Source organism: Callorhinchus milii, unplaced genomic scaffold, assembly GCF_018977255.1.
Source record: "Callorhinchus milii isolate IMCB2004 unplaced genomic scaffold, IMCB_Cmil_1.0 Scaffold3, whole genome shotgun sequence".
Taxonomy (NCBI): Eukaryota; Metazoa; Chordata; class Chondrichthyes; order Chimaeriformes; family Callorhinchidae; genus Callorhinchus; species Callorhinchus milii.
In genome coordinates this window covers 8,034,264-8,277,179 of record NW_024704744.1, presented here as the reverse complement: position 1 = coordinate 8,277,179, position 242,916 = coordinate 8,034,264, and the positions used below count along the sequence as shown (strand labels likewise).

General features: G+C 43.0%; 5 protein-coding genes across 7 annotated transcripts; 3 read left to right on the top strand and 2 right to left on the bottom strand.

The window, feature by feature from the left end:
- Positions 1-23,455: 23,455 nt before the first annotated feature.
- Positions 23,456-32,712, bottom strand: klhl31 (kelch-like family member 31). Of its 3 annotated transcripts, none has more exons than XM_007894055.2 (3): positions 32,528-32,712; positions 28,155-29,355; positions 23,456-24,218 (listed from the first exon to the last, which is right to left on the bottom strand). In XM_007894055.2, the coding sequence occupies exons 2-3, from the start codon at positions 29,324-29,326 to the stop codon at positions 23,486-23,488; spliced, it is 1,905 nt and encodes a 634-aa protein (XP_007892246.1). In that variant the 5' UTR covers positions 29,327-29,355; positions 32,528-32,712; the 3' UTR covers positions 23,456-23,485. The 3 variants fall into 3 exon arrangements, with proteins under 3 accessions (XP_007892246.1, XP_007892245.1, XP_007892247.1); XM_007894054.1 differs by lacking the exon at positions 32,528-32,712 and adding an exon at positions 30,971-31,047; XM_007894056.1 differs by lacking the exon at positions 32,528-32,712 and adding an exon at positions 29,490-29,513.
- A 3,899-nt stretch (positions 32,713-36,611) lies between these two features.
- On the top strand, positions 36,612-58,799 carry eloal (elongin A, like). The gene is made up of 11 exons (XM_007894060.2): positions 36,612-36,665; positions 37,223-37,279; positions 46,028-46,140; positions 48,268-49,129; positions 49,400-49,505; positions 50,710-50,865; positions 51,886-51,983; positions 52,602-52,782; positions 55,320-55,437; positions 56,520-56,629; positions 58,508-58,799. The coding sequence occupies exons 1-11, from the start codon at positions 36,615-36,617 to the stop codon at positions 58,567-58,569; spliced, it is 1,914 nt and encodes a 637-aa protein (XP_007892251.2). The 5' UTR covers positions 36,612-36,614; the 3' UTR covers positions 58,570-58,799.
- Positions 58,800-78,927: 20,128 nt separating this feature from the next.
- On the bottom strand, positions 78,928-86,200 carry rpl11 (ribosomal protein L11). The gene is given in 6 exon segments (NM_001293043.1): positions 78,928-78,995; positions 79,838-79,948; positions 82,190-82,321; positions 82,773-82,879; positions 83,656-83,797; positions 86,176-86,200. Coding segments are annotated over 6 exon segments (528 nt in total). The 5' UTR covers positions 86,182-86,200; the 3' UTR covers positions 78,928-78,965.
- A 14,412-nt stretch (positions 86,201-100,612) lies between these two features.
- Positions 100,613-203,613, top strand: lrrc1 (leucine rich repeat containing 1). The gene is made up of 14 exons (XM_042333006.1): positions 100,613-100,932; positions 124,890-125,007; positions 136,216-136,294; positions 136,746-136,835; positions 156,229-156,285; positions 157,151-157,214; positions 173,449-173,523; positions 176,247-176,391; positions 181,812-181,930; positions 183,302-183,385; positions 192,573-192,688; positions 194,767-194,939; positions 199,440-199,579; positions 203,087-203,613. The coding sequence occupies exons 1-14, from the start codon at positions 100,774-100,776 to the stop codon at positions 203,243-203,245; spliced, it is 1,578 nt and encodes a 525-aa protein (XP_042188940.1). The 5' UTR covers positions 100,613-100,773; the 3' UTR covers positions 203,246-203,613.
- Positions 203,614-221,425: 17,812 nt separating this feature from the next.
- Positions 221,426-232,596, top strand: LOC103179028 (protein scribble homolog). The gene is made up of 5 exons (XM_007894084.2): positions 221,426-221,620; positions 223,383-223,593; positions 223,738-223,827; positions 229,739-229,816; positions 232,288-232,596. Exons 1-5 carry the CDS (start codon positions 221,550-221,552, stop codon positions 232,594-232,596), a joined length of 759 nt encoding a protein of 252 aa, XP_007892275.1. The 5' UTR covers positions 221,426-221,549.
- Positions 232,597-242,916: the final 10,320 nt, after the last annotated feature.

Sequence of the window (242,916 nt, the reverse complement as noted above, 5' to 3'; positions counted from 1 at the left end):
TGACTTGACAGGTGGAATATCATCTATTCTATGATGCTACCAGAGTTGAGACAATGCAACTATCGAGAAACATCAGACAAGTTGGAGCATTTTGCTCCGGAGATGAGATAATTGAGAGAAGTGTTTAACGTTATGAAAGAGTTCAAAAGGTGGATGTTAATAGTCAGTTTCCACTTCTTGAGCCCAAAATGAGGTGCATAAATACAGGATAACATAACCAGTAGCTGATCTAAGAGGAAGATCTTAACTCCGAGGGTGGTTGGAATGTGGAACTCACTGCTGTGTATGAAGTAAAAAGCAGTGTATTTGAGAGGAAACTTGATGCATTCATGGGCAGACTGGAATAAAGGGATTTGGAAGAGGCGATTAGAAGGGATGGAAGCTTGTGTGGAGTGTGAACACCTTCATTTGTCGTCCCTTGTCTTGGTCAGTTCTGATCTGGGCTGACTCATCCACAACTAACTTCTCTAATTCCAATTCCCTGCTTGAGATCTGCAATGCTGGAGAATCTACAACATTAGATAGATGGCTACTTTTTTAGGACTATTTTTTGCCGCTAACTTCATGACGATGGAACAATTTCTCTTCCTCCCTATTTGATTGGGTTTTGTTAGGGCTACTACCACTAGGTTTCTCTCTCTCGCTCTCTTTCTCTTCCCCCTTTCTCCTCCTCACTGGTGGTCAAACACTGTAGTCGTGTTGTGCTCATTTCATTTTGAAATTTAGGTATTGATTGTAGATCACGATTAGGATTCAAGCACTTTGTAAAGTGCTTAGGCTATTATTGACCAAATCAGAAATCGAGATTTTATATCGAGGAATTTCAAGAAACATGAAAGTCCTGATTAGGCAAGATATAGTTGCCACGCAAAATGGGTAATTATCCCTTATTATCGTTGTGTGAAATGTGCTCCCATTTCATCCAAGAGCGTTCATATGGTTGGTTGGATCTTTGGGATAGATATGACTTGAAACAAAAACAACAAAATTACATTTGTATAGCGCCTTTCACGTCAGGAGGACGTCCCAAGGTACTGGACAGACAGAGGTACGGACCCGAGCTGAGGGTCGGGGTGGGGGAGGGCGAGGGGGGAAGCAGGGAGATCGAAAGCACGGTCGAAGAGGTGGGTCGTGAAGGTGGCGAGGGAGGGGGAGGGACTGGAATAGAGTTCCAGAAGGTGGGTACAGAGTGGCGGAAGGTCCACCCGCTGATAATGGGGCGAACAAGGTGGGGGACGTGAAGCAGGCCGGAGCCCGCTGAGCGGAGGGAGCAAACAGGGTGGTAGTGGGTTAGGAGGTTGGAGAGGTAGGGGGGAGCAAGACCGTGGAGGGCTTTGAAGGTGAGGACCAGGATCTTGAACTGTATCCTCTGTGTGATGGGAAGCCAGTGGAGTGGGCAAAGATGGGGTGATAGGATCGCGGAGCCTAGTACAGGAGAGGACACTGGCTGCAGGGTTCTGGATGATCTGCAGGCTGTGGGGAGAGGAGTTGGGGAGGCCGACAAGCAGTGAGTTTGCATAGTCGAGCCTCGATGTAAAGAAGGTATGTATGAGGATTTCGGCGGCCTGCGGTGTGAGACAGTGTCGGACCCGGGAGACGTTGCAGAGGTGGGGGGTAGGCAGAGTGGGTCATGGCGCAGATGTGGGGTAGAAAGGATAGTTGAGGATCAAACAAGACCCCAAGGTTCCGGTCTGGCTTAGTAAGGTGGAGTGTGCAACCATGGATAGTGATGCTGTCAGCGTCTGAGGTGAGAAGGCGCTGACGGGATCCAATCAGGAGAGCCTCGGTCTTGTTGACGTTCAACTGAAGAAAGTTAGCTCTCATCCATCAACAAGGATTTGTTTCCCATAAAAGGGATTCCCGGACAGGTTGAATCCCTTATCAACCTGTCCGCTCCCTTCGCTCAGCAGGCTGTGGCCAACTCCACGTTTGCTGCCCATCCTGCCCCCACAAGCGGCAGTCAATGTAGCAACCAAATAACCGACAAAAATGATACTTAAAGCAACCTGAATACTTTTACAAGCTATTACATTTTAGATTTAGTGGCAGCCATTTTTGCCCAGTGCTGATGGTTATATCCTCAACATCTTTTGGGTGAATTTTCCCTTAAATTCTTATACTGCTGTGGATTTCAGTCCTATGGTTTAATCATACAGTCTTTGTGCAGTTGTGTAAAGCTCTTCAAAATGTCCTCCAATATGAAAGGCTCTATGTAAATTATTGGTGCTGTTTTTCGTGTTTTTCTCATTCTCTGATCGCAGTTCAATCAAGAAAAAAGACAAGGTAAGGAATGCAGCATTTAGCTAATATAGTTTGCCTTATTATTCAGAACTGATGGTTGAAAAAGAAGTACAGTTTTTTTTCGAATGTTAATAAAATTGGATTGAGTTTTGAAACTAGACTTTAAATGAGTCCATTTATCTTTCATCCTCCATCTATCTTTCACCAATTTACTGAGGAGTTCGACGTTATTTTCAAAAAAAATCTTGACATTATTGAGCTAATTACGAAAGTAGAATTTTGTTTCTAAAATGCTTTAGTGGCGTGTTGTTATAGGTGAGCAAACACAGTTCTTAGTGTGTGAGGAGTTAATTCTAGCACTGTTACTATATTAAGGTTGGATTAATGACTATTTCTACGATCAACTTCCACATATTTTAGATCAATCTTTTTTCCAAAGCAATTTTGTCAGTATGCATCTTGCTCAAAACATGCTGATTTCCTTCAGTTCATTAAGGAAGACGGGGAAAGTTTTTGTAGACCTTTTTTGTATATTGTGTTAACTGGAGCACTATTAGTAGTGTTCAATGTATTTAATTTTCTTTTGTCACTAGGTTGAGTATATGTTGTTATCATTTGATCATAAACGTCAGAGAGTTCAAGTGTTGCTTCGGGGAGAAGAGATTCTTCATATACTACAAGACCAGGGCGAAAAAGCGAATCCTAAGTAAGCCAGCACTTTCTCGCAAAGTAGAACTTTAGGAGGTGGGAGTTTCTCTTTCCTGCTCTTCCTTCTCATCCCAGTTTAAATCCTTTCTTGAAAATTAGCTTTACTATTTGTGTATATCCTAATCTTTTTAGAGTGTCTCCAAATTTTGTGTGAAACTTACAGCCATCTATCTACATGAACTTCAGTTCCCTCAACCATTCTGCATCTGCTTTTCCACTCAAACCTTGCTTCTAACACTCCAAGTAAGTCTGTCCTCGCTTCACATTGCTCTGATCCTGGCATGTTAATCATTGTAAAATTAAATCCAGAAGATGAATGCTTATTGCTTTACCACCTTAAGTTTCTAAAATACTCAAAATGATTGGAGTTTTGAACCTGAAATTAAACACGAGGCTCCATAATTTCTCCCTTTAGGGTGGAGAAGAAAATGGAGGAAAAAGTAACTACTACCCTTAGTCCAAGCAAACCTTTTTTTGAATGAGTGCTAACAGTGCTATATGCACCACCAGCATATACACCACCAGCACACACAGCAGCATATACACCACCAGTAAATACACAGCGCCATATACACCACCAGCATATGCACCACCAGCATATGCACAGCACCATATATACTAGCAGCATATACACCACCAACACACACAGCACCATATACACCACCAGCATATACACCACTAGTATATATACACACACAGCACCATATACACCACCACCATATACACAGCACAGCACTACATACACCATATACACAGCACCATATATACCATGTTCACAGACCCATATACACAGTACCATATACACTATATGTACAGCACCATATACACCACCAGCATATACACCACCAGCATATACACCATATACAACAACAAGATTACATTTGTATAGCACCTTTCATGTCGGGAGGACGTCCCAAGACGCTGGACAGTGTACAGCATTTCAGACCCGAGCTGGGGTCAGGGGGAAGAAGGGAAGAGGGGACACCGATGGCATTGTCGAAGAGGAGGGTTTTGAGGCGGGACTTGAAGAAGGCTAAGGAGGGGGTGAGGCGGAGTGATTGGGGGATGGAATTCCAGAGGTTGGGGGCAGAGTGGCTGAAGGCTCTCCCACCAATGGTGGGGCGGGTGGGTTGGGGGACGTGGAGCAGACCGGAGCCGGCTGATCGGAGGGAGCGGGTGGGTTGGTAAGGGGTTAGGAGGTTGCAGAGGTAGGGTGGGGCGAGGACATGGAGGGCTTTGTAGGTGAGGACCAACAACAACAACAACTTGGATTTATATAACGCCCTCTACGCCGGACGGCGTCTCAGAGCGCTTCACAGTAATGGATCCCGGGGACCGAGCCGGGGGGAGGAAGGTGACCAAAGGTGCGGTCAAAAAGAAAGGTCTTCAGCAGAGACCAGAAAATAGGAAGAGAGGGAGCGAGGCAAAGGGAGTGAGGAAGGGAGTTCCAGAGCCTCGGGGCATAGTGGCTGAAGGCACGGCCGCCGAAGGTAGAACAGAGGACTCCGGGGACAAGAAGGAGGCCAGACCCAGAGGAACGAAGGCAACTGGTACTGTTTTGAGGAGAGAGGTGGTCAGAGAGGTAGGGGGGTGCAGAGGAGTGGAGGGATTTGAAGACAAGGGTGAGGATCTTGAAGTCGATCCTCTCTGGGACAGGCAGCCAGTGCAGTCTGGCAAGGACTGGGGTGATCGGGGAGCGGAGTTTGGTGCGGGTGAGAATGTGGGCAGCAGAGTTCTGAATGATTTGGATTTTATGGATGGGAGTGGATGGGAGACCGGCGAGGAGGGCATTATAGTCCAGCCAAGAGGTGGCAAACCCTGGCATGGACCAGGGTTTCAGCGGCTTCTGGAGTGAGGTATTGGCGGAGACGGGCGATGCGTCGGAGGTGGAAGAAAGCAGTGCTGATGAGGGACCGGATGTGGGGGAGGAAGGATAATTGGGGGTCGAACCTGACGCCTTGGTTGGGTACGGATTCAGAGAGTTTTAGGGGGAGGTCGGGTGGGTGTAGGAGGTGAGAGCCATGAGATTTTAGATGTTGACGACAGCCAAAGAGTATGGCTTCCGTCTTGTCAACGTTCAGCTGACCAGGATCTTGAACTGGATCCTCTGAAGGTTAGGGAGCCAATGGAGTCGGGCGAGAGTGGGGGAGATGGGGTCACGGAGTTTGGTGCGGGAGAGGACACGGGCTGCAGAATTCTGGATTATCTGCAGCCTGTGGAGGGAGGAGTTGGGAAGGCCAACAAGCAGGGCATTGAGCCTGGAGGTGATGAAGGCATGAACAAGCTTGAGTGGCCTGAGGGTGAGGTAGTGGCGGAGTTGGGCGATGTTACAGAAATGAGGGAAGGCAGAGCGGGGCATGGCTTGGATGTGGGGAAGAAAAGATAGTTGAGGGTCAAGACATACACATATATACACACACATACACAGTCACACATATATACACACATACACACACACACAGTCACACATACATACACAGTCACAAATATATACATACAGTTACACATATATACACACAATCACAACACACACATGTATATACACACATAATCACACACATATACACACATAATCACACGCATATATACATATACATTCATACACACTCACAGTCACATATACATACACAGTCACACATACATACACAGTCACACACACAGTCACACACATACATACACACACACAGACACAAAATACACAGGTACAAAACACGCACATACACAGCACAGGCACACACATAGCCAGTTACACAGGCACAGCCAATTACACACACAGTCAGTCATACCCACACACAACCATTCACAGTCTCGTACACAACCAGTCCAATACCGTCAGTCACAATCAGTCATATAGCCAGTCATAGTTTCTCATACACAGACACAGTCACAATGGGAGTCATAGTCGCACACTAGTCATAGTCTCACGCACAGATACAGGCAGTCACACACAATCAATCAATCATACAGACGGTTACAGTCACACCAACCAAAGTCAGTCACAGTCACACACAGACACAGTGACCCAAAGCCAATCACAGTCAGTCACACAGCCATGGCCAGTCACACACAGACATGGTCACACTCTCACAGATAGTCACAGCCAGTCACACAATATCACCCCCATCTTTGCTTCAGTAGCTTCCCATCCCCTAGCGGGTTAAATCCAAGATTCTTGTTTTTATATTCAAAAGCCTCTACAGTCTTGTCCCACTCTACATCTGCAACATCCTACTACCCTGGCCACTCCCACTGCTCAGCAAACATCAGCCCGTTTCACGTCCACACGCTCTGTCCCAATAACAGTGGGGAGCTTTCAACCATTCTGCTCCATTTCTTTGGAATTCCATCTCAGAGTCCCTCTGCCTTGCCCTTTCCCTCTCTGCCTTCAAAATCCGCCTTAAGACCTATCTCTTCAGCCATGCTTTTAACCACCTTTCCCCTCCCTTTGTCAGTTCACTCAGTTTGAGCTCCTCGTCAGTTTGAGATGCCCTCCTGATGTGAAAGGCGTGATGTGAATTGCTTGCTGAGTAGAGCAGGACAGTAAGACTGGACAAGATTACACATGCAACAACACCAACACCAACTTGCATTTTTATAGCACTTTTCACATTGGATAAAATCTTGGAATGCTTCACAGTGAGAATGTCAAGAGTGTGAGAGGAAGTGATAGTAGGTCCAGGCCAAGATACTTTTTAGCTGCGATTTAAAGACAGATAGAAAGGTGCGAGGCAGAGGGAGGGAGTTCTAGAGGGTGGTGGTGCAGATGCTGAAAGCTCGGCTGATGTTGGGGGAGTGTCGGGATTTGTACAAATGCAAGGATTATTGTAGGTGAGAGTGAGGAACTTGAGGTTGATCCATTGGGAGATAGTGGAGCCGAGTGAGGTTTTAACTGTGAATTTTCATTTGCTACGTGGGATAAAATTGTTTTAAGGTTTTTTTTGAAAAGACGAACTATTTCTGTAAAAACCCTTACGTTTATGTAAAGTGCTGACAATGATGGATGCAAAATAATAGACCATGTAAACAGGAAAGATCGAAGCGATGTGTTGACATGACTACATCTGGCTATGTTTTATTAAGTTTCCAAATAAACAACTCAACAAAAATATGAAATTAATCACATCTGATAGGCAAAACAAACCTGATGGTATATATTGGTGCAGACAATAAATACCAAAGGTTAAAGGCTGAACACTCTCCTCTGTCAAGGTCAAAATGAGGACAGTAATTGTGTGTGAGCCCGGGACAGTGGTAGCATTCTTGCCTCTTGAGTCAGAAGGTTGTGGGTTCAACCCCTACTTTGAGAGTCGGAATCACATAATCTAAGATGATACTCTAAAGCAACGGTGGGGGACGTTCCATTGTCAAAGGTGCTGACCTGCGCTTTCATCTTCAAAACTACATCCATTTATTGCAATTTACAGATATTAATCAAAAGCAAATGCAGGAATTTTTTTTTATCTGCTTGTGATTAAATCTGACAAACTGGCAAAAAATGCCACTGAAATGGATATAGAAGAAAACTATGTGACCTATGCAAATAAATTTGTGGAAAAAAATCTCACTGCGCTCATTAGCTTTACTTGTACCACACTGGTGTTTAATTAGAATTTGTGCGCACAACAGTCAAGTACATTTGAAGTACTTATGGAATTGTTCTGATCCCTGAATAGCACTGTTATTCATAATATTTTAAAAGAAACTTACCAACTGTTGTATCAAGTGTCCCAACAGATGCTTTGAATAGAATTTGCATTGTTATAATTTTTAAGCTCTTTCTTTTGGTCCATCAAAATTGGTTGGATTGGTGGTGAGGTGGGGGTGGTGGGGAAAGGCTGAAAGTGGGGTGTGGGGGGGAGATGATTGAAAGAGCAGTTGAAGAGGTAAGTCTTGAATTGGGCTTTAAGTGTGGAGAGTTAGGGGATTGGTTGGAGGGACTTTGGGATGGAGTTCCAAGGAACGGAGACAGAACGACTATAAGCTCACCTACTGACATAGGAATGGATAGGATGGGGGGGCATGAAACAAGCTGGTGTTCCCTGAGAGGCGGGAGCAACTGTGTTGTTCCCGTCCCATGCCCCCTCCACTATGGTTTTAAAATTCTTGTGACTCACTGTAATAATAATCCTTACATTTGATATAGCGCTTTATCATATCCTTGAGACGTCTCGAAGTGCTTCACAGAATATACTGTAAAGTGAATTGATTGTATATTTTGTGGGCAAAATGCGGCAGCCAATTGCGCACAGCAGCGTCCCACAAACACTTGTGAATTGAAGTGACCAATTTATGATTTTTTTTTGAAAGAATTATTACCCCAGAAAAGCAATCCGCCAAATGACTAACAACTGGTTTCTTACTTACTTCTAGGTAAACAGAGGCATGTGGAGTAAGGAAACTTGCTCAACATTTCACCCGGTGACATATAATCATGAGTGACCAATTTGTTTTAAAAGGAATTATTAATCTCAGAAAAACAATCTGCCAATTAACTAACAACCGGATTCCTACTTACTGCTAGGTAACCAGAGGCATGTGGAGTAAGGAAACATGCCTAAGGTATTGCCTAGCCCCAGGAATCGAACCAATACCTACAGGACTCCGACAAGATAACATATAAAACAAATGGTTCATGGCTTGTTTGGTGCGACAACTGATTGTGATATAATAATAATAATCCTTGCATTTGATATAGCGCTTTTCACGTCGGGAGGACGTCCCAAAGTGCTTCACAGAATATACTGTAAAGTGAATTGACTGTATATTTGTGGGCGAACGCGGCAGCCAATTGCGCACAGCAATGTCCCACAAACAGTCGTAGATTGAAAATGAACAATTTATTATTGTTTTTTGTTTTGGAGGGATTATTATTAGGCGTGTGGAGGAAGGAAACTTGCCCAAGGTTTCACCCTGTCTGGAATTGAACTCAGGTCTCTCACTTGCTAACTCATGCTATTGCAGCAAATCGGATAACATCGTGATACTCTTTGCATAATAGACTACTGGCCTTACCTCATGTCAGCATGAATCAGCACGATTATGAAAGAACATAATCTTACATGAGCTCACTGATACACGTTGGAGAAAATAAATGTTTAACAATGTGAGGCTACAGGGGCAGACTAAAACATGCACAAACTATCAATTCTAAGCAAATATCTTTGCTAGAATTTTATAATCACTCTCATAGAAGAATTTGCATTTGTAGGTGGTTCCATAGCAGAAACATAGTAGTGTCCAACTATATATAAAATATATATCCCATTCTATCTTATTTATTATTGTATTTCATATATATTATACTATATAAAATATGTTATATTTAATATTGATTGTGTATATTTGCCCACACAATACAGTCAATCTAAGTTACAATATACTCTGTGAAGCACTTTGAGACGTCCTCCCCACATGAACAACAACAAAATTACATTTGTATAGCACCTTTCACGTCGGGAAGATGTCCCAAGGAGCTGGAGAGTCAGTATTTCGGACCCAAACTGGGGATCGGGATTAGGAAGGATGCAGGACAGTGGGGGAAGCAGGGAGATTGAAAGCATGGTCGAAGAGGAGGGTCTTGAGATGGGTCTTGAAGGAGACAAGGGAGAGGGCGAGGCGGAGGGACTGCTGGATGGCGCTCCAAGGGGTGGGGGCAGAATGGTAGAAGGCCTGCTCGCCAATGGTGGGGCAGGCGAGGTGGGGGGATGTGAAGCAGGCAGGAGCCCACCCAGCGGAGTGAACAGGTAGGATAATAATAATAATCCTTGCATTTGATATAGCGCTTTTCACGTCTTCTAGACGTCCCAAAGCGCTTCACAGAACACACTGTAGAGTGAATTGATTGTATATTTGTGGGCGAACGCGGCAGTCAATTGCGCACAGCAATGTCCCACAAACAGTCGTAGATTGAAAATGACCAATTTATTATTGATTTTGGTTTTGGAGGGATTATTATTAGGTGTATGGAGTAAGGAAACTTGCCCAAGGTTTCGCCCTCTGCCTGGAATTGAACTCAGGTCTCTCGCTTGCAAAGCGAGTGCTCTAACCACTGAGCTACATGATTCCTTGGTAGGGGGTTAGGAGGTCACAGAGGTAGGGGGGAGGTTAGGATACTCTTAAGCATAGTGATCAGTTTCTGCACGTGTCGGCTGACCAAAAAAGAATTCCTTCGTGAATGAACATGTAGGACACCCGCCAGAGTACGCGTTGGGCTACTGCTGAAGTTAAAACTGCATCGCTTGCCATCGAAAGCACTGTCCGGCAAGCTATCCTGTTGCTTGTCCGGTTAGGACCACCCTACCTCCCTACCTGCCTGTTAGGGCTTTGGCGTGTAGGGTTCACAGGAGCTGAGTGGAAGGAATCCCTGCCCCTAGTGACTGGTCTGTCTTTCCCAGTTTAGCCATCGAGCCGGGCTGGCTGTGCTGTCATTAGCAGTGCCCTGGAGTACTGCCCACACGCCTGGTTCATGAACCGGACAATCCAGACCATCACAGATGGTTAGATCGATTCCAACATCCCGTTGCCAAATTTGTTACCCTGAAGCCAGTCCAGCTCCAAGGAGACCCTGCTTAAGTTGTGTTTTTAATATGTGCAACAGCCCACAACTGCCACGTAGGAAAGAATGTTTGACCTTTTGTGTTGCAGTGTTCTTATAGTATTCCCTCAGACGCCCTTCTGTAAAGAATGAAATCTGTACAATCTTTCCCCTCCCTCACGCTGCTGTGACTCAGCATAAATGTTTTGTGGTTAACTGTTTATTTGTTCACCAGCATTTGACAGTGAGATTACGTGGGCACGAATAAATATTTCTTTCCCGATGTCAGCATGATTTTTGACAGAATGTTTGGATGTTGTGGGGTCAAACAGCGCTGTGTCTGAATTAAAGTCGGGAAGATATCTCAAAGCGCAGAGAGGCAGAGAGATGGAGTTGGGTGTCATCTGCATACATGTGGAAGTTGACCCCATGACTGCGGATGATGCCACCAAGTGGGAGCGTATAGATATTGAAGAGGAGGGGACCACGGACAGAGTCCTGAGGAAAGCCGCACGAGATGGTGCGGAGGCTAGAGGAGAAACCATCTGTGGGGATGTAGTGGAGACATTGTGAGAGGTAGAATCTGAACTGTAAAGTGAATTGACTGTATAGTTTGTGGGCGAAACGTGGCAGCCAATAACGCACATCAGTGTCCCACATACAATCGTGGATTGAGTGACCAAATTATTATTATTATATTTTCACATTTCTTATCCGAATGCACAAATTCGAAAAAAATGCTCTGATGAGTTAACTTTGCGAAACAAAAATCTCCCCAAGAACGATCTACATACGACACTCATGATCCTTCAAAATGGTATCACAGGAAATATTTGTTTAAGCAGAGTGATCTAGGTGGGACTTTTGGAATGATACGGATTACAAAGAACCATGGGCCTAACCCTTTGGTGGTGTGTATCGTTTCATTTGAATGCTCTTGTGTGGGAGTTTTGTTTCACAAAGGTAACGCTATGGAGCAATTTTTCTTATTTCTAAAACCTGACACGAAATGTGCATATTTTTAGTATGTTTGGTTTCTCTGCAGCTGGTTAGAGCACTTGCTTCGCAAGCGAGAGGACCTGGGTTCGATTTCCGGGCGGTTTGAAACTTTAGGCAAGTTTTGTTACTCCACACACTTCTCTTTACCTAGCAGTATTGCTCCGGCACCCTACCACCATGTCCCATCTACGATGCTGACACCTTATTCAGACACCGCGATGCTTGACCCCACAACGTCCAAACATTCTGGCAAAAATCATGGTGGACGGACATAATTTGTTGCACTGAAAATCCAACACATGACAGTTGCGATTTTTCAGAGTTAGTCTCTGGCAGGTCAAGCTCTAGAGGTTGGACTGTAGCCAGACAAAAGCCAGGTTTCAAACAGAGATTTTAATCCCTGATCGACAACAACAACAAGATTACAGAGTACAGCATTTCAGACCCGAGCTGGGGTCAGAGGGAGAGAAGGGAGGGGAGGGGAAGGGCGGTGACTGATGGCATGGACGAAGAGGAGGGTTTTGAGGCGGGACTTGAAGGAGGCTAAGGAGGGGGGAGGTGGAGTGATTGGGGGATGGAGTTCCAGAGGTTGGGAACAGAGTGGCTGAAGGCTCTCCCGCCAATGGTGAGGCGGGTGGGTTGGGGGACGTGGAGCAGACCGGAGCCGGCTGAACGGAGGGAGTGAGCGGGTTGGTAGGGGGTAGGAGGTCACAGTGGTAGGGTGGGGCGAAGCCATGGAGGGCTTTGTAGGTGAGGACCAAGATCTTGAACTGAATCCTCTGAAGGATAGGGAGCCAATGGAGTCGGGCGAGAGTGGGGGAGATGGGGTCACGGAGTTTGGTGTGGGAGAGGACACGGGCTGCAGAGTTATAATAATCCTTATAATCCTTGCATTTGATATAGCGCTTTTCATGTCAGGAGGACATCCCAAAGCGCTTCACAGAACACACAGTAAAGTGAATTGACTGTATATTTGTGGGCGAACGCGGCAGCCAATTGCGCACAGCAATGTCTCACAAACAGTCGTAGATTGAAAATGACCAATTTATTATTGTTTTTGGTTTTGGAGGGATTATTATTAGGCTCTGTGTGGAGTAAGGAAACTTGCCCAAGGTTTTGCCCTCTGCCTGGAATTGAACTCAGGTCTCTCACTTGCAAAGCGAGTGCTCTAACCACTGAGCTACAGGAGTTCTGGATTATCTGAGCCTGTGGAGGGAGGAGTTGGGAAGGCCGACAAGCAGAGCGTTTGTGTAGTCGAGCCTGGAGGTGATGAAGGCATGAACAAGAGTTTCAGTGGCCTGAGGGGTGAGGTAGTGGCGGAGTCGGGTGATGTTACGGAGGTGAGGGAAGGCAGAGCGGGTCATGGCTTGGATGTGGGGAAGAAAAGCCAGTTGAGGGTCGAACAAGACCCCTGGGTTCCTGACTGGCTTGGTGAGTTGTAGTTTGCAACCATGGAGGTTGATGTTGCCAGAGCCTGAGGTGCTGAGGCATTGGTGCGAGCCAATCAAAAGGGCCTCAGTTTTGTTCACATTCAACTGTAGGAAATTTGCCCTCATCCAGGACTTGATGTCCGACAGGCAGTCTGTCAGGACAGCAGTGGTCCTGGAGTTGAGGGTGGAGGTAGAAAGATAGAGTTGAGTGTCATCCGCATACATATGGAAGTTGACCCCATGTCTGCAGATGATGTAACCAAGGGGGACCATGTAGATATTAAAGTGGAGAGGGCCAAGGACAGAGCCCTGGGGAACACCAGAAGTGACAGTGGAGGAAAAACCGTTAGAGGCAACAAATTGGAGACAGTGAGAGAGATAGGATTCGATCCAGGCAAGGGCAGGTCCGCAAAGGTTCAGTAAAGGGCAAAACTTTGCAGGGCAAAACTTGTCCAGCGTTTTGCCCTGCCCGGGAACCCAGGTCCTCTCGCTTGCGAGGCAAGTGCTCTAACCAGCTGCAGAGAAACCAAACATACTTAAAATTATGCACATTTCATGTCAGGTTTTAAAAATAAGAAAAATTGCTCCATAGCGTTAACTTTGTGAAACAAAACTCCCACACAAGAGCATTCCAATGAAACAATACACAGCACCAAAGGGTCAGGCCCATGATTCTTTGTAATCAGTATCATTTGAAAGATCCCACCTAGATGACTCTGGTTAAACAAGTATTTCCTGTGATACCATTTTGGTCACTCAATCCACGATTGTATGTGGGACACTGATGTGCGCAATTGGCTGCCACGTTTTGCTCACAAACTATACAGTCAATTCACTTTACAGTTCAGATTCTACCTCCCACAATGTCTCCACTACATCCCCACAAACGGTTTCTCCTCTAGCCCCCGCACCATCTTGTGCGGCGTTCCTTAGGGCTCTGTGCTTGGTCCCTCCTCTTCAATATCTATACGCTCCCACTTGGTGACATCATCCGCAGACATGGAGTAAACATCCACATGTAAGCGGATGACACCCAACTGTATCTCTCTGCCTCCACCCTTGACTCCAGGACCACTACTGTGCTGAGAGAATGTCTGTCAGATATCAAGTCCTGGATGAGAGTTAACTTTCTACAGATGAACGTCAACAAGGACTCTGGCCTACTTCACATCCCCTGCCTCACCCGTCCCACCATTAGCAGGCAGCCCCATCCTCTGAAATTCCACCCCACAATCCGTCCGCTTCGCCCCCTTCCTTGCCTCCTTCAAGACCCGCCTCAAGGCCCTTCTCTTCGAACATGCCTCCGATCACCCTCCTTTCCCCCCTGCCCTCCACACTCCCTGATCCCAACTCCCAGCTTGGGTCTGAAATACTGATTGTCCAGTGCCTTGGGACATCCTCCTGACGTGAAAGGCCCTATACAAATGTAATTTTGTTGTTGTTGTTGTATATTCCGTGACGCTCTTTGAAATGTCTCAATGCAAGGATTATTATTGTTATTATTTGGTGGTTTCTGTGCAAAAAAGCTAACACAATATGCTCACTCCTCACAATTCAAGGTTTAACCTTTTGACATAAATGTTAGCATTTTACTGCAAAGGATTATACATACAGTAAACCTGACGATTTGTAAATTCCACTCTGCCTCACGTACTTGTTAGCATTCAGTTGCCAGGGAGATTGACTTTGAATCAGTTTGAATCTCGTAGTTTATTTACTATCTTTACTTATTTACTATCATCTGCTCGTAGGATTCCAACAATTACAATGGTGTAACAAAAGCAGAAGTCGCTGGGAACACTCAGCACTTCAGGCAGCATCTACGGAGAAAGGAAAGTGAGTCAACCTTTCCGGTCCACGACCCTTCGTCGGAACTGGGGCGTGTTGGCAGGGAGAGGCTTTTAAGGGCTAACAGAGAGGGGGGAGGCCGGACAAGGAAGACAAAGGAGAAAATAGGGTATAGGACAGGGAATGATGGGTTAAAGAGGTGTTAATAATGCAAAACTATTTCAGCAGTGTTATTGGCATGTATCGGTGGTCAGCAATGGCATTGTAATTACACTTAGTAGCCAGGAATTCTGGCTCACCGAACTGCATCTCCCTCCCCGTTAAGCGCTCCGAGACGCCTTCCGGCGTGAAGGGCGCTATATAAATGTTGTTGTTGTTCATCCGGCTGGCCGGGGTTTTTAGTGTACAGTGTATTGCAACAGGAGTCAGTGTGGTGGAAGTCCATGGGTTATCACAAGAATTTTTTTGACATATCAGAAATCCATCACTGTGCTAAAGAACATTTCCACTTACTCATGGAAATTCGCATTTTTGAAATGGAATGCGCACTCTCTTCCCAGCGGGATTCATCCTGCTTCTCCAATTCCAGAGGATATTAGTTGCGGGTTGGCAAGAGCCCAGCCTTGGCAACCCCAGTGTGTGCATTGAGGCACTGTCAAGTCCAACCAGTTAAAACTGCATACTTTGCCATTGAGAGCACTATCTGGCAAGCTTTCTGTTGCTTGTCCAGCTGGAACCATCCTAGTCTTTAAGGCTTTGGCTTGCAGGGAGGATGGACAAGAGCGGAGTGGGAAGAATCCTTGGTCCCAGTATAATAAGAACTTTAATAAAGGATAATAACCAACCCCCCAAGTGCTGGGAGTGCCAATCTCTGGAGATGTCAGTCCTCCAGCAACACACAACTGAAACTCCCTACAGGCAGGAAAATATGCACATTTTATACAGTTGAGAAACCCTGACCTGAGGATGACTATATTTTGTAAATCAAATCTGGGGACACATATGTAAAAATTATTGAACTCACCACAATTACTGATGCTGGCAGTACTGGAGAAGCTTGTTGGCTGTAATGGCTGCATTTCTCCAATTCTCCGAGGAGTTATATCTGTTTTCGAATTGTAGTGTTCTTGCTCAGTTTGTTGCTGAACTCAAGACGGCAAATTTGACCAGGGACACAACACCTCATCTGGGGATTGTCCTCAGAAATCAGGGTTGTATAATCGCCTTATCTGGCCCTCAAGCCAGTTGATCCTTGGCTTTCCTTGAGGTCTGCAGGTTTCTGCCACTGTTGGAAGGGAAAGTGTCTGAGACACTAGATTGAGCTGTGATGGTATCCCTCACTTTATCAACTGCCTTCCTCATTCAAAGAGATGTCTGAGGCTCCCTCGCTTAGGGACAAGTTCACTGAAGTTTCCTCACCTCGATTGGTTCCTTTGCCTTACACAGCCCACACTTGAGATCCCCCAGTACTGCACTAAAGTATCAACCTCAACAATGTGAAAGCGGAATTCCAATGCAGGGCTTGAATCTTTGTCCTCACCTTCAAAACCCTCCAAAGCCTTGCTCAACAACAACAACAAAATTACATTTATAGAGCGCCTTTCACGTTGGGAGGATGTCCCAAAGCGCTGAACAGTCAGCTGTCAGGGCCTGAGAATGGGGGAGGGGTGGTGTAGGGGTGAGGGAAGGCAGAGAGGTGGGAGGGAAACCAAAGGCACGGTCAAAGAGAAGGGTCTTGAGACGGGCCTTGAAAGATGCGAGAGGGGAAGCGAGGCGAAGGGACCGTGGGATGGAGTTCCAGAGTGTGGGGGAGAGAGGCTGAAAGCCCGGCCACCGATGGTAGGGCGGGTCGGGCGGGAGACATGGAGCAGGCCGGAGCCTGATGAACAGAGGGAGCGGGCAGGTTGGTAGGGAGTCAGCAGGTCAGAGAGGTAGGAGGGGGCAAGGCCATGAATGGCCTTAAAGGTGAGGACGAGGATTTTGAACTCGATCCTCTGGGGGATGGGGAGCCAGTGGAGTCGGGCGAGGGTGGGAGTGATGGGGTCACGGAGCCTGGTGCATGAGAGTACATGAGCTGCAGAGGTTTGGATGATCTGCAGCTTGTGAAGGGAAGAGTTGGGAAGGCCGATGAGGTGGGAGTTCCCGTAATCGAGCCTTGAGGTGATGAATGCGTGGGTGAGAGTTTCGGCAGCCTGAGGGGTGAGGCAGTGGCGGAGTCTGGCAATGTTGCAGAGGTGGTGGTAGTCAGTGCTGGTCATGGCGCAGATGTGGGCTAGAAAGGACAGTTCAGGGTCAAACAAAACACCCAGGTTTCTGACTGGCTTAGTGAGGTTGAGTGTGCAGCCATGGAGGCTGATGCTGCCAGTGCCTGAGGTGCTCCTCCCCACGCCTGTGACTTGCTAACTCCCTATAGACCTGTCTGCTCCCTCCACTCATTGGGCTGACAATGTCCCCCTCCCAGCCCATTGGAAGTCAGGCCTTCAGCCTCTCTGCCCCCACCATTTGGAACTCCATCCCACAGTCCCTTCGCCTCACTCCCTCCCTTGCCTCCTTCAAGGCCCGTCTGAAGACCCTCTTCGACTATCATCCTACCCCTCCCCACCCTTCTGATCCCAACCTCCAGCTCGGGTCCAAATCCTTATCTGCCCAACGCCTTGGGATGTTCCACCAATGTGAAAGGCGCTCTACAAATGTGATTTGTTGTTATTGAACCCACATGTTTCTGGCCCATGCTCCTTGATTTGTCACAGTTTTGTAATGGAAACATAATTGATGAAGTGGTTATTTTACTCCTGTCATCTGACCAGTGTGCAGTAAAGGTTTTTTTTTGTTCTTTCCTTCATAGATCAGAGTATTAAGGGATATGGGGAGAAAGCAGGGAATTGGATTTGAAAGGATTAGTTGAGGTGGAGATCAGCCATGATCTAATTAAATGGTAGAACGGGATTCAAGGGCTGAACGGCCTCCTCCTGTGCCTATGTTCCTTGAAACAAACCCTATGCATCAGCAACACTGCTGGAGCCTATCCCACTGAGATAATCTGTTGACACCTGTTGATTTGCAGGAGATGTTCAGGATGTGATAATTGTGTTGTTGTGCTTGTGAAAGGGAACATTTTGTCAGTAGGGCAGTGTAGTCCTTACAGATGGAACATTCCAATACTTTTGGCAAAAAAAACATTTCCAGTTGTAATCTTTGCTAAATTCTACCCAACATATTAAAGATTTCTCTCTCAAAACCCAGAGCAAAATTAAGCCATGTTTTAAAGATTGAACTTGCAGTTTTGTGACACCTCATCCCATCAATATCAATCCATCTCAAAAGTAGTTACTGTCAAGGTTTGTGAATGTTTCTATAAGCAAATATTTTTGTTTAGCCTTTTTTTTATGAAAAATGAACAAAGCAAGTGCTAGATAAGACAGCGGATACACGAACATTGGTACCAGACTTGGTTATTTGTCAACATATAATTTATTCTGAAATGGTGTACAATACCACTGTTTAGAAAGCTGAAATTGAGACATCTATTGGCAGTTATAGAGAAGTGCACGCATTGAAAACAAAGCTTAAGTGAAATACAATACTGTAACTTTCTAGTTGTACAATCAGTTTTTAATAAGCCACAAAATATTGGCATCACACAGCATCTTTCTAATCCCTTTCAATATCTTTGTGTATTAACCCATGTCGTTGATGGGGTCTTTGGCATAGAAGGTGGTGTAATATATTGATAAATTAATGTGCAGCCATTGATATATTTGAGTTGGAAAGGGCAAGATGTTTATCACTAAGTGAAATGACTTTGATGTAGCCTTAGAGAAGGATGCAAAGGGGAATTGGGTTGAAATGGATGGGGAGTACTAAGTGTGGTGTCTCAGGGATCTGTGCTGGAAATTCAGTAGTTGTGTACATTAATAACCTGGATTTGAAGACTCAATGCAAAGTAGCTAAAATGGTAGATGACACCATGTTAGAGAGGACTGTGGAATCAGAAGGGGTGGGGTGATGCGGGGGTCAATGTCTTACAAAGAGATCTTGATATGGTAGGCATCTGGCCTGATTGAAGTTCAGTACAGCTAAATGCAAGTTACTGCATATAGGAAGAGATCCCGAAGGATTCCGAGGACTGTTAGTTGACTCATCACTCAACAGGTCAAAACTTGTGAGGAGCAGCAAACAAACTAAGCAAGCAAGATGCTGGGCGAGATCGTCAAATCAGTTGAGTTCAGATTCTGGAATTCAGGTCCAGCTGTAGAATGTGCTGGTTAGACTGAAGTATATTATACAGTTCTTGTTGACCAGGCCCTTTAGGGGAATGACCAGGTTACTTAGGTGCTGCAGAGAAGAGCAACAACTGTCAAAGGTATGAGCTACAAGGCATGATTGGATATCTAATAATAATAATCCTTTGATATAGCGCTTTATCGAGTCTTCGAGACATCTCAAAGCGCTTCACAGAGTATAGAATAAGACAAGGTTTCCAGCCTTCAAAAGAGATTTTTCCAAGAAGACCACACGGACGGTATATAAGCTACTAAATTGAATTGAGAAAGTAAAGCAGAACTCTGCTTTCAGATAAGCCAAGGCACTAGGACAAAAGGGCACGAGTTCAAGGATGTGAAGGGTAGTTTCAAGACAGACACCAAGATGAATTTCATTCCAATATAGGGTAATTAACTACTGAATCCTCTCTCACAATTCAGTATCCTTTTGTTGATGATATGACCATAAACTGCACAGATCTTCCAAATCAGGCATCACTGCCGATTTACAGGGAATCTCTTTGAAAAATAAAATCATTTCTTTCAATTTATAATTCGCGTCTTTTGAGATGTAAATCCGATTACTGAAATATGAGGAATGTTTTATGCCTGAAACGTTAACTTATCTTTTTATTTCCTCTTTTTCAGTTTTTGATTCGACTGCTATGGATTTCCGGCAATTTCTGTTTTAGTATTTGAGGAGAAAAACAATCATTCCTTCCTTTTTTTTTTGCAAAGAGCTTCACATTGATTAATAATTGCATTCAATAATCCATTTCCTCACCTATCTTTGCTAATGGGTACCCATGCTTTTGTATGTTCATTGTTGCTTGATCCATTATCCCTTACCTTGCATTTGCCACATTAAAATACATTAAAAGCTCTATGAGACGTTACGCAGCATGGAGGGCGCTATATAAGTGCAAGTTGTTGTTGTTAGAATCCAATTGTCACTGTAAGACACAATTGATTGACTTGCTCCAGGAAGGCTGAAATCAAATGGGCTGAAGAGCCTTCTTCATCCTTAATCTCTCTTGTGATCAGAACTTTGTGTGCTTTATCGATTATTCTTTTATCGTTTACTTGGCCACATCATATTTTATGTTGAGAGAAGTGCAGTTTCTCCATGCCATGTGGGAATAGTGTGAACAACAGTGATTTTATTTAGATCACTCAGAGGCCTCACATGTAGAAACCAATCACCATGCTTAAGAGTCTCCAAACCAAACCACTGGGAGTTCCACTCATGTAGACTTTCCATTTATCTGGTACAGAGGCTCTCTCCCCAGAGGGTGCAACTTGTTTACCTGGAGAATTTAGGTGCAGGTTGACAAGAGCCAAGACTTCACAATCCCAGAGTGTACATTGTGTATTGCCAACAAAAAACACGAATGCTACTATTCTACTGAGAAGTCCTGCTGCTTGCTCAGATAGGACTACCCTCCCCATTAGGGCTTTGCAGGGTTCATGTGAGCCAATAAAATGTATAAAGTAATAAGTGTAAAGAAACAAATGTGTGAAATTTGCTTATGAATTGGCATTATAATTTTGAATTCTAGAAGTGGGCAAATCAAACCAATTTAAGTGATCGGTTGTGTATAAGACAGTAAAAGGCTCCACTACTGGTTAAATGACATATTCATATACAATTTTTTTAAATGATTATTTAAAATTATATGATTTTTAAAATCAAATTGCAAGCCATTTATTTTGCCAAAATCACTTGACCAAATTGGTCATGGCAATAGCAATAATTAAGAATTTAACTATGACATATTAACTTTAAATATAAATTAACTGTTACATTATAGTGGGCTTTGTTCCCAAAAAGACACAGAACTAATTTATAATATTGTTAACTACTTTTTTTTATTTTCAGCCAAAAATCTGACAAAAATCTAGCAAACATATAACTGTAAAATTAAAATGAATAAATAGCAATAACATATTAATTGGTGCCAAAAATAATGATACCAAATGAAAACATTGTGCTCTAACATGTCACGACTAAACACGAGGTGCCTACAAAGTAATTGTTATTTGAAACGTCCACTTTTTAGTAACATACATTTGTTTTCTTTTGTGAATTCCTTCAGCCATTGAAAATAAAAGTCAATAAATCTTGCATCGCAGGGCAAGGAAACCTTCAGTTTTAGATTTTGTGATGTGGAGCAATTTATTTGGGGGTCAGCTGGGTGTCTGACACATATGCAGAATCCCATCACCGTGCTTAAGAGTATCTAAACCAAATTGAGTTTGGGGTAACTGCTGGAGTCCAACCAGCTAAAACCCCATAGCTTGCCATGATATCACTTATATATATATGCGAACGCAACAAAATTCCTTAATTGTTCAGGTGAAAACAAAATAATTTTACTCCTCTTTGATTACAGTGATCTAGTCCGAGCCAGCACTGTGATGGTCTTCTCCCCTGACCAACCATCCTCTGGAACATCCCCAGGAGTAGAATGTCTCATGACAGCTCTCACTATATTTTTCACCCCATTGCCAACAAGGATTGCAAACTTGCATTTTGGAAAAAATTATTTTGGTTCCAGGTTCGTACGCTCTGTTTGGACCGGATTTGCAGAGTAATCTTCTGTCTCAGCCTCGGGAATTGACGATTTGCTTCATTAACCCACGTGTCACTTGTTTTAAATTGCCATAATTTTCATGCATCAATATGAGTAGTGAAAATCTGGAACTCCCTCCCCCAAAAGGCTGTGGATGCTGGATACATTTACATTTTCAAGACTGAGGGTGGATGGATTTTTGTTAGGTCAGGGTATCAAGGGATATGGGGCAAAGGCGGATAATTGGAGTTGAGGTACAAATCAACCATGATCTAATAGAATGATGGAACAGGCTCGAGGGGCTGAATGGCCTACTCCTGTCCCTATGATATTTGTAAATCTGTAACATATGCACATTGTTTCTCCGCAATGCGAGTGAAACCGAGCTGGGGAAACCCAAGTAGGGTTCACTTGCAAAAGGATAGGTAACGACAATTTATTTATATAGCGCCTTTCATGTAAAAGAATCTCTCGAAGGGCTTCACAAAAGGAATATAATTAGAAGTGAGTATGATGTAGGCAGTAAGCTTTTTTTTTGTATGTAGTCGTTTGAATCACAAGGCAGATGTTTAAGAACTCATTTGAAAATAAGACAATGATGTGGAAAATAAATGAACACTAATACTTGTGGCTAATGTAGAGGCTTAACACACCTCAAGTGCTCAACAAAAAGTTACAAAAAATGCAGTGGATGTTGTCATTTCGGCACATACAACAGCCAATCTGCCCCAGTAATCTACCCCTCAAACAACAAAGAAGGTGAGTAGCCAAAATGTACAGGATAATAAAAATCAATTTTAAAACTAAGAAAAGGGAAGGGAAATGGGGGAAGAGACTAAAAGTGGGAAAAATGGAAGACTGATGGAAGCTCAAGTCTAAGGGGGGAGCTGAGTTGCACATCTAGAGAGGGGTTAGTGGCCTGGATCAGCCACTGTCTCTCCATTTGCTGTTTTTCTACCTTTGAATCTTTTACTAGAAATATGGAGTGAGCCACTTGTGTTGGATTCAACCTTCCGATACACTACCCTGAGTGGTACTATACGAGTGCAACTTATTGTTGACGAGGCCACCTCTCTCTGTGGCTTTCAGGAACTCTTCAGTTGGTGTGAAGCTATTGCAGAGTTTGACTTGGACTTTCATTCTTCTTGGGTTGGGTTGAAGCTGCCCTCTCTGAGATATGAGCAATACAGTCTCACAAATCACATTATCTCTTATTCCGCCTGTTCTGGACCCATCAATTAGTGACCATTTATTTTCTTGTTTAATCACTCCTCCTTGCTTACTCTTTTGAACCTTGCTGATGTCCTAATGGACGTTATGTCACATTTCCCCCAGATGAGTTACAGATCAGATCATGGGTAGCTAGGGACATGCGTGCATGTGACCGCCAGGAAGGTGGAAGGCGAACTAGATGGTCTTTTTGTCGTCCAGCATTTCTTATGTTCTTACAGTGTTAGACACTTTCTAACAATTGGCTTTCACCTCAAAATTTGGAAAAACAACAAGACTGTTCGAAATAAATGAACCATTAAATTAATAACCTATCGTATCCTTTCAATTTTAAAATATTAGTAAAAGCGTAAATTATCGCAAGACAACTTGTTGAGTCTAGGATGCATTTCCGTGGTTGACTCAATATCTTCCATCCCATGCCATGTGTTCTCAAACTAAAACCCACAGTTTCACTATATTGTATATTTTTCTCTGAAGTTAGCTAATTTAAACAAAACATCATAATATATACAACTCTTGAAGACAACATCCTGTGTCATGTTCCAGTGTTTTTTTTAAAATGTGGGACAAAAAAAACATTCACCTGAAAAAAAATTGCATCTATCCTTAAAAGCTAATCTATGCATTCTACTTAAGCCTGAACTACTTTCTTTAATCTACTCAAGCCTGAACTACCTACCTTCTTCATTTTATGATCAATCTGCTCCACAAGTATAATCAGATGCTAACTGGCACGGATGAAGCTGAACTGTTCCTGGATTCACGGGTCTTTTGAGTTGGCAAAGTGACCACACAACAGGAAACACCCACTGTAGCCTCTGTGAGGTCATCCTCATCAATCCATTCATTCATGTTTGGGTTATAACATTGGACGCACTTCTTATATTTCTTCTCAACCTCATTCCAGCCTCCCACCACATAGATTTTACCATCAATGGTTGCAGCACCAGCAGTGCTGACCCCCACGTGGAGCGGAGCAACCTGGCTCCATTGCGCTGTGGAGGGATTATAGCATTCAACAGGGAGCACATCAATCCTCTCACCCTTGCCTCCGAGCTGACTGCCACCCAATACATAGACACGATCGAAGAGGGAAATGGCACAGTGCCAGCCTCTGGGGGTACTTAAATTAGCTTTGTCCTGCCAGCTGTCTGCTGAGGGATCATAGGCACAGGCCAAACGGGAATATGCATTATTTATGTATCCTCCTGTAACCAGGATTTTACCATCTACGACAGCACCAGCATGACAGCATCTGGGGACCTCTAACGGTGCCTTCAGCTGCCAGTGGTTGGTGGCAGGCACATAGCATTCAACAGAGGCCAGAGGACCATCTGGATTCCTGCCCCCGATTGCGAAAAGTAACCCATTGAAAACATTCAGACTGAAGTGGGTGCGTCTCTGCACCATGTTTCCCAAATGAATCCAGCTGTTGAATCGAGGATCGTACCTGTGAAGAAAATAAAGAGAAAAATGCAAATACAGTACTAACACCATTAATCATTGTAACACTTTCCTGCAACAGATTGAGAATTCCACATTCAATCCACCTTAAAAATAGGGTGACCATATTTTGTACACCAAATCCAGGGACACATATAAAAAAAAGGAACCCACCACAATTCCTGATGCTTGCAGTACTGGAGAAGCTTGTTGAATTAATGGTTGTATTTCTCTGATGAGTGTATCTGTTTTAGGACTTTATTGTTATTGCTCAGTTTGTTGCTGAACTCAAGACAAGGCAAATTTGGCCCCAGGGACACAATACCTGATCTGAGGACTATCCCCGGAAATCGGGGATGTAGTCGTTGTACCTTAAAGATATTTTCTCTCACCTCCCCTCGGTTTATATTTGCGACCATCTTAATTATCGTAGGGTAGAGGTGGGTTACATGACAACAGGCACGTTTTACAACCAGCCACTTCCCTTCAACTCAGACAGCAGTCAGTCCCAGTCGCTGTTCTCTACCAAATTTTTCTGCTACAGTCTGTGCTAAGACAAGTTAGTCATGCTGACAATCTACAAAAAATGCTTGAAATCCTAGGCCAAATGAAACGAGTCTGTGCTGCTCTGACTTCACGTAACTGTCAAGTAATTGTTATACCATACTTGTGCCTTTTCAGCACATTTTTAGATGGAGGGAAGTCGGGACTATGGAATTCTTTGTTGAGTCCATTCATTCTTTAAACAGTATTTTATAGATTCTTTTGGAAACGAATAAAGAGAAATACTGAAGGCTATGGGGAGGGAGTGGGGGTGTGGAATTAAGTTGGGTGGCTCATATGGAGAAAACGCATAGACCCGATGGGCCAAATGGTCTATTTTTGTGCTGTAGGTTTCAACGCTTTTGCCAGTAGCAAGAAAACCAACACAGAAGTGGAAGTGCTGAAAGTGGGTGGGCCCAATAATGTGGCATTTGTACAGAGTAAACAGTGAATCCTGCAAGTAACTATTGGTGCTTCAACCACCTCATCGGAACTTGCCTCCCTCAGGATATCCTGCCAAAGCAGAGTTCCTCTTCATGAGGTGCACCCAGATACCTGCAAGAGTTTATCTGTGACTCAAGAAACACTGTAATTTCATCTCTATCAGTGCTCTCCCACTTCCACGGTGGGGGCAGGATAGCTGGAGAGGCGACTGAATGCAGTTTGACTACCGTTATGTTCTTCACTTTACTCTTGTCCCAGTTTTATTCCGGTCCAATATTGAATACAGAATTAAAGAATTATTGATGAATCTGTACACTGTAATCAATTCTGTATTTCAGCCACCGTTGAAAAAGCATTCCATACTCTGACAACCTTCTGGAACATGTACATCTAAACCTCTCATTTTACACGTGCAGTTATTATGTGCAGTTTTGGGCATCATATTATAAAAAGAATATTAAGAGTTATGGAGGAGGGTTTCATGAGGACGATACCAGAGATGAAAGAATGTAGTTATGAGAAGCTGCTGGACAGGTTAAGACTCTTTCTGTTGGAGCAGAGAAGTTGGAGGGGTGATATGATCAAAGTATTTAAGGTAATTAAATGGTATGAAAAACAACAATTAAATTTAGCTAGCAAGTTTTAAAAAACATTTAAAAAGTTTTTTGTAATTTTTTTGGACATAAAATATACAGTGTAGCCCTTTACAGTAGATTTGGTGAATCGCTTTGGGACTTCTGAAAAAAGCATGATAAGTTGCTATATCAAATGCAAGGATTATTATTATTCATTATTCACTTTCACGTCAAGATGACACCGTAAAGCACTTCTCATAACTGAAGAAATTAATTGTGTATAATTCTTTCTGCTGGTAGGGGATTTGAGAGAAGAGGACATGAGTTCAGGATTGTGATCAGGGGAGTAAAATGAGAGGTTTGGACGAACATGTTCCAGAAGGTTGTCAGAGTATGGAATGGTTTTTCAAGGGTGGCTGGAAATGCAAAATTGATTGGGGCCATGTAAAAGCGAATTAGAGAAGCACACGCTGAGGAAGACTATAATAATAAATAATAATCCTTGCATTTGGTATCGTGCTTTCATGTTGGGAGTACGTCCCAAAACCCTTCACAAGATTTACTGTGAAGTGCAGTGACTGTGCACAAACAGCCATGAAGTAAGTGACCAATTTTATTTGGGGGATTGTTTGCCAGGACATCGGGGAAAACCCCCCTTCCTTTTCGAATACCTCCATGGGATCTTTAACGTCCACCTGAACAGGCAGATGGGACCTTGCTTTTATGTCTCATCCTAAGAATGTCACCTCCAACAATGCAACACACCCCAGCACTGCAGTGGAGTGTTAGCTTAGACTTTAGAGGTTACAGGGAAAGGAACAGACACTAAAACAAAAAACAAATGGTCTAAAACGGCCTCCTGTTATATCATAGATTTCTATGGTTCTATGGACTCATATACAGAGACAGGAAATATCACATACTGTAGTACTCTCAGCTCTGAGTCAGAAAATTTTAAGTTTAATTTGTTAAATGAAGGTCCTGTCAGCCTGTTTAGGTGAATAAAAAGTTCCAATTGTACCATTTTATACTGTGTCCTGGACAACAATTTCTTCCATCCCCTCTGATAAAAAAAATTGTGATTCACTTCATGGCTGTTTGTGGGACGTTGCTGTGTGCAAACTGGCTACGAATCCACCATCCTGTGAAACTCTTTGAGACATCCTTCTGATATGAAGATGTCACTCCTGATGGGACACCTTTTGACAGGAATACTTGCTGTTGAGGGCAGCAGCTGAAACTGCTGGGGAATCCGATATTATTCGGTTTCCAGCAGTGTCACAGGAAGAACTGCAGTGCTGTTGGAAACTAAATTCACCATCAAATTGTCCCTCTGAATCCAAATGAAAAGTAACTTCTTTCTTTATCCTGTCTGCACTACACCTAACCCGCTTGACGTGTCCTAGCGCCTTGGGACGTCCTCCTGATGTGAAAGGCGCTGTTACCAATGTAATTTGTTGTTGCGTCTATTTGTTTTTCAAGGGAGTGACAGCCTGAAGATTAACTGTTTAGAAAAGAATTTTTATCATGCTTAAATATCGCAAAACACCTCACAAGCAATTGCTGTCAAGTGCAGCCATTTTTGCTTTAAACGCAAAAGCGGCAGCTAAGTTGTGCTAACATGGTCCCTAAAACAGCCATGAGGTGAACGATCAAATAATCTAGAGGATTGTCAGAGAGGAAACCGGGAAAAAGTCCCTTATTATTTATTAACACTAGATATCATTATATACTCTTGTTTTGAAACGAAAAGCTCTCCAGGACTCTACCCCACGTGAAGGCTGCTATATAAATACACGTTGTTGTAAAATATCTTGTAATACAGTAATAATACTGAACCAGAAGAGCATTAATATCTTAATTATCGTCTGAACGGGGCCTCGGTGAGAAACTAAACATGAAACCCTAGAGATTCAACTGATTTTTAAAGCTCTTGACTCATATCTCTTTAAAAGAAAAATAAACCTTCACATCCATAAAAAGAAATAATTCTTATTTAAAAAATTATTATTATTAAAAAAAGATTTAAATTATTATTAAAAAAATTTTTTTAATAAGAATTATTAAAGGCTTCCATATATTTATGTATGTACTTACCTCTCATTCAACTCCAAATGCAAAAAGTATTGTGTTCTAAATTATTGAAATACTTTAAAACAAAATTCTGCCAATCTACGAGTTGTCCAGCAGAGAGATACAGCTTTTTAAGCTGGAGTTCAGAGAATGATGGATAACCGACTTGCAAATCAAGGCTTAATTTGAGAATTTTCCAAAATTCTGCATAATCTTAAATTTAAAGCAATGGTTTTAAAATTAAGACCAGGAAAAATTCCGAGTCTCCAGAGATCGTCCTTCTACACACAGTACTACTTTATTGTTACCTGCAGACGTTGCTCACAGCATGCTTGGCCTGATTTCTGGCATCATTCTGATCTTCCCCACCAGCTACGTATAGGAATCCATCCATCACAGCGACACATTGATTGAAGCTCTTGTAAGGCATTTCAGAAAGTTTGTTCCATCCACGCTCAGGATCTCTGTATATAATGTCTCTACTCAGCGACTTTTCTGTCAGTGCTGGACGACCAGCCACCATGACCAGGACTTTGAGACCACTGCGAACTTTAGTTCTTCTGCATTGCAAGGTGTTTTGCTGATAGGGAAGAAGATGGTAATTCATGGCATCTACCAAAAATCTGTGGCACTCTGTATCTTGCATCATTCTAGGCACAGTCTGAACATAGTTGACCAGATCTTGTGCTGAGATGGTGCAAAAGCGAATCGTGCTCAGGAGATCTGCTGCGTACTTAGCCCTTTTACTGTCGAAATCCAGCCACTTCATTGCAATCTGGAATGCCGTGATTTCTGAGGGCAACAGCAGGGCATCATCCATCATGAATTTAATGATTTGCTCAAAGGTAAGTTTCAGGAACTGGTCCTTTTCTGAAAACTCTATGAAATGGTCCCGAATGAAGTTATGTGCAGCTTCCATGGTATTCCTCAATCCATACGTTTCTGCAATGTTAACGATGTACATGCAGTTCTCAACATTGATTTCCTGCATCAAAAAATCGCAGCACATCTTAATAAGAGAATGAATCTGGAGCTGGTTGGCTGTTGCTATAATGTTACCAATGGTGTAGAGAGAGAGGGTTAGCTTTCCACTGTAAGCGTACGTGATCACCGCATTGAGACCAACAGCAGATATGTCATTGACGTCTACCCTGTGGGTGGTTGGGTCTTTCTTCAGGATATTCCTGAAGTATTCGCTGCAGGATGCCATCACCACTTTGTGAACATCAAAGGATTTGGATTTCGTAGCGATGGTGAGGTCGCACAGGAACTTTTCTTGCTTCATCTTGTTGAGGACTTCCAGTAGATTCAAACCGTAGGTTGAGTCGGACATTTCAGTGGAGATGCGACTGAAGCCATTGCCCCCATCGACCAACCCGTTGACACCGTTTAAATGGATGATGGTACTTTCTTCTACAATCACTGTTGTTTCCTTGTTCTCCGCTTTATTCTTTTTAAAGCTCTTCTTCTTCGGTGCCATGACTGCAATGCTGGTGTCACAGCCACGACCTGAAACACATTAATTGTATTTACTTACAGACTTTATGCCTTGTAATTCTACAATATATATTGCAGTTTCTCGTCTTCACCCTCAAAACTCTCCACAGCTTTGCTCCTCTGTGACCTACTAACTCCATATCCACCTGTCTGCTCCCTCCGCTCATCGGGCTCCGGCCTGCTGCTTGTCCCCCGAACCGGTTTGCCCCACCATCGGCAACCTTCAGCCTCTCTGCCTTCACCCTTTGGAACTCCATCTCACAGTCCCTTCGCCTCGCACCCTCCCTTGCCTCCTTCAAGGCCCATCTCAAGTCAGTCCTCTTCGACCATGCCTTTGGTCACCCTCTGACCCCTAACCTCCTGGACCGCCACACCTCCTGATCCCAACCTCAGCTCGTGTCCAAATCCCTGACTGTCAGACCCTTGTCTTGTCGTTCTGCATTCAGGAACAACAGTATGAATGTTAGGAACGTAGAGACTGAAACAGGCCAATGGTTCATTGAGTCTGCTGTATCAGTTTATTACATTATGCCATTGATTTCATCCCATTTAAACACCTTTCTCCATACCCCTAAATGCCTAATTATTTATCTCTATCTATCTTCATCCATCCATCCAGTCCATGTTTTAAGTAACATAATTATAAGAGTAAACAAGTTTCCTAGTTTAAAATAGATTGTGATCAAATAAACATAGACCAAAACTCGCTTTCCTCTCTCCGTGGATGCTGTATGACCTGATGAGTGTTCCCAGCAACTTCTGTTTTTATTGTAAAACATAAACCATGTTTATTTGAGGAGTTTTGCTCCTGTAATATACATCGATACTCAAGCATATTTTTTTTATGAACTCTTGTGTGTATGGTTTTTAGTAAAAGCCAAATACGATAAACCTTGTTGGACATTTATGGAAGCAATTAAATGTGTACAATAAGAGAAATCTACAAACATATATATACAGTTTGCAAATTTTTCAGTGCAAATATTCTGTGCTTACTGTTCTAAAGAGCAATTAAATTATTTATCCGTGAGGCATCTGCACAGGATGAATATCATATACCAATCGTAATATTGCCTTGTCAACTCCACTTCAAACTAGCTAAATACTATAACTAACCACAGGCCAGAGATCAAACTTGGAACCTTCTTGGTTTGTGCAGCTCAAGTGTGGTGTATTTTAGCAAATTAGACATTGGCATATCTTCACAGCATAGATTCCATAAACCTGTCAAATCAAAGCTGTCCTTTCAAATTGTGGTTTGAATTGTAATAACTTGCCCCAGATTTACTTTTTCAACTTGCTTGTAAGAAAAATAAAATACCCTAAAACTTTCCAAACATTGAATAGAGCTTTAAACCACGATATAACAAAAGAGGTTATAATCCCTATGGTGGAACACTTAATAACCTCTACAATGCAAGTTGCAAAACCAACCTTCTGCACAAGTGGAACACATATGGAATTCAAAGCGAAGAATGAAATATTAATCAATTTGCAAACCACCAAACGGATTTTTGTTATCAAATGTTGGTCAAATCTTAAGGCGCAGACACAGCAGTGAAATTGCAAATTGATGCACAAGAACACATTTTGAAATTGAAAAAACAATACACTCAGAAATCCATACCTGCTGAGGTTCATTCAACAAAACGTATTGCTCGCAAAATACACCGTCAATTCACTTTACAGCATATTCTGTGAAACCCTTTGAGACATCTTAACGACGTGATAAGGTGCTATATCAAATGCAAGGATTATTATGACTATTATTATTATAAAACTGGCGGGAAAATAACTAAGTTCGAAATAAAGGTTGGAATATTTTGAAAATAAAGCTTACAAAGTGTAGCCTTTAAATCTCAGGTGCTTTTGGTAGCAACGCAGCACGTGGAAAGGCAAGTAAAGGAATAAAGTTTCAGTGAACTGAGAAATTAGCCGTCTGCATTCTTTCTCTCCTTGCATCTGCTGAAGTATATCAATCAGCTCCAGGAATAGAAACAGCACAGTTCAAGCACAAGCAACACTCATGCCGGGTTGCCATATTAAGATTGGTTCAATTTAAGCTGCTGCCATTCCAGCAAGGGAGGAGGGGCACATTTCATTCATTTTCATTAGTTTATGAGCATGTGACTGCAAACCCGCTGCTGTAAAAGAGAAAGGCATGCATTATACGCTTATCTTAAAAGTTAAACCGATGCACCAACTTTATAATAATAATCCTTGCATTTGATATAGCCCCTTATCACGATTTTAAAACGTCTCAAAGCGCTTCACAGAATACACTGTAAAGTGAATTGACTGGATATTTTGTGGACCAATTGCGCGCAGCAGTGTCCCACAAACAGTCGTGGATCGAGTGATCAAATTTATCTCGGAAGGAAACTTGTTTGCTCACGCTCGAAAGGGAAAAATAAGTGTATCATTTAAATTGTTTCTTCCCATTCCTTCCACAATTAAAACATGATACAGAAGTTAAAACATTGAAGGCATTTTCCCGATCCTCGTCACCTTTATTGCTAATAATTATTTGGTGTAGCACCTTTCGCATCAGGAGGATGTTTCAAAGCACTGTACAAGATTTATTGTGAAGTATTTTGAAACATCACTACACAGTGACTGTGTATTTTGTATCCGTGAATGCAATTTGCGCACAGCAATGTCCCACAAACAGCACAAAAAGTGAGTAACCAATTTTATTTTAGGGGTTTTGGCCCATACGCCAGCGAAACTCCTCTCTCTTTCCAAATCATGTCACGGGCTCTTTAACATTCTCCAGAGCAGGCAGACAGATAGGAGCTTGGTTTAACACCCCACCCAAAAAGACAAGTTAATACCTATTTTGCAAGTTCTACCCGACAGTAACTTTATTATTATTAATAAGAAAATGCTAGAAAAGGTTTTAGCCGCATACAGTAGACTTTGTAGCAATTTAAAAGCTTTATCATCATTTCACCCACAAAATACAGAGTCCATCCACTTTACAACATATTCAACATGAAGCGCTTCGAGATGCCCGAGCGACACGGTAAGGCGCCGTATCAAATACCAATAATATGATCGCTAACAACATCAATCGACGCAAAAAAAAAAAAAATCCAACCGCTTTAACTCCTGAAATGGCGCACGACTTCAAGAACTGTTTCAAAGAGAAACCAGAGAGCGCAAATTGCAATGGAAAGCCTACCCTGAGCGATGAAGTTTCTTGCTGTAACTTTTATTGAGAGAGGAGAGAGAGAGAGAGGAATAGAGGAGAGAGAGAGATAGAGGAGCTCTCTGATCTATTGCTGCTAATAGACTTGTCAAGCCAATGATGGGTCAGTCAATGCAGCTGCATTCTGCTCATTGCCTGTGGCTCTCGCCTCCTGTTTAAGCCTCTGGAGGCTGAGAGAGCAGCTTAGAGACGTGTTTCCGGGACTGATCATCACCTGCCCCGCATTGGACACAGGAGGAGAGGCTGAGGTTGGGGCTGGAGCTCCCTCAGGAGTAGCACTGGCCATGGCTCAGGAGACAGTGCACCAGGTACTGCAGCTCAAACAACGACTCGCCCAGGTTAATGGTCCCAGTAAGGTGCGTGTCAAGTGTTTCTCTAAAGGAACTAACCCCCAAGTTATTCTTCTCCTGGGCAAATTGTTGTTGGATATAACCCCCTCCACACACACACCCACACACAACTGATCAGGTTGGACTTGTGGTGCATTGTTTGTTGTTGCTCACACCAGGTAAATAGCCCCTATTGCACTGTTAACTGGGAAGAAGCATTGAGCAGTTAATCACTCACTGAGTGATCTCCACCACATTGGGTTTGATTTGACTTCTAAGAGCCCAGGATGGTTGTGAATGAGTGCAATGGGAATAAAACATTTGACGGTGGAGTCCTGGGTGGAAATTATTCTATTGAGTATTTTTTTTTCATAGATAGGACTTTCTGCACCCAGAAAATGTGCAAGATGCCCTCAATGCTGCCAATTCAATATACAATATACAGTCAATTCACTTTACAGTGTGTTCTGTGAAGCGCTTTGGGACGTCCTCCCGACGTGAAAAGCGCTATATCAAATGCAAAGATTATTATTATTATTATTAATTCTGCCCTATTTTTCACACCATGTTTAAGAGGAAATTGAGCTTGAACTAAAATAGTGACACTTGAATGTAACATTTAAATGTATTGTGATGATTTCAGTTGGAATGATATTTCACCATCCCATTTCTCAAAACCTTTCAGAATTTGCAGACTGCCATTCCATCACTTATTGAGTTTCCCTATTGCAGTGAAAAAGAACCTAATGTCTGTTCCTAAATCTTATAACTAAAAATCCATCATTATTGAGTCTTTCAGTGACTCTAAAGCCCATTAGGGATTGTATGGCAGTATTCCAACTGCCTTGTATAGTGTTTCCTTGTTTTTGTGTTCAAATTATAGACATATGTAGACTAAATATTAAATAAAATGCACAGAACATTTAGCCAAAATCTAACTACACTTAGAAATGTATGCACAGGCATTCCTGATCTCTCTGGACCTCAATGTCAATAAGAACGATACAATTTAGGTTTTACTTCCTTTCTTTACCTTTTCCCTAAATATACTGCCTGAACATTAAACAGTACCTGCCATCTCTCTCTCTTGTCATGTATGTGAACCTCCACAGTGCTCTTCCCTTAGCTCTGGTGCCTATTCAGTAATGGAACGCCCAGAACTGTTCCAATTGCAGCCAAACCAATGTTTTGAATACATTTTATATCCCTTTGCCTTTATACCACTTTGCTGCTATATATAAAAAAGCAGATACTTAAGTACTTTTTTAAGGCTTTTTTTCACAAAAGCATTCATTCAAACATTTCTGCTAATGCTTGAAAGTTGACTTGACGTTTGCATTATTGCTACAGCAATAATCTACCAAAATAATCTTCAAATTTTATTTGAAAATGTAGTCTGTGAAGTAGTTAAGAGAGGGTCTATAGTTAGATGTTGCTTTTTAACGCAAACAAGTGTTACTAAAACATTCAATTAGTTATCTACCCATGTGTTCATGATTTTGTGAAATAGCCTGGATATATTTACATTGTCTATGTATCTTGGCATTTTAAAGAACTGGATCATGTTGTCTTTTCTCCAATTAGTTTAGCTCTGTAACTCTCCTATATTTTAGAACACTCGTGTCCTTGAATAACGACTAGGGGATCAAAAAGATAATTTAAGAGGAACTACCTCACACAGAGAGTTGTGAGAATGTGGAACTTGCTGCCTGAAGCAATGGTTGATAGGGCAGATGCATTCAGGAGGAAGCTAGACTTTCCCATGAGGGAGAAGGGAATAGAGGGGTATGGGAGAGAGAAAGGAACTGCTATATTTTTCTAAATGTCAATTCATACACAATATGGGTTCTCCAGACATTTATATAAATTAAGAATCACTTACAAATTTTCTTGAGAGGCAGTCTAGAGCTTGGCTGGTCTTATATTAGGTGTGAACCTTCAGTGACCTTTGTTTTGCCCACAAAATATATGGTCAAATTCAGAATATATTCTGTGAAGCATTTTGAGACATCTCAATGATGTGATGAAGTGCCATATCAAACTCAAGGATTATTATTTACTGCCTCCAAATTCTTCTTTGGGTACAACCAAGTGCTCTGGGACACTATATAAATGCAAGTTGTTGTTCTTCCCTTCTCACAAAATCCCAAGAGTAGTTTGGATGAAGAACAATAACAAATTACACTGATGTAGTACCTTTCACGTCGGGAGGGTGTCCCAAGGCATTGGACAGTCAAGGATTTGCACCTGAGCTGGGGGTTTGGGTCGTGGGGGTAGGGGGTAGGAGGGTCATCAAAGACGAGGAAGGTCTTAAGATGGAATTTGAAGCAACACGATTTGTTTCAACTTTGGCTCATTTGATTTTGCTCTAAAGTTGTCTCATTACAGTATGAAGCTAGTTTCTTAACTGAGCCCAGCATCCTGGTCTCAATTAGTCAATTACCCTTTCAGTAAAGAAATACTTCACGGTGTCTGTCCTGTAATTACCTTTTGCAATCCTGGGCCTGTGCCCTCGTTTGGCTTTGCAACAGTTTGCAGTTGTTCTATTAAGAGTTGAATTCTTAATCCAGATTTGCTTTAACTATGGAGCATTGTCATGTGCAAATATTTTCATCTATTCCTGCTATGAATAAGAACATAAATGCCTGCCAGCGCAATGCAGAGTGTCGTCACAAACTTTGAAGTTTGCTGTGATCATTAACCTTGTACCCCAGAGTTGGCATCTGCATTGACACTATATTGCTAGTTACTGATTTCAAAAATAATTATAGTCCTTTAATCCCAGTGAATTAAAGTCTTGCCATGTTGTTGTGTCTTCCTGTCAATTCACCAAATTTGTGAGAAATGCACAAACACGCACCAAGTATCCACACTTACTAAACTTTTGTCACTGGAATTTTGCTCTGATCCCTGTAATAACACATGGTGCTGAATGTTCTGCAGATATGTCAGCCGGTTCAGACTGCCTTACTCGATCTCGTCAGCACAATGCGTGCACGTCTGCACAGCATGCTGATAATAGTTTATTGGAGCTCGTGTTTTTTTTAAACAAATCGCTCGTAAATAAAATTACTACAGATTAAAACCAATACAGGAGTTCTAATTTAGGACCATACAGAGTCTGAGAGAACAATACTTAAGATGAGAGCGTCTGGAGCAAAATTCTGTTATTGGAGGGGAGATTAAAATAGAAGGCAGCAGAGTAAAGTCAGTGGATACTGTCTGTCCAGTTTTAATGCTCACTGGAGGCCCTGAAATTCTACCGGTTCTTTGACACTTTTGTCTTAAATCAATTAAGATTGTACACATCTTAAATTCAATCTTAATTCGGAAGCCAGGACTGTGGGAAAAGGCTTCCAAATAAAACTTGTTAGGGCTTGAACCCATAGCCTTCAGAGGACAGTACTGTTATCTGAACCAGACTGACGAGGTTAATTTGTTATTTTTGGCATGATGTTCAAAGCAATGAATTGTAATGAAAAATAACATTTTGGTGAATACAAAATGACAGACGGTATGTCAGTACCGCCCACAAAATACACAGTCAAATACACTTCACATCTATCCTGTGAAGTGCTTTGATACGTCTCAACGACGTGATAAGGCGCTACATCAATTGCAAAGGATTATTTGTTATTATCCGACTTTAATTCTTGGTCTCCTGCTTCTTTGAGCTGTGAACTTGACTAATAATGAGGTTGCACAACCTCTCCGCTGCATCTGTCGGGGATATGCTCTTGCAAGTGATCAGAGCCGAGGCTGTCTCTGGTGATAGCAGGGAGGTCAGGCTATTTTCTGCAGCCCGGGTTACTGCTGTCGTCTTGTGTTGCCCATTTATAGTGTACGGTAAATGGAGTAGGCCAATCTCGCATTCCCATAGATAGGCACTGAGCTCATTGCAGGCTCAGCAGTTTCAGGGAGTCATTGGCTATACATGGTGCTTGGCTCACTAAAATATTACACCTTCAATTTCATTTCATTGACTACTATTTATCACTGTGGTGCTTCCTGATTATTGATTGTCCCCTGAAGCTAAAGGAACCAGAGAGAAAGAGACAGAGAGAGAGTTGTGTTTCAGAATTTCAACCCTTTTTACACAATTCCTCATCGTGAATTGTTAAATAATTGGAAGGAAATGTTTGTAATCTGAAGGATTCTCCTGTGGAAGCATTGTTACACTTGTTTAAAAAATCTTTACATTTTCACCTTACGAGTCTCCATTTCATAAGTCGTGCTCCAAAGGGTCATTACACTGGTTTCAATTTATTCAGATTTGCATTGTAGTAAAACCTCTTTTATGGATTTCTTTTAAGACGCTATATTTGTTCATCTCTTCTAGGTTCTGAAGGTCTTCAAGCGATTGCAAGAGTTAAATATCACCATAGACATCTTGATGGTAAGCCTAAGCAATACAAATTTACATCTATACACAGTGCCTTTCACAACAGGAGGGTGTCCCAAAATTCTGGCTTGGCACCCAGGCTAAGAGCAGGAGGGGAGGTGGGGCTGGGAAAAAATGACCGACAGTGCTGTCTTGAAAGCGAGTCGGAGAGTTGATACGATTTGAAGGTTACAGAGGTAGGGTGGGGCAAGATCATGGAGGGATTTAAAAATGAGAAGGATCTTGAACTCAATCCCCTGGAAACGGGGAGCCAATGGAGCCGGGCGACAATATAATAATAATCCTTGCGTTTGATATAGTGCCTTATCATATCTTCGAGACGTCTCAAAGCGTTTCACAGAATATACTGTAAAGTGAAGTGACGGTATAGCTCGCAGAGCCTGTTATGGGAAAGGACACGGGCTGCAGAGCTTTGGTTCGTCTGTAGCTTGTGTAAGGAGGAGCTGTGCAGTCGGGTGTAATCAGGAGGCAGTTTTTCACACCGGAAGGCCTGCTCCACGTTCCTCGACCCACCTACTCCACCATTGGCGGGAGAGCCTTCAGCCACTCTACCCCCAACCTCTGGAATTCCATCCCCCCAATCACTCCACCTCACCCCCTCCTTAGCCTCCTTCAAGTCCAGCCTCAAGACCCTCCTCTTCGACCATGCCATCGGCCACCCCCCTTCCCCTCCCCTCCCTTCTCCCTCCCTGGCCCCAGCTCAGATCTGAAATGCTGTACACTGTCCAGCGCCTTGGGACGTCCTCCCGACATGAAAGGCGCTATACAAATGTAATCTTGTTGTTGTTGCAATGCCCATCTCCAACAAGAGAGAACCCAGTCACCTGCCCCATGACTGCTCATGGCACAGCCATTGCCAAGTCTCCCACCATCAACATTCTGGTTGGGATGGGGACTAGGGACCTTGCCATTGATGAGAAGCTTACTTGGGTTGGTCATAACAACACAGTGACTGATTATAAGATCACAGCAATAGTTTGAGTGACTGATCTCCCAACTCCTGCCAGCGTCATCCACATCCTGAAGTTAATTTTTTTTTTAAATGACTGATTACCAGCAGTTAGAATAAAGGGAAAAAAATCTTACAGTAAGTGCTTCATAGAAAATAATGTTAAAAAAAAATTGAGCACAACTTGGATGATTTGATCATTTAAGCTCACTGGGATGCTATCTTGCATGAGGGGTGCTATATAAATTCAAATTGTTGCTGTTCATCATACTCTACCCTTGGGTTGCAATGTAACATACTTTGTTGAGTGGCACTGTATGTTGAATTTTGTTTTAATGCAATTGTAATCTATTATCCCCACCTATGAATTTCTGGCATTCTCTTTGGGTTGATGGGAATTGAGTTAACACTTTTGGATTGTGGAGTCCTGTAGCTCAGTGGTTAGAGCACTCGCTTTGCAAGTGAGAGACCTGAGTTCAGTTTCAGGCAGAGGGCGAAACCTTGGGCAAGTTTCCTTACTCCACACGCCAAATAATAGTCCCTCCAAAAAATCAAAAACAATAATTAAATTGGTCATTTTCAATCTACGACTGTTTGTGGGACATTGCTGTGTGCAATTGGCTGCCGTGTTCGCCCACAAATATACAGTCAATTCACTTTACAGTGTGTTCTGTGAAGCGCTTTGGGACGTCCTCCCGACGTGAAAAGCGCTATATCAAATGCATGGATTATTATTATTATTGTTCAGTTATATGGTTTGCAAATAAAAGCTAGTTTGAAAATATCAAACTAACCACCTTTATCTCTAAATAATAATGCTTACATTTGATATAATGCTTTCATGACAGGAGGATATCTCAAAGATCTTCACAAGATGTTACTGTAAAGTGCAGGGACTATTTTATAGGTGAACGCAGAAACCAGTTTTGCACACAGCAATGTCTCACAAACAGCCATTAAGTGAATGACCAAATGTGTTTGGCACAAAGTCCCTATGGTTTTCCAGTTTTTTTGTTTTCCAGGGATCTTTAACATCTATCTGAACAAGCAGAAAAGACCTCATGTTGATGCCTCATTCAAACAATAGCACCTTTGACAATGCAGCACTCCCCCAGCACTGTGTTAGAATGTCAGCCGAGACTATCATAGAATTATACAGAATGTCAGCCGAGACTATCATAGAATTATACAGAATGTCAGCCGAGACTATCATAGAATTATACAGAATGTCAGCCGAGACTATCATAGAATTATACAGCACAGAAAGATGCCAAAACACAAAATACTGCAGATGCTGCAGACAGAAGGAGGCCATTCGGTCCATCGTGTCTGTGCAGTCTATTTGAAAAGAGCTACCCAAATCAATCCCACTCTTTCCACTCCCTGCAAACTTATCCTACCCATATAATTATGTACTTCTCTCTTAAAAGTTGTTATCGAATTGGCTTCCACCACCCTTTCAGGCAATGCATTTCAGATCAGAACAACTCAGAGTTCAAAAGTCCTAACATGAACCCACAAGCTTCTGACCTAGAAGTGAGAGTACTACCCAACTGATCAAGGCTGACACACAAATAAATAAGCAGGTTACACAAGGCTGATGTTTATACGGATGCAAACAAAAATTAGCTTTAGGACCCGATGGCAAACATAAAACATCTTGCAGAACGGGATTCCAGTGTTTGCTGAGAGGAGGTTTAGGAATCTGGAACTGGTAATCAGTGTGTGTCTTGAAACCAGAGTGTGGGAAAAGATTGCACATCACATCTCGCATCAGCACTTGAGTAAGCAACTGAGATGCTATTGTGCAATCTCAAGGGAAGGGTGGAGATGTGACTTGGAATATAAAAGACTGGTACAACTGAGTTTTGTGTGTAGATAATCGGGTGTGAATGGCTGAGAATTTACATTGTCATCACCAGATGGTTAGTAAACGAGCAAATGGGGAGGTTAGGGGAATTTCTTTTCAAGCACAGTAGTTAGGATATCGAATGCCCTGCTGAGAGCGCTAAGTTATTTTATAAGGGTGTTGGACACTTTAGTTACAACAACATACATTTTTATAGCGTCCTTCACGTAAGGAGCATTGTGACAAACACCTGGCTGACCGAAACCAAATTAACCAGAAATGGCTGTGTCACTTTTCTATGACCTTAAACCCATTGGCATGGCTTGTCTTTGATCTTCCAAAATTCTCTGGATTCTGGAACGGTTCCCATTTATTGGAAGATTGCAAACGTAACACCACTATTTAAGAAGGGTGGGAGAGAAAAGATGGGGAACTATAGACCAGTTAGTCTGACATCAGTGGTAGGGAAAATTCTTGAGTCCTTAATTAAAGATGTTGTTATGGGATTCTTGGAAGACCATAACAAGATTAGGCAGAGTCAACTTGGCTTTACAACAGGGAAGTCATGCTTAACTAATCTTTTAGAGTTTTTTGAAGATGTATCTAGCAGGTTAGATAGGGGGGAACCAGTAGATGTAGTTTATTTAGATTTTAAAAAGGCATTTGACAAAGTGCCACACAAGGTTAAGGCCCACGGGATTAATGGGAACATATTAGCATGGATTGAAGAGTGGCTAACAGGTAGAAAACAGAGTATGGCATTCACTACCCCAGGAGGCTGTAGATGCTCAGTCCTTGAACATCTTCAAGGCTGAAACTGATAGATTTTTAAAAAATAGAGGGATTAGGGGATATGGGGATAGGGCAGGTAATTAGAGTTAGGTCAGAAGATCAGCCATGATCTTATCAAATGGCGGGGCAGGTTCGAGGGGCCAAATGGCCTACTCCTCTAATTCTTATAAATAATAATAATCCTTGCATTTGATATAGCGCTTTTCACGTCTTCTAGACGTCTCAAAGCGCTTCACAGAATATACTGTAAAGTGAATTGACTGTATATTTGTGGGCAAAACGCAGCATCCAATTGCGCACAGCAGTGTCCAACAAACAGTCGTGGGTTGAAATGACCAATTTATTATTGTTTTTTTTCTTGAGGGATTATTATCAGGCATGTGGAGTAAGGAAACTTGCCCAAGGTTTCACCTGCCAGGAATTGAACCCAGGTCTCTCACTTGCAAAGCAAGTGCTCTAGCCACTGAACTACAGGACTCATTGTGCATTGGTACACAATGCAGCTTTATATTTTTAAACCAACGTAAACGTTTAAATTTGCATTCAATAAATGCATTGAATAATTGTACTGTACAATAGTGGAGTACTTGGCTTTGTCTCTACAGATTGTAGTGTGCTATTAAGACCACGTGTGTGTAACTTTATATGCCAGTTTTCTTCTGTGTCCCTTTCATCTCTCTGTACTGTATGACCAGCCCTTTTCTAGTTCAGGTAATACGGAACTGGTTTCTTTGATTTCTTGTTTGTTTGCTCTGACCTGTTTTCTGTAACTAGGCTGCTTTGTATTTGTTTTTTGTTGTGCCATTTCCTCCCCTTTCACCAATTTTGTTTTTAAAAAAATTGTTGCGCAAACTATACAAATCAAATTACATCTCTGACGCTTACTACAACAGCTGGATGGCCTTACTCCAGCACCTAGAGTCTGTGACTGGAGGAACTGGGACATTTTCTCCTAGAACAGAGAAGGTTGAGATGTGCCCTAACACAATTATGAAAGGTTTTGATAGAGCCAGTAGGGAGATTTTTTTCCCCCCACTGGTCAGTGAGTCAGTAATTAGATGGCATCAATTTAAGATGGTTAGTAAACAAGCAAATGAGCAGGTTAGGGGAATTTCTTTTCAAGCACAGTAGTTAGGATATTGAATGCCCTGCTGGGAACGATGGTTGAGGCACAATCCATATTGGCCTTCAAAAGGAAACGGACATTTACCTTAATGAATCAGCTACAGAGGTTTGGAGAAAGGACAGGTAAATGGGACCGAAAGGATTGCTCTTGAGGGAGTCAACACAAACACGATTGGCAGAATGACCTCCTTCTGTGCTGTAAATTTCTGTGGTTCTGGTGAGGTCTTAAATCTGTTGGATGTCAAATGACCGATTAGTGACTAACAACAACTTACATTTATATAACTTCCCTCACGCAGGGTGGCGTCCTGCAGCAGTTGACTATTTTACTGTGGGGGGTGGGAATGCAAGGTGGTGTCTCCTTGGAGATGAGCTGGCAAAGGAATGTTGGAATCAAGTAAACTCTCCATGCTACTTTGTTTTTATGCGAAAGGTATATAAGGTTGTGGGTTTCGCCCACAAAATGTACAGTCAATTCAGTTTACAGTATATTCTGTGAAGCACTTTGTGACCATCTCAAAGACCTGATAAGGCGCTATATCTAATGCAAGGATGATTATTATTTACTTATAGTCATTGTCTAGAACTGCACCCTCGGTTCCTTTTCTCACATTATTAAAGTAGCACTGTTGTTTGACAGTCTACACAGGAATTACACTCTCCACTGTTTTCCACAAGTTCTAGGAAAGATTTGAAGAGCTTGAATTTTTTTACTAAATCCTTGGTACAGGGCAGAATAAATGGGCTGTTAACGGAATACAGCATTTTCAAGACTGAAGTGAATAGATTTTTATTAGGTCAGGGTATCAAGGGATATGGAGCAAAGGATGGTAAAGGTAAGTTGAGGTACAGATCAGACAGGATCTGATAGAATGGTGGAACAGACGTGATGGGCTGAATAAACTACACCTTTTCTAAGGTTCCTATGGAATGATTTGCCACAAAGGGGCTAATTTAAGCACCTCAGGCGCTGACACCATCAGCATCCAAGGCTGCACTCTCCACCTCTCAAAGCCAGTCAGGAACCTCGGCGTTTTGTTCGACCCTGAGCTGTCCTTTCTCCCTCACATCCGCACCACAACTGGCACCGCCTTCCATCACCTCCGGAACATCGCCAGACTACGGCACTACCTCACCCCTCACGCTGCTGAAACCCTGGTCCACGCCTTTGTCACCTCAAGGCTGGACTATGGGAACTCTCTCCTCGCCGGCCTTCCCGCCACCTCCCTCCACAAGCTGCAGGTCATTCAGAACTCTGCAGCTCGTGTACTGTCCCGCACCAGGCTTCGGGACCACATCACTCCCACCCTCGCTCGCCTCCACTGGCTCCCCATCCCCCAGAGGATTGATTTCAAGATCCTCATCCTCACCTACAAGGCCATTCACGGCCTCGCTCCCTCCTACCTCTCCAACCTACTATCCCCTACCTACCTACCCGTACCCTCCGTTCCTCTGGCTCCGGTCTGCTCCACGTCCCCCGCCCCAACCGCCCTACTATCGGTGGTCGGGCCTTCAGCCTCTCAGCCCCAGGCTCTGGAACTCCATCCCCCAGTGCCTTCGCCTTGCTTCCTCCCTTTCCTCCTTCAAGGCCGGTCTCAAAACCTTTCTCTTTGACCGTGCCTTCAGCTCCCCTCTCGACTCTCTTCCCCTCCTCGCTCCCTCCCTTCCCTCCCTCACCCTGACCATTTCCCCCCTCCTCGCTCCCTCCCTTCCTCCCCTCACCCTGACCATTTCCCCCCTCCTCGCTCCCTCCCTTCCCTCCCTCACCCTGACCATTTCCCCCCTGCTCGGGTCATGACCCAACTGTGCAGCGCCTTGGGACGTCCTCCTGACGTGAAAGGCGCTCTGTAAATGGAATCTTGTTGTTGTTGTTGTTGTAATTGAAGATGAGATCATAGTAATATTTAAAATAGAATTAGGTCAACAGCAGATTACATTTGTATAGCGCCTTTCACGTCAGGAAGACATCGCAAACATTTGAAAAATGAGAATATTATATTAAAAAAAGGTTTGGAGAAAGAATTTGGGATTAGATTAGTTGGCTCAATTGGATGAACTGGCACAGTCTTAGACTCATTAGCCAGTCCTATATGCTGTTATTTCTAGTGAAGGAGAATGACTTGTTTCTTCAAGAGGAGGTGGCTGAGAGGCTGAACTACTAGGTCAACTGGTGTATTCATGGGTACGATACAAATGAGAAGAGGGTCATAAGGGTGCGAATATGGTTGCAAGGTTACAAAAAGGATTGTATCCATAAAGGCTATGGCTCAAAACTATTAGTTTGTTCTCAAACTGATACCTGCATAGATACCCTTCACATGACACAGGAGCTTGGACTATAGCCCAAGGCATTCCTATTCTATGAATATACTTGGATAGTATGACAGAGATCCACTTACACTTTTCAAAATAAAATTCTAGATCTTCCTTTCTCAGGGAATTTTAGTTTTTCGTGACCAAATCAAAGCCACTTTGCAATCCTTTAAATTGCAAAACTTAAATTTTAAAACAGTGGTAATAATCCTTACATTTGATATAGCGCCTTATTACATCTTCGAGATGTCCCACAGAATATACTGTCAAGTGAATTGACTATATTGTGGGTGAAATGCAGCAGCCAATCGTGTATAGCAGTGTCCCACAAACAGTCGTGGATTGAGTGACCATATTATTATTATTTGTTTATTTTGATGGGGTTATTACCCCCGGAAAAGCGATCTGCCAATTGGCTAACAACTTACTGTTCGGTAAGGAAACTTGTCCAATATTTCGCCCTGCCTGGGAATCAAACCAGGTCCTCTCGCTTGCGAGGTGAGTTATCAAGCCACTAAGCTACAGAACTGATAGAGGCAATGCTCTAAATGCCTCTAAGAGTGCATCTCTCTCAGGCCACTGAAGCCCTCATCAGCGCCTTACCTTGTGGTTTGATTTGCTTAATCGTCCTGCTCGCCAGATTCCCCAGCTCCTCCTTCCACAGACTGACCAGCGCCTTGGGACGTCCTCCCGACGTGAAAGGCACTCTATAAATGGAATCTTGTTGTTGTTGTTGATATGAAGAGCTCTGCAGACTGTGTCCTCTCCAGCACTAGGCTCTTACGAGCCCATCTTCACTGTTGTTGCTCGGCTCCACTGCCTCTCCCTCAGTGGATTGAGTTCAAGATTCTTGTCCTCGCATGCAAATGGCACCTCGTTGCCACCTCCCCACCCTACCTCTGTGATGCACTGCCCCGGCTGCTCCTTCCGCTCAGCAAACGTCAGTCTGTTTGGTGTGCCCCACCTGAACAACCCCACGATCAGTGGGTGAACCACTCTTTGGAGCATCACTGCAGAGTCCCTTCGCTTTGCTTCTCCCCCTTAAAATCTGCCTTGTATCCTAGCTCTTGAACCATGTTTTCGATCACTTTTTCCCCCCAGCTTGGCCTCCCAGTCAGCTATGCTTTGAGACATTCTTAATGCCGTTAACTGACTTACTACTTGCTGATGATTGATTCTTGCTCTTGCTGATTGTACACTGACTTCAGACAAGCTCCACTGTATAAGAAAGACCCTGTTGTACACCCTGTTATAACATTATCCATAAATACTGGGATCCATAAATCCTAGCCAGTGATATGACGGTGCTCGATCAATAGTGAAGTAATCTGTAAATTGTTAATGTCCTCTCACCTCAGGGAGTGCAACAAAGAGCAAGAAATATGACTAAGAATAAGCCTTGCACTTAATATGGCGCCTTTCACATTAGGAGGGGACGTCTTGAAATGCCTCACAGGATTTCACTGTGAAGTGTAGTGACTGTATATTTTGCAGGTGGTCGGGTATTAACACTCCGCATTCACTCAGCCATTGGAACTGATTTCACTTTGCTGCCTGTGGGAGAGATGGGATGTGAAGTTTTCCAGCTATATCCCCCAGCCCTCCCCCCAAAAAAAACAATCATTTTCTATTCCTTCTCTTCAAACTGTTGTGTTTTTAATGTAAAAAATGTTGCATTCCCCTGCTTTACAATTCCTTTATTCTTGTTTTATAGGAAACGGGAATAGGGAAAACAGTGAATAAATTCAGAAAAGATAATACTGTTGGTGATGTTGCCAAAGACTTGATATCCCACTGGAAAACATTAGTTCCTCAGGAAATACCCAGGTAGGTACTCCTGTAGCCTGGAGTCCTGTAGCATATTGGTTAGAGCATTCGCCTTGCAAGCAAGAGGACCCGGGTTTGATTCTTGGGCAGGGCAAAACATTAGGTAAGTTTCCTTAGTCCACACACCTCTGTTACCTAGCAGTAGGAACCTGGTTGTTAGTCGATTGGTGGATCATTTTTCTGGGTGTAATAATCCCTTTTTTAAAGACAAAATATACGGTCAATTCACTTTACAGTATATTCTGTGAAGTGCTTTGAGTTGTCTGAAAAACGTGACCAGGAGCTACATCAAATGCAAGGATTATTATACATGCTCCAACTAGAGTGATGGGCATAAGCCTTTAATAATCCTTCAATGCAATTCAGCACAAGTCTAGGTGAGGAACTAACGCAGAATGGATTTTTAATTTCAATGCAATGGAGAAAAGGGTGTTGTCTATTTTCTGTACTTGAATGACTGTTGAATGATCAGAAATTCACAGGAATCTACCTGTCTGAATTAGTTGCATGTTTTAATCTTTTAACTTGTTTGAGGAGAAAACTGTAGAACTGTTCAACTCCCTTCCAGCCCACACCAAGAGGTGCAACTGCAAGACTAAGGGAGGCGTGATTTAAGGGGGTATTTTCCTACTGGTTCCAGTGCTAATACTGATCTGCATTACTACCTGCCAAAGGATTCTTGCTGAGGGAAATTGACTTCAGACTGTACATGGTAGACCCTGTTGGTTAACCTGTCATTAACATAGTAGGTGTCAATGACAAGGCTCGATCATTTGTCCTGCTTCCCCATTTGCTGTGATGACTCAATGACTGGAAGTTGGCCAATTTTTTTTACACAGAAAGCCAACAAGGCTGTCTTCTGTATATGGTGTCGCTGCCCACGTCATTTGCAGTGTGGAGAAAGCCACTAGCCTCACAACATATAACCTAACCCACCTGCGCTGGGTTAACATCTCAAAGCGCTTCACAGGATACACTGTAAAGTGGATTGACTGTATTATATGGGTGAAATGTAGTGCCATGATGTGCAACCAAACTTATGAGTAGGGTAGGTTGCACATTCAGATACTGTGCATCAACAGCAACAAAATTACATTTGTTTGGGCCTTTCATGTCGGAGGACGTCCCAAGGCGCTGGACATACAGAGTTACAGACCCGAGGTGGTGGAGGGCGAGGGGGGGGGTGGAAAGCAGGGAGATCGAAAGCAACAACTGCGCTCCTCACGCAGGGCACGCCCACAAATATACAGTCAATTCACTTTACAGCATATTCTGTGAAGCGCTTCGAGACGTCTAGAAGACATGAAAAGTGCTATATCAAAAAAAGTGTAGCATCCCAGAGCACAATGCAGAATCTGGGTCCATAGGTTGGTAAGAGCCAAAGCTTGGGGACCCCAGAGTGTGCGTTGGGTTTAAGCAGCTAAAACCACATTGTTTCCCATTGAAAGCATTAAATGGTAAGCTCTCCCTTGCTTGTCTAGCTAGGACCACCCTCCCCATTAGGGCTTGCAGAGTTAGCAGAATAATACAGTTTTTTGTTTATTTTCATAAGCAGAGTTATTGTAATTTCAGATTTTTTTAGTTTGGGACTATGCCTACACTATATACTGCCACTATACTTTACATTAAATCCTGTGAAGCTCCTTGAGATGTCCTCCTGACATGAAGGACGGTTATGAAATGGTATATGAAATGCAAAATGCAAGTAGTGCATTATTATAATTTAGGATGTACAATTGGTTTTAATAATATCCTTACATTTGATACAGTGCCTATCACATCGGGGGTACATCTCAAAGCACTTAATATGATATATGTAAACTATAGCAAGTGCATTTTGTAGGCTTGGCAACAACCAATTTGTGCACAACAATGTCCTCCACACAGCTATGAAGTAAGAGACCAATTTTATCTAGAGGATTGTTGGTCAGGACACCAGGAGAATCTCCCTTCTCTTTTTGAATAGTGCCTTGGAATCTTTAACAGTACTTTGGTTTAACGTCCCATCCAAAGGGAGTAATTAAGTGTCTCGTTACTTGAATTTCTTTGTTATATTCTGTTTAATTTGTTGAACTATGAAGAAAAATCTATGGGATAGAAAAGTTTATCTTTTTCCCCTTTTATCAGCTCCCAAACTCAACATAAGAATAAGAACAGCCAACGTAATTCCAGGAAGACAAGCAAGCACAAGTCACCTGAGCTCTCATGTCACAAAAAGACCTCGCACTCAACAAAAGTGAATAAATGTCCAAAAGCCTCAAACGAGAATGAAATTTCAGTGAAAACCGAGATGGTTGAAAGTCACCAACAGCTTCCAGAAGCCAACGGCGATCAGTTGAAGATTAGTGGGTGTGAGGCATCGCAGAAGAGAAATCGAAAGTCATCCAGAAAGGTTCAGGATAAAAAGAAGGGCTCTTCCCATAAGGACCAAAGTAGATCCGTGGGAAAGGATAAAACGTCTACTGGCAGACGTCAAGAGAACGAGAAGTATCCTGCAGAAAATTCCCCGTCTTCCCACAACGCCTCCCGTCAGGAGAGGGCTCCGTCTGACAAGGACGCTCGTGAAAATGCTGAAAAACGAAGCAACAAATCTGCAACCGCCGTGAAGCATTCCAAGCTGCGCAGCAAGACGCACAAGCGTTCTGCAAAGGATAAAGAGAAGCGTAAATCCGATGCGTCCAAGAACGTGCCCAAGGTGGCTGAAGAGTCCGTTAAAAAGGGAAATTTACTTGAAGTTCAAAGTGAGGATGAATTTGAAAGCCAACGTACGTCTTTCGAGTCATACCTGAACTATGAGGAGCCCCTGAAGAGAACCAAGAAAGCCCAGACCTCAAAGAGGTGTGAAGACGTCCAAATGTGCAACGCTCCAAAACGGGAGCACGATGGGGCTGGGAAATCTCTCAGTGGCGGAAACAAAGGGAAGAGGGATTTAAAATACAGGGCGGAACAACGTGGGAAAGATATCTGGCTGGAAACTCCAAGCAAAAAGGTACACGTTTTTGATTTTTTAAAAAAAAAAAACTCTTAACAAAAATGATTGAAATAGCGAGTGCGCTAACCAGGATTCCAGTATACCTGTAACCCTCCCCCCACTCCGCTGTAGAGTCTTTTTTATTTAATGGAAGGTTGGAAAACCGATGCTTGCCCTAATGTTAGCCCTCGCCATGTAACATGTTAGAATTTTATGATGTCCAATTTTGTTGAATAGTAACTTTTGTCCTGAGCTTTCATTGAGTTTCTTCTGCATTCCGTTCCTTAGGCAAAAATGGACATTAGTGCTTTGCTGGATATCCCACTACCTCAATTTCTGCCGGAATTTTCCATTCTGCCCCCTGACAGCCCACCAACATCGCCTACAAAGAAATGTAAGTGAATTACCGTGTCCTTTCTCCTTTGAATGGAAAAGCAAAGAATTGCTGAAAGAGTCTTCCTGTGTCGTGATCTTAATCTGTTTCTCAAAAATTAAGCATTTAGCCACTATACCCTTAACTCTCTTGTCTAAATCCTTCCCTCTCCATTTGTCTTTAAACCTTGCTAAAACCTACCTTTTCTACAGTCACTCAGCTCCTGTTAACCCTGCAAGCCAAAGCCCTAACAGGTAGGGTGATCCCAGCAAGACAAGCAGCGGGAAAGCTTGCCAGACAGCGATATCAATGGCAAGTTATGTGGTTTTAGCTGGTTAGACTCCAGCAGTTACCCCAACGCACATTGTGGGGGTTCCCAAGCCTTGGCTCTTGCCAACCTGCGCCTAATACTTTCCGGAATTGGGTAAACAGGATGCCTCCCTCCAGGGAGAGAGTACACATTCTATTCCAGCAATCTATCTCTGGGATTCCCATGTGTAGGTGGGATGCGTGGAATTCTCAGCTTGGTTTGGATACTCTTAACTATAATGATATATTAGACACCTGACTGACCTATATATATATATTTTTAAATTCTACTGTCTATGGTCCTGTCCTCACTCTCCATGATAAAAGCTCTTTGAAAGATGTTGCCTCATATGAATGGACTTATGTACATGTAAGTCGTTGTGGATGTGCTTTCTAGGTTCCCATCAATTACTCTAGATCTAGTCGTGAAGCTACTCTATTATCAAATAAAACAACAAAAAAATCATGATTTCTTTAAGATGTTTTAGACATTGTAATCTGTAGCCTTAAGTGCTCTGAGTCACTACCCTGCATGGAGGGCACTATATAAGTACAAGTTGTTGTAATGGTATCACAACTTTTTGGTCCCTCTGTAGTTGCCGTGGAGCAGACTAGTACTGTGTGCTCTAGTCCCAGACTAGAGCACATGGCACGATCCAAATGGAAATAATTGCACTGATTCCAAATGCAAATGTTCTGTAATCTTCTGCAAATGCAGAATCAAATGCAGTAAATTATGCAGGAACTTCCTTACTAGATTCACCCCACCCTTTCAGCAAGGCATCTCATGTGGTTCCACACTTCATTTTATTTTCATTTAATTCCAGGAATGTGAGCTAACGACTCGCAAGCTGTTGTGAAACAGCTCAGGTTTCTGATGGAGAAACTGATGTTTGTTTCCCTCTTTTTGTACCAGCAGCGACCCTCAACACCTCCTGTGAATCTACGGAGTTCACTGGGCAAAGGCTAAACTCTAAAATGCAAGTGTATTCTGGCTTGAAAGCTACTAACTTGCCCAAGATGATGACCCTGTATGAACAGTGCATTCGTGTGCTCCAGAACAACATTGATTGTAAGAATATATAAAATACAGTCACACTTCACCTGCAAAATACATATATTACAGTAAAAAAAACACACTGAGACTTCTTCCCGACTTCAAAGGGGTCGTATCAAACACAAGAATTATTTATTGTGTAGTAAAATGGGACTTTCCTTTTTTTTTAATTAATGTCAAAGACAAGTCTCAAAAGAATAGAAACATGGCAAAATATCATTCATGGACTTTATTTATATAAAGGGATGGCATCTTTTCCTTAACCAGTAGAGCAGGTGCTCTTAATCTCTGACAATTGGGCTCCATAACCGACCGCTTAGAGATGCAGGCATATTCTCTTCCTTGTGCGTCCGTCTGATGTGGTGGTTTGAATTGCAAGTCTCTTTACTCCACACGCCTATTTACCCAACAGTAAGTAGGAACCTGGTTGTTAGTCGGTTGGCGGATTGCTTTCTGGTGGTAATAATCCCTTTACTTAAAAAAAATTGGGCACTCAATCCAATACTGTTCGTGCACAATTGGCTGACATGTTTCACCCACAAAATAGTCAATTCACTTTACAGCATATTCTGTGAAGCGCTTTGAGACTTCTTGAGATGTGATGATATAGTGGAGGGTCCTGTAGCTCAGCAGTTAAAGAACTTGCTTGGCAAGTGAGAGGCGAGAGATGTGGGTTCGTTTCCCGGCAGGTTGAAATCTTGAGCAAGTTTCCTTACTCCACATGCCTAATAATAATCCCTCAAGAAAAACAAACCAAAAGATAAATTGGTAATGTCCATCCCCGGCTGTTTGTGGGACACTGCTGTGCGCATTTGGCTGCCGCATTTCGCCCACAAATATGCAGTCAATTCACTTTATAGTCTATTCTGTGAAGCGCTTTGAGACATCTAGAAGATGTGAAAAGTGCTATATCAAATGCAAGGATTATTATATTATCACTCTGGCAGATGGAAGGTAAATATGTCCACCATCTGTTTTGGTAGTGGTTTAAATTATGGTGTTGCCATCCTTCCCACTTTTCTCTGTGTTCCCCAGCTATTCACACAGTGGGTGGAGTGCCGTTTGAAATCCTCGAGCCAGTGCTTGATCGCTGTACTCCAGAGCAGCTCTATCACATTGAGGACTGTAACCCGGTGAGGAAACTCCTGATGCTGAGACCCTGTTTTCTATTGTCCTGTACCAGTCCGCCTTGCGCACCCCCGCCAGCCCTGTCTTTGTGTCTCACTACCTCTGCAGACTCATCCGTGGCCACCTCCCATTCCCAACCTTTCCACTCCCCCCTCTCCCTTGCTTGGAGCACAAACCCACCCCTGTCAAGCGCTCCAATACATTACCCTATTCCTCCATAACCAGAGCTAATTCAGTACAGCTTGGGATTCAATAATAATAATCATAATAATAAACCTGTGACTTGCTAATCTTTGTCAATTTGTGGTGCAGCTCCTACCCCTACCCTCCCCGCCCTCCACCCCTCCTGATCCCAACCACTCGCTGTCCAGTGCCTTCGTACGTCCTCCTGATGTGAAAGGCGCTATACAGATGTAATTTCTGGTTGCAGCGTCAGTCAGTGAACTTCCCCGCTGAATCTTTTGGTGAAGCTGTAAATAAAAAAAAAAAAACCAGCCCCTTCCCGAACAGCGTTTCACAATTCAAATTGACAATGCCTGGAAGTGCTCGATAAGAATTGAGATCCAGAAAGTTGAGCGCACACTTAAGGCATTCTGTTTGAACCTCCTGTGTGTTTTGAGCAGAGCTTTGTTGAAGAGACTGACTGTTTCTGGGTGAAGCACTGCAAAAGATACTTCAAAAGCAAGCGGTTGCTGCAGGATGAATCGTGGCGGGAGATGTACTTGAGACTTTACAGTGAGAGAGAACGGAGGCTGAAAGTGTTGACACAAAGCATTAGTTCAGCACATGCCAATAAGCCCAGAGGTGAGACAAACACATTGCATTGCTGATCTCCTTTCTCTATAGACCATTATCATGTCCAGGACCAGTGCTCCGAGACCCTATCCTGCCTGCTGGGCACTGTATAAATGCAAGGTGTTGTTTGTGGTTAAAAATCATTAATATTAGTAATGATCCATCGATCAGATCTGGGCCACTAATATCAGGGGTGGGTGTCCAAGGTTGGGGACCATTGTTAGAACAGAAGTGGAGGAAGATTTGACATTGACGAAGGGCAGCCCCATTATAACTTGCCTCACAAATTACAACTTGCATTTATATAGCACCCCCCTCCCCCCCCCCCCCCCCCCCGCCCTCATGCAAGGCAGTGTCCCGTTGTGCTCGTGCGTCAGCCTGGTGCAGTAGTAGCTCTGTCGCCTCTGAGTCAGAAGGTTGTGGGTTCAAGCCCCATGCCAGGACTTGGAATCATGTAGTCTATGATGCAGTACCAGGAGGTGTTGCATTGTCTGAGGTGCCATACTTCAGATGAAATGTTAAACAAAAGTCCTGTCTGCCTGTTCAAGATCCCATTACACTGTTCAAAAAGAGAAGAGAGTTTCTCCCAATGTCCTGGGCAATCCCCCAGATAATATTGGTCAATCACTCCATGCATGTTTGTAGGACATTGTCGTATGCAACTCGCTGCTATTTTTTAAAAATACATTTTACAGTATATCCTGTGAAGCGCTTTGTGACGTCTCAATGACCTGATAAGGTGCTATATCAAATACAAGGATTATTATTATGTGCAGTTAAGCAAGCTATTGCACCTCACAATAACTCAAGTTGGGATTTTATGGATCCCCAAAATCATGTTTATAATAGAGGGAGGGCACTGTACATCAAACATAAAGGGTGGTTGTTGAATCCTCCTTTCATCCCCCAAATATCTTAATGTTCCAATAAATTGCAGAAACTATCGCTCGGGTCTAGGCTATTTAGTTCTGAAAACTTCAATATATGGTTTCCCTTCATTGCAACCCTATAGTCAAACCTAATCAACTATTAACTTGGGTACAAGTCAGAAGAAATGATTCTAACCTAAATGATGGTTGGGGAGAGTACAATTTTTTACCTCTCCTCAACAGATCAACCCAGGAAAATAATTGTTATTTTTAATCTGAACAAACACTTTAGGGCCTACAATTTGCAACATGAAATCTTGCTTGACAATAAGTAAGGTGGACTTCTGGATGGGAAAGGGGACAAACCACATACTGGGAGGGATTTGTTGCCATCTGGTGGTTGATAATTATTGAGGGAACACAACACTTCACCCCGATTATTCCAAATTTGGTCTTCCCAGTGATCTGTACAAGGTTAGAATATTTTCTTCTGGCTTTTACCCAATTTAATATTTGACTTTACGATTGCAATTGCTCACAAATCACACCAGGATCCTTCTCCAACTTTTCTAATTGTAATATAATACAGTAATAACTTGCATCATGTCGGGAGGATGTCTGAAAATGCTTTACAGTATTTGCTATTAAGTGTAGTGTCTACATTTTGTAGGAGAACCAATCAATAACTTCCACTGAATATTTAAGACATTGGGAATTAATAATGGGTATAAGATTGCTTTTGTTCCGGTAACCATGACAATTTAAAGTACTGTATATTATCCCTAAACCACACAGGCTTCACATTTTCTCTGCAGATTCTTAAATTTAACTCTGGGAGAATTTTGTCATTTTAGATGATAGCTTGACAGAGTACTTCTATTTTGTGAGAAGGTGCCCTGCCCACACGTCTGGATTTGACACTGATCAGTGACGGTATTATATCGCATTAATTGATCAGTTTGGTAAAATGCCACATGAGTGCAATATCATTTGAGAAATCTGAACTCTTTGAGAAATCAAAACGTACAATTTAATTTTAACTTTAAACTTTCATTGTCCTTTCATAGGTGTCAAAAGGGGAACAACCATCAGACTCTCTGATCAGAAAGTTGTGGGTTGAAACCCCACGCGAGGATTTTGAGGTCATAGTCTGGGCTGACACTCCAGTGCTGTACTGGGAGAGGCTGCATTATCAGATGTGCCGTCCTGCAGATCAGACTGAGATCTTTTCTGGCTGTTCAGGACAGTGCAAAAGATCCTATGACATTCAAAAAGAAATGTCCTGGCCAACAATCATCTAGATTTCTTAAAAAAAAAAAATTGGTTGCTCACTCGCATCATTGATGTTTGTGGGGCATTGCTTTGTGCAAACTGGTTGCTGTGTTCATCGGCAAAATAGGCATTATACTTTACATAAAATGTAAATCAGTTTGAGAAGTACCTAATCTTATAATAATAATAATCATCATCGTTGCATTTGATATAGCACCTTATCAAGCCTTCGAGACGTCTCAAAGCGCTTCACAGAATATACTGTAAAGTGAATTGACTGTATATTTTGTGGGCGAATAGGTGGTACAGCGAATGCAAGGATGATTGTGTATAAAAGGTGGGGTCTATAGCAGTGGTTGGGTGCAGAAGTTATTTGGGTAACTTGAGCAGCAATTCTGCCTTCAGGTCGTCAGGTGAAGCTGGCGTACATCAATACCTCAGCAAAGCGACCTCACAACACTCGCCGGTGGCAACAGGAGAAACATGGAACATCTGCTCAGAGTTCTCCCTTCGACCAGAACAAGTAAGGGTTCGTCTCATCTGATGTGCACTATACAAATTTTTAAATGAAGTGTGATTAATTTTTCACACTTTTCAGTTTCACGTTCAGCGAGCTCCAATTTCAAGTATTTACAAAAATACTTGAGAATTTCCAACTACGAAACAACAATTGCAACATTTTCACATTGGCCATTTTTTTTTTTAAAAGCACAGAAAGTCAACAAGGCTGACTTCCGTATAATGTGTCTCCACCCGTATCATTTGCAGTGTGGAGAAAGCCACTGGCTTCGCAATATATAACCTGACCCACCTGCGCTGGTGGGTTGTTATGTAATAATAGTCCTTGCGGTTGATATAGAGTCTTTGAGATGTCTCAAAGTGCTTCACTAAATCTACTGTAAAGTGTAGTCACTGTATTTTGTGGGCGAAATAGAGGATAGAAGGGGTGCAGTACTATGCACAAAGAGTGACCACAAGTAGGTTCACACCACTAATTTTCCTCTCAGCTCAGTTGGAAAAGCAAGGGAACTTGTGGCACATACACACATAATTAAACAGAGTGATATCATAGAATCCTACAGCACTGAAGGAGGCCATTCGGCCCATCGTGCCCGTGCCGGCTTTTTAAAAGAGCTGCCAACTAATCCCACTCCTCTGCTCTTTAATGACAGCCTTGCATTTTTTTTTTCTTTTCAAGTAAATATCCAAATCCCTTTTTTTTTTAAAGTTATTATTGAATCTGCTTCCACCACCCTTTCAGCAGTGCACATGGAATGAAAACGTTCAGCCCAACCAGTCCATGCCAGTGCTTACCCTCCACACGAGCCTTCGCCTTTCCTATTTTCCTCTCCTACAACTCTCTGCCCCTACCCTCTCATCTATGCATCACGTTTTCTCTAAGATACATGGATGCCATTTGGCTCTGGCAGTGAATTCCACATTGTCACCACCTCATGGCATGGTGGTGCAATAGGAAGACAGTGGAGTTGGTATTCTGGAAGGATGGTGCCCTTGATACAAACCAATTTTGTTAAAAAAAAATTGAAGTTGCTCTCATTCCCCATTTTTCTTAAGCTGCGTCTGAATCATTTCTTTGTGGCTCAGGTTGAAGTCCGTCAGGAGCACGGAAAAGGCCGGGGGTGTTGGGAGAAGTGGTTTTCCGGATGGCAACCACGCAGCTCATCCGGGAGCTGATTCAAAGAAGCAGGGGAAAAGTAAGTGACTCTTGTTTTGATATATTTTTCTTTAAATTCCAGGGTGAAACCTTAGGGAAGTTTCCAAACTCTCCTGTTTACCTAGCAGTAAGTAGGAACCCAGTTGTTAGTCGATTGGTGAAGTGCTTATTATCCGGGGGTAATACAAATAATTTGGTAATTCAATCCACAACTGTTTGTGGGACACTGGCATGGCCAATTGGCTGCCACGTTTCACCCAATAAATATACAGTCAATTCACTTTACAATATTCTGGTAGGCGTTTGAGACATCTGAACGACGTGTTAAGGCATTACATCAAATGCAAGTATTATTATAAAATCCCTGAATACCTACCTCCACCTATCACCTCTCCCTCCTTCCTCAGCATCCAATCCCAACACAGTACAGCACTCCCGAGACACTAATAATACAATAATGTAACGTATATAATATATACAGTGTGACCAAAAAGTCGTGATACCATTTATTTTAATAATAATTACTTTATTTCTTCATCATTTCTTTAAGACTTATAGATATGTAACAATATCATTAATTAGAATTGGGGGAGGTTAAGATTAGCTGTGTCAAATAAAATCCAGAGTGTAGTTTCTAGAATGCCTGACACTTTCAATAGGTGTGCAGTATGATTGTGTCTAAGTTTAATTTTTGAAATAATAAGTGGTGCACTGGGAGTTGACTGGTGTTGAAAGGTTGAAGTGCAAATCTCACTCGCTGTGATGCAGGTTTGAATGTAAATTATTGTTGTTTATTGTGTTAATTTGGGCAAAAGGCAAAATCCAGGTTTCAAAAAATGTCTTTAAACTTGTAAATTCCCAATAATTCTAATCTGGTAGGAAATTAGTATTCAAATAAAGGCCGGTTTTAACTGGCTATATTCCAGCAGTTACCCCAACATGCACTCTGGGGTCTGCAAGCCTTGGTTCTTGCCAACCTGCGCCTAATACTTTCCAGAATTAGCTAAACAGGATGCGTGTCTCCAGGGGGAGAGTGCACATTCCATTCCAACAATCTATCTCTGGGATTTCCATGTGTAGGTGGGATGCACGGAGGTGGGAAATCTCGGTTTGGGTACTCTTAAGCGTGGTGATGGGTTTGCGCCTGTGTCAGACACCCGGCTGACCAAAAGAAAATCAATTTGAAAAAACCAATGACTCTTCCTATTCCCCTCTTCTTATACCCCGCTATTGCCTTCCACCTCATGTGTCTAATTCATTGAGTTCAAATTCCTAAAGTGTCCTTTTAAATACGTTGAATATGGAATGCATTCCCTCACAGGTGCATAGGTAAGGGATGAATTAGAATGTTTTTTTCAAAATGGAACTAAATGGCTCCTTGTGAAGTAAGGTATGAAGGAATATGTTGACAAGGTGGGGAAATGGGAATGGAAAGATGAAGAGCTGCCATGATCCAATACAATGTTGGAGCAAGCACGATGGGCCAAATAGCCTGCTGCTATTCCTATGAAGCCATTAACATATTCAGCGCAGAAAGAAACTATTCAGCCCATCGGGCCTGTACCACCAGGTTCTTTACTGTTCAATGCTTGGAGTTTTCTCTTAATTACATTGATGCTGTTTGCTCCTGGCAGTGAGTTCTGCATCCTCAACACCTTCTGCAAGGAGACGGAGATTTCACTCTGAGGTTGGACTCTTACATAAGAAATGGCTTGATGGTCTAATAGGGCACTTCATGTTGTACAAAGATCCAGCTGTTAGATTTACAGTATTAAGTCACTTCCACTCTTAGCATTTGGTCCATTTTCATGACATTAGATTTTTGATTGGAAGGAAATAAATGGTGTCTGTATCACTTGGATATTCAGGATACCTGTAGCGAGGTACATTTTTCTTACAAATATGCATTGCCTTTCAGAAATTGCACCAATGATGGCAAAATCTTTAAGGACCTTTAAGAACAGAATTGGGCCACGATAAGCTTACTTGATAGCTGCTGGAAACCGTCTGTGTGAGGGGTGTATGTGTATGCAATGAGCACTTGAACAGAAGATGAGCAAGCGGGAAAGCCTTACTATTTTCCGATGTAAAATTTATTTTGTACCATAAACTACCCAACGGATTTTGGGCAGGTTATTTAAACTGACACTTGTTGCTTTGTGTTTGGTGGCGAGTTCCACTTCAAACAAAATGGGTTATGTTTAGACCAACTGGAGATTAATGGAATTCATTTCAAGCTGATTAATTGTGCTACAATATACTGTAAGCAACATTTATGCAATGTTCAGAATAAATTCTGAAGACTATTTTGCTCCATAGCTTCTTTATTTACATAGTTACATAGAGTGATATGGCATGGAAACAGGCCACTTGGCCCATCTATTGAAATGAAACCACCATGCTACTTTGAGTCCTGTAGCTCAGTGGTTAGAGCACTCGCCTCGCAAGCGAGAGGACATGGGATCGATTCCCGGCAGGGCGAAATGTTGGGCAAGTTTCCTTACTCCACAAGACTCTGTTTACCTAGCAGTATGTAGGAACCCGGTTATTAGTCGATTGGTGGATCGCATTTCCGGGGGTAATAATTTAAATGTATTTAAATTTGGTCACTTCAATCCACAGCTGTTTGTGGGACACTGCTGTGCGCAATTGGCTGCTGTGTTTTGCCTACAAAATATACAGTCAATTCACTTTACAGTATATTCTGTGAAGCGCTTGAGACGTCTCAACTATGGGATAAGGTGCTATATCAAATGCAAGGATTATTATTATAATAATATCCATCTGCGCATTCTGTCAGCTGTGAAACCAAACCTTCTTTTGGTCGTCTTTCAGCCGTTGACTTTGCTGAGTGTAAGTGTTGCCGGTGGTTTAATCCCAAAACAATGGTTTGTGTCCTGTCCTGGACCCGCAGTATTGTTGGAGATTACGCCCACTCAGCAGTTTGCTGTACATACCAAAAGCAGAGGCGACCTTTGACTCACATCACACTTGCTTCACAGCAAGTATGTATGTATTTAGAGGTGGTAGTCTGTTTGTATCTCATAATATATACTATTATATATACTATTATGCTTTTCTCATAATATACTATAATTTTGTAGGTGTTGACCCCCCAAAAAAACTCATAGTAATTGAATGTGAAAGGCTGTACAACAACAACTTGCATTTACATAGCACCCCTCACGCAGAACACTTGACGGTGGTGGAGCATGACTCTGAACTGGGGGGAGGGGGAGGTGACCATAGGCACGTCGAATAGGTCTTCAGACGCAAGCTGAAGATGGGGAAGGAAGGGGCCAGGCGGAGGGATAGAGGAAGAGTGTTCCAGAGTTTCAGGGAGTAGTGGCTGAAAACGCAGCCGCCAAAGGTGGAAAGGAGGGCATGAGGGACATGTAGAAGGTCATGGGTTGGGGGGTGAGCTGGTCAGAGAGGTAGGGAGGTGTCAGGGCATGAAGGGATTTGAAAACAAGTGTGAGGATCTTGAAATTGGTCCGTTCGGCGATAGGGAGCCAGTGGAGGCTGGCTAGAACTGATGTGATGGTCTACAGAGTTTTGTGCAGGTGAGCATGCGGGTGGAGGAGTTTTGGATCAGCTGGATCCTGGTCATGGCGGAGCTGGAGAAACTGGCAGAGAGGGCATTTGAGAAGTTGAGTCGGGAGGTGAAGAATGCTATACCAAATATAAGGATTATTATTGCTACAGTATAATGCTTGTATTTGACATAACTTCTTATCTCGTCAGGATGCCTCAAAGTGCTTCGCAGGATGTACTGTAAGGTGGCGTAACTGTATTTTGTGGGTGAAATTGCTGAATGTAGTGTCTTTATGCATCATGCCTGGTCTTATCAGGTAATGGGGAAAAAAACAACAAAGCGGATCTTGTTAATTCCATTCATTAATCGACTTCATACCACATGTGTTTTGTCATTTCCTTGCGATTTGTTTTTTTGTATGTTATGAAGGTGACCTCATTGCGTCACATGCTGCTACTTACTCCAACGAGCTTTGAAATTTTTACTGCAACGGTTAGCACAAATTCTGCTTCCAGCCTGACTATAGCTAATCTGCAATCTACACATTATTATATATTTTTTTAAAAAATCACAACTTGCATTCATATAGCGTCATTCAAGCAGGATAGTATCTCCGAGTGTTGGAATCCGGGTGTAACCTGCGTGAAGGGTGCTATATAAATGTAAGTTGTTGTTCTATGTGTCAGCCTGGCTTAATGGTAGCACTCTTTCCACTGCATCAGCAGGTTGTGGGTTCAAGCCCAACGTTGAGACTTGGAATCCATGTGGTATAGGCTGATAATGCAACGCTGGGGGTATGCTGAGTTGTCAGAGGTGTCATCCTTTGGATGAGATGTTAAACCGAGGTCCCATCTATGTGTTTAAGTGGACGTTAAAGATCCCATGACACTATTCAGAAAGAGAAGGGAGTTTCTCTTGGTGTTCTGGCCATCAAACGCTCAAATAAAATTGGTCACTCACTTCATTGCTGTATGTAGGACATTGCTCTGCACATATTGGCTACCATGTTCCCCCCACAAAATATACACAATCAATTCACATTACAGTATCCTGAGAAGCACTTTGAGATGCAAGAATGCATCTATAGTTCTGTGTAAGATGAATAGACCAATTCAGGTTTAATCAATTTGACTCAAATTTGAGATTCTCATCCTCAAGCCCTTCACGGCCTCCCACTCCCTGCCCCCCCCCCCCCCCCCCCCAACCTCTGTGACCACCTGCGATTGAAGGGGCCTAATTCAAAACAAATCACCAGAGACACTATTTCAGTGAGCGAGCAGTAAATGTATGCAACAGTCTCCTTAGGGAGATGGTGGAAGCGGAAAGTATTGATTCTTTCAGGAACAAATGATATAGATTATCTCAGGCTACAGCTTTGGACATGACATGGTCATATCACTGCCAGGATGGTGGAAAGCGAACTGAATGGACCTCAGTTTTCTTTCGTCAATTATGACCCTATTTCCCCGGCCACTCCCTCCGGCTGCTTCATGGAGAGTTTTCAGCCACGTGGAGTCCTGTAGTTCAGTGATTAAGCACTTGCCTCCCAAGTGAGAGACCTTGGTTCAATCCTCTGCAGGGCAAAATGTTGGGCAAGTTCCTTACTCCACATGTCTCTGTTACCTAGCAGCAAGTAGGAACCCAGTTGTTAGTCGATTGGGGGTTCACTTCTCCCGGAGTAATAATTCCTTCAAAAAAAATTACAATGATAATAAATTTGTCACTTGAATCCATGACTGTTTGTGGGACACTGCTGTGTGCAATTGGCTGCCCACCAAATATACAGTCAATTCACTTTACAGTATATTCTGTGAAGCGCTTTGAGACGTCTCGAAGATGTGATAAGGCCCTATATCAAATGTAAGTATTATTATTATATTCTGCTCCTTGTTCTGGAACTCCATCCCAGAATCCCTCTGACTCATCCCTTCCCTATCTGCCTTAATACCCATCTCTTTGACTGCAGTTTCAGCCAATTGACTCCCTTCCCCCCTCCACCCTGAGCTCAGGTTCTCTGCAAGCTATGTGAAGCACTTTGAGACATTCCGCTGATCCAAAGATGTATATAAATGTAAATAAAAAAAATAAAAAAATCCTTTATTTGATATAGCACCTATCGTGCCTTCAAGACGTCTCAAAGCGCTTCACAGAATATACTGTAAAGTGAATTGACTGTATATTTTGTGGGTGAAACGCGGCAGCCAATTGTGCACAGCAGTTTCCTACCAACAGCCGTGCATTGAGTGACCAAACCTAAATTACAATTTTTTTTCTTGAGGGTTTATTATCAGGTGTATGGAGTAAGGAAACTTGCCCAAGGTTTCACCCTGCCAGGAATCGAACCCAGGTCTCTCGCTTGCGAGGCAAGTGCTCTAACCACTGAGCTACAGGACTCCACATTGGTGTTGATTAGCATCGCTAGTTGTAAATATATGGAGTAGATTATCCAGGGATGAGGTGGAGGCAGGTCGTGCCAGCAAATTTCCCCACAAACAGCTACGATACCTGGCAGCAAGCTCCTGTCACATGTTTTTAAATGTTCCAATGTTGCAGGCACTATATCAATAGCAAGGTTATTGCTTCTTTACACTCATGAGGAATCAACAGATGGAAGGAAGTAAATTGATTCCTTCCATCTGTGGATTGAAACCAGCAACAGAACACTGGGCTCAATTAGGAAATAGTTTGATTCACTTCTGGGAGGTTCTCTCCTGGAAGGTCGAAGGGCCTCGTTTGTTCAAACCCGTCTCGTGACCTATTTAAAATGATCTCTCTACATCCCCAGAAAACACCCCTCACTGTGGTGCTGTTTGTACCCCACTCCACTGCCTGCCCACTTTGCTGCCAATGGTGGGGTGGGCGGTGGAGGGTGATGTGGAGTATGCTGGAGCCTGCCGAGCGGAGGGAGCAGACAGGTCGGTACGGAGTTAGCAAGTCACAGAGGTAGAGAGGGGCAAGGCCACGGAGGACCTTGAAGGTGAGGATGGAGATTTTGAACTGTATCCTCTTAGGAATGGAGAGCCAGTGGAGCCGGGCGGTGTTCGAGGCGTAATAGGGTTTGGGTGGTTTGTGGCAGGTTGAGTCAAATGGTCTTTTCTTATTCCACATTGGCCTTGTGGAAGGGCAGTTTCATCCTTTAGCCCAAGGTGAGAAGTCAAACTGTGTCCCATTTAGCACAGTAGACCTTGGATTATAGGAATGTACAGCTTGAGCTGCCTGTACTGGCTCAGCCCCACAGGGCGAGTTTGTCACAGGGCACTGAACCCTTGCTATATTTCAAGTAACTTTCTTTTGGCAAGTTTTCCATTCGCACTGTTTGGAATAGGATCGCTAATGCATTATTCTGCCGTAAGCAGGTAAAGCTTGCAGGCAATCGATCTCCTTTTAAAGGAATACCTTATTGGCACATGGCCAGACAAAATGCATGATAATTTGCTTTGTCAAATGCAAGAGTTATTATTATCAGGAGAAATAATAGGAAATGATGATGCAAATTTGAACCAATAAACGCCTGTTCATAAATTGTAGCTCTATCCACTGAATTGTTGGGGCTGCCCTGCTTTGAGATGTTTTGACATAAGTGCCATATCAAGTGCATTATTTCTACTAGTAGGAGTGAACAAAACAATTACTAGCATTTATATAGCATCGTCCACAATAGGTGCCCATGAAGTACACAGTTATTCCACTTTTACAGTATATCGGGGGAAGTGCTTTGAGGCATGGTCCCAATTTGAAAGGTGGTGTATCAAATGTAATGCTGATAATTATTATCATTATTCACTTAGGATAACATCTTAGAATATTGTAAACAAAAGACAATCCTCTAGACTTTATTTCATGTTTGAGGGGGATTACTGTAGAACATATTGGCTCTTTCATTACAAATTTATTGTGTGCCCAAACAAAAGAACATGGAAATCCCACTCGCAAGTGTTAGACGTGACTAATGCATGAGAAAATGATGACTAATATTTTTCTGTGACATGTCAATCAAATGTGTCAGCTTTCACTTCTGAGTCATTGGGTTCAATCCTCACTCGAAATCTGTCTATGCTGACCATCCAGTTCAGGGCTGGGGTGTGGGTGTATATTGTTGGAGGTGACGTCCTTTGGTTGAAATGTTAAACCAAGGTCCCGTCTGCCTGTTCAGGTGGATGTTAAAGATCCCATGACACTATTCGAAAAGAGAAGGAAGTTTCTCCTGGTGTCCTGGCCAACAATACCCTGTGTAGACTTGGTCACTCACTCCATAGCTTTATGTGGGACATTGCAATGTGCAAATTGCCTGCTGCAGTTGCCTATAAATACAGTCACTACACTTGACAGTAAATCCTGTGAAGCACTTTGAGACATTTTGACAATGCTCCAAGGCAAAATATTAAATGCGAGGATTATTTTTCTTTTGAAATGTGGTGAAAATTGCCATCTTAGATTGTAAATAAAATATGGCATGTTCCAAATGAACCAAATTTATATTATCATTGTGTCAACCTAACTCCAAAACCTCTCACCTCTGAGGCGGAAGGTTATGGGTTCAAGCCCACATCAGGACTTCAGTTTATTGTCCAGAATGATGCTTCAACATAGGACTGGAGCATTGTTCAATGTCAGAGATACTGTCCTCCAGAGTTGGGTGTTAAAGAGCCCATGAGTTGTGGCACATTTGGCAAGTGAAAGGAATTTCACCCAGTTTCCTGGTCATTGATTCCTCCAGATATATTGATTTCAGAACAGCATTGTAGGACACACTAAGACAGTTGACTAAGAAAACATGAATTTAGAGTTGCAAAGAGCAATTTCAGGAAAGGCACTAAGATGCTTTTCTTTACAGAGAATAATTCTGCTCCTACGTCCGACCCTCTGAAACTCCCTGCCTCAAACCCTCTGCCTTGCCCCCTCTTTGCCTGTCTTCAGACCACACCTGAAAAACATTTCTCTTTATCCATGCCTACAGTCACTTTTCCTTTCTCCCTGGCTTGGCATCAAATTACACCATTGTTAAGCCCCCTGAGATGCTACCCCATGGGGAAGGATGCTATATAAATGTAAGATGTTGGAATTAGTGACTGGAACAGCTTGCCAGGAAGGGTGGTTGAGGGCAGGACACTGGATTTATTTAAAAAAAACAGATGTGAAGGGAAGACGATAAGGTGGGTATTCTAGAAGGACGTGATGGGCCGAATCAATTTCATGATTTACATAAGAACATAAGAATTAGGAGCAGGAGTCGGCCATTTGGCCCCTCGAGTCTGCCCCACCATTCGATAAGATCATGGCTGATCTTCAGACCTAACTCTAATTACCTGCCCTATCCCCATATCCCCTAATCCCTCTATTTTTAAAAAATCTATCAGTTTCAGCCTTGAAGGTGTTCAAGGACTGAGCATCTACAGCCTTCTGGGGTAGTGAATTCCATAAATTCACTACCCTCTGAGTGAAGAAATGTTTCCTCAACTCTGTTCTAAAAGGCTGACCCTTAATTTTAAGACTGTGACCCCTGGTTATAGATTCTCCTACCAGGGGAAACAGTCCCTCAGTGTCTACTTTATCAGCCCTTTAAGAATCTTATATGTTTCAATAAGATCTCCCCTAATTCTTCTGTACTCTAGAGAATACAGCCCTAGTTTATTCAGCCTATCCTCATAGGTCAGTCCCCTCATCCCAGGAACTAACCGAGTGAATCTACGCTGCACCCCCTCCAGGGCAAGTATGTCCTTTTTTAAATAAGGAGACCAAAACTGCACACAATACTCTAGGTGCGGTCTCACCAAGGCCCTATACAGTTGCAGCAAGACTTCCCTACTCTTGTACTCTAAACCTTTTGCAATGAACGCTAACATGCCGTTCGCCTTCTTAGTTGCTGCTGCACCTGCAAACTAACTTTTTGAGACTGGTGTACAAGGACACCCAAATCCTTCTGAACACTAACACTATCTAATCTCTCCCCCTCTAGAAAATAATCTGTTTTTCTATTTTTTCTACCGAGGTGAATAACTTCACACTTCCCCACATTAAATTCCATCTGCCACCTACTCGCCCACTCCCCGAGCCTATCTATATCCCGTTGCAATCTTTTTGCATCATCCTCAGAGCTTACTCTCCCACCAAGTTTAGTGTCATCCGCGAATTTAGATACGTTACATTCAATGTCCTCGTCTAGATCATTGATGTAAATTGTAAATAGCTGAGGCCCAAGCACTGATCCTTGTGGCACTCCACTAGTCACATCCTGCCAATTCGAGAATGACCCGTTTATCCCTACTCTCTGTTTTCTACCCGTTAGCCACTCTTCAATCCATGCTAATATGTTCCCATTAATCCCGTGGGCCTTAACCTTGTGCAATAGCCTTTTGTGTGGCACTTTGTCAAATGCCTTTTTAAAATCTAAATATACTACATCTACTGGTTCCCCCCTATCTAACCTGCTAGATACATCTTCAAAAAACTCTAAAAGATTAGTTAAGCATGACTTCCCTTTTGTAAAGCCATGTTGACTCTGCCTAATCTTGTTATGGTCTTCCAGGAATCCCATAACGACATCTTTAATTAAGGACTCAAGAATTTTCCCTACCACTGATGTCAGACTAACTGGTCTATAGTTCCCCATCTTTTCTCTCCCACCCTTCTTAAATAGTGGATAGTGGTGTTACGTTTGCAATCTTCCAATCAATGGGAACCATTCCAGAATTTTGGAAGATCAAAGACAAGCCATCCACTATCTCAGTAGCCACCTCTTTTAAAACCCTAGGATGTAGGCCATCAGGACCAGGAGATTTATCAGTTTTAAGACCTGATAATTTTCCTGAAACCATTTCTTTACTAATATTAATTCCCAAGTTGCTCGCTAACATTGTCTTCTTGGTTCCCCTCTATTCTTGGTAGGTTTTCAGTGTCTTCTAAGGTGAAGACAGTAGCAAAGTACTTGTTTAATGACTCTGCCATGTCTTTGTCCCCTACTATAATTCCCCCCATCTCTGCCTGTAGCGGACCCACATTTACCTTTGATACCCTCTTCCTCTTTATATATTTATAAAAACTCTTGCAGTCTGTCTTTATGTTCCTTGCTAGTTTGCCCTCATATTTCATTTTCTCCCTCTTAATCACTTTTTTGGTTCTCCTTTGTTGATCCCTAAAGTTCTGCCATTCCTCGGGTTTACTGCTCATCTTAGCTGTTTTATAGGTTTCTTCCTTTAACTTTATACTTTCCCTAACTGCTCTCGTTAGCCACGGTTGGGCCACCTTTCCCGTGGCATTCTTATTCCTCAAAGGAATATGTGCTCGCTGGGAATTTTGCACTATCTCCTTAAACATCTGCCATTGCTGGTCTACCGTCAAATCCTTAAGTCTAAATATGATTTACAGCAATGAAACTGACCACTCGGCCCAAGTAGTCGGTGTTTATACTCCACATGAGTCTCGACACACTCCTTACTCCCTATTATATCCCTCTGTTCTCTTCTCCCTCATGTAATGATCTAGCTTTCTCTTAAATTCATTTATATTATCCGATTCAATCACCGCTTCAGGCTGCATAGCATAGTGGTTAGTGCGCTCGCCTCGCAATTGAGGGGACCCGGGTTCGATTCCTAGAAGGAGCGAAACCTTAGGCAAGTTACCTGACTCCATATTGCCTCCATTTACCAAGCTAGCAATAAGTAGGAACCCAGTTGTTAATAGATTAACAGATTGCTTTCCAAGGGTAATAATCCTCAAAGAAAAATGGGTGCAATTGGTTGCCTCCTACAAAATGCAGAGTTAATGCATTTTACAATGTATTCTGTGAAGCACTGTGAGACATTGCAATGACTTGATAAGGCACTATATCAAATACAAGGATTATTATTACTATTATTATTGTTCCTCTGAATGCTATCTTATACTTGTGTCCCATGATTACAGACTCCCAACCAGTGGGAAAAGCCTATTGATGCTAATATTATCAAACCAATTCATAATTTTAAACAGCTGAATCAGGTTCCCTCTTAAACATTTTCTATCTAGTGACAAAAGGCCTAATCTCTTTAGTATATACTGCTAGTAACCTGTCAGCCCTGGTATCATCCCAATCAATCTATGCCGAACTCTTTCGATCTCATCTTGATATGTAAAGCCACCATGCAAAAAATTATATTCAAATTGGAAAGGTGGAGATTCACATAAAATGTATTTGGTGACATAATCTCAAAGGATGATTTTATGATTTAAGGCATTGAGATAGGAGGGCCTAAATCAGTTTTCATGGAAGAAAAGATTATTGAGAAAGATATCTGAGAAAATACAAATAAGTTATGCAAGTTTTACTGTGTTCAGATTAAATAAAGAAGCCTTGAGCAAAACCAAAAGTAAATAATGCTTGCATGTAATATCACAAGATTAGCCCAAGTGAAGAAGGCCTTTGGCTTCTGATCTCAGCCGTCCAGAACACCTAAAGCCCTCCACAGCCTTGCTCCTCTACACCTGCCCCCATCACTCAACATCTCCCTCCATGGATGCACTCTACACCTCACGGAGCCAATACGGAACCTCGGCATCCTGTTCAACCCTCAACCGTCCTTCCATCCCCACATCCGGGCCATGACCTGCTCTGTCTTTCCCCACCTCCACAACATTGACCGGCTCCCCCACTGTCTCTCACCCCAGGAGCCCGAGACCCTCATACGCACATTCATCACACACAGGCTCGACTACGCAAACTCCACGCTTGTCGGCCTTCCCAACTCTTCCCTCCACAGGCTCCAGATCATCCAGAACTCTGTAGCCCGTGTCCTCTCCTGCACCATTCTCCTGCTGAAGTTTATATAATGCTGGTTTAGATAATGCCCATCACCCCCATCCTCACCCGACTCCACTGGCTTCCCATTAGTCAAAGGATACAGTTCAAGATCCTGGTCCTCACCTTTAAAGCCCTCCACATCCTTGCTCCTCTATACCTCTTTGACCTCCTTACCCCTGGGACAAATTTACTTGACACCACGTTACTTTCAATATAAGTTTTATTAACGGTTGAACAGACAAATCAGCTACACTATATTCCTTGTACAGATATACTAGGCAACAAACAGAATCATAATCATATTACCCAATTCGACTCTGGGCAGCGGCAAAAGCTCCTGGAACTTCCACAATCCTCCACCATTCCCACTGGAGAAAGCCCTCCTTCCTTACAGACCTCACTACTCCTCCTCCTTCACTTTTAATGGTCACTTTCTTACTGGAGGTAAATTCCCTCACCCCTGTACATATACATAGACAGTGATATCAATTCCACTGGGTAGTGTTCTGACCCTCTATACAACTCCCAACTATTCCGAAGTTACATTTTTCTTGTATGTGTTCTAACTCCAACCTCCCCTGGTCACAGAGCTCGCCCCCACCCTTCGCAGACTACTTTGCACAGAGAGAGATACGGACAAATTCTGGGCAGAAGTTGTCCCCATCTCTACAGCCCTGCTTGTTTCTCAGCCTGGAGATAGGCAGGTGTCTGAGGCTCCAGTCTTTTCTTTCTGGGGTCCTTTGGTCTTTCATCTATGCTCAAGGACCCTTCGGAAGACGTGAAAAATACTATATCAAATGCAAAGATTATCATATTATAATTTGTTGTTGCTTTGTAAATGTGTCTCGAGTCCTAGCCTCTACCACTTTTCCTGGTAATCTGTTCCAGTTGTTGTTCTGTGTAAAGAAAATCTTCCTGGTGTCTGTACTGAAATTGCCTTTTACAACTCTAACATATGTCCTATTATTCTACTGTTTTGATATTTCCTAAAGTATTGATCTGGATTTATCTTTTCGATCCCATTTAAAAGTTGTATACCTCTATGAAGGCCCCACTGAGTCATCTTCTCTCAAGACGGAAGAGCCCTAGGTTGTCTAATCATTGCTCACAACTCCTTCTTCTAACACAGGGAATCATCCTCGTTGCTCTCGTCTGCACCGACTCTAGGCCCAGGACACCCTCCTTATGTCGCGGGTGACCAGAACTATTTGCAGTATTCAAGGTGTGATCTGACCAGAGCTCCGTGCAGCCTGAGATTGATGACTGGGAATCTAAGCTCAACTGATTTAACAATACATAGCACCTTTCATGTCGGGCAGATATCTCAAAGCACTTCACAAGATGTACTGTAATACAAAATCACTGCATTTTGTGGGTGAATTGTGCAGCCAATATGCAAACAGGAATATCTCACAACCAGCCATGAAATAAATGACCAATTTTATTGAGGAGATTGTTGGCCAGGACACAGGGAGAAAAGCAAAAACAATGGAATAATCCCCAGGAAAAATAGAGAGTGTTGATTAACACCTTAAAAAAGCTGGACAATTCTTTTTAAGGGCCTTGTTTATCAAAACCTCTCTTGTGATGTTTTCTATTGATATCTACTTACCTTTGCAACCTCCTTCACCCATACCGATCCAGCCGTTTCCATCACTTGGCCTACATTGGCCAACACTATACCCCTCTCTATCTGCCCCACGATCGGTGGGAGGGCTTTCGTCCTCTTGGCATCCACTCTCTGGGATTCCATTCCCAGCTCCTTTGACTTGTTCCCTCCTTTTTCCTCTCTCCCCTCTTTCAAGGTACAACTCAAAATGTACTTCTGTAACATACCTGTTTCGATAATTTTTTCCTCGCCCCCTTCAACTCCCACCCAGCTAGAATTGTCAAGCGCTTTGGGACGTCCTCCCAAAGTGAAAGGGGCTGTATAAGTGTAAGTTGTATTGTATCTTGGGTTTGCACTGTAGGGAGAGATTCTGAAGAACTTTATTTCCTTGGTGGCTTACCTGTGGATGCTCTCTTCCCTCTGAACGGTGAAGTGTATCAAACACATTATCTGAAGAAATCAAAGATTCTCTGCAGTTTTCCCAGAAAGGGACGAGTGTGTGAATTTGCCAAGAGAATTTCAGCAGCCAATAGAGTGATCGTGCAGTGCTCCAGACTGGCACCTCAGTATCTTGCTGGGGGAGTTCTGCATTGTCGCAAGTGATGTTAAAACGGAAAGTTTCTTCCAGCATCTGGCCAACAACTGCTGTAGCGTATTGGTAAGAGCAACTGCCTCGCAAGCGAGAGGACCCGGGTTCGATTCCCAGATAGGGTGAAACCTGAGGCAAGTTTCCTTACTGCGCACGCTCCTGTTTACCTAGCAGTAAGTAGGAATCCCGGTGTTAGCCAATTGGCTTTTCCGGGGGTATTAATTCTTTCAAGATAATAAATAATAATAAACACTCCCACGGGTGTTTGTGGGACACGGCTTGCACTGCATTTTACCCACAAAATACACAATCAAATCACTTGATAGTATATTCTGTGAAGCGCTTTGAGACGTCTCAATGCCATGATAAAGAGCGATATCAAATGCAAGGATTATTATTCTCCAGATAAAAATTGATCATTCAGTCCATGGTACTGGGACATTGCTGCTTCATTCACCTACAAGTAGTCACTAACTACAGTTTATAGTAAACTCTTTGAAGTGCTTTGCCGTATTGACATAGATCGCTATATCAAAGCAACGATTATAAATGTCCTTTATGAATGGAATACTGTGCTGCTATTTCCCACTTCCTGCTCTGATTTGTCCATTGGGGGCTGTTACTATTCCAGCCACTGGGGGGCACTGCAGCTATCTGGAATAGCACAGTATAAACTCCTAATGTGTGTTGAAAGGTTGGAAAGTCGTGTCCTCCTCAGTGGTGAAGGTTCAGTCCAGTCCTATGCGAAGTAATTAGCACTCAAGGATTTTTCAGACGGTTTCCTCCTCGCCAGTCTGCCCTCTGCAGTCAATTGCACTCATCTCAGATAATTCTATGTTTCGGAAATTCAAATAGCGCATTATATCCTGGCCAGTGGGACTCAGGATAATTGCGATGTTTTGTGAGTTCCATCGCAACAAGTAAAATGAAAGCTGAGTTTCGATGCAGACCTAGATTAACGGATGAAAGTCCCTGTCTGTTAGCTGTGAGATGGCAAATGGGTTTATAATAATCCTTGCATTTGATATACTACCTGATCACATCGTCAAGACATCTAAAACACTTCACAGGATGTATTATAATGCAGTAGGACTATGTGTTTTTGTGGGCAAATTCAGCAGCCAATTTGTGCATCACAGTGTCCTACGAACAGTGAAGTGTAAGATCAATTTTATTTGGGGGATTGTTGGCCAGGACACCAGAAAGGAGAAACTTCCTCTATTTGAAAAGTGCCGTGGGATCTTTAACAGATAGACAGAACCTGGATTAAACATCTGATCCAAAAGACAGCATCCCCAACAATACAGCACATCCCCAGCTTACTTTGTAGTGTTAGCTTAGACTGTAGGGATTCCAGGTCCCAACATGGGGTTTGAACCCACAACCTTATGCATTGCACTCACTGACACGCCTAACAATGTATCCTACTCTCAGAAGAGCGCTCTTTATTGTATCAGCGTGACTTGATTCATTTATTTTCCTTTTACCAACCTATAGTCTCTCCGAATGATTGCCGATTTAGCACCAAATTAAGACGAGTTTGGTTCGTGTGCCTAACAGGGACTGGGAGTGCTCGCAAATGTGCCAGACTGGCATGCAAAGAAGAGTTTGTCTGGGATACAGTGCCCCAACAAGAGGGAGAAAAAGCCAGGCACCACTGATAGTCTGTTCAAGAGCAGCATTCGCAAAGGCATAATGCAAAATTAACTCACAACCCTTTCACTGGGATCCAGCTGCAGGATGTGGGGCATTGAGCAGAGGCAAGAAAATTGTTAAGATAAATAAATAGACGTACGTCTGAGCTTGCTGTTGAGTTTCAGAGAGGAAAACAATGAATGAGAAGCACAATTGCAAGTGGGAATTTCAGTTACAATCTCTTCTTTTTAAGGAGACATCTCTGCGGTTTCAGAGTTTTGTAACCAGTAATTTCTTTCAAATTGCAGAAACCAACATCTTGAATGACAGTCATTGGAGGCACATCACCAGTGCCTTTTGGCAGACAATTCTGCCTTTGGCAGATTCGATGCACGTTCCTTGTTAGAGCGAAGTGGATTGATAATGTTCGGTGAATCACTTCCAGATTGTGCTGCTGTTACATTGCGGTGCTGGAATAGTAATGCACAGAAGTGAACATATCACTTGAGCATTTTGGGACAATGGAGTCATTGCATTGATGCCACAGGACCTTTTGGGGGAAAAAGATCCTAATGGGATCAATACTTCAATAATAGCAGTTTCCCCGGAGATGTTTCAGAATATCCAGTGACTTTTCTCCTGACTTTTCCCTACCCACTCCCTCTACCTTCACTACCGTTATAATAAAAAATCCTTGCATCAAAACTTCTCAAAAAGCTCTACCCAGTTTTCTATAAATTGGCGCTGGGACCACTCAGCAGGTCAGGCAGCATCTATGGAGAGAGGAAAGAGAGATAACGTTCCAGGTCGATGACTTTTTGCCAGTTCTAACGAATGGTCATCGACCTGAAACTTGAATTCACTTTCTTCTCTCCATAGGTGCTGCCTGACCTGCTGGGTATTCCCAGCGAATTCTGTTTTTATTTCAGATTTCCAGCATCTGCAGTATTTTGCATTTGATTTCTATAAATTGGATTGACTGTGTATTTGTCGGCGAAAGGAGCAACCAATTTAAAATAATCCTTGCATTTGATATTGATCATGTCTTCGCGACGTCTCAAAGCGCTTCACAGAATATCCTGTAAAGTGGAGTGACTGTGTGTTTAGTGGGCGAGACAGCAGCCAATTGCGAACAACAGTGTCCCACGAACAGTCATGGATTGAGCGTCCAAATTAATATTATTTTGGAATGATTATTACCCCTGGGACGCGATCCACCAATCGACTAACAACCAGGTTCCTACTTACAGTTGAGTAAACAGATATGTGTGGAGTAAGGATATTGCCTAAGGTTTCACTCTGTCTACAGCAATTTGCGCAGAGCAAAGTCAAACAAACTTCCAGGAGGTGAATTGCCATTTTAAAATTTTGCAATCAGGAATAAATGTTTTTCAAAGCTTTTTAAATATACAAGTACATATAGTTATTTGGAAGAATCCAACAAAAATGTCTTGTTTTTTTTCAGCTTTGCTGAAGTGAAGTCCTTGACTGTGTAGGTTTGACTAGACTGGACTTTGCCAGGAATGGTACAGTGTCTGATACAGGTGACATGCAGACACTGAGCCAGTCAGGAGACAGTCACCGGAGGCTTACCCTGTACCTAACAACGGGACTGGTCAATCAGGAGAAGGTCACCGGGGTCTTAGGCTGTGCCTGGCAATGGAAAGAGCGAATTGAGATAAAATATAGTGTATTCAGCCTGTGGATGTTTCTCAAATCCGGCATCCGGGCCTCAGCAGCCAAAAGGTTGGACCAACCCTCACCTTGGCTTAGAGTATGTGAGTTCCAGGTCCTAACGTAGGGCTTGACCCACAACCTTCTGTCTCGGAGACGAGAGCCCTACCAACTGAGCCGGGCTCATACCAACTGAGCTAATCTAGGAAGCCCATTCTGCAGAAACCCCGCTTACAAGCTGAGACTGAATTTAAGAATTTTACAATTCTGTGCAATTTTACCTTTTTAAGGAGAAAATGGCCTTGCGGACTAATGCTGTGGAGGTTCAGGCTTCTGGAGTGGTAAAATTCCTCACCACGAGTACTGATCACACGTCCAAGGCTTGTTCAATCGGGACAGTGTTTGACTTGTGCACTTGTTCAGCCGGTCCCATGTGTTCTGCTCTGTTAAATCTGTTCCTACTTGTGGTGTGAGAGAAATGTTCACATCACAGTCAGGCGAAGCATTCCTGTGAAACACTTGACACGTGCATTAGCAATGGAGAGGGCAGAGTTTAAAGCACTTTGTGTGAAATCATCAATCTAGCACTGACTGTAAAAGATAAATTATTAATAATTATTAATATGTAACTATTTCAAGCTTCTTAGCAACATAACATATACAACTTTGTAAATGTTCCCAAAATGATTAAAACATTAACTTGCCCGGAGGTTAGATTATTAGATCTTGGCATATCTTTCATCCCAATGCTCTACCCTTTCACTGTACCCCTCAAGAACTCTACAACCCCAACTAGCTTCCTTTTAAATATCCCTGTTGATTTGACCTCCACAGCTTTCTCGGATGCAGTTATTCCCATTTCTCTGGTTACTTATCTCCTGACATTTCTAAATCTCTAGACCTTATATCAACACATCATTGGACATCCACGACTGCAGCTATGTCAAAAGCTTCTGCTGTTGTTACTTTAGGAACTAAGGTTAGGAATGACTAAGGAATTGAATGTAATAACTTGCACTTCTATAGCAGCTTTCACAAATAATATACAACATGCACAAAGGCCTTAACATTTATGATTGAGTATTTTATAAGTGTTTTTAAAAAAATAATAATTATGGAGTGTAAATTTTATTTGAAACTGTTACAAACACAGTGAAGCAGCCGTTTCTCCCACAAAATACAGTCAATTCACTTTACAATATATTCTGTGAAGCGTTTTGAGACATTTCAATGACTGTATCAAATGCAAGGAATATTATTACAACAACCACCACCACCACCTGGATTTGCACAGCGCCCTCCACGCCGGACGGCGTCTCAGAGCTCTTCACAGTAATGGATCCCGGGGCCGAGCCAGGGGGAGGGGGAGGAAGATGACCAAAGGCGTGGTCGAAAAGGTCTTCAGCTAAGACCTGAAAATAGGAAGAGAGGGAGTGAGGCGAAGGGAGTGAGGGAGTTCTAGAGCCCCGGGGCGTAGTGGCTAAAGACACGGCCGCCAAGGGTGGAGCGGAGGACTCGGGGGACGAGAAGGAGGCCAGACCCGGAGGAACGAAGGCAACGGGCAGTGTTTTGAGGAGAGAGGAGGTCAGAGAGGTAGGGGGGTGCAGAGGAGGGAGGGATTTGAAGACAAGGGTGAGGATCTTGAAGTCGATCCTCTCTGGGATAGGCAGCCAGTGCAGTCTGGCCAGGACTGGGGTGATTGGGGAATGGAGTTTGGTGCGGGTGAGAATGCAGGCGGCAGAGTTTTGAATAATCTGGATTTTATGGATGGTAGCGGAGGGTAGACCGGCGAGGAGGGCGTTAGAGTAGTCCAGCTGAGAGGTGACAAAAGCATGGACTAGGGTTTCAGTGGCTTTTGGAGAGAGGTATTGGCGGAGACGGGCAATGCGTCGGAGGTGGAAGAAAGCGGTGCTGGTGAGGGAGCGGATGTGGGGGAGGAAGGAAATTGGGGGTCGAACTATTAAGTCAATTTAATAACTTCATTCGTCACAGATAGATGCAAAATATTAAACACAAGAGAGCCTGGAATGAGGTAGAGAAGACATTTGACCAATCAAACCTGTGCCATCCAAAATACATTCACAACTTTCTGTGAACACTTGCGCCCTCACCTGGTCGACCTTTTATCCTTACACACTTAAAAATACCTCTAAAAACATTCCTCTATCATACATGTTAAGGCCTTTGTGTGTGCTGTATGGTCTTTGTGAAAGCTGCTTGCAGAATTGCAAATTATTAAATTCAATTAAAATAGCGAGTCCTGCAGCTCAATGGTTAGAGCACTTGCCTCGCAAGCGAGAGAACCTGGGTTTGATTCCCAGCGGGGCAAAACGTTGGACAAGTTTCCTTACTCCACACGCCTGTTTACCGAGCAGTAAGTAGGAACCCAGTTGTTAATCGATTGGCGGTTCGCTTTTGCGGGGGTAATAATCCCTTAAAAAGTAACATTTGGTCACTCAATCCACGAAAGTTTCTGGGACACTGCTGTGTGCAATTGGCTGCCGTGTTTCACCCCAAAAATACAATACAAAATTACATTTGTAGAGCACCTTTCGTGTCAGGAGGATGTCCCAAGGCGCTGGTTTGTCAGGGATTTGGACCTGAGATGGGGGGGGGGGGTTTGGGTTAAGGCATGGTGGAAGGCAGGGAGGTAGCCAAAGAGGAGGATCTTGAGACGTGCCTTGAAGGAGGCAAGAGAGGGAGCGAGGCGAAGGGAATGTGTGATGGGAGTTCCAAAGGATGGGGGCAGACACTGAAGGCCTGACCACTGATGGTGGGGCAGGGGATGTGGAGAGGGCTGGAGGCTGCTGAGTGGAGGGAGCCGACAGGTTCATTAGGGGTTAGCAGCTCATACAAGTAATTATTCAGTGCTTTTGAGGTGCTCTTTTGCATGAAGGGCACTTTATAAGTGCAAGTTGTTATATAATAATCCTTGCATTTGATATAGCGCCTTATGTCGTTGAGACTTCCCAAAGCGCTTCACAAGATATATTGTGAAGTGAATTGACTGTATATTGTTGATTTTCAAGATGTACATTTGTTATTATTATATTATTATTGTTGCATTGAACTCTTTGTAGCTGTTCATAACTGTTCTGAAATTTGATCTGAGCCAAACTTCCCCCATCAGTTGTTTCCTTTGGAGATGATGGGACACACCTGCACAATAGGTAATCTAATGTAAATTTGTTCCAGTGTTGTTTTAAGGAGTGGCCGGAATTTGACCTAATTTGAATCTGCAAAGTGCTAGTAGATACCTTGTGACGTTGCCTCACAGATCAATTATTTCCCCAAGCAATGATCACAGAGATCCTAACAAACGCAGGAACAGATAAATCATCTGAGTCAATCTTTTCACGGCAAATTTATTAGAAATCCAAAATGGGGGCACGACCAACACAGTACCTTATTTTGTAACAAAGCAAGTTATTGCTTTTGAGAAATTGAGCCAACGGGAACAATTTATAGAAACTGACTGGGTAAAGAAGCTGCAAGACAACAAAAGTAGGTGACTTGTCTGCAGATCAATCTTCTGCAATGAGAATGTTTTATTTCAAAAAAAGGTTGTTATCCAAGCCATAGAGACCAGAATTTTTCGGGTTCCAAGTTCCAGTCGGTCTTAGTAAGGCAATCTCAAGTCAAGGCAGCAGTTAGTGTGGTACGATAGTCTGGAGGTCCTGTAACCGATTGCAACCCTCTGGCCCCTTATGGAAAATATGTTAGTTATGTGGCGAGGACAGGAGTGGGACTCAATGTAATAAATCCACCTGCACCGCTGCATGTCAACATTTAATGAGTAATCTAATTGTTGTCTTCTTATTTAATTTATGACCAGCAAAATTACACAACAAAACTTTGTGTGTGGGAGTAAAGGAAGCCAACACTGCAAGGTGATGCTTCATAATAAACAAACACGTGAACACTTACATTAAGTATTGCTTTACTCAGATATAATTAACAGCACAAGTTTCACTTTGTTTCATGAATCATGGGACTGAAGAGTGTTTTAAATAGATTTCACTGTTCTCCTAGTCTTCTGAAAAAAACCTTCCCTCAGAACTCTTTTAATAATTCTTGCATTCGATATAAAGTCTTATCACATCTTTGAGATGTCTCAAAGTGCTTCACAGCATAAACCGTAAAGTGAACTGACTGTATATTTTGTAGATGAAATGTGGCCGCCAATTGCACACAGAGTCCCACAAACAATCGTGGATTGAAAAAATATTTGGAAGGAATTATTACCTCTGGAAAAGCGATCCACCAATCGATTAACAACCAGGTTCCTACTTACTGCTAGGTAAATAGAAACGTGTGACGTAAGGAAACTTGCCCAACGTTTCGCCTTGCGTGAGAATCGAACCCAGGCCCTTCTGTTTTACAGAAAACAGCAATAAACATATTTCTTCCTTAGATGCGTAGTGTTCCATCACTAGTATGTTGTACTCCAAACCACTGCAGGGTCAGAAAGGAAATACCAATGATGGATTTAAGCAAAGATAAGAGGCTAATGGTGTTGTATAAACTGTCTTTATTGGAAAAGTATCATTCTGTCAAGTTACTTTCCAGGCAGGAGGATACCATCATACTGCAAGAAAAAGAGAGTAAACATCAAGTTACTGTAGCAATTATATTACACATTGAATCATCAATGTATAAATCACATCTTGCCACCTCTGACAAAAAAACGGCAAATAGGTAACATTTGAATCAAGTGGCAATTACACAGATGCAAGGGATCCTCGGGGTGGGGGGGGGGGTAGAAACGCAAGGCAAATGAGGCCTCATTGGAATTGAGCTTGGAATGGAATATCAGAACTGAATCATAAATGTCCTGGTTTTCCAGTACCTGAGCCAGATGGATCTGCAGTACATCAAGGCAGTTATTGGATAACGTACCAGTGAGTCTGCCCCATTGGCAAGGAAGAAGAGACCAGTTACTGAGAGCAGAGATTGCTCCCACTCAGCTATAAACCAAAGCCCTAAACAGGTAAAGTGTAGTCCTAACTGGAGAAGTAACAAGACGTTCGCCAGAGAGTGCTTTCAATGGCAAGCTTTGGAGTTTTCCCTTGCAAAAACTCCTATACACACTCTGGGTTCCCCAAACCTTGGCTTTTACCAATCTGTGTCTAATATTTCTCTGGAATTAGGTAAGCAGGATATGTCCCTCCAACCAGAGTGCATATTCCAAGTGTATAGGATATATATATATATATATATATATATATATATCACATTGGGCCATGCATTCAGCTGACTTAACAAAATGCCAAAGACACCTGAAGATACCAAGAGGTCACTTACTCCCGTGTGCTATGTGCTTTGGGCCGAATGGCCTCTTTTTGTGCTGTACGATTCTATGAAGTCAGGTATACAGCACTAGAAGTGAACTGTACCTCCGGGCCAGCCTTCATCTAAAATGCTACTTACTTTGTGCTGGAACCATCGCATTACTTCTTCTTTGGAGATTCTGTGCTTGGAACCAATGCGACCTCTTTTGACCTTCTTGTCTGCAATACTGAAGCCGGGTCGTCCCATGACCTGTAGATTATAGAAGCAATTTATCGTGAACAGACATATTGGAGCAACCTTGAACAATCTTTTCCATCCTCTTTTGTCCAGCCTGTAAGCCACTCACCCAAAAAGCAAACGCCTGTATAATAAGGTCAATTTAAAAGCTTTGCCTGTGGCAAAGGTTCAAGTGTAATAATATATAAACGATTTAAAGATCGACTTAGATTAATTTCCATTTGTACCCGGGGCTCAAATTTCCATAAGCATAAATCTTAAAAACTACCAAAAAATTCATCATAAAATATCTGTACGATGAGCCAGAAAAAACAGCATCAAAGAGCTATGTAGTAAACAGTGCAGTTGTTGACCAGTTCAAGCCAAAAAAAATCACCCACAAAAACTAGAGAGGAAACGACAGCATAGAAGCCCATTCAGCACTGGTACTAATGCCTATCCAAAACATTTTGTAACTAATCACTCATCCGCAAAGTAATCTTTAAATTGTGTGCTCTTGTTACCGACTCAGTAAACCTCTGATCTTCCTAACAAAAGTATTTAGAAAATTGAAAAAAACCTTCAGATTACCCTTAACAACCTGTTCTACCAAATTCAAGTCTTCCCACATAACCTCTGATCCCTGGTAAACACACACACTCGCACTACACATCTTTCTTTCAACCAACTGAGAGTCATTGATTACATCCTGACAGTCTGAAAAACATCTCACTGCTTCCTGTCCTGCAGCAATCTCTCTTGGTTTCATGCTGCCCCAATCTCCTCAACACCACATGCCTTCATTTTGTAACCAATTACTTATGTGAATTTTTTTCTCTCTGAAAATGAAACTACATTTTGATATCAAGGGACTAGACTGCACAAGAAGCCCAGTGCAGATTGTGATTGTAAGGTCAGATATTTAATTGGTTAATTGGAGTTGTTTTAGTCCGCTAATCAAGGCACGTGGGAAATGTAAGGTTGGATACTATAAATTGAGAATAACAACTTGCATTTATATAGCATCCTTCATGCGGGGTAGCTCTAAACAGTGGTTGACCTCGGCCCCGATTTAGGGAAAGAGGGGAGACGACTGTAGTAATCGTCAAAAAGGAAGGTCTTCAGCTACAAACAGCAGAACTATTTCTATGTTTAGCATATAATTGAAATCACTTCAGCCAAGAGATATAAGGAGTGCTCTCTAAGGCATTTATTTATGCCATAAATAAAAACATATTCAACCAAGAAACAAAATCGAAACAATATTGATTGAACTCAAGACTCATCCAGACTAGTCAAAAGTTTTGTGGGTCACTTCATACAGCCTCACGGGCCAGAAGTGGCCCACAAGCCATGGGTTGGCCACCACTGCTGTAAAGTTTATCTGCTACAATAGCTTGCCATGAATAGCAATGCAGCACAGCTTATACAACAAAAGGACTAACAATATCAGTTTTAAGCTGTTTCTATAAGATAGTCGAGCTTCTCCGCTACAACTGGCTTTTTCGAAAAGTAGAATCAGGTTCAATAAAGCTAAAATGATTCTGTGATGTGCCTATAAAGCCCAGATGTTCCAATATTTTACAGACTTGAACTGAAGATATTAAATCCATCACTGACAGCAGGCTCAGTAATAAGACTGTAAAACTAAGCTATTAAAATGACTATAACAGATTCTATTGAAATGCTAATAGCAGATGGTTACTAAAGATTCCAGCATGTGAATTACAATCAGCCTGGGATAAAAAGGGCACGACTGAATGAGTAAGATCCACAGCAGTTCCATTACGACTGTACAGCACTTGGCTCAAAAGATTCCACATCGAGAGTCTTTCCTGCTATTTTCAGATCTGACACTATCTCAACGATTCCATCATATTGGCCCAAATTCAGTACAACCATTTTAAACACGGTGTTGCAAAGCACATAAAACCTGCGTGGTTTAGAAGATTTGAACCATATGCTGAAATATGTACAAGCAAGTCTATGACCAAAAAGGCGCATAACTGCACATTCTGGTCGTACCACAGCATATAGATATATGCCCCGGAGGCCAAAACACTAAAGGCTTCAACCAAAGTTACAATAGCAAACATTAAGATAGGAAATCCTCATGACTTATTATAAGCAGCCCAGTTCTAGTGAAATCTGCCGTTTCTCATCTACTGAGTATCAATGGGAGAGGATAAGGCAGTCGGAGAGACACCCAGCAGTGCACATCACTGCTCAAACAACATAATGCTGAATTGAAAGTCTGCAAAACTCAGTACTCACCACATAGAAATCCAGACCATAGATTCCAATGGCAGGATCATACTTGATGCCCAAATCAATGTGCTCCTGGATACCAAACCCAAAGTTTCCAGTGTTTGAGAAGTTGTTCTTTCTCAGTTCATATTCCCGAACCTAAAACACAATAACAATAATCCTTGCATTTGATATAGTGTCTTATCACATCGTTGAGACGTCTTAAAGCGCTTCACAGGATATACTGTGCTCAGTTTTAAAATACCATCTACTGCACTGCACCACTGTAAACAACTTGAGTTTATATAGCACCAGATGCATCACTGAAACAAGTTCAGTGCACTTTACTAAGCATTTTAGCTTAGAAGCAGCTGTGAAGCATGATATTCATGATGAAAAGGGTATTCAATGCAATGAACGTCATTAAAATTGTCCATTTTTATTCACTGGACACAGCTTAATAAACCAACACTTGCTTTGGACTGTATAAAACAGGAATGCTACACATACAGAGTTCTGTATGTTACTGCTATTTTTCCCAACTCCCTGCAGGCAACAAAACCATGATTTATATGCAAATAAAATTCTTAATTATGTAGGAAATGCTCACCTTTAGGCCTTTCTCCAAGATTTCCTCAGCTTTGGCCCCACGGATTGTGCAATGAACCGCAATTTTCTCATTTCTCCTGATGCCAAAGGACCGCACAGTGTAACGAGCTGTATCAAAAATAAATCATATTATAAAATCACAGAGAAAGGTCCACAACACAGGAAACCATTCAACCCACTTGTATTTGCTGGTGTGAGCTCCCCTACTGGGGCTAACTGCTACCAACCTGCAGCTTTTAATCATTTTTTCTTGAGGTACTTATTCAAACCTTTAATGAAAGCTGCCCACTCTGCCAAATCCTTCACTCAGATTGAAACACAAAAAGGCCTTCAAGTTTAACATTTTAACAGTTAGCCCTAACTGCACCAATACTGATTCTTATATTCAACAATGTTAATTTAATATTTGGCCACCAGTAGCCTACTGAATACATTAGTTTGGAAAATCCCATTTTAAATTGCTAAATTAAAACATGCACAAGGGTTGCAGATTTTCAAATTTATTATTTTATTAGTTAGACAATTTTTCAACAAACTAAGAAGATGTGCTTATTTCCAGCTCTCAGGTCATCAGAGACACCACTTCCTGCAATTGGGAAGAGATGTATCTCGAAACCTTTTGATCCTGATGGAAGTTGATCATTTTTGCACCTCCAAAAAAAANGCTCAGCAGTGAACAAATACCGAATCCAGCAAGGATACGTACACAATGGATTAGAAACATTAACAACGTGGCTGTTGACCAAACCATACATTAGAATGGAAAACCTCTTGTTTATGTTTGACGAATCCAACAGGTGAACAGAATGCTAATCAACAGAAGGCCTTCATATTCTTAATTCATTTATTGCCACAAGAGTGGGAGCGTCATCAGAAACACCAACCTTTGGAAAACACTGGGGTCTGACCAGTGAGTTGCTCCAGCACTTTAGCAGCTCTGGTGAGTCTGTCACCACTTTCACCCACACAGATATTCAGGCAGAGTTTTCTGATGCGGAGCTCGCGCATAGGGTTTTCCTTTTCACTCTGAAAAAAGGCAAAGGAAACTTAAGCGTTAATATGATGCATTTAATACAGTGCCTTGTCACCTCAACAAAATGTTTAAAAGCGCTTCACAGGATTTTATACGAAGAAAATGACTGCACACTTGTAGGCAAACATGCCAACCAATTTGGGCACAGCAAAGTCCCACAAACATTAAGCAGCCAATTTTGTTTGGAGTATTGTTGGGCAGGATTCAGCAATAACATGTTCAATAGTGCAATAAAATCTTCAACGTCCAACTCAACAGGTAGATGGGACCTCAGTTTAATGTTTCATCTTGTCTCCTCTGACAATGACCACCTCGCCGACTATACTGCAATGTCAGACTTGACCAATAGAACAAATGGTTTGGTATTCTATTCTGAAACGGCTAAACTCATAAATTTTACAGTTCATCTTTCAAGAAAAGATTGTCTTTCAATACCTTTAAAAAAACTTGGTAAACGTTTAGGAATGATGTCAAGTCAATAGAGGGCCTGTAGAGGAGATTTATTAGGATGATATAGGGGATGAGTGGTTTGGTTTATGAGAACAGGTTGGATGAACTGGGTTTTTCTTCTGGAACAGATAGAGGTCTTCAAAATTATGAGGGTTTTAGATAAGTCAATGGGGAGAGGTTATTCCCACTGGTCAGTGAATCAGTAACTAGAGGGCATCAATTTAAGATAGTTAATTAACGAGAAAATGGGGAGGGTGGGAGAAATGTTTTCACGCAGTTAAGAAATGGAATGCCCTACCGGGAATAGGGCAGTTGAGGTATGAAGTAAGTTACCAATTTTTGTTTATTTGGGGGAATGTTGGTCAGGACACTAAGGGAAACTTGCTTCTCTTTCCAAATTGTTCCACGTGATCTGTATCCAAAGACCAATATCTCTGACAATTGAGGTGCAGATCAGCCATGATCTAATTGAATGGCTGAACAGGCTCGAAGGGCTGAAAGGCGTACTCCTGTTTCTATTAGCGATGGTTGAGGCAGTATCCGTGTTAGCTTTCAAAAGCGAACTAGACAAATACATACAACTAGACATTTATATAGCCCCCTTCACGCAAGGCAGTGTCTCAGAGCGGTTAGAACAGGTAACAAAACTCAAATGGTCGCAAGGGCCATTTAAGTTAACACTGTTGACTTGTTAGGCCACACATCGTTAAATAAAGGTATACATAACACATTGCATAAAATTGGTCACTCATGCCATGGCTGTTTGTGGGACACTGCTGTGTGCAAACTGGCCGCTGTATTTCACCCACAAAACAGTCAATCCACATTACAGTATAATAATAATCCTCGCATTTGATACGGCTCCTTATCGGTCTTCGAGACGCCTCAAAAGGCTACACAGGATATACTGTAAAGTGAATTGACGGTATATTTTGTGGGCGAAATGCGGGACATAATACGAAGCACTTTTGAGATGCCTCGACGGCGTGAATAAATGCATCAGGACACGCGGGTTACCGATTACTGCCCTCGTAGGTACCGCTGCCCTCGGACGCAGCGCTGCCCTCGGCCGCAGCGCTGCCCTCGGCCGCAGCGCTGCCCTCGGCCGCAGCGCTGCCCTCGGCCGCAGCGCTGCCCTCGGACGCAGCGCTGCCCTCGGCCGCAGCGCTGCCCTCGGCCGCAGCGCTGCCCTCGGCCGCAGCGCTGCCCTCGGACGCAGCGCTGCCCTCGGCCGCAGCGCTGCCCTCGCTGGCGTAACCGACCGGGAGCGTCACTCACGCGATGCAGAACGCGTGGGTCCGAAACAGAAGCCTCGTATTTAAAAAAGGGGGGGGGAGGGGGAGGGAGGGGGGGGGGAGGAGGGGGGGAAGAGAGGGTTTTTTTTTGCGTTTAAAAAAAAACGAGGAGACGAATTGCGGGACGGCCCGGGGGGGGGGGGGGGGGGAAACACACACACACAACTGCCTGAAGGGAAGAGTCAGCTCCGGGGTTAGAGGGGGGGTGGGGGGGGGGGAACTGCTGTTGAGGAGGAGGAGGCGGCGGCGGCACAGACGTGTCGGGCCTCTCAGGGTCACCCAAACACACAGCAACGACCCCACCCCAGACCTAGAACAGCAGCCCCCCCCCTCCCCTCCCCCCCACCCTCACACACAGGGCCTCTCCGCGCGCCGCTCGCGGGGCTGACGGTTAATGATGGCGGCCGCGGGGCCCCCGTGTCAGCCGCCGCCCCCGTCGCTCCCCCCGAGAGAGGCACATCTCCCCACAAATCTCCCGATACCGCGCTCAGACGGGGCCGACCGCCGAGGGCGAGGCGTCCTCCGCCCGCGCGGCAGCCAAACAAGGCGAGGGGTCGAGCCGATGGAGAGGATGGCCGCGGATTATCGCCCCCCATTCCCTCCGCTGACTGAACCCCGGTACGCACCGCCATCCTGGAGCCGCCGGAAGAGAACGCGGGGCACGCCGGGAAGCGAGTTTGTGCCACGTGACCCAGCGCCAGCTGTCAATCACACCGGGGGGGCGGGGGCGGGGTTGGGCGGCTTCACGCCCAATTGGGCGTTTTTTTTATTGCTGTGAAAACAGCATGGGAGGGGGAGGGGGATGGGCGGGAGGGGGAGGGGGAGGGGGATGGGGGGGGGAGGGGGATGGGGGGGAAATGCTTCAATTTAACTGTTTTTAATTTCAAACGTGCAAAGCATTTTCGAAGACTTTTTCCCGCACAGTTTCGAAAGCGCTAACCTCGATTGGCCACAAATGCACAGTCACTCCACTTTACAATGTACCCTGTGAAGCACTTTGAGACGCCTCAACAATGTGATAAGGCACTATGATCAAATGCAAGGATTATTATTATTGTTGTTATTATTATTATTATTATAATTGGCCGCTCTGCTATCTATATTCGGCAATGCAGAATATTGGGCTACTGGTGGGCTAGTATTTAGTTGATTTTGGACTACAAATGTATTTTAATTTCTGGCAACCATCTAATTATGTTTTGGGCAGATTTTCCCCCAGGAAGTGTCTGACACATGTGGAAACCTGTCGGGGTGCTTGAGAGTTTCCAAACTGAAGAGCTCCACTTATAATAATGACAATAGCAATAGTATTTCTTTACACAGGTAACAATCAACAGCTGGAATTGGTCACCAGGGAAGGTTGTTGAGTCCGGGACACTGGACACTTTCATGAAATAGTTTGATTCAGAAATGAGAAGACAAGGGGGATTTGTATTCTTGAAACGTGAAATCCAACGGGTCTCTCTCCAATCCTCTCTTGTCATTGCGATGTGTTGTTACATTAAATAAATTAATGTTTTCAATTCATTTTAATCATTAGAAAAGCAAATGTTAGAATCAACTCATCATTTATCTTGTTTCATCTCGTCTCAGTCACTGTTGGGTTTTGGATTTGGCCAGCATTGGAAATAGAAAGGGAAGGTAATACAATATAACACGTTTCAATTTACTTTTATATAGCGTCTTTAGTGTCAGGAGGACATCTCACAGTGTTTGACCATGCTGGAGGGAGAGGAAAGCAAATACATTACACTTAGCAGATATAATCAGAATGGACAATAAAAAAACAAGGGGACAAGGGAAGAAAAAAGGAGGGAGCAATATTTTTTNAAATGCTTCTTTTATATGTCATAATATAACAGCAATTGACATCTCAGTATTGCTTATTCTGTTACTTTAAGGAATTATTGAGCCTCCAAATTGTAAAGTGAAACTATAGCAGAGGGGTTACATAATTCCTTTGAGTGAAATTATTGTTGATTGTTACCCGTGTAACTCGCCTTGCAAGCGAAAGACCTGGGTTCAATTCCAGGCAGGGCGAAACCTTGGGCAAGTTTCCTTTCTCCACACGCCTAATAATAATCCCTCCAAAACAAAACAATAATAAATTGGTCATTTTCAATTCACGGCTGTTTGTGGGACACTGCTGTGCGCAATTCGCTGCCGCGTTCGCCCACAAAAATACAGTCAATTCACTTTACAGTCTATTCGGTGAAGCGCTTTGAGACGTCTAGAAGACGTGAAAAGCGCTATATCAAATGCAAAGATTATTATTATTATTATAAAGAAATACCTCTTTGCACTGGAAGGGTTAATACGGCAGCTAATTGCACACAGCAGTGTCACACAAACAGTCGTGGATTGAGTGACCAAATAATTTTTTCCCCAAGAAGAAACTAACAAGGATGTGAACCTGGGCAATAAAAGGCTGAAATCACTTGGAAGATTTGAAATCTTTTTTTAAAAAAAATTCCTTCTTTTCTCTCTTCTGTCTCCCTGTTTCAATCACTTACTTTCAATTATTACTTAGGTTGACTGTGACCAATCATTCAAAGCTTCAGTTTTGTGTGAATTTCTTTCTTCAGAGTACCTCAGTGAAAATGTGGTGGAATCATCAACACGTTTTTGGCAAATCTAAAGTACAAAATGTAGTTAAATTCCCCAAACAATCTCTTAAAGCTTCAGAGTTATTGAACAAGGCAAGTGTGAACCGGGGCAGGCTCGAGGGGCCAAATGGCCTACTCCTGCTCCTATGTCTTATGGTCCTACATCTTATGAACATAGCAAATCAGTTTGGCAGTCGGACTTCGTGGGAAGGTTATAACAATAATGATCTTGGACACACAGTACAAGATGAATAAGGCAAACAGGATGCTGGGCTACATTGCAAAATCAGTTGAGTTAACATCTACAGATGTCATACTCAAACTATATGGTACTCTGGTCAGGCCGCACCTAGATCTGTTCACCACCGGGGCTGCCTTGGCTGTGGAGGCAGTGCAAGGGGGTTGATCCCTACCTAGTGTTAGTGGAATGAGCTGGGAGCATCCATTAGACAAGCTGGGGCCTTCAGTCTTGTAAGGAGACTCATTTAAGATTGAAGCTGTAATGGGAAGATGGTAGGTTGGGCATTTTCAAATGGGCTGAATGGTCTTTTTAATCCAAACCTCTCTTGTTATCTTGTGATAAAAGGCAATACATAAAGAAGTTTTGTGCACTTTGTGTATTTCGGGAAAACAGAATGAAAATACGGGAAAGCATGTGATTCACAAGATGCCTTATCAGCGTATGGGAGAACTCCATTAATATATACTAAAGGGTTTCACTTTCTGAATAGTTCTCAAACTATAGTACTCTAATACAGCCATAAAGCTGTTTCAGAGCTGTAAACAATTGGATCTCATAAAGACAAATCTTACTTGATAAGACGTTCCATACAGAGGAAATACTCATACTATTCTGTTTGTTTGCTTACCTTGACATCTCGAATTGAAATGGCAAACGCCTTTAGCAACACCTGTTTGTGCTAAGGTTAACGTGTCTTACGTGAAATGTACTGGGTCACAAGTGAAATTGATATGGAGAGCAAAGAGAGGACGAAAGCGAAAGGCCATTTGGCCCATCAATAAAACTGAAGCTAATATAGACAGATGATCAAATGTTAATAATATAGTAAATGATTCCTTGTACAGTACCTTATCTTGTCGAAACATCTCAAAGAGCTTCACACAGTTTTCTGTAAAGTGTTGTGGCTATTTTTGAAAGCAAATGCAGCAATCAATTTTTTGCACAGCAATATCCCACAAACAGCCATAAGGAGAATAACTAGCTTTATCTGCAGGATTGTTGACCAGGACACGAGGAGAAACTCCCTTCTCTTTGTGAACAGTGTCTTTTATGTCCACCTGAACAGGTAGATGAGAACTTGGTTTTTAACACCTAATCTGAAGGACGGCATCTTCCACAATGCAATGTTCTGTGGATTGTGATGGTTCTCAGGTTGCAGGGATACAAGGATGTGAGGGAACCGATCAAAGATGTTAGATAATGGCGGGAGGGAAAGATTGTCTTTGGAGAGAAATATTGCAGAACCTTCCTTTGGGAGATTGAACACATTGGTGGACTCAGTGGTTGAGTGGGTTTCACATAATTTGTGAATAGACAGGTTTAACAGGTGGAATGATCTTTTCTTGTTCTATACTTTGTTCCACTCACATGTTAAGTTCAACCATCACACAAGCCCCTACAGGGAATATTGCAATATTTTGTAATAGATTTTGATCTGCTAATTAACACTCAATATAAAAATAATTATAACAATATGACATCTAGGGGGAGACATTTGACCGGGGTCCAGATTTATTCTACTTTCTTGGCAATGATAATTTCCAGAATTTGGCAAATTGTTGATTTAGTTGAATTCTTAAATTTGAAGTCAGATTTCTGAAATGACAGAATTTCAGACCATAATTGCCAACTAGTTTCAACTCTAAAGAACCCCCTAAAGCTCTATAACATTGGTTTAGTCCATAGAAAAAAATGTGGCCACTGTCTTTGCCTAAGATGACTCAATGACCGGTATATTTATAAAAAAACAGTCAGCATTTGAATATGCTTTTGCAGACGACTGGTTGAATTTGGCTGGTATCCTGTCTTTTAGATCAGGAAATCTGGAGGTCTTCAGGACAGAAGTGCACATTTCCGGGACATCAACTTAGGCTTGATGCCAGAGACTAACAAATTGCCTTTAATAATAATAATCCTTACATTTGGTATAGCACTTTCGCGTCGGGAGGACGTCTCAAAGCGCTTCATAGGATATACTTTAAAGTAACGCGACTGTGTGTTTTGTGGACGAATCCAGCTGTAAATTTGCACACAGCAATATCCCACAAACAGCCAAAATGTCAATTTTATTTAGAGGTTGTTGACCAGGACACTGGGAGGAACTCAATTCGCTTTTCAATCCATGCCATGGATCTTTAACGTCCACCTAAACAGGCAGATGGGCCTCGCAGTCTCATCTGAAGGACCCCCATCACGGAGAAAAGTGAATTTGATGATTTATGAGTTGGATTTGGCTTGGGAAGGTGGTGGGGATGGATATACTTAGAGTCCCGTAGGCATAGTGGTATGCGCAATTGCCTCACAAGCGAGAGGACCTGGGTTTGATTCCTGGGTGGGGTGAAACTTTAGGCAAGTTTCCATACTCCACAGGCCTCTGTTTACCTAGTAGTAAGTACGAACCCATTGTTAGTCGATTGGTGGATCACTTTTTGCGGGTAATAATCCCTCAAAAATAAAACGTTTTGTCACTCAATTCACGACTGTTTGTGGGACACTGCTGTGCGCAATTGGCTGCCCACAAAATACACAGTCAATTCACTTTACAATTTATTCTGTGAAGCACTTTGAGATGTCTCAAGGATGTGATAAGGCACTATATTAAATGCAAGGATTATTATTTTTAGTAGTAGTAGTAGTATCTATAGGCAGCAGGTTAGAGGTCCCCTAATCTAGTACTAGTTTCCATTACACAAACTGGTTTGAATGAATGCATTCAGTTTGCTACCTGATTTACTGTGGACTAATTATTTGTGGGCGAAAACATTTGTACTTTGGCACCATTCAGTACAATTAGTGCTGACGTAGTGTTAAATCATTTTGGAGCATTGCTGTAAGTAGTACTGAGCAAAATGAATGGGATACAAGAACACAGACTTGTTTGTTTGCTCTTGACTATACCCTTATTAAAAAGAAACGCTGAATGGGCTTAACATATAAAACAACGATTTATTTGCCAGCTTGGCTGTCAATGGTAATAGTCTTAACTCTGGGTTAGAAGGTTGTAGGTATAAGATCATAGTTTAGGCTGACATTCTTGTGCAGTAGTGGGGGGTTATTTAAGACACTGTCCTTCGGAAGCGATGTTCAACCAAGGATCCATCTGCCTGTTCATCTGGTGGACATTTAAAGACTCCACCACATTATTCAAAGAGTTTCTCCCAGTGTCAAGGCTGATTAAAAAAAAGTCACCGCTATTTACCATCTATTCTATAAAGTACTTCAAGACATCCTTCCGACATGAAAGGTGCTATATCAAATGCAAGGCTTAAATTTATTTATGACATTCCTGTAGATAGATTGACCATTCACCTTGAAGTGTTTTGGGGATCTTGCTGTGCAGAAATGTATTGCTTTGTTCATCCTCAGGGTCAGAGTCATTGCAATTGACAACAATTATCTGTGGATAATTTGAGACATTTTGATGTTATATGTACAATTTCAAAGGCAAGGATTATTATTATTTGATATATTTTGGTTTAAAAACTTTACTTATGGTCCTTGGAGCCAAAATGTGTTTCTGGCTTCAATAGACAAACACAATCAGATTATCTAAATAATACCAGAACATCCTCTTTCCAAACTTTGTAAAGTGGTGACAATCATTTTAATCTGTCTATATATTTGTAAGGAGTTTCATTAAAGTAGTTTTTTTTTTACCTATTGTCACTCATAAATACCCATTTTTCTGGTAAAAGTCAATCAGTAAAAGATTTTTTTGTTAGATTATTTAAAAGATTATTATTAGATCATACTTTAAGATTATTTAAAAGATTATTTTTAGCTGCTATCTTGCGTGAAGGGTGCTATGCAAATCCAAGTCGGTTTGCATTTTCATGTGAATTAAATTATTTAAGAGTTAAATTTGTCAGTAATTTTTAGCGTCCATGATGGGGTGGATACTTTCCAGAACCTGGATGAGAGCTAACTTTCTACAGCTGAACGTCAACAAGACCGAGGCCCGTCCAATTGGCTCCCATCAGCGCCTCCACACCTCAGGCACTAACAGCATCATCATCCATGGTTGCACACTCCAACCTCACCGAGCCAGTGTGGAACCATGGGGTCTTGTTTGACCTTCAACAATCCTTTCTACCCCACATCTGCGCCATGTCCTGCTTTGCCTTCCCCCCACCTCCGCAACGTCGTCCGACTCCGCCACTGTCTCACACTGCAGGCCGCCGAAACCCTCATACACGCTTTCATTACATCGAGGCTTGACTCTGCAAACTCCTTGCTTGTCGGCCTCCCCAACTCCTCCCTCCATAGGCTGCAGATCATCCAGAACTCCGCAATCCGTGTCCTCTCCCACACCGGGCTCCGTGACCTCATCACCCTGGCCCTCACCCGGTTTCACTGGCTTCCAATCACACAGAGGATACAGTTCAAGATCCTGGTCCTCACCTTCAAAGCCCTCCATGGTCTTGCTCCCCCCTAACTCTGCAGCCTCCTAACCCCCTACCATCCTGCCCACTCCCTCTGCTCAGCGGGCTCCGGCCTGCTTCAAATCCCCCGCCTCGCCCACCCCACCATTGGCGGGCGAGCCTTCAGCTACTCTGCCCCCACCCTCTGGAATTCCATTCTGCAGTCCTTTCGCTTCGCCCCCTCCCTTGCCCCGTCTCAAGACCCTCCTCTTCGAGCGTGCCTTCGGTCACCCTCCATCGCCTGCTGCCCTCTACCCTCCCCGATCCCGACCCCCCAGCTCGGGTTGGAAAGACTGAAAGGTGCTATACAATTTAATTGTGTTGCTGTTGTTGCCTCACTGTAATCCCAGTTCTGGCGTCTCATACACAAATCTAACGTACGCGCATTCCCAAAGGCGGCACTGTAGTAGATAGATTATGGGATAATAATCGCAATAATAGCTCTTGCATTTGGTATAGCATCTTATCACATCACTTAGATGTCTCAAAGTCGTTCACATGATATTACTGTAAAGTGGTGTGACTACGTATTTCTGGGCAAATGTAGCAGATAATTTGCACACAGCAATGTGGAGTCTTGTAGCTCAGTGGTTAGAGCACTCGTCTCGCAAGTGAGAGACCTGGGTTTCGATTCCCAGCGGGGTGAAATGTTGGGCAAATTTCCTTACACCTCTGTTTACCTAGCAGTTAGTAGGAGCCCGGCTGTCAATCGATTGGCGGATTGCTTTTCCAGAGGTAATAATTTCTTTAAAAAAATTGGTCACTTCAATCCACGACTGTTTGTGGGACACTTTTGTGCGCAATCGGCTGCCACATTTCGCCCGCAAAATATACAATCAATTCACTTGATAGTATATGCTGTGAAGCTCTTTGACACGTCTCGAATATCAAATGCAAGGATTATTTACTATATTATTAATGTCCCACAAATGGCCATGAAGTGAATGAATAGTTTTGTTTGGGGGATTGTGGGCCACAGTGGGTGAAACTACCTTCTCTTTTTGAATGATGTCCGCCTGACCAGGCAGACGGGACCTTGGTTTAATGTCTCATGTGAAGGATGGCACCTCCAAAAATGCAGCACATCCCCACCACTGTCTGAGTTGGGCTGACACACATGGGATGTGGGGGTTAAGAAGATGTTCCAAAATAAATTTAAATTTTTATCAAATTTGCCCTTTTTGTATTAACTTTTTCCCCTTATTTTCTTCCATTTTACAAAAGAAATAGACTACAATATCTCCCCAAACACCTGGATTTTTAATTTTCCGATTAAAAAATCAATTTCTATAATAATAATAATCCTTGCATTTGATTTAGTGTTGTGATATCTCAAAGCACTTAGCAGGATTTTACTGTGGTGTATGTACACGTAACAGTCTTTAGGTACGACCTTCGGAAGGTAGAAAATATATCTCAAAAACAATGTGTAAATGGTATATATTCAAAGCATATTTAAAATAAATTAACTTAGTTAACGGGTGTATTTCAAACCATGGAACATCTTTGTGTTGTTTTAATGTTACTCTTATTTTCAGGGAGTGTCCCATTATCACTGATCACCCTTCAGATATTCAGAAGCAACACTGAAATTACGATCTGAAAACCATTCCCCCACCAAAAAAGACACATTGACTCCGCTTTGCAGTCTACCTTGGGAAGTGTTTTGAGTTTGACGCCGAACATGGGAGAAAAGAGAGGAGACAGTAGCCACAGTTCTCAATAAAATGTGTAAAATATGAAACGAAAAGGATATTCTGATCGACACTCTAAAGCGATCCAACTAAAAATATGTTTTCTTAAAAAGTTGTGAAATACCTCCTTTTAGAAAGGAAATCGTCTCCAATTTTTGGCAGACAAGAGCTTGCTCCAATTTTGCAGTTGTATTCCAGCATTGGAATTAATATCTAAGAGTGGGAAGAAAGCCACTCACTGCCTATTTCAATAGAAGTTGGTCAAAAACAAAGTGGGGTGGGTGGGTGGGGTGGGGGGGGTGGGAGGCGGGTGAGAGGTGGAGGAAGGAGAAGCGATTAAACATCTAGCATAAATCACTGTTGATTTAATCCACATAACTGGCGCAGTGAAGTGTTTGGGTCGACTGCCAAAGTTTAATGACTCTCTCCATCTGGATATCTGCTGACACCATTTGACAGAAGATTCGGAAGTTGTACAGGGCTTGGCGCAGGTTACCATGTTGAGTGCAAAGTCTTCTGCGATAAGTAAGTATTATTCAATATGCTGCAAAAGGTGCACCATCCAATTTTCACTCATAACGTTTAACTATTCTGAACACATTTTTAAACGTGTTAGCTTGTCTCTCCAAAAAGGTCAACCTTCCAGCTTATCCAGGGCATTCGCCTCGCAAGCAAGAAAACCCGGGTTCGATTCCTGGGCAGAACAAAACCTTAGCAAGTTTCCTTAGCCCCCACACGTCTCTGTTTACTTAGCAGTAAGTGTGAACCGAATTGTTAGTCGACTGGCGGATTCCTTTTCGGGGGTAATAATCCCTTCATTAAAAAAATAAATTTGTCACTCAATCCATTACTGCTGTGTGCAATTGGCTGCATGTTTCGCCCACAAGATGTACAGTCACTTTACAGTATATTCTGTGAATCGCTTTGAGACATCTCAATGATGTGATAAGGTGCTATATCAAATGCCATGATGAAGGATTATTATTATTATTATCCCACCTCTGTATCCTTTCCTCCACTAGGCTCTGCAATCCTATGCTATCACCCACATCCTTGCCAGGCTCAATTGACTCCCTATATGTCAACGGATTGATTTCAAGATCCTTGTTATAACTTTTTCAGGCAGCATTCTGAGACTCTATCCTGCGTGCAGTGCGCTATATAAATGCAACCAGATGTGAAGTGTCTCTGGACCCTTGCCCCACCGAACGGTTGTAAGTTTCTGCAAGTTTTGCAGAATTTGCGAGCGAGTTTTCAGCCACCCGGCCTCTACTCTCTGAAACTCTCTCTCATAATCCCTCTTCCTCACACGTTGCTTTCAAGAGGCTCCTAAAAACCTACCTCTGCAGTTGCCTACAGAACAGACAGTCACTGCGCTTTGCAGTGTATCCTATGAAGCGCTTTGAAACGTGAAAGGTGCTCCTGACGTGAAAGGTGCTTTACCATTATTATTATCACCAAATGAAAGGATTATTATTATTTTTAGCCAAACGTAGCGGCTGATTTCTGCACAGTAGTGTCCCACAAACAGCCATGAAGTGAATGACCAATTTTATCCGAAGGATTGTTAGCCAAGTCACCAGGAGAAACTCCCTTCTCTTTTGTATGTTGAGTCATGCTATGGATCTTTAATGTCCACCTAAACAGAGAGGGTTGACCTGACTCTATTTTCATCTGAAGGACGACACCTCAGCACTCGATTTGGTGTCAGTGCCGACTGAGTTCAAAGTCCCGATGTGGGGCTTGAATTATCAGCTGAACCAGGTCCGCGGGACATTGCTACGCGCTTATTGTCTGTTGCGTTCACCCCACCTACAAATACACAGTCACTGCACCCTGGGAAGCGCTTGGAGCCATTTCAACAGTGTGATGGGGCGCTAAAGGAAATGCAAGGGTCAGCGCAGTAAAATATGATCATCTCATAACCACAGGGCGAGCGAACTATTGCACACAAGTGCAGTCAGTAGATGGTGCTCTACCCGGGTTGGGTTCAATAACCATAGGGCAATTCAACAGCAGTGGCTTAACATCCATTGGCATTTAGGCCGTGTCAGCCAGAGACCGGGGTATTAGTTGCTCTATTCCATAGCAGTGTCATCTCTCGACAACATTGTCAGCTCAACAACAGGACAGACGGATCAGTATTTGTTAACTTGTTCACCAAGAAACCTCACACACTCTCCCAGTCCCATTTACAAAGAAGCAATCATGCGTATATATAACTAATATATATATATTAAAGATCATCTCTCTCTCTCTATATATATATATGTATATAAAAGATGAATGAAATGAGGATGTCTCTTGACCTCACCTGGAACGAGGCAATCTTTTATGCAGATATACACAGTATATCAAAGATTGTACATTTAAATAAATAAATAAAATAAATAATAGTAATAAAAAAGGAGGATTTCCTGATTCCGAGTGCTGCAGTCGGGTAACGTTGCAAACAAGAGGGTTGGGGCTGCAGAGAGGAACGGGAGAATAAAAGGATCAGTCATTGAGAGAGACGTAGTAAAGGTATGTGTGTGGGGGGGTGGTGTGGGGGGGGGGGGCGGGGGGTGGGGGGCGGGGGGGGGGGCGGGGGGGGTGCAGTGGGTCAGTGTGCGAGAGGGAGAGCTTCGATCGTTTGTGAACACTGTATCTGTGTAGCTTCCCTCTTGTTATTGCTGTGTGTGTGTGTGTGTGTGTGAGTGTTTATGTACGTAAGTGTGTGAGTGTGTAACTGAATGTATTTGAGTGTGTAAGTGTGTGGGAGTGTGTAAGTCTGTGTGTAAGTGTGTGAGTGTGTAAGTGTGTGTGTGTGTGTGAGTTGATGTGAGTGTATGTGTGAGTATATGTGTACGTGTGTGTGTGTATGAGTGTGTGTGTATGTGAGTCTAAGTGTGTAAGTCGGAGTGTGTGTGAGTGTGTGTGTATGTGAGTGTGTATGTGAGTGTGTGTGAGTTGATGTGAGGGTATGTGTGAGTGTATGTGAGTGTGTATGTGAGTGTGTGTGTACGTGAGTGTGTATGTGAGTGTAAGTCGGAGTGCGTGTGTGTGTGTATATGACTGTAACTCGGAGTGTGTGTGTGTATGTGTGTGCAAGTGTGAGTGAGTTAGTGTGTAAGTGAGTGTGTAAATGTGAGTGTAAGTGTGAGTGTGCAAGTGAGGTTGAGTGTGAGTATCTAGGTGAGTGTGAGAGGATGAGTGTGAGAGGGTGAGTGTGTGAGGCTGAGTGAGTGTGAGAGGGTGAGTGAGTGTGAGAGGGTGAGTGTGAGTGGGTGAGTGTGAGAGGGTGAGTGAGTGTGAGAGGGTGAGTGTGTAAGTGAGTGTGAGAGGGTGAGTGTGAGAGGGTGAGTGTGTAAGTGAGTGTGAGGGGGTGAGTGTGTAAGTGAGAGGGGGTGAGTGTGTGAGTGTGAGAGGGTGAGTGTGTGTTTGAGTGTGAGAGGGTGAGTGTGAGGGGGGATGTCCTCCCGACGTAAAAGGCGCTCTATAAATGGAATCTTGTTGTTGTTGTTGTAAGTGTGAGGGGGTGAGTGTATACGTGAGTGTGAGAGGGTGAGTGTGGGGGTGAGTGTGTGAGTGTGAGGGGGTGAGTGTGAGTGAATGTGAGGGGGTGAGTGTGAGTGAGTTTGAGGGGGTGAGTGTGAGTGAGTGTGAGGGAGTGAGTGTGTGAGTGAGTGTGAGGGGGTGAGTGAATGTGAGGGGGTGAGTGTGAGTGAGTGTGAGGGGGTGTGAGTGTGAGGGGGTGAGTGTGAGTGAATGTGAGGGGGTGAGTGTGAGTGAGTGTGAGGGGAGTGTGAGTGTGAGGGGGTGAGTGTGAGTGAATGTGAGGGGGTGAGTGTGAGTGAGTGTGAGGGGGTGAGTGTGAGTGAGTGTGAGGGGGTGAGTGTGAGTCAGTGAGTGAGTGTGAGGGAGTGAGAGTGAGTGAGTGTGTGAGGGGGTGAGTGTGAGTGAGTGAGTGTGAGGGGGTGAGTGTGAGGGAGTGAGTGTGAGGGGGTGAGTGTGAGTGAGTGTGAGGGGGTGTGAGTGTGAGGGGGTGAGTGTGAGGGGGTGAGTGTGAGTGAGTGTGAGGGGGTGTGAGTGTGAGGGGGTGAGTGTGAGGGAGTGAGTGTGAGTGAGTGTGAGGGGGTGAGTGTGAGTGAGTGTGAGGGGGTGAGTGAGTGTGTGAGTGAGAGTGAGGGGGTGAGTGTGAGGGAGTGAGTGTGAGGGGGTGAGTGTGAGTGAGTGTGAGGAGGTGAGTGTGAGTGAGTGTGAGGGGGTGAGTGTGAGGGAGTGTGAGGGGGTGAGTGTGAGTGTGAGTGAATGTGAGGGGGTGAGTGTGAGTGAGTGTGAGGGGGTGAGTGTGAGTGAGTGTGAGGGGGTGAGTGTGGGTCAGTGAGTGAGTGTGAGGGAGTGAGAGTGAGTGAGTGTGTGAGGGGTGAGTGTGAGTGAGTGAGTGTGAGGGGGTGAGTGTGAGGGGGTGTGAGGGGGTGAGTGTGAGTGAGTGTGAGGGAGTGAGTGTGAGGGAGTGAGTGTGAGTGAGTGAGTGTGAGGGGGTGAGTGAGAGTGAGTGAGTGTGAGGGGGTGTGAGGGGTGAGTGTGAGGGGTGAGTGTGAGTGTGAGGGGTGAGTGTGAGGGGTGTGAGGGGTGAGTGTGAGGGTGAGTGTGAGGGAGTGTGAGGGGTGAGTGTGAGGGAGTGTGAGGGGTGAGTGAGTGTGAGGGGTGAGTGTGAGGGAGTGTGAGGGGGTGTGAGTGAGTGTGAGGGGGTGTGAGGGGTGAGTGTGAGGAGATGGAGGGAGAGCGGTGGGAGTGTTGACGTCAGCTGCGATGTGGGAGCGCAGGTTCCGGTTCAGGAACCACAGAGAGAGAGAGAGAGAGAAGAGAGGAAAGGAGATCAGAGAGCAGAGCAGAGCCTGAGAGAGGGGGAAGGAGAAAACAGACAGAGAGAGGGAGAGAGGAGAGAGGAAATCAGTGCCCGGGAGAGACACGAGAGAGAGGGAGAGGGAGAGGGAGGGAGAGAAGGAGGGAAAACCTGGGAAAGAAGAGAAATAGATAGAGAGAAAGAGAGAGAGAAAGAGAGAGAGATATCACAGAGAGAGAGAGAGAGAGATATCACAGAGAGAGAGAGAGATATCACAGAGAGAGATATCACAGAGAGAGAGAGAAATCAGAGAGAGAAAAATCACAGAGAGAGAGAGAAAGAGAGAAGGAGAGAAGGAAGGAAAACCTGGGAAAGAAGAGAAATAGATAGAGAGAAAGAGAGAGAGAAAGAGGGAGAGAGAGATATCAGAGAGAGAGAAAGAGAAATCAGAGAGAGAAAAATCACAGAGAGAGAGAGAGAGAGGGAGAGAAGGAAATCAGAGGAGAGTCTGGAAAAAGGAGAGAAAGAGAGAGAGAGAGAGAGAGAGGAGAGAGAGAGAAAGAGAGAGATAGAGAGAGTGTGAAAAAGGAGGAGAGGAGAGCCTGGCAGTGTAAACCTGGAATAAAAGAAGAAGAGAAAAAAGTAACACCACAGAGAGAGGAGGAAGAGGAGACGAACAAAAGAAGAGAGAAAAAACTGGACATCATTTCTCTTATTGACCTCTGTCACCTCTATATATATATATATATATAACATATAATATATAATAATATACAAAAATATATATTGTATATATATATATATATATATAAACTCCTTCCAACACAAAAGCAGGAGAGAGGAGGAGGAGAAAAGGAGAGAGAGAGAGAGAGAGAGAAGGAAACAAGGAGACCAGAGGAGAAAGAGAAAGAAAGAAAGAAAAAGCCACAGTGAGACAAAAAGGGGTTTACAGTGTATTGACTATTTTTTTGGGGGGTGAGGGGGGGTGTGGGGGGTGGGAGGGGGTGTGGGGTGTGGGAGGGGGTGTGGGGGGTGGGAGGGGGTGTGGGGGGTGGGAGGGGGGGAAAAAAAATCTGTATATATTTTATACACATGTAAATAATTATATATATATATATATATGTGTGTGTGTATTATATATCTTAGTGTGATTTATTTTTAAAAGAGAGGCAGTGCTGGTGGATTACTGAGAGCCTCTCTCCCCCCCACCCCACCCCCCACCCCCCGCCACCCACCCCGACCCCCTCCCCCCGCCGCCACCCCGGCCGCTGGGGCTGTTGTTGTTGTTGCTGTTGTGGGGCTGTTGTTGTTGTTGTTGCTGCGGAGCAGGAGGTGGGGAGCTGTCCCCAGGAGAGAAGCCGGTGATACCCAAAGACCCGCCATCTCCCATCACCCCCTCCCCTCCTCTCCTCTCCTCTCCTGGTCCCCCGGACCATGTTCCACTGTATCCCGCTCTGGCGCTGTAACCGGCACGTGGAGACGGTGGACAAGAGGCACTGCTCGCTGGTGGCGGTGCCCGATGACATCTACCGCTACAGCCGCAGCCTCGAGGAGCTGCTACTGGACGCCAACCAGCTGCGGGAGCTTCCCAAGGTAAGGCTCTCTCACACTGTGGTCTGATCTCCCCTCTCTCTCTCCCTCTCCCTCTCTCTCGCCTCCAAACTGTGGTCTGATCTCTCCTCTCCTCTCTCTCCCTCTCTCTCCTCCAAACTGTGGTCTGATCTCCTCTCCTCTCTCTCCCTCTCTCTCTCCTCCAAACTGTGGTCTGATCTCCTCTCTTCTCTCTCCCTCTCTCTCTCCTCCAAACTGTGGTCTGATCTCTCCTCTCTCTCCCTCTCTCTCACCTCCAAACTGTGGTCTGATCTCCTCTCCTCTCTCTCCTCCAAACTGTGGTCTGATCTCCTCTCCTCTCTCCTCCAAACTGTGGTCTGATCTCCTCTCCTCTCTCTCCCTCTCTCTCTCCTCCAAACTGTGGTCTGATCTCCTCTCCTCTCTCTCCTCCAAACTGTGGTCTTCTCTCCTCTCCTCTCTCTCCCTCTCTCTCCTCCAAACTGTGGTCTGATCTCTCCTCTCCTCTCTCTCCCCTCCAAACTGTGGTCTGATCTCCTCTCCTCTCTCTCCTCCAAACTGTGGTCTTCTCTCCTCTCCTCTCTCTCCCTCTCTCCTCCAAACTGTGGTCTGATCTCTCCTCTCCTCTCTCTCCCCTCCAAACTGTGGTCTGATCTCCTCTCCTCTCTCTCTCTCTCCTCCAAACTGTGGTCTTATCTCTCTCTCCCTCTCTCTCCTCCAAACTGTGGTCTGATCTCTCCTCTCCTTTCTCTCTCTCTCTCTCCCCTCATTTCTCTCTCCTCCAAATTGTGATTTGATCTCCTCTTTCTCTCCTCTTTCCCTCCCCCTCCCTCCCCTCCTTTTTCTCTCCCCCTCTCTCCTCCAAACTGGGATGTGATCTCCTCTCCCCTTTCTCTCCTCCCCCACCCCTTCTAAACTGGGCTTCATATTGTTTCTCTCCCCTCCTTTCTTTCTCTCACTCTCTCTCTCTCTCCCCTCATTTCTCCCCCCCTCTTCATGTTGTTTCTCTATTCCTCCCTTCCCCCACTCCTCTACTTCCCCACTCTCCACACCTTCGCTTTCACACTGCACTTTCTTGTATTTCCAGTCTCCTGGTAGCCATCTAGATTTAAAGGCAGTGCAGTGCGTGTGTTTTTCTTTTTTTTTGTGCGGAAAAAAATAGCCTAGGCCAAGCCTGACAAGAGAGCGACCTGCAGGACAAGTTACCATATAATAATCCTTGCATCTGACATAGCGCCTTTATCATGTCGTTGAGACGTTTTGCAGGATGCACTGCAAAGCTTGTGTATTTACTGGGTCGAAACACGTCAGCCAATTGCACACGACAGCGTCCCACAAGCCGCCGTGGAGTGCGCGACCAAATTATGAAGTTGTGAGAGAGCCCCACCTCTTCCTTCCCCTTATGTACCAGGTAATTTCTGCTCAGAATGTGACGGCTGTTTCCTCCGCGTTTCAGTGCATTTTCTCTTGTGCTGATGATGTTGCACTTTGATACCAATAATGTACACAGCGATTTGCTGACTGGATTCCTTAACAAGGGAAACTGGAAGTAAACTACACCGACTGGCGGGAACTCCGCTCAGCCCTGGACCACTATCGGAGCAGTTTCCTGTGGTTTGGGCGTGGAAGTACCTCTGGTTAGCGCTGGAGTAACCACTTGGTTTCCTCATTTAGAAGTCGATTAGACTCCCACCCCCCCCCAAACCCACCCACTGTCTAGGGATTTGCCTGTGAAAACATCTTTGTGCCTAGGGGTGAAATAGGTCATCGGAAAATATTCAGATAGAGGTATCTACCCCTCAAGCTGCCTTTGCAGGAGTCCTGTAGCTCAGTGGTTAGAGCACTCACCTCGCAAGCGAGAGACATGGGTTCGATTCCCGGCAGGGCCATACCTTGGGCGAGTTTCCTTACTCCACACGCCTGATAATAATCCCTCAAGAAAAAATAAAACAAAAATAAATTGGTCGCTTCAATCCGCGACTGTTTGTGGGACACTGCTGTGCGCAAGCGGCTGCCGCGTTTCGCCCACAAATATACAGTCAGTTCACTTTACAGTGTGTTCTGTGAAGCGCTTTGAGACGTCGAGAAGACGTGAAAAGCGCGATATCAAATGCAAGGATTATTATTATTTTTTGCTCCCCAAATGATGCCATTCTCGCTCAGTTCCGTGGCTTGGTTTAGATGGATAATATCTGCTGTGAGGGCTGAGAGTGGGTGGTGGGGTGGGGGGGGAGATAAGAAAGAAATGATTTCTGCTTAAGCTTTCTGCTGGTTTACCATGAATCTCATATTTTTAAATAAAAAGAACATGTATTTCTATTATATAGTGCCTCTAGACTGGGGTCGCATCTCAGAGCGCTGGACAGTGATAACGCTGGGTGAAATTACATAACATTTTCCCAAAGTACTGGACTTTCTCAAATGCTATGAGACATTATCGAGGGTGAAGGGTTCTGTATAAATGCAAGTTGTTGATACTGAAAGTTGCTTTGGTCGTGGCCTGTGTTGAACTTTGGTCAAATGATGTGCTGGAGGCACCAAGTGCCATTTCATTGTGGTTGGAGATTTTCCGTTAGAGAGATTGCAACAATGAAAAGAAGCTTCATTGATAATCGCAGTCATTGCTACGTGAACTTGGAGAGAGCTCTGATGGAGACACAAGTTGACAATATGTTGAAGGTAGTTTTGTATTGACAAAATCTCACAAAAAAGAGACATGATTAGTATCACTGGACAAACTGTTGCCATTTCTTTATTGCACAGGCTATCGGTTGAATATTTTTTTCTTCCGAAGAGTTAATTGTCTGACATTAACGATCATAACTCTTAGCATAGAACTCCCTTGTTTTTCAATTGCCAAGCCCATACATAATGCAGAACTGTGCCAAGGGTGAAAAGAATGATAATAATTCCTTCAAAAAAATAATAATAAATTGGTCACTTCAATCCACGACTGTTTGTGGGACACCGCTGTGCGCAATTGGCTGCTGCGTTTCGCCCACAAATATACAGTTAACTCACTTTACAGTATATTCTGCGAAACGCTTTGAGACGTCTCAAAGACGCAATAAGGCACTATATCAAATGCAAGTATTATTATAACAAAAGAGATAAATGGTTTGGATATTCCAAGCCTTTAGAAGATATTTCAAAGGTTTTACTGCCTGTAGATTGTATGAGGAAGGTGAGCCATTCTGCAAGTCTATAAAGGTGCCTAATAAGAATTGATTTGAGTAGGAGATGGCATGATGGATTTTGAATTAATCGCAGGGAAGAGTTAGTTAATTTGGGTGGTTTTGTGAGTGGAAACCCTGCAATGTCAAAGACCTGTCAAGCTTCAACGTTATTTGGCAATTGCAGTGAATCACAAGTTAGACCTTAGATTGACCTTTATCTATGATGCCTTTGGTATACAAGTTTGATTGACATTCTGAGCAATATCCAATATGCAAAGAAGCACAAACACTTAACAAGTAAATTTGCTTAGAACTAATTTTGTATTTGATAAGACATTAGTGACACCTGGGTCCACTTCCATCACCACGCTGTCCTCCATCTATCAAACCTGAGGTTGAATCCATCTCAGAATGAGACATCACTCGCTCACTCGCTGACTCGCTCGCTCGCTCACTCACTCACTCACTCACTCACTCAGCTAGAAGGTTATGCTTAGTTGAGGAGGAGGCTCATGCGGAGCATAAACTCCGGCATAGACCAATTTGGCCGAATGGCCTATTTCTGTGCAGTATATTCGAATGTATTTTAATGTAGCTAAGTGCTCAGGGATGCTACTCTGCGTGAGGGGCGCTATAAGAACATAAGAATTAGGAGCAGGAGTAGGCCATTCAGCCCCTCGAGCCTGCCCCGCCATTCGATAAGATCATGGCTGATCTTCAAACCTAACTCTAATTACCTGTCCAATCCCCATATCCCCCAATCCCTCTATTTTTAAAAAATCTATCAGTCTCAGCCTTGAAGGTGTTCAAGGACTGAGCATCTACAGCCTTCTGGGGTAGTGAATTCCATAAATTCACTACCCTCTGAGTGAAGAAATGTTTCCTCAACTCTGTTCTAAAAGGCTGACCCTTAATTTTAAGACTGTGACCCGTGGTTATAGATTCTCCTACCAGGGGAAACAAACCCTCAGTGTCTACTTTATCAGCCCTTTAAGAATCTTATATGTTTCAATAAGATCTCCCCTAATTCTTCTGTACTCTATAGAGAATACAGCCCTAGTTTATTCAGCCTCTCCTCATATGTCAGTCCCCTCATCCCAGGAACTAACCGAGTGAATCTACGCTGCACCCCCTCCAGGGCAAGTATGTCCTTTTTTAAATAAGGAGACCAAAACTGCACACAATACTCTAGGTGCGGTCTCACCAAAGGCCCTATACAGTTACAGCAAGACTTCCCTACTCTTGTACTCTAAACCTTTTGCAATGAACGCTAAGATGCCGTTCGCCTTCTCAGTTGCTGCTGTACCTGCAAACTAACTTTTTGAGACTGGTGCACAAATGACACCCAAAACCCAAATCCTTCTGAACACTAACACTATCTAATCTCTCCCCCTCTAGAAAATAATCTGTTTTTCTATTTTTTTCTACCGAGGTGAATAACTTCATACTTCCCCACATTAAATTCCATCTGCTATATAAATGCATGTTGTTGTTGTTGTTGGCGGGTGGAAATCTTCTCTCTGTGACCTCCAAGATCCAATCTAAAGTGAGATTGGATCCTAGCCTGTACCACTCCATAGCATAAATCTTCTTGAAATTTGATGGTCCTCGAGTATGAAGTATGGATTGACAGACTGCAAAATCACCATTACTTTGACAACTCAGCTGCAGGAGATTTACTGTATTTTTCAGTGCAATTTTATACTTTTTTTTAAAAAAAAGTTGCTGTTCCTATCGCTTGCAATTTGTCATCTGTTTGTAAATAATAGTTTCGACAAGATATGTTTTGCCACGTTACTCTGCCCTTCAGGGAAGATCATCAGTGCAGAACAATGAAACACCCTGTGAAAGTGTTGCATTTATTTTGGTGTTACATTGACCTTAAATATTGAAGTCATGGAATTGCCATAAATATTTAACTCGCTGATGTTGTACCAAAGCTACAAATGTACAATATGTTATGAGGGTTGTATGCCCTATATAAATGTAAATTGTATTTATGAGAGTAGAATCTGTTTTTGCTATTTGTAGGAATAAGTAGTGGCAGGGTGTTATAATAATATCTCTTCATGTACATTTCACATGTTATTCATCCAAAATGGAACCACCAAATCAACAAATATTAAACCCTTAAATAATAATAATAACAACAATAATCCTTGCATTTGATATAGTGCCTTCTCACGTTGTTGAGACAAAGCACTTTGCAGGATATATTGTAAAGTGGAGAGAAACACGGCAGCCAGTTATGCACAGCAGTGTCCCCCGAACAACATGGAGTGAGTGATCAATTTTATTTGGGGATTTGTTGGCTAGGACAGTGGGCGTAACTCCCTTCTCTTTTCGAGTAGTGCCATACCTTCCACCTGAACAGGCAGACCGGATCTCGGTTTAACGTCTCATACAAAGGACTAAGGCAAGTTATTGTTGCAGTGATCTATTAAAATTCCACCCATAACATATGTGCACCCGTATATATTTGGTACATATATTTTACCTCTCCCTTCCACCACCATTTAAATTTATTTGAACCTCAAATACAGAGACATAGGTAATGCATGAAATTTGGTTGCAGTTTGTCTGGGGTGCAGCTCCGTCATTCCGGATGCAGTCTTTTGTTTGCTGTCTCCTTGCGAGTCCTGTGTTGTATTTCTGTTTTGCTTTCAGCACTTTATTTCCATTTCTTAGGGAGGGGAGTGAGAGCGCTGAGTCCTTGTGAGGAATTGCCACTTTAGCCCAGTTACAAGGTTGCACCTCTTCCCCTTTCTAAAAGACTGTCCCACAAAACGCGTGTCCTTTACTATTTTGTAAGCCACCTCTCCATCACTATGGTTCATGTATCAGCGGTACAACCGCCAGCCTTTTATGAACTACACTCATTAAAGAATTGGCAGTGATTTCTAAAGTCAAAGTTTAATCTTAGTATCTTTCCCCTGTGATTCTAGCAACCGCTAGATTAAATTTCCAGAGATATTTGTCATTGTCGAGATTTTTTCTGCTCGTCTATGAATACTCTCCCTATTTAAAAAAAAACACTTGTGATCTATTCTTTATTTGCAGCAATACAGGTAAAAGTGAGCATTGGTTCCTGTCAACATGAAATAATAAAAATACTTGTGTTTATATAGCACCGTATCACCTGAGACGTCTCAAAGCGCTTCACAGAATATATTGTAAAGTGAATTGACTGTATATTTATTGGGTGAAACGTGGCAGCCAAGTGCCCATGCCAGTGTCCCACAAACAGTTGTGGATTGAGTTACCAAATTATTATTATTTTATTTACTTATTTTTCTGAAGGGATTATTACTGCCAGAAAGTGATCTGCCAATCGACTATCAACCGGATTACTGTTGGTAAGGTTTATGGAGTAAGGGAACTTGCCTAAGATTTTGTCCTGCCCGGGAATCAAACCCGGATCCTCTCTCTTGCGAGGCGAGTGCTCTAACCAATACATTACAGGACTCCACAAATCTTGACCACGAACTAAATAATTGATTTTGCTGAGTTTGGAATTAAATCCTGTTTGTCAAATCAATACAGCCAGAATATATTGAGCGATTGACCCAAGTGTGTTGTTGAAGTGCCTGACTATGCTTCAGAACTGAGACTTTTCTTTCAGATAATCTATGAATTGATTTAAAAGCTGAGGTGAAGCCTAATTGCAGATCTCAGCATTTAACGTTTAAGAAAAAAAAGATTGGTCGTGAATTAACCATTTTTCTTGGGGGGGAAAGCTGTACAATCTAAGTCAGTCTTTACCTCTGTAGAACACTTAGATTCTGTTTGAGAGAGAGAGAGAGAGACAGACACTTGGGTTGTAGAGATATTTAAAGTATATGGTGAAAGAATGGGGCACTCGGATTAAAAGATCTGCCAAGATCTGATATACTGGTGGAACAGGCCCGATGGTCTGAATGACCTCCTCCTGTTCCTGTTTTCCTCTGGTTCTTAATCTCCAGAAGAATTCAGGGCCACACAAAGTTTGCATACAACGTAAAATACATCCTTTGGATGAGACATTTGAACTGAGGTCCCGTCTGCTTGTTCGGGTGGATGTTAAAAATTCCACGGGACTATTCAGAAAGAGAAGTGAGTTTCTCTTGGTGTCCTGGCCAACAATTCCCCAATTAAAATTGGTCCCTCACTCCATGGCTGTTTGCGGGACATTGCTGTGCGCTACCCACCTCCGCATTTCGCCCACAAAACACACAGTCACTCCACTTTACACTATATCCTGGAAGCGCTTTGAGACGTCTCAACAACCTGATAAGGCGCTATATGAAATGTAAGGATTATTATTATTATTCTGCTGTTATTATGAAATGGTGAGTGTAAAGTCCACTTAAAAACTAGCATCACATTGTCCAAATCCTGTATTTCCACAGAGAGAATGGTTGCTCTGAATTGATGATTTCATTAAGGATGTAGCATAGTGATTCTAGTTTCCTAAAATGAATACAGTTTTAGTTCATCTATTTCCTGGGGTGCATATCAGGCCAAAGGCAGGTTGGAGCTGAATAGCCCTTTATAACACAAGAGTTCCATTGTTTAATGCATTCATTTTTTGTTTTTAAGTATTTCTATACACTGGTGTTGGCTCTAATCTCTGGGCAGCTGCATAATGCCACAGAAGCAGTTTGGACCTCTAAAAATACTTTTTTAAATGCTTTGTGCTGTACAAAATTAAATGAAATTGCCAATGCGAGATGTGATATTTTGGATTGCCCTGAAGAGTTGTCGAAAGTCGTAGCTTTGGGGCTGAAGGAATAAAATGGGCTTTAGGCTTCGTCACATTCAGCTATGATTGGTACGATCATTTGACCCCTAAAGAACCTTTCTTAAAATGTGTCCTTTGATGCTTGCGATTGCTTGGGAAGGAGTGGGGGTTGGGGAAAACTCTGCACTCTCGCAAGATTCATCCAGTTGAGAAGCAGTTGTCTTGATTGATGCCCCTTGTTCATAACATAGTAATAATCCATGCATTTCACAAAGCGGTTTATCAGGTCTTCCAAGGTGTCTCACGGGATAAACTGTAGAATCCAGTGCCTGTGTATTTTGTAGGTCAACGTGACAATTTTATCTGGGGAATTGTTGGCTTAGACCACTGGGAGAACTCCGCTCTCTTATCAAATCGTGCCATGTGATCTTTAGCGTCCTCCTGAACAAGCAGACAGGACCTCCGTTTAACCATTTCATCCTAGGATAGTATCTGTGACAATGTAGTGCTGCCCAGTACCTCACTGGAGTATCAGCATAACTAAGTGAGCTCCAGCGACACGGGGCTCGAACCCACAACATTCTGACTGAGAGGCGAAAATGCTGCCGTCTGAGCCAAGCTGACACAATATACCCAGTAGCTTCTTTTCCAATCAGTGGGCCCTTTATTCTCGTTCACAGCAACTTCCAACTCTGTGTCTGGTTCAATCCTGTTCTGTACTGAAACCAAAGTACGTGGTGACCTTTTATAAGTTAAGAGTTGCACAGAACATTATGATTCTAGGTGTTTTATCAGCTCTGAAATGTGCATTCCGTATGTTGGCTCTCTATGCTTAAAGTAGTCCAAACCATTTATTTATTATCATTGGCTTTCTCCAGCTCGGCAATTTAAACTCACAAACTTTTTTCCTTTCAAATTATTACTGTTAGAATTCTCCATTTTTTTTGTAAGCTATATACCTTGCAAATGTAAGTTGCAACAATCTCCCCCCAACTCCCTTTGATTTGTGCTTTCTCTACCCGCTTTCAAACCCCTCTGTTAAAAAGTTTGACCATGCTTTGGTTAGTACCCACAACAACAACAACAAATTACATTTGTATAAGTCTTTCATGTCGGGAGGAGGTCCCAAGGCTCTGGACAGTCAGGGATTTGGACCCGAGCAGAGAGTTGGGAGCAGCGGTGATGGAAGGCGGGGAGGTTAAGGGTAGGAGGGTAGCCGAATGCGAGGTCAAAGAGGTTGAACCCTGCCTCCTATACCCCCCCCCCCCCCATCCCACGCCTCGGTGATTTTTCTCGTGTAAAGCTTATATATGCGTGTGTGTGTGTTGCTCAGTTCCCTTCCATCTGAAATTGTGTTGGTTCCTCACTCAGATTCTTTGACTGCTCACATCGTGTGCCAGGGTAATGATCCCAACTTTGTGCTGAGATCATTCAATACTGATGTATAGTTGGAGTGGATTTTCTGCATTGTCTCTGCCACCCCGTCTCTTGAAGACGATGACTGTTTGCTTTTCAATGAGATTGTCTCGAATGCTAAGTTCATCTCAGAAACGATTCTATGTATTCGTTGCCACCATTATAGACCCGAGTTCTTTCCCCACTCTCTTTGCCTGATAATAATAATATTAATAATAATCCTTGCATTTGATGTAGCGCCTTAACAGGTCTTCAAGACGTCTCAAAGTGCTTCACTGTAAAATATACTGTAAAATTAATTGACTATATTGGGTCGGTTCTCTGATTCAGAGTTCTTTAATTTACTTCTTCAATTTTGGTCTGGAGTATTTATAAGCATTGGCTTTCTCCATCTCGGCAAACGCATATCTGCATTTCATTTCCACAATGCACTTCTGCAAGTCTTGATCCTGGGTTAGTTTCCTGGGCAGGGCGAAACCTTAGGCAAGTTTCCTTATTTCACACGCCTCTGTTTAGGAACCTGGTTGTTAGTCGATTGGTGGATTGCTTTCTGGGGGTAATGATGCCTCAAAAAAAAAATTGATTACTCAATCCACGACTGTTTGTGAAATATTGCTGCACGCAATTGACTGCTGCGTTTTGCCCACAAAATACAGTCAATCCACTTTATAATATATTCTGTGAAGTGCTTTGAGACGTCTCAACAATATAGGGTACTATGTCAAATACAAGTATTATTATCTTATATTAGGTTTTGGATTCAACCTCTAGTCAGTACTAAATTAGCTGAAATGCTAAAGAGGTGTTAGAGTTGTTCTCTAATGTTGCTGAGATGGTGGGGACTGGTGTTGGGGGGGAAGGATGATATGGAGAATGGTCACCTTGGTAAGGTATGACAGCAACTTGTATTTACAAAGCATCCTTCATAGCTTCTTGGAGCACTGAACAATGGTGTAGTTTGATGCTGAGCTGAGCTGGGAAGAAAGAAGTGGTGACCATAAGCACAGGAAAGGAAGAAAATCTTCAAATGCAGTCGTTTGGAATATAAACACCAGCCGGACTGGATGGACCGAAGGGCCTGTTTCTGAGCTGTACCTTCTGTAAATCTATGGATCTACGTGCAATCTGAAGATGGGCGAAGAGGGGTGAGGCGGAGGTGAGACAGGGAGTTCCAGAAGTTTGGGACGTAGTGGCTGAAGGCACGGCTGCTGACGGCAGAGTGGAGGGATGTGTAGAAGGCTGAGTGAAGTCTGTGGATAGAGGTGTGGGGCGTGAACAGGTTGGAGAGGTTCGCAGGTGTTAGGGCTCAAAGTAATTTGTACGGGAGTGGGAGGATCTAGAAGTTGATCCTTTCTGCATCAAGGAGCCAGTGGAGCCGAGTGAGGGTTGGAGTCGTGGGATAGGAGCTGTGGAGTTTAGTACAGGTGAGGACACGGGTGTCAGTTCTTGGATGTTAATAGTGGAGCTAGGAAGACTGTCGAGGAGTGCATTGGAGAAATCAAGGCTGTAGGTGAAGAAAGCCTACAAATATACAGTTAATTCACTTTCCAGTCTATTCTGTGAAGTGCTTTGAGATGTCTAGGTGATGTGGAAAGCGCTCTATCAAATGCAAGGATTATTATTTATTTATGAAATGTGGAACAGTGTCTTGAAGAGCTACTAAACATAATCCTTGCCCTTTCCTTCCCTGTGCCTGAAGACCTCTATATTCGACCATGCCTACGGTCACCTCCCCCTCCCCTCGGCTCGGTGTCATGCTCCGCCACTGACAAGCGCTCTGGGATGCTACCCTGCGCGAGGGGCGCTGTATAAATTGTTGTTGTATAGCGCCTTTCACATCAGGGAGAGGTCTCAAAGTGATTTACTATCAGGGGTTGTGACTGTGTATTTTGTGGGCAAATTGCTTTATGGAAGAAGAGGACTCCTGTAGCTCAGTGGTTAGAGCACTCGCTTTGCAAGCGAGAGACCTGAGTTCAATTCCAATCGAAACCTTGGGCAAGTTTCCTTACTCCACACGCCTAGTAATAATCCCTCCAAAACAAAAAACAATAAATTGGTCATTTTCAATCTACGACTGTTTGTGGGACATTGCTGTGCACAATTGGCTGCCGCGTTCGCCCACAAATATACAGTCAATTCACTTTACAGTGTGTTCTGTGAAGCACTTTGGGACATCCTCCCGACGTGAAAGACACTATATCAAATGCAAGGATTATTATTATTAAGAGGGAAAGGAAGAAACTGAGAACATTTGCAGAAGTGTCTCACCCATTGGTATCCCTTTCCCTGTATGTTACTCAGCAGATTTCCTGCTTCTTGTCAGTGGACCCATGTAATAGCTGACAGGAAAGACACAAGAAAGGTTGGCACTTTCCTTGGTAACAAAAAAAATCTCTCGAAGGAGACATTTTTGTTTACAGCAACCCGCCTGATATAACTGCTAAGGTCAGGAAATCTCAACGTGAAGAGTTATTGGAAGTGTCGATGTGTTCTGTATCCCACGTTTTACTGCAAACATCCTGCAGTTTCTTGCATTCCTGCGAGTTTACATCGTGGTGTAGGTGCTCTCTGTTTCCGGTCATCCCAACTGTTGGTAATAGGATGAAATGTAGATGGTTCCAGTCCAGAAAATATTTTAATAATAGGCACAGAAACATGAGAGCACCGGGTTGAAAGATTGATTCATAATTTTAGGCATTTGATCGTCTTGATCTTTCACTGTATGATTGAAAGCTACGGCAGAGCTGAACCATGCTTTCTGACAAAGGTTGATACTTTAGTCTGTGAGTTGCCTGTTGGTACAATTTCTTTTGCAAGTCTTTTTTNCACGGCCTAAAGATTAATTTGCTGTCTGGGAAAGGCAGAATATGAATGTAACTGCAGGCTGGAATTCAATGCTATACAATAAACCTCACATAAGTTGTATCAGTTGGGACTATATATAGAATATGACTTATACAAAGTATGAGTTAAGTCAAACTTGTATAGAATATAAACTCTTGAAAGGGACTTGGGAAGATGTACGATTTAGTCGATCATATGATTTATACAGATCAGACTTGTGAGAGTTTTACTGTACCTTGGCTTGTTGGGCAGTGTTCTGTGTGGTTGTACCATACTAAGTGTTCGCTCATGTCATCGATCGGTTAAACATAGTGAACGCTAAGTTAGATTCTTAGTTGCTCCTACATGTTATGTTATGTTTCAATTTATAATGAACTCTTACAATGGCGCTGCAGTTCGCTAACGTGTTTGTTTAATGACATTTGTTCGGAGCTGAGCGAGCGCTGTTGGTTTTGGTAGCCCTAATGAGCAAAGTTTTTTTTATAGCCCAGAGAGAACCTGCGGGAATTAATTTTACTTGAGTGTGTTAGTGCACGTTTGCAGACGGGTAGAAACCATTAAATACTTGCAAGCTTTTGTATTGTGGTGGGAGAGAGAGAGAGAGAAAGAGAGAGTCCTGTTGAACTAGGTTTTTGTATAATGTGTAGAAATGGATTGGCATTGAATTGGATAGAGTCCTTCAGGCAACTGATTTTATTTCCAAAAATATGTGATGCAGTAATTCTTAAAGTGTTACAGCCTAAAGTTGAGTGGGGTGGGGAGAAGGCAGGGGGCTGGGGGTGGGAGAGAGAGATCGCTGGTTGTATTTAGTTACATAAGTATTCTAATAAGATGGCAACGGGCCATGTTAAGGATATTCGCTGGTGACTGGAGTCTATAAAGCTACATTTGCTGCAGGAGTCTGAAAAACAAAATTGAACGCTTACAGCGCCTATAACTTAGAAATTTGTGAAGCACTGCACGGTGCTCGCTGCCAACACTTTATTTTCTCTGCGAGGCAAAACAAGTCATTTTGGCACAGCAAAGTCTTGCAAACATCTGTGAGAGTGAATGACCGATTTAATGTGGAGTATTTTCCCGCCCTCCCCAAAATCATACATGATTGATTTTGGATTAAACTGTAGGTTGTGGTGAATTGGTTTTCTGCCCCCAATAGCCTGTTCGCTTCTGATCATGGCAAGAGAGGAACGTGGATTTATTGCTTATTGCAACTAATAGCCCACAAACAGCCCTGAAACGAATGAACAGTTTTTTTTGCTGGATTGTTGGTAATAATTATTACCCCCGGAAAGCGATGCGCCAATTGACTAACAACCGGGTTCCTACTTATTGCTAGATAGACAGGCGTGTGGAGTAAGCAAGTTTGCCTAAGGTTTTGCCCCGTCTGGGTATCTAACCTGGATTCTCGTGCTGTAAACCTTCTTTTTTGTGCTACTTCTACCAGATTTTGGTTTCTCTCTCTCCCCACCCCCCAGTCCCCCAATTCACGGTGTGAATTCTTGTTTTTTTTTGTCTCCGCATTTATTAAATAATTGTGGGGTCAGTCTAAACATGTGCAAGGGTTTGGTGTTCAATTAGTGTTCAAGTAATTTTTGTTAAAATGTTTAGGCTTTTGGGGGATTTTGCACAGCATGGTGCTTGTTTGGTGAGAATTTGTAATCTTAAAACTAGAGCTAGAACCTTCAGCTAGTGAAATAATAATAATAATAATCCTTGCATTTGATAAAGCACCTCATCACGTCATTAAGACATCTCAAAGCGCTTCACAGAATCTACTGTAAGTGAATTGACTGCATTTTGTGGGCGAAAGTGTGGCAGCCAATTGCTCACAGCAGTAAGAAGATAATAAGAAGTAAATGAGAAGTACTTGTTTTTGGTCAGCTGGATGTTTGCTGCCTGCGGAAACCCATCACCATTGCTTCAGAGCATCCAAACCAGACAGAGTTCCACATAACTATGTCACCTACACGTAGAAATTTCCCTGTGTCTGGAATGGAAGGCGCACCCTCTACCTGAAGGGATGCACTCTGTCACCTAATTCAGGAGAATATGGAGTCCTGTAGCGGTTAGAGCACTAGCTTCGCAAGCAAGAGGATCTTGGTTCGATTCCTGGGCAGAGTGAAACCATACGCAAGCTTCCTTAATCCGTGCACATGCCTCTGTTTACTTAGTAGTAAATAGGAACCTGATTGTTAGTCGATTGGTGGATTGCTTTTCTGAGGATAATAATCCCTTCAAAAAAAATTTAAAAATAATCATTTGGCCAGTCAATCCGCGACTGTTTGTGGGACACTGCTGTGCACACTTGGCTGCCGCATTTCGCCCGCAAAATACACAGTCAATTCACTTTACAGTATATCCTGTGAAGCCGTTTGAGACGTCTCAACGATGTGATAAGGCGCTATATCAAATGCAAGGATTATTATTATTATTAGATTATAATATTAGGCACACCTGTGCCTAATATTATAATCTAATAATAATTAGATTGGGGTTTGGCTTGCAGAAGTTGCCCTGTCTACACTTCCAGGGTTACTACAGACACACCCAGATTTCACTGGTGTTTCTCCTCAGGCCCAGGTAAGCTTGACCCAGTGAGATAGAGCCTACTTATCTTCCTGATTCATTCATTTATTCATTCATTCAACTCCAAAGACATAGAGTATATTGTCCTCCTACAGATAGGAATAGTGCTATTTCACCAACCGCTCGTGCTTCCTACAGAAATACTGGGCTGTATTATGTGGCATGTGTAAATCACATGTAGATGCAGATTTATTGTGCGCTTAGTCTAAATGCTTGTAATTGGAAATTACAGGTAGCCTTTTAATTAAAAATATTTTATTCATGTAATAGATGCCTCTGAATTAATGTAGTGCTTCAGACTCCAGATTGGATGTACCGTGGTGAGCACTGAGTTATCAGAGGTGCTGTCCTTCAGATGAGATATTGAACTGAGTCCCGGCTCCAGCCCACTCTCGAGTTCTTCTTGTAATTATAGCGCTTGTATGTAACATCTTACCTCTTTGGGTTAGTGTGGCATTTAAAAAAACCCTAAAGAGCATCTCTCATTCTGGGCCTGTGCATTGCCCAAGACCTAATGCATTTGACATAAGAACATAAGGATATGCTCGGCAAAAGCAGTCCAAGGTCCATCCAGTTCGCCTAACAGATATCTGTCTGATTTGTTCTTGAAAGAATTGACACTTTCTGCGTCTACCGTCTCTCAGTAACATCAATAACAACAACTTGCATTTATATAGCGCCCTTCACACGGGGCAGCATATTTGAGCACTTAAATAACCGTTTTTTTCCACGAACATTTTGCACCTTTGTTGACAGATTGGAGTTTGTGTTAGTGTTGATGGACAGAAGGTCTAATCCATAGGCTTATCCCAGTCACTTACCGTGTAAGTGCTTACCGTTGATCCTGGCTGCTCAGTGACTGGTGCTAAAGTAGAACAATATTTACTCCTCTCGTGTGTAGTATTTCTAAATCAATCACATTGCACTCTTTGAGGGTGGGGTGGGGCTGGAGATATGTCTTTTGTAACATTGTGAAATGTATCATAGATATATTGACGTTTGAGTCTATCTGTAACTATTGACCCATAGTAACTGTGCTGCAGTGCCTAGAGCTGAGGGCTGAGTAAATGTTGCCTACTCAAGGTCACTTGTAGCTCCCAAGGCAGTGATTTGTGGTTTGTGACCGCAGTGTTTGTTACACCGTTTAAAATTGCTTTATTCTAATCACATCATAGCAAAGAGTTGAGTCCAAGACATAGAGAGAGAGAGAGAGAGAGAGTTTATTCTGGAGATTCTTTTTCCCCACGGTGGGAATCCTTTCCAAAAATAATGCGCGGACACAACCTTTTCGGGGTCTGAGTGCGGTTCAGTCAAATGCTGACAACAACTCGCATTTATATAGCTCTCCTAACGCAGTGTAGTCTCCCAGAGCGTCCCAGTGCTTCCCATTGTTTGCACCTGGACTACTGAGAGCAAAGCAGTGTCATTTGTCTTATTGTTGGAAGAAAGATTTTGCATTTCTGCAACTCCGCACCACATCACCAGTGTCTCAATGTGCTTCACAGGATTCACTGTGGAGTGACTCTGTATCTTTAGGCAAACACGGCAGCCCACTTGCACATAGCAATATCCCGCAAAAAGCAATGAAAAGAATGACTAATTTTATACATTCATAGATGGTGCAGCTCAGAAACAGGCCATCCAGCCCAGGGGAGTTGTTGACCAGGGCGCAAGGATAAATTTCCTTTTCGAGTAGTGCCATGGGATCTTTGATGTCCATCTGAACTGGCAGATGGGACTTTGGTTTAGCGTCTCGTCCGAAGAAAGACATCTCCAACAATGCCACACACACCCAGCATTGCATTTGAGTGTCGCCTTAGACTGTGTGATTTCAGGTCATGACGTGGGGCTTGAACCCCCAACCTTCTGACTCAAGTCAAGAGTGCTACGACTGAGCCAGGCTGACACTTGAAGGAGTCATCTCAGCAAAACTGCACAGCAGCATTTCCCCAGTAATGGTTCAGCCATTCATTTTCTCATTATTTTTACTGTGTGTGTATTGTGGTGTATAATGTGTGTGTGTGTGTGCAATGTATGTACGTGTTGAACTGGCACCTGGCTCAGTTGGTAGCACTCTTGCCTCTCAATTGGACAATTATGGGTTCAAGCCCATGTCAGGATTTGAGCTCACAGTCCAGGCTGACACTCCAGCTTAATCAGTTAGGATTATTGAGGACCTTGGACGTACTTATTGCTGTTGAAGTGTATTACGACAACAAAACGGGATTGGAATTAAAAATGAGTCGTGCCACACAAACTGAACAAACCAAAGATTTGTTTTCTCTCTCCTTGTATTGGTTGTTTGCAGGAGCAATTGCCTTTTCCTTGTTCCTGTGCACTTCCCCTCCCCCCACTTTGTTTTCCTCCATCTCCAGCGATTCGAAACTGCGATATCAATACCAATGAAAGACGATCTTAACAATAATTGAAGATACGCCCTTGAGAAACAAAATCACTTCCCAATGTGCTCTGGAGTGCACTCCACACAGAGGACACATATCACCCCCATTTTTGTTCTCTGTGTTGTGGTAAGCAGCCCCCGCTTGTGCAAGTGGCTGTTCGATTAAGTGTTTTTTTTATAGAGAAGTTAGATTTTTTTTTAGAAAAAAAGTCTTTTAAGCGAATGTCTCTGTTTTAGGTTTTCTTCATTGCCGTCATTAGTGTGGGCTGGGACATGCTTTGTTGAGCACAGACCTCTAGAAAGTAATAAGTGTTTAATTAGTGAAAGGAAAGAGTGGAAGGACCCGAAGGTCATCTGGTCCCGCCCTTGAACCAACGCAGGTTTGAAAGGGATAATTGGTTCTCACGCAATGAATCAGGCAAGTGCACTCCCGACAGTAGTGGGAGGTGGGGGAGAGGGGGGAGGGGAGGTTCACAGGAACAAGCTGCTGGTGCTTTGTTAATTTGGCAGCTTTTTAGTTAACGTCCAGCATCCTCTCCTCATAAAGGGTTTAATTGTCTCCTTCGTGCTTCCAATAGCGTGGAAATTGCAGGAAACCGAAGTAGCAAACTTATGGAAAAGGCAATTGCCTCTTTTTGGGTGTTTTTATATGTATAAGTTATTAATAATAATAGTGCATTTAATATCAACAACAAAATTATGTTTATATAGCTACTTTCACGTTGGAAGGACACCCAAGGTGTTGGGATATCATTTCGCCCACAAAATATAGTGTCAAATCACTTTACACTATATTCTATGAAGCGCTTTGAGATGACTAGGAGATGTGATCAGGCGCTATATCAAATGCAAGGATTATTATTAATATTGATACAACAACAAATTTACTTTTATAGAGCGCCTTTCACGTCTCAAAGTGCATCACAGGATATACTGTAAAGTGAATTGACTGAATATTTTGTGGGCGAAACCGACAGCGTTACACCTGTTTCCATTGGAGAGCCTGCACAGTCTGTGTGTGCTTGGCCTGGACTACGCACAGCAGACTGGACCAAACCAGATAAATGCTTGCGAGTTGGGGGAGAGAGTTGAAAGGATTTTGAATTGATTTTATTTTAATTCCGATTGAATCAGTGGTGCAGCAGATGTGGAGCCGGTGACGGAGGATTTGCGTTGCCACTGGCCTGATTCTAAAGGCCGTGCGTAGTTTTGTTTAAAATCCTGAGCTCAGAGGCAGCAACTTATTCCCCCCGCACACCCCAATCCTTTTACGCATCGAAGAGGTCAGTGTCCTTGGGACTGGTCGAGAGAGTTGCATGGAATTTCATAGGAATGTTAGAGCACGTAAACAATCCTTGCCGGTGTTTATACTCTAGACAAGGTTGAATCCCTCCTAATTCTCCTCTCCTATACCCCTCCATTCCTTTCTTCCTCATGTATGCATCAAAAAGGTTGTGGATTTGAAAAGTCCCACATTGGGACTTTGAACGAACAGTCTCGGCTAATACTGTAGTGCAGGGGATGTGCTGCATTGTCAGAGGAGCTGTCCTTCAGATGAGCCATTAAATCGAGGTCCCATCTGCCTGTTCAGGTGGACGTTAAAGATCTGTGACACAATTTGACGTTCTGGCCATCAATCAAATTAGTCCTTCACTTCATAGCTGTTTGTGGATCATTGCTGTGCTCAAAATTGACCTCCGCATTTGCCTACAAAATACACAGTAACTGCACTTTACAGTAATCAGTGTAGTAAGTTACGACACTTTACAGCTGTGAAGCAGTTTGAGATTCTTGATGTGATGAGGCACTATTTCTTTGGTCAGCCGGGTGTCTGATACATGTGGAAACTCATCACCATGTTTAAGATTATCCAAACCAAACTGAGAATTGCATGGGAACCACTCCAACATGGAAATTCCAGATCTATTTATTGGAATGGAACGGAGGGACTCATCCTGGTTACCTAATTTCGGAAAGTATTAGGCACAGGTTGGGCAAGAGCCAAAGCTTGGGGACCCCGAGTGTTCGTTGGGGTAAGTAACTGCTGGAGTCAAACCACCAAAAATAGCATAGCTAGGACCATGCTGCCCACGAGGGCCTGGCTCAGGAACTGGACCACAGAGGCCATCACAGAGGGTGGGCTCGATTCTGTTATTAAACATGACACCATGTAGTCAGTTCAACTCCAAGGAGATCCCACTTATCCCCTGTCCCACCCCCCACTCTTCCCGATGACAGTATGAAGCACGATATCAAAACAAAACAATAATAAATTGGTCATTTTCAATCCACGACTCTATGTGGGACACTGCTGTGCGCAATTGGCTGCCGCGTTTCACCCACAAATATACAGTCAATTCACTTTACAGCATATTCTGTGAAGCGCTTTGAGACGTCTAGAAGATGTGAAAAGCGCTATATCAAATGCAAGGATTATTATTATTATTACAAAGATAACTATTATTATAAATCCAAGTTTGCTTTTAAAAATGTTGAGGCTTTCTTGCTTCAACCACAGCTTCTGGCTGTGTGTTCCACACACTCTACATCAAGAATTTGGGTAGATATAAGTTGTGATTGAAAAATTATAAGTAAGTAAATTATCGTCTATTTTCTATCGTCTAATTAGCAGTATTTTCAAACTTTGGGACTTGCTAGAAACAGTTGTACATTTCCAATGTTCCATCCACTAAAGGGATTCATAATAATCCTTGCATTTGATATACAGCCTTATCACACCATTGAGATGTCTCACAGCGCTTCCCAGAGTATATTGTAAAATGGATTGACTGTTTATTTAATGTGATTAAGCTTTGATAGTGCTCAGGTAGAAGGAGAATCATTGGTGCTTTAAAGCATACAACCTTTGGAGTGTGTATTGACTGTAATGTCAACATGCGTTGTTCTCTATGAACCGGAACTGCCTGTGACTCATGCAACTTAATTGATGCTGGTGACAGATCAGTGAACTTTAACGATCTCCTTACGTAATCCAAAGTGGGGGTGGGTGGGGTGGGGTGGGGGTGCGGGGAGAGAGAAAACCCGGTAGCGCGCGTGTTTGGAAAGAAAATGCAATGCTTTGATTTTGAAATGGCTACGGGACTTTTCTTAAAGCGTGCCGCCAAACCTTATCATCCTGCTCAAACAATACAATGCAATTTACAGTCTCTTTCATATCAGAACAACTTCTCAAAGCGCTTTACACAGCTTTACTGGTTGGGTAGCTGAGCGGGGTGGGGGTGGGAGGGAAAGCTGAAGAGGGTTTGCGGAGGGGCGGGCGGTGGGGATGAAAAGAGGTCAATCTTAAGGAGGGCTTTACAACTGGGAGGGAGGGGTGAGTCGGGGATGGAGTTTCGGAGAGCAGGAGGGAAGGTTGGGGGGAGCAGACTGTCGAGAAGCTTCCTCGGGCTGGGCAGGGCAGGGCAGGGCAGGCATGGGGACATGAAGCAGGTCAGTATTTGCTGAGCAGAGGGAGAGGCTGAGCTGGTAGTTGCAGGGGGTCCCAGAGGTGGGGTGTAAAGTGACAGCTTCTTTGCTTTCTTCAAACTTTGCTTCGTGCCTCTCCTCGTTCATTCACTTGCTCTATAACAAACAAATAAACTGGTGTGAGTAATTTAGGAAGCACAGAGAGGGCGAGAAATGCGAAATGTGTTCTGTTGTTCGTTTGAATGGATGCTATTGTCAGACCTTTGAGGAAACCCAGCACTGAAGGGCGAACAATAATGATTAATCTCTTACCAGTACTAAGTACTGGGTAAACACTGCACCACCGGTTTGGTGTGGTCGGATGTGTCTGATGAGAAAAATGTGTGGCAGCCCCGGCCCTATAATAATTATCCTTGCATTTGATATAGCGCCTTATCACGTATTCGAGATGTCTCAAAGCGCTTCACAGAATATACTGTAAAGTGAATTGACTCTATAATGGTGGGCGAAACGCGGCAGCCAATTGTCACAGCAGCGTCTCACAAACAGTCATGGATTGAGTGACCAAATTATTATTATTTACTTATTTATTTATTTTGAAGGGAATATTACCCCCGGGAAAGCGATTCGCCAATCAATTCCCAAGCGGGTTCCTACTTACTGCTCGGTAAACAGGAGTGTAGAGTAAGGAATACTTGCCCAAGGTTTCGCCCCGCCCAGGAATCGAATCCAGGTCCTCTCGCTTGTACAGTTAAATCATCAGTATATGAAAGAGAGGGGCTTGAACGAGTATGGGGGTAAGGCGGGGTGGTTGGATTGAAGCAATATCCCTGCTCTGTGAGCTGGTGCAGGCTTGATGGGCTGAATGGCCTCCTTCTGCACTGTAGATTTCTATGTTTCTGTTTCTAAATTATGTTAGGAGGACAGAAGATTGAACCAGGAAAAAAGGAGAGGGAGAGTGGGACAGCTAACTGATGATTTTATTGAGGGAGTTTTATTGCACATTTACAGCTGTATAATGTAAATGTACAGCACACACACAAGGGAGTGTGTACTGTGGAATTTAATTGTTTTATGAGTCCAGGCTATAAAGGCTAAAAAGGTTTGCATCTCAGCAAATTACAGTGTTGAAATAACATTACTCTAGTTTATTTTCTCAGCTAATACCCCACTCATTTATGTTTATATCTCACGTGGAGATGGGGTTGCTTCTTGTAAAAAGTTAATTTTATTTGTTCGCTGTTATGCTTTTAAATGCATCTGATGTACTGCCTTTTATGTCAGGAGGATGTCTCAAAGTGCTTACCAGGATTTTACTGTAAAGTGTAGTTCCCGGCAGGGTGAAACATTGGACAACTTTCCTTACTCCACACAACCCTGTTTACCTAGCAGTAAGTAGGAACCCGGTTGTTAGTCGATTGGTGGATTGCTTTTCCCGGTGTAATATTCTCTTCAAAATAAATAATAATTCCTTAAAAAAAACTCCACGACTGTTTGTGGGATACTGCTGTGCACAATTGGCTACGTTTCTCATCCACAAAATGTGCACAGTATATTCTTGAAGCGCTTTGAGACGTCTCGAAGACGTGATAAGGCGCTATATCAAATGCAAGGATTATTATTACAGTGATTGTATATTTTCTAGGTAAACGTCCCATGACCCTCATGGGTAAGGTTTTCAGTTTGTGACTAGAACAGGCAATGAGCTGTAGGTCAAGGCCATGTGCAACATTGGTGTAAGTTAGGGTGACTTTCCATCCTCGATTTCCAGAGGCAGTCCCTGGATAAGGTATTGTGTCCCTGGGGCCAAATTTGCGCCGTCTTGAGTTTAGCGACAAATTGAGTGTTCTAAAACAGATGCACTCATCAAGAATACAGCCATTAATCCAACGAGCTTCTTCAGTCATTCCTGCCAGTAATCAGGAATTGTGATGAGTTCAATTTTTTTTTATACGTGTCCCCGGATTTGGTTTACAAAATATGGTCACCCTAGTTGTGAATGAAAGCACTTAAGCTGGACGAAAATGTGTTGGATTTAAGCTGCTGGAAATCGTGGAGTTATCATGGAAATCAAACACTCGTGAATGAACCTGGGTCAGTAGCCCTGTGCGCAGCAAAGTCCTTTAATCCTGGAACTTGGTTAGAATACAGCACAAGTCAGGCTGCAAGAACATCTTGTCTACTAGAGGTACGAGTCCTACAGAGCTCCAGTGGGTTTAGTTCAGACCCCACTGGTCCAGTACCTTTCCCAAGTGGGCGTTACTTGTGTGTGAATTATTCCTTCAGAACATCAACAAATTTAATGATAATAATCATTGCATTTGATGTAGCGCTTTTCACGTCTTCCCGACGTCTCAAAGTGCTTCACAGAATATGCTGCAAAGTGAATTGACTGTATATTTGTGGGAAAAATGCAGCAGCCAATTGCACACAGCAGTGTACCACAAACAGTCATGGATTGAAAATGACCCAATTTATTATTGTTTTGTTTTGGAGGGATTATTATTAGGTGTGTGGAGTAAGGAAACTTGCGCAAGGTTTCGCCCTGCCTGGAATTGAACCAGGTGTCTCGCTTGCAAGGCGAGTGCTCTAACCACTGAGCTACAGGACTCCACTAAATTTCCATTTATAGAGCACCTTTCATGTCAGGAGGATGTCTCATGGCTATTTATAACAATGATAATCCTTGCATTTGATATAGCGCTTGCGAGGTGTGTGCTCTCACCAATATACTAATACCAATATGCTAATACCAATATGCTAGAGGACTCCATATTTGACGCTAGTTGATATTGGTTTATTGGGGACTGAAGACTATTTAAAAAAAATACAATCCTTAACTCTTGAACTTTTACATCCTGAAGTAATGGTCCCTGAATTGCATCAGGGCACCTTTACCTAATGATTATATCAGTTGGTGCATAAGTGGGCGCGAATACTCACACTGACGCGTAAATATTCCTGGCAAAAAAAAGCAAACTTGATGATTAACCCACAAGCTAATTATCAACTTAATGTTGCATCAGGTATGTTTTGTAAGTAGAATGAAGTATGGCAATCCAACAGTGCAATCAGTACTGATGGGGCTGCTTTGTTTCTTGCAGTGCATTTAGTGCCTCAATGGGATGTCTGATTTATATGCAGTGGCTGAGGCTGGCAGCGTGCTATTGTAATATTGTCATAAGGACCAGCCTACGTGAAGAGTAAGACAAGCGTCACTTGTTAACTGGTAGCTCGAGTGGGCGATGTTGTGGGTCTGGTTGTTTAAAGGTTAAAACCCAGCCAGCAATTTTAATTGCAAAGTGCTTTGTGTTTGACAATCACTTCATGGGATTACACTGCGCTTATTCAGAGGGAACTGTGGCTTTCCTTTTAACCTCGCGGTAACCCACGTTTTATTTGCACATTTCAGCCGTTTTTCCAGCTTGTGAAGTTACGAAAACTCGGGCTGAGTGACAATGAAATCCAGCGACTGCCACCGGAAATCGCCAACTTCATGCAGCTCGTGGAGTTGGACCTGTCTCGAAATGGTAAGTTACACAAGAGGTGAACATTGGATTACACTCGTGAATTCCTGTGTATTTATATTTTGGTCAGCTGGGTGTCTGGTACACGCAGAAACTCATCACTATGCTTAAGGGTATCCAAACCAAACTGAGAATTCCACGCATCCCACCAACACATTGAAACCCCAGAGATAGATTGTTGGAATGAAATGTGTACTCTCTTCCTGGAGGGATGCATCCTGCTTACCTAATTACGGAAAGTATTACGCGCAGGTTGGCAAGAGCCAAGGCTTGGGGACCCTCGAGTGTGCATTAGGATACTGTTGGAGTCTAACCAATGTGTATTGAACTAGTGAAGATCTTGGACATTGTGTTGATGTACTGCTCAGTTATTTTTGTGTGGTTGACACTGGTCACTATTAACTTTTATTTGCAAGAAATGCACTCTTTCCTTGGAGCTCGCTTGCTCTTATCTGACCTTGTTATACTCCTTTCCCTCTGAATGGTATTTTGTGAACACCTGGTTCAGTTGGTGGCACTCTCGCCTCTGAGTCAGAAGGTTGTAAGTTAGAAGTGCCATGGTGGGTCTTAGACTCGCAGGCCAGAACATTCACACTATTCTAGGCAACTGCGGGTTCGATCGTTAGTATGATTTCATTTTTTTCTTGATTGAATATTTCTTGATTCATTACATAAATCAAGAAATATTCGATCCACAAAATTTATTGTGTGGTCCGACTGTAAAGGTTGTCCACCACTGGTTTAGGCTGATGCTCCAATGAGTTGCTGGGATGCACTGCATTATCAACACAGAAACTGTCCTGTTAAACTGAGATGTTAAACTGAGGTCCCTTCTTTCTGTTCAGGTGGATGTTAAAATTCCCGTGGTACAATTTGAAAAGAGAAGTGAGTTTAGAATACGTTAGAATATACAGTACAGAAACAGGCCGTTCGGCCCAACTGGTCTAAGCCGGCGGTTATACTCCAAATGAGCCTCCTCCTGCCCTTCCTCAACTAAGCCTTCAAGCATAACCTTCTATTCCTTTCTCCCTCATGTAACTATCGAGCTTCCCCTTAAATACATCTGTGCTATTCACCTCAAGAACTCCTTGTGGTAGCATGTTCCACATTCCCACTACTCACTGTGTGAAGAAATTTCTTCTAACTTCCCGATTTGATCTATTTGTGACTATTTTATATCGATGGCTCGAGTTTCTCTGAGTGTCCTAGCCAACAATCCCTCAGATAAAATTGATCACTCACTTCATAACTGTTTGCGGAGACATGGCTGTGTGCACATTGCCTGTCGCATTCACCGACACGTGGAGTCCTGTAGCTCAGTGGTTAGAGCACTCGCTTTGCAAGTGAGAGACCTGAGTTTAATTCCAGGCAGAGGGCGAAACCTTGGGCAAGTTTCCTTACTCCACACAGAGCCTAATGATAATCTCGCCAAAAAAACCAAAACAATAATAAATTGGTCATTTTCAATCCATGACTGTTGTGGGACACTGCTGTGCGCAATTGGCTGCCTCGTTCGCCCACAAATATACGGTCAATTCACTTTACAGCATATTCTGTGAAGCGCTTTGGGACGTCTAGAAGACGTGAAAAGCGCTATATCAAATGCAAGGATTATTATTATTAATAATTTGTTGCTTTGGTTCACAGAAACTTTGTGAAGTGCGTAGAGATGTTCTCTAGTTTCCTGCCTTTGGGAATGGTATTATACCTTAAATCCTCGACTGGGTGGGATAGCATTTATGCTACATTTATGAACTAGAGTTAAAAGGATGGTCATCATAACACAATTCAGTGTACATTTACATAGCAGCTTCCACATCGGGAGGATGTCCCCAAGTGCTTGACAGTTCTGACTTTACATCGCTGGGCTGTAATTCACACTTGGTATCTGCAAATGTCGCTGAGATTTTCCTTTCTAATCATTTCCTCACAAGTAAAGATTGACTGTACGATAGAGATGGGCTTGAGGATAAAAAGACAAGCTTTTTGCCTAAACCTGTGTTTGCAATGCCTGACACTGTGTTGAATTAGGTTTTTCAAGAGACCGTTGGTGATCATTTACATCCTCCCTTTTTCTGATCTCTTGTCTGACAGACTGAGCAGATAACATGAGTCAGACTGTCAGAGTAAATATGAAGAGGATGATTAAGCAGCAGGAAGATCTAATAATAATCCCTCCAAAACAAAAAACAATAATAAATTGGTCATTTTCAATCTACGACTGTTTGTGGGACATTGCTGTGCGCAATTGGCTGCCGCGTTCGCCCACAAAAATACAGTCAATTCACTTTACAGTGTGTTCTGTGAAGCGCTTTGGGATGTCCTCCCGACGTGAAAAGCGCTATATCAAATGCAAGGATTATTATTATTATTATTATTAATGGAAGTCTGCGCTGTTTCACATTGACAAGATTGTCTTTAGATTAATTGCCAAAGACACGGTTGAGATGTGTAATTTTAGCTGCTTTACCTCAGTAAGAGTTATGGGCTGTGATATGGAAAGTACTTTTTTTTAATATATGGTTTCATGCCTCAACAGACAACTTCACAATGATTTTCTAAAAAAGGGAATTAAGGCAAACTTTTTTTAAAAATGAGAACATTTTTTTAAAAATGAGAACATTTTTTTAAAAATGAGAACACCCTGGGATTTTTTCAAACCCCTAAAGTTCCTCATAATAATAATAATAATCCTTGCATTTGATATAGCGTTTTTCACGTCTTCTCGACGTCTTAAAGCGCTTCACAGAATATGCTGTAAAGTGAATTGACTGCATATTTGTGGGCGAAACGCGGCAGCCAATTGCGCACAGCAATGTCCCACAAACAGTCGTGGATTGCAAATGACCAATTTATTATTGTTTTGTTTTGGAGGGATCATTATTAGGCGTGTGGAGTATAGAAACTAGCCCAAGGTTTCACCCTGCCTGGAATTGAACCCAGGTGTCTTGCTTGCAAGGCGAGTGCTCTAACCACTGAGCTACAGGACTCCACGACTCATGGACTCATGGCTTCTGCCTTTACTTTTAAGGGCTGCAGGAGACAGTTCAATTAATTGGAGACTGAATTTAGGACTTTTTCCAAGATATTATGCAATCTGAGATCCCAAGGAAATGATATTAAGGCTAAAACCATGAGACATTTCATATTTATCTTTGTTGTCATTCTAGTAAAGGGTCTTGAGGCTTAGCTATAATTAATCCTCTTCCATCGATTGCCACGCTCACCCACAAAATACCTGCACTCACACCACTTTACAATGTATTACATGGCTCCACGATGTGATAAAGCGCTGTATCAAATGCAAGGATTATTATTTTTATTGTTAGTGAACATTCTCAGCCATTCTACCATCTGCTCTCTGGAAACCCATCCAGTCCCTCCACATTGCTCTTCCTTCAAAACATGTCTTGAGACCTATTTTTTTAGTTGCACTTTTAGCCACCTTTTCCCCCCACCTCACACACACACACACACACACACACAGCTCAGACTCCCAGTCTGCTGGGTGAAGGGCTTTGAGACATCCTCTTGATGTGAAAGGTGGTATATAAATGTAAATTGTTGTTGTTGTTCCTTTTGCATTGTTCTCATCTGCTTATAACCAGGGTAATCAATATCTCTACTAATAAAGATGAACTGTCTGTCCGCTAAGAACGCAATAACCGATTAACGTAGAGATATGATTTATAGCTCATTGGAGAGGTCTTGCAAGGAGGAGTGCCATGGGCATATTCGTTTTCAGGGATCTCCTATCGTTGATGAGCTATATTAAAAAATGCTTTAATTAAGCCCCAAAATATAAGGTATGCGTAGTGTTCTGCAACAAAGTAGCGACAGAGCTACTTCACGCATCCTTCTAGCGAGATACATCGGGAGACACACACAGAGAGGGAAGAGAGTGGTTTAAAAAAACTCAATGCAATCTCACCCCCCCCCGCCCCCCCCCCCCCCCCCCCAATACGCTGAGTCACATAATCGTTCGTGGGTAAGAGTGATGAAGTGAGAGAGGGATTTTGGGGGGAGGGAGGGGGCAGAAGGGAAAGATAAACAAGCTCATCACACATGTATGGCAATTTTGCTTATGGTGTACACACAGTGTTTATGACATGTTGAATGGTTTGTGAGTGTTCAAATCCCTTCACTCTCTGGCACCTCCCTACCTCTCCGACTCCTCAATCCCCAATCCACCATCCGGCACTTCCATTCGACTGGCACCGACCTCCTGCTCATCCCTTGCATCCTCTGCCCCATCATCGGAGGTCGCACTTTTAGCCACTACGCCCTGAAACTTTGGAACGCTCTCCCTCAATCCCTCTGCCTTGCCCCCTTTCTCCTTCCCCTTTTTCAAGTCCCACCAGAAAACCTTTCTCTTCGACTGTGCTGACGGCACGGTCAAAGAAGTCGTCAGGCTCCACCACAGTTAAGCACTCTGAGACGCTACCCGGCATGGAGGGCGCTATATAAGTGCAAGTTGTTGTTGATTGGTATCACTGAAATCTGCTTCCATATTGGATTCTTTGGTTGCAGGTTTAGCTAATACTGTATAAATGTGAACAAATCATTTATAATTGAGAATAATAACACTTAACTGTTGCACTTAGCTATTGGTTGTTAACATTTGTGGGTTTTTTCTTTACAAAAGTTTTTAATGGATATTATGGGGGTTGAAGTGGTTTTGAAATGCAGTCTTTAAAGTGCGGCATAACTAGATGCTAATTAGGATTCTTGTGCAGAGCTGCTTTAAATCAGATAATTGTTTAAACTTAAGATTGTGTGGGTCTTAGTTAGATTGGCTTGCCTTTTTTTTAATAATAACATAATCATTTTATTTGATAAAATATTTGATCAAATAAAATGAGCGGTTTATCACAATGTTGAAACAGTCTCAAAGTGCTTCAGAGAATTTTTACTGTAAACGGTAGTGAGCCTATAATCGCAAGAAACAAAGCAGTCCAATTACTCACAGCGATGTTTCCACAAACAGGCCTGAAGTGAATAGCCGGTTTTATCTGGAGGTTTGTTAGTTTGAGAGAGAACTTGCATGTGACCTTTAATGTCCACCTGAACAGGCAGACGGGACGTCGGTTTAACATCAAAAGACGGCACCTCCAACATTGCAGCACACCCCCAGTGTCAGCCTAGACCCATGAGCTCAAAGTACCTATTTGGGTCTTGAACCTATTACTGTCTGATTAGTGGTGAGAGATCCATTAACTGATCCAGGTTGGCACCTTTGTTTTCTATTTACACTGTTCTCCATCGCAAAACATTTTTTATCTCTCCCGTCTGTCTGGTGATCTGTCATCTGGGTTGAGGTTGTGGTGTTTTTGTTTCAGTTGAGTGAACTATCTTTGCTTTGCGTGTGATGGTCTATATAAATCTTTATTTGACTGCTTCTTGGTGTTGCATAAGCATCACCGATGTCCGTTTTCCTTTTTCCCTGGAGGAACAAACTGCCAAGTGTCATGAGAAGTGACACAAAGGATTAATTGAAAAGACTATCACACCTTAGGTGACTGTAATTATTTTCATTAATATCTCCATTGAAATGCTGTGAGGAACTCGGGCACAATTTCTAGAGCAGGTAGTTTGCTCGTGCGCGAAAGCTCATTGGCTGCATCGTGGCTTCCTGGATTGAATTATTGTGTAGTTCAAGACAAAAGTACCTCATTTATAATACAGTGGCTTGGGGGGAGGAAGGGTCCAGGGGTCAGTAAGGTGAGACTCCCAAGGGGTCCGTGAGGTGAGACCCTAAGTTATAACGGGTCATGTTTTTATAATAATCGTTGCATTTGACATAGCGCCTTATCACTTCATTAAGACGCCTCAAAACGCTTCACAGAATATACCATAAGTGCATTGACTGTACATTTTGTGTGGCCACCGGACAGGACTTTCCACATCGTCAGGTTGCTGCCGGTGTGTTTACTGAATTGCATAAAGGAGCTGTCTGATAAGCTACTGCTCCCCCCCACCCCCCACCTCACTCCTCCGTGCCCACCTTAACAAATCTTCTCGAGACTTATCTTTCAGTCGGTGTTTTGGATCTCCCGGGGCAAATCCTTGACCGTGCAGCATCTTGGGACGTGCTCCTGACGTAAAAAGTGCTGTGCAAATGTCATTTGTTGCTTAAGATGTTGTCCCAACAAGAAAGGAGTCGTATAAATGCAAAGTGTTGTTGACTGCCCTGCACTTGAGCACAATGCACGATTTCATTGCTCCGAGACGCTCTCCTGCATGAAGGACATTTGATAAGTGCAAGTTCTTATTAATGCGTAGGAGACCAGCTAGTCAGTGCTGGGAGGGATACCACACTTTCTGTATACTGTGCTCCATGATGCGCCTGGATTTTAAACGTGAATCCTGTAGCATATTGGTTAGAGCACTCGCCTCGAGTCGACCTGGGATCGATTCCCAGGCAGGGCGATGTGTCTTAGGCAAGTTTCCTTACTCCACGCGATTCAGTTTACCCAGCGGTAAACCCTCCCCAGATGCGCAGTTCAGTTGTAACAGTGATGTGATGTGCTGACAACCGTCTTTTGTGATGTTGTTGTCACCATCAGACACTTGTCATTTCCCTTTCTACCATCTCCAGCATGAATTTCTTGCTGTATGTTTGAGTTCATACTTGAGCTGTAGAGGGCTCTGGTCAGGCCGCATCTGGAGTAAGTACTGTGTTCAATTCTGGTCAGTGCAACATGGGATGGTGGACTGGGCTGCCCAGGCCTGAGAAACTGTGAAGAGGAGAGCACCAAGGCTGATCCTTGTGAACAACAACATCAACTTGCAATTATATCGTCCCCTTCATGGAGAGTTGTGTCCCAGAGCGCTTCACAGCTGCGGAGTCTGATAATGAGCCAGGGGGAGAGGGAGGGCAGAGGTGACCGTAAGCACGATCAAAAAGGAACATCTTTAGGTGGGATTTGAAGATGGGGAGCCAGGGCGAGGCGGAGGGATTGAGGGAGAGAGTTCCAGCGAACAAGGCTGATGAAGTGAACATAACCCATTGCAAAGCAGTACACCAACTCTACCCGCCCAAGTTACAAGCACTATGGGACACTATCCTGCGTGAGCGACGCTACATGCAAGTTGTAACATAAACAAAACCGCATCAAGAACTTGTATTTATATAGCACTCTTTATGCAGGATAGCGCCTTGGAGTGTTACACAATGGTCATCGAGCCGGGGAATAGCGGGTTGTGGGGGGCAAGGACAAACTTAAGTAAACAAATGAGTCACCGTGAAATAAGATCAGGAGTTTATGCTCGTGTGAGACAGGGTGGAGGCAGGGAGGAGAACATCGAAATGACGCATTCACAACAGAGATTCAGCCCATTTGAACTCATCTGTTCCAGCCATCATTTCAGTGTTTCTCATCCCATCCCATATGATATATTAATACCTGCTCACAGTGACCAAGCCCGATTTAAGATACTTGGGAGGTGGGGCTGTTCTCAATCATGGTTTGCTACTGCTGCTGCTGTTGTTGTTGTAATTTTGTTGTTGTTGTTGCTGTGCCTGCTAAACTGATGATTGGTTTCAGAGAGCAGGAGAAGCTGAAGTTGTCCCTCGATAGAATTCACTGGTGGTCTCACTGTAATTGAGGGAAATGGGGAATAAACCAAGATTCCTGCCATTCTGGGACTCGGAGTTGTCATTAGTTCCTGTGGAATTCTCTTCAGATAATAAGCGCAGGTTCCTTTAGCTGTCAGTGAAGAGGGTGGGGTCCTGTAGCTCAGTGGTTAGAGCACTTGCTTTGCAAGCGAAAGTTCAATTCCAGACAGGGCGAAACCTTGGGCAAGTTTCCTTACTCCACACGCCTAATAATAATCCCTCCAAAACCCAAAACAATAATAAATTGGTCATTTTCAATCTACGACTGTTTGTGAGACATTGCTGTGCGCAATTGGCTGCCGTGTTCGCCCACAAATATACAGTCAATTCACTTTACAGTGTGTTCTGTGAAGCGCTTTGGGACATCCTCCCGACGTGAAAAGCGCTATATCAAATGCAAGGATTATTATTATTATAGCTCATCTAATTTATGCGATTTGAGCGAAGGAGGCGGGTGAGGTATAAGCAAGTTGGAGAAGTGATTTGTAGGTGAGCGTGAAGATCTTGAAATTGATCTGTTCCGAGATAGGGACGCAAAGGAACCTGACAAGTGTGATGGGGCTGCAGAAGTTGGTATTGATGAGGATAAGTGGGATTTTGTGAATGGTGGAGCTGAGGAGATTGGTGAATAAGGGATGGGAGAGTTTGAGGGATTCAAGGCATTCCATTATGAAAGCATGGCTGACTGTTTAAGCAATGTTGGATGTGGGGTATGGTCAGGCTATGGTGGTGTGGCAGAGCTAGAGGAAATGTTCCTGGTCAGGGAGTGGGTGCAAGATCAAACTGGATGCTTAGATTGCGCGCAGGCTCGGTGAGTCTGGGGATTGACTGAGGATGTAAAGAAGATTGGAGCTGCAGGTGAGAAGATGTTGATGGGATCCAAAGAGGATGGCTTCTGACTTGTCCATGTTCAGCTGTAGAAAGTTGGGGTTCACCCAGGACTTGATAATAATAATAATCCTTGTATTTGGTATAGCGCCTTATCACGTCTTCGAGACATCTCAGAGCGGTTCACAAAACATACTGTAAAGTGAATTGACTTGTATTATTTGCAGGCAAAACATGGCAGCAATTGCGCACAGCAGCGTCCCACAAACAGTCATGGATTGATTGACCAATTTATTATTTTTTTTGAAGGAATTATTACCCCCGGAAAAGCGATCCGCCAATCGACTTCTTACTTACTGCTGGGTAAACAGAGGCGTGTGGAGTAAAGGAATTGAACCCAGGTCTCTCGCTTGTGACCCAAGTGCTCTAACCACTGAGCTTCAGGTCTCCACGTCCCGTAGCTCAGTGGCTGATGTCTAACAAGCAGAATGAGAGAACATTAGTGGACCAGAGGGTTGTGGCTAAAAATAGATATAGGTGTCATTGGCACACAGCTGAAAGTTGATGCCATGTCTGCAGATAATATCACCAGGAGAGAGCATGTAAATGACAAAAAGGAGTTCACAAGTAATTGCTGTCAAGTACAGTAAGTGTGTATGTATCGGCAAACTGATTTGCACACAAATTGACATGAGCAGTTTATCTGTTGCTATTGAAGAAAATATTGCTCGTGATGCTGGGAGAAACTCTCTTCTCTTTTTGACTGGCACCTTGAGATCTTGAACATCCACCGGATCAAGCAGACAGGACGTTGATGGAATGTCTCTTCCGAAGAATTGCACCTAGAAGTGTTAAGGTTGACAAGGTTGTGAGGTTATTTTGTGTTAATGATTAATGATTTTGTGTTAATCCACTGGAGGCCCATTACCTCTCAGATATCTTCATTGACACTCTGCAATGATACAATAGTAAGGTAGCTTGTTGGTGCAGTTCAGTGAAAGTTGTTCACATTGATGAAGGATTGTCTTCAAAGAGGTTGTGATCAGTGAAATCTTTCACAGCCTATTGGGAAGAGGAGTTAAACAAACAAGTGGTCTTTGTATTCTTTAGTTGCCCCTTAAATTCATGCACAAGATTGAATTTCTTGGTAAGTAATCTGTTACCTGTGAATTTGTATGCATTGTCTGTGCTTTGTTTCACTAATTCAGAATATTAATAATAGTAATCCTTGTGTTTGACATTATCACTTGGAAGAATTTTACAGCAATCATAACCACTAAGCCCATATCTTCAATTTTTGTTTAAATTAATATGAAATACAGTATTTGATTACTGGAGAGCATCTGTTTATGCGTCGTCTAGGATTAAAATTAACCACACTATTCTAGTCGCAGATTTTTCATAACTTCTGTTGCAGAATAACCAATACATATTTACCTCACTTGTGTCTGTAGGGAGGGGAGGCATTGACCCTTTGTGTTCAAGTTGATTAATAATCCTTGCATGGATTATAGCACCTTTCACATTGGATATACTGTAAAGTGGATTGACTGTGTTTTGTGGGTGAATGAGGCAGCCTATTTGTGCACAGCTTGTTTGAGTTTGGAGGAAGGCATGATAGAGCAACCGGCCTCGTTCATCAGAAGGGTATGGGGGAGGCAGGATAGACCAGCAAGCTATACAGTTTTAGCTGGTTAAACTCCAGCAGTTACCTTAACACGCACTCTGGGATCCCCATGTCTTGATTCTTGCCAACCTGTGCCTAACTCTCTCCGGAATTAGGTAATAGGATGCGTCATCAGGGACAGAGTGTGCATTTGATTCCGGACATGGGGGAATTATGTGTAAGTGGCATATGTGTGTTGAACTCCATGAGGTTTGGATACTCTTAAGTATGGTAATGGGTTTGTACATGTGTCAGATACCTGGCTGACCAAAAAAAAGAGGCACTGGTGTCAGCTTAGACAATGTGATTACAAGTCCTGATGTGTGGCTTGAACCACAACCTTGTGACTCTGAGACAACTGCGCTATCACTGAGCCAGGCTAATTATGTATTTGATTAGTTTGCACATTATTGGGTGATGCTTCAGTTGTATTGTGCTGGGGATACAAATTAGATTGTATTTAACAGTAACATTAGGTGCTACAATTACATTGCTTGCCCATTGAGAGACAGCGAGTGTATTGCATGAAACATTCATAGCTGGTGCTCAACTTGAAGTGAAGTTCCTTTTACTTTAAATAGTGGTCTTCACACAGATCAGCGTCTCAGAGTGCTTAACAGGCGAGCCAGGGGAGAGGAGAGGTGACTGAAAGCAAGGTTGAAGGGGAAAGTCTTCAGTCATGATCTAAAAGAGGGAAGGAGGGGGCAAAACAGAGGGATTGAGGGAGAGATTTGCAAAGCTTCGAGGCGTAATGGCTGAAGGGGCGATGATGGAGTGGAGGCGATGGAGTGTGTCGAGCAATTGGCCAGAGCCAGCTGAGCGGAGGCAGCGGGTAGTGTAGTGGGTAGAAAGCAGGTCAGAAAGGTAGGGAGGTGCCATGGTAAAAGGAATTTGTAGGCGAGTGAGAGGTAGTTTAAATGCTACCTTCACACATTGCACTTGTGGAAAATTATCAGCATAAAGCATCGTTGGTGCCAAATGTGTGACTTGCTTGCATTTTAATTTTCTACAATAACTTACTGGTTCGATTGCTTACTGGTTCGATTGTGCTTTTGCTAAGCACAGGACTAACTCGTATTTCTTTTTTGTCTTCTTGTAGATATAATGGAAATTCCGGAAAGCATCTCATTCTGCAAATTGTTGCAAGTAGCAGATTTTAGTGGCAATCCCATAACCAGGTAAAAACAGTCAGACGCTACCCAGCTGTTCAAAATGTGCTTCTTTATACCTGCTGTCAGCATATACCTATGTGGTCCCTCTTGGTGACATTGTCCATGGTGTGGGGTCCACTTCCACAAATGCACGCCATTGATGGGGCAGAATGGGAGGGGGGCAGAAAGCAAGATACTTAGCTGAGTGGCATTTGAGAAACATTAGTACAGGGAGAGGTGATTGAATGCTGTGTGGAATACAGGTAGTGGTTGGATGAGGGAGCCTGGTGCAGGAGAGGGCCCGGGCTGCAGAGTTCTGGACGATCTGCAGCTTGTTTTGAGGAGAGCTGGGGAATCCAATGAACTGGGCATTCAAATGGATATCTTGGATGTTTCACATGCTCGAAGCGGGGGGACAAGCTGCGGGTTGTAAACTTATATAAGGTTTCCACACTGACTCATGATCTTCCTGCTGCAGGTTGCCCGAAAGCTTTCCCGAGCTGCAAAACTTGACGTGTCTCTCCCTCAATGACATCTCGCTGCAAATGCTTCCTGAAAACATTGGCAAGTAAGTTCACCGCACTCGCTCGGACCTCCTTCAAGGTCTGAGGCCTGAAACGCACGACTGGTCTAGATTTGTGAATCAAACTTTTGTTCAATACTGGGTATAATTGTGGAACCTTCTTCAATTCAGTCTTAATTGGACAACCGCTTGCTTTTTTATTCCCTTACATTCAAATACCTATATCTGCCATATACCATCCCGATCTCTGTGATCTCCTGCAACCCTATTCCCCCAGTCACTTCCTCTGTTTAGCCACCTTCATGACTTCCTCATGCTCCCCCCTCCCCCCACTCCCACCCAGCTTGCTTTGCCCCAACATTGATGGACGAACCGTCAGCCACTTTGTTCCTGCCCTCTGGAACTCTTTTCCGAACCCCTCCGCCTCATCCCTCCCTGTTTGCTTTCAAAACTTGTCGAAAGACTTTGATTGCACTTTCACCCATCTTTCCTCCCTCCGTTCCTGCCTGAACTCCCAGTCCGTCTTTATAAAGCACTTTGAGATGTTCTGTGTGAAAGACGCTGATTAAGGGCAAGTTGCTGCTTCTCAAAAGCTTCACACCTTTATTGAAGAGTATTCCACAATTGTGCACAGTCTTACATTGCGAGTTATTACCCCATGTGAAGGATGCTATATAAATGCAAGTTATTATTGTTTTATATATTTACCTAAGAACATAAGGAATGTAAGACGAAAAAAGACCAAGATCCATCTAGTTCACCTTCCACTTCCTGGTGGTCACATGCACATATGTCCCAAATGACTTATGTACTATATCCCATAATGTTATTTCCTAAAAGAAAACTATCTAATCTGTGTTTGAAAGAATCAACGCTTCCTGCTTCAACCGTCTTCCTAGTTCCATTAAATATTTATCTTTAGTAAAGGGAGTTAACAAAGATGAGATGGATATCTTGTCTCTGGTTGACTTGGTGCCAGTATAGTTTTATTGAAAGTTTAGTGCCTATTGCCGTGATGTATCTGTTTGATTTCTACCCAGGAGTTATTTCACTACAATCAGTTGCATGTTATAATACAGCGCATGAAAGTAAATTTCAAGAACCGAATTAATAAGCGTGACCAATGAGAGTTAACTGATCTCTGCAATGCTCCATGGTGCAGATGTCTATGGCAGCCTTTCTGCCCCCACCCTTTGGGTCTCCATCCCACAGCCCCTTCGTTTCGCTCTCTCCCTTGCCTCCTTCAAGGTCCGTCTCAAGACCCTCGTCTTCAACCACACCTTCGGTCACCCTCCTACCTCTACACTCCCTGCCCTCCACCCCTCCTGATCCCAACCACCAGCTCGGGTTCAAATTGCTGCCTGTCCAGTGCTTTGGGATTCCTTCCGATGTGAAAGGAGCTATAAAAATTTTGTTGTTGAACACTGTCGTGCAAGGATTTTAATGTCTGAAAATGGATAATTGTATTCTCTCTGTTTTCTTTTTAAAACTTAGAGGCTGTGATTGTTCTCTTGCTGTCTTTTCGTGGAGTCCTGTAGCTCAGTGGTTAGAGCGCTCGCTTTGCAAGTGAGAGACCTGAGTTCAATTCCAGGCAGAGGGCGAAACCTTGGGCAAGTTTCCTTACTCCACACAGAGCCTAATAATAATCCCTCCAAAAAACAAAAACAATAATTAAATTGGTCATTTTCAATCTACGACTGTTTGTGGGACATTACTGTGCGCAATTGGCTGCCGCGTTCGCCCACAAATATACAGTCAATTCACTTTACAGTGTGTTCTATGAAGCGCTTTGGGACATCCTCCTGACGTGAAAAGCGCTATATCAAATGCAAGGATTATTATTATTTCTAATTTATACCCTTTCAGTCTTGTTGACCTCTCTCTCGCTTTTTGTTTTAAGTCATGTTATCTCAGCTAGTAAACGATTGCTTGGCAAATTACAAATGAAGGGAAAGTATTGAAGTTTCATGTGAAAGGCAATTGATTGAATCGTCCTGTGTTAGTCCAATGGATTGTTTTCTGTCACTGCAAAAAATATCATTGACAAAGAGCATTTAAATAAACCTGCAATGTATGACTTTATTTAAAAAGAAGGCGAAGCTTCGAAGCTGCAAAAACAATCGTGGATTTTTTTGAAAAAACTGGGATTTAGGTAGTTTCTAAAATCTTTTTAAAAATGTTTTCGTTTCATGCCTCTTAACTTATTTAGCTGCAGGGGAGGCAGAGGGAGGTATTGATGTTTTATGTAAGGATGCTGGGATTTATTTGGCTAAGCAGTTTGGGATCCTATCTGCATAAAAGAAATTGGAAAATGGGAAAATCAAAATTTAATGTGTGCAATTAACTGCTTTTGAAAATAGCAAAGGTAAGCACCTGTTCTTACTCATGCCCTCAATTACTTTGCAACTGCTGGTAATTATGGGCTTGAGTGATGGAAGTTAATGTTGATGTCAAGTTAGTGCATCAGATGGACCTGGATATGTGTGTATTGTGGACCCCACTCTTTCTCCCACTGCACAAAAAAAACCCTCCCTCCATTCTCAATGGGAATGTCCATGGAATAATAATAATAACAATGATAATAATCCTTGCCTTTGATGTAGTGTCTTATCACATCGTTGAAACATCTCAAAGCGCTTCACAGGATATACTATAAAGGGAATTGATTGTGCATTTTGTAGGCGAAATGTGGCAGCCAATTGCGCACAGCAGTGTCCCACAAACACTTGTGGATTGAGTGTCCACATTCTTCTTCTTATGCTTTTGGGGAGGAAGGGATTATTATCTGCGGAAAGCGGTCCGACAATCGACCAACAACAATGTTCCTGCTTACTGCTAGGAACATTACTGTGTGCAAATTCGCCTAGAGTTGGCTTACAAATACACAGTTACTACACTTTACAGTGAATTCTGTGAAGCGATTTTGAGATGTTCTCCTGACATGAAACGGGTTGTACCAAACGCAAGAAATAGTTGTTGAGCTCTGCTCTCTAAACAAGCAAAAAAAATTGACAACCCATGTAGCGATTCATAACAAAATAGTTTCCAGAATTCGCATAACATGTGCCATGTCCTTGCCCATATCAAGGGAATAACATTTTAATAATGGGTACGGGGAGAGTTGTGCTTTCTAAATGACGTACAGCTGGAATATGTTTCTCATCCATAGAACCTACGTGCTGAAGTTTCTAAGATTAAGATTTCTCAAAATCAAACATGCTAATAATAATTAATAATAATAATAATGCATTTGATATAGCGCCTTATGTCATTGAGACATTGGAAAGCGCTTCACAGAATACATTGTAAAGTTGATTGACTATGTATTTTATGGGTGAAACACGGTAGCTAATTGCGTAATGGTGCGGGGGGAGCGAAGTTTAGTTCAGCAGCTAGAAAGCTGTGTGGGAGAAATTCCACTCGTGTCTAGGCATTTACTGTTAGCATTTCAGAACACGCAGAAATTCAGTGAACTTCTCAAAATTAAGATTGCGTTTTAAAAATTTGCTGAATACTACAGTCCCCAAAACTGCTGACATTTTGTCTAGGTCTGGACCCTGATGTAAATTCCCCGCTTTGTGTCCATAGTAATAACATTAATAAGCCTAATAATAATCCCTCCAAAACAAAACAATGATAAATTGGTCATTTTCAATCCACGACTGTTTGTGGGACACTGCTGTGCGCAATTGGCTGCTGCGTTTCGCCCACAAATATACAGTCAATTCACTTTACAGTATATTCTGTGAAGCGCTTTGAGACGTCGAGAAGACATGAAAAGCGCTATATCAAATGCAAGGATTATTATTATTATTATTAGTTGTTAATAGTTTGTGGAACAATTGCCTAGAAGGTGCTTGCAGTGTTTGGAAAGTGTAGGGGAGAATTGTCTTGTCTTTTCAAGTGTGTAGTGTACATATTGTTTTCATTATTCAGAAATATCTGGTACAATAACACACCATAGAAGCAATGTGTGAAGGAGACTTGCATGAATGTAACTGGTGTAAAATATGGATAATTTATACAGATCTCTCACGGGTTGGGGCAAATTTATCCTGATCTATTGCGATTCTATTTAAAGCAACCATGTGAAGCAAATGCATTTAATGAAAAGTGCTCCCCTGTAGGTATTCCTTCTATATAAAAAAAAACGTGGCTTATAAGAAAGGTTCTCAAAACCATAAAAGTTAATGTGAGCCAATGTTGACACCCAGAGCAGCACAAACAAGTGCAGGGTTTTTGTCATTTACTGGATTTTGATCTGGAGGTAGTCCTGGTGTGTGACTGATAAACTAAGGCTTTCCTATTGGCCCTACCTTAAGATTGGCACTGAGGTTGATCCAACACGTCATCGGAACAGTACCAGGTCTGAGCACACATCCGTGAAGGAACTTGGAGGGAGGGAAAATTATTATCTAAAGCCAAAGATATAAGAATTTTCCTTTTTGTTTTAAATAACTGTGTGCTGGTCTTTTCTAAAATTTCTTTCATCACCCCAGTACAAATCACTTCATGCCCTGGCACCTCTTTATCGCTCCGACCTACCTACACCCCACTCCTCCACCCGCCCCCTTCACTCAGCTGGCTCCAGCTTCCTGCTTGTCCATCGTTCCCTCTGCTCCACTACGCCCCGTGACTCTGGAACTCTCTGACTCAATCTTTCCGCCTTGCCCCCTCCTTGTCCTTCAGATCACGCCTGAAGACCTTCCTCTTTGACCATGTCTAGGGTCACCTCCTCTCTCTCTCCCAGTCTCGCATCAAGCTCCAGCACTGTTAAACGCTCCAAGATGCTACCAGTTGCTGTTGCTGTTTTTATTCATCTTAAGAGTATCGCCCCAGAATGTTGCCTCTGCAATGCTTGTCTTGTTTCTTGTGCTCTGTGGTTCTGGTCGTTTGGCAACAGATTTCCTTTTAAACAGCGAGCAGGGATGCAGTGTTCTGTTAGTGTTCCCAGTTAAATGGAAATTCCCTGTCTAAGAGGACAGCACACAGCGTGTGTTCTTCTGGGTCAGTTGTGTTGCACAGAAGCAGAAATACTTCACGGCGCTCGGTGGATGGGTTTTTGGTCTTTTGGCACTTACTCTCTGGAACTCTTGAGGAGTCCGTCCGACTTGCTTTCCCTTGTTCAAGGTGGAGTCCTGTATCGTAGGTTAGAGCACTTGCCTCGCAAGCGAGAGGACCCTGGTTCGATTCCCGGGCAGGGTGAAACGTTAGGCAAGTTTCCTTATTCCACGTGACTCTGTTTACCTAGCAGTAAATAGGAACCTGGTTCTTAGTCGATTGACAGATCGCTTTTCCGGGGGTAATAATCCCATCAAATTTTTAAAAAAATATAATAATTTGGTCAATCAATCCACAACTGTTTGTGGGACACTGCTGTGCACAATTGGCTGCTGCGTTTCGCCCACAATATATACAGCTAATTCGTTTTACAGTATATTCTGTGAAGCACTTTGAGTCGTCTTGAAGACGTGATAAGGCGCTATATCAAATGCAAGGATTATAATTATTCTTATTCTTTTTATTATTATAAGGTACATCTCAAGAACTATTACCTCTTTGACCATGCTTTTGGTTATCATGGTCCTCCCCACCCCCTTTGGCTCCCACCCCCAGCTCGGGTGCCAAGTCAGGCATGATAGAACTGTAAGTTTGTGTTATATGAGTTCTCAGCCTGGCCTTTGATAAAGAGCCTCATCATCAGGTTGTCAACATCTTAAAGCTCTTCACAGATTTTACATGGAAGTGAAGTGACTGTGCATTTGTATCCGAATGTGGCAGCCGGTTTATGCACAGCAGCGTCCTGCAAACAGCCATGAAATAAATGATTTTTTTTTTCTCTGGAGGATTGTTTCCCCGGACACCGGGAGAAAGTCCTTTCTTTTTTCTGGATCTTTAACGTCAACCTGGGTCAGACAGGACCTTGGTTTAACGTCTCATCCGAAGGACGGCACCTCAGACCACGTAACAACAATTTGCATTTATGTAGCGCCCTTTGTGTAGAGTATGTGTAGTGTCGGAGTGCTTCACTGTGGCGAGGTTGGACACCAAGCTATGGAGTACCCTGAGCACTATATTGGATAGTCAGCTCTTAGATTATGAGCACAAATTCCCAATGTCTGACTTGAACCCACAACCCTGCCCTTGTCCTTGTGAGAGGTTTCCAGCACGGATAACGGCTTGGAATTGGTAGCTTGCCCATCTCCCTGCTCCCTGCCCAGAGACACGAGAGCTATGCTCTACGCTGGTTTCCACTGGAAATGAGCCAACTCAGAATAGACCTGGATCGGTTTCAGACACAGCTTTTACCAAGTGGCCGAACCCTCAGGGGAGGAGGAGGGAGAGAGGGGGGAGATTTGAGTCACTTTCTAGCAAGGAAACTAATGTAACTCATCTGTTCTGTGGAGTTCTTTGGCGTTTATTCCGTAAGTGAAAGTAAGTCTGTGTGTTGCTTCAGTTGTGTGAGTGTGTGTGGGCTTGTTTCACTATTGGGATAAACTTTGTAACTCTATAGTCGTCAACTTTGTACGCAATATCCCTTTGTGTAACTGTCCCTGTCACCAGGTCACCAGCTTTGTTGAATACATTGTAAATTTGTTTTGCTAGAAAACACAGTCAATCCATTTTACAATATATCCTGTGAAATGCTTTGAAATGCCTCAACGACGTAATATCCACAACTGTTTGTGGGACATTGCTGTGCGCAATTGGCTGCTGCGTTTCGCCCACAAATATCCAGTCAATTTCCTTTACAGTATATTATGTGAAGCACTTTGAGACGTTTAGAAGACGTGAAAAGCGCTATGTGAAATGCAAGCATTATTATTATTATTATAAGGTGCTAGATCAAATGCAAGGATTATTATGATATAGTATTCTGTAAATTTTCTGTGTAAACTTGTCTTTGGTTTCTTTTACACTTAAATAAAATAGTGATTTACTCAGGCCTTCAATGAATGTAAACTATTCTTATTTTTGTACTTACATAAGATACAATGATTTAGTGAGGCCTTCAAAGGAGTGTCCCATTCACAGGAACAAGGAGACTAAACACAAAAGATTTTGCATATCTGAGGTAGGAGGGTTGCAATGTTGGAAAAAAGATTTTGTTTTATGATACTAACAGGTACACAGTTTTGGGAGTGTGCAATCTGTTCCAGGTAATTAGAGGATAAGGGATGCAGAGAGAGAGATCTTGCTTACATATTCACAATTTGAAATAGAGAGAGGTACAGACAAACACACATACATTCACACAATCATTCACTCACACACATAGAACGTTTTCATATCCACAAAGAGATGGTCCCAATTAGTGTGGATATCGGATTCCCTACAGTAATTCTCATTTTGCTATTGCAGATATTTTCAAACATAGCTTTGTCAGGTTTTTCTATTTGTAATCTGCCAGATGCTTGGGACTGGCAATTATTTTGCACCAGTGTAAGAAATCTGATCACTGCAGAGAAGGGAAAAGGAAGCTTTGTTTTGTAGCACTGAACAAATTATTGTATATATTTAAGTCTGTCGATAGGTTAGATTCCAGCAGTACCCCAACATGCAATACAAATGACCTGGACTTGGGTATAGTGAGTAGAATTTCCAAGTTTGCAGATGATACTAAGCGAGGAAAAGTAATAAACAGTGAGGAGGATAGTAGCAGATTGCAAATGGACATAGACAGACTGGTAAAATGGACAAATACGTGGCAGATGAAGTAATGCATTTTGGGAGGAAGAATGAGGAGAGACAATATAAGCTGATGGTACAATCTTAAAGGGAATGAAGGATCAGAGAGACCTGGGGGTTCATATAAGTAAATCTTTGAAGGTGGCAGAACAGGTAGATAAAGCTGTTAAAAAGCGTATGGGATACAAGGCTTTATAAATAGGGGCATAGAATACAAAAGTCAGAAAGTTATGATGAATCTTTATAAAACACTGGTTAGACCTCAGCGAGAGACTGTGTTCAGTTCTGGCACCACACTTTAGGACGGATGTCAAGGCATTGGAGAGGGTGCAAAGAAGATTTACCAGGATGGTACCAGGAATGAGGGACTTCAGTTATCAGGAGAGGTAGAGAAGTTAGGATTATTCTCCGTGGAGCACAGAAGGTTAAGAGGAGAATTAAAAGAAGCTTTCAAAATTGTGAGGGGATTCGATAGGGTGAACAAGGAGAAACTATTTCCACTGGTGAGGGGGATCAATCGAGGACACTGATTTAAAATAGTTGTTAAAAGAAACAGAGGGGAGGAGAGGAAAAGTTTTTTCACACAACGAGCTGTTCGGATCTGGAATGCATTGCCTGAAAGGGCGGTGGAAGCCGATTCGATAACAACTTTTAAGAGACAAGTAGATAATTATTAGGGGAGGACAAGTTTGCAGGGCTATGGGGAGAGAGCGGGGGAGTGGGATTTATTTGGGCAGCCCTTTTCAAAGAGCCGGCACAGACACGATGGGCCGAATGGCCTCCTCTGTGCTGTATAATTCTATGATTCTATGTGCTCTAGGATCCCCAAACCTTAGCTCTTACCAGCCTGTACCTAATACACTCCAGAAATATGTAAACAAGATGTGGGGAGAGTGTGCAGCCCGTTCCATAATAGGAATTTTCATGTGCATTTGGAGATGCGTGGAATGGAACTGGTTTGGATACTCTTGAACATGGTGGTGGGTTTTTACATTTGTCAGATGTCCAGCTGACCAAAAATGTTTTAGAGGGTCCATCATGTTCACAGTATCCATCCTGTTCTCCCCCTTTGCAATGGAGGATAATAAGAAGATGGTTTAGATGGTTTAGATTTCATAACCTCGTAAAGGTTATGGTCTATTTGGACTTCTTCTGAGTTGCTTTGAAGCTTATATAAAATTACTGTTGTGTAGAAATTTACTGGTAGTTGAAATAATGTAACTGCACATTTTCATGTCGCCCATGAGATTATCCTTCAGTTCACAGATGGATTGCTTCTTGTTTCTGTTGCGTTTATTCTGTAATTTTCCACAGAGATTACGTGAATCGCATAAGAATAAATAGCTAGAGTCACCCTCAATCGTGTAGTGGATAAAACTGCAGCTTATGCTCCCTGGGTTAAATCCCAGTTCATGCACCAAGCTGAGTTTGCCAGAGTTGTATGGGGCAGTGGATGAAATTAGCTACAATTAGGGAGTGGAAACCAGCTAAAGTTTCTGCTCCTGGTCTCTCTACTGGGACACTGTTTGTGGGACACTGCTGTGAACGATTGCCTGCCAAATTTTGCCCACAATATGCGCAGTCAATTCGCTTCACAGTGTATTCTGTGAAGTGCTTTGAGACCTCTCAACGACATGATAAGCCGCTATATCAAATGCAAATTATTATTATTATTAAAGAAAACATTTGGATATAGTAGATTTATATTAAAAAGGTGGAGAATTGTCAGCTCCCCACATTTACTCCTGAAGCTACTTACTGACATTGAATGCCCAATAAGTCTTGAACCCACTTGCCCTGCTCAGCCTAAGACCGTTTCTTACGACCAACAGCTAGCTCTGTCCCTGCCAACCAATATAGAGATTTATACGCAATCTATGTAGCAATTCACATATATGATGCTAAGATATGTTCTTAAGAAGTGTTTCATCATGTTGTGAATTATTGTCAAAGACCTTCTTTGTAAATGCTGATCTGTGCTTGACAATGCGTTGGGAGCTGGCACGATGTGTCAGAGGTCAGACAAGTGGTTTGATGACGAGATAATAGCAGTACAAATTGTGAAGGGTCTGGCAGAGGCAGCAATAACTTCTGCTCTTCAGTACAAGCAGAATTTACAATTAAGTATTACAAGTGGAGTCCTGTAGTGTATTGGTTAGAGCACTCGCCTTGCAAGCGAGAGGATCTGGGCTCGATTGACTGGCAGGGCGAAACCTGATGCAAGTTAATGATACTTGTAATACTATAAGTTTCCTTACTTCACACGCCTCTGTTTACCTAGTGGTTGTTAATCGATTGGTGGATAGCTTTCCGGGGGTAATAATCCCTCCCACCCAAAAAAAATTGGTCACTCAATCCACGAGTGTTTGTGGTACACTGCTGTGGACAATTGGCTGCCACATTTCATCCACCAAATATATGATCAATTCACTTTATGGTATATTATGTGAAGTGCTTTGAGACGTCTCAACAATGTGATAAGGTGCTATATCAAATGCAAGGATTGTTATTATTATTAAGACCGTGCCTTATGACCAATAAGCAGCTCTATCCCTGCCAACAAATATAGAGATTTATATGCAATCTGTGTAGCAATTCACATATTATTTTATTTCTTCAGTTGAACGTCAACAAGACCGAGGCTCACCTGATTGGCTCCTGTCAGCGCCTCCTCACCTCAGGCGCTGACAGTATCATCATCCATAGTTGCACACTCAACCTTGCTAGGCCAGTGTGAAACCTTGGGGTCTTGTTCGACCCTCAACTATCCTTTCTACCCCACGTTTGCGCCATGACCCGCTCTGTCTTCTCCCACCTCCGCAACATCGCCCGGCTCCGCCACTGTCTCACACCACAGGCCGCCGAAACCCTCATACACACTTTCATTACATCGAGGCTCGACTAAGCAAACTCACCGCTTGTCGGCCTCCCCAACTCCTCCCTCCATAGGCTGCAGATCATCCAGAACTTTGCTGCCCGTGTCCTCTCCCGCACCAGGCTCCGTGACCTTATCACCCCCATCCTTGCCCAACTCCACTGGCTTCCCATCACATAGAGGATACAGTTCACGATCCTGGTCCTCACCTTCAAAAGCTCTCCATGGTTTTGCTCCCCCCTATCTCTCTGACCTGCTAACCCCTACCATCCTGTTCGCTTCCTCCACTCAGTGGACTCTGGCCTGCTTAATGTCCCCCGGCTTGCTCACCCCACTATCGGCGGGCGGGCCTTCTGCCACTCTGCGCCCACTCTTTGGAACTCCATCCCGAAGTCCTTCCATCTTGCCCCCTCCCTTGCCGCCTTCAAGACCCATCTCAAGACCTCCTCTTCGACCTTGCTTTCGATCTCCCTGCTTCCCCCACCTGTCCTCCCCCCTCCCCCACCCCGACCTTCAGCTCGGGTCCGTAACTCTGTCCAGCGCTTTGAGATGTCCTCCTGACATGAAAGGCCCTATATAAATGTAATTGTTTTGTTGTAAGTTGTAGCAATTTTCAGAAAGTTTTGCGAAGCGGAAGGTTTGCTTTCGAATGTCCTTTGGTTATTTTTTTGATCAACTAACTTTAATCAGAGTCGATCCATTATTACAAGTCTTTTCTATGTAAAATTATGGAGGACACTGTGTTTGTACATCTTGAAAATATTCTCATCTGAGGAGGTGGCAGTGGAAGATAGTTATGATACAAAACCAATTTACATTTATATAGTGCCTTTCACGTCATGAGGAATTAGCAGCAATTACAGGAGGCAATTTGACAAATAAGTCATTGAAACTCCCTCCCTCTTCCTCTGTCTTTAATTCCTGCTTTAAAGCCTACCTCTTTTTCTGTGCCTATAGTCACCTGCACTCTTCCTCCTCCTCCCTTGTTTGCTGTTTGATTCCGTCTTTGTGAAGTGCAATCCTATGTTGAGAGCATTATATAAATGCAAGTTGCTATATTTATTATTGCATTGAGATGAAGACTGCAATAGACCCCTGTGGTCCTGTGTTCTATCGTACGCCAGTTTCATGTGCATTAGGAGTGTGTTTGAGAGGCGGGGGAATCAACATCATCTCCTCCATACCCCCCCACAACCCCCAATCGCCACCATCAAAAGAATCTGAACAGAATTAAATTGCATGTCCCAGGGGTAAAAGAGCAACATTCCAGTACATCTAACCATCTCGTCTAAATTGTTTCTGGTATGTTTGAAGAGCTGGAAATGACTAAGTTGAACCGAATGTTTCTGCCGGCTCTCTACTAATTTCCCTCGAGCCCTCACTGTCGCCCAGATAAGAGCAAATCCTCCCCAAGTTGAAAAGCCGGATCAAAGATTGAGGAGGAATTTGGGCACGGTTCTTAATAGTTACTACTTCCAGTCCAGCCGAAGCGATTACAGGTCAATTTTCAAACCGCCAACTTGCTTTGTCGCCTTCCAATTAGTAAATTACATCAAGGATATTGGATCATGGAGTAAAATTTACTTGCAATGCAGACAGTTCATATCTTTGGGTAATGGAAAGAGCTACTGTAGCTAGCGGACTGGCACGGCTACACAGATACTGCAGGGAGGGTTTAAGTATCTTATTAGATTGCACTTTCTTCTTTTTGAAGTGTTGTGTGGTAAATGCCGGATAATGCTGTATGTAGATTGGCGTCAGTGATTTTGCCAAATCGATTTGTCACGCTAAACTTCAGCGATTTAGGAATATCTGCAGAATGGAGAGATTTAAATTGCTGCTTTAGAAACGCACTGGCAGGTGCGTTTTTTAAAAAAAAACATGAACTATTTTTCATGCAATATCTTTAACACACAGAACAACCCTGAGACATCCCATGGTGATTCGAAGGTCTGGAACTCAAGTTCACATTGTTCCAAGTGACATAATTCCAGATTGCTTAGATTTAAATTTCCCGGAATGTATTTTACACCAAATTGGAGTCCTGTGACTCAGTGGTTAGAGCACTTGCCTCGCAAGCGAGAAACCTGGGCTTGATTCCCAGAAGAGCAAAACCTTGGGCAAGTTTCCGTACGCCACACCTCTGATAATAATTCCTCAAGAAAAACAAACAAAAATAAAATTGGTCATTTCAATCTACAAATATTTGTGGGACACTTATCTGCGCAATTGGCTGTTGCGTTTCGCCCACAAATATACAGTAAATTCACTTTACAGTATATTCTGTGAAGCGCTTTGAGACATCTAGAAGACATGAAAAGCGCTACATCAAATACAAGGATTATTATTTGTTATAGATGAGGTGTCAGCTGGTCTTAGTTGGTAACACACTTTCCTCTGAGTGACAAGGTTGAAGTCGTACATCAGTCCAAGTCCTGTTCAAGAGTTTATATTCTGTGCAAATCTGACATAACCCATACTTTGCATAAGTCATATTAAATATATGGTCCCAACTGATATTGTGTGAGGTTTACTGTATTTATTATTATCGCACTAGAAATTTAGAATCTACAAATGACTGGAAAAAAGTGATTTCATAAGATCAGTAAAGTGATCCTTTGGAAAACAAAATGCATTTTTTGCACAGATGGGTTTGCTGTAGTCAGAGTAGACACGACCAAGGATTTATATAGGTTTTAAGCAGATTATATGTTTTGAGTAATGTCATCTCAGACTTCAGTTCATTTGTATTAAAGCAACTCAAATGGTAGTGTAACCATGGCAATTGTTCTGAAAGCCTCCACGTGAAGCTTTTGGGGAGATTTTAGGATTGGCGACTAAAACAACCGTTGATTATCTCTCCTCCTTCATCTTGCTCAGTCGGACCACATTCTCTTGGTTTGATTCTACTTGACCCATCGCCATCAGTATGTCTTTGAAAACAGTTTCTGCTCCTGCTCCCGCATAGTTACTTGCCACATACCCCAAGCCTCTATCCTTCGCCCTTCCCTTTTCCTCAATTACATGCTCCCTCTCAGTTATGTCATCTGCAGATAATACGGTGAACTTCCACATGTATGCAGATAACACCCAAATATACTTCTCCCACTCTAGTCATAACCCCAGGTGCACCAATGTTCTGTCCATTCGCTTGTTTGACATCAAGCCTGGATAACCGCCAACTTTCTGCAGCTGAATGTTGACAAGACAGAAGCCGTTCTCCTTGGCTCACCTGCACCTCTGAACTGCTTAACCTCTCTGGCCTATTCTTCAGACATAACAACAAATGACATTTGTATAGCGCCTTTCACGTCAGGAGGATGTTCCAAGGTGCTGGACAGTCAGGGATCCGCACCCGAGCTGGTGGTTGGGATCAGGAGGGGTGGAGGGTATGGGTAGGAGGGTGACCGGAGACATGGTCGAAGGTGAGGTTCTTGAGACGGGTCTTCAAGGAGGTAGGTAAGGAAGGGGGTGAGGCGGAGGGACTATAGGATGGAGTTCCAGATGGTGGAGCTGAAGGCCATTGATGGGCCGGGCAAGGTGGGGGATGTGAAGTAGGCTGGAGCTCACTGAGCGGAGGGAGCAGACAGGTTAGAAGGGGATTAGGAGGTCACAGAGGTAGGGAGGAGCAAAGCCATGGAGGGCTTTGAAGGTGAGGACCAGGATCTTGAACTATATCCTCTGAGTGATGGGGAGCCAGTGGACCTGAGCAAGGATGGAAGTGACAGGGTTGCGGAGCCTGGTGGAGGAGAGGAAATGGGTTGCAGAGTTCTGGTTGTTCTGCAACCCGTGGAGCGAAGAGTTGGGTAGGTCGACAAGCAGAGATAGCCTGGGTGTGATGAATGCGTGGATGAGGATCTCGGTGGCCTGCGGTGAGAGACAATTGGGAAGCCGGGCAATGTTGCGGAGGTGGGGAAGAGCCGAGCAGATCATGGTATGGATGTGGGCACGCAACCTAGTCATCAGGTCGATCTTCAGCTGTCCTTCCTACCACATATTCTGTCCCTGATTAAGACTGCTTTCTTGCACCTCCATCACACTGTCCTCCTCCAACCATACTTCACACCTAATACAGCTGAAAACCTTATCCATGCATTCGTCGCCTCCCTCCTTGATTTTTCCAATGGCCTCCTCACCAGACTCCCCAGTTCCGCCGTTCATATAATCCTATTACTTCAATACTTTTCTGCCTGTATCCTCACCTGTAACAAACCCCAGGCCTTGCCAGATTTCACTGGCTTCCTGTTGCAGAACTGATTGATTTCAAGATTCTCCCATTTACACACAGATCACTTCATGCCTTGGCACCTCCCTACCTCTTTGACCTGCTTACACCCCACCCCACTCTAAAACTCTGGAACTCCCTCCGTCCTGTCCCCTCCTTGCCCATCTTTACATAGTACCAGAAGTCCTTCTTCTTTGACTGTGCATAGTCACCTCCCCTCTCCCCCTGGCTTGATGTCAAGCTCCACCACTGTTAAACGCTCAGTGTGAAAGGCACTACATAGATGCAAGTTGTTGTTGTAAACCTGAACGATTTAGGGCGAAAATTTCTTGTCCACAGTGAATAGTGAATGACCTTATGTAGCTGCAATATCTTTCAAACTCAATGAAATAAATGGTGCAGCTTTAGTTACAGGGTAACTATCTCAAGTGTAATTGTATGCTGCAAGACATTAAAATGTCAGACATGATATATTTCAGTTTCTGTTGAATGCAGTACTTAATTGTACATATTATTTGACCAGCAAAAGCTATACTTCTCCCCCCTTGGATTTATAATAACTACCTTATTCACTGCAGCCAGATAATTGTGACAACTTTCCATCGGGTTTGTTTCTCTTTGTAAAAGCCCTGATGAAGCGATTTTTGAATTGGACATTTTTTTTTGGTGGGGGGTGTGGGGTGTGGGGGGGGGATTTGCAAGGGATTTGTGGGCTCCCCACAGAGCGACCCAGAATTTCACAGTCCAAAATGTCAAGCTTATTTTCAAAAAAAAAACAAAGCTGAAAGGTCAAAAAAGAGACAAAATTGATAAATGCAGTAAAAATCATATTCACGTTCTGGGCTCAATGTCTGTGTAGGGAATCATTAGCAAATTGCTCTGAGGCGTTACCCCACATGAATGATGATCTATAAGTGCATATAATTATATAATATGTTTGTTGTAAAACTTGGTTGCTTTCTGCTTACCAGCTGGGCTTTGTGCTAAAGTCGTCACCACTGATGTCGTTTTCTGCTTTGCGTGTGAACTGACATCGGTGGTGACATAATGAACCAGAAATCAGCCTTTTGGTTAAGCACAAGAGCATATGTGCAGTGAATCTGCCTCTGTTATAGAATTGGGATTTTAACCTGGAACGTTAAATTGATGTTTTATGGATCCCAACCACATGTTAGACTTGTTTCCCATTATCTCGCACAGCCTTTTTGAGCCATTGTGGTTTTGTTTTATTTATGCTTCAAATTTATTTGCGTCATAATTGCTGTCCTGCATGAAACTTTTGCAAAGGGTCTTCTTACTTACAACAACAAGTTGCATTTATATAGCGCCCTTCACACCAGGTAGTGTCTCAGAGCACTACTTAACATGAAGGGGCTCTATTGTCCAAAGAAACTGCCAGTTAATATTCCTTGTTCGAGCCTCTCCGCCTCTCTGCTTTACTCAATCTTCGCGGACCTGCCCTTGCCTGGTTTGATTCCTGTCTCTCTCACCGTCTCCACTTCGTTGCCTCTAACGGTTTCTCCTCCAGCCCCCGCACTGTCACATCTGGTGTCCCTCAGGGCTCTGTCCTTGGCCCTCTCCTCTTTAATATCTACATGCTCCCCCTTGGTGACATCATCCGCAGATATGGGGTCAACTTCCACATGTATGCAGATGACACCCAACTCTATCTTTCTGCCTTCACCCTCAACTCCAGGACCACTGCTGTCCTGACAGACTGTCTGTCGGACATCAAGTCCTGGATGAGGGCAAATTTCCTACAGTTGAATGTGAACAAGACTGAGGCCCTCCTGATTGGCTCGCGCCAGCGCCTCAGCACCTCAGGCTCTGGGAGCATCAACCCCCATGGTTGCACACTATAACGCACCAAGCCAGTCAGGAACCTAGGTGTCTTGTTTGACCCTCAACTGTCTTTCCTCCCCTACATTCAAGCCATGACCTGCTCTGCATTCCCTCACCTCCGTAACATCGCCTGACTCCGCCACTACCTCAGCCCTCAGGTCACTGAAACTCTTGTTCATGCCTTCATCACTTCCAGGCTCAACTATGAAAACGTCCTGCTTGTCGGCCTTCCCAACTCCTTCCTCCACAGGCTGCAGATAATCCAGAACTCTGCAGCCCGTGTCCTTTCCCGCACCAAACTCCGTGACCCCATCTCCCCCATTCCCACCCGACACCACTGGCTCCCTATCCTTCAGAGGATTCAGTTCAAGATCCTGGTCCTCACCTACAAAGCCCTCCATGACCTCACCTCCCCTACCTCTGCGACCTCCTAACCCCCTACCAACCCGCCCGTTCCCTCCGCTCAGCCGGCTCTGGCCTGCTCCACATCCCCCGACCCACCCGCCCCACCATTGGTGGGAGAGCCTTCAGCCACTTTGCCCCCAACCTCTGGCATTCAATCCCCCAGTCACTCCGCCTCGCACCCTCCTTAGCCTCCTTCAAGTCCCGCCTCAAGACCCTCCTCTTCGACCATGCCATCGGCCACCCCCCTTCCCCTCCCTTCCCTTCCCCCCCAACCCCAGCTCGTGTCTGAAATGCTGTACTCTGTCCAGCGCCTTGGGACGTCCTCTTGACGTGAAAGGTGCTATACAAATGTGATCTTATTGTTGTTCGAAAGCCTGTGAAAAACATTTCAGGGACGTTTTGATTTATTATTAAACATTGGGGTTCATTGCCAACTGCAGTGGTTTGGGGAATGACAAGTAAATGGGACTGAAGGGACTGCTCTTAAAACGAAAAGCGAGGACAGACACGATGGGCCAAATGGCCTTTTGAGCTATGGTTCTATTATGCAGCAATTCTTGATGGGAATCCTTAATGAAAGGAAACCGTAAATCCGTCACATTCTCCCTCTCACACAGTCAGCTTTCCTGTGAGTCAGGATTGCAACACCCGGTTGACTGATGGAATCTCTATTTGGAATCCCATTTTTAAAAAAAAATTGCTATGTATTAGATCCTATGTATGTTGCTTGTGTGTGAGTGTACTACAGTAAACGCTGGATAAGTCGTCGCCACCACTTAAGAAGCCATGGTGTCGATATCTCAACCACTTCCAATTCAAAATGTTAATACAGGGCTCTGCTTTATTTGTCACTGTTTAATACATAACTATTAACGTCTCGAACGGTGAAATGGGAATGACATTTTTCTAAGAATAAAGGTGTAAGATAGAGTGCCATTTCTTTGATGGCATCTCCATTTGACTGAAACTCGATTAAGTTACAACTTAACAAATAAGTTGGCAATCCCGAGGCCCAGAGCCTTGCTCTCACACTGACAGCTGCTCGCTCTGCGCAAGCGCAGTGTGTGGTGGGTAGGTCATCTTAGCCACAGCGCCCCCTTGTGGCCACGGAGGACTTATACTTATGCTTATGCTTAGTTCGCTATTCCAGATAAATAGTCCCTGAGCGCTTTTCCCTTGAATGACAATTTACCTGGAATTTATCTTGATTTGGGTATTTTTAGCAGAGGTTTTATAAAAATTGTCTTGATGTTAATGGCTCGTACGATATCAACTAGAGTATTTGTGAGAATGCGTTCATATAACCAGGGCTTGATATCTTCTACCATGATTGGTATGTAGAAAGGTGAGCATCTGCTGCTCAAGCTCTGTATCTCCTTCTGATGGAACCATCACTGAACAGGTAGAAATGTGCGTCCGAGTTGTGCGTAGGAGGATAATAATAATATTTACATTTGATATAGTGCATTTCACATCTTCGAGACGTCTCAAAGCGCCTCACAGATTATACTGTAAAATGAATTGACTGTATATCTGTGGGCAAAATGCGACAGCCAATTGCGAACAGCAGTGTCCCACAAACAGTCGTGGATTGAGTGACCAAGTGCTTATATTTTTTTTGAGGGATTATTATCCCCAGAAAGTGATTTTCCAAGCAGGTTCCTACTTACAACAGAGGTGTGTGGAGTAAAGAAACTTGCCCAACATTTTGCATTTCCAGGAATAGAACCCAGATCTCTCACTTGTGAGGCGAGTGCTATAACCACTGAGCTACAGGACTCCACAGGATAGTGACAATGCTTTGACCTATTTCACGCTGAGTTGTGCCGCTTACCAGGCAGTTCCTATTACCTGTCATTCAGCTCGTGGAAGCTCAAACCTCCGCTTGTGGGTTATCTAATGTCCAACTATTGATTATCCTGAGGAATCCTCTTGCACCTAATGCTCTCCAGAATTAGGTAACCAGGGTGTGTCCCACCTGGGATTTCCGTTCTAGATGCTGGTAAATTTCCATGTGTAGGTGGATTAGGTATGTGGAACTGTGTCTGGTTTGTGTATGATTAAGCATGGAGATGGGTTTCCCCTTGCGTCAGATACCCAATGATTGCATACCATTGGTTTAAGTTGCATACCCAGTGTGAATTAGTGATTCATTCATATTTGTGCATTGGAAGTGTTGCTCCTTGTATTCATTCTGCCTAACAACCTTTGAAATTACCACTGTTATCAGTGGGATTGATGGAATAGATTTCTGTCTATTTGTAGTTGAGAGCGTACGATATTCTGCTTCTGAAATATTTCCATATTTTTAAAATCTAATACATGGTACTCAATTTTACTGAAGCCTTGTAAACCTTGTTGTTGTTGTTGTTGTTGTAAATCCATTGTTTGTTTTGTTTCAGTCTTATAAACGTGGTATCACTTGAGCTGAGAGAGAACCTGCTGACCTATCTACCAGAGTAAGTCCTGTGGGAATTGTTTTTGTTTTAGGTACATGTGTCTCCATGTGATTGGTTTATGTACAGGTTTCACATCCAATGCTGCTGAAACCCTCATCCACACTTACGTCAGCTCCCGCCTCGATTACTCCAATGCACTCCTCGCTGGTCTCCCCAGCTCCACCATTCACAAAGTGCAGCCGATTCAAAACTCCACCACCCATATCGTCACCTGTGCCAACTCTACATCCTTCAACCAGTCAGTCCTTGCTAGGCTTCACTGGCTCCCTGTCGCAAAGCGGATCAATTTCAAGATCCTCTCGCTCATTTACAAATCACTTCATGCCCTACAGCCTCTCCCTGCTTCTCCAGCTTGCTGACATCCCACACCATTACTTACCCCTTTCGGTCAGTCAGCTCTGGGTTTCCTCCAACGCCTCCGCTCCACTTATGCCTTCAGCCACGATGCCTCAAACCTCAGGAAATCCCTGCCTCAGGAGATCTGAGGCACTATCCTGCATGAAGGGCGCGATATAAATGCAATGTATATGTGTCTGTGGTTTGTTTTATGTACATTTGTCTGACTCTATGTGAAATGCAATCATTTTTGTTGGAAAGCACCCTCTGTTAGCTTGATCCTGAGAATAAATACTGTGTCCTATTTAATCCTTGCCCTCCGGTAAGGTGGGAAAGATTGTTCAATATCTCGTTTCCACAGAAATAAATAAAAAATAATTTTGATAGTGAGTGTGATGTAGACAAGTTATATGGTTTATTTTATCCAAATCTCATCCAATACACTGATCTGTTACCTTAGGGGTAAAGTTGATACTACTTTGTTGATGCTGATATCATCCACTTGATGAGTAATTTTGTTCATTTACAGATCACTCGCCCTTCTCTGCAAATTAGAGGAACTGGATCTAGGAAACAATGAACTGTACAATTTGGTAAGAACCATCTTTATTTCTGCATCAATTGAACTATGTTTTTGGTGATTTTCCACTTGCCTCCCGGCAACCACATCTAGAGCAGCAGAGGGCATATTGTGTGCCTTGCCCACTGGCTCAAGGAGTATTGTGGCTTTAGAGAATAATAGCAAGGTGAAGTTGAATTTCGAGGGTGACAGCCTTTCAAAGAAGTAAATGTTTTCACTTTTTTCCAACTTTTTTTCCCACAAGTCCGAATAAAATTCATCATTCACTTTTGAGATTATTTGCTGTGTGCAAATTGCCATGCTTGCCTACCAATACAGTCACTGCACTTCACCTTAAGACGCTGTGAAGCGCTTTAAGCCTCAACGACATGAAGCGTTATGCCAAGTCCAAGGATTATGAGCCTGTAAGAAAGTTGTGATTTCTTGGTCCAGAAGTTGCGGCCATGGTTAAAGTTGTGGCTTGGGGAGGTCCGTTTAGGTTCAAGTAGCTGCAGTGAGTAACGAAAATACGGTCGAAAGGAGGGTCTTGAGGTGGGTCTTGAAAGTAGCAAGGGCGGGGGCGAGATGGAGGGACTGCGGGATGGAATTCCAGAGGGTGGGGGCAGAGTGGCGGAAGGTCCGCCCGCCAATGGTGGGGCGGGCAAGGCAGGAGACGTGGAGCAGGCCAGAGCCCACTGAGCGGAGGGAGCGAACAGGGTGGTAGGGGCTTAGGAGGTCAGAGAGGGAAGGGGGAGCAAGACCATGGATAGCTTTAAAGGTGAAGACCAGGATCTTGAACTGTATCCTCTGTGATGGGAAGCCAATGGAGTCAGGCGAGTATGGGAGTGATAGGGTCACGGAGCCTAGTGCGGGAGAGGATACAGGCAGCAAATTTCTGGATGATCTGCAGCGTGTGGAGGGAGGAGTTGGGAGGCTGACAAGCATTGAGTTTGCATAGTTGAGCCTGGATGTAATGAAGGCGTGTATGAGGGTTTCGGCGGCCTGCGGTGTAAGACAGTGTTGGAGCTGGGCGACGTTGCGGAGGTGGGGGAAGGCAGAGTGGGTCATGGCACAGATGTAGGATAGTTGAGGGTCAAACAAGAGCCAAGGTTCCGGACTAGTTTAGCAAGGTTGAGTGTGCAACCATGGATGGTGATACTGTCAGCGCCTGAGGTGAGGAGGCGCTGATGGGAGCCAATCAGGAGAGCCTCGGTCTTGTTGACCAACTGAAGAAAGTTAGCTCTCATTCAGGACTTGATGTCTGACACATTTTGTCAGCACAGCAGTGAACCTGGAGTCGAGGGTGGAGGCAGAGAGATAGAGTTGGGTGTCATCCACACACATGTGAAAATTGACCCCATGTCTGTGGATGATGTCACCAAAGGGGAGCATATAGATGTTGAAGAGGAAGGGACCAGGGACAGAGCCCTGAGGAACGCCGCAGGAGATGGTCCGGGGCTAGAGGAGAAGCTGTTTGAGGAGATGAAGTGCAGGCGGTGTGAGAAGTACAATCTGAAACAATCAAGGACAGAGCTTTGGAGGTTGAGGTGAGAGGAGAGGTGGTGGATGAGGAATAGAGTGGTCAACAGTGTTGAAAGCAGCAGAGAGGTCAAGGAGGACGAGGAGGCAGAGGGAGCCCTGGTCACAGATGGACAGAATGCCATTTGTCACTTTGACCAGGGCACTTTCTGTGCTGTGGGTGGCAAGGAAGCCTGATTGGAGGGATTCGAGAAGGGAGTGGTGGGAGAGGAAGGAGTAAAGCTGAGAAGCAACAACTCATTCTAGGACCTTGGAGAGGAAGGGGAGGTTGGAGTTAGGGAGTAGAGAAGGGTCCAGGGAAGGTCTTTTAAGGATAGGAGTGATGACAGCGGTTTCTAAATGGGTGGGAACAGTACCAGAGGACAGGGAGAAGTTAATGATGTCAGTGAGTAGAGGGGCAAGGATGTGGAGCTGGGAGGTAAGGAGAGGGATAGGGATGGGGTCGAAGGAGCAGGTGGTGGGTTTCATATGGGTTATGGTGGTGATGAGAGAGGAGGGGGAGACAGGGTTCAGAGGTGTGGAGGGAGGGATGGGTAGGGGCTGGAGTGGGAGGAGGAGACAGGTAGGGGATAGCAGATACAGTGGCAGAGGCAGCTGAGCGGATTCCCTTGACTTTGGATTCGAGGACATCCAGCATCGCCTCGCAGTTGGCATTTGAGGTGAGGATGGGTGAGGTGAGAGGGCGGGTGAAGGAGCCCTTTCGTGATAGAGAAGAGGAGCCTGGGGTTGTCCTTAGCCTCCAAGATTGTCTTGGAGTAGAACGACGATTTAGTGGAGGCGAGGACGGAGGGTAGGATTTGACATGGTCCAGCCAAATCTGCCGATGGATAGTTAGGTTTGATTTAAGCCAGGTGTGCTCAGCGGAGAGCGCCTGGGCATTAAGGGAGGTGGCTGGTGTACCAAGGTGAGTTGCATGAGTAGGAGACGTTCCAGGAAGAGAGGGAGGTGAGGGAGCTGTGGAGAAGGGTGACTGAGGAGGATAGATCATTGCGGAAGGATACCCAGAGGGGAAGGAGTTCAGATGACAAATGATCCAATGGGAACGTGGAGTACCTGTAATCATTAAAAGTTGCCTCAATTATAAAAAGTTTTGGATTCCCACAACAAAGTCGTGCCTCGCGCTTTTCTTACAGACTTATAATTCTAAATATATTCCTGACATTTAGTTCCCTGGACACAGGCGTCTTCTGCTAAGAAAGCAAGGGAATCTTTTGCCAATCTCAGCACATGATATGCTGTTTTTAAGAATATAGGAACACAGGAATGGACCATTCGGCCCATTGAACCTGTCCTACCTATTTTATTGAGCACAGGTAAGCTTGGCTTCCTCTTCTTCCCCTGCCCCCCACCATCCCACCGCCAGGCTCTTCAAATCTTTTCAGGTTTGACTTGCCCTAATTTAATTTTCTGCTGAAACCAGGAAGGGAAATGCAGATTGGCAAACTGAGTGTGATGTGTGGGCCCTGTGTGCCTGAGAGAAACTTGGGCCATTCTGGAAAGGAAGAACTTGCATTTTGTATCGGGCCTTAACATGTCGAAACAACTCAAAACGCTTCAAGGTAATTGTAGTCCAGTATAGTGATTGTGTTGTGTGGGTGACTGTGGCCGTTAGTATTTTGCCCTGCAAGGCTGGTAAAATATGCTTATTATTATTATTAGATCCTCTTTGCTACATGGCATTGAGCCTTAACACAATGCTGATTTGCTTTTTTTTAAACACAGCAAATTTGTTTAATTTACTCTGGGGATTCCTCTGTGGTGTTTATTTTTGCTTTGCTGTTGACGTGCTGTGGTCCACGAGCGCTTGTACCCTCAAGGAGACCGAAGGCTGGTCAATGTTTACAGAAGTATTTCCTCGCCTAATTTTCCCTTTTCCCTACGGTCACCTCCCCCTTGAAGGGTACCGTATCATTGCAAGTTGTTGTTGTTCCAAATATGACACTAGCTGTGTCACAGTCCAGCTTCGTTTCAGAAGCACTGGTAAACGGGTGCCATTCACTTTAAAAATGGGCAAAACAGGTAATTTTCTACTGCAGAAAGTGTGCCGTCAATACAGTCAACGTGTCAGCGGTCCATTGCTAAGGTGGCAACACCATTGGTGTTTAGTTGTGTGCAGTGTTTGACTCTATTCTTTGTTTGGGTAGAACTTCAAGAAGTGTTATTGGCTTGATGTATACCTGAGAGTGAAGGGAACAGAGGGCATAGAAGGTGGTGGAGGCTCATGTGGAGGATAAACACTGGCACAGATGAGTTGGAGCGAATTTTGGTACTGTATCGTATCATAATAATAATCCTTGCATTTGATATAGCGCCTTATCACGTTGTTGAGACGTCTCAAAGCGCTTCTCAGAATATATTGTAAAGTGGATTGACTGTGTATTTGTGGGCGAAACATATCAGCCAATTGCGCACAGCAGTGTCCCACAAACAGTCATGGATTGAGTGACCACATTTTTTCGTAAGCATTTATTTAAAACTTTTTCCGAGATCAGCAGATGTTATTCGTTTCCCCTGGATTCGAGCTACTGCCCCTGAGAGAGGGAGCAGGAGTGACCTTCAGCCGATCTCTCCTCGTGATGTCTTTGGACAGCTGCCAGGAAAGAGAGAACTTGTGCTTTTATACTGCCTGTGTCCATAAGACCACAAGACCATAAGACATAGGAGCAGGAAGGAGTAAGCCATTCGGCCCCTCAAGCCTGCTCCACCATTTAATAAGATCATGGCTGATCTTCTAACCTAATTCCATTTACCTGCCCTATTTCCATATTTCTTATCTCTCTATCTTTTAGAAATCTGTCAACCTCAGTCTTGAATATGTTCAAGGACTGAGCATCCACAGCCTTCTGGGGTAGAGAATTCCACAAATTCACAACCCTCTGAGTGAAAAAATGTTTTCTCAACTCAGTTCGAAAAGGCTGACCCTTAATCTTGAGACGATGACCCCTAGTTTTAGATTCTCCAACCAGGGGAAACAGTCTCATGGCATCTACCCTGTCAAGACCCTTACGAAACTTATAGGCTTCTATAAGATCACCTCTAATTCTTCTACATTCTAGAGAATATAGGCCTAGTTTACTCAACCTCTCCTCATAGGTCAACCCCCTCATCCCAGGAACCAACCTAGTGAATCTACGCTGCACCCCCTCTAAGGCGAGTATGTCATTTCTTAAATAAGGAGACCAAAACTGCACACAATATTCTAGGTGCGGTCTCACCAAGGCCTTATACAACTGCAGCAAGACTTCCCTACTCTTGTACTCTATCCCTTTTGCAACAAATGCCAACATGGCATTAGTTGCTTGCTGTACCTGCATACTAACTTTTTGTGACTGGTATACAAGGGCACCTAAATCCCCTCTAAACGCTGACACTACCTTGTCTCTCCCCCTCTAGAAAAGAATCCGCTTTTCTATTTTTGCTACCCAGGTGAATAACTTCATACTTCCCCACATTATTCTCCATCTGCCACCTTCTTGCCCACTCACCTAGCCTGTCTATTTCCCTTTGCATTCTTCATGTGTCATCCTCACAGCTTACTCTCCCACCTATCTTTGTATCGTCTGCGAATTTAGATATGTTAAGTTCTATTTCCTCATCTAAATCATTGATTATAGACTAACTAATTGAGGCCCAAGCACTGATCCTTGTGGCACTCCACTAGTCACATCCTGCAAATCTGAGAAGGACCCGTTTATCCCTACTCTCTGTTTTCTTCCTGTTAGCCACTCTCCAATCCATGCTAATATATTACCTTTAGCACAAGTAAGTTCTCCATCCTCTCTTTCCCCCCTCCCCACCTTCATAATTTTGCTGCGAAAGGAAATGCACACCGACAAAATGAACGTGTTTGAGTGGACACTGTATGGCTGAGAGTACCTTGGGCCATTCTGGTAAGAAAGAACAAACTTGTAATTTTATTGTCCCTTAACATGTCAAAGCGTCTCAAAATGCTTCACAGGTATTATGGAGTCCTGTAGAGTAGTGGTTAGAGCACTCGTTCCGCAAGCGAGAGGACCTGCGTTCGATTCCCGGGCAGGGCGAAACCTTAGGGAAGTTTCCTTCTATACGCCTTGTTCTAACCCTAACCCAGCAGTAAGTAGGAAGTCGATTGGCGGATCGCTTTTCCAGGGGTAATAATTACTTAAAAAATAATAATAAATTGGTCACTCAGTCCATGACTGTTTGTGGGACGCTGCTGTGTACACTTGGCTGCCGCGTTTGGCACAAAAATATACAGTCAATTCATTTTACAGTATATTCTGTGAAGCGCTTTGAAACATCTCAACACGTGATGAAGCACTATATCAAATGCAAGGATTATTATTAGGTCATTGCTGTCAAAGGCCCTGGGAGAAACTCGCTCTTCTTTTCATGGGAATCAATTAACGTATACCCACACTTGGTTTGTGCCTTGTGTTAATCTGAAAGGCGACATCTCTGATGATGCAAGGCTCCTCCATTGGTGCATTGGAGCATCAGCCCAGGCTATGAGCTGAAGCTCCGGTTTAGCGTTTGAGCCCACAACATTCTGACCCAGAGATGACTTGAGACAGGCGTCCGGACACCAGGCCATGTTCTGGGAAGGCACTGTTCAAATCAGTTTCTCACTGGAAACGACCAGTTCTGAGGGAGGACCTGTGGTGAAAATGGTTAAGATGGACCTGAATTACCTGAATGTTGTCAGAATGAGTAGCATGTGAAGCAGGTAAGATGTGTGACAAATTAAATTAAGCAAGTGGACCTTTAAACAGGTCCACATGTAGGCAGATAACGCCCAACTCTATCTCTCTGCCCCTCACCCTCGATTCCAGGACAACTGACGTCCTGACAGACTGTCTGTCAGACACCAAGTCCTGAATAAGAGCCAACTTTCTACAGCTGAATGTCAGCAAGACCGAGGCCCTCCTGATTGCCAGCGCAGCAGCACCTGAGGGACTGGCAGCATCACCATCCACGGATGCACACTCCACCTCACCAAACCAGTCAGGAACCTGGGCATCTTGTTCAATCCTCAACTGTCCTTTCTCCTCCATATCTGTGCCATGATCCCACCTCCGCAACATTGCCCAACTCCACCACTGCCTCACCCCTCAGGCCATGGAAACCTTCATATATGCACTTTTCACCTCAAGGCTCGACTACAGAAACTTCCTGCTTGTCAGCCTCCCCAACTCTTCCCTCCATAAGCTGCATATCATCTCTGCAGCTCGTGTCCTCTCCCGCACCAGGCTCCATGACCCCATCACCCCCATCCTCACCCGGCTCCACTGACTCCCCATCCCCCAGAGGATAGGATTCAAAATCTTCATCCTCACTTTCAAGGTCCTCCACAGTTTTGCCCCCTCCTACATCTCTGGTCTGCTGACCCCTATCAATCTGTTCGCTTCCTTCGTTCAGCAGGCTCCAGCCTGCTCCATGTCTCCTGCCTGACCCACCCTACATCAGCGGCTGGGTTTTCAGCCTCTCTGCCCCCACCCTTCAACCCACAATCCCTTTGCATTCCTCTCTCTCTTAGCTCCTTGAAGGCACGACTCAAGACCCTTTTTTTCTTACTGTGCTTTCAACCGCCCTCCTACCTGCCCTCCCTCATCCCAACCTTGCCCCCCCACCCCCTCCCCCCCATGCTCAGGTCCTGCTCCCCAACTGTCCAGCGCCTTGGGATGTCCTCCCGATGTGAAAGGCGCTTTACAACTGTAATTTTTATGTTGTTGTTGTTTATGCCTTGTTATAAAGCTCTCATATGTTGTATTTTTTTAGGGATTCCTTTGGTGTTTTAGTTGTTATTTAGTATTGAATGGGGATGTGGGGGTGTGGAGAGGGGAAGAAAAAAATGTAGTTACTTACAATGATATGGCACGGAAACAGGCCATTTGGCCCAACCATTCCACACTGGTACTAATTATTACTCCACATGAGTCTCCAGCCTTCAATTCCCTTTTCCCTCACATATGCATCAACATCTAGAACTAGTCATCCCTTAAAGTTCACCGTTGTACCACATCCCTGTAATACAAACCTTTTGAAGAGTGTTTCAGAGGGTTTTCAATGTCAGAGAGAGACTGAAAACTCTCCGGGGGATGTGTTGGATTGAGAAGCCTGCAGTAATTGTCGTGTTCATGCTTGTTGGATGAAACAGCTGTGTGTACCTTTCAGGAGCGCAAAGGTAATTCTTTCAGCCTGACGTGGAAGGATACCGAGATTTGATTGAGAGAGAGAATACAGGAAGTGGACTATTTAAGAATTTATCGTGGAATGTTACAACACATAATTGGACCATCCCATCAATTATTTTTTTGCCCACAAAATATGCAGTCAATCCACTTTATAGTATAGTCTGTGAAGCGCTTTGAGATGTCTCAACGATGTGATAAGGCGATATATCAAATGCAGGGATTATTATCAATGTTGCGTTGAATTTTTTTTCCAATCTGAGTCTAATCTCAATCCCATGTTTGCACTCCCATATCTTTTAATATTTCTCCAATTAAAGCAGCAATACAGTGCAGCTTCATTATAAAGCAGGTGTTGGGATCCAAATCCCTGCCTGTAGCAAGCTTTGATAGCTGGCCTCACTAAAACAAAAAGCTGGCTTCCAGGTCAAGAGACGACAGAAGGAGCAGTTAAAGAGAAATATCTTGAGACAGATCTTGAAAGAGATGAGGGAGGGGGTGAGATGCAATTTCAGAGAGCGGGGACAGATAGACTGAAAGACGCCCCACGTCGATGGTGTAATAATAATAATACTAATCCTTGCATTTGATATAGAACCTTATCACATCTCCGAGATGTCTCAAAGCGCTTCACAGAATAAAGTGAATTGATTGTATATTTTGTGGACATAATGTGGCAGTCAATTGCGCACAGCATTGTCCCACAAGCAGCCGTGGATTGAGTGACCAAATTATTTTTTTGTAGCGTGGAAGGCAGAGGACATGGAGTAGGCTGGTGTCTGCTGAGTGAAGGGCCCAGCTGGATTGGTATGGTTTGCAATGCATAACATTCATGGCGATCTATTGCCTCGGAAATCGGCTTCCGGGTCAGTAAGTCTCTGTTGAATCGCTTTTTGAATGCCCAACAAAGCAGGAAGTGACAACAACAACAAAATTACATCTTTAGAGCGCCTTTCACGTCGGGAGGACGTCTCAAAATCAGCAGCGACCTAATAACCCAGAAGACATCCATTTTAGCTTGAAAATCCAGCCAGCGTGCATGAAGCCCATTCACGTCGAATGGGATCTACAGGACAACAGGGTTAAACTGAATTTGCATGACAATGAAGCACGTTATAATGGGCCCCATTGTGTTATTTTCCTTTCAACAGAATTCATGGGCTGTACCGAAACTAAGGTTTACCCGCAGTTTCTTGCTAGGGCATTAAAACTGAGTATTATTAGTAGTGATTACTAGGTGGAGGAAGGGAGGGACACTGAGCTGGAATTTGATCCCATCAAGTTAAGATGACTTGTAAGATTAACAGGCTGCACGGCTGAATAGGCTTTCATTTTTCCCCAGCCATTGTTCAAATTCCTGCTCTTACGAGACATTTGCAAGCTGATAGCTGGAAATAAAAAGCCAGCAGAAATCTGTCAGATTGGCTGCTGCGTTCGCCTACAAATATACAGCAGTTATACTGCACAGGAAAAAAAACATAAGTGAAAAGCTTCATAATGTCATGATGACATAAGGCGTTGAATCAACTGTGACTATTATTATAATTTGCGGACAAATGTAACTGTCCCAGGAAGGCTCAAGACTGGATCGCTCAATTTGTTTAAAAAAAAGAAAGAGTCAAAAATAGGATGGAATATGATATTGCTTTGCAATAGTTATTGCCTGTTTGTGCCATATTAATGAACAAAATATGTGGGGTTTAAGCAAAATTGAAGGAGGACAAGGAAAAAATCAGGGCGGTCTGCTATAAACTGCAAGAGTATATCTGATTTGGGTTAGTTATGCTTATAAATGCAGACCCTATTCACCTCCCCTCCTTGGATCCATGCCCCTCTGTAATTTATTCTTGTAAAGCGTGCAATATATATCAGAGCACTTCCTTTTGCCCACCCACAGTTTCCATTGTGAACTCGGTTGTCTGCACAGGTTGGGACTGTTAACCGTGCAGTAACGATGATATGTGAGTAGGATACAGTGGAATGGAATATTTGTAGGGCCGTTACCGCATGTTGTAACGTGCCTCCAGATTACCGGCATGTAACATTCAGACACTGGATAATGTGGAACTGAGGGAGTCCTGTAGCTCAGTGGTTAGAGCACTCGCTTTGCAAGAGAGAGAACTGAGTTCAATTCCAGGCAGGGCGAAACCTTGGGCAAGTTTCCTTACTCCACACAGAGCCTAATAATAATCCCTCCAAAAACCAAAAACAATAATAAATTGGTCATTTGTAATCCACGACTGTTTGTGGGACATTACTGTGCGCAATTGGCTGCCGCGTTCGCCCACAAATATACAGTCAATTCACTTTACAGTGTGTTCTGTGAAGCGCTTTGGGACGTCCTCCCGACGTGAAAAGCGCTATATCAAATGCAAAGATTATTATTATTAAGTAAATGCTTCGTTTAATTCAAGCAAAGGTCAATGAGGAATTTTATTTGGCTTTTTTTTCCCCTCATGGTCCCCCCACACCTTGTATTTTGGCTGACACTACAATGCAGCATTCGGAGAACACTGCTTTGCCAGAGCTGCCGTCTTCACGATGAGATGTGTATATAATTTCTCCCACTGCACTGGTTGACAATCCTCCAGAAAATATTGTTCATTTACTTCATGGCTGCTTGCGGAACATTACTGTGCATGAAATGCCTCGTATGTTGATCCACAAAAAAAAGGCAACACACTTGGCAATAATTAATCAAACGCAAGGATTATTATTAGGATTATTTTATCTTTGTAATTACATGTGATGCACTTGGAGACTTAATATGATTACAATGTTACAAAAATGCAAATTCTCTTCTTTTGGGTTCCATCAGTTTGCTTAAACTGAGGTCTATCTCTGGCACAGACTGGTGCCAAGGCACGTGGATTTTGCTTCAGGCACAATGATGTTGGAGTTTAGTTTGGATCCTCCTTTGCTTGAATCTGGTGAGGCACGGTCAGCAATGGCCTGGATGATGGAAAATACAATAAGTACAGGTTCTTGCTTTCTCTTTAATCCAACCTTCACATACAGTTAGGAATCGCACTCTGGTTGTGGAAGCACTGTCCCTTTTGGAAAATGCACACTCTGGGGGGTGCGGAGATCTGTTAGAACATAAGAATTTGCCAGTTGAAAGAAGACCAAAGTTGTATCCCATCTCAGCAAAGACAAGTTGTGGCGATGTAGAGAGGACAGACAGTGTTCCTTGCTAGATCCATTGTGGACTCCTGCCATATCTGGTAGGCAAGGCTCAGCAGGGCTGACTTTATTACCTCCTTCCCTGTGGGCTGTAGTACAGAGTGTCTGAGAAAGTTTCCTCCAGATGGCTACAGCATGTTTATTCCAGGTAGGCTGCGTGTTAACCCCCAGACGTCGGCAGAGAGCCTGTTTACACAGCTTCCTGCTGAGCTGTCTGGTATGTCCAGGTGTGGGTGAGGTTCACTGTGCACCCTTGCCTGAAAACAATGTGAAAAGAATTACAAAGAGTTACAGGACAAAGCAGGCAATTCAGCCTAACTTATCCTCCTGTGCCAGTGTTTATACTCAATCCTCAGCCTCAACCCGTTCTAATTCCCTCTGTTCCCTTCCTCATTATGTCTGTATTAAGTTTCCCCCTAAATGTGTGTAATGCACAACTTCTTGCAGTGAGTTCCAAGTTCTCATCACCACCCTCTGTTTAAAGGAGTTCCTCTTAATCCTCCCTTTTAGATCTATTACTAGCGAGCTTATATTTTTGGACTAGCCAACAAAAAGGACAACTGAACGTACAGGTTAAGCTGCTCTGCTTCCAGGAGACGCTCCAGTGCACAGAGTGAAATGTTTTGCTCGCACCCAAGGTGCAGCAATATTTAGGAAACTTAGGAAAGCTTGGATCAGATGGTGAAGCATCCTGCAATAGATGTCCTAGGGTCAAGAGCCAATAATAATAATAATTAATAATAATCCTTGCATTTGATAATTCATCTTATCGCATTGTTGAGACATCTCAAAGCACTTCACAGATTATATTGTAAACTGAATTGACTGTATATTTTATGGGTGAAACGCGGCAGCCAATTGCGCACAGCAGTGCCCCACAAACAGTCATAGATCGAGTCACCACATTTTTTTTTGTAAGCATTTATTTAAAACCCAGGTCTCTCGCTTGCGAGGCGAGTGCTCTAACCACTGAGCTACAGGACTTTTAATACCTTCACTACTCAAGTACCAAGTGCTGCGGGACGCTACCCCGCGTGAAGGGCACTATATAAATGCTGTTGTTTTCACAAATTATCTGCAAGTTTGCACAGGTGTCCTTGCTAATGATGTCCCAGATAAAATTAGTTATTCACTTCATGGCTGTCTATGTAAATTTGGTTGCCGCATTTGTCTACAAAATATGCGATCTCAAGACTTTGTATTGTGTGAAGCGTTTCAAAATATTCCCGACTGTATAAGATTCTATATCAAATGCATGAGTTATTTTTTTCTCTCTGTCTTTTGTTTAAGCATCCCTATTGATTCTCCCTCTGCAACTCTCTGGGGTAGAACATTCCTCTTTTTGGTGGACTGGGGGCCCAGTTGCTTCTGTTGCAATGTATAATACATTTACATTGTGCCTTTCACTTTGGAAGTGCATCACAATGCTGATTAGGCGCTTGAGCTAAGGGGGGATGTACTATTGTACTGATGTTGTACTGCTTGCTGATGTATTTTGGGGTTTTGCCCACAAAATATACAGTCACTTCACTTTACAATATGTTCTGTGTGGTGCTTTGAGACATCTCGAAGACATGATTAGGCTCTATATCAAATGCAAGGATGATGATTATTATTATGATTATTACATTGGCATGTGAAGACCACTTCCTCCAGGTATTTATCATTGTAAAGATGCCTAAGCATTAGATAAAACTATCCAGAGGAATTGCTCTCCATATTCCAATTTTTGTACTGTTACTTAGTTGTCCATTTTATGTTACACTTTTGGCAGTGGGTAGTAGCCCACGAGTCGTGATGCAGACGCAAAAAAAAAGTACAACAACAGCAAGATTACATTTGTATAGCACCTTTCATGTTGGGAGGACGTCCCAAGGCGCTGAAAAAAGCAGCATTAAAAGATATCGAGCTTTAAGTGTGTTACCTTCCCCTTTCACTGGTTTTGTTTTGTGTTTTCTTCAGCTATGGTTGTAATCGCTCTATTTTTGGATCATTTTTAATATAGAGGAAAAAAAATGCAGCAGACAGCTGTTCATTATTTTATATCCCATCAGCGTTGCGAGCAATATCCCCGTTGGCTTGATTTTGTGCAGTTGAAGTCTCGGGATCGAAATACCGTAATTAAAACATGTTTGCTCTGCGCTGAGGAATTGGGGTAGAAAACTGAAATTCTATACTTTGCCCATATTTCGCCACAAAATATACAGTCAATTCACTGTACAGTATATTCCATGAAGTGCTTTGAAGACAGGATAAGGTGCCAAATAAAATTTAAAGATTATTGATATTATTACACTTCAAAGGAATTTATTGTAATAATAATATTAAATAATATAATTATATAAAATACTTTGAGATGTTTTGATGTGGTGAGGCCCTTTATCACGTGCAACTGTTACTTTATCCCAAGCGAAAGAGGAGAATGGCATTTTTATTGTTCTTTACCATGGAGTTTCTTGCTCCTCCTCCACTTTCCATCGGAATAGTTTGTTCCTGGAATATGCCTGTGTGCTCCCAAATTTTAAAATGTTTTCAAAAATAATAGCTCCACTAACCTCAAAAGGCGTTGAAAAATTTGGATAATTTTTGCTTCTTAAGTGTGTACTATCGAATGTACTTTTCCTCAATGACACACTGGAAAATGGATACTGAATACTTATCCCTGAGTCTTTCCAATTCCATTACAATGGTCAATTGGGATTTCATCCCTCCTGATCCCAACCCTCAGCTCGGGTACAAATCCTTGACCGACCAGCGCCTTGGGACATCCTCTCCATTTCAAAGCGCGCAAAACAAATGTAATTTGTTGTTGTTGCTTTGCATTTATTGAAAGTAACGGCATGTTCTGGCATTTAAAGTATTTAATCGGGTGATGTTGGGTGATGAAGAGTATTCTGAGGTTGCAGATGTGTTCTTGGAAGTACTAAAATAACTCAGTTTTACTCTGAAATGCCATTGAGTAGCTTAGCACTACAGCTGGCTGTATAATTAGGAACCTTGCACAGAGGGTAATGGGTTACCAGGATGAACATTTAAGACAGGACACTGGACTCTTTTAAGAAACAGCTTGATTCTATAATTCTATAAGGTATTAGGTTGGAGGTTGAGATCAAACTGACTGAAGGGCCTTATAGTTGAAGTGCTTCCCTTACTACCATAGTGGGTACAGATCTTAATGGATGTTAAAGAATCTTTAAATGTAAACTCGTAAATCTAATTATTTGTTCCCTGATAAAAGACTTCTTTTGATGTCTCCCAATCAAAGGGAGATGATGGATTTTATTTTCTTGGCAAACGTGAGTTTAACACACTGAGGCGGTTGTAATTGGTATTGGAGTCAACATGTTACTGGCATGTGTCACAGGAAAGCCTGCCATGGTCCACTTTTTCTGGCCTAATTTACTCAGCAATGCTTTGTTACAGACCAAGACATTTAGTTTGCTCCCAGCTCCCTGTTGTCAATGCTTTTCATTATCAAATGTATGGCAACAACACACATTTGTCCAGCTAGGACTGATTTACCCGTTAGGGGTTCAGCTGCAGAGGCTAGGTAGAACATGTCTACACATCACCTTGGATAACTGAGGACTCATGTATCCTCAAGGCAGTGCTGTTCAATCTTACATAAATCCTGTTTTACAATACAATACAATTTACATTTATATAGCACCATTCACATCAGAAGGACGCCCTAAAGCTCATTCACAGTGCTGGATAGGGACCTAAGTTGGGTGGGGAAGGGAAAGATGACCAAAAGCACGGTTAAAGAGGTATGTTCGAGACGTGCCTTGAAAGAGGGGAAGGATGGGTGTCAATCTGGCTCAGATGGTAGCACTCTTGCCTCTGAGTCAGAAGGTTGTAGGTTCAAGCTCCTTCTGGGGACTTTGAGCTCACAGTTTAGGCTGGAGGAGTACTGCATTTTTGGAGGTGCTGTCAGGACCTGTCTGTCTTGAACGTTCAGGTGAACATTTAAGATCATGGCACTGAAAAGTGAAGGGAGTTTCTTCCAGTCTCCTGACCAACAATACTCCGGGAAAAAAAATGGTTGTTTACTTCATGGCTGTTTGTGGGAAATTGCTGTCCGCAAATTGGCTACAAACTGACTACACATACTGAAGTCGAAGCACTGGTAGAAATTGGTACAAGCATGGTTGCATTTGCCTTCAAATACACAGTCACTACACTTTACTGATAAATGGTAAATGAGCAGAACCTATTTCCACCGGTTGGGGGAATCAGTGACTGGAGGACATAGGTATATGACAGTCACAAAATAATATTTTTTATAAGATATATATATTTGTAATATATCCATTGCAGCTACACTTGCAATCAAAGGATCCAATATGGAATGTAGATTGACACGCAGACACACACACTTAATTATCCTTGAAAGGTTTGACTTTCGCTTAGGCATCTTTATAATGATAAATACAAATGTATAATTTATAATCACTAGGCCATCCTCCCGACTTGAAATGCGCTTTAAAAAATGTAATGTTGTTGTTGCCGTGGCTTAGCTTCGTCTGTGTTCTTTATTTTGTTCCTGCCGTTGCTTGGTTACGTGCGTGCTCTATGACGCAGGATGCCACGGCGCCACAGTCAGCCAGCGCGGCCACCAGGTGACCTCTATCATTTTTAAGAAGGGTACAGAGTATTACTTTGCTTACTCTGGCCTTAAAATGCATCGCGAAAATGCTAAGATTTTACTTGTGTGTATATTTGTCTGTGACTCTTCTGTTTTAATGTGGCTGTGCTTGTATTAGTCTGTGCCAGTGCATCGCTGCAATATGTGTGGTCCAGTTAGTACAACAACAACAACTTGCATTTATATAGAGCCCTTCACGCGGGGAGGTGTGCCAGAGCCCTTGACAGTTGCGGAGTCTGACCCCAAGCCAGGGGGAGCGGGAGGTTGGAAGTGACCGTAAGAACGATCAAAAAGGACAGGGCAGCAACTTGCAATTATATAGCGCTGTTCATGCAGGATATAGTCTTGGAGCACTGCAGAGTGGCTTAACATCGCAATCGAGTCTGCGTTAGAATGAAGCACGTTCCAACGGATTCCACTGCACTTGCGATAGTTCTGGCCAAATATACAGTAACTGCAAAAAGATAGATGTGGCGAATAAGGTCGTTTTTTTGTTTGTTTCTTTGAAAGGACATCTCAAAGCACTTCACATGGCTGATTAAGAGCCATAGCTTGGAGGGTGGGGGTGGATGTCGAGTTTACGTGGCTGACTATTCTTTATCAGTATTCTTTACACTACTAATTCTTAACTGAGTGCAGGCATTATTATTATTATTATTATTATTATTATTTATCTTCTTGGTTCTTTTTTCGGAATTTTTCTTTAAATCTCAAAATTGTCGTTGCAGCCAGAATCTATTGGAGCACTTATAAGTCTGAAGGACCTGTGGCTGGATGGGAATCAGTTGTTAGAACTACCTAAGGTAAGTTTATTTTGCCATTACTGTTTCTCCCACTTCCTCCCCAACACCACCCCACCCTCCGCCTTCCTTTGGAGGGAAATTTCCCCTGCATCTAGATTTACTCCAGTTATTTAGTGTTTTGGAGGATACAGGTATCTGACTACAAAAATACTCCTTCTACAATGTCCCACAAACAGTTCCTTTCGTGCCTGTTTGTGGGACATTGCTGTGAGCAATTAGCTGCTGAATTTTGCCCACAAAATGCACAGTCACTCCACTTTATCCTGCAAAATGCTTTGAGGCGTCTCGATGAAGTGATAAGGTGCTCTATCAAATGCAAGTATTATTATTACTGCAAGCTTGTTCTCTTTAAATAATTATCTACTTCTCTCTTAAAAGTTGTTAGCGAATTGGCTTCCACCACCCTTTCAAGCAATGCATTCCAGATCCGAACAACTCGCTGCGTGAAAAAATTTCTCCTCATCTGTTTCTTTTTAAATAAAGAAACAACTATTTTAACTAATAAAACAACTATTTTAAATCTGTGTCCTCAGGTTACCGACCCACCCATCAGTGGAAATAATTTCTCCTTATTCACCTTATCGAATATCCTCATAATTTTGAAAACTTCTATTAAGTCTCCTCTTAACTGTCTCTGCTCCAAGGAGAATAATCCCAGCTTCTCTAGCCTCTCCTGATAACTGAAGTCCCTCATTCCTGGTACCATCCTGGTAAATCTCCTTTACACCCTCTCCAAAGCCTTGATATGCTTCCTAAAGTGTGCTGCCCAGAACAGAACACAATACTTATCTGTGACGGTCATTGATCAAAAGGGGACACGACTTTGGAGGATAGGGATTCTTCCCACTCAAGTCCTGAGAACCACACTAGCTGGATGCAACATTGGAATTGGACCAGTTTCTTGTATTTACTGGTTACATTTCAGCCCTATCCCAGTGCCCAGCTTAATGGTACTAAAGCCTTCTTCTATGAACCTGTGTCGTTCCCCACACCACCCCAGCTCTCCTGGGAGAAAGATTGCATTCTCCAGATTTTGCTTTTTTTTTGGTCAGCCAAGTGTCTGACACATGTAGAAACCCATCCTCATGCTTAAGTGTCCAAACCAAACTGAGATCTGTATCGGAATGGAAATCACACTATCTCCCTAGAGGAATGCTTCCTGCTTCCCGAGTTCCGGAGAATATTAGGCATAGGTTGGAAAGAGCCAAGGCTTGGGGACCCCAAAGTGTGCATTGGGGTACTGCTGGAGTCTAACCAGCTACAACCACATAGCTTGCCACTGTCTGGCAGGCTTTCCCGCTGCTTGTCTAACTAGGACCACCCTACCTGTTAGGGCTTTGACTTATAGGGTTAATGGAAGATGAGTGGGAAATACTTAAAAAGAATTGTGTGCAGGTGTATGGGGAAAGGGCAGGTATGTGGGACTGAGAGGTTTACTCTTAAAAGAGCCCGCACAAGCACAGTGGTCTGAATGACCTTCTTCTGTGGTATGAATTTCAATAGGTCCAACTTTAGTTGTCAATTTTTTTTAATGAAACTGGAGTCCTATATATATACTGAAGTCCTATAGCTTTGTGGTTAGAGCACTCGCCTCGCAAGCGAGAGGGCCTGGGTTTGATTCCTGGCAGGGTGAAAAGTTGGGCAAGTTTCCTCACTCCACACGCCTCTGTTTACCTAGCCGTAAGTAAGAACCCGGTTGTTAGTTGATTGGTGGATCACTTTTTTTGGGGGAAATAATTCCTTCAAAATAAATAAAAAATAATTTGATCACTCAATCCACAACTTTTTGGGGACAACTGCTGTTCTCAATTGGCTGCCCCGTTTCACCCACAAATATACAGTCAATTCACTTTTACAGTATATTCTGTGAAGTGCCTTGGGACTTCTAGAAGACTTGACAAGGCGCTATATCAAATCAAGGATTATTATTATATACGCTACAGTGTGTTTTTCTGCATTTTCTGAATATTTGGCCCAAACTACCAGGATGAAAAGTTTTGAGATCCACTGCGTCCAGTAGCTTTCAATTTCATTATTCCCAAATGTGCAGTTGCTGGCGTTGTGGACGAATGTTTGGCACACAGATTTCAGTGCTTCCTGCATTTCCCGGAGGAATTGAAAAAGCACTGATCTTTTATTGAAGTTGGCTGGCTGCTGTTACTGAACTAACTGGAGGGGTTGAAGAAGGTTTTAAAAACCTTTGGTAGCTAGCCATCTCTTCCTCTCAATTACCATTTGCCAACCAGTGTAGAATGTTTTGAGATTTTGCAGCAAATTAGTAAAAAAAATGTGGATTTCAGAAGCGTATTTGTTAGAGCATTCGCCTCGCAAGCGAAGGGACCTGTGTTCAATTCCCGAACAGGACGGGTTTCCTCATTCTGCACAACTCTGTTTACGCAGCAGTAAGTGGGATCATGGTTGTTAGTCGATTGGCAGATCACATTTCTGGGGTTAATAATCCCTTTTTAAAAAAAAGAATAATTTGATCACTCAATCCACGACTGTGTGTGAGACACTGCTGTATGCAATTGGCTGCTGCCTTTCGCTCAGAAATATACAGTCAATTTACTTTACAGTTTATTCTGTGAAGTGCTCCGAGACAGCTCGAAGACAGGATAAGGCAGTATATCAACTGCAAGAATTATTATTATTATTATCATCAGGATTTGGAAATTGATATGAATTGTGCTTTTATGAACTGTGGTTTATTTCAATTCCAACAGGAGATTGGGAATCTGAAGAACCTGCTGTGTTTAGATGTGTCAGAAAATAAACTGGAGAAGCTTCCGGAAGAGATCAGTGGACTTAGTTCGCTATCTGATCTGCTGGTCTCACAAAACCTAGTGGATGTTCTGCCAGTTGGCGTAGGTAGGTGAAATTGCTTGAATGTATGTATGACAGACCTGTATGTATCAAGACCTTCCTCTTCATGCGCTTCAGGTGCTAACAATCACCTCCTCCCTCCCCCCAGTTCACAGTCGGACTCCGCCACTGTTAAACGTTCTGAGACACTCCGACCTCCCAAGTCATTAAAAGTGGCCTGTCTCAGGCAGCCCAATGTCTTTTCGAGTGAGCCTCAAGAACATTTTTTGTTTGGTCAGCCAGGTGTCTGACCCTTCACCATGCGAAAGGCTATCCAAGCCAAACTGAGAATTCTATGATAGGATGTTGGGATGGAGTGCGCACTCTCTCCCTGGAGGGATTGTATCCTGCTTAGGGACACAACCTACCCCTAATACTGCGGAAGGTATTAGGGCCAGGTTTCAAGAACAACGACGACAACAACTTGCATTGATATAGCACCCTTCACATAGGGTAGCATCTTGGAGCACTTGAATGAATGAATGAATGAATGAATGAAAGAATGAATGAATTCTTTGTCAGATATTTGTGCCAAACATCAGAGCTGAGCAGAAGTAACTGAACACCAAGTTCCCTATTTAACAACCTGCTCAGTGAGAACTCTCTTGACTTATTGATGTGCTGCACAGAAATGTGGAGATAGATCTTGGGTATTGATTCCTGAACACTGCAGTCGTGACCCAGCGTGGTTCTGTATCCTGCGCTTGATGGTTAAAAAAGACTTGCAGAGAAGGCTTGTTAGGCAGCTCTGGTGCTGAGGGTGTTGGCCTCCAACAACAACAACATCAACAATTTGGATTTATATAGCGCCCTCCACGTCGGACGGCGTCTCAGAGAGCTTCACAGTAACGGATCCCGGAACTGAGCCGGGGGTGGGGGAGGGTGGGAAGGTGACCAAAGGCGCGGTCAAAAAGAAAGGTCTTCAGCAGAGACCTGAAAATAGGAAGAGAGGGAGCGAGGCGAAGGGAGTGAGGAAGGGAGTTCCAGAGCCTCGGGGCATAGTGGCTGAAGGCACGGCCGCCGAGGGTGGAGCGGAGGACTCGAGGGACAAGAAGGAGGCCAGACCCGGAGGAACGAAGGCAATGGGCACTGTTTTGAGGAGAGAGGAGGTCAGAGAGGTAGGGGGGTGCAGAGGAGTGGAGGGATTTGAATACAAGGGTGAGGATCTTGAAGTCGATCCTCTCTGGGACAGGCAGCCAGTGCAGACTGGCAAGGACTTGGTGATCGGGGCGTGGAGTTTGGTGCGAGTGAGAATGCGGGCAGCAGAGTTTTGAATGATTTGGATTTTATGGATGGTAGTGGATGGGAGACCGGCGAGGAGGGCGTTAGAGTAGTCCAGCCGAGAGGTGACAAAGGCATGGACCAGGGTTTCAGCGGCTTCTGGAGTGAGGTATTGGCAGAGACGGGCAATGCATCGGAGGTGGAAGAAAGCGGTGCTGGTGAGGGACCGGATGTGGGGGAGGAAGGATAATTGGGGGTTGCGTATGGGTTCGGAGAGTTTTAGTGGGAGGTTGGGTAGGTGGAGGAGGTGAGAACCATGAGATTTTAGATGTTGATGAGAGCCAAAGAGTATGGCTTCCGTTTTGTCAAAGTTCAGCTGAAGGGAATTTGCGCTCATCCAGCCCCTGAGGTCTGACAGGCAGCCTGACAGAACATCAGGGGACTGGGGGTCGCAAAGAGAGGTGGAAAAATAGAGTTGGGTGTCGTCCGCATACATTTGGAAGTGTACCCCATGTCTGCGAATGACATCCCCAAGAGGGAGCATGTAGATCAGAAAGAGGAGGGGGCCAAGGATGGATCTTTGGGGTACCCCGCGGGTGACCGGGTGAGAGCGGGAGGAAAAGCCGTTTGTGCAGATGTACTGTTGGTGGTTTGTGAGTGCGGTCCCACTGAGGTGGATGACGGAGGAAAGGCGGTGCAGGAGGATGCCGTGATCGACTGTGTCGAACGTGGCGGAGAGGTCCAGGAGGACAAGGGAGCCCTGGTCACAGATAGAGAGAATGTCGTTTGTGACTTTTACAAGCGCAGTCCATGACCCGCAGCTAGGCCTCGGCTCCGCCCCGCGCTCTCTTGACTCTGCTCAGCTCCATCCACTTCTGAATGTTGATTGCAGCGCTCCGAGTGCAATGAAAGATGTTCTACAATTTGGAGAAGAACGGGTGTACTACAGATGTGATGCATTTTCCCTCGTGCTCTGCATCTTAGAGTGAGAGACCAGTGGGTTTGTTGTTGTTGTTGTTTAGCTTTGTGATCTTCTGCTCCGGAGTTTCAATCTCAGTTGTTTTATTGCGGAAAACTGTTTCCTCACAAGGAACGTAGCAAAACCTGTAATTCTGGCTTGCGATCATGCCTTGAATTGCCCTTGGATACCTTGAGGGCAATCTCATGTGGAGAAAAACAAAGTAGAATTTCTAAACAAATTGATGGTGAAGAGCGCTTTGGTAGTGTTAATTTTGCATGAAAAGCGCTGTATAATTACATAGGTACAGCATGGAAACTGGCCAACTGCCTAACTTGTCTGTGCTGGTGTTTGTACTCCATGAGCCTCCAATATCTTACACTCTTCTTCAAATCCCTTCATCCTCTGGCACCTCCCTATCTCTCCAACCTGCTTACTCCCCAACCCACTACCCATTGCCTCTACTCAACTGGCTCCGGCCTCCTGCTTGTACCTCATGCCCTCCATTCCACCATCGGTGGCCACGCTTTCAGTCACTATGCCCTGAAACTTTGTAATAGTCTCCCTCAATCCCTCCACCTTGCCCCCTCCTTCCCTATTTTCAGGTCGTGCCTGAAGACAACAACAACTTGCACTTATATAGCGCCCTACACGCAGGGTTTCGTCTCAAGAGTTCTTAACAATGGCGGAGCCTGACTCCGAGCCAGGGGAGGTGAAGTGGCCGTAAGCATGGGCAAAGAGGAAGGTTTTCAGGGGATCTTGAAAAGGGGGAGAGAGGGGGCAAGGCGGAGGGATTGACGGAGAGTGTTCCAGAGTTTTAGGCATAGTGGCTGAAAGCGAGACCTCCGATGGTGTGAGGGACAAGCAGGAGGCTGGTGCCAGTTGAGCGGAGGCACTTGCTAGTGGATTGGGGAATGTGGAGGTAGGGAGGTGCCAGAGAGTGAAGCGATTTGAACACGAGTGTGAGGATCTTGAAGTTGACATTCCTTTTTGACCGTGTCTACAGTCACCTTCATCTCCCTCCGGCTCGGAGTCGTGCTCCGCCACTGCCAAATGCTCGCGGATGTTACGCTGTGAGAGGGGCACAATATAAATGCAAGTTGTTGTTGTTATCCCTCCTATTCCCCTCCTGTACAGATCCATTCCTTTCTGCCTCAGCTAAGCCCAAGTTATTATTTGAATGAGTGTCTCTCCTCCCCGCCCACCCTCCTAGCCCCCCCACCTCCCAAATACATTAGGTTAGAAAAGTTTCCTCCCCAATATTCCCCTCGACAGGTGAAATGTGTGAACCAAGACAAACTACATGGTCCTTCCTTGTATTGCTTATATTACAATAATTAGAGGTAATGTTTAGAACCTTATCCCAAATATTGTTTTGGTGGTTAATGGTACATCATGGTCTGTGAATTGTAATTGTCTTTTGAGGGAGCTGATATTGACTGTTGTATACAGAATGTTTTTAGAAGCCTTAAGTCTTGTGAATTAAGCCATGAAGTAAGTTGCAACTTCACATCAGCCTGGCTCATTTGGTAGCTCTCTGGCTTCTGGGTTAATATGTGTATTGAAATCCTCTTTCATGAATTTGATTCCATTCATAGTCCCGGCTGACACTCTAGTGCAGTGTTTGGTTGCGCTGCATTGTTAGAAGTCCTGTTCTTCGGATGAGAGCTTAAAGTTTGCTGCGTGCAAATTCACCCACAAAATGCACAGTCAAACCACTTTACAATACAGTGAAATTCAGTTAATTGAATATCAGATAATTGAATAGTTTGGTTGGTTGAATAGAATTTGGAACTTTGGATGATGAATCTCCTGTTATGTTTAGTCTGGTTATATGAATAGTTCAGTTTATTGAATAATTTTCACTGTCAAATTCACTGGGTACCCCAGGGCTCCATCCTTGGTCCTCTTCTTTTCCTTATCTATATGCTCCTTCTAGGCGAAGTCATCCGCAGACACATGTTTGCGGATGTTACACAAATCTACTTTGCCTGCTCCAGTATTAACTCCAGGTCTGCTGATCTATCAGCTTGTCTGGTAGACATCAAGATATGGATGAGTGCCAGCTTCCTGCAGCTGAATATGGACAAGACGGAAGCTATACTCTTTGGCTCCCGTCAATGTCTACACTTCTGCGGATCTAAACTCCTCAACCTCCCTGGGTTCTCCCTCAGACTCACTGAACAAGTGCGCAATCTAGGCATCCAGTTCGACCTCCAGCTGTCCTTCCTCCCCCATATGCAGTCCCTGACCAGATCCGCCTTCTTCCACCAACGCCACATTGCCAGCCTCCGACCTTACCCCAAACACAGCTGAAACCCTCGTGTATGCGATTCTCACCGCTTTTTTGGAATACTCAAATACACTCTTCGACGGCCTCTCCGGCTCCACTATTCAAAAGATCCAACTCATTCAGAACTCTGCCGCTTGCATACTGACCCGGACCAAACTCCATACCCAACATCTCACCAGTTCTGGCCCAGGCTCCACTGGCTCCCCATCACCGAATGGATCGACTTCAAGATCCTCACACTCGTGTTCAAATCCATTCACTCCCTGGCACCTCCCCACCACTCCGACTTCCTCACTCCCCAATCCGCCACCCGGCGCCTCCTCTCAACTGGCCTCTGGCTCATCCCTCGCAACTGACCAATGGAGGTCGCACTTGCAACCACTATGTCCCGAAACTCTGGAACACTCAAAACCTTCGCCTTGCCCCATCTCTTTCCCGTTTTCAAGTCCCGCCTGAAAAGCTTCCTCTTCGGCCGTGCTTACGGCCACCTCCGCCCCACGGCTCAGAGTCAAGCTCCGCCATTGTTAGGCGCTCTGAGACACTGCCCTGCGAGAAGGGCACTTTATAATTGCAAGTTTTTCTTGTTGAAATTAGCACAATTTCACTGGATATCCTGTGAAACACTTTGAGACATCTCAACATGATAAGGCACAATATCAAATGCAAGGGTTATTGTTTCATTGTTATTAAGGAATCAAAGTCGTGTCAGTCTGCAATGATGGACATAAAGAGAAGGGAATTTCACCCAGCGTCGTGGCCAACAATCCTCCAAATAAAATGGATGGATTCACTTCATGGTTGGTTGTGCGACATTGCTGTGTGCACATTAGCTGTTGAGTTTGCCTATAAAATGCACAGTCGCTGAACTTTATAGACGTCATTGTGTTGTAACAATTATTATCGTATGCAGTATATTGGAACTTTTCCTTCTATTTAACTGTTTTCCTTCTGCAGGAAAACTGAAGCAGCTTTCAATCCTGAAGATGGACCAGAATCGTCTTGTTCAGCTGACTGAAGCTATCGGGGAGTGTGGGAACCTCACAGAACTTGTACTTACAGAAAACCAATTGGTGGTGAGTATTTCCATCCAACAGCTTGTGGTCAACTAGTCTATTAAAACAATTGAGGGGTTACTGGATCATGTTGTAGCCCCAGATTGCACATCTGGTTAGCAATGGGATTGACTTCTATAGCCACAATTACAGACCGAGGTGCTCGAATGTTACTTGAAATACGAGGGTTCCTGTGTTGCTGGGCACATTCGGTTACCATTGAATAACTGATGTTTGTTAAGCGGGCTGTGGAGCGATATAGCGGTGACATTTTGGCAAGTAGGGAGTTGGCGGGGGGCAGGGGGGTGGCAAAGTGTCAGAGTAATTTTTTCCTGAGATGCATCAGTAGAGCCCATAATAAAATCATAGAAATTTACAGCACACAAGGTCAAGCAGCCACTCGTATCTGTGCTGGAAACGAGCTTAGGTAAACCTTAGGTAAGTTTCCTTACTCCACATGCCTCTGTTTATCTCACAGTGAGTAGGAACCCAGTTGTTAGTCGATTGGCGGATCGCTTTCCAGGGGTAATAATCCCTCAAAAGTAGGAAAAGAAAATATGGTCACTCAATCCATGACTGTTTGTAGGACACTGCTGTGAGCATTGGCTGCCGTGCCAGGTAGGGTCCTGGAGTGCTTTACAGTATATTCACTTTACAGTATATTTTGTGAAGCACTTTGAGATGTCTCGATGACATGATAAGGTGCTATATCAAATGCAAGAATTATTATTATTAAAATTGAGAAAGATTGCATTGACTTTGAAGGCACCTCCTCTGCTACATGAGATTTCTTTGCTCAGCGTACAAATCAAATTTAAATTCCATGACTGAAGAGTTCTGCATTTTTCTGTTCATCTAAAAAGAACTGTATAGCCCTGAGGGGATTTGTGTACAGAATATTTATTTCCCAGTGGACTGTAAATCAGTATTCTGTGGAACTGTTGATTTTGCATGTAAAATAGAAAGAGGTCTTTTTATGTCTCACATTTTCTTTATATAGAAAAGTGTTTCTGCATTGAAAACCCCAGAAGAAATTGCTCGTTCCAGAATAGTTTTTAGTCTTTGGTTTTGCAGATACATGTCTTTGAAGCAAAGAAGGGAATAAAAATTTGATGCATTCCATAGTATTCAGGCACTGCAAATTTCATGTTGCCTTCTGTGTTTCGCCCACAAAACATACAGTCAATTCACTTTGCAGTATACTCTGTGAAGTGCTTTGAGATGTCTCAACAACGTGACAAGGTGCTATATCAAATGCAGGGATTATTATTTAATATTATTTGAGAAACTTTCAGAATCCTAATGCTGTACAGTAATGTTTCTGTCAAACTAGATTGTTGTGTTGAATAAGTATTCCGCGCTTGTGTAACTCTAAAAACTATGATCTTTTAGAGTTTGCCCAGGAGTATTGGGAAACTGCGGAAGCTGACGAACTTTAACGTGGACAGAAATCGTCTGACCTCACTTCCCAAAGAGGTAGGTAACTGAGATTCCTCAGTTCTCAGATTTTAAGTGAAGTTCAAAAACTCCATCCATTTGTGTCCATTGAGCAGGTGCATGCAATAGGTCCTCTGTGAAATTTCTTTGGGCCTGTGTTCTTTACACCCACAGAGATTGATTCTGTGAGATCCAATTTAAAGTTGCTCCCCAACTGCATTCTCTTATTCTGGTACCTGAGACCAAACTACTTTATTTTTTAAAAAAAACTAAGGGTAAAGATAATGGCATCTGTATTTCACAAGATTACAAGTGGTTTGGGCGGAGTCCCATAGTGTAGTTAGAGCACCTGCCTCACAAGGTTGGATTCCCAGGCAAGGCGAAACCTTCCGTAAACCTTAGGCAAGTTTCCTTACTCCACCCGCCTCTGTTTACCTAGCAATAAATAGGAAACTGCTTTTTAGCTGATTGTGCCAATCGCTTTCTGGGGATAATAATCCCTCCAAAAGAAAAAAAAATTGCCCATTCTATCCATGACTGTTTGTGGGACCTGGGTGTGACTGCTGCATTTTGCCCACAAATACACAGTTAATCCACTTTACAATATATTCTGTGAAGCGCTTTGCGACGTCTCACTGATATGATAAGGCACTATCTCAAATGCAAGGATTATTATGCTCATCCTTACAGAATACTCATGTTGCTGTCTTACCATTTACAACCTCAAGCCAGGTTTACCATCAACCCATCCTTCCTGGCAATTAGTTCCAATGGTTTATTTACTTTCTCTACAAAGAAATACTTGTTGCTATCTTTCCTAGCGTAATACAAAAGAGAAGTATGGATTACGTTTATATATGTAGGTATTGTAAACGGAGACCAGTATACAATGTTATGTGGAATACTTGTTTACATTAAATAGTGTTGTATTTCTGTGTGTTCATTAAACATTAAACATTCATTAAACATTAAAAGTCCTTGTGGAGTCCTGTAGCTCAGTGGTTAGAGCACTCGCTTTGCAAGTGAGAGACCTGGGTTCAATTCCAGGCAGAGGGCGAAACCTTGGGCAAGTTTCCTTACTCCACATGCCTAATAATAATCCCTCCAAAAAAACCAAAACAATAATAAATTGGTCATTTTCAATCCATGACTGTTTGTGGGACACTGCTGTGCGCAATTGGCTGCCGCGTTCGCCCACAAATATACAGTCAATTCACTTTACAGTATATTCTGTGAAGCGCTTTAGGACGTCTAGAAGACGTGAAAAGCGCTATATCAAATGCAAGGAAAAAAAATGTGAAGCTTCAGGGTATATATATATATATATATGATTTTAAACGTCTAAATGGGGATGTTTCAAAATCAGCCACAGAATTCAGTGCCGTTATCAACAAAATATTGTTATACAAAATCTTAGTCTCGAAAACCGTTCAGCTTACGTATTGTCTTGGCTTGTGCTAAGTTACTGGTACACAATATAGTGCATGCCGTGACATGGACTTGTTTATGATGGAGTTGCATGGTTCTATGACAAAGTGTTTCATTGGTTACAGAGGTATTCGTGTGTTGCTGGAATTATAGCTGAAGCATTGTGGGCATTGTTATCGCTGAGATTTTGGTGAAACGCACCAAGAGTGTGTGAAATTCTCAGTCTATTTCGAATCGTGAAAAACGATAAGCTTTTCCCGCTTTGAAACCTGTACTTGGGGAGAGTATTTTGAGTGCTGTAAAACTCCAGCACTAACCACCTGTTAAGTGCAAATACGTTGGGTGCAACGTAAAAAGGGCTTATTTAAACTGTGTCGCAAAAGAGGCACAGAATCAACACAAACTGCAAAGTATTTGGGTTAAATGTGATTTCTCACCCCCAGTGGCACCACTCAAACTTTACCAAATATTCATTGTGGGGAAAAAAATTCCTCCCAAACCTCCTCTCCTGAAAGTTGCGATCACAGCCTGAATGTTTGAGACATCTCAATGAGGCTGCTGTCGACGTATAGTTAGCGACCTAAAATTTACAGTCAATTTGATCTCGCAAAGAGGTCAACTTTTGTATAAAAAAACCTATAAAATTAAATTGACCATTTTCAGTTTGCCAAAGAAACATTCACTAACTGGATGGCATCTCACAGAGTCAACATTCACTTTTTATTTTATGGTAAATGTTTTATAATTTCCATTTCGTCCTTTAAGCTTGGAGGTGGGGGAGGAAGGAAGGGAGAAACTCTTCTAATCATGTTTTTAAAAAGCGAGTTTGTACCACCCCAACAATAAGTGCTGAGGAGATTATAACTTTCGTGGAGGGGGAGTGAATGGGTTAATTGCTTTTGACGATGCCGTCCTAAGTGAGGTGGAAAACGATAGAAGGGAAGGAAAACTTAATCTTTTTAATGTTTTTATTTCCTATGAATGTTCGCTGCTTGGGAAAATAGTGAAATACAAATAGGAATGTAAACCTGTGAGTATGCTTGTATGTGAAACTCATCTGCAGTTGCACGCAATTGTAAGGAAATGGTGTATCGCAGACCTGTCCGCTTGGTTTTTGCCTAGCACGGTATTTGTTTAGCGCCATGCACTGCTTTTCTTGCGCAATTGTCCGGGTACTTCACACGCTTGAATTATTGCAGGTTTTTTTTTCTTTTATTAATGAAAATAAAAACCAAATGGAGCGTCTCACTGAATGTTAAACTACCACAGCATGAGCATGCACAGCACATGTGGGGTGTGTTTGTCGGAGGTGGCTGGATGTTTTGGATGACGCTGATCGGTGCTTGAGGTACCATTGGCTTGGCTTCTGTTACCTGGTTGCAGACACTGGTACAATAATCACTTGCACTTGTATAGCGCCTTTGACATAGGATGAACGTCTTGGAGCACTTCGGAAAGACAATGGGTCCTCCCTGAGAAGGGAGGAAAGCAAGTGGAATTTGAGGATGTTGAATGAAAGCGCAGTTGGAGAGACAGGGTTTTAATACTGTCCGGGCAGGGAGAGAAACCGGAAGAGAGTTCGAGCGAGTAGACGGCAGAAAGCTGGGATGCGTGGAATTCTCAGCTTGGTTTGGATACTTTTAAGCATGTATCAGACACCCGGCTAAGTAAGTGAAGGATCAGACTTGCCTCTGATGGATTTTGCAGTCGGATAGCTGCCAACACTCACTGCCAGCCCACGGTTTACGGTCACTTGAGCAAGGTACCTGCCAAGGCACCTTTGGATTTGTAGCTCCAGTATAAGAGGAGAGAGGAAAGGAGAAAAAAAGGCAACACCTTTGGATGTAAGACAGGTGGAAAGTGATAGATAAAAAAACAAATGTGAAGCAGAACCTGAAAGGAGTGCAGAGGATGGTCTCTTACTCTAAAGCCTTGTGTGTAGCCAAGCATTGAAGGACGCTATATAAATGCAAGTTGTTGTTGTTGTGTGCTATGGCGCTGCCCACAACCTGCAGGATTTTACTGAAAAACGTGTTAGTGTAAAGAAAATAACCTGATGAGAACTGAACCTGTTTTTACCATCGTTGAACCTTTTTTCTTGACATTTGAGGTAAATTGAAAAGCCGTGAAGATAATAGGCTGAAAAGGGACTTCTTGCTCATTTGTGCCCAACACCTAAGGGCTTAAGCCCGACGTGTATTTTTAGCCCATTCTAATGCCTCGCGTTAAATGCAATCATGTTGTTTTGTTATTGTTGTTAGCTGTGAACCTGGGCTGATGCTTTCAAGTCAGAACGTGTGAATTATCTGCCTGTCAGCATTGCTCGTCTGTCTGTCTGTTGCTGAATTGATGAGGTGCAAATAAGTAGATGCCAGAGAGATAATTACTATGTTTTGTACTTTCTGCTCTTGGATGAATTAGTGTGCAGGAGCCTCAAACTCTTGGGGGGGAGGGAGAGGAGGGAGTGGGGTGGGTGGAGTGGGTGGTATAAATATTCTAATCTGTTCAACACACTGGAATTTATTTTCTTAAACTGTGAACTTGAAAAACTCATGCAGTGTTCTGTAACTTGTTGAATTGTGCAGTTTGCTTTTAGGCGCTAAATGTGGTAGAAAAATGTGCTGCCTTTCCTGAAAACATTGCGGCTTTTGCTTAACAGTGTAGGTCTCCCCCCTCTTGTCTGACCTGCCACTGTAAATAATAATAATCATTGCATTTGATACAGCGCCTTATCATGTTGGAAGGTCATCTGAAAGTGCTTCACAGGGTATAGTCCTGTAGCTTATTGATTATTCATTCATGACTATTTGTGGGATATTACTGTGTGGAAATTGGATGGCACCTTTGCCCACAAACTGCATAGTAAGAATTTAATAAATTGGGTTTGAAACATTTTAGCAACCTAGCCAGAGGCTGTATGAAATACAAGGATTATTTATTTTTGCTGGAATTGGGGTTTTATGGTTGTAATTTCAGACAGTGGTAAAATTGAGACTTTGAAGCAATACACGTGTCCTGTAGTATAGTCCTGTAGATTAGAGTGCTCACAAAGGAGAGTCTGTTCCTTGGCCCTTTGCCTTGACATCATGGAAACATGGTAATGGGGTACTGTAGTGTAGTGGTTAGGGCACTTGCCTCGCAAGGGAGAGGACCCAGGTGTGATTTCCGGGCAACAACAACAACTTGGATTTATACAGTGCCCTCCACGCCGGGCGGCGTCTCAGAGCGCTTTACAGTTTTGGATCCCTGGACTGAACCAGGGGGAGGGGGGGAAGGTGACCAAAGGCGCGGTCGAAAAGAAAGGGCGGGGTGAAACCATAGGAACATTTCCTTACTCCACACTCCTCTGTTCACCTTGGGATAAGTCGGAGCCCACTTATTAGTTGATAATCCCTTAAAAAAATTGGTTACTCAATCCACGACTATTTGTGGGACACTGCTCTTTGCAATTGGCTGCCGCGTTTCGTCCACAAAATATACGGTCAGTTCACTTTACAGTATATTCTGTGAAGTTCTTTGAGACGTCTCAATGACTTGATAAAGCACTATATCAAATGCAAGGATTATTATTAATATTATTGAATGTTTCATTTAGCCTCATAATGGATGTTGCATTCTTCAGAATGTAAAGCTATATAAAATTTGGCTTGTAATTTGAGCTCCATCACACAAGATCTACACATAAACGACTTGGATACCAGAGGAGAAAGGCGTATACCTTGGAGTTTGCTGATGACACCAAACTAGATGGTGTGGTGAATTGTGAAGAAGGGAGAGGGGCATGGACAGATGAAGCAAGTGGACTGAACCACAGTAGATGCAGTTAAACATGGGAAATTGTGGGATACAGTAGTACATTTTGGAGGAGAAGTATGTCAGATGGAAATGCATCCTAAATACAGGTCAGTATTTAGCATACTTTGGACTATATTGTTCATCCGATGTACCTCTTGGACCGCTGTAAAGCGATTCAGAAGACAAAAGCAGATTAGCTGATAAAATGCTAATTTGTAGATGGAGAAAGAAATCAACACAATACAATTTTACATTTACCCTGCACCTTTTGTCAGGAGGACATCTCAAAGCGCTGTTGGCTGGACATTTGAACTTTTGGTGGGAGCCGAGGGAGGTGGGGTGTGTGTGTGGAAAGGAGCAAAAATGACCGAAAGCGCAGTTAAAGAGGCACGTCTTGAGATGTACCTTGAAGGAGTGGAGTGTGGAAACAAATTGGAGAGACTCTGGGATGGAGTTGCAGAGAGCGAGGACAGAATGGATGAAAACCTGACCACCTCTTGTGGGGCAGATAGACCAACAACAGCAACAACTTGGACTTATATAGCGCCCTCCACACAGGGTAGCATCTCAGGGAACTTAACAGTGGCGGAGACTGACTCTGAGCCAGGGGGAGGTGGAAGGTGGCCATAAGCACGGATGAAGAGGAAAGTTTTCAGGCGGGACTTGAGAGAGGGGGCAAGGCAGAGAGTTTGAGGGAGAGTGCTCCAAAGTTTTGGGGCGTAGTGGCTGAAAGTACGACCTCCGATGGTGGGACAGAGTGTACGAGGGACAAGCAGGAGGCCGGTTGCCAGTTGAGCAGAGGCACTGGGTGGTGGATTGGGGAGTGATGAGGTCGGAGAGGTAGGGAGGTGCCAGCGAGTGAATGAATTTGAACACAAGTGTGAGGATTTTGAAAGTCAAGCTGTTCAGTGATGGGGAGCCAGTGGAGCCTGGGCCAGAACTGGTGAGATGTGGGTACGGAGTTTGGTCTGGGTCAGTATGCGGGCGGCAGAGTTTTGAATGAGCTGGGTCTTGTGAATGGTGGAGGCAGAGGGAGCCCTGGTCACAGACAGAGAGGACGTCATTTGTCACTTTGACAAGCGCTGTCCCTGTGCTGTGGGCAGTCAGGGTGAAAACCAGACTGCAGGGGCTCGAGGAGGGAGTGGAGGGAGAGGTGTGACCGAAGTTGACCTGTAACAATGCATTCCAGAACTTTGGCAAGGAAGGGTAGATTGGAGATGGGATGGTAGTGTGAGACCAGTACTCACTGTGCCGTAATACGATGTTGAGCTTTGTGACTTTGTGAATTTTCTACCCCAGAAGGCTGTGGATGTTCAGTCATTGAACATATTCGAGACTGAGATTGATAGATTTTTAAAAACTAAAGGGTTTAAGGGACATGGGGATAGGTCAGGTAAATGGAAATAAGTTAGATCAGCCATGATCTTATTAAACTGTGGGGCAGGCTCGAGGGGCCGAATGGCCTACTCCTGGTCCTATGTCTTATGTTCTTATGACAAGCCTGGAATATAAAAGCAAGGAAATGCGTTCAGGCGTCATTCAGAGTACTGTGGTCTGTTTTGGTGCCCAACCTAAGGTTAGGATTTCCTCACCTCGGAAGGCTCCAGTGACTCTTTACAAGATTAATGCCCGGGATAAAGGGATTTAGCTAGTGCGGGGATTCAGATGTCACCTCTGGGTTTGAATGACTCATTCAGATGATTGACTGGGAATTTTTCCTCAGTGGCAATCACGGCTGAAGTGGTTTTGATCGCTATATGACACCAACAACAACAACAAAAATTATATTTGTATAGCACTTTTCACGTTGGGAGTACGTCCCAAGGCGCTGGACAAACAGAGTTTTGGACCCGAGCTGGGGGTCGGGGTCGGGGAGTGTGGAGGGCAGGTGGGGAAGCAGGGAGATCAAAAGCACGGTCGAAGAGGAGGGTCTTGAGATGGGTCTTAAAGGAGGAAAGGGATGGGTGAGGTGGAGGGACTGCGGGATGGAGTTGCAGAGGGTGGGGGCAGAGTGGCACAAGGCCTGCCCTCCAACAGTGGGGCGAGCGAGGCAGGGGACGTCAAGCAAACCGGTGCCCACTGAGCGGATGGAGTGAGCAGGATGGTAGGGGATTAGGAGGTTGTGGAGGTAGGGGGGAGCAAGACCATTGGAGGGCTTTGAAGTTGAGGATCAGGATCTTGAACTGTATTCTAAGTAGGTGCGTTAGCAGTGTTCTGGTTACAAAATTACAGTGTATCTGCAGATGAATCTGCCTGTGACATAGGCAGACGTTCCTCACCAGGGCAGTCCTCGATACGTTACGTATAGTCATGACACTTTGTCTCCAATGAGATGTCAGTTCGAGCAATGGCTCTGGACTCAGTACGTAATGTACCTCTGGCTTCTTGTACTTTGCCAATTGTGGGAATGGGGTGGTGATGGGTCTGTGACAATAATAATAATCCTTGCATTGTTCGAGATGTCTCAAAGCGCTTCACAGTGCATTAGTGATTCCATTCAATGCACTAAATTATCAAAGGGATGGCTAAATGTGGAGTCCTGTAGCTTATTGGTTAGAGCACTCGCCTCGCAAGTGAAAAGACCTGGGTTGGAATTCCAGGTAAGCCAAACCCAAGGCAAGTTACTCCACATGTCTCTGTTTACCTAGCAGTAAGTAGGAACCTGGTTGTTAGTTATTTGACACAGCACTTTCTGGGGTAATTATCCCTTCAAAACAAAATTGGTCATTCAGTCCATGACTGTTTGTGGGACACTTGTGTGCTCACCTGTTTCCAGCTAGGTTTTGCTGTGTTTTGCCCATAAAAATATACAGTCAAACCACCTTACAGTGTATTTTGTGAAGCCCTTTGAGACATATAACGATATGATAAGGCGATATACAAGGATTATTATTATTATAAATTGCCCACAGTATATTCTGTTTGGGTTTTCCTATGTCCTGTAACTGAACCTCCTCAGTGCCTCATCAGCATAGTGTTGGCTCTCCTGGTTGGCTCCCATCAGCACCTTCTCAGCCGCCTCGACCATATCACCCGCCTCTGCCAAAACTCATCTCTCTCCCTGAGATCCTCATTAATGCCTTCATCATGTCCGTGCTGGATGTTTTGAACTCTCTGCTCGCCGGACTCCCTACACAGATCCAGTCCATCGAGAAACCTGTAGCTCGTACCTTCTCCCAAACCAGGCTCTTTGAACCTATTACTGCATCCTTATTCAGCTTCGCTGCCTCCCCAGTTCCCCCCAGCAGATTGTATTTGAGATGCTTGGTTTCATCTTTAAATCCTTCCACAGCCTCGCCCACCCTACCTCTGTGACCTCCTTCAAACCTACTGACCATTCTGCCCCTCTGCTCAGTGAACACCAACCTATTTCATGTCTTTATACATCGTTGCACCACTTTACGTTTATTCTTTTAAGCACTTTGTATCATCTGGGTGACATGCTAAGGCACTACATCGAATGCAAGGATTGTTATTATTTCATTTACTTTGCGGGGCTGGTACTCCAGCAAACTGTAAAGAACTAACGGTTTATATTCTTACCCAAATATACTTGATATGATAATCTCCCGTGGAACAATTGGTTGTGGTTTGTAGCTGGCTTGAAAATAGTGCAGTCAAAGGCTATAAAACTGCAGTGTACTGCATCTGGAACCTTGAAATCATGGCTGTATTGGTCGTGGAGATGAACCTATGACCCAGTGCTGATTGTACCAGTTATGCAAGTACAATGGTGACTCAGGCTGTCGAGTATTACGTCAGCACTTTTAATCTCTTAGCTTTGCTGCTTACCGAGTCCACTTGCTGCTTGTCTGGGTCGATGGAATTACAATTGCGTCGTACACGTTTTGAACAGGAGCCATGTTTCAGCTTAATTTTTGAGCTCTTGAGCTTTCGGTTGTTGGTCAGATTTGAATTGGCGTTCGTGCACAAGAGGTAGGTTTCCAGTGGTGACTGCGTAAATCAACTCTCTTGCCTCTAACCATCTTTATTTCCACTGCAGATTGGCGGCTGCTGTAGCCTTAATGTCTTCAGTTTGAGGGATAACCGATTGACCAGGATCCCATCTGAGATTTCACAAGCAACTGAACTACATGTTGTTGACCTAGCTGGAAACAGGTGAGCATGCTTTGGGAGGTAAAGATCACTTCCTGTTGGTACAACTTAATTGAACGGACCTGGGATGTAGAAATGTACAGTACAGAAAACATCCATTGTATTGGTGCTGGCTCTTCGAAAGAGTAATTCATCTACATGTACCTGCCTTTGTCCCCATACTCCCTTTTTAGATATCTATCTCTCTTGAAGGCTAAATGGATTCTGCCTCGACTACAGTACCCGGAAGGGCATTCCACATCCTAACAACTCTCTGTTTCAAGAGAAAGCCTCTTCATCTCCCCTTTTGCTAATTATCTTAAATCAATGGCCTCTAGTCATTTGATAGTGGAAATAATTTTGTCGAATCAACTCTTATCAAAACTTCTCATAATTTAAAAGATCTGCATTGCATCTGTCCTCAGTTTACTTTGTTCCAGTGACTTTTACATGTTGCTAACATTGAAATAAGGCAATTTACAGGTGGTGATGATTAAAAAATAGGAGAGCCTAATGTGGAAAGCAACTGTATGTCTTTAGTGTAAAGCATTCAGAAGTGCATGATCAACAACAACTTGCATTTATATAGCGCCTTTCACATGAGGAGCGTCTCGCAGAACTTTAACAGTGGTGTGGTTTGACATTGAGCTGGAAAGATAGGGCAGGTGACTGAAGGCACGGTCGAAGTGGAAAGACTTCAGGTGTGATTCGAAGATGGGAAAAGAGAGGCAAAATGAAGGGATTGAGGCAGGGAGATACAGAGTTTCAGGGCATACTGGCTGAAAGCATAACATGATTTACTGCATTTTAATCTTTTTTTTAAAAAAAATGCATTTGCACAATATATCTGGGGGGTAGTGTACGTTGACACTCCAATCCAATCCAGAAACACGGCAGCCAATTACGCACAGCAGTATCCCACAAACAGTCGTGGATTGAGTGACCAATTTATTATTATTTTTTTGAACCAATTATTACCCCTGGAAAAGCGATCTGCCAATCGACTAACAACCAGGTTCCTATTTACTGTTAGGTAAATAGAGGTGTGTGGAGTACGGAAACTTGCCTCACGTTTTGCCGTGGCGGGAATCAAACCCAGTTTCTCTCGCTTACGAGCCGAGTGCTCTAACCACTGAGCTACAGGACTTAGGACTTACACAAAAATAATATTCTAATTTTCAAAAGAAAATTGTCTTAACTGCCAGTGTTATTGTCGGAAACAAATACTCAAAAGTACAGTCAGTGCTCACCCTTTGAAAACATTTCCTTGGCTATCATTCCGTTATCGTGTGTAAACTAGGAACTGATGTCAGCAGTGGAGAGGGAGGCAAATGAGTTGAGAAACTTTAGTCACACCCCATTATCTGTTATGAAAAATGGATTGTTCTGATTGATAAGATGTTAAAAGATTGGGGCTAGTTATCTGACTAGTTGCAGTAGCTCAAATCAATCAAGCAGCACAGGCACTTTTGTGGACCATGTCATGTATGTGCACGCATGAGTGTTTGCGCGAGAGTGCGTGTGTGTGCTTGTGGGTACACGTGGGTCCCAATGATTTCAGTCAGAGGAATGTAATGGCAGTCAGCACTGTTGACCTTGGTATCAGTAGTGTTGAGAGGGTGATAATTTGCCAGTTTCTGGCCCAGATCACTAACTCTGATCTACATTGGTATGTACACACATGTAGATGTTAAGATAGTTACAGAATTTAGCCTGACTCTTGATGCTCTCCAGTGAGTGTGCAAAAAATGTTTACCAGATAGCTTACTGACGTTTTTAATATATACATACGACACAGTACAAATTTACATTGATATAGCACCTTGCAAGTCAAGAAACGTCCCAAAGTGCTGAACAATAATGCTCTCTACACCCAGCTCTGACTCCTAGTTAGCTGTGTGAAGTGCTTAGAGAAGCCCTCACCTCCCAGTCTAGTGGTTAGTGTGTTTGCCTTGTAAACGAGAGGTCCCGGGTTCAATATATTCTGTAAAGTACTTTACGACATTTCATCAAAGTGATAAGGTGCTATATTAAATGCAAGGACTAAATGTAAAATTGCTGTGGTTGTTATAACCTGCCTTTATTTTTTTAACAAATTACAGGTTGATACATTTGCCGTTGTCACTGACAAGCTTGAAGCTGAAGGCCCTTTGGCTATCTGAAAACCAGTCCCAACCTCTTCTGACTTTCCAGACTGACATAGATATAGAAAATAGAGAAAAGGTCCTGACTTGTGTCTTGCTTCCTCAACTGCCTTCTGAACAGAACAGCCACGGTACAGTATTTACTCCTTGTGTTGTCATCTGCTCATTGTGTCCTCAGAGTATTTGTAATGAACAGGAAGTACAGGCTGCATTAGGAACATTGACACTTCTTGCGGGCAATCTCTTCCCTTTTGCTCTCTCTTTATGTATCTGTAGTGTGGGGGCCTGGGAATCTTAGTAGCATATGCTGGACTCATTTGAAAAGCAGTTAAATGGTTCAATGGGGGTGGGGGGGTTGGTTGTTCTGGAACAATGAGATCAGATGGGCCAGCTGAATGGCCTTCTACATCCAAACCAATCTTTCATCTAGTTTGATTCTCCTCCAATGTGTGTTATACAAGGTTACAATCACTTCTTTCAAATTGTGGACAAATGCCCTTGAGTTGCTTTAGCTCTATTAACTGCTTTGCATTGATTGAATGATCAATAATCACATCTAAATCCTTTTCCAGCCCTTCATTCTTGTTCCAAACTGCATTACATCCATTTAGCTACATCCAAATCCATCCAGGTCCTCTTATATGCTATTCATGCTATGGTCATACACATTCAGCAGATGTTTTTACAATAATTGTTCCTCAAATATGCTCCTGCAAACTGTTGGAGGCAAGAGTTCACAAGAGCGGCTGGAATGCTTTTAGTCACTACGCCTCTTTTAGATCCCGGCTGAAAACCTTCCTCTTGGACCGTGCATATGGTCACCTCCCCCCGATTTGGAGTGAGACTCCACCACTGTTGAGTGCTCCAAGATGATGCCCCATGTGAAGGGTGCTATATAAAAGCAAATTGTTGTTGAATGAAAAAGGCCCTTCATCTCATCTTATCATCCCTCCAGAATACCTACCCATCACAGCATCAAGCTGTTTTTTTTATACCCAGTATCCATCATTTCGGGCAACGAGTTCCAGTTATTAATTACCCTCTGGGCAAAGAATTACTTCCCGGTGTTTGTCCTGAAATTGCCCTTTGCAAACCTGAACTGTGCCCTCCTCTATTCCTGAGCGCATCCGAAAGTTTTGTTTTAGATTTACTTCCTTGATCTCATTTAAAATCTTTTACACCTATATAAATACCTCCTATAAATACATCCACGCTTTGCAAGCGAGAGACCTGAGTTCAATTCCAGGCAGGGCAAAACCTTGGGCAAGTTTCCTTACTCCACACGCCTAATAATAATCCCTCCAAAACAAAAAACAATAATAAAATTGGTCATTTTCAATCTGCGACTGTTTGTGGGACATTGCTGTGCGCAATTGGCTGCCGCGTTCGCCCACAAATATACAGTCAATTCACTTTACAGTGTGTTCTGTGAAGCGCTTTGGGACGTCCTCCCGACGTGAAAAGCGCTATATCAAATGCAAGGATTATTATTATTAAGACTTCTCGTTTCAAACAGAAGCTTGTCTATTCGCTGCTGAAGCCATTCTACACCAGTAATGGTAATAATCCTTGCATTTGATTTAGTGCCTTATCATGTTGTTGAGTTGTCTTGTGGGCGAAACGCGGCAGCCAATTGACCACAGCAGTAGTTTTAGAGGATGCAAAATCTTCTTCTGAATCTAAAAGATTAACCAAACAGATTTGCTAAATTAAAATAAATTCTATTTAATTAAGTGCTTACTCCAGACGGTTATCAATGGAAGCGAATAATGGCCTAAAACCAAATGCATTATGTACTCCTGATTCCCCAAATGCTCTTGATTCCCCAAACAAAAAATGCTTTCTCTGACCAAGAGATTTGTGCACACTGTAGATTTGCTTCAAATGACTGAATGCCATTGTGTAGTTGGTTGGCGGAAATGTAAACACAACCTAGAATGACTTTGCTCCAGGTTGTCATTTCCTACTCCACTGCTTATGGGTTAAGCCCCTGAATGCTTCTTGACAGTTCTTTGCAGTCAAACTGCAGTGTTGCGTGTTTTGCGGTTTTCTTTAAGGCTAAAATTCTTAACCATCAAACACCCAGACTATCTTTTATTTTGTATTATAGTCTGAGCACGTTCCTGCTAGAGTCTCCCTTTTTTTAATTTACACCCAAATCCTCCTTCAGAGTTTTAAGATCTGGTTTGCTGTAGGCTAGTGCTACAGCTCAGCCATTGTGTTATTAAAATAATTTCAACTTTTTATGCTTCACCTGCATGTGGAAAATATAACGGTCTGATGTTGTTTGGTTTTCTCCCAACTATAATTATGGACGTAATTTGTAGTGCGCATATTACTGATGTGTGTACGCGCCTGTTTGTGTGTGCACGTGCGTATAATTGTGTTGTGTGAGTGCGCATGTTTGTGCACATGCCTTGTGCACTCACGCGCTTTATTGTGGTATTACTGTGAGGGTGTTTGTGTTGTACATATGTTGTAGTAATATCCAGTGGTTGGTTTCTGTCGTCCGTGTGTACATTCACTCTGCACATTTCACTTGATTTGTGATCTTATATTTACGATTTAATGTTTGGAGATGTGAAGTTTTTATTTATTTTTCCTCTTCTCTCCCCCCCCCCACTCCCCCAACCTCCCGATTTACTTTCTTTTAGGAAGAAAACATTCAATGCGCTGAGTAACACAAGAGTATTTAAAGTTTGCTTCATTTATTGTTGTAATTTCAAGGCCAGTGAACTTGTATATGAGTATCTGTTGCTTATACATTGTGGTGCTGTGAAAAGCTTGAACAAATTAATGTGGAAATGTCAAGCCGGTGTTTATTTTTAAATTGATAGTATTTGCCCTGTGTTTGCATTATTTTTGGTTTCATTTCCCAAGGGATTGATTTAGAACGTCTTTAATTTGTTTCTAAATCCTATGATTTGATGGAGCCTTGTAATCTGCTCATGGCCAAAGTCACCAGCTTATATTGAAATCAAATGAGCAAAAGCCATATTGTTTTTGGTCTTTTAATAATAACAATAATAGCAACAATCACATTTCGGATAACACCTTTCACGCGGGTGGGAGGACGTCTCAAAGTGTTGCACGGGATGTACATCGAGTGTAGTGACTGTGTGCTTTGTGAGTGAAACACAGAAGCCGTTTCAACGCTAAAGGTCTTTTGACATGAGGTTAGGCATCAGTGACAGGTGTTTCTTAACATGTGGCTTTTAAGCCAGAATCTTTCTGTGAGTTCAACCCAATGAACATACTAATCTCTTTGGCCCTGCACCCTCCTATTTCTCACCTCCCCGCACCCCCGTCCTGTCCTGCAAGTGCTGACTCCACCTGACAGTCAGCTCGGTGGGCACTGCCCTCAATCCAGGACACAGTACGTTGCCTAAGTGACCATTTTGTTATGCATGAACCCAGACTGCGAGTTTCAGTGGCAGTGGGGGAGAAATACAACACAATTTACAATAATGACATTACATTTTTATAAGTGCCTTTCACGTCGGGAGGGCATCACCATTGACACTATGCCACAGCCAAGGCTAAACCTGCACAACATCCACAAGTGCACTTTCCAGCTGGATTCCAAACACAAGTTGGGACTTTTGTGTTTCTTATCTTTCACTTTGTTAGGGACACTGAGCCGTCATTTATCTGCCTACCTCACCATTTTGCCTGCGGGGTTGGGGGGGGCGGGGTGGGGGAGTGCTGGTGCTGCCTTAGTTCATTGAGCCACAATTTAGTAATGATCAATGGTCAACCTTTACCCATTGGGGAAAGCTCAGAGAAGCTACTTTTTTGAACCAGTCGACATTTCATCTGGGGACGGACACAAGTGGGGACACTAAGATAGCGACTTAGAGGATCTAAAAGAGAAACTTCTTCATACGGAGGGTAGTAAGAATGTGGAATTCGCTGCTTGAAGTCATGGTTGAAGCAGATAGTGCAACTGCATTTGAGAGAAAGCTAGATATACATGCGAGGGAGAGGGGTATGGGAGTAAGTAAGGAATGGATGGAGACTCTTGTGGAGTATAAACACTGACATGGACTGAATGGTCTGTTTTGGCGCTGCGCATTTTATGTAAATCTGTGGTTCATTGAAAGCATAACATCCAGCCAGAAAGGTCTCTTCACTGGGAACGATTGCAGTGATGTAAAGAATGTAACTTTCCAGTGTGTGTGTTGAGAGATCTTTCTGTTTTCACAAACATTCCATCGTCTTTATTTTCCAAAGTGACTTAGAGCGTTGTAGGGCGTTTGTTATACTGTAGAAACGAAATGCCGGAATAGAATCGGGACATCTCTTCAGTATTTGACAAACAAAATTCTTAACGTGAGTTTTTAAAAATATATATAATTATATTTAACACACCATACAAATTTACATTTACATTGCGCCTTTTATTTTGAGAGGAAGTCCCAAGGTGTTTAACAATGTGTTGTCACCGAGCTGGGGGTGGGAGCCGAGGAAGGTGTGGAAGAGATTTATATATACGCACACACACGCATACACAAACACAGACACACGCAGTAGTGAAATATTATTGCACTCCTCGAAGCAATGTTCATAATAAAAAGAGACTGTTCGGATATGAGCTTTCCTGTTAACAAGCTGTTTAATGATTATCATAGATAACCTGCCACGCTGCGGAGCCCTGGAAAGCCTAGTCAATGACATGTCTGATGAAATGTGGAACGAACACGCCGTGAACAGGGTCAGTGCAATACGTTTCTTGGACGACAAAGACGACGAGGATGAAGACGAAGAAAAGGTAACAGTCCCGGAATGTGTTCGATGGAGGCAAAAATCTTTCCTGTTTTACCTTCGTTCATTTCAAAGCCACTTTTGGGATTTGTCGCCAGACATCCAACAGCCAAACAATTTGCACTTATAAAGGTATCTTTCAGCATAGTACCATTGAAATTGACACCACCAGAAAAGGTCATTCAACTCATCATGTCCAGAATGCTCTTTGAAAGAGTAATCCATTCAGGCTCATTTACCTGTCATTCCCTACCCTGCAATTTATTCCTTTTGACATGCCTGTCTGGTTCCCACTTGAAAGCTGCAGATCATCTCAAAGCACTTTAAAGAGACAGAATGGGAGCCCAAACAGGGTGGGAGATAGGGCCAGAGGTGGGGGAGGAGAGTGTAGGTGGGTGATGGCTTAAGAGCAGTCAAAGAAAGAAGAAGTTTTTAGGGGTAGGGAGCAAGGGATAGGAATACAGGTTCCAGAAAGCAGGGGGAAAGTGGCTGAAGGCTCAGTCACCGATGGTGGAATCAGGGACATGAAGTAAGCCTGAGTTAATAATAATAATAATAATAATAATAATAATCCTTGCATTTGATATAGCGCTTTTCACGTCGGGAGGACGTCCCAAAGCGCTTCACAGAATATGCTGTAAAGTGAATTGACTGTATATTTGTGGGCGAACGCGGCAGCCAATTGCGCACAGCAATGTACCACAAACAGTCGAAGATTGAAAATGACCAATTTATTATTGTTTTTGGTTTTGGAGGGATTATTATTAGGCTGTGTGTGGAGTAAGGAAACTTGCCCAAGGTTTCGTCCTGCCTGGAATTGAACTCAGGTCTCTCGCTTGCAAAGCGAGTGCTCTAACCACTGAGCTACAGGACTCAGAGTTAACAGAGCGAAAGAGAGATTGATTGAAACAAATTGTTTGATTGACTTTTCCGAGTGGTTTGGGTTTGTGGTGGGGGTGGGGTGGTCATCAGATTTAAATATTCACGCTAATAATTGCTGCACAACACATTTACTTCAGTTTACTTCAGTGAAGTTGCAGTTCCAAAATGAGAACAGCTGGCTATATTTATCTTCCCCCCGCTGTGAAAAAGTGAAGTGACCTTTCACAGCGAGGAGGAAAAATTACTGCTTAGTCTGCACTCAACACACTGTTTGCTATACAGTGATGGATAGACAGACAGGACCCAGATCCTGTCTGTGATTTGGTTTACTCCCAAGTGGCCAGTTTGTCATCTTGGCTATTCATTAAAGGGATCTCTCTCTCCCTCCCCCCCCCCCCCCCCCCCCCCCCTCAACAAGCGCTGACAATTGATGGCTATGTCCCTGGGCTGCACTTGCAGAGATTACCATAGCACAGACTGACCCAGATCAACAGCTACTTGCATTTGTATGGCATGTTTCACACAGGACAACGTTTCGGTGCCCTTTACTGTTGATTGGAATAGGTCTTTTGCACCAAAAGAGGCAATTTATAAAACAATTACAAGTTTGCTCTTATTTCAGTTTATTTTTTTACAATAAATTTACTATGTTTTGCAAACGTTTTTTTGATTATGACGTCCAAAAAATATGTAAATCCCAAACTGCCTTTACGGGCCAAAATGTTGCGATGGTTATCTGTGGATAACTGGTTCAACACGCGCACGCTTTTACTAAACAGGAAAAGCAGATGCCTGATGTCTGTGCAGTGATTAGATGCTGAAGATACTAACTTAATTCCCAGTCTTTCATTTTATTTGCCCTGGGTTCATTAGATTTGCCTACAAGTCTGTTTAAATATGTGGTTATGTTTATTAAATGCACGTACACAAATACCGCTTTGTTCAGCAACATTAATTTTCTTCCCGTATATCTTTTATATGCCTCAATCCTTTTTGCATATATCGCTGTCTTGGGGGTAGTGCATTCTGCAGCATGTTAACTCTCTGCATGAAGTTATGCTGCATAGTTTAACTCAGAATCATGTCTACTTGTTTACCAGATGTGTTTACTAGATGGACGAGTCTTCCACTGTTTCCTTGTTCATTCTCAATCATTCTAAACGCCTCAATCACATCTCTTAATCTCTTAAACCTCCTCGCTCTGAGGGAGTGCAAGTCAAGTATATCCAGGCTCATGGTAACAAATTGCAAGAAAAAAAATGTTTTGCTAATTTGATCATTTAAAGACATCGAAGCCACTTAAATCTAAATGAATATTCTGAAATCACTGAATGACTAGATTAAGCTGCCATATGGTAAAATGCACAACCAGAGCAAGGAACGTGTGTGTGTTTGTAATTAATTAATTGGATTCCTCACATACTGTGTTCCTTTCTGTAAAACACTTTGGCTCGCTTCCATGCAGTTTCCTACTGTCTCTCCCACCCTTTGTTGCCAGATATTTTGACTCACTCTTTTCCTGACACAAATTTTTGAATGTACTTTGCAGAAATTTAAGAAACACACGCATATAATTTCGGTCCACAAGCAGAATGCTTTTTCAACAAATGCCTTTTAAATCTCGTGAGATTGAACTGGAGATATGGGGAACAAACTGATTTGTTTTGTGTTGTAGCAGTTTTCAGGTTACTTCCTCAGGGATGAAGAAAAATTTAACCAACTTCAATATTCAGTATTCTTTTAAACAGATTCAGTTTGGAGGTTCCTATTTACTGGTACCAACAGTAAATGACAGTCTTCTTATTTGTTGAAATTTATTGCTGTCATAAGCATCTAGGAAACTCCCTTTAAGTATTTACACACTGTCTAGTCACTTGATTCCCTTCACCACCCTGCTTTATATGGTCTCTTGCCTGTTCCTTTTTTTCTTGCCAGGTATTTGACTTGCTCTCTTTTGCGCTTGCTCTCTCACGCTCTCGTCCCCGCTCTCACGTGCTCACGCCCGCCCTCTCTCTCATGCTCGTTCTCTCTCTATGACTCATTCGTAATACTGGATGATCCCTAGTGTTAGAGGAATGAGCTGTGAGCAACAATTAGCCAAGCTAGAGCTCTTCAATCTTGAGAAGGTGTGTGAGAGGGGACCTCAGAGGTGCATACAATTTTAACTGGGATTGCAAAAGTAAACAAACAACAATACTGTAGGATGCAAAAAGACAGTAGAACAAGAGAACACAGGTTTAGACTTGAAATTGCATTTTCAGGGCAGGCACTAGTAATGCTTCCTAGAAGGTAAAATTAGCAGCAGGAACAGGAAAGGCAGTTGAAGCCAGGACACTGGATTCAATTAAAAAAAACAAAGAACCTTGATACTGTGATGAAAAGAAAGTTGGATGTATTCTGGAGGGATGAGATCAGATACCTGAATAGTCACCTTCATTTAAACTAATCTTGTGAAAGAACTTGATGCCATAATAATAATAATCCTTGCATTTAATGCTATGATCGGAACAACAACACACAACAAGAAATTTACATTTGTACAGCGTCTGTCACGTTGGGAGGATGTCCCAAAGCGCTGGACAATCAAGGGGCTATGTGGGTCAGTTCATTCTCTGTCTGTTTGCTTGCCTAGGGTACACTGCTGAGGAGGGCAACTCCACATCCAGGGGAACTGAAGACCATGAAAAAGACGGTGGAGAACTTAAGGAATGACATGAACGCTGCTAAAGGACTGGACTCCAACAAAAACGAGGTCAATAATGCCATTGAAAGAGTGACCACTTCCGTATAGAGTTTTGCTTCAAACTCTCACCTCATGTGTCTTCCTGACTGTGTGAACGTTAATCCATCCCTGGCAGTGTTCCAGTCCATTCTTTTTTTTCAAACAAACACACCAACCCCACATGATTTTTCTGTCTTCATGTCAGCAAGGTTTGTAGTGCTGCAACCTGGAAAACAGTGCCTTGCGTTCGTTCCATCCAGTGATTGCACCAAATCTGCGCAAAACTTATTCTGCACGTTTCATCATGCAATTAAAAAAATCTATACATTGTTTTATATATATATATATGTTCTCTATATATATATGTAGTTGCACTACTGTATAGAATTAGAAATTCTTGCATATAATTTTTTTTACATCAGGTGAATGCTTTTTTTTAAAAAAAGAAGAAAAATTAAGATTATTTTTTTTCGGGCTGTACGCCCAGGTATTTGGACCTATTGAAAAATAATTGTACAGTTTTATGTGAAATTTCATAACTTTTTATATATATATACATATATATATATACTGTTTGGCAGCTTTGGATTGTGTAAATTTTTTTTAAACAAATTGTATAGCAAGTTCGATACTAGATTGGTGGATGCAAGTTTCTGAATTTCTGTCGAGAGCTACGGTACGTATTTTTTAAAATGCCTGAAGATACCAAACAATTCCTGCATCATTGTCAACATTTTGTCCTCTCCAAACTGTTGGACTATCCAGTTGTACCTCTTCCATCCCCCCCACCCGCCCTCTGTCATCTGTTGTTGTAAAATTGTTTGGGATGTGATTTACTGATGGCACAAAATCATTTGGATTGTTGCTTATCTTCTTAGGTACGGTCTCTTTGGGGTATATGTATATCTAGACATAGGTGTGTGTGTATATATATGTATATATATATAGACACACACACGTATACACATATACACACATATATGTGTGTGTATATACTCACATGTATATATACACACACACACACACACACACACACACACACAACTACCTTAAAAACATTACAAAGTCACAAATGACATGCAGGTTTGTTGTAAATCCTAACCTCTCCTCTCTTCCCCCGCTGAATAAACTAGATTTACACACAAGAAAATGCTGTGACTAACGCTCTTAAAGGTTAAAGCTAATTGACTTAATCCTCGTTCAATCTGGGGCTGATCTGTACCTTTCCATATCATTGTGTGTTTTTTTTTCCTTTTCACTGGAATTTGTCAACTCGAACAAAAGCCTTGGGTGAAACTTGGGTTCAGGTGTTTTATTCATTGACCGTATACTGCACAACGAATCTCATGTTCTGTAAATAAAATGAGGGTCTGATGTTTTCCCGCCTTTTTTTTCCCGTCCTGGCCGTACTTATCCACTGATGAATAAAAAAGGGGGAAAAAAATTGGCGTTAGCATTTATCAAGAGAATCGGCTCCCTTCGTACTTCCAATTTCTTTTACGCTGCTGCAGGGAAGCTCTAGAATGGATCCCAAGGAGCGAAATACATAATAATCATGTCTTATCACGTCGTTGAGACGTCTCAAAGCTCTTCACAGAAAATACTGTAAAATGAATTAGCTGTATATTTTGAGGGCAAAACATGGCAACCAATTGAGCAGTGTCCCACAAACAGTCATGGATTGAGTGACCAACTTAATATTATTATTTTTACTGTCCATCTTATGCAGAGTGGTCTCTGGCAAGGTAAACCACAAAAGCATAGCTTTTCATGGCGTTTAGGAACCTAGCTTCAGTTATAGCCTTAAGATCACTCCTTGCCATCCATTTACCTTGTGAACTAAAGACTTTGGAGATATTTGGCGTCTGGAAAGTGATTGGCGTTGATCTGTTTGTGTATCATCTCAGTCTCTCCTCTCATCATAACATTTAAGAAGTCATTGATTGCGTACAGTGCTGGCTGTATGAGCATTTGACCTCCTTTGCTGAGATTCCTGTGGTCAGATTTGCCTGCACGCACCAAAAAAAAGATGAAGAGGCCAAGGTTTTGAACTGGACAGTTACGCGTTTGTTTGAAATGTTTACCTCGGTCGTGTGCGGTCCTGACTATGGTTAGTGACACGTCTGCCTGCTTGCTAGCAGTTTGCTGTGTTGAAGTTTTATTCATTCCTGTTTGTCAAGCGAGTAGATTGGAGTCTTGGCAGCAACCAGTGCTGTCGTTTTTTCATTTGAGCTGCTGTAGTTTTATTTTTTTGGGAGCCTTAAGGTCGAAAGGAGCACCACATGATCTCAGAGAGGTTGGTTCTGAGGGCTTTGCCATGCCACAGACCTGCAGTTGAGCTGATTACAGGGACATTTGTATGTTGGTTGCATGTAGCGTGAGTGTATATTTAATAGACGTGTGGACAAGATGGGAAACTACAAATGCTGGAGATAGTAACAGTAATCCTTGCATTTGTTATGGCGCCTTTCATTACAGGAAAGTAGTGACGTCACAAAGTAGTGAAATGTAGTTTAGTGACTGTATTTTGTATGCAATCTGAAATAATGCTGGAAAATTCGCCGGGCAATTTGATTGGCATCTGAAAGAAAACAATGGCTGATATTTTAGAATCACAGAATGTTACACAACAGAAAAATGCCACTCGGCACATTAAGTCTGCGCTAGGTTTTTTTTAAATCCATATGAGACACTGAATTTTATTGCAATCTTCCCCCGTCTACCTTCTTTGTAAAGAGCTTCAAGATGTTCACACTAAGTGAAAAGCATTAGTATGCGGTTTTCAAGAAGAGAACTTGAAAAGTGCTGTATAATTGGAAGCTATTGTAAATTCTTTACGATATCTTAAATATGCGACTCATTATTGGACTTGTTAACTAGCAGCAGTTCAGTTGCAGCTACAAACTCAGTACTAAATTAATAATTAATAATAATCATAATCTTTGCATTTGATAGAGCCTTATCACATTGTTGAGATGTGTCAAAGCGCTTCACAGAATATATTGGAAAGTGAATGAAGTGTGCATTTTGTGGGTGAAGTTAATTGAGCAGATGTTCCATATTTTCATGCCCTATATGAAGGAAAAAATCCGTAAAAGAGCAATCCTTTACATAGAATATACAACAATAAACAGAGCACCTGGCTAATTAATCTACGTGGGTTTCTACTCCACATGAACTACCAACCATCCAGATTCCCAGTCCCGTATGCTTCTCCAGGGTGACCAAAAAGATGTGAAGCTACCCTATTATCTAAAAAAAATTACATCATAATTTCGTTAAGACTTATTAGACATTGTAATGTTATCACGATTTTTTGGTCAGCCTGTATTTCCTTCCTCGAAACATATATTATGAGTTTCCTCCTAAATACATTGATGCTTTCTGCTTCAACTATACTTCAGGGAATGAGTTCCACATTCTCGCCACCTCCTGTGTAAAGATGTTCCTTCTAAACTCTTTTAGATCAGCTAGCAGCTATCTTATATTTCTGGCCCCATTTATTATGGGCTCACCAACAAGTGGAAACACTTGATTTATTGAACCTTTTTATAATTATCTGGGCCTCTCTCAAAGGGCCTCATCTTCATAAAGTTCTACCCTGTCCAGTCTTTCTTGTTAGCTGTATCCCTGGTAACAAGGTACATGGTGAGGGGTTTGTGTCTGGTTCATAATATCATTGTGGGTCTTTAATCATTTTAAATGCTCTTGAGGGGTATAGTAATAATAATAATAATCCTTGCATTTGATATAGTGCCTTAATCTTGTCCTTGAGACATCTCAAATCCCTTCATGGAATATATTGTAAAATTAATTGACTGTATATTTTGTGGGTGAAACATAGCAGCCAATTGCGCACAGCAGTGTCTCACAAACAGTCATGGATTGAGTGACCAAATTTTTTTTTTATTTTTGTGGAGGGATAATTACCTCTGGAAAAGCGATCTAACCTAAGATAGTTTTCTCCTGGCTTTTCTAACCACATCAAACATAACATACAGTTCAGGACGCTATCGGATCTTTATCCTGAAAGAGTATCTCCGAAGCAATGTCTCGTGATAATAAGGTAATGTTTGATTTTTCTGCCATGCCAGTTCCTATGCGGTTGATTGCAGATTTCACTGAGTAGCAACATGTGGTGTCCTGTAGCTTTGTGTTAGGGCATTCGCTTTGCAAGCGAGAAGACAGGGGTTCGATTCCCATGTGGGACAAAATGTTGGACAAGTTTCTTTACTCCGCAAGCCTCTGTTTACCGAACCATAAGTAGGAACCTGGTTGTTAGGCGATTGGTGGGTTGCTTTTCCAGGGCTAATAATCACTTAAAAATAAATAAAAAATTTGGAAACTCAATCCACAACTGTTTGTGGGACACGGCTGTCTGCAATTAGCTGCTGTGTTTCGCCCACAAAATATACAATCAATTCTGTGAAGCCTTTAAGGCGTAGTGAAGATGTGATAAGGCGCTATGTCAAATGCAAGGATTATTATGGTTAGTATTTTGGAGTTGCACATGCCATTAATTTGAACAGTTGTCTGATTCACTGTGACAGTGAGTTGGAAGGCAGCTACTAGCCTTAAGCAATGTACTGCCAGATGGACTATGAAATTCGAGTATTTTTTGGACTGGCAGATTGACAGCAATCGGATAACTTTGAAATCCCATTTTACTCATTGTGGCCACCTCCTGGTCAAAGGCAAGACTTGCCGCTGGTCCATTTATGAACACAGGAACAGGAGCAATAATAATTATCCTTGCATTTGGTACAGCCTTATCACATTGTTGAGACGCCTCAAAGTGCTTCACAGGATATACTGTAAAGTGAATTGACTATGTATTTTGTGGGCGAAACGCAGGAGCTAGTTTGTAAATAGCAATGTCCCACAAACAGCTGTAGAGTGAGTGACCAATTTTATTTGGAGGACACCAGGAGAAACTGCCTTCTTTTATCGAATATTGCCATAGGACCTTTAACATCAACTAGAAAAGCCAGACAGGACCTCGGTTTAACGTCTCACCTTCAGAAGAGCAGCACCTCCGGCAATGCAACACCCCCTCCAGCGCAGCATTGGAATGTCAGCCTCGACTACGTGATTCCAAGTTCTGATATGAGGCTTGAACCCACAACCTTCTGACTCAGAGGCGATAAGCCACCACTGAGCCAGGCTGACACAGGAGCCATTTAGTCCATCGACTCTGCCATCTCTACTCTACCAAGCACGGTGTCGAGCACGGTGTCGAGCTTGCATATTATGATGATCTCCGAGCCACTGCCCCACGTGAAGGGCATTGTGTAAATGCAAGTTGTTGTTGTACAATATACAACCTGGAAACAGGCCATTTGGTCCAACTTCTCCGCGTTGATGTTTATACTCCACCTGAGACTCCCCTCACTTCTTGCTTACATCCAGCGTCTTGGGACGTCCCCCCGATTGTGAAAGGCACTATATGAATGCAATTTGTTGTTGTTGTTACTTCTATATCTTTCTATTCCAGTTCCTGGATTAGCAATTGAGGTTAAATTGTATCTCTGGAGAGCACATATTTAAATAATAATAATAAACCATGCATTTGATATTGCGCTTTATCATGTCGATGAATGCGTCTCAAAGTGCTTCACAGAACATATTGAAAAGTGGATTGACTACATTTTGTGAGCGAAATACGGCAACGAATTGCACACAGCTGTGTCCCACAAACAGTCGTGGATTGAGTGACCAAATTATTTTTTGTTGTCGCTGAAGGGATCATTACCTCTGGAAAGCGATCTACCAATCGTCTAATAACTGGGTTCCTACTTACTGCTAGGTAAACAGGAGGGTGAAGTAAGGAAACTTAGCTAAAGTTTCGCCTCGCCCGGGAATCGAACCCAGGTTCTCTTGCTTGCAGGCGTGTACTCTAACCAATACGTTACAGGACATAAAATGTACATACCTCATGAGAAGGGCAAAGGGCAGTACAGCGAAGTGGAAAGGTGGATACATAAAGCAGTGGTGGCTGGATGCAAGTGATCACGATTGGACCATTACCCAAGCTGGCGATCCCACAATGTGCTTAATTAGTACAGAGATGTTGATCTAAAGATGCTTGTCTGGAAATCTAGAGTTTGATAAACCCTGCTTCTCAACTACTGCAGTAAACCAGAGTGTGCATTGGGGCTATTGCTGGAGATTAACCAGCTAAAACTGCCCAGCTTACCATTGTAAACACTGGCAAGCTTCCACGTTCCTGTCCAGCGACCAAGTCTCAGTGATGAGCCAGACAGACTGGGCAACTGTTAACTACAATGACATGCTGTTGAGGCCCCATCTGAATTTGGCAGCCACCAGTTCACAGAGCTAGTGAGACTTCATTTCACCCATTTCCTGGAGGAGAGGGTAAAAATGCTGTATGGATTCTATCATTGGCAGGCAGGCCTTCAGCCTCTCTGCCCCCACTCTCTGGAACTCCATCCCAGTGACCCTCCGCCTCGCCCCCTCCCTTATCTCCTTCAAGACACGTCTCAAGACCCTCCCTCCTCTTCAACCGTGCCTTCGCTCACCCTCCTACCTCTACGTTCCCCTCTCTCCACCCCTCCTGGTCCTCACATACAAGCCCTCCATGGCCTCGCCCCACCCTACCTCTGCGACCTCCTAACCCCTTACCAACCCACTCGTTCCCTCCGCTCAGGCGGCTCTGGTCTGCTCCACGTCCCCCGACCCACCTGCCCCACCATTGGCGGGAGAGCCTTCAGCCACTCTGCCCCCAACCTCTGGAATTGCATCCGCCAGTCACTCCGCCTCACCCCCTTCTTAGCCTCCTTCAAGTCCTGCCTCAAGACCCTCCTCTCCGACAATGCCATCGGCCACCCCACTTCCCCTCCCATCCCTTCTCCCGACCCCAGCTCAGGCCTGAAATGCTGTACTCTGTCCAGCGCCTTGGGACGTCCTCCCGACGTGAAAGGCGCTATACAAATGTAATCTTGTTGTTGTTGATCCCAAACATCAGCTCGGGTGCGGATCCCTGACTATCCAGCACCTCGCGATGTCCTGACGTGCAAGGCGCTATACAAATGTAATTTGTTGTTGTTGTTACTTAATGTTTCTCCTCACGTTTGGCCTTCAAATAATTGAATTACTCGTGAATAAAGCAACTTAATCAGAATCTCATCGCTGCACTGGAAAGTGGAATTGTTTTACGTATTTATTTTTATTTCTTAGTTCTTAATTTTCTTCAGGCCTGGCTGAGTTCCCAACCTTTTTGGTCTCTGCTGGTAATGAGCTGTTGGAAGGTGTACAGGAGCACTATAGTCACAGCCAACAATCCTCCAAGATTAATGACTGTGGAAAATTTGATGGGGCAAACAAGCTACTCTGTTTCCTTCTAGAAAAATATACACTTGACAGCACTTAAACCGTGAAATGCTTTGAGATGCAATGACTTGCTGTAAAAATCGAAGCTCGTAAAATGACATTACTTTTTCCGCTCTATTAGAGAAATATTTGGTTTGTGCTCTGTGATTCCCTCCTTCCCCCATCACCACCCGGATAGTTTCTATGACAGCCAACATAGAAATTGGGTCCAAGCCACCCTTATTCATTGCTGTCTGTACTGGGACCAATTTCAATACAACCAGTGAGCCTTATTGCCCACACTCTTTGGAACTCCATCCCAGTGAGCCTCTGACTCGCTCCCTCCCTTACTCGAAGGTGTGTCTCAAGACCTTCCTCTTTGACCACGCTTTCAGTCATCTTTCCTCTCCCCACCCCCAGTTCACTTGCCCATCTAGCTCTGTTAAGCGCTTCAGGCTGTCCACTCGATGTGAAAAGCGCTTTATAAATGTAAGTTTGTATTGTTAGAACCTGGTTATGCAAAGCCAATAAGATTTAGTGCTATTGTTTGAAATTAAAATCCATCCTTTTAAAATTAAATGCATCTTCTAAAAAAAGATTAATTTTTATAATATAAACATTTGTAGTGACAGTGACTTAACCAGTTTGGACAAATTGATTCAGGAAAGCCCTTTCACAAAGTAGAAACCACTGCATGATAAGCAATACCCACCCCATTTCACCATAGATCCATAGAAATTTACAGCACAGAAGGTCATTCGACCCATTGTGTCTGTGCTCGTTCTTTTAAGAACAATCCTTTCAATCTCATTTAACTGTACTTTCCTTGTATGCCTGTAGTTGATTTATTTTTAGGTATTTACCTTGTTCCCTTCATCAACCGAAGAAAAATCTGAAAAGACTTTGTCCGTTGTTCATGGGTGGCCTTCACTAGCTTTATATTGCTGTGAACAATGAGCCCTTTAACATTTGCTGAATAGAGTCTGTATTTTTCTTCCCCCTCAGTTTTTTGTTGCCATCGTGACATGAGAGGATTCAGTTGGTTTCAGTTTGAGTCCAGTTCAAAAGGATGCATCTGGAGCCTGAGCTGGAAGGAAACACCAAAGACAGGCGGTGGGTGGGGGAGCGAGAGATGTTTTCTGAGGGAGTTGGTGTACAGGGTAAAGGCATGATTCCTTGGTGTTTGCAAGGAGGAAAGTTGTAGTACCTCATGAGATGTGCATCCTGAGATATTTTTAGAGAATTCCGTGTTGAGTTTAGAAGGTTGAGGGGTGATCTGATTGAGGTATTAAAATGATAGAGGGATTCGATAGGGTAGATACAGAGAAACTATTTCTTCTGGTGGGGGAATCCAGAACAAGGGGGTGTAATCCTCAAATTAGAGCTAGGGCATTTAGGAGTGAAATCAGATAGCATATTTTTTCACAAATGATAGTGGAAATCTGGAACTCTCGGCCCCAAAAGGCTGCGGATGCTGGATCAATTCAAATTTTCAAGACTGACTGAGGTTTTTATAAGGGAAGGGTATCAAGGGATATGGAGCAAAGATGGGTAAATAAGGTTGATCAGCCAAGATCTCGTACAATGGCAGAACAGGCTCTGAATGGCCTACAACAACAACAAAATTACATTTGAAAAGCACCTTTCACATCGGGAGGACGTCCCAAGGCGCTGGACAGACAAAGTTTCGGACCCGAGCTGGGGGTCAGGGTCGGGGAGGGTGGAGGGCAGTGGGGGAAGCAGGGAGATCGAATGCATGGTCAAAGAGGAGGGTCTTGAGATGGGTCTTGAAGGAGGCAAGGGAGGGGGCGAGGCGGAGGGACTGCGTGACAACACTGGGACACTGTCTGGAACCATATGGCATCAGTCAACACTGGGTAAAACATTAATCAGGTCACCAATGGCATCTTTTACACAGCTTCGAGGTACAAGTATAAGAACCAGAGAATGTACCCAAACGACTGGAAAGGGTTGTTGTTGTCCACCTGGCTAGACGTTGCGAAAAATAATAATTCCTACACTAAATCTTCTGTATAATTTCATTGATTTCTTCACCAAGTAGGTATATAATTTGACTTTACTGGCAAAACTTGCCACCACCTCCATGTTTTCACCTCTGTGTAAATAAATCTAAACTGTCTTCTCTCTTGCGAGTTTTGAGTCAGTGGGATCTTGTAGGGTGGGATTATGTTAAGCATCCTGTATTAATGGGGTTCAATTTATCTATACTCTTTTGCATCTTGAATACTTTAATAAGGTCCTTTCTCACCCCGACCTCAAGACCTCTTCTGTAACTTTTTCTATAACCTCTCCAAATATTTCCTCTACAAAATACATAGTCAATTCACTTTACAACTTATATGTGAAGCGCTTTGAGATGTTTCAAAGATATAAGGCCCTATAATCAAATCCAAGGATTATTATAATATTCAAGGGTCAAGAACATACACTAGATTGCTAGCATACCTTCTATTGCCGAATGTGTAAGAAAGGACTTGTGTTTTTGTAAATGCCTTACATCTAAACATCTCAAAGCACATTCTACATCCTAATAAATCTCTTAATTTAATTTTTTTATTTTTCCAGTTTCTATCTGAATTTTACGTCCCATTTTTGCTAATTCAACAGCCAAGGGTAATCATCTGTTACTAAATGTTACTTTTCAAAACTTTTTCGATAATATTGGGCAATTGTGTTAAATGTGCTCTCGATATCCTCTTGCACAATAACACTCAGGCAACAAAAATGGTTACAGAGTAATTAGCATGTGTCAAACTCTTACCTCAAGGTTAGAAGTTGTGCGTTCAATCCATATAATAATAATAATAATAATAATCCTTGCATTTGATATAGCACTTTTCACGTCGGGAGGACGTCCCAAAGCGCTTCACAGAAATATGTCGAGATTCTAAGTTCAGAGTCTAGCTGACGGTCCAGTACAGTGTTAGAGATGCCCTCCTTTTAGAGATGCTCTTCTTTAGATGAGACGTTAAACTGAGATCCTACCTTGCCTGTTCAGATGGAAGTTAATAATTCCATGGCATTATTCAAAAAAGAGAAGGGCGTTTCTTCCAGTGTCCTGAGCAATCCTCAGATAAAATTAGTTGTTCACTTTGTGGCTGTTTGTGGGACATTGCTGTGTGCAAATTGGTTGCCGCATTCGCCTACAAAATATGAAATTTGAAATGCAAAATGTGCATCCCATCTACACAAGGAGCATCAAAAGGTGCTCTTCTGAACCAAAGATGAAAATATTATTACTTGTGGCACTGTGCTTCACTATTTTATGTGATGGATGTGTTGTTACTCATTGGTTCTTAGTGCCATATGCCAAGGGAGGGGGAGGTGTCCTGACTATACATTCTACTCATATTTGGGTGATAACCAACCAGCGCCTTGGGGCGTCCTCCCGACGTGAAAGGCGCTATACAAATGTAATCTTGTGTTGTTGTTTATCGAGAGGATTGTTGGCCAGCACACCAGGAGATGCTCCTTTTTTGAATTGTGGGTTTGAATGGGATTTTCAATGTCCATTTAAACAGGAATACGGGACTGCAGTTTAATGTCTCATCCAAAGGACAGCTCCCCAGCAGTGCACTGGATGGTCAGCCTAGACTATGTGAGTCCAAAGTTCCGATATCAGAGGTGAGAGTGCTACCAACTGAGCCAGGCTGACATGTTGTTGCAACGCAGAGAAACTGTGCCATCCAATCGATTTCCCCGTCAGTGACTTCATCATTTCTTACATATACTAAATCACGTCCAAAGGAATCTTATCTGTGGCCTTGCATATCTGGAAGGCGGGCTACTTCCTGATCAGAGCGCTCTTTAGTATGGTGGACATGGTTCTTGAGAACTGTGCCACATGACTTTGGTGTCTCATAATTGAGCTATTCATTTCTTCATCCATTTACATCACCTTCCACAGGTGAGATCTTTTCACTTGGTCGGACCAGGGAAGCTTCATCGTTGGTACTGATTGGGGCGATGCTTCCCCAGATGCCTTCCCCTCGCGTATTTGTAGCTACATACTTTGGCTTTCCTACTAAAACCATTCCATTTCTTTTGGAACTCTCTAAGAGAGTCCTCCAAGTGATCTCCTTGGTATTCACCACATAGGTCATCCCCTACCATGCTCTGCATCCTTGGTTGTTGTTGGCCTCTGGGCACTTCCAAACAGGTCCTTTCAGTGACTGCCTAAACTAGGGATATCGCACAAATCCACTACTTCCTTGGCCCTTCATTATCTTGTCCACCCATTTTCCACACTCCATTGTTGGTGGTGTGACGACAAGGTTTTTCTTAAAGAGAAAGTATTGCTTGTTGAGAAGGAATGAATTTGCATTTTTATAGTGCGTTAGTCATGTCAAAAGAGGTTGAATTGTTAAGTGCTGCGAGAAGTTGCAGATATTTTGTACAGAACAAGACCCCACTCACAGCCATTGAGGATTGTTGGCTTGGACATCAGAAAAATCACCTTCTAATTTTGAACAGTGACTTGAGATCTGTCAATATCCACCTGAAGAACAGATCGATTGCCTTTCGCCCTAACACTTCTCCTGAAGGGTGATACCTCTGATAATGGGGAGCTCTGAAGTGTCAGCCTGGAAGATGAGCTCAGATCCAAGTGTGGGGCTTAAACCCACAGCTATTGCCTCAGAAGCAAGAGTACTACCAACTGGGATAATCTTAGCATCCGGGTTTGTTTAATATAATAATAATCCTTACATTTCATATAGTGCTTTATCACATTGTTAAGTCGTCTCAAAGCACATCACAGAATATACTGTAAAGTGAATTAATTGTATATTTTGTGGGCAAAACAAAGCAGCCAATTGCAGTGTCCCATGAACAGTCATGGATTGAGCGACTAAATTAGTATTACTATATTATCATTTTGTTTTGAAGGGATTATTACCCCGGAAAAAGTGATCCTCCAATTGACTAGCAACCAAGTTCCTACATTTTACTAGATAAACAGAGGCGTATGGAGGAAGGATACTGGCCAAAGGTTTCACCCTGCCTGGGAATCGAACCTGGGTCCTCACGCTTGTGAGGCGAGTGCTCTAAACAATATATTAGTTATTTTCAGGCTTAACTAAGGCGCAAATATTTACTTATGTTTACATTGGATTAATTTGTTTTGATAAAGGAACATAGGAACAGGAGGAGTCCATTCAGCCCATTAAGCTTGTCTCACCATTTTGCAAGATCACGGTTGATCCACCGAATGGAATGCGCACTCTCTCCCTGGAGGGAGGCATCCTGCTTACCTAATTCCGGAAAGTATTAGGCGCAGGTTGGCAAGAGCCAAGGCTTGGGGACCCCATAGTGTGCGTTGAGGGTAACTGCTGGAGTCTTAACCACTTGCTGTGCGCAATTGGCTGCCGCGTTCGCCCACAAATATAGTCAATTCACTTTACAGTGTGTTCTGTGAAGTGCTTTGGGACGTCCTCCTGACGTGAAAAGCGCTATATCAAATGCAAGGATTATTATTATTATTAAAACTGTTTAACTTGCTATTGAGAGCACTGTCTCGTAAGCTTTCCTGCTGCTTGTACAGCAAGGATTTCTCTACCAATTAGGGCTTTGGCTTGCAGGGGTAACAGGAGCTGAATGGGATGATTCCCTTCCCCCAGTGATCACCTATTTTGATTGTCTAAGGGAGATAATATCTTCCTTTGTGCCTCTTGGCCTCCAACCCCTTATTGCTGGCCCCATTTCTCTGTTAATAATTACAACTCCCAGAAGAGTGTGAGGCACCTTCTATACTTAGCTATAAAGAGCATTCATAGATACAGGCCAAACCCTCCACTCCATTAATAATTAACATGTCCATGCAAACACATGGTTTTGGTAGCAGTTCTGATTTTTGGCATCGGTCTGCTTGGCATTGCTTTTATGAGTAACAGAGGACGTTTCTCTGTAACAGCTTCACACCTGTTTCTGTACTGGGGACCTGGCCATTCCCGTCTGTGCAGTCTGAGTTCCAATTCAGGAATTTTAACAGCCATTTATCGCCAAGGTCTTGGTTCAAAATCTCTCTTGAGTTTGCCTGGATTTTTTTTGTCATTGTCATTATTGTTGTTACTCAGCCGGGTGTCTGACAGATATGGAAATCCATCGGAAGGCTTAAGAGTATTAATAGTAATAATCCTTGCATTTGATATAGTGATTTTCATGTCAGGAGGACGTCCCAAAGCACTTTGCAGGAATACTGTAAAGTGTAGTGACTGTAGGCAAGCATATTGGAATACTTTACCGTATATCCTGTAAAGCGCTTTGAGACGTCTCGACAACATGATCCTGTAGCTCAGTGGTTAGAGCACTCGCTTTGCAAGTGAGAGACCTGAGTTCAATTCCAGGCAGGTCAGGGCGAAACCTTGGGCAAGTTTCCTTACTCCACACAGAGCCTAATGATAATCCCTCCAAAACCAAAAACAATAATAAATTGGTCATTTTCAATCTACGACTGTTTGTGGGACATTGCTGTGCGCAATTGGCTGCCGCGTTCGCCCACAAATATACAGTCAATTCACTTTACAGTGTGTTCTGTGAAGCGCTTTGGGACGTCCTCCCGACGTGAAAAGCGCTATATCAAATGCAAGGATTATTATTATTATTATTATGATAAGGCACTCTATAGATGTAATTTTGTTGTTGTTATATCAAATGCAAGGATCATTATTATTATTGTTTGAAGATAGATAGGGAAGGATGGAGGGGTGAGTTAAAGGATAGAAGTAAAGCGTTCCAGAGGTTGGGGGTGTAATGATTGGAAACTCAGTCACAAGTGGTGATGAGGAAGGGACAGCTGACACTCAACAGGCCTGTGTCACCTGAGCGGAATGGGTGGGCAGAGGAGAGACATGTGAGGAGATCAGAGACATAGGGAGGTGCTAGGGCTTGAAGGGATTTATATGTGAGGGTGAAAATTGTCTGAAAAACAGACCTTTGGAGTTGGTTTGTTGATTTTGGCGCTACTTCTTTGGATGCAATGGAGAAATGTAAGTGTAACATTGTATTTAAACATTGAAATACAAAAAATGGTTTTAGAAAAGCTAAAAATAGATCAGTTGATATAAATTTAAAGTTAAAATAGTAAAATTAAATGTTCTGAGTTTTATTTTATTAGGGTGTTACTATAGGAGTAAAGCTTCTAATGTTACCTAAATAACTTTACACCATAATGGGATATGAGTCAATGGTAAGGGTAACTCAATAAGTATTCTTTGTACAGCTGCAATGTCGGAGGTGTCGTCATTTAATAATAATAATAAACAATATGGTAAAATGATAAAGAATTAGAAGAACAACATAAAATATTAAAATGTTCAGTGATGATATAAAAATGGAGCTTGGATTAGATAAATATGCCAAAGTAATCTTTATCGTTGGGAAACTGCAAAAAGCTGAACACGTTCAGCTAGACCAAAATACAATAATAAAAGAACCAGATCAAACAAAGTGTATAGATATCTTGGAATATGTGAAAGTGATGGAATAGATCATAAAGGCATGAAATTGAAAATGTTTCTGAATGTATAAGAAGAGTACGTTTTGTACTTAAAACAGAAATAAAACATTTGCTATTATTGCAATTGCAATACCAGTAACAGCATACAGCTTTGGTAAAATCGATTGGATGATCAAAGATGTGGAAAATATTGATAGAAAAACATGAAAATTGTTGACCATTCACGGCCTTCATTGATATAAAAGCTGATGTCCAACATATTTATATACCAAGAAAATATTTATCGTTATAAACATATTTATCTACCAAGAGGCCTGATTGAAAGTGAAGCATCTTATAAACCAGCAATTGTAAGTTTAGCTGAATACATCAGAACAAACCGGGATATTATCAAAATGATAAAAAAACATGAAACCAGAAAAAGAAAATTTCCATTGTTAAAGAAGCAATCAAGATCAAACAAGAGTATGACAGCCATCAAAATAAAATAGAAAGTAACTCATCAGAAACAACCAAAAAAGGAACATGGAATGAAAATTGTCCTTAAAAAGAAAATGATATATTGTAGAAAAAATGAATGGGAGAAGAAAATCATGCATGGTCAATTTCCAAGAGAAATGAAAGAACAAGGCGTAGATATGAACCAAAGCTACAACTGGTTGACCAACAAGGATTCGAAAGCCCAAACCGAAGCTCCCATAATATCAACACAAAACCAAGCTACTACTGCCCATTATTAGGAAAATAAGATCCTAAGGATGGCCAATATGTCATCAAGCAACAGAAACAGTAGACCACATATTGTCATCATGTCCAGCCCAAGCGCAATCAAGAGTATCTGATCAGACATGAATGGGATCCTTCAGATTAAAGATTCATTCACCCCATTGCTAGTGTCAGTGGTGCATTGGTAGCACTTTCACCTGAGTCAGAAGCTTGTGGGTTCAAGCCCCACATCAGGACTTTAGACACATATAGTTTTAGCTGACACTTCAATGCAGTGCTGAGGGTGTGTTGCATTTTCAGAGGTGCTGTCGTTCAGATGAGACGTTAAACCGACATCCCAGCTGCCTGTTCATGTGGATGTTAAAGATCCCATGGATCTATTTGAAAAGAGAAGGGAGTTTCTCCCGATGTCCTGGCCAATAAATCCCTCAAATAAAATTCACTCACTCCATGGCTATTTGTGGGACAGTTGCTGTGCGCAGCTGGTTGCCGCGTTTCCCCTACAAAATACAGTCTTTACCGTATATCCTGTGAAATGTTTTGCTTTGCTGTGTGCAGATTGGTTGCCATGTGTGCGCACAAATACAGTCACTACACTTTACAGTAAAATACTATGAAGTGCTTTGGGATGTTTTGATAAAAATGATAAGCGCTGTATCAATTATTATTATTTTGTTATATTATGTAATTCTATGTAAGCACACAGTCACTTCACTGTATAATTAAGTGCCTGTTGTCTGTCTGTCTGTCCTGTCTGTCCTGTCCTTCCTTCCTTCCTTCCTGGTTCCCCAGCAAGCATGAGCAACATGGTTTTGAATAAAAAGAAGTTTAATAGGGTTGGGTGCTGGGTGAGTTTGCAGACTGGCTTCTCACCTGTAAGCTCTGGATTTTCTGGTTGAGTGAAAGCCTTTGCATTGTTTGCAAAGTTCTTACATGATTCTGGGCAGTCTCAATCCAGTTCTTCGTGAATGTATATGCTCACACCGCAAAACTGTCCTTAATTCAGTGCTAAATTGGGAATCTCACTCAGAGAGATAACAAATGGCCATCTGAGGTTGGGACAGGGTACAGGGAGCTTTCTTCTGTGTCCTTCATGAACACAGATGTCACAGGACTAAAATCGCAATCACAATTCTTTTCTGTCAGAGGAACTTGGAATAGTTTCAATGTTTCATTGTCAGTTTTGTTTTGGTAGACTATATACCTTTCACACACAGAAATCCATCACCATGTTGATTTCCAAACCAAACGACTAAGAGTTCCACAGTTTGTTTGTTTATCATGGATTGTGGATTATGGGGAAATGCACCTAATCCTGGAGAGTTTAAAAAGACAAAGGTTTGAGGACGCCAGAGGAGACATTAAAGTGTCAATTCTTTCAAAAGTAAATTAGGTAGATTTCTTTTAGGAAATAATATCTTGGGATACAATATATAGTTTATGCCAAGACATGTGCATGCGACTGCTAGGATGGTGGAAGGCGAACTGATGGACCTTGGTCTTCTTTTGACCAGCATTTCTTATGTTCTTAAGGGTATTGCTGGTGTTTAACCTGCTAAAACTCTACAGTAGACCATTACGGAACCTACTAATACTTCCCACTCCTTCCAGCTAGGACCACCCAAGTTATCCTAACTAGCCAGATTGCCTGGTCCATTATCAAGTGCTTTTGCTCGAGTGCCCATCCAGCATGGTGAATGTGCTTTGAGATGTCCTTCCGAAGTGAAAGGCGCTCTATAATGTGAATTACATTTGTGGTGTACTGCGGACCTGTCTGTCTCAGGGACCGGAACACTGAGACCACCACAGAGGATTGATTTGATTCCGATGTCCTTTGCCAAGTGTGTCACCTTGGAGTCAGTGATGTCTGAAAGAGCCCTGCTTACCTCCCCCATCTCCCCCCACTGACCTGGAGGTAACCAGGATAGGCATTAGTTAGGCATTAGACATTTGCCAAGTGCCCTGTGCTAAGGGGATAGGCAGGTGCTAGGAACTCCTATGGGGAGCAGAACAATATAACATTAAATTCATTGTCAGGGGAATGCTTAATTTAATTCTAGCTTTGTGCTCCAGATGTTAAACCTTGGGGAATCCTGGTACTGATTCCTGTTATTAGTCTCGTAGTGTTGCAATTTTGCTGTCCCTATTCCTTTAAAACCAAGGTTATTTGTTTAAGATTTGAATGATTTTGAGATTGAACCATTTTGTCAAAATAATCGTCTACATTCTGAATTTCTTGCAATCTCAGTTGTGTTTGTGTTTGGTTGTGGGAAGGGAGGGGAACCCAACTTACTGAGGAAAGTCAATGAAGCGCAAGGGGGTGGGAGGTCAATACACAAATGTAAGTCTGAGTATTTGAATTATTTGAACTGCATTTACAAAGAATGTGCAGCACAGAAACAGGCCACTGAGTCCAACCAGTCCGTTTATAGTCTCCACACAAGTCTCCATCCATTCCTTACTCCCTCCCACATCCTTCTATTCCCCTCTATTCCTTTCTCCCTCATGTGAAGGTCTGGCTTCCTCTCAGATGCATCAGATTAATTTGCTTCTTAACATCACAGAAGTTGTTTCCTTTACGAATCGCTATCCAGAGATAAACAACTACAGAAAGAGCATCAGGATTCATTCACATTGTTTTGCGTGTTTCTTTACAACAACCATGATCACATTTAGTCCCAATATCCATTTCTTGCCCACAGGATTCCTTAAAGTGGCTTCGTAAGTCCCTAACAAACTGCACTGGTCCTGGCTGGGGCTTAAGTGGTGTACGATGGACCGGATCACTGAATGGAAAGGAACGGTCCTACAGTGAACGAGAATCCAAATGTTATTTAGGCAATGGCAGGTGGAAAGATTACACAACCAGCCCTGAACAGGAGGCTGAGGAAATGGAGGATCTGTATGAGGAAGTAAGGGGAGTTTGTATAGTATACTAGGAACGTCAATTAAATATTATTGAGTGGGGTTTATAGGCTATGTTATACATTGTTTAATCTATTGTACAATAGACTCTGAGGAGAGTCAATGAGCTGTATTCTGATGTATTGAAGTGTGCGTTGATAATTTTCTCCGAAACCCAGAATTGGAAACAACCTGCTTAATTTGGTCACTCAGTCCATGACTGTTTGTAAGATGCTGCTGTGTGCAATTGGCTGCCGCATTTCACCCACAAAATATACAGTCAATTCACTTTACAGTATATTCTGTGAGAAGTCCAGAAGACGTGATAAGGCACTATATCAAATGCAAGGATTATTATTATTATTAAATACCTGAAAGTGACATTTAAAAGTTCCCAATTCCTATACACCTTTGGCCATTATTATATGTAGCAGCTCATTATTTCACCCTCGTCTGTATTTCAAGGACTGAAGTGGTTTAAACAGGAGGCCTCATTGCCACCTTCTCAGTGAAGCCAAGTAACTGGTACCAAAATCTGGGTCTCCCTAGAATAGTTTTTACAAAAATATTAACAATGGACCCACCTGCACACTTCAATATAACAGCTAAATTGACCAAATATTTCTTGAAAAAAACCTATATGATGTATCTACAGGACTTGAATCTTCATAGCTGTTAAATATATATGATGTATATATATATATGATATATATATGATGTATCTACAGGACTTGAATCTTCATAGCTGTTAAACATGGATGTGAATTGTTACTAAGTTGTATTCAAAATGTGTGTTTTGTTTGGCGTTATAGTTATATGAGGATAAAAGCAGGCTATTGACATGAATGTGCCTTAATGTTTGCTGCTGCATTTTTTTTTCTGTTTTAATTATCATGACCCCATTTTTTTTCGCTGATTGTGCACATATTTCGAGGATTATTTGCTTACGCAACGATATGAAAGCTTCACAGCACCTTGCAATATCACGCAGTAGATTACAAGCAAGTAGTGCAGTTGATTCAAGCCGAATAAAAGAGATATTTAAACTTTAATAGGTCTCAATTTGTGGTATTAAGGTTAAGAAATGGATAATTAAAAAAAAAGATAATGATTTGGTCACTCAATACTACACAGATACTACTGTGCCAATTGGCTGCTGTATTTTGCCCACAAAATATACAATCAATTCATTTTATAGTGTTTTCTGTGAAGAGTTTTGAGACATTTCAATGATGTGATAAGGCATTATATCAAATGCAAGGATTATTATATTATTGAATTTCTGGCATTGGTTGTGTTGAAAAATGCAATAATGAATATCAAAAACGTACATTTCTTATTAAGAAATCTGTTAAAACATACCACAAACTAGACCCCATTTAATCAGATAAAGTCATTTGCCTAAGAAGACTATCGAGCATTTAATTCTCCATGGAAATGTCCACAGTTGTAATAAATAGGCACAACACAACATTATTTGCAATGATAACTCCACATACATTACGGAATAAATTTAATTTTTAGCGGTTCACTCCCAACAGCTTTATGATAATGGGCTGGCAGTTATGTTACTCAAATATTAGGTGTTTTAAATTGAGTTTGGGTGTTAAGTTTCTCTTTCAATTTGGACTAACGAAGACAGTGAGCACCACAAAATTATTTTCTTATATTTGCTGCCCATCCACTTTTTCTTCCCCACTTATTTTTGCTTTTTTGATACATCAAATATTTTTTTAAACTTTAGGAACCTGTGTCTAAATTTTCTGGCAGCCTGTTTGATTCAGAAGAGGGTTTTCAGCGGAAAAGACACACTCGTTCATCCGCCCTCCTGTGTGACAACAACAAGCAGAACAAGGCTGGCAGCAGACAACAGGCATCTAACTCAGTAGGCAACGCTAGCACGGAGGTTAGGAGCCCAGAACGACCCGGGGACCAAGCAACAGTCGTTAAATCCACTGGATCCAAGAGAACGCCGGCAAAGGTAGCAGAAAGAGCCTCCTAAGCATTTTATGATTGCAGCATAGTAGTTAGTGCTCTTGCTTTGCAAACGAGAGGATGTGGGTTCGATTCTCGGGTGGGTAGAAACCTTAGGCAAGTTTCTGACTCCGATGTCCTTTCTCTTCAGTTGACTATTACGGTATGCAGCCAGATGGGAAGCCTGGGCATCAGCATTGCTGGAGGAAAGGGGTCGTCTCCATATAAAGCCAATGATGAAGTAAGTTTTTCCTAAGTTTAGCACTAATCAGTCACAAAAGAAAAAAATAATTGATTCAGTATTGAGCAAATCGCAGAGAAATTATTTGTGTGTGTGAGACAAGAAACCTCACAATGTTACATCCAATAATGTATTGCATCATTTGGATATGTGTGACAAATAGTTGGCTGGTTATCCAAAAACATCTATATCATTGAAGCTAGGTATGAGCTTGGCTCATTTGGTAGTACGCTTTGCTTTAAAGAGATTCGGGGTTTAAGCTCCCTGTCAGGACTTGAGCACATAGTTTGGTCTGGGGCTAACAATAGTAATAATAATAATAATAATAATAATCCTTGCATTTGATATAGCGCTTTTCACGTCGGGAGGACGTCCCAAAGCGCCTCACAGAACACACTTAAAGTGAATTGACTGTATATTTGTGGGCGAACGCGGCAGCCAATTGCACACAGCAATGTCCCACAAACAGTCGTAGATTGAAAATGACCAATTTATTATTGTTTTTTTGGTTTTGGAGGGATTATTATTAGGCGTGTGGAGTAAGGAAACTTGCCCAAGGTTTCGCCCTGCCTGGAATTGAACTCAGGTTCAATACTTCCTGACCAGAATTCACGTTTAGCTTTTAATAGAGAATTAGATGAATATCTGTAAAGGAGGAATGCAAAAGGGTATAGGGAAAGGCAGGAGAATGTGTCTAGTGGATAGCTCTTTCAGAGAGTCAGTGATGACATGATGGGACAAATGGATGTCTATGTTGTAAATTTCAGTGGTTTTCACACTCCAGTGCAGTATTGAGGGAGCAATGCCGTGTTGGAGCTGTTGTACTCCAAGATGAGACATTAAACAGAGTCTTGTCTGCTTGTTCAGATAGACATTGAAAGTAAATAAGACTCTATTGGAAAAGGGAAAGGAGTTTCTCCTTTCAACATTTCTCCAGATTAATTGATTTTTCCCACAAAATACACAGTCATTACACTTTACAGTATATCCTGTGAAGCGCTTTGAGACAACAACAAAATTACATTTATATAGCGCTTTTCATGTCGGGAGACGTTCAAGGAGCTGGACAGTCAGAGTTTCGGACCCGAGCTGGGGGTCAGTATTGGGGAGGGTGGAGGGGAAGGAGAGTGATCGAAAGCACGGTCAAAGAGGAGGGTTTTAAGGTGCATCTTGAAGGAGGTAAGGGATGGGGTGATGTGGAGGGACTGTGGGATGGAGTTCCAGAGAGGAGGGGCAGAATGGCATAAGGCCCGCCTGCCAATGGTGGGATGGATGATTCGGGGGACGTGAAGCAGGCCAGAGCCCCCTGAACGGAGGGAGTGGGCAAGATGGTAGGGGATTAGGAGGTTGCAGTGGTAGGAGTCCTGCAGCTCAGTGATTAGAGCATTTGCCTTGCAAGCGAGACACCTGGGTTCAATTCCAGGCAGGGCGAAACCTTGGGCAAGTTTCCTTACTCCACACGCCTAATAATAATCCCTCCAAAACAAAACAATAATAAATTGGTCATTTGCAATCCACGACTGTTTGTGGGACACTGCTGTGCGCACTTGGCTGCCACGTTTCGCCCACAAATATACAGTCAATTCACTTTACAGCATATTCTGTGAAGCGCTTTGAGACGTCTAGAAGACGTGAAAAGCGCTATAATCAAATGCAAGGAGGACACGGACTGCAGAGTTCTGGATGATCTGCAGCCTATGGATGGCAGAGTTGGGGAGACCAACAAGCAAGGAGTTTGTATAGTCAAACCTGGATGTTATGAATGCGTGTAAGAGGGTTTCGGTGGACTGCGGTGTGAGACAGTAGCGGAGCCGGGCGATGTTACAGAGGCAGAGCAGATCTTGGCACGGATGTGGGGTAGAAAGGATAGTTGAGGGTCAAACACGGTGCCAAGGTTCCGGACTGGCTTAGTGAGGTGGAGTGTGCAACCATAGATGGTGATGCTATCAGTGCCTGAGGTCAGGAGGTGTTGACGGGATCCAATCAGGAGAGCCTCGGTCGTGTTGATGTTCAACTGAAGAAAGTTATTTCTCATCCAGGACTTGATGTCTTACAGACATTCAGTCAGGATAGCAGTGGTCCTGGAGGCAAGGGCGGAGGCAGAGAGGTAGAGTTGGGTGTCATCCGCATACATGTGGACCCCATGTCTGAGGATAATGTCTCTAGGAGGGAGCATATAGATGTTGAAGAGGAAGGGACCAAGGACAGAGCACTGAGGAATGGCGCTTGAGACGGTGCGGGGGCTAGAGGAGAAGCCGTTTGTGGAGATGAAGTGGAGGCGGTGTGAAACATAAAGGACAGATCCATGAGATGAGAGGAGAGGTGGTGGATGAGGATAGAGTAGTCAACAGTGTCAAAGGCAGCAGAGAGCTCAAGGAGGACGAAGAGGAACAGGGAGCCCTGGTCGCAGATGGACAGAATGTCATTTGTCACTTTGACAAGGGCTGTTTCTGTGCTGTGGGCGGCATGGATGCCTGATTGGAAGGGTTCGTGAAGAGAGTGGCAGGAGAGGAAAGAACGAAGAAGCAACAACTTGTCCCCTCCCCTTCACCCTCTATATGCTCCCCCTGTGGTGACATCATCTGCAGACATGGGGTTAACTTCCACATGTATGCGGATGACACCCAACTCTACCTTTCCTCCTCTACCCTCAACTCCACGACCACCGATGTCCTGACAGCTGTCTGTCCGACATCGAGTCCTGGACGAGAGACAACTTTCTTCAGCTCAACGTGCGCAAAACTGAGGCCCTCCTGATTGGCTCACGTCAGCGCCTCCGCACCTCAGGCACTGACAGCATCAGCATCCAAGGCTGCACTCTCCACCTCTCAAAGTCAGTCAGGAACCTCGGGGTTCTGTTCGACCCTGAGCTGTCCTTTCTTCCCCACATCCGCGCCACAACTGGCACCGCCTTCCATCACTTGCGGAACATCGCCAGACTACGGTACTACCTCACCCCTCATGCTGCTGAAACTCTGGTCCACGCCTTTATCACCTCAAGGCTGGACTACGGGAACTCTCTCCTCGTCGGCCTTCCCGGCACCTCCCTCCACAAGCTGCAGGTCATTCAGAACTCTGCAGCTCGTGTACTGTCCCGCACCAGGCTCCACGACCACATCACTCCCACCCTCGCTCGCCTCCACTGGCTCCCCATCCCCTAGAGGATCGAATTCAAGATCCTCATCCTCACCTACAAGGCCATTCACGGCCTCGCTCCCTCCTACCTCTCCGACTTACTATCCCCCCACGTACCTGCCCGTACCCTCCGTTCCTCTGGCTCCGGTCTGCTCCAAACCCCCCGCCCTAACCGCCCTACCATTGGTGGCCGGGCTCTCAGCCCCTCGGCTCTGGAACTCTATCCCCCAGTGCCTTAGCCTTGCTTCCTCCCTTTCCTCCTTAAAGGCCGGTCTCCAGACCTTTCTCTTCAACCGTGCCTTCAGCTCCTCTCTCGACTCTCTACCCCTCCTCGCTCCCTCCCTTCCCTCCCCTCACCCTGACCATTTCCCCCCTGCTCAGGTCCCGACCCAACTGTCCAGCGCCTTGGGACGTCCTCCCAACGTGAAAGGCGCTCTATAAATGCAATCTTGTTGTTGTTGTTGTTCCCGTACCTTGGAAAGGAAGGGGAGGTTGCAAATGGGGCAGTAATTTGAGAGCAGAAATGGATCCAGGGAGGGGTTTTTAAGGTTTATGATGTCGGTGAGTAGAAGGCCAAGGAGGTGCAGCTGGGAGATAAGGAGAGGGGTAGGGATGGAGTTGAGGGAGCAGGTGGTCGGTTTCATGCGGGTTACAGTGGTGATGAGAGAAGAGTGGGAGACGTCTCAATGATGTGATAAAGTGCTGTATCAAATGCAAGGATTATTATTAGTATTAGTATTATTTATTGCCACCTTGCTGGCGCAAATGGCTCCCCAACAATGGGATACAAAAACAGCCACTGTGCTGGACATGAATTACTTTAAAAGCTCTTTTCAACATCAGGCGCTGGAAAAATAGAACTTCTTTCTTTAATGAAGAGAGACAAAGTAAGTATGTTTTAATTGCCCATGGGTTTCACTGTTGTAGAATTGGTAACATCAGGGAATCATTGTAGCTGTGCTTGGCTTGTGATTACAAACTGGTAAATTGCCTGGTGCTTGAGTAATAAGGATTATGAACAGTGATGACTTCTTTGAGTCGATTCCCAAAGAACACTATTCATTACTGAAAATTGGCACACTGTTTGCACACTTCTCCCACACCCACCCGTGAAACCTTAGTACTGTCGACTCAAATGGTCACTGTATTTTAATTTATTTACTTGTATCTCATTTAAATCAAATTGTCGAGTCGGAAATCTTTGAGTCTTTGTGTGGTTCTGGACCCCAAGACAATCAAACTCACACAGACAGGTTAAAATGAATTTTATATAGCAATGTGCACGATACAGAAAGGTACGATTCCACACATCTCTGTTTACCAAGCAGTAAGTAGGAACTTGGTTGTAACTCGACTGGCAGAACGTTTTCTGGGGGTAATAATCCCATAAAAAAAAATTGGTCACTCAATCCATAACTGTTTGTGGGACACTGCCGGGCGCAAATGGCTGCCGCTTTCGCTCACAAAATATACAGTCAATCCACTTTACAGTACATTCTGTGAAGCACTTTGAGATGTTTTCATAGATTTTGGCAAAGTATTAAAATGCAAGTTATTATATTATTATAATTACTGATCGAGGAGAACAGAATATACATTGCAGGAGTTTTCTTCTTTAAGTGGTATCTTCCTTTCTTATCTTGTCTTCTTTCCTGGGTCTGCTCCAACGTCAGGCTAATTATTGGTCAATACATATGAACAAACAAGTTTTCACAACCTTCAAGACCATCTGGTTTATCTCATAAATACTTTTGTCTTGTTTTGACTCCTCACCTGACAAAACGATCTCATCTGTACATTCTGCAAGGCCATCTAATTGTCACACACAGACACCACTTACTTGCCCTGTCTCTCACATAGCACAGACTATGTGTTGCACGTTTCTTTACCCATGTAACTATAGCAGACAGAGCAAGGATATTAGATACAGATAAAATAAGACAGACCATATTCATTTCTAGCAAAAAAACAAGTTACATGAGTGCACTCATCAGCAAAACTTCACTTAAAAGTACAAATGTTCGGTAATTTTCCATTATAGGCAAAATACATTAGCAATACAATAGCATAATAGTCACTTCACAAAACGTCATCAATCCACAGTGTTAAAGTGTTTACAAGTATTTGTTTCCTGCTGGCAAATAGTATATATATTCTATATATTGCAATAGTATATATATTCTTATGTCATGAGCAACTCGCCCATGATGCCTCAGCACTCATAAATTCAGCACTTGAATCTGACTTCTTGTTGTCAAGAATGTTACCTGGAGCACAAACTGTAACATATAGAAAATGCGATTTGTGACGTGGTAATTAACACTGGTGATAATTATCACATCACACACTGCATTGCTCACCCCATAAATCTGCGAAAAATCCCAAACTTTCAGCTCCACTATATGCAACTCGCTGGAATCTATGAGGGTATTTAAATTCATTTTTGTTTGTTTTGGTCGCCGTTTATGAAGGTAAGTTAAAATACAGAGCAGCGGGAACACTGCACAGTCAGATGTGCCGTCCTTCAGATGAGACTTTAAACAGGCCCCGCCCGTGCCCGTTCAACTGAACGTTAAAGATTCCATAAGGCTATTTAAAAAGAGAAGGGAATTTTACTTCCTGGCTGTTTGTGTGCAAATCGGTTGCCATGCTTGCTTAGAAGCATACACAGTCACAACACTTGATGGTAAATCCTATGACGTGCTTTGAGACTGATGTGAAAGGTGCTGTACCACACGCAAGTATCATTATCATGTATGACTTATGTCTTTGCTAGGGAATCTTCATTTCCAAAGTATCCAGAGGAGGTCCTGCTGATCTTGCGGGTGTGCAGGTTGGAGATATGATGCTGGAGGTATGATGATAAAATTCCCATCTGCTTTTGACTTTTCTGAAAGGGATTATATAGAATTACATAGACTACAGTACGGAAACAGGCCATTTGGAGTTTATACTCTACTTAAGTTTCCACCCCTCCTAATCTCCCCTCCTTACACCTTTATTCCCTCTCCCTTGTGTATGTATAGAGTTTCCTCTTAAATGCATTGAGACTTTCTGCTTCAACCACAGCTTCTGGCAGCGAGTCCTACATTCTCACCACGCGCTGCATAAAAAAGTTCCTCCTAATTTCTTGAGTTACATTTCTAAGTGTTTATTGACAGAAATAGGCTCTATTGCATTTACAATCTGCAATTTCACAAACATTATTGGGTTTGGGAGTCTAATATGTAAACTAAGCATCTATTTTAGTAAAAGTCCCAGTGTCTGGTCTATCTCTTCAAGTCCTGCTAACAAGACAGACTGGCTGGCCTGTCACCAGTGGTGCCTTGGAGTACTGAGCACCTGCCAGTCTTAGAGGATTGAATTGAATCTGACTTGTTGTTGTCAAGAATGTTAACTAGAAGCACATACTGTAACATGCCTATTAACTGTTTCTCCTTTGGAGTTGGGACAACTACCTCTGCAGTTGTGGACTGGACAGTCTAGAGTTAGTTTAAGTGTTCTGAGAACTCCCCCCATCCCCGACCCCCTGAAGGGTGCTATATAAATACAAGTTGTTGGTGTAGTGTCTGACCTGTAGTTTTCTAAAAATGTAGGCTTCAGATTGAGGCTTGACATTTCTCATGTTCTTAGACTCAACACCATTTCAGTTTTAAAACTGAAAAATGTGAGAAAAGTTGGAGAATAGACTTAGCTGAAGAGCATCTTGATACAGTGATGGGGGGGTTTGTGTTCTGGAGGGCTAAGATTGGACAGACCGAAGGTCTTTCTTCATCCAGATCAATCTTGTGATCTTGTGAAGTGTTCAAAAGAAAACTATACAGGACTGAACTACATATTTGCTGTCAGAGCTCCCTCTGCAGGACTGTTGGTTATCTTGATACAATGGTGGTGTTCATAAAGGAAGCTATACCCAGATCATACTCTGTGGTAATTCTTACTATTATACAACATATGTGGCCCAGAGTTGTTCGGAAAATAGGAACATGAGGCCATTCAGCTAATTGTGTGTGTTCCACCAGTTTATTAGATCTTGACAGATCTCTTAAATCCAATGCCCTGCTCTTTCGCCGTACCCTATAAATACCTCTACCATCGAAGTACGTGTCTTATCTCTCTTTCAAACACCCCTATTGATTCCACCTCTACAGCTTTCTGAGACAGAGTAATCCACATCTTCACCACGCTATGCATGAAGAAATTCTCCCGAACCTTAGTTCCAAATGGTTTAGTTTTTGATTTTAAGGCCCTGCCCCCTTGTTATCTCACGTACCTGAACTGCCTTATTTTTTATGTGTTTGGGACTCAACAGCTGACCAGATCAATAGCAGTTTGATTTAAGTGGTTCCTTTCCCGTAGGGTGAATGTATTGAAATCTTCATAGATACGTTAGCGATCACCAAACAAGCCAAATGGCTTGTTGCAGGAGTCCTGTAGCTCAGTGGTTAGAGCACTTGGCTCACAAGCGAGAGACCTGGGTTCGATTCCCAGCAGGCGAAACCTTGGGCAAATTTCCTTACTCCACTTGCCTGATAATAATCCCTCAAGAAAAAAAAACAAATAATTTGGTCACAACCGTTTGTGGGACGCTGCTGTGCGCAATTGGCTGCTGCTTTTCTCCCACAAATATACAATTAATTCACTTTACAGTATATTCTGTGAAGCGCTTTGAGACGTCTAGAAGATGTGAAAAGTGCTATATCAAATACAAGGATTATTATCAGTAACATCTGTGATTCTATGCAAGTTTCCTTTTAATTCTATCCATCTGAAGGGACCAGATAATGAGGCTATGATAAGCTGTTTTATCTTGATTGAACAGCAGAACCAGAGGCCTGCGATTGAAGGCGGGTAAATGCAGAACAAATCTGCGGAAATACTACTTCAGTGAATGAGTGAGTGAGTGAGTGATAAACATATAGAACAGCCTCCCGAGGGAGATGGTGGAAGCAGAAAGTGTTGATTCTTACAAGAACAAATTAGATAGATTTCTGCTAGAAAATAATATTTCAGAATACAATATATTGTTTGGGACATGACAGGTGCATTCGACTGCCAGGATGGTGCAAGGCAAATTGGGTGGACCTTGATCTTCTTTTGCCTAGCAAATTCTTATGTTCTTAAGTGATAGATCTTTTTCATATAATTGAAGGACTTCTTTATTCCGCCAGTGACAGACTTGTATAACTCACTTGGTCAGTGATGAACCACATGGTCTTCTTTTATTGGCAAATAAGCCTTTGTAACGAATGACTTCAGATTCACCAGCTCGCAGTCTCCGATACGTCTCAGAATGGCTGGTGACTCATGTCTTCACCTTTGCAGGTCAACGGAATAAATCTGCAAAACGTGACGCATTATGAAGCAGTGAGCGCCCTGAAGAATGCTGGCACAGTGATTAAGATGGTTATCTTGAGGGACAGGGCTGCGGCAACTGACAATGTGGTTAGCTCTGACTCAGACACTGCTGACGCTGATGGCATGAGGGTCGCCCATCACAGTGAGTGCTGCAGCCGTGTAAACCATCAGGCCGCCAGCAGGGACGAACCTGGATCAGGGGAAAAGAAGCCAACCACCTGCAATGGAAACAGCACGGTTAGTAGGATTCTCGGAAATCTGAATTGCACTGAATAACTGGCTTCACGCTAGCTTCCCTCCCTCCCTCCCTCCTTCCCTCCCTCTCATACCTTCTATTCCCCTCTTCCTCATGTGAAAGTCGAGCTTCCTCTTGAATGCATTTATAACATCTGATTCAACCACCGCTTTAGACAGCGAGTTCCACATTCTCACTACAGTCTGCATGAAATAGTTCCTCCTAAATTCTCTTTTAGATCCCATAGTCTCCATCTTATTCTTGTGCCCCTTGGTTACAGACTCCTCAACCAATGGAAACAATCTATTTACGTTCACTTTATCAAACCCATTTATAATTTTAGAACTCTATAATGCAATAATAATACCAATAATAATACCTTGCATTTGATCTAGCGCCTATAATGTGAGAGCATCTCAAATCGCTACACAGAGAATTGCTGTTCAGTGGAGTGACTGTGTATTTGTAAGGGACTGCAGCAGCCAATTTGTGCTTAACAAGGTCTCGCAAGCAGCCGAAAAGCAGGATAGCACACCAGGAGAAATTCCTTTACTTTTTAGAGTAGTACCCCAGAATCTTTAATGTCCAGCTCTGAAAATCAATCACGAATCAGGGCTTGAGGAGCACGATCTTCTGATTCAGAGAGGATTGTGCTTGCTCCCAACCGAGCCAGTCTGAGAAATTATAATAATAATCGCTGCATTTGATATGCAAAAGTAGTTCCTCTCATGTTGACGGGATGTCTCAAAGAGTTTTACAGGATATATTGTAAAGTGTATTGGTTATTTCTGATGGGGTCAGTCTCAGCCAATATTAAATGCTCCGGGGCTCAACCCTACGTGAAGGCTGCGCTATAAATTTTGTAGGCAAACGCAGCAACTAATTTGAGCGCAACAGCTCCCTTCTCTTTTGAATTATGCCATGCAATTATTAATGTCCACCGGAATAGGCAGGCGGGACCTCAGTTTAACATCTCATCCAAAATACAGCACTCGTGATAACTCAGTGTTCTCCCAACACTGTACTGCAGTATCAGACTCATCAAATTAATGATTGAAACAGGTTACCAGGAAAGGTGGTTGAGACCAGCACGCTGGGCTAATTTTAACAACAACAAAAAAATGAGTTGATGCTGTGATGGAACAACGGTGGGGTTGGTGTTCTGGAATGATGAGATCAAATCTGCCGAAGGGCCTTCGTCATCTGAACCAATCTTGTGATCTTATGTTTGTAGTAGTGTTTAACTGTCATCCCCACGAGGTGGTGCTGTACACAATCTAATATCCGTCGACTCTGTAGACTGTTTGTGTAGATTGTCGCATTTCGATTCAGTGCAGCTCAATACCTCTTATTCGTTTCCACAGGGGTCTGTGGCAACTGAGAATCACAGTAGTAACTGTGCAAGTGGGACACTGCCAAAATCCTCCTCCTCGTTCCGTATTGTGAAGCACACAATGCCAGTGAGTAGTAGGGAGTCTTCCCGGGTATTGTGGGCGCAGTATTGTGCTGTAGTAATATTGGAGAATTTGGGACACTTCCATCAATTGTCTTCTAAGTTTAGTTCCTTTTAGAAGGAAAATAATTCAATCCTGCATTGCTTAATAGAATGATGGGGGGCTATTTTATATTAATAACAAGAAGGGCAAAGTTCGTCCACCATTGATCAAGCAAAGTAATACTCACTTCAAGGCCGACTGGTTTAAATAGAGTTTCAAACCCAGGGTGACGCTGAGACGCATTTAGCTGAAATCATAGAAGCTTACAACACAGAAGGAGGCCATCTGGCCCATCGTGCCTGTGCCAGCTCTTTGAAAGAGCTACCAACTTGTCCCGCTCCCTCGTTCCTTCCCCATAGCCCTGCAAATTTCAAATATATATCCAATTCTGTTTTGAAAGTTAATATTGAATCGGCTTCCACCAGTGCATTCTTTCAGGCAGTGCATCCCAGACTGTAACAACTCGCTGCGTAAAAAAAATTCTCCTCGTTTCCCCTCTGGTTCTTTTGCCAATTATCTTAGATCTGTGATTTCTGGTTACCGACCCACCCAAATGTGAATCAAATGTGAATCATTCTCACGTTGGATCTATGTGAAAAGGAAACTGTCAGCCATATCACTTCGGAGGCTCCCACTGTGCAAAAAATAAGAGCTACTTATCTCTCAGCCTCTAGGTTTTCCTTAACTCTTTTATTGTTTAAAACATAAGCCTTGTAACAAAGAATGGGATTGGTGGTGCTTCTGAGAGTGAAAGAATTTCTCAATCAATGTTCCCTAAAGGACTGATAGAAAATTTGTGTATCTCTGTGGTAGACAATTCTACCAGTGCCAAAGAGAAGCAGATATTAACTATGTGTGTTCCTTGGGAGGCCTGATCTTACATGACGTATGCTAACTTTATGATACTAGTCTACAACCTCTCGGAAATCAGCATCAAGCTGAACAACCTCACTCCGCGTAGTCATGAGGAGCAAGGCTACTCCAGAGAATTAAATTCACCAACATGAACATCTAATACAGTGGATGAGTGGGGGTGGGAGGGCAAAAGGAACAGTCTTTTGACACTGAATGCAAATTACTGGGGCTCACCAACGCAAGCTCTGAAGTGAAAGCCAGAACAGACTGGGCTGTGTGATGCTTCCTTTGCCTAGTACAGTGGAGCTGTAGGAGGAAACAAAGGCCTGAGGAGGTGAAGGGGAGGAAATTAAAGGACAAAAAGGATTAGTATTTATTAAAACCAGAGATTATATTTTTTAGTATATCAGTAACAAAAGACAAGGTCTCCTCCCCTCCCCTGATGTTTCAAATGCAGTCAACGCAACCCAAAGTCACACTGAGACATGTTTGGATGATATGTTGGAACCCATCCGAAAAGGAAAAGGAAAATGCCATATTACTTCAGATATACTCTCGTTATTAGATAAAACGAGTTGAAAAGAAGTAGAGCTACTACATACGATTCTCTTTCTCTGCAGCTTTATAATCATTACAGTAAAACTCGCATAAGTCTGATCTGCATAAATCGTATAATCACCAAAATTATAGATCAGCCCAAGTTGTTGAATTTCCTATTATTCATACTTTGCATAGGTCATATTCAGCCAACTGATATGACTTATGTGAGGTTCACTGTAATAGAGTCTGCATAATAAAGGAGATGAAACTTTCTGGTAGAGAATTATGGGCATGTATTAAACCGGCTGCTACTTGAAGTGAGAATGAATTACTGATTTCTCATGTTATTTTAGCAACCAGACCATCTAGCTTCCACTGTACTCTACGCAATACTTTTTCTTAACTTTATTTTTTAAAATGTGATTATTCATGCTTTTATTATTTTATGTTGTAAATGCTGTGCTTTCTGTTTGAAATACCATCGCCTTATTTCTGATTTATAATTTTCTTTCTGTTTTCACTTTTTTTTACTTTATCCTTGAAACATGCACCCTGCTTTCTCTTGCTCTCTCTATCGCTTGCTAAATTCTTCTTCCTGCCCGCATCCTAACTACCTTCCCAAAGCTGCCTCGGATTATCCTCACTCACCCATCGACCTCGGATGAGGATGTGGATCAATTAACGTTAGATCAGGAAGATGAACTGGATGAATTTGGAAACCCAGAGAGCCTGGTTTACTCAGGCAATTTAAACAATGCATTTTATCCTCCGTAAGAAGCCCCATTATCTTCATGAATAAATATCTCCCAAAAAGATTTGCTGTGTTCGAGTAGGAAAAAAAAATGGCCTTATTTGTTCGGTAAAATGTTAGGTAAAGTGATTTAAAACGGGATCCTTTGTAGAGGGCGGGTGAACAGAACAAGCTGTGCAGCACGAAATGCGCGATTGCATTTTGTGACACGATAAAACAAAACACTTTTGTTTTACACACACACAGCGCGTGAATCAGACCATTGGGCCACATGCTAAGGAACAGAACAGAGGCTTTGACACACTCATACTTAAAGAGTGACGTGGCCCTTTAAGTGTAATGATTATAATCCTTCCATTTGGTATAGCGCTTTTCACGTCTGAAGGACTTTCCAAAGCGCTTCACAGGAAAGAGAAGTGACTGTATGATTGTGGCCGAATGTGACAGCCAATTTGGACACCGCAATGTTCCACAAAGAGCCGTGAAGTGAATGACCCATTTTATTGGGAGATTATTGGCCAGGTTACTGGGAGGAACTTCTTTTTCTAGTGTACATCACGTGACTTGACTGTCAACTTGATATAAATCTAATATCTTCAAACCAAGCGATTGAACTTAGTTCTGTCATTCTGTTTTTTTCACTCTTTTTTTTCGAAACCTTTTAACATATTTTGAATCCTTTTAATACATTGCCAAAAATTGAATGTGATTTTTTTTCTTTCAATAAAATAATAAAAATATAGCCATTGAAAACCTAGAGCCTGCCTGTTATTATAATCATGCTTTAAGTTTGTATTATTCCTTCCATCTTTTTTACTTTTTGTTTTTCTATATATATATATAAAACAACAATAAATTACGTTTGTATAGCGTCTTTCACATTGGGAGAACATCGCAAGGTGCTGGAGAGTTAGGGATTGTATCCGAACTGGAGGTTGAGATCAGCAGGGGTGGAGAGCAGGGAGGATAGGAGTAGGATGGTGACTACCCATATATATATATGTATATAAAATAATGAAGGCTCTTAACAGCAACAAGCACATGCCTGTGATAGTGGTCTAGTCTGTTCTTGTGTCTCTGCAATTTCGCAAGCCAATATTGGAAGTGTAAGACTGAGACAAAGTGTTTTGCCCTTTGGTTTCCATCCGCATCCTCTCTCTCTTTCACTTGCCACTGATGGTCTGAAATTCCAGTCACGGTTAACCTTTGGTGACGAGTAATGACAGAGGGAAGTTCCCCTGACGCCCGACATGAACAAAGGTTCTATACCAGGGGCAGCGGTTGCTTTACGAGGGATCCATGCAATGGTTTGGGACTCCTACATTTTATTAGACAACGATACTGAATCTTATCCCCTGGGGTCCCTGACTGGCTTGCTGCACCTGTTTATGCATAACGTTTCAGCCTGCAAGAGTGTTGCTCTCAGCTTGTAGGTAATTTCACTGACTCAACGGCACATCAATGGTAACCGCACACTGCCAACATTGGCAAATCTACAGAGACCAACTAACCCCTGCCCCTTCCAAGAAGCTACCTCAGATCAGGAACACACTTGTGGGAAAGGAACCGAGAGTGTCACTTTTTAACCTTGATTAAGATTGTGTCAGACCAAACTATGCCTAAATAAGCCAAAGACGTTTCCTAATGAGTTCCTTGTGACATTTATCCGCAAGAAGCATGCTATGCAATGCAGTAAATTTCACACCAATTTTTAGTAATTGCGAAATAAATGTTAATGGAATTTTAATATACCGGGTGTTTCTTTTGGAGATTGAACCAATTCTGTCACAAGATTAAAATCATTTTCCAGTTGGGGTTGAAAGTTTGGGATTTCACAATAGGTTTGGATCCAGAGTTTGAAGTCTGTCCTCCGGTATGAAAAGCGATTGCAGGTGTGTGTTTAAGTGCCAAAGCTTCCCTACGAGTGGGTGGAATGTAGACTGTAAAACAAGTTTTCCTGCAGTCTAGTCCATGGAAGAGGGGGGGAAGAAGTGGTTGGATGTAAGATCCAAAATGTTAAATTAATGGAGTGAAATTTGCAGGATTTCACAATAATTATAATAATAATCTTTTAATCCTTGCATTTCATAAAGCGCTTTATCACATCTTCGCACAATACACTGTAAAGTGAATTGACTGTATATTTTGTGGGTGAAAATGCAATCAGTATGGTAGTTATCTCACCAAATCCTGATGGGAAACTACAAATTTCACACCCAATGAATTGAATCATTGCCCTAAGGTCATTAGGATTAAAGATCTGAAAAGACCAAATAAACTAACGGAACAGCCTTGATGGCTGAATAGATGGAGGAGGGCAGGTCTTCAACCTGTTCCTGTGTTCCTGTGAATCAATAATGTAGAATAGTTTGCAAAAAAAACAGAACAGACAAATCAGAGGGTGTGACCGATATCTAAGGAAGTCACAAGTAGATGTAAACTTAAGAGCAGTGTCTGTATTCGTGGACTTATTGAGAAGCCCAATAAATGAGTGGAGGGATAAGGTTGTTAGGGAGGTAGTGGAAGTGGAAATTTGGAACTCTCTCCCCCAAAAGGTTGTGGATGCTGGATCACTTGGTAAGGATATCAAGGGATATGGAGCAAAGGTGGGTAATTGGAGTTGAGGGGCAGAAGGGCCTACTCCTGCTCCTATGTTCTGATGTGCCTGTGTACTGAAACAGGACCCAGATAATGAGCCAAACTGGATGGACTGAATTAGCCACTCTCATTCCAATATTCTTGCGTGCTCTAAATCCAGCTGGTAGGCACTTTAAGCAGCAATAAATAATCTGAATTTAGCAGAATATTACATAACTCTTTTGTTTTACAAGTTCTCAGAATTGAGCATGTTATCGAATCGTGGAGGAACTGACTCAGAGGAGAGAAAGAGCAAAGTAAATGGATGATAGAGAGAGGTGTGTGAGTGTATGTGTGTGTGAGAGGAGGGGGTTGTAAAGATTGCTACATGTTGAGTTAATTATCACTGATGCTAATTACAACATCCTACATTGCAATCTTCACCCCAAGGAGTTGGGATGTTGGTATAGGCAGTACTGTAACCCTGGGAAGGGGGTGGAGGGGGTTTGAGAGCGTGGAAACTCCCATCCAACACATTGCATAATTAATCACATCACATCACATCGTCCGATAAACGTCAACTGTTAAAAGTAACCTGGGCGTCTCTGGTTATTTTTTCTTTTAAGAATCAGAAACCACTAATCGGCGGCAAAAGCCGAAATCTATAATTGACACAAAGCGGATGCTAAGCATGAGCTGGGCAGATGGCTAAACCAGCGAGATTTTCTACTGCACGGCTGTTATTGTTATCTTTGAGAGACAGCCAAATTGGTGGTTGGACACAGATTCCCACAAAAACAAAACCACACAAGGTTTCCTGACAGAAAATAGACAGTAAGATCCCTTCTCCCCACTCCCATTTTGTAGGGTTCACTTTAAGCCTTTTTTTGTGGATTTCTGCATTTTCCATCTCTGGAAATGACCACCCTTAAACTTTGTATATAATAAAAATAATCGTAAACCTTGCATTTGATATAGCGCCTATCAAGTGTTTGAGATGTCTCAAAGCGCTGCACGGAATATGCTGTAAAGTGGCTTGACTGTATTTTGTGGGTGAAATGTGCAGCCAGTGTGAATTGAGTGACCAATTAATAAACAATTTTTTGAGGGATTATTATCCCACGAAAAGCGATCCACCAATCGACTAACAACTGGGTTCCTACTTACTTACTGCTAGGTAAGCAGAGGTATGTGGAGTAAGGAAACTTGCCTACGGTTTGGCCCGCCTGGGAATCGAACCTGCGTCTCTCGCTTGTGAGACGAGTACGCTAACTAAGCACTGCACTACGGTTACGTTAATATTTTTGTGAATATGATATTTTGAGCAACTCTCTGGCTGTAACCAGCACATGTGTTCCAGGGAAACATCAGGAGGGTATCCCTGATAGTAAAACAAGACAATGTTACCTTGGAATGGACTGCAAAAAAAAAACAGCAATCCTCATCTCCAATGACATCTCGGGGCAGATATCAGGAAATTGTAGCAACACCAGCACAAGAGTGAAATAACATGTCCAAGAAACCGAGTATGAGATAATCAGTCTCATTGCAACGTCAGATGCAACTTACACCCAGGAAGGCTGTGCAAGAACAACAACAACAAATTACATTTATATGTATAGTTGTTGTATAGCACCTTTCACGTCAGGAGGACATCCCAACTTGGACAGTCAGGGATCCGCACCCGAGCTGGTGATTGATCAGGAGGGGTGGAGGGAGGGTTAGGTGTAGGAGGGTGACTGAAGGCACGGTCGAAGAAGAGGGTCTTGAGATGGGTCTTGAAGGAAGCAAGCACTCTAGTTGCTTGTTTTAGATTTATCTTCAGTAAAAATAACTATAACCTTAAGATAACTAGCCTTCTTCATTTGGTTTTAAAAATGTGCAGAGTTAGATAGCCTCATTGACAAGACTTGGAAAGGCAGAGAATCATCCCACTCAGTTCCTGTTAACCCTGCAAGCCAAAGCCCTAACAGGTAGGGTGGTCCCAGCTGTACAAGCAGTGGGAAAGCTTTCCAGACAGCGATATCAATGGCAAGCTATGCGGTTTTAGTTCGTCAGACTCTAGCAGTTACCCCGACGCACACTCTGGGGTCCCCAAGGCTTGATTGGAAAACATTTCACGCCCCCCACCTCCTCCATTGTTTTTTCTGTTGGATTGAGTTGCACTATGTACAGATAATCCACTGTAAATCCAGGTTACTTCAATGAGGAAAGCTTCTGCGATCCATGCAGATTATTCTTAAGAAGGTATAATACTCTATAGTCAGAACACACCCTGTTGAGCTGAGAGACAATTCTGAACTGATACATTCCTCACATTTTTCACGCTACCTGTACAATGCAGTAGAAATGAAAGTGAGGATTCAGATGGTAAAAATCCTCCTCAGTGGGACATGAGATTGGTGATATTGGCCATTAAAACAATTTCCCATTATTGTCTCTGCCTTTTGGCTAAGATCAAATGTAATTCTTTGCTTATCAATTATTCCCTGAACTAACAACTGCCTGAAAACTTCCCTGCTGAGGATTGTTTGTGAAGGACTAGCAAGACCTATAATGTCAGAGATTAAGGAAAGGAATGATTTCAAGAATACGAACCGTAGCTTTCTCATGGAATAACATCCTACCCAAGAATCTGATTTCACTCCAAGAGTAGGCATTCCCAAGAATGTGTGGGCGACAACAACAACAACAAGATTCCATTTATAGAGCGCCTTTCACGTCCGGAGGACGTCCCAAGGCGCTGTACAGTTGGGTCAGGACCCGAGCAAGGGGGGGAAATGGTCAGGGTGAGGAGAGGGAAGGGAGGGAGCGAGGAGGGGGTAGAGAGTCAAGAGGGGAGCTGAAGGCACGGTCAAAGAGAAATTCTCAATTTACACAGAATGTTGTTTAGTCACAGCATGTTACTGATCAAACAAACGCTGTTGCTTTTCAGACTCTTTGAACCTAAAGGGCTTGTCTAAGGATGAGCTCCCTTTATTTCAACCCCAGCCCAAGAGGAGCTTGCAGACATGCCTGATTCATGCCCAACAATGGATAATGTATTTACCAGGTCTTAACTGCAGTTAAGAGGGGATTTATGTTAGTGTCTCTGTTTTATTGTGAATCATCATTGGCATCAAGAGGTAAGCTCTTTGATTTGACCTCAATGAGTCACCACCTTCAGAATCGATTGGGACGTTTAAAAGGGAGAAAAATAATACTCCTTACATGAGGAACAGTGCGATTCGCGTCAGGAGGACGACCCTTAGAGCTTCGCAGGATATTCTGTAAAGTGCAGTGACTGTGTGGTTTATGGGCGAACGCCCACAATAGATGATAATAATAATAATCCTTGCATTCAATATAGTGACTTATCTTGTCGGTGAGACGTATCAAAGTGTTTAAAGAATACAATGTAAAGTGAATTGATTGCATATTTTGGGGTCAAAATGCGGCAGACAATTGCACACAGCAGTGTCCCACAAACAATTGTGGATTGAGTGGCAGAATGTTTTTTTTATTAACCCCAGAAAGCAATCTGCCAACCTACTAACAACCGGGTTCCTACTTACTGCTAGGTAAACAGAGGCGTGTGGAGGAAGGGAACTTGCCAAAGATTTTTTTTTGCCTACGAATTCATGGATACTTCTCAACAAAGGATTATGGAGAAAGGGAATTTAAAGATCTGCTGTGATCTAATAACATAACTGATTCAATGAGCTGAATGGCCTTCTTGTGTTCCTATATTCCTATGTCCATCTTGTAATGAAACCTAACATCACTGTTGGGAATGTCAGTCACAGTGATTTGTGGAATGGGAGCACTGCAATGCAAAGTAAAACAATAATTTATATCAGTTGTCTTAAGTGTGTGGCAGCCCAGTATGTTGTTCTACTAACAGATTACATCTCAACAGGACAACTTTAAGGTATTCAAGGTCTGTAATTGCTCCACCACCAATAATAATAACAACATTTGATGTAGCGCCTTATCACGTCACTGAGAAGTCTCAAGGAGCTTCACAGGATATACTGTAAAGTGGAGTTAAAGTGGAGTAAGGGAATGACTCAGGCCACTTTTGTAAATGATAAGAGAGCTGAAAATGAAGATAATCTCGCTCCAGGATCTTAAATTTGCATTATTAGCGCACAAAATTTACA

What these genes read in the sequence shown, in the direction of transcription:
- klhl31 (XM_007894055.2), bottom strand. Translation starts at nt 29,326, where the DNA reads ATGGCACCGAAGAAGAAGAGCTTTAAAAAGAATAAAGCGGAGAACAAG. An exon ending in GCTGTGAGCAACGTCTGCAG is followed by an intron (nt 24,219 to 28,154) that starts GTAACAATAAAG and finishes TTTTCTTCACAG; the next exon opens with GTACGATCCTCGATTCAACA.
- eloal (XM_007894060.2), top strand. Translation starts at nt 36,615, where the DNA reads ATGCTCTTGCAAGTGATCAGAGCCGAGGCTGTCTCTGGTGATAGCAGG. An exon ending in TCTCTGGTGATAGCAGGGAG is followed by an intron (nt 36,666 to 37,222) that starts GTCAGGCTATTT and finishes CATCTCTTCTAG; the next exon opens with GTTCTGAAGGTCTTCAAGCG. An exon ending in ACATGCCAATAAGCCCAGAG is followed by an intron (nt 52,783 to 55,319) that starts GTGAGACAAACA and finishes TTCTGCCTTCAG; the next exon opens with GTCGTCAGGTGAAGCTGGCG.
- lrrc1 (XM_042333006.1), top strand. Translation starts at nt 100,774, where the DNA reads ATGTTCCACTGTATCCCGCTCTGGCGCTGTAACCGGCACGTGGAGACG. An exon ending in TGACCTCACTTCCCAAAGAG is followed by an intron (nt 183,386 to 192,572) that starts GTAGGTAACTGA and finishes TTTCCACTGCAG; the next exon opens with ATTGGCGGCTGCTGTAGCCT. An exon ending in GTTGACCTAGCTGGAAACAG is followed by an intron (nt 192,689 to 194,766) that starts GTGAGCATGCTT and finishes AACAAATTACAG; the next exon opens with GTTGATACATTTGCCGTTGT.
- LOC103179028 (XM_007894084.2), top strand. Translation starts at nt 221,550, where the DNA reads ATGGCAGGTGGAAAGATTACACAACCAGCCCTGAACAGGAGGCTGAGG. An exon ending in TGGAGGATCTGTATGAGGAA is followed by an intron (nt 221,621 to 223,382) that starts GTAAGGGGAGTT and finishes ATTTTCTGGCAG; the next exon opens with CCTGTTTGATTCAGAAGAGG. An exon ending in CCAAGAGAACGCCGGCAAAG is followed by an intron (nt 223,594 to 223,737) that starts GTAGCAGAAAGA and finishes CTTTCTCTTCAG; the next exon opens with TTGACTATTACGGTATGCAG.